General features: G+C 39.3%; 3 protein-coding genes across 3 annotated transcripts in view; all 3 read left to right on the top strand.

Annotated features, from left to right (window-relative positions):
• The first annotated feature begins 27861 nt into the window (after positions 1 to 27861).
• On the top strand, positions 27862 to 187065 carry SVEP1 (sushi, von Willebrand factor type A, EGF and pentraxin domain containing 1). The gene is made up of 48 exons (XM_058173212.1): positions 27862 to 28759; positions 37386 to 37641; positions 39222 to 39398; positions 78945 to 79103; positions 80344 to 80523; positions 87813 to 87992; positions 88726 to 88923; positions 91835 to 91953; positions 92653 to 92782; positions 99350 to 99457; positions 100399 to 100530; positions 100941 to 101135; positions 105135 to 105256; positions 108343 to 108451; positions 109332 to 109523; positions 109749 to 109982; positions 110843 to 111004; positions 112979 to 113140; positions 114367 to 114528; positions 116977 to 117068; positions 118603 to 118699; positions 120388 to 120501; positions 123021 to 123134; positions 123548 to 123749; positions 125164 to 125321; positions 128655 to 128856; positions 129732 to 129907; positions 131049 to 131173; positions 132145 to 132268; positions 134825 to 134995; positions 135850 to 136023; positions 138096 to 138215; positions 139332 to 139508; positions 140640 to 140724; positions 142281 to 142472; positions 143313 to 143480; positions 145361 to 146033; positions 146572 to 149351; positions 149913 to 150138; positions 153351 to 153506; positions 154927 to 154990; positions 158050 to 158223; positions 163299 to 163475; positions 164344 to 164514; positions 172730 to 172825; positions 179963 to 180058; positions 181541 to 181634; positions 183242 to 187065. Exons 1-48 carry the CDS (start codon positions 28220 to 28222, stop codon positions 183270 to 183272), a joined length of 10746 nt encoding a protein of 3581 aa, XP_058029195.1. The 5' UTR covers positions 27862 to 28219; the 3' UTR covers positions 183273 to 187065.
• Positions 187066 to 213237: 26172 nt separating this feature from the next.
• On the top strand, positions 213238 to 226924 carry LOC131190682 (thioredoxin-like). Its single transcript, XM_058168041.1, has 5 exons — positions 213238 to 213246; positions 213835 to 213939; positions 219420 to 219479; positions 221612 to 221677; positions 226862 to 226924. The coding sequence occupies exons 1-5, from the start codon at positions 213238 to 213240 to the stop codon at positions 226922 to 226924; spliced, it is 303 nt and encodes a 100-aa protein (XP_058024024.1).
• A 20052-nt stretch (positions 226925 to 246976) lies between these two features.
• LOC131191241 (uncharacterized) overlaps positions 246977 to 261925 on the top strand; it is a 21315-nt gene continuing 6366 nt past the window's right edge. Inside the window, exons 1-2 of the mRNA XM_058169169.1 lie at positions 246977 to 247333; positions 258626 to 258730. Of these exons, the coding sequence (XP_058025152.1) occupies positions 246992 to 247333; positions 258626 to 258730 (447 nt within the window). The 5' untranslated portion in view covers positions 246977 to 246991. The remainder of the gene's footprint in view (positions 247334 to 258625; positions 258731 to 261925) is intronic.

The raw sequence follows: 261925 nt of genomic DNA, 5'->3' as shown, positions 1-261925 counted from the left end.
GAATCACTGCAGTTCTTAAATTACTAACTTAACAACTTAACAATTGCAGTTGTTAAGTTAGTAACTTAAGTTGTTAAGTGAATCTGGTTTCCCCATTGACTTTGCTTGTCAGAAGGTCGCAAAAGGGGATCACATGACCTTGGGAAACTGCGACCATTATAAATATGAATCAGTTGCCAAGCTTCTGAATTTTGATCACGTGACCATGGGGGTGCTGCAATGGTTGTTATTGTGAAAAATGGTCATAAGTCATTTTTCAGTGCTGTTGTAACTTTGAACCGTCACTAAATGAACTGTTACAAATCGAGGACAACCTGCATTAGATTTTTGTTCTAGCTTTATTTTAGATCCAGGTGGAATATATGCCTAATGTTGGAGTTTCTCCTCAACAATTCTATGAGATGGGTTGAGCTGAGAGAAACTGACTAGGCCAAAGTCACCAGCTAGCTTTCATGCCCAGGGAATAGCTAGAATTCATGATTCTCTGATTTCTAGCTCCCTCGCCCCTACACCAAAGTGGCTCCATTGTTGATTTAGCACACAAATACGCTAAGAAAGACTCTCCCACTCTTTCATCACATGGGCCTTGGAGCTAAGTCAATGTAACACAGATACTCAGAATTTAATGCTTTGGAACAAATATTCCATAGCTACATACATTTATAGACCAGAGGTGGGCTTCATCAGGTTCTGACAGGTCTGGAGAACCGGTAGCAGAAATTTTGAGTAGTTCGGAGAACCGGTAGTAAAAATTCTGTCTGGCCACGCCCCCATCTATTCTCTGCCTCCCAAGTCCCAGCTGATTGGGGGGGAATGGGGATTTTGCAGTATCTTTCCCCTGCCACGCCCACCAAGCCACACCCACAGAACTGGTAGTACAAAATTTTTGAAACCCACCACTGTTATAGACTATATGATAGTTTTGCTTCCTCCATCCTGGAAGCTTGCAAATGCCTGTTTTTTCCCTTCAGTTACAGCTCATGCTAGATAAATACAGTATTCAGGTTGGATTCATATTGTCCAAACATTCTATAGCAAACCAAAATTCTGACAAAGGTTTTTCCAAACCGTTACTAATGATCTTAACAGGAAGAGCTGTTGATCTGATGCCTTCACGTTTAGCTATAAGTAGGAAGCCTATTTAATACTTCTTGCTTAGCCCATAATAATATTTTCTAAATAGGGATTGGCAATTTGGTATCTTCAAGTATTTTGAGCTATATCTCCTATACAGTATATCTTTTGCTCTTTAGGCATAATGCCTGAGATGGGGTACAGTCGCAGTCTGTGAGCAAAGTTGACTGCCTATACCTACTCCAGAGTTTACTTAAAATCACATTGCAATAAATAATAATCCATTGTAATGGATATAATACTATTTTAATAAATATAATTCAATTTTCATGACTCCTCCAACATTAGCATTTAGCTTTTCTCCTAAGAATTACATGTAATTCTTTACATGTAATTACACTGTAATTCTTTAAATAGCACAAATATATTTGTTTTAACCACCCTTCTTGTGGGACGCTAAATGAAAATCTTGTACCAACATCACCACCTGCTGGCTGATTTTTCAATTCCAAAAATATTTGCATTAAAAAAAATCTTTAGGGATCTCAGTACAAGTAAATGAGTAGTAATAGGAAAATACAAAAGGCTAACTTATTACAAAAAACGTGACTTTTGTCAAGGGAATGTAAAGTAAAATCAAAAGAATTGAAAACAGAGAGAAATAGTTGTCAATGGTTCTCTTGTTTACAATTATTAGGAAGATGATAAACAATGATTTTAAACAGTGTAAGACTGAGTTTGAAATAGAATTGTGTGCAAATGATGAACATGTAATTATTAAAATATATTATTTTTTATTGCAATTTGAAATAGAAGGGCAAGGAAAAGGATGTATGATGAAGTGGGTTAAGAACTTTTCTACAACAGATGGGACAATTGGAAATATATAGCTGAAAGACTGGCATTTACACTATGTCATAGTTTTAAAGAGAATTTTTATAAAATTATGTCGTTTGTTTTGCTTCATGATAACTACAGTGATGTTATTGCATGCAAAAAGATGGAAAGATGTGGCATGGAAAAATGGTGAAAATAATGACATTTGCTGGTTAGATTGACTTGTCTGATCAGAGAATAGACAATATTTATTTATATTTTATGTTAATATTATGTTATTTATTACATTTATTTTAATTAGTTTATTACTGACTGGAAACCCCTTATAGATTTTTTTGTAGAAATGTCAGGCGCTGAAGAATCATGGCCACACCTTAAATTCCATTTAAGATTTATTGCTCAAGAATGTAGTCAATTAAAGGTCAGCTCTAAATTGGTGCTAAATAAGAGTTACTTGTGGGAACATAACTACTCCAGATTCTTCTCTTGACTCCGCCCTCAGGCTCTGTCTCTTCTTCTCCAACATCAACAGAAAAAAATGAACTTGAGATTTATAGGTTTCATGATTTGACAAGATGTATTATTGAAAGATTATTATGTTGTAACCATAAAGTAAGAGGTAAATTTATACTTATAACTGTTGTAAAGAAGTTTAGAACAACATTTTTGCGTCTTTTTCTTTTTGTTTTTTTCTTCTTTGCCCTTTTAGCGTTCTTTATTTTTTCTCTTTCTTTACATTAGTTTGTATTTGTTTTTATTTTCCTTTTTTTAAAAAAACTTTAATGCTATTATATGTAATTTTAAAAATTAAAATTTTAATTTAAAATATATAATTTTAAAAAAACACACAAAAGTAGACAAGCATCTCAAATGCTAATGTTGATAAGACTCAATTTATTCTGACTATAATATTTTATTTATTTATTTATTTGCATTTATATCCCGCCCTTCTCCGAAGACTCAGGGCGGCTTACACTATGTCAAGCAATAGTCTTCATCCATTTGTATATTATATACAAAGTCAACTTATTGCCCCCAACAATCTGGGTCCTCATTTTACCTACCTTATAAAGGATGGAAGGCTGAGTCAATCTTGGGCATGGTGGGGCTTGAACCTGCAGTAATTGCAGGCAGCTGCTGTTAATAACAGACTGTCTTACCAGTCTGAGCCACAGAGGCCCTTTTAATATGTCCCCAAAGGGGAAAAAAACTCTGGCAGGTCTTACTAATCATAAGGGGAGACATTGGGATTTTCTGCAATAAATTGCCAAGTGAAAATTTGGATTGTGTTGTAGCCATTTATCTGTCTTTAATCATGAACTAAGTGTTGAAAGTTTTTAATTAGCTTGTTGATTGATATACAACTGAGTATATCATCAGCTGTTTTTCTTCTATGTGTATTTCTTTTTTTTAGTAGCAATGGGTGGTCTGCAATGGACTCACATCAAGTTTGGATGCCTTATTAGTCAAGTGACATATGAACACACCCAAAAGCAAAATATTTATTATAGAGATTGGCCAATCATAAACTGATATGGATATAATTTAATACAACATCCGAATTGAATTGAATGTTGCATGAACTAACTGCATGAAAGTCTTTAGAAAAATTTCTGGCTAAAATTAGTAATACTTTCAAAAATTAATTGAAGTATTCCCATGTATTTGCTCCTTAGCGTCTAATTAAGGATGATAATTCCGTATATAACCTTTTCTCCTCAAAAGGCTCACTCAAATATCAATCATGCAACTGTTGTCACAATGTGATATACATTTGAAGAAAGGAGAAATTACTCTACATATTAAAAGAGCATCCACTGCTACTCAGAAATCCAAAAGAAATAAAATGCTGGGTATGATTAGCCTTTGAAAAAGAAAATTGAGAAGTAATATGAATAGAATAGAATAGAATAGAATAGAATAGAATTTTTATTGGCCAAGTATGATTGGACACACAAGGAATTTGTCTTGGAGCATATGCTCTCAGTGTACATAAAAGAAAAGATACCTTCATTTGAATAGCTTTCTTCAAATCTTGAAAGGCAACCAACTGAAAAATATCAGAGATTTATTTTTTCTCATTCAGATATTGCAGGACAAAAGAAACATAATCTACAAGGCATGAGGTATGGCGTAAAACAAAAGTTCTTAAACCTAATTACTTTTCCTGGTTCTGTTACAAAATGGAATTCTAAACCACCCCCACCCGCATTTTGGAACATCTGCAATGCGCATATTATTTCACAGGGGTTTCAAGTTTATGCTTGCTGAATGTTTATGAGGCAATTTTGCTCCTGCAATTGCCGCGTGTTTGTGTATCTAGTTTCATTATTAATTAAATAACTTAAAATTTCAAATTATTCTAAAATGAATGGAAAAAATATTTTGTCTTCCAGGGGAATTTAACATTCTGTCAAAACGGCTAAGAATTTGAGATATTTCCCAAATCTCAACTGCAGCTTTGTGCAACTTCATCTCGTATGCCAGTTACAGTTCTTCCTGGATTGGGTGGCTCTCATCATATTTGGTCAAGTAGGCCTACTTCCCACCCAGCCACCCAAGCGACTTGCAGAACTCAGCCTACTCCTCAGCCAGCTCCAAGGCTCAACACCATCCAACTTGCTTTTCTGTTTTTTGCAAAAACTCCCAATTGATGTGAGGCTCAGGTTTCTTACAGCTCATGGCAACTTTGTCAGAATATTCATGACTGGGAAGACATGGTAATAAGGTCAGCCAATGAATAGGCATAGCAATTAAGTCAGCCAATTGGGAGCTGAGACAGACTGGAGCCAGGGCGTGTCTTAAATCTGCAGCTACTGATTCTGTGCAGAGAAACTGAAACCAGCACAGTGTGTGTGTTAAGCTCTGAGCTGTGAAACTGTGTGTCTGAACTTGTCTGCTGATCTGAGCTGAAATGAAACTGATGTCTCCTGAAAGAACCACTGTCGGTATTGTAAATTTACTTTATGTGTTACTATGAATATAAAGAAGTTAATGAATCGTGCTGCATCAGTTTATCTGTGTGTGCGTCTGGATTTGTTTTTTTGCAAGAAACTCTGACAAACTTCATGCCATTCTTCAAGTAGGTAGTATTGTCATGAGCCCATTTTTTAAGGACGCTCCACAAACTCCACAAATACAGGACGTCCTCGCCTTACAACAGTTTGTTAATGACCGTTTGAAGTTACAACGGTACAGAAAAAAAGTGACTTACGACCATTTTTCACACTTATGACCGTTGCAGCATCCGCCATGGTCACATGATTTACATTCAGATGCTTGACAAGTAGTTCATACTGTATTTATGACAGCTGCAGTGTCCTGAAGTAATGTCATCCCCTTTTGCGTCCTTCTGACAAGCAAAGCTAATGGGGAAGCCAGCTTCACTTAACGACCGTGTTACTAACATAACAACTGCAGTGATATACTTAACAAACGTGGCAAGAAAAGTCATAAAATGGGGCAAAACTCACTTAACAAATTTCTCGCTTAGCAACATAAATGTTGGGCACAATTGCGATCATAAGTCGAGAACTACCTGTAAATGGAGCCTCCTTTAAAAAAAGATCCCCCTACAGGCTGGTAAGAATACTGCACATACTCCTACCTGGTTTTAGGCTACCTTGGATGGCTGAATGGAAAGCAGGCTGAGGCCTAGATGTTAAAAGCACTAGATCTTCCAGGACCTGTCCAACCAATAAGGCACTTGTGCTCTGCTTAACAACTGACACATTCATGTAACAGCCTCATTAGAGAGAGCAGGGGGTGCAGGTCATTAACCGAGGGTGTCTCACTTAACAGCCACCACGACACGCGACAATAACGGGCAGGCTTCATTACAGTCATATCTTAACAGCTATCTGCATTGTTCAGATCCAGGTATATTTATTTGACAGATATTATATACATGTAGAACATATAGTATAAATAATATTCTATGCATCCCATTGATTGAAAACTATATTTGCTGACAAAAAAACCCCAAAAAGAAGCTAAATTGCCATGATTTATTTTGTGATACAAGCAAAGTTCATCACAAAACTGTGACAGCCACCTAAGGAATTAGGACATCCAATTCACCTGTCTCCATTGTATATATTCTCTATTGTCAAAATTATATACTCAGTGGGTAAAGCCAATGTCTTGACAGACTTTAACATATAATGACTGAAGAACATGGTGTTTGTCAGAGATTTAATAAGGCAAAAAAGAGCCAATGCTGGCTATGGTAATTTTATTGTGTGGGCACTTGCATTAAACTACCATTAGAGGGAAGCATGGAGCTTTGCTCTTCTTACAATGCTGTATATTTGAATTTTTCTTACAAAATTATTAGTGAACAGTTTAGAAAGAATTTAGATGTTAAGAGAGCATGTTTCTTAATTAATATTTATGGAAACTGGAATTTAATGTAGTCCCACTGTATATCAGGGGTTCTATTCCTTATAAATTTGCAGTGGGCTGTAATCCCAAAGCTATTTTTCTAAACTTTAATGCCCAGAAACAACTTGGCAAGTTCCTATGCCACCCAGTCATTTGTCATGAGAGTTGAGGTCCCATCCAGGAATTAAAATCCAGATGACCATTAGAGACCAGCAAAGAATTCTAAACTGTGCTGTTCCCAGTTCTTTATTTTGTTATTTCTTTTATGTACACTGAGAGCATATGCACCAAGACAAATTCCTTGTGTGTCCAATCATACTTGTCCAATAAAAAAATCTATTCTATTCTATTCACATGTATATGGCTGCCTAACTTACACACAGTGATTCCAGGCGGTTTACAACATTAAAAACCCACAATCTAAAATTCTTACTCCCCCTCTCCCCACAGCAGCAACAAAGTCAATCAAACCAGCCACTTGATCAGCTCTTTATCAACCTATTATCAACCAATTGTGTAGAATGTGAAGGATGTGTGTTTTTGTTTTTATTTTTTAATAGTTTTCTTATGTATGATGTACATTGAAGATGGCATTTAATTTCGTTGTACGAGGTGCAATGACAATAAAGTAAACTTAACTTAAACTTAACTTAGATTATTAATTAAATCATATCAAAGAAAGAATGCATAAAAATCACAACTTGTCAGGCCAATTCCGGGCAAAATCAGTGCTCATTGATTTATGCAAATGACTGGGAATTATGAGGGTCGTAATGGGTGAAGTTTGCTTTTAGAGTCTATTGTTTTCCAAAAGCAAACATGGAGGTTTTTTTCAATGGAGGTTGTCAGCATGATTTTTACTCCCTTAGGCTGTGAACTGAATTTCTCATTCATGCATGATAATTCACTAAACTGAATAACCTTTCATTGCATTATACGTGGTTGAAACTGGCCGATAATCCTACGGGGCCTGACCGCTGATACAGGCAATTAGCATGACATCTTTGCCATTCAATCTTCAAATCGCTAGCTAGTTCCACTCCTGTGGTGTAAGAGAGAATGCTGACATCTCTGTGAAGTTTGCCAAAAGCAGTTCATGTGGGATCAAAAGGGGATTAGGGTTGGCTTTATTTCTTCGGGTCAACAACCGATGATAAGAAAAATAATCTACCCGTATTGCAAGAATTAAAAACTGAACTGTTGGAATCTTTAGGGGACAAGACAGTCTGGTCTACTAAGCAGACGCCCATGAAGCAGACGCTGGAGTTACGTACATGGTGGTAGGGCTTTGCTCACATGGTCATCATGAGTATCATTTTGATTTGAGAGAATGAGTTGCCTTGAAAAGGCTGCTGGGAGTGTACAGGATATGCAATAAGTGAAGCAAAATATTTCTGCTATATTGTAATCTATTTATATAGATCACATCCTGGACATAAACTGTTTTAACTCCTACCCTCAAAACGACGCTATAGAGCACTACACACCAGAACAACTAGACACAAGAACAGTTTTTTCCCAAACGCCATCACTCTGCTAAACAAATAATTCCCTCAACACTGTCAAACTATTTACTAAATCTGCACTACTATTAATCTTCTCATCATTCTCATCACCCATCTTCTTCCACTTATGTCTGTATGACTGTAACTTTGTTGCTTGTATCCTTATGATTTATACTGATATTGTTTCCTGATTGCTTAATTGTAGCCTATGACTATCATTAAGTATTGTATCATTAAGTTTTAAATTTGTACCCTATGACTATCATTAAGTGTTGTACCTTATGATTCTTGACGACCATATCTTTTCTTTTATGTACACTTAAGAGCAAGTGTACCAAGACAAATTCCTTGTGCGTCCAATCACACTTGGCCAATAAAAAATTCTATTCTATTCTATTCTATTCTATTCTATTCTATTCTATTCTATTCTATTCTATTCTAGTGAGATTATAGTGGACTACCTGGTATACACCCCCCTCAATCCCTGGGAACGTCTTCTCTAATTGCAGAGTTCTAGTTGTATTTCTAACCTACAGATCTCAGGTTAGCCTTGCTACTTGTCCTCCACTGTAAGTATAGTTGTACTCCTTCCTTGGTTTGCACTTACAATGGAGATTTATTGAAAAAAAATGAAGGCAGACATTATCAAAAACAAGAACAACAGCAAAAAGGGATTACCTGCTCTGTGGGGTGGGCGGGGTGTATGTATGTATGTGTGTGTAAACCCTTGTACAAGTCAAGAAAACATTGAAGAAAACAATGAGAAATCATTTCCATCTTACTGCCAAAAAAAAATATGATATGGATTAGTGGTGAAATCCAAATTTTTTACTACCGGTTCTGTCGGTGGGGTGGGGTGGGCGTGGGGTGGTTTGGTGGGTGTAGCAGGGGAAGGATACTGCAAAATCTCCATTTCCTCCCCACTCTGGGCCAGCCAGAGGTGGTAGTTGCCAGTTCTCCAAACTACTCAAATTTTCCACTACTGGTTCTCCGAACTGCTCAAAATTTCCACTAACGGTTTTCCAGAACCTGTCAGAACCTGCTGGATTTCAGCCCTGATATGGATGGTGTCTATATAGTTACCAGGAAATGAGGAAAACTCAGCTCAATACAATCATTACCTTTTGCAATCCTGTGCAATTGGGATAACAGAACCTAAAGCCTTGGGGATCGGGGACAGTGGGGAAGGGGAAAAGAGTCATAATGATAACCTACCTCTGAAATTCATTCTTGAGATATTATTTCAGTGACTCAGAAGACAAACTCCTCAAGCTGCAGTTGGTAATGAGGGAAAGAAAATCTTGGCCTGGCGACATGCAGCCCAAATCAAACACCAAACAGATTACATAGCAACAACAAAAGCAGCTGCAGACTTATTTTGCAAAAGTTTTTGTTTGGTTTTAAGAAACATAAAAATAAACCTGAGGAGAGAAAAGACAGGCAAATGACCATATTACAAACATAAACCCGGGTAGTTCTAGTAATCATTTTATACATGAGGGAAAATTCATTCATTTGTAATTGTTTATCAACACAACAAGCAGGCTATGAATCAGATGTTGGAGCAAATGTTTTGGTCTTAGTGGGGCCATACTTGCTAATGTTGGCCTCATTTATTATTTATATTTTAAAAACCATTGTTTTTTAGGACCCAATGCTGTGGTGAAAATCACAGCATTTTGAAGCTGGGACCAGAATTCCATATAGCCTTCTGCAACTTTGGATGGGAAACACAAAGACCTCCAAATTTTTCCTCCAAAATGTAAATGTTTAATGTAATGTAAGGAAATCTATTTAAATGTATGACTGGAGTGTCAGCATATTAAAGATGTGTAAAATCAAACAATTAGTTCTTCTACAGAACATGCCAGGCTGCTCCAGGGATGACCAACCAATTTCCGTCAATTAATCTTTCAAATTAGGAATGACTTGTAGTGTTCTGGATGTGGTGTTTAGGGCCAGAGCGTGTTCAGAACACCATGAATACTTCTGAATTGGAGGATGAACTTCTGGAAAATCACCAAACAACCCAAAACAGCGAGATCAACATGACCTGAAACAGGGGGGAAAACTGTTAAGAATTCCCCGAAAGACTTGTTCCTCTAATATATGTTGATCTGGATTCTATGGCATGTCTGTTCCAAGAACCTTTTGTTTTTCTACATCTCTGTTAACTTAAATGACATTAAATCAAACATAGTTGCTATCTTGCTCTATCCTTTATATGTCAAATTTGGCCCTTGAAATTCCACCCAAAAGCCTTGCATCAGAAAAGGTCAGATTTATTCTCTTCTGAATGGGGGTTGGGAGTTTCTTGTCTCTGTTCTTGAACAGATTCTACAATCCTTCCATGACAGCTAATAAAAATAAGCTCTTCTGAATCCCTCATGAAACAAATGCAGCTAATTTCTGAACTTTTCTCTCCAAAATCCTTTTAACTGACTTTTGTACAATGACTGAATTTCAGACACTTCAGAAAATACAGTCTGGTAAAACAAGCACAGATACCAACTCATTCTTTACATTTGTATCTTGGGATCGATGCAAGAGAAACTGAGGAAAACCTATATTGGGATTTTCCTACAATGGAAAGATGAAGTCCATGAAAATGGGTTGATGACCAAACATAAAGGATAAAGGAACCTCTGCGGATTTTACTCCTCTAGTCATCACCAACTAAATGGGCGACACTCATCTGTTTCAAGGACATTGAGCCAGTGCTGTCCGAAGACATTTCCACAGTCATGTGGCCAGCATGATGTTATGGACTCCTGGTACCTTCCCACCAAAGTGATATCTATTTATCTACTTGCATTTGCATGCTTTCAAACTGCTAGGTTAGTGGGAGCTGGAGCATTGCATGACACTCAGGTCTCGAACATGGATTGCCAGCTTTTTAGCTGATAAGCCCAACATCTTAACCACTGAGCCATCGTGCTGCCAAATGATGTCCAAAGGACATTGTTAAATTTCAGTTTTGCTCCCTTGACTTTAAAAAAAGACAAAAGGAGAAATAAATAGGTTTGGGCAGCAAAGGCTAAGGCAGGGTTCCCGGTTTGGACCAGATCACCTGATCCAGTAGCAATAGCAGCAGGTGGTTCGGAGAACCAGTAGCAAAAATACCTGCCCCCCCCCATGCCCAGCTGAGCCACATGATCACCAGAGGGTTTTTTTTACTTTTAAAAGCATTTTTTCTTTGGCCAAAAAAATGCTTTTAAAAGTAAAAAAAAACCCTCTGGTGATCATGTGGCTCAGCTGGGATCGTCACAACCTTTTAAAAGCATGTAAAGATACTTTTAAAAGGTTCTGGCAATCAGGCAACTCAGCTGGGATTGTTAGAACCCTTTAAAAGCATTTTTTCTACAACCTTTTCGACGAAGAGGTTGTAGAAAAAAAGCTTTTAAAAGTAAAAAAAAAAAGTTGGCCACGCCCACCCAGTCACATTACCCCCCATCCCCCAAAAAACCACGCCCACAGAACCGGTAGTAACAAATTTTACATTTCACCCCTGGGCTAAGGGTAGGAATTAATTCTGCAGTCAAACTCATAGGCTAGACAATTCAAATGATTATCAAAAAAGAAAGATCTTTAACAGCATGCCCTATATTTAGATGTCTTAGTGGAAATGGAAGTAGGAAAGGAGGAGGAGAAAGATAACCATGTAATTTTTCTTCTAATCACACAGTCACTTTTAACTGCAAGCCATGTCTTCGAATTCAGAGTAGCATATGTCATTGTATAATATTCCTTTGATGCCCAAATCCCTTGGTTCATAACCAGCATGATGAAGAAAAATTAATTAAGAGTCAACGTATACTAGTATCCTTCAACAGAATAAGTGTTTTAATATACTGTAAATGCAAATTAAAATTTGCTTTCTTTGTATGGGCATGCATGATTTAACTTAAAATAATTAATTCTTATTAATGAATTAAATATGGAGCCTACATTTTTCCCAAGGAGTTTCGGTTAAAATCATTAGCTGTTACAATAATTTTGGAGATATGTTTATAAATAGGGACTAAATCCACTATTACTGAAATATTTTCTTGGCTGAATGGTATTTAAATTTGACAATATGTATTTTATCACATTGTTTTTCATATTGACTCCCATTGATTCCAAATGTTAGTTCTAATATCACATTACCACGCTAAATGTGAAATGACCCCCTTCTCTTTGTCTTATTTGGTCTGGATCTATGTCAAGAACTTACAAAATAATTGTATAAATGTTATTTTAAAGGCACAGCAGCTGTTCTCTTCCATGCTGATGATATGTTCTAGGGTTTATTGACTTCTTACTAAAAGAAGTACATTTGGGGGTATAAGAGCCCAAGCTAAAGGCCAAATTTATGCCTACTTTTAGCCAACATTTCCCTCTATAATAGCTAGATCAATGTAATAGACAAACTGAGTATCTCTCTTCATGTTGCGCTGATTGTAGATTAGAAGTGATATAATTCGTAAAATCATTGGATTTAATCTTTGGAAGGAACCATGGAGATCATTTAGTCCTTCCCTAATAGAGGAATCTCCCCACTGCAATGCATTAGTTAGTGAAAGAAAGTATAGCACACAAACTGAGAATGCATGAAACTTCTATGTTTTTTAACAACTGAGTGACAGTATCGGAAGTAATAGCATGGAGGAAGCATTGTAGACATTATTTTCATATTCAGGACAGGTTTAATGGCTCTCTGGCAGCTGAGTGGCCTCGACAGATACATACATTTCTAGCTAACTTCACAACACAGGAGCTCTTCAGCACTGGAGTTGTACAGCTGTGTCGACTGGTCACTCTTTGCAAAATCTCTCACCTCATTTTCCTCCCAGCTGCTTTGCACTCCCAGTCTCCTGCTGAAGCCACAATGCTTGCCTCCATTGCATATGTTTTTAAAAGTGGAATTTTTTTTCATCCCTTAATAATAAATCCAGCAAAGCACAACATGAACCAGAGATTGGCAAGAATGATCAGTTTTGTACTCCCCCATGGTGCTGGAGGGAACCCAAGTTAGTGAACATCAGCATTTATGAAGATAGCAATAACAGTAAGAATATTTACAAGGCAGTGCAAAAATGCTTCTTGGAATCAAGGGGTGTGTGTGTTAAAGCTGGCAGCTGTATGGAAGCCACCCAAATCTTCATGTCTTGGATGCTTTTGGACCAAGCAGCTGGAAGGAATTGTGATGTTTATTTTTCCCTTGTGTTTCTGGTTGGCCACAATTGGAAACGGAATGCAACTCCATCTTCCAAAGCTCCAGTTTTGATGAATCTCAGTGCCATGATCCATGGCTAATGGACCTTGTTAAAGTCCAACAACTTCAGAAGACAGTAAACTGGATATGCTAGACCAGGGGTAGTCAACCTTTTTATACTTACTGCCCACTTTTGTATCTCTGTTAGTAGTAAAATTTTCTAACTGCCCACCAGTTCTACAGTAAAGCACCGTGTGTAATCTGCGCATGCCTCTCATGCATCGTGGATTGGGTTTGGGGGGCGACAGCTGCCAGCTCTGTTCGTCTGTTACAGCTGGGTGGTGTGGGGGGAGATGTGCCAGTTATTCTGGGACGAGGCTCTTTTGTTTGCGGTTGCACTAGCGCCATTTAGTTTCACTTACGTAATGTGAACTAAACTTATGCGCAGGCGATACAAATAGTATATTTTCAGAAATTTAAATTGACACGTGGAATTTTATGAAAACCTAATAAAAATGTTTTAAAATAATGTTATGAAAAATTTTTTAAGTCAATTATTTTTTTTTTAAAAAGGAAAGTGCTTCAGTATCGGACAAAACCCCTACCGCCCACCATGAAAGCTGGAACGCCCACTAGTGGGTGGTAGAAACCAGGTTGACTACCACTGTGCTAGACCAGTGTTGGTGAATCTTTTTGGCACCGAGTGCCGAAACAGGAGCATGCACCCAGCTGTCTGGCATGCATGTGCGCACTGGAAACCGGAAGCTCAGCTTCCTGGCACACACATGTGTGCCAGGGAGCTCCTCTTTTGGTTTCCGGCACTCCTGTGAAGATCAGCTGGCATGCGCGACAGAACCTGGAAGAGCAACAGGCAATGTCTGGCATGCCTGGAGAGATGGCTCTGCATGCCACTTCCTGCACACGTGTCATAGGTTCACCATCACGATGCTAGATTTAATAACATCTTGGTCTCCCCCAGCAGGTATGTTTTTGTGTAATTTAGGTACAGTATCTAACTACCCTTTCAGTGTACTATACAAATGGTACTAAACAAAGTCTTGTAGCCAAGAATAGATTCCTATCTTCAAAGAGCTAACAACTTGAATTAAACTAAGAAGATTACAAAACCGAGCCTTCTCTTGAAATGTAAAATACTACACAATTTAAGAGCTGTCCTTAACTTTAGTTGTGTCTGAAATGTGACTTTGGAAGGAATTCCTCAGGTGGCCCTCCTCAGAGGCAGTGAAGATCCTTAAGGGAGACTAAAACAACTTGAACTAGGTTTAGTCAGCCTGCCCCTTGTGAAATAAAGGAATAACACTAATAATTAATAATTAAAACTCATGTAGGGCTGTGTTCTCCTGCTCATCCTATTTCTCATCACTGGTGAGCCATAATGTAATGGAATGTGTCACGGATAACCTTGGAAAGAGGGGAAGCTGCCTGGGAAACTGTTGACAAGAAAGGCAGGAGCCCCCAGTGGCTTAATGATCAGGAAGGAGCCATCTTAATTGATCAAGCAGTCAAAAGTGATGGAACAGGAAGTTTGTACTTTCAGACATGCAAGTTTCTCTTTATGTAGCCATACAAAAAAGTAGAAGTAGTTCATCTTATCGTGTTTCCTGTCTAGTTGACCTGGGAGGACTGACATCAGTCTCGCAAATCTGAAAGTACAAACTTCCCATTGTCAGTATTAACTGCTTGTTCCATGAGGATGGATCCTTCCTAAAAAAATTTCTCTTCCCTTCATTCCCAAAGGTCATTCACCCATTCCATTACACATTAGTCTCAATTCCCTGACTCTGTTTTTTTACAGAATAAAAGAGTTGGAAGAGACCTTGGAGGTCTTCTAGTCCAACCCCTTGCTCAAGCAGGAAACCCTATACCCGTGATGGCGAACCTATGGCACACGTGCCACAGGTGGCATGCATAGCCATATGGGTGGGCACATGAGCGTTGTTCTAGCTCTGGTGTGTGCATGCTAATTTTCAAGCCTTCTGGGCCCACCGAAAGTCAGGAAACAGGCCATTTCTGGCCTCCGGAGGGCCTCGGTGTGTGTATGTGTGAGGAAGGCTGTTTTCACGCTCCCCAGGCTCCTAGAAAGGACCTGGAGCCTGGGGAGAGTGAAAGACGGGCTTTCCAGTCTCACTGGAAGTCGGCAAATGGGCAGTTCCGGCCTCCGGAGGGTCTCCAGGGAGGTGGGGGAAGGCCGTTTTCGCCCTCCCCAGGTTCCAAGAAGGCCTTTGGAGCTTGGGAAGGATGAAAAATGGGTCTACCGGGCCCACCATACCATCATGTGCCAAAAGCAGGGGGGCGGGGCACACTGAATTATGGCTGTGGGCACGCACACTTGCGACACCCCCCTGCACTCCCCCCCGCTTTTGGCACGCAATGGCAAAAAGGTTAGTCATCACTGCCCTACACCATTTCAGACAAATGATTGTCCAATCTCTTCTTAAAAACCTGCAGTGATAGAGCACCCACCACTTCTGAAGGCAAGCCCTTCCACGTCAATCTGGCTCCTTCCCCTCTCTAAGTTGTGCACTGGAGCATCTACCTCATTGCCAGCCAGGTGCAGTGGAAGGCTGAAGCTATCTCTGATGATTCAGGAGAAAAGTGTTATTTTCCACCCAAAACGCAATACAGATAGTCCTTAACTTACAAACAGCTCATTTAGTGACCGTTCAAAGTTACATCACTGAGAAAAGTGACTTATGACCATTTTTCACACTTAACGACAGTTGCAGCAACCCCATGGTCACACGATCAGAATTCGAATGCTTGGCAAGTGGTTCATATTTACGATGGTGTCCCAAGATCATGTGATCGCCTTCTGACAAGCCAAGTCAATGAAGAACCCTGATTCAACAACCATGTTACTAACTTAACAACCACAGGGATTTACCTCACAAGTGTGGCAAGAAAAGTGATAAAAAGGGGCACAATTCACTTAGCAACTGTCTCGCTTAGCAACATAAATTTTGGACTCAATTGTGGTCGTAAGTCAAGGACAACCTGTGGAACCTTTATATGGACACTCTATGGAGGTAGCGCTTAACCATCTCAAACGTTTCAAATGGTCCGCTACAGGATTGCCCCTCCCATCTGGCCCTGGGACTCTGTTCTTCTGCTCTGGCAGCTGCTGCACAGAGCAGAGTCTTTTGTCAATGCAGCCATTCAACATAGAATTTGCTTCTTCTAGCTCAGGAAAAAAAGAGAGTGAATTCAAAATTTATGTTGCTAAGCGAGACAGGTAAGTGAATTTTGCCCCATTTGATGATCTGTCTTGCCATTGTTGCTAAGTGAATCACTGCAGTTGTCAAATTAGTCAAACGGTTGTTAAATGAATCTGGTTTCCCCATTGACTTTTCTTATCAGCTCGCAAAAGAGGATCACATGACACAAACCCAGGGACACTGCCACGGTCATAAATATGAACCAGTTGCCAAACATTTTAATTTTGATCACCTGACCATGGTCGTAAGTGTGAAAAATGGTCATCAGTTACTATTTTCAGAGCTGTTGTCACTTCAGTCGGTCACTAAGTGAACTGTTGTAAGTCAAAGACAAGACTGTACTTTCTTCTCATCTCAAGGACAAAGTCAATTGGTGTGTTAGAAGAAGTCAAAGCAAGGACTTACTCAGTTGCATATCCATGACCCAACCCCAAAATGGCCTGCTTACTCTTTGTGGAGGATGTGTCCTCATAGCACAGTCTCCATCTCAGGACCAGCCTGCCACTGACTGGGGCTGAAGTTGGATCAGAATAATCCAGCAAGAAATTTTCAATAAAAAATTAAGCAATCTCTTCTCTGTTAAATGAGAAGAAGGAACCTGAGGGAGATAGGGGCCTATAATGCTCCAGTGGCCCACTGTAGAACCACTCATTGTCATCTGACCATAGGGCTCTATGCAGTGGTGGGATTCAAATCCAAACTGGTTTGGTGAGCGCGTGCTTCGTGCTGAAATTGGAGCATTTAGAAGCTCAGCTGCTTACCTTCCAAGTCAGCAACGGTAAGTAGAAAGCGAGAGGGGGGATTAGCTGTGCTATACGATTGAGATGAGCTAGAAAGCAGGAAATAAAGGACAGGATAGGGCGGGGACAGGTGGATGGGGCCAGCTGATCGTTGGAGCTACCGGTTTACCCGAACTGGTCCGAACTGGCTGAATACCACTCTGTGCTGAGAGTGGGCGGAATAACTGGACCACACTTTACCATAACCAAAGTCTTTGTTTTGCCAAGCGAAGACTGATCTTGAGGAGGTGTATGTTTCATCAGTGTAAAACCAGGGGGAAAATGGCCCATTCTTTGTCCTAGGTCTGGTACCTTACGTTGTTATCCTTTTTGTCTCTTTGCCTTGCATCAACACTGATGCTTTTCTGAGCAGCTACTGCGATCCTGCTGCCTTAGCACCACAAGCTGCTGGCTAAGGCCTTGTGTTGGGGGACACAAAAGAGAGAGGTGGCAGCCACAGTAGCATGAAGCCGCCCAGGAAATGGAGAATCAGTAGTCAGTTAGCTACTGGTAAGAAAGCTAATGGCTGCCATCCAATCCCAATAAAATCACTCCTGGGGGAGTGTAAAATATTTTTTTAGGGAAAGGATGGTTTTATACGTTCCTCCTGTGTCAAGAAGGGGAGAAGAGCCCATTACTAGGAGAATGGGGAAGGGCTTCATTTCTGGGGAAACCCAGATGAAAAATAAAACAGTACAAAGTTTATAATATGGCTTTCGGGGAGTAGCCTGTGATTATAGAAATACTTGAGGACCAAGCTATTTCTTTATTTATTTATTTTTAAGAGGGAAAGGTTGAGCATGCTATATAAAATGCCACTAAATATATACATATAGGATGTCTACAGTAAACGGATTTGAAACCATTTATAAAGCTAGTCCAATCATAAACATATGAGGAGAAATGGAAGCCAAATCCCCACATTTGGCACCAAAAATGTTTAAACTATGTCAAGTGGTATGCAGGCATGCTCTTGCTCCATTTTAAGAGTCTCGGTAATAAGAACACACTGTTAAAATTCATTTGTGGTTGAGCAGCGTGACTCAAGATCACTTCTAATGTTGTTTATCTCAAGATGCCCCATAAAGAAGATTATGTGGTATATCTTTTTCAGACCAAACTTATGTCCTTGGCAAAAAAGTTGGTTTCTAGACAAAAGTCATACTGGAAATAATAAACATCAAGACGAATTCTGGCTGTAATTTTAACTTTACAGATCAAGTTGGGTCATGCAGCTCCAATGTTCTCCATCCCAAAGTGGCTTCCATTTTTTCTATTTATTTGCTCTGTTTTGAAATTGCTTATTACAAGTCCAAGTACAATCTAAATGGATATGGTTTAAAAATATCTCTAGGAAAAGTTATGAATTAAGCAGATTGACCTTTGCATCACTTTCTAAAATAGGAGAAGAAAACCTGTAATCTCCTCTCTCCAGATGTTGTTTCTGGCAATTGGCTATGGCACTGGATTTGGAAAAGTTGTAAATGCGAAATTCTCCATCTACAGTCTACAAGCTGTAAAAAGGTAAAGGTTCCCTTCGCACATATGTGCTAGTCGTTCCCGACTCTACGGAGTGGTGCTCATCTCAGTTTCAAAGCTGAAGAGCCAATGCTGTCTGAAGGCATCTCCATGGTCATGTGGCTGGCATGACTAAATGCCAAAGGCGCATAGAACGCTGAACAAGCTTTAGACCACTATAAAAAAGGCAGTTCAAATGACACATAAAACCAATTTAACAGGGATAGCAACTTTTACTATGAACTTAAAACTCATTCATTTCACCATTCCAAGTTGAACAGCAATCAACTTCTGGCAAATCAGTTCTCCTAGGAGAGGAGCAGAGACTAAATTTGTCTGAAATCTAACCACTGATAGGGCTCAGCGTCTATGTAACATTTACGAGATGTGCCAATCTTTCATGAGATTACATATTTCATTGCCTATCTATTAGTGCCAAAGCATCATTTCCCGGGACACACATAAACTTCAAAAGGATGCAGTGATATATATATTTTTAATTGAAGGCATTTATTATAAGATCCCCCATAATCACATCAAGGAGAATCCTTAGTCACATTGCATTATATATCTCCGTCTCTGTAAAGAGACTGTTCTGAAAAATGAGAAAATGGAACAAAAAGTATATAAATAACATTAAAATAAACAAAATATATTGACTTGGCATATTCATTCATACTACTATTCTGCTGAAACCACCAAATAACCATCTATTTTAAAGCAACCAATAAATAAATCTAATAAATCATTGCAGTTAAAGTTACAGGCTATAATTTTTATGACCATTTTGGTTACATCTGTCTAACCAACACTTCTCATCAGACTCAACTTGTAAAGACTCAGCTTGTAAAACACATTGAGAGTCAACAAAAGATTACTAACAAAAAAGCAGTTTTTGATGGGTAGTAGATCATGTCCCTGGTAAATCTTACAGGACATTTCTGAATGGCTGTTCTTGTATTCATCAGCCTTCCCTTTTTTTTAATCTCAACAAATGCAATGAAGAACTCATTAGTTTGGAGATACATATTTCAGACAACCATTTGTCTGAAATGATTTAGGCCGGGATTTCACCCTGAGCAGGGAGTTGGACTATAAGACCTACATTACAAGATCCCTTCCAATTGTTGTTCTATTCTATTCAAATCACACTGGATACCAGAATTATACCATTGCTCATACAGAACAGGGGTGTCAAACTCACGTTGTCACGGCAGCATCATGTAACGTATCGGAACTTTCCCTCCTTCGCTGAACCGGGCGTGGGCATGGCCAGCACACGATGCATCCGGCCCATGGGCCGGGAGTTTGACAGCCATGATACAGAAGAACAGGAAAAAGGAGAAACGGTTAGGAACTTATAGAAGAGAATATCTGTAGCTCAGGCTTGAACTGTGGGGTCCTTGGTGTTCTCTGAACTGGGTTGTTTTCTTGCAAATGTTTCATTACCCAACTAGGTATCATCAATGCTAGAAGGGAGCAGGGTTTGCCCTCTGTCTATGGGTTTGCTCTCTATGTACAAGTGGTTTGTTGCTTGCCCTGTCAGTGTTGGTGTGTTTTGGATGGTTCCTGGTAAAAACTCCACCAACATTGACAGGGCAAGCCACTCATATATAAAAAGAGACCAAATCTACCCCTTTCTAGTACTGATGATGTTACCTAGTTGGGTAATAAAACATCTGCAAGAAACAACCAAGGTCAGAGAGCACCAAGGACTCTACAGAATTTGAATTAATAGAAGAGAATATTTGTAGCTCAGGACTGAACTGTAGGGTCCTTAGTGCTCTTTGAGTTTTATGGTTTTCTTGCAAATGTTTCATTACCAAATGGTAACATCATCAGGCTAGGATAGGAACTTGATAGAATCATTCTTCATCAAGCTGCAAATTTGCAATTTGCAGTCCACATCCAATGTCCACATTTATTAGACATAAACCAGCCATGTGGCTTTACAGTTGCAGAGATAATGAATAAAAGTATTACACTTCATTTGACCTAGTACTAGCCACCTTTTCCTTAGAAAACTATAGAAAATTAAAAGCAGCTATGGAATGATTGATGGAAATATTCATTGAGAATGGATCTCCAAATTCATTCCTTGTGCTTTCCTCTTCAAATTTCTCTTGCAATATTATTTATATGACAATAAGGATAGCAGAGATTTCAGAATAGCAGCAATCATCCTCTTTTCAAAAGGTCAAGATGTTTTACAAATAGTCTGAATCCATATTGGTCAATATTTTTACATTTTTTTCCTGTACAACTGTATGCTTCCGGATCATCATGAACTCTCTCTGCAAGCACATTACAATACAAAACCTGGATGCTAAAGACAAAGTTATGAAAAGCAACCCCTGGGAACTCTAAATTTTTGGAAGCAAAATACAAGCTCTTTATAGAAATTATATCTTTTGGCTGTTATTAAAGGATCCAAGTTTGTCTTTTTAACCAAGCTCCATTTAAGGTACAGATAGGCCTTGGCTTAGGACAGTGTTGGCTAACCTGTTCCAAACCAAGTGCCCAAAGCGTACACGCGCATGCGCGAATGTGCATGCCCGCACCCTAACACCCCAAATGCAATGTGCATGCAGCCCCCGTACACATGCCCCCAACGCATACGTGCGCAGACCCCCACATGCACCCCGCTCCCGTGCATGTGCACACTGGCCTCCCGTATACACCCCGCCCCCCGTGCATGCGCAGCAGAAACCCAAAGATCAGCTGGCCATCAGGAGACATGCATGCATGTGCAGCGGAGCTGAACTGGGGCGACAGCTTGTGTGCCATTAGAGAGGGCACTGTTTGCCACCTCTGGCACGATGCCATAGGTTTGCCATCACAGGCTTAGGACCATTCATTTAACAGTGGTTCAAAGTTACAGTAGTTTCAGAATAAGTGACTTATGACCCGTCCTCAAAATTACCAATCGTTGTAGCACCATTGTGATCATGCAATCACAATTTGGATGCTTTTACAGATCCATTTACAGTAGTTGCAGCATCTTGCAGCTTTCCCAGCTGTCTTCCAAGAAGCAAAGTCAATGGAGAAAGCTAGATTCACTTAACAACTGCATGATTCACTGAGGAACTGTGGTAAAAATGATTATAAAATCAGTTCTGGTTACGTAATGATTTGCTTAATGACCTTATCGCTCAGTGACTGAAATTCCAGGTCCTTTTTAGTCAAGGATTACCTTTAGCGGCAAAACTGCTGCACCTCTCAACATAAAGATCTTTGGTTAATTCAGTCACTTGTTTAATTACTTTAAATTTTTTAAAAAAAATAACTTTAAAAAAAATTATTGGCACATAGATTCTGTTGAAGTCCTAGCCTCGAAAAAAACATGCAAGCTTTTTTTGTTGTGTGTCCATCCCAATCAAGGTTAATAAAGGCCAACAGGGACATGGACACCAGGTGTATTATGTAATTTGTTATTATAATTGTCAAAATGTTAGACCTGAATTGGGGTAGACTCTTACACCTAGAAGGCACCCATTTTGAGGTAAACCATACACTAAAACATTCATATTAGGGACCTTCCCATTCCAGGATCAAAAGTAGTTCAGCTAAGAAGCCATATTTCAAGTCTCATGTGGTCTGAAGGTTCTCAGATTATCCTAGGTCTACAGGAAGTACTGGCTCAGCATTACATCTCAGATATCTGGTATTAATATAGGAATGCATGCTTACAACCTGTCAAGCTCTGAAATGCAGCCAAGATTAATGCTGTTCTCTTATGTTTCAGTCGTAAACATTTACAACTGGCGCAAGTCCCATTAACTCTACTAAAGATTCCAAGCAAGTAAGCTCAGATGTAGCTTTAAGATTACTTTCCATTGAAGGATTTCTATGATTTCACAATAACTGAATTATAGCAAACAATACACGAAAGAAAATCTAACATTATGAATTCAGGAGCATGGCAATAGGCAGATGTATTATGCAACTTAAGAGTCAGAAAACAAAATATAAAGGCTCTTTTATTTAGAGGTGTTATTTAGTGGATTTTAGTTGTACATAACTTTGTCATATCATTTTTCTTCTCCTACTAGGCATTTCTTCCCAGAATTTATAAGGCTGGAAAAAAATAGTGTAAGAATCTGCTATTACAAATGGTCCTCAACTTACAACCACAACTGAGCCCAAAATTTCTATTACTAAATGAAACGTTTGTTTAGTGAGTTTTGTCTTATTTTATGATCTTTCTAGCTACGGTTGTTAAGTGAATCATTGCAGTTGTTCAGTTAGTAATGTGGTTGTTAAGTGGCTTCTCCACTGACTTTGTTTGTTAGATGGTCACAAAAGGTGACCCCAGGACCCTGCAAACATCATAGATATTAGTTAGTTGCCAAGTGTCTGAATTTTGATCACGTGACCATGGAGATGCTGCAGTGATTAAGTATGAAAACTGACATAAGTCACTCTTTTCAATGCTGTTGTAACTTCGAATAGTCACTAAATGAACTGTTTTAAGTGGAGGAGTACCTGTATATAGTTGGCAGTAAAAAGATGTGTGTTTTGGTCTGATCCTTATTTGATGCTCCTTCTTGAAGAACAGAAGGCTCATATTGGCTGAGGAGAAGCAAACTGCCACCCAACCCAATCAGAGGTCAGGAAATGGGACATGTGGCCTCTTCAAAAAGAATTCAGAGATGATTCAGTCTCCTTTGGCATTCCCTATCCCCTTTAAGTGAAATACTCCCTTTCTTAGGTATTTTGAGTATTAGGTGTACAATGACATTGCATGGACACTAATTACACATATAATTTATTTGAAATAAAGGTGATCATATTTTCACAGAAAACAAAACCGGATGTAGTTCCTATTTTTCACAAAACACATCAGTAATTCAGTTCTGATGCTAAATTCTTAATTTCACAGCCATGTTCTTGTGATACACACTATGCCGGTCTTAATGGAATGCCTCATTTTTATTTCCTTCAGAATCATACGCCCTATTTTACAATTCAGTCTTATTTCAAAAACAGCATGTTCTCCAACTAATAGTATGTATACATATAAATCTTATTGTATCATGTAGCTTGCTGAGCCATCAGTTTTTTGACATTGAATACTACTGGTTTAACTATGAAGAGCTGAATGATGGTAGGATCAGCAAGATGAGAATTCTGTCATTCAGCAAACATGAATATTCATTAATCTCTGTATGAGAAGGATTAATATATAATTGCTTCTTAGATGTCCAACTTCACACATACAGGGAAGTTGCTAAGATTAAAATAAACTGCACTTTCATAGTTGATGTTCAGCATTAGCTTGTCATGATCTGACAGTAAGTAACTGTGAAACATGGAGCTATAATCTGCAGAACTGTTTAATGGTGTGGTAGGCCATATATTTTATCTGACTAATAAATGGTCCAATTGATTAGCCACTCTATTGTGCAACTACCATAAATGAATAGATGTTAAAGAAAAGTATAGTGAAGTTGAGTCCAAATTATAGTAGTTCAGAAATCCATACAATTGTATCTTTGAGTTGTCATTGCAGTACACTTTTTTTGGGGGGTGGGGGGTGGGGGTGTAACCTGCCATTAAAGTTAAACTAAAATCTATCCTTTGTGTTTGCAAAATTTTCACCATCTGCATCAGGAGCATTTCCCCCTCTCTTCCATTTCATGTAGAGCAGGGGTCTCGAACCTTGACAACTTTAAGACTTGTGAACTTCAACTCCCAGAGCTCTGGGGATTGAAGTCCACAAGTCTTAAAGTTGTCAAGGTTGGAGACCCCTGATGTAGAGCATTAGAGCATTTCTGTAAAAAGAATTAAGAATGGGAGCTTGCTTCATCTGTCTTTAATGTCTTTATTTTTATTTAATGTCTGCTGGCTAATTTTCATTGATCTAAGAATTTTCTTCACCTTATATTTTCTTCTCTGCGAATGATCACCTGACCATTCAAAGCTGCATGGCAATCTTTGTGATCAGGTGAGCATTTCCCGGAGAGAATTTACAAGCAAAGAATTACAAACCACAGTGAGAATGTGTGTGGTTGTGTGGGTTTTAAAAAAGGAAAGATAAATTTCATCAGCCTCTTCTAATGTAAGGGAATCTCTACTTCCTCTTTGCAAATCCTGGAAGGTAAACTGATCTCATTTCTGTTCATGAATAGTTCATGCTATGAAGCGGGGGTTTCTTACAATATTTAACCTTCTACAGGTATGCTAGATCTGTAGTTTTATTATTAAATTGAAAAATAGATTGTGTTGGATATATGTGCTTTTTGGATGCATTTTACTGCAAATATTTCTAGCAAAGTTTGAAAAAAAGGTTAGCTATGTTGGAAATCAGTAATTTCTGGAGAGTTACAGGCTATTTAATGTGAACATTTCAGGGTATATATTGTCATACAGTCGTCTTATAATTCCAAAACAACCAAGATATTTCACAAATGATAGCAGCATTGAATTGCATCGTAAATACAAGCAAGCTAGCTAAGGTAGGAGGAAGAACTGAAAAGGTACAGGTTATGAGGCCTACTCCTCAGTTGTAGCTTATGTCATGTACATACAATCTCTTGATCACACGACACTGGCTTCAACTTTTATCCAGCTCAGGAGTTAAACAACTTTATGCCATCATTTTGTGTATCAAAATACATGTACATGGGTAGTCTTCCCCCCCCCCCCTCTGATACTGTTCCCAAACAGCTTTACGTTGTGTTAAATCTGCAAGGCTTTCTCACCCATTATCTTGAGGTAGTGAGTTGTTTTCCTCCCAGTCTCTCCCTTTTCCCTTGGCACTTTATTTATTGAATTCCTTTCATATCCATCACCTCCTTTCCTCTCTCTTCTGACATCAGCTTTTCTCTCCCTCTCTCTAACAAGGTAGGGACAGAGGCAGAGCTAGAAGATTTCCACAATTGCATTTAGGGAAGAAAAAGAATCATGTCACTTTCTATGTAGTTGTCAGTTTCATTTGAACCCACCGCCTATCCAGCTTGTGAAATTCAATTAGCCAGATCTACAGGATCTGGCTAAATTCATATGCCATATATCTATAGTATCTCCTTTCCCTCTGGGATATTCCTACGCTGCTCTTTTTCCTTATCTTTCTTTATTTCACTTCTGTGTAAATGGAGGAAGAGCCCAGAGGTGGCCCACAGGAGTTAAAAAAGCCAAAATAGCAATAGCACTTACACTTATATACTGCTTATATAGCCCTCTCTAAGCAGTTTACAGAGTCAGCATATTGCCCCCAACAATTTGGGTCCTCATTTTACCCACCTTGGAAGGATGAGTAAACCTTGAGCTTGGTGAGATTTGAACTGCCAAATTGCAAGAAGCTGGCAGTCAGCAGAACTAGCCTGCAATACTGCACTCTAACCACTGCGCCACCATGGCTCATCAAACTGGTGGCAAAAATCATGTAATCAAACCCCCAATCGTTTTTATGTGCATTAAGAAAGTCAACATGGCAGCCACAGGTATGTAACTGAAGACCTACCCATTATATGCGCATTGATACTGGTAAAAAAATGTAGCAGGCCTTGACTGCATGGTTGTAGCTGTCATTTTGACTCCACCCCGCCAGTACTACTACTCCAGAAGAAAGCAAGAAAAATCATCCTAGAGAGAATACAGGCAGAGGCAGAGTCCTGAAGTGAGATCCATCCATGTATTCCTGCCATAATATCCAGACTGGCCAATATTTTATCACTGACTGGTGATGTGCTGAATGGGAAAAATCAGTCACCTTCAGCAGTGATTCTGAAGAAACAGGACATGGATTAGCATTGAGGGCAGCAAATGTTATATATTTTTATGCACTCTTCCAGGAGAGGCCACTCAATAAGACGGAGATGGCACTGCTTACTTACGGAAGTTGGTGAACTAACTTTCCAAGTCTTTAAATGTGCAGTGTGATACTACAGGTAGTCGTCCATTTCTGACTGAAATTTGGTTTGTAAGTTGTAGCAATTGTTAAGTGGGTTAGCACATGACCCCATCCGATTGTATGATCTTTTTTGTTGCAGTTATTTAGCGAACACCACAGTTGTTAAGCAAATCCATTTTTCAATATAGGACATTGTTTGCCAAAAACCAAAAGTAAATGATAGTTTCTGGCAAAATGTCATAAATTGAAATCACACGACTATAGGAGACTACAAACTGTCATAAATGCAGGCCGGTTACCAAGAGCCCAAAATGCAGTCACATAACTATGGAAAGGGGCCCGGGCCATTGAAACCTCAAATTCAGGTTGTAAGTCCCTTTTTTGGGTCCATCTTAAGTTCAAATAGTCACTAAACCACCGGCTGTAAGTCCAAAAGTACTCGTAATACCACATTGTACACTGTGGTTGTCATGTATTTCTTTCTCCAATATAGGTAGTCCTCAACTTATGACCACAATCACTGCAGCTGTTTAGTAACATGGTTGTTAAGTGAATCTGGCTTCCCCATTGACCTTGCTTGTTAGAAGGTCGCAAAAGATGATCACATCACCCCGGGACACTGCAACCGTCATAAAATATGAACCAGTTGCCAAGCATCCAAATGTAAATCACATGACCACGTGCCTGCTGCGACGGTCATAAGTGTGAAAAATGGTCTCAAATCGCTTTTTTTTAAAGTGCTGTTGTTCACTTTGAACGGTCAATAAATGAACCGTTGTTAAGTCGAGGACTACCAGTACTGTGATCTCTTTGTCAGTAGAGATTCCACAGCTAGCATTGTCTGGAAACTCCTTCAAAAGTTGCAAGAGGAGACAGCAGCAATAGGGAGGGAGGTACTTTGTCCATTTTTCTTTTCCTGTGGCAGGTTCTGGCTAATGTACCAAGAATGAATTAGCCCCTGTGCAGATAAGCCTTCTAAGTCAGGTAAGTGAAGAAAAATATCCTGAAATGCTGGGCTGTTAAAAGACTCCGTGAAATACTGGTATTGACCTGGTATTCCTCTCGGCGCAGATAAGAAAGTAACATTCCATTCTTCGCCTCCCTTACAATAAAGAGACGTCGGGGAAGCAAACCGAGGATTCCCGAAAGCAATTCCCACACACACACACCTTTCCCCTTACCCAAGTACGCCCCCCCCCGCGTCTCCCGCTGCGCGTTATTGTTGCACAAAGTGTTTCCAATTACCGTGGCCCTCCTGGCATCTCGAGCCATCCATCGAGTCGCGGGCCTTCTCCTCCCTTCTCTCCCCCCCACTCCCCGTCCCCTTTCTCGCGTCCCCTCCCTTTTCTCCGTCCGGTGCTGCCTGCCAGACATATGGGATCAATCAGAGCTTAAGCCTCGGTGCCGATGTGTTTGCGTTGGGAATGTTGACAGCCTGGCAGACACCGGCGGGGCTCTGGTGACAAGGAATCTCAGGCAGCAGCAACTTCGGCAGAGCGAGGAAGAGGACGGGGGTAGAAGAAGCGGCGGGAAGGGAGGGCGCAGACACTCGTATCTCCCTTTTTTTTTTTGCCTTTCGAGCGCGGCGGGGAAGGGCTTGCCGAGGGGGCGGCGGCGACGGTGAAAGGAGAATAATTTTTTAGCAGGGAAGCGCCAAACCGAGACAAACGCGCGCAAGCCCTCGCCACGTGCGCGCGGCGGTGAAGCGAGTGGGGGACTTAAACCCAGCCATCGGGGGGGAAAAAAGGGCCGGGCCGGGCGTGAGAGGAGGGAGCAAACTCGGGGAAGAAAAAAAAAAAGGACTTAATCGTAGACGGGCGGACGAGCCCGTTGGGATGTGGTTCGCGGGGCTGTGCTTGTGGGTCGGCGGGGCTTTGGCGTGGGCGCCCGCGCAGCCCCGCAGCCTGTATCGCCCCTTCAACTTGAGTTCTCTAGCGGCGCTCTCGGCTCCGTTCAAGCCGGCCGCCTCCGGGACGTTGTTGTCGGAGTCGCCCGCGGCGACCACGGGCAACAAAGTGGAGAAACTCGGGCGGGCTTTCAAGCGGCAGGTGAGGCAGCTGCGGGAGAAGAGCGACCGCTTGGAACTGGTCTTCTTGGTGGACGAGTCGTCTAGCGTGGGGCAGGCTAACTTTCTCAGCGAGCTGCGCTTCGTCAAGAAGCTGCTCTCCGACTTCCCGGTCGTGCCCACGGCCACGCGGGTGGCCATCGTGACCTTCTCCTCCAAGAACAACGTGGTGCCACGCGTGGACTACATCTCGCCTCCCACTCGGGCGCAGCAGCGGCAGCACAAGTGCGCCCTACTCAGCCGCGAAATCCCGGCCATCGGCTACCGAGGGGGCGGCACCTACACCAAGGGGGCTTTCCAGCAAGCCGCGGTAAGTTGGCTGGGGTTAATCTGGAATTAATTTGCCAACCCCGGATAAAAACACGCAGTTTATTCAGGCATGCGTTAGAGACCTGTTCCAGTGCTGGACTAGAACCCACTGAGACTTGGGTTCCAATCCCTGCCAAGTTCTGATTACAGGGAGTCCTCTACTAGGACCATAATTGAGGCCAGATTTTCTGTTGCTAAGTGAGACAGTTGTCAAGTGCATTTTGCCCCCATTTTACGACCTTTCTTGACACAGTTGTTAAGTGAATCACTGCAGTTGTTAAGTTAGTAACAGGGTTGTTAAGTGAATCAGGCTTCCCTGTTGACTTTGCTTGTCAGAAAGTTGCAAAAGGTGATCAAATAACCCAGGGACACTGCAAGTGTGAAGCAGTTGCCCAGCATCCAAATTTTGATCACATGGCGGTGGGGAATGCTGTGATGGTCGTAAGTGTAAAAAATGGTCATAAGTCACTTTTTTAGTGATGTTGTAACTTTGAATGGTCACTAAATGAACTGTTGTAAGTCGAGGAGTACATGTGCTCTTTTTGTGGCCTTGGTCGAGTCAGCTTGACATAACAAGTCAGCTTGACATAACAACTAAAGCGATAAAGCCATGTTCTCTTAACATTTTCCATGAGACTGATTCTTGCTAATTAAATAGTTTGAAAAAAATGGCGTGGGCTTCCCTAACACAATTTTGGCTGCCACTTCTGAATGCTTTTTGCTCAAATAACTGTGCAGGGCACACACCAAGCATGAACTTTCTATAGCAGCTTTTTCCATGCTTGTCGGACTCAGTAAATTTCCACACAGCATGATCAATACTTGGGGATTCTGACCCTCAATCTAGAGGGTACCAGCTTGAAGAAAATGGTCATTCTAGGATACCATATTTATTTGCAACTTGACTGTTTAATATATTTTGGAAAATTGGGTCAGAAAAGTCCATCTTTAGAGACACTTGTGAGATGGATAAAGATGGCCAAGTGATTGATCCCCATGTGGCTTCCTGACAGCAGCACAATTAAGGGATTGAATGGGTTATCCCAGATAATACAAAATACAAAATGTGTATGCATTTTTACATTTGTAAGAATGCAGTGTTTTTCCAGGAGAACTTTAGTAGAACAAGCTGTGACATTGGCAGTTCGTGGTTTTTCAGTGTCTTTTCTTTTTTAATGAAAAAATATTGATGGTGGATTAGATGATTTTTAATGATGTCATACATAACATAACATAACATAACATAACATCAGAGTTGGAAGGGACCTTGGAGGCCTTCTAGTCCAACCCCCTGCCCAGGCAGGAAACCCTACACCATCTCAGTCAGATGGTTATCCAACATTTTCTTAAAAATTTCCAGTGTTGGAGCATTCACAACTTCTGAAGGCAAGTCGTTCCACTTATTAATTGTTCTAACTGTCAGGAAATTTCTCCTTAGTTCTAAGTTGCTTCTTTCTTTGATCAGTTTCCACCCATTGCTTCTTGTTCTACCCTCAGGTGCTTTGGTGAACAGTCTGACTCCCTCTTCTTTGTGGCAGCCCCTAAGATATTGGAACACAGCTATCATGTCTCCCCAGTCCTTCTTTTTGTTAAACTAGACATACCCAGTTCCTGCAACCGTTCTTCATAATTCCTATCATACAAGAAGAGACAATATAATAAATGCTTTCTCCACTCATCTTCCCTAATCAGAATCTCCTGTATGCTAATAAGTATGGAAGCAAAAAAAGCAAATACAGTGAAAGCTTAGAAACTAATAAGTATATTATCAAATAAGTTGTCATGGATCTCTATTTCATCACAGATGCTCTGCTGAAAAAACATACAATAGAGGTATCCATATTTTTTTTCTGGTTGACTGTTAATGACGTTTGAGGGGCAGGTCAGTTTTTATTACAAGAAACTAGTAAGGGAAAACACCTCTTTCTCCCAACATTCACGGAAAAAGCCCTAATCTAAATCAAACTTCTCACAGATGTTTTTAGTCCCAGAGAATTATCCTGGAAGTTCTGATCTCAGATATCCCACAAACATAAAATTTGACCCTTATTTCATATATTCAGAGCCAAACCACATAACTACATTTATTTTCTCCACAGCCTAATGTAACAGGATGTCTCATCCATTCCATCACAGCTGTTCTTCACAGAGAAATGTTTTTCCCAAATGTTTCTTCCATCAAGTTTCACACCAATATGAGTGAAATACATATGGATATAGAAGCGATACTGGAGGGTATAAAGTGGTTAAAAAGACTTTAAAAGAAAAAAAAGTTGTCGAGAGATTTTGTGTACCTTCTTCTTCACTGCCAATGCTGAACTGCTTTGTATATGGTCAATGCATTCTGAAGTGCTTTGCATACCGTATTGTCTTTGGCAGGATAAACCATATATTGTCCTACAGATATTTAGCTTCCATCAGCTTAGCTAGCACAATCAGTTGTGAGAAATTATGGGAATTCAGCAACTTTTGGAGGACTGTAGATATAGATGCTGGTTGACTATTCTTATTTAAACGAAAGGGGGTGTGTGTTGACCTCATATGCCAGGCATAAAAAACAAAGTAATTAAATAGCAAAAAGGAATTTGTAAATTAAGGTCTGAAATTCAGTGTTTGAACTGGACTCAGAGTCAAATGATGGGTACAGGTAGTCCTTGATCCTGAAGGGGAAACTGATTATGGGACAAATATGTTCCATGAACAAATTCAGAAAGATATATTATATACATATACAATCCAGGAAAGAAGATAATAGAGAACTAGTTTTAAAATTATTTATACTTTATGGGAGGAGGCCATCTATGCAGGATAGAACACAGAAGAAAGGTTTTTCAGAAATCAATTCTGTCCCATGCAGTTTGAATTTCCTCAACGAATGGAATTTTGTAGCTTGGATAAATGACAAATTAAAAGAAATATGTAGACCTGGAAAATATGATAATAGAAATTATTTGTTTTCTTAATGGTGTTATATATTGATTGTCCTGTTTTAGGCATAAGGAAAGAGCAAGTGTGCTGCTTGCTTTCTCTTGGCAGAGGGACTTGCAGAACAAAGCCAAACATTACAGTAGTATTATTTTCAAACTAGGTTTTATGAGGAGAGGAAGAAGCCAAGGATCCCAATTCAAAAGTAACTTTATTATCCTTGTTTATCATAACATACCAATGTGCTCAGTTTGTATAGGGAGGTGTAACATTAATAGCATATTGCAATAATTAAGATAATACAGCTGTTTTGCAAAGTTTGCTATATTTACTGACCAAATAATACTATTATTATATTAAAATTACTCAGGAAATAGAAGAACTTATACTTTAATAATCATCTTTATTTTCTTCCTATGAAAAATTATACCATTGTCTTCTATTTTCAAGCTCAAGCTACGTTTATCTTTTTGATGGGAAAGATTCCACTGTTTTTCAAGCTAAATAAGACTGATCGTTTTTTGCAGGCCAGATTACAGCTTCAATCTTGTACAGATTCCTGAGAAAAATGCACTTGCTTTTTATGTGACTCTTTAAAGCCAAAGCTCCTTTAATGAGTTGACTCATGTAAAGCAGCTGCTTTTTTCTCAGTCACTCAGGTTATAAAGAGCCATCTCTTCCAAAGAACGTTCAAAGCATGCACAGCTCTAGAAGTCATGTAAGTATTATAAATACTTCAGTAGAGAAGAAAGAAGTTCACATAGCAGTGTTCTTTTAGTTAAAATTTACACACAAGATGAAAGAAAGGATAATGTTATTTGGATATGTGAATGACCTCAGTCAAAATTTGTCAGGAAACACAAAGAGGCCAAGATAATTGATTACTAATTAAATATATACATTTGCTGCAGAACTGTGATTTATGATATCACTATGATCAGTTATCCACCCTTGCTCTAAATCCAACTTTAATTGTAGATTGTTTGGTTTTTGCTTTTTAAGAAATTTGTCTTTAGAGGCCAAGGAGAGCCCTTGAGTTATTTTAGCACTTCCTTCCTGGAAAGTATAATTACATTCTACAATAAAAGAAACAAAGGCCCTGATTTTATTATTGCTTAGTGGTCCAGCTAAAGACAACTGCAATTAGTTATCTTTTTAAGTGGCATTAGAAAGAAAAATACTTCAGTTTTTCCACTTTGGGTTAAGAGAAATATTTACTGAAAAAACAGACCTTGTCCTGGCAGGTTAATCAATTACATGATGATAGAGGAACTTAATTGCACGGTTAATTAATTGTAAAAGAGATGACTGTCTAAGAAGAATTTTGAAGAAATTTTAAACATTGCTTCAGCATTTTAAGTACCTTATTCTTCAGAAAGAAATAGAACTGTAAATTTAAGATGGTCCCACCAAAAAGGAATATCAAATAAAGAAAAAAGTACAAATGCCCATAATTTTTTCCCAGTGACCAGATTCCCTAACTTATCAATGTAAATGACCAACTCCAGTTAAAATCCTTACTGAAGCCCCTCCACCTCACTGTTTATATGAGGTACCTGTAAACATGCTTATCTATAAATATGTGTATATACACTCAGCAATTTTTTTATTGGCTTGCTGAGAGCTGTACTCAGCAGGATTGTTGAACAAACAGGATATTGATAAACAACCATAATAACAATGCTAATATTCATATCTTTTTTTCTTGTTTGCAACTCTCTTTATCCTCCATATGAGTGAAAGCCTTGGACCAAAGAGGATATAATGCATGAGCAAAAATTCATAGGAATTATTTAAGTTACTTATTTGTTTGATTTATTCATAAAACTGTGGTAGTCATTTCTTTTTAATATGTTCATATGTTAATATTATCACACTGGAAACAGCCAGCCACAAAAGTATATTTTCCCCACTTGGTTCAGTTTAATATATATTTAATAAAGTGTCTCTTAAACAGAATACTGTAAGCATGCATGGGTTTTTTTTTATCGTGGACATGTTTTTCTTTTCTTCAGAATAATCATTTTCAATAAACCCTTTCTTACGTGCTTGATGGGTAATAATTTATCCATGGGATTGCTCATTTTCTAGTCCTTTCTGTCCTTTGTTGATGAACACTTTTAGATGATATATTCAACCAGGTTCATAGTTTATTATAAATTCCTTGTATCATATATCCTATCTATTCCCTACAGCTGAGCATATTATTTGCTTTAGAGTTTACGTAGGGTTATTTTCTGACTATAGTTTCTATTTTTCCTAGCTAGAGAATAGAAACCTAAAACATTTTAGCATCCTAAACCATATGAATGTGTCCTCTAGCTCAGTGGTGGGTTTCAAATTATTTTTACTACCGGTTCTGTGGGCGTGGCAGGGGAAGGATACTGTAAAATTTCCATTTCCTTCCCAATCCAGGGAAAGGTTACTGCAAAATCCCCATTTCCTCCTAATCAGCTGGGACTTGGGAGGCAGAGAATAGATGGGAGCGGGACCAGTCAGAATTTTTACTACCAGTTCTCCGAACTACTCAAAATTTCCATTACCAGTTCTCCAGAACTGGTTAGAACCTGCTGAAATCCACCTCTGTTCTGGCTCATATGTGATCCCCTATGATTTTGATTATTCTAACTTGCTTTATATCAGCTGCTCATGTCATAGATCAGGTTTTTTGCCTCATGCAATATTCTACTGTGCAAAAATGTACTCAGTGTGTGATGTCTTTCTTCAGATATTTGTTCTTTCTACATTCTAAGCTTCTTGCACATTTCCATAATGTTATTTCCTTTATTCTTCTCTCCACCATGGCTTTGCCTATGAAGAGATCCTCTCCTAAATTATTTACTTCCTACAACTTGCAGTACCATGAAAGAAGCAGACACTACAAGTTACAAAAAATGTTCAACTTTTTTTGAAGAAAACAGCATGAGGGAAATAGATAAAATTAAAGGGGGCCTTCATACTATGCCCCTAAGTAATTTCCTGCATCCCACCAACAATGTCAGTAAGTATACTGACAGTCAAGAAGTGTGTGGATGCATATTTATTTAATAAATAAATACTTTATACACTAACAGAGTTATTTCAGGAAAGCCCCCTCTCCAAAGACTATCTCTGACAAATTTGAAAGGCATGAAAACTACTTCTTGATCTATTTGAAAACTTAGCTGGTAAATACGGCATTCTGTATGAGTGAATACCAATCAAATATGTTTAAATAATTGTAATATCTGTTTCTTTTTGCAGTTAAAATTTATGATAACTAAATTATGACTGCAGAGACAATGCCAAATCTGCTTACACCCCTCAGAATCTTCTATGACTGGCTGTTACAACTGAAAGCACAGTTTCCTAACATTTTGAGATTAGAAACCAATGCAAGCTTTAGATAAATCCTAATACAGATGAAATGATTGCTGTTTTTTTTTAAAAAGGCAAATTACATTTTACTCAATGAATGAAGGGGCTTCAAGCATTTTGAAGCTGTTTCTCCATTCTCCTCCTTATGTGTAGATTCGGCAATCATATTTAACATGAAGTATCTTCTCCAAAATATCCCTGCTCATACCTACTAAAACTTCCAATAAATCTCTTAGAGAGAGAGAGAGATGTATATATAAATCGTTGAATAAGCACAAAACTGGTTCAGACATGTTTAACCTCAAAACTTCCCAATTGTTAAGCATTGCTACATGTTTAAATTTATTCTTTTTTAAAAACAGGAGTAGTTTGATGGGTTACAGTTTTTAGTTTTTATTTAGATCAAATTAAATTTAGTAAAATGCATATTTAACCAATATCCAAAACTTATTTGCCTAACCTAAAACTTAAATCAAATGAAAAATGAAGTAATATGTAATTCTGTATAATTTCTGCAGAATTCTAAGAAACAGCAGTAGGACAAAAAAAATCTGAAGTGACAGAAAGAGTTTGCATATAGAAATAATTTGGAAAAGAAAAGTTTCTTTGGTAATTTATTTATTTTACTTTATTATTCAAATGTATATAGCTGGCTATCAATCTCACAAAACAAAGGAACTGTATAGGTAGTCCTCTCTTAATGATCATTTAGCAATGGAACTAGCAACTCCATTGCTAAATGAAATAGTTGTTAAATGAAATATCACATGACCGCTATGCTTAAATGATTGCTATTTGGCTAGTCCCTGTTGCTGTTATTGTGTGTCCTATATGACTGTTAAGCAAGGACCTATCCTAATTCAAGCCATTCCCAGCTGGGTCCCTCCCAGCCCCAAGGCAAGAGACTGCCTTCAATTGTCCCCACCTGCCTGTTTGCCCCATATCACTGCCATTTTGGTTACCTGCCACTCCCATGGGTTCAAATATATGTTCTGTGTCACAAGAGCCTTCTAGGAAAAGCAGTGGAAGTGATGAAATTAATTATGCTAGTAAAGAAAATAGGATAATATTTTCCTTTAGAAATAATTTTTAAAAGCTCGCTGTAACTTGAAATATGCATAACTTGCTCTTTAAAGGTTAAATGATTTGAATAGATTTAGCTTAAATGGATAATCACCAGAACTATATAAGCTGTAGTGGAAAACTGAAAAAAAAAAAAACACCATTCCAGACAGTAGTGGGTTTCAAAAATTTTTACTACCGGTTCTGTGAGTGTGGCTTGGTGGACATGGTGTGGCTTGGTGGGCGTGGCTTGGTGGGCATAGTATGGGAAGGATACTGTAAAATCCCCATTCCCTCCTGATCAGCTGGGACTTGGGAGGCAGAGAATAGATGGGGGCGGGGCCAGACAGAATTTTTACTACCGGTTCTCCGAACTACTCAAAATTTCTGCTACTGATTCTCCAGAGCTGGTCAGAACCTGCTGAAACCCACCTCTGCTTCCAGACAAAGGCAGTGTCAAACAATTTCTGCATTGTTGCCTCGCTGTGGTGTGATCAGAAAAGGGAAAGGAGTAGACCATCACCGGTGGTGGGGGGGAAAATCTTTCACCAATATCTGTCGTGTCCCACTCCTCCGCTGACGGCCGGGTCAGGGAAATCCGAATCAGGCGTGCCTCTGCAGCTCTGCCAAAGTCCTAGCAAAGTCCTCAGGGCAGGCAGGAGACCAGAAAGTGACTTCAGCAAGATATGTTTAGACTTTGCCTGACTCAGAGAATGCCAGAAAGCAGGTCCTTTATATAGGCCATGGGGTGTAGCTCCATGACTCAGCACTTATCCAGGCCTGCCCCTCCCTTCCTTCTGTTGCCTCCGTCTATCAAGTCTTCTGACGCGAGGGTCACTCCAGTCTGCAGCTGTTGGCAATTGACCTCCCTCAGGCTCACATGCTGTGGAGGAGGGGGAGGGGTCTAGTTGCTCCGTTTGCCTGGGCATGGAGCCAGAGCTGGGGGCTGGAGATACTTCCTCCTCTTCAGCCTGTCTGGGCATGGAGCCAGGGCTGGGGCCGGGAGGCATACTAGGACATTCCTCCATGTTCGGAAGCAGATAAGAAGGCCCCGGCTGTGGTGAGATCGGACGAGACACAACAATATCCAAAAAGCATTATTCCATTCTGTACTATACTCTGTCTCACATAGAAATATTGATCTTACAGTAATCCTTCAAAAAACTAAACTGTATAAGAAAAGAGAGTAAATGTTGGTAGAAAAACCCATGAGCAGATCACCAATTTGATAGTTCTGCTTGATTTTTTCCCCTCCCCTCCCCACCCTTTTTTTCTTTTTCTAGCAAATATTGGTTCACTCCCGCATAAATGCTACCAAAGTAATATTTTTGATTACGGATGGATATTCCAATGGAGGGGATCCTCGTCCCATTGCAGCATCCTTGCGTGACTTTGGAGTAGAAATCTTCACGTTTGGGATATGGCAAGGCAATATCAGAGAGCTGAATGACATGGCTTCTCACCCAAAGGAGGAACACTGCTACTTGCTCCACAGTTTTGCAGAGTTTGAAGCTTTAGCGCGCAGAGCTCTCCATGAAGGTATTGGATCTAGGTCTGGCTTTGATTACCTGTATGTTTTCAAGTTCAGGGATAATATATGATCTGAATTTGAAATATATGGCCGTTACACCAGTACAGGTAGTCCTCGACTTAAGACCACAATTGATCCTGACATTTCTGTTGCTCAGCGAGAAAGTTGTTAAGTGAGTTTTGCCCCACTTTACAACCTTTCCTGCCACAGCTATTAAGCAAATCACTGCAGTTTTTAAGTTAGTAATATGGCTGTTAAGTGAATCTGGCTTTCCCATTGACTTTGCTTGTCAGCAGGTCGCAAAAGGGAATCATTTGACTGTGCAACACTGCAACAGTCATAAATACGAGCCAGTTGCCAAGTGTCCAAATTTTAATCATGTGGCCATGGAGATACTGCAATGTTGTAAGTGTGAAAAATGGTCATAAGTCACTTTTATCAGTGCCACTGTTACTTTGAACAGTCACTAAATGAACTGTTACAAGTCGAGGATTACCTGTAATAGATTAACTGGAAGATATTCATTGCGCAAGCATAACATTGTGAAACTCAATCGTATCCCTTGCCCAACTGCTGTAGTTATTTTCAAAGTAAGATGTTCATTTTGATTTTAAAATAATTCTTCTGATTGTGATTCAGTGTCTTTCATTACACATGGAAATATAATGTGTGTGTGGCAGGTTCAAGAAGAATTATTTGTGACCCATCACCCCGATCTCATATATTTAAAATGAAGTTTTCAGGACAACTTATTTTTGTAGTTCTGAACAATCCATTGACTTTATTTTTGCCTCTTATGACTTACACTTACATAGAGACTTAAGCAGCACATTAAATCATGCCTTCTTAACTCAATATACAATATTTCTACATTGAATAAATGAACTATACCAGATACATTTTTAAACTTGTGTAGGTTTTCAGAGTTGTAAGAAAATGAATTGCATTTTATAAATGCAAAAACTAAAAACTGAGTTACATTTTATAAAAAGTCAGAGACTTTTGGAATTTTCTCTTTGAATATCTTGATTAGAGAATAATTGTTTGTATTGAAGTCTACGGAACTCACTTTAACCATATGTTCAAGAGACTTTACCTGAATAATTTACTGGGTAACGTCAGATAGAATTGGAAATATTAAAATGTATAGTTTAATGATTATTTTCCATCTTTTAAGAGTAGAACAATGCTTTCTAGATAGATACAATAATGTCTGAATGAGAGGACTTCTGCAGCTCAGTTTTATTATAATAAAGTTTGCATAGGATAATAATTCCATTGTATCTGTGGAAATTAATTCACAGATGCAGATTTCCAAGTGTTAACCTTAACGAAATGGAGCAGAACTATCATTGGAAATTAATTGATCTCTTATTCTCATAAAATATCTACTTGAACAGGAAACATAAATGGATTTTAAAATAATTAGCATTTTTTCAGTAATTTTAACTATTAGGATTTAGCTTACTTTTGCATTTCAATGAAATGTCTACTTTAAAAAAAAACTAAATGAGTAGATGTCTCTAACTATTTATTTGCTTTTTTATTTGGAACCCCTATCCTGTCCTCCCAAATATCCTAATTACAGATCTGCCTTCTGGAAGTTACATTCAGGAAGACATAGCATATTGCTCCTATCTTTGTGAGGGGACTGAAAATTGTTGTGATACCATGGCAAGTTGCAAGTGTGGTACTCACACAGGACACTTTGAGTGTATCTGTGAAAAGGGATACTATGGCAAAGGACTACAGCATGAATGTACAGGTTAGTAACTATTTTCTTCTATTATATTTTATATCAGGCTTGGATTTGGGCAAGGTTGTTTAAAGCTTCCCAATGCTGTATATCCCAGCACCATACTTATTGTACCAATAGATTGAATGGTTTTACAGAATTTATAACATATTCAAGATAGCCAAAGTCCAAACTTGAATATTTAGCCAGCCAAATGGCTCATAGCTCCTTGTTTTTGTATGCAATTTCCATGCTTAGAGTTTCGATATGTTAAATTTGACTTCACAAATTACATGTAATGCATATAGGCCCCAAAAAAACCCCACTCATGATACAAATACCCATCAAAGAATTTGTCTATACTGTAGTGCAGTGATGGCTAACCTTTTCAGCTTTTCACTGAGTGCCAAAACTGGAGCACATGCGAGCACCGGAACCCGGAAGAGAGCAGCTGGCCAGTGCACTTGCGCACGGCGGCCAGCTGCTCTTCCGGAAGAGTAGCTGGCCATCGCATGCACGCAACAGAACCCAGAAGAGCAGCTGGCGACAGCACATGTGCCCACAGAGAGGGTTGCGCGTGCCATAGGTTCGCCATCGCAGCTGTAGTGTCTAGTGAGTATGTTGATAGAAAACTTGGATTTCTTATTTGTGGAAATCATGAGAAATTGTCATCTTTCAAGTGCCCCATCTTGGACATCAGTAGACCCAAACTATCATTCAGATTCAGTTTTTTATTTAGCTATACATACAATTGTTTTTATATAATTTGCATTTTCTTGTAAATATTGTCAGTATTTAATTGGATATATCTTGAGAGTCAATACACTTCATGGATTTCCTAACTGGCTTGATACCAGTACCAATATGTTGCCTTGCCATGTTCTCTCCACAGTAGAGATCTTAGATAGCATAAAATAATATAACCATACTTGGAGCAAAACTTTGTACTTCTAGTCAAAATTTGTGATGTGACAAGTATATTAGTTTTATCTAGGTTGTCATGGATGTACATGAAAGTAGAAATCTGTAGGTTAGAAAAAGTTACATGATATGCTTCAGTTAATTGTGATAATGGTAGAAGGAGTTCTGGGGAAATTTGTCCAGTTTTCTGAATGAATGCAATCCAGGAAAGAAAACGTTATCCTAGCTGAAGGGTAAGAGAGTAGTAAGAAAAATAAAAAGTGGAATGGGCCATTCTGAAAGCCAAAAATGAATGAAAATGCTGACTCTTTGGTGACTGTCTCCTTAAGGTAAATACTGTTTCAAACAAGTGTAGTAAGCTATATTTGTTCAGGTAGACACCGTGGAACAGGAATGTATTAAAAAGGCATGATGAATCTCACTATACATAATAAAAGAGAAAGTATGAGCAAAGGATACAAAAGTGATGAGAAATTCTAGATTTGGGGGTTTTTTGCGAAAAAAATGAACATGGAAGAAAAGGAAATAAGTGTTATGAACTAAAATGCAAATCGAATGACTGCAGAAAAAGAAAGTAGGAATCTTATATGAAACAGAAGAAGACAGAGTTATCTCCCAACAAAGTTGGAAAGATCTAAAGAAAGACAGTGTGGAAAATGCTTGATATACAGTGGAAAGAATTGTGTAACAGAGCATGTGGAGTATATGTGTAATTATATTAACAGAGTATGAAAAAGGATGCTTGTTAAAATGAAAGATGCTGTAGATACGAGGAAAATGCATAGAAGAGAATGAATGCTTCCAAATCTGAGAAAGTTTTCTATAAACGTAAAACACTGTATATAGAGAAAAAAGATATTTGAAAAAAACAAAGTGAAAGAGAGCAAGGAATGGTTAAGATGAAAAGAAGCAGGATATGTTGATGGAATTAAACAATTGTTTTGGAAAGGCTGAAGATTGCTAAATAAAGAGTCCCCAAGACAGTGAAAGGAATTAAAAGTGATGAAAGTATTTGGAATGAAATTGAAATGAGGAAATGATAGAAGAATTTGCTTAAAGTATTGTTAGTAGATGCATGTGGAAAAATGGAATTGAATCAAATGCTACATTAATTTCTGTCTGTATGGAGATTGTGCATTTGTGTGTGTGAATGAATAAAAAGAATTATATGAATGCTGTCAGAGATTTGGGAAATGATAAGGCTGCTGTTATAGATGGTACAACTAGAAAAAAAGTTAAACTACAATGGTACCTTGTTACACATCATTAATTGGTTCTTGGAGGTGTGATGAGTACCAAAAATGATGTACAAAACAAATTTTTCCCACAAGGAACAAGGTAATAAGTTAAAAGGCAGCCGACAGTGACAAGTTCTGGCTTGTACCAAACAAACCATAAGTATCAAGATGAATTTTTTGTGTCAAAATGTGTTGATACCATATTCAATGAGTTTCAAAGCAGTTGCATATCAAAGTACCACTTTATTATATGTTTAACAATTAAAACTTCTTTAACATTTGTGAAGGTTGTTTAACATTTGTGAAGGCTGCACTTATTGAGAAAATGTGATTATTATTCCCTTGTACAAAGAGCAAGAGGAAATGTAAAAACTACCAGAGGATTCACTTGGTGTGCCTGGATAGGTGTTGAATAAAAAGAAATCTAGTTGAAACAGATAATAACAGCTAAGATTTGGAAAGTGCAAGGTGTCTTTATGCTGAGCAAGGGGTAGACAAGCTGAATTTTTGCTCATCATCAGGTTGATAAGAAATACTGTTGATTTAGTTAAAGAAAATGATCTGCCATATTTCAGCAAATAGAAAAATTTTAAGGGTGGCACATGTTACATTAACATATGAAAATTTGCCACCTACTTTGTGTGTATTTGAAGGATTGGAGCCGAAGTTGCACACACAAATAACATTTGGCTCAAGGAATTGATTATTGATTATTTATTAAATTTATTAGCCATCCATCTTACCACAGGGTAACTTTAGGCAGCCTAAATATTAAAAAGATAAAACTATATAAATAAGATACTACAAAAATACAAAGTACAATACATGGACCTAGCTAAAAGATGGGAAGGGAGGGAGTAGAGGGAGCGGGATGGGTGAGGAGGTAGGTATGTGGGATGTGCTATTAATCTATCAACCATTCCCCCGTGTGAAATTCCCCCATTGGAGCCCCAAGCCAACTAGCAGAGCCAGATCTTTAAGCTCTTGTAGCATGTTACAAGAGTTGATGCCGACCTCATTCTGGAGTGGCAAGATGTTCCGAGGGGTAGGAATGATGGCAGAGAAATCTCTTACCCTGGACCCTGCCAGCTGGAATATCCTAGCCGATGGGGCTGCAGCATGCCTCCTCTGCTAGCATAAGCGGGGTGGGCCAATCCCAGTGAGATGAGATGGTCCCTCAAGTAGCATGACAGCATGCCTTGAAGTGCTTTAAAGATGATTACCAACACCTTGACTTGTACACAGAAGCAAACTGGCAGCCAGTGCAGCTTGTAGAGCAGTGGTGCTAGTTGTGCCACCCTTGGGGCCCCAAGAACTGCCTGCACCACTGCACTCTGCACCATCTGTACTTTCCGAAAGCTCTACAAGGGTAGCCCCATGTAGAGCGTGTTACAGTAGTCCAGCCATGAGATGACTAGGACTTAAATGGCTGAGTCCAGGAACTCCCGATCCAAGAGAGGCAGCAATTGGCATACAATAAGTTGTGCAAAGGCTCTCCTAGCTGTGATTGCCACCTGCCACCTATGTTTCTTGCAAACATAGCAGTCTTTCTCCAAGTGCTACAGTTCCTTTTAAAAAAATTGGAAAGCCACTAGTGACCCTTAGCAGGGAAAACTGCTTGGAGGTCTTCTAATGAATGGTTAATGCTGCAGGGCAATATTAAGCAAAGAATTGAATGGCTCGTTAAGGTGCTGCAATCATACTGCTTTGGATTTTCATATATAAAATACCCTATTTGCTGCAAAGCATAGTAATGGAGTATGACTGAATCCAAAAAGATGGAGGCGAGTTATTGGCCCCAAAGGATAGGGTGCGCAACTTAGGCGTCCTCCTGGATGATCGGCTGTCGTTTGAAGATCATTTGACGGCCGTCTCCAGGAGGGCCTTCTACCAGGTTCGCCTGGTCCGGCAGTTGCGCCCCTTCCTTGATCGGGATGCCTTATGCACAGTTACTCATGCCCTCGTTACCTCTCGCTTGGATTACTGTAATGCTCTCTACATGGGGCTCCCCTTGAGGTGCACTCGGAGGCTTCAGTTAGTCCAGAATGCAGCTGCGCGGGTGATAGAGGGAGCTACGCGTAGCTCCCATGTAACACCGCTCCTGCGCAGACTGCACTGGCTGCCTGTGGCCTTTCGAGTGCACTTTAAGGTGTTGGTTACGACCTTTAAAGCGCTCCATGGCTTAGGACCTGGGTACTTACGGGACCGCCTGCTGTTACCACATGCCTCCCACCGACCCGTACGCTCCCATAGAGAGGGACTTCTCAGGGTGCCGTCCGCCAAACAATGTCGGCTGGCGGCCCCCAGGGGAAGGGCCTTCTCTGTGGGGGCTCCCACTCTCTGGAACGAGCTTCCCCCGGGTTTACGTCAAATACCTGACCTTCGGACATTCCGTCGCGAACTGAAGACACATCTTTTTATTCGCGCGGGGCTGGCTTAATTGGATTTTAAAAGTGAATTTTAGCAATTTTAAATGGGGTTTTAATTGACGATAATTTTTAACATCAGGCTAATTTTGAATAAGTTTTTAAAGGGTATTTAAATCGTGTATATTTGTATTGTTGGTTTTATTTTGCCTGTACACCGCCCTGAGTCCTTCGGGAGAAGGGCGGTATAAAAATCAAATAAAATAAAATAATAAATAAAATAAAAATCTCCAGTGAAACGAGGTGTTTCTGACACTAGTAAGGATAAAATAGAATACAGGTGGTTCTCAACTTAGAAGAGTTCATATAGTGACCTAAGTTACAACAGCAATGAAAACAGTGACTTAGAACTGTTTTTCACACTTACAAGTATTGCAGCATTCCCAGTCACATGATCAAAATTCAGATGCTTGGCAGCGAGTTCATATTTATGATGGTTGCAGTGTCCCGTCCTGGGGTCATGTGATCACCTTTTGCAACCTCCGGACATGCAAACACAATGAGGATGCCAGCTTTACTTAACAACCATGTTACCAACTTAATAATTGTAGTGATTCATTTAACAACTGTAGCAAGAAAGACGTAAAATAGGGCAAAACTCACTTAACCAATGTTTCACTTAGCAACAGAAATTTTGGGCTCAATTGGGCTCAATTTCAAGGACTACCTGTAGAAAAAAAATCTTATATATTTTTTGTTTGTTTCATAGCAGATTCAGAAAAAATTGATTATTGTGCCTCTGAAGTAAACAAATGCATCACTTTCCTAGTAATCTTAACATGGCATTTTGACTCTTCAACAAAAAGCAACCTATAGATAGTGGTGATAATACAGCATATATGATTCAACACAGTTGAATAAACAGATGAATGCATTCCTGACAATACTGTGTACACTTTCCCAATCATACCAAACTAAATTGTTATTTCAAAAATTGCATGGTTAAAAATCTCTTTACTATATAGAAGCAGCAAAGGGAATTTCTTTTGGCTAAAAGTTGATGGAATACGGTATTTGATTCTGCTGGCATTGCTATAGTCTTGTAGATCTGTCTAGAACAGATAAAGCTATTGTGCATTGGACCAAAGTTTAACTGACTTGTAAGTGATATTTTGCTTATGAAAATATCTACTATAATAAAGCAGAGAAGGTTAGTTCTCCAGTAAGCATGGAATTATAACCTCTATCATTCCTGAACATCAGCCGTGCCGATTTGGATTGCAGCCCAACAATTGGAGGATTATGAGTTCTGTCTCTCTGCTGTATTATCTTCTTTTGTTTCTGCTTTTAGATTTTGTTCAAAAACATCTCATTCCAAATAAAACAGGACAGCCAATTTTATTTAAAAGAATAGATGTTTGAACCAATACTGGGGGGAATGAGGGATAAAATTTATTTTATTTATTTAATTAATTAATTTTGTCATAACAATATACAGAAGCATAACACAAAAGATTATATAATATATAAACATATATATGAGGAGAAACAAGATAGTATAAACATACATATATATATATATATATATATAGGGGAAGAAACAATAGGACAGGAACAGTAGGCACGTTTGTGCTCTTATGCATGCCCCTTAGAGTCCTCTTAGAAATGTGGTGAGGGGAGGAAATGAGGGGAGGAAAGAGACTGAGATCACATTTGAAATGCAAGGCAGTTGTGCAATACTGTATAGAAAAGGGTATTGGAGAAGATATTTGGATTGTGTGATCAGCTTAGTATAGCAAGGAACTAGGCTGATGCTTTGTGCCTAAAATATGTCTGCATCTTCCAAATGCAGAGGCTGTGGTGGCTCATTTAGGTTTGTTCGGGTTGTCTGGGGAAGTCTTGGACAATGTGGTGGTACATATTTTAGGAGTCATCTCAATGGACTTTTCCTGCATGTTCTGTCAAGCTATCTTTAGCTCTATTTTCTAGAAAGATGAGAAACAGATCTAGGAAAACTATAAACAACCGTTTATTTTAAAGAAAGATTTGGGTGAAGTCTCTGTTTTTTACATGTTAGCAGCTTTTTTTTTAATATATTCTAGCAGCTGCTCTAAATTTTGCACTCTTGGCAGAAAGGGAAGGTCTTCATAACTTTTGGATATTTTACTTTCTCTTTTTATGTATTGAAATATTATGCTTTACTTTATCTGATAACACAAGAAACTTAAATACAAAAAAAACCCACCAACAACCCACCAACAAAAACAAAGCCAAAAGCAATCCGCCAAAAATCTTATACTACGTTAAACTGGATAATCTAATCTCAAAATATAACTAAAATCAAGATGTTTTTGCAAATAGAAACAAAATAAACCTTCCCTAGACCCTACCAGCTAAAAATTGCTAAATATAGAAAATCTCCCTTATGAAAGTTCTGCAGTTTGAAAGCTACTGCTGTACCACAGAGGTAACACTGAAAACTTTTGTAGCTGATTGATGGCTTTAGAGTTTAGACCATTAGCAAGGTCTCCTTATTCATCCTAAATACATTTTATTTATTTTAAAGAATGTATATAGCCACCTACTCGCTCACAGCAACTCTAGGCAGCTTACAAACAATAAAAACACAATATAAGAAAAAAAATTAAAAACCCACCACCCATGGCGACAAGATAGATTTTAAATCTCTGAGCTAGTATAAACTGAAGTTCAGGTGAGAAAATCCATTATTCTTCAGTTTCTTAATTATCCACCTCTTGCTGATTAGATAAGTGTAGGTATCCTCTACTCTTAAGACACTCTTCACCTCTTAATCAGATGCATCTGTTGTCATAGTAAAGGTCTTATATAATGGAAGGATCAATACACAGCAGTACATAATATTGATCAAACATTGACTAATGTTTTTCTGTTCACTTCACCAAGTTCATTTTTGTACCTGGATACTCTAGTCAGGTATAGAATTCTAATAATGTGTAGACAATGCCAAAATAATCACATGAAATGGTTGGTCTTACAAACGGGAGGGGTCAGTAGCATCTATTTTTGGTTTCTGAGGAGAAACATTACTTTGCCCATTTAAATAAGAACCTGATTTTAACCCAGAAAGCAAACCTGATTTTAACCTACCTATTATAAAAATCTCCCATTGCTTTATAACATACTTTAGTAAAGTTAACAGATATGACCTTCCCAGTTATCAGGAGAAAAAACACAATGTTTTCTTTATTTTTTATTTTTTTATTACTTTTTTTGCAACAAACAAACAAAAAGAAAATACATTATTACACCCTTGTGCTATACATAAAAAAAAAAGGAAGATTTGGGTCTTCGGATATATCCTCACGATCGCCAAAATCCACGTTCTCAAGGTACAGGTACCGAAGCGTCCAATGTTGCAAGCGCAAAGTCCACAAATGGTTTCCAAGTCTTCCAGAAAATATCTTCTTTATACACACCACTTCTAATTTTAATATCACATGTCATTTTATCATTTAAAGCTAATTTCCACATTTCAGAATTCCACTCTTCTATTCTAAAAATCACATCTAGTTTCCAATATCTAGCTATTATAATTCTACCTATTATAATCATAATTCTAATCAATTCTTTTTCATATTTTGTTAATTCTATTTCCTTAATTACCAACAATAATATAGTTTCCACTCTCAATGTTATTACTTTCCCCATCATTTCAAATATCATTTTCTCCAATTGTTGCCAAAACTTTTAACCTTATCACAATTATACCACATATGTTCATAAGTCCCCAATTCCATCTCACATCTCCAACATTTTTACTAATTTTTTATCCATTTGTGACAATCTTACTGGAGTCAAATACCATTTCAAACAACTTTATAATTGTGCTCTTTAATCCTTATAGATAAAGTTCTCATAATTCTACTCTTCCAATTCACATTCCAATCTGACTCTGGTATTTCAATATTAAGATCTTTTTCCCAATTTGTCCTCATCACTCTTTGTAATTTTTCATCAGAATTTATAATCTTATAAACCCTACTAACGAGTCCCTTTAGCCCAATTTCATCTTTCATAATCCGAGATACTAAATATTCAAATTCAGTTTCACATCTATTTATCGAATAATTTTCCCTTAGTTTTTTGTCCATTTTCTATCTGTATTTTTCAAACCAACTTAACCCTAATTTTCAATAATTTCTTTATTCCTCCTTTCATTTCCATAACTTTTATCCAATCTCTAATAATTTCTATATTTTCCTCTTTAATCACTTCATTACGTTTTATATTATTTTTAATCGGCCAAATTCCAATTGTCTCCCCCAAAAAGATTATATCCGGAATTAAAATTTTAACAAATTTATTCCACATTTTACTTAATCCCTTTAACCAATAACTTCTACTTACACATTTTAAATTTGCTTTATCTAAAAACCACCTTGATCCAAATTTCTCTATATCCCTTAACTCTAAGTCTCTCCAATAGTTATCTTCACCTTTAAATATTTTTACCACTATCCGGATACCATACGCACAGTAATAATTAAATAATTTGGGGATTCCTAATCCACCTTCCTTTTGATTTTGATACCACATTTTCTTCACTAATCTAGGTCTTTTGCCACCATTACAAAATTTATCCAGTTTTTTCTGATATCCTTCAATATCTTTCTCTGTCAAATTTAGTGGTAGCATCTCGAATAAAAAGTTGAACTTGGGCAGCAACATCATCTTACACATTGCAATTCTACCAAACCAAGACAACTTTAAAATTTTATATTTATCTATCTTCTTCTCAATTTCGTTAATCACCACATCATAATTAAGTTTTTTCAATTCTTTAACCTTAAGTGAAAGCACTATACCCAAATATTTCAATGTGTTTTAATCCTTATCCCAAATTGCTCTTGCATATTCTCAGACTCATTACCATTACTATCCATCAATAATTCTGACTTTGACCAATTTACTTTCAATCCTGTCATTTCCTCAAATTCTATCAAATGCTTATATATCTTTTCAGGTCTTTCTCTACATTTTCAAAATAATTAAAGTATCATCCATACAAATTTATCTTATACCCTTATATCCTTCTAATTCTTCATCTTTTCTATCATTTTGTCAATATTTCCATAGCCAATAAAAATAATGTTGGGGACAGGGACATCCTTGTCTCGTACCAGCTTCTAATTTTATCTCTTCAGTTAATATTCCATTCACCTTCACTCTTGCACTGGTCTTTTGGTACAATTTTGAAATAACATGTATAAACTTATTACCAAAGCCTAAAGCCTCCACAATTACTTTAATAGTTTCCCATTGTACAGAATCAAAAGCTTTAAAATATCCAATGATACTATACCAATTTTATCACCATTATATTCAGCTACATCTATAATATTTAATACTCTTCTAACAATATCACTCATGTATCTACCCTTCACAAAACCTACTTGATTATAACTTATATATCTATCTATAAATCTATTTAATCTATTACTTATAATAGCAGTAAATATCTTTGCATCCTGATTAATTAAAGAAATGGGCCGATAGGACTCAATCCTTTCTAAATCTTTATCTGGTTTAGGAATTAGGGATATCACCGTTCTATTCCATGACGAAGGTACTTCCCACCATGTAATATTCCATTGAATAATTTTTGCAATCTTGGTATTATTAATTCTTTAAATTCTTTATAAAACTCAACAGGTAATCCATCCTCGCCTGGAGCTTTCCTAATTTTAATTTTTGTATTATTCCATTAATCTCATCTTGTGTTATATCTTCTTCCATCAATTCCTTATATGTTTGATCAATTTTCACCACATACTTTTCTAAATAGCTTTGCAATTTTCCCCGATTAATTGGTTTCTTTGAATATAGATTCTGAAAAAAATTTCTAACCACTTCACATTTCTCTAATTTTTTATAACATCTTATACCTCTATCATCTATCAAAACTCCAATTTCTCTCTTCTCTTTTATTTTTCGCCAATAATTTAGAATTTCTATTACTAAATTCAAAAAAATTCCTATTTAAAAATCTCAAATTTCTTTTTACTAACTCTGTATCTTCTTCTATCATTTTATTTCTTAACATATTAAGCTCCTGAAGAATTTTTTTTTCTTTAGTAAGCAAAAATTGATTTTCCAATTCTTTAATCTGATTTTTATCTCTTTCCATTTTAATTTTATAATTTTTATATTTCCTACTTGATAATTTAATACTCTCCCCTCTAAACACCGCTTTCATCGCATCCCAAACAATTTCAAATTTAACCTCCCCGTTATCATTTAATCTCCAACTTTCCTCCAGTTTTTTAAGTATCCATTTTTTATCCTTTTCATTTTATACAATTTCTCGTCATATCTCCAATAGCTTCTTTTTTCTCAAAATTAAAATCTAAGTCCACCATAACTTCTGCATGATCAGAATCTTTAAAATTCCACATCTACCTTATCCACATTATTCAACAAATCTTTAGAAAGAAAAATATAATCAATTCTAGAATATGTATTATATATCTTAGAGAAAAAGTGTATCCTCTCTCAATTCCTTTAACCTCTCTCCACACATCGACCACGCCGTTTCGAAGCATCCACATATTTAAAATCCCCATTTTATTTGCTCCTCCACAGCGGGTGGGATTAGTACTGTCTATTTTATCTCTGATTAAATTAAAATCCCCAGCCACAATTACTTTCCTACACTTTCATTCTCCAAAATTTTGTTATTTTTCAAGAAATTCTCTTTGTTTTCATTCGGTAAATATAAATTAACAAGTGTCACTTTTTCCTCATTAAGATTTCCAACAATTATTACATATCTTCCATCTTCATCCAAAATTACCTTATGTTTTCAAAGTACACCCTATCTGATATCAGTGTTGCAACTCCTCTAGCTTTTGAAGTTCCAAATGCTTTTTCATATATTTGCATACCTTTTATATACATTCTATTTGAATCTTCAGATTTCTGATGGGTTTCTTGTAAAAATAAAATGTCTGGTAAATCCCTTTTAATCTTAAATTCCAATCTTCTTCTTTTAATCTGATTCCCTGTACCCTTCACATTCCATGACATTATTTTTATAACTCCCATTTAAAATATAAATTTTTTAATCCTATCCCCGCATCTTCCTTTCTGTGCCCACAACCCAACATTAAACTACCATATAACCTATATTTAACATATAAACAACAATAAGAAAACAGAAAAAAAACAAAAAACAAGACAAACAATAAAGTACAAACAATCTTCTTCCCCCACATCCTCATCGGTTTCGCCTCTATAAAGAGAATGGGGGAGAGGGGACGTGCCAATGCCCGGGCCACTTCTTTCGGGCTGTCTATTTAAATTCATCACTCAAAAAAAAAGATAGCGATGATTCTCTCCCGCATTCAGCTTCGTATTTTCCAAGACTCTTATCTGCTTCTTCTCCTGCTGTATCCTCACGACTCTTCTTCTGTTCAACCAACACAGGTGATATTTCTTTCCTCTTTAACCCTTTAGAGTCTTGCCCTCCAATAGCCCCTTTTTCTTCTTCTGGGATTGATGTTTCCGCGTATGTTCCACCCATCTTAAGCATTTGATCTTTTATCTCCATTAAATCCTCCATCTCAATCAGTCCAAGCTCCCGTAAATATAATAATGCATCTATATCTGGGGTGATTGTACGCATCCTTCCTTTATAAAAAAATTTCAATTGTTGTGGTGGCCTCCAATTGTATTTAATTCCATTATCTCTCAAAACTTTTGTGATTGGTTTTAAAAAAAATCTCCATGCCCTTTCTTCTCTTGATATATCCGGGAAGACTTGAATAGTCTTCCCTTCAAACTTCAAAGCATCTCCCAACTCTCTCACCTTGGCCATAACTTCCAACTTATCACCAAGATTTGCGAACCTGACAAGCACATTCCTGTTAGAGCCATTTTGCCTTCTATATCCAATTCTAAAAACACTTGCCAGGTCTGCTATTGTGAACGTAAGTTGCGTATCCAAATCATTAATCCATTTCAAAACCCGCTGTTTCAATTTATCCTCCTTTTCTTCCGAGATTCCTCTGATAACCAAATTATATTTCCTCATCTCTTCTTCCAAAAGACAAATTCTCTTATCTTGCTGCTCATTTTTATAAAATATTTTGCCAATTTGCCGATCTGCTTTTGCCTCATGTACATGCATCTGCTCCATTTCATCTTTAATCATTATCATTTCCTCTCTACACTTCGCAAAGTTTTCATTCATCTCTTGCTTTAACTTTTTCATTTCAGATGTCAGTTCCAATGTCATATTATCCATACGCTCTGAAAGTCCTGCTATTTTTTCCCCAATTTTATTTAAAGCTGCAGCAAGTTGCTGCGTTTCTGAGAGTTGTTGAGTCATTTTGAAAAAAACCAATTTTTTTTTTCCCAAACTAGGATTCCAAACCAATTTTACAGAGGGTCTTAGTGAAGATCAAAGGACGGCAGTCTTTTAATTGAAGCGAAGCGGCTTATTTGCACTGTTATCTCTCAAGTTCAAGGATAATTTCTCAGTAACTTATGACTCATAGTCACTCCACAAAGAAACACAGAACCTCACAGCTAACATTAATCAGCGCCATTTTTCCTCCACGTCAGCAAAGCAGAAAGGAAGAGAAACCAACTTAAACTTCGAAACAGAATCCTTTTTTTTTCTGTAATATAAACAAGCTATTAATTTGCTCTCAAGAGAAAAAAAAATAAAGAAAAAATTATCCGCCCAGTAAAATCCTCTTGCTGCCAAACAATCCAACAAAAGGTCAGTTTCTCTTCAATTAAATTCTTCTCATTAACAGATTCAGTCCTTAATATTCACTCCTTAGCCTCAGCAATAGAAAAAATTTTTTTTAACACAGAACACGATAGTTATAATTGGAAAAACAAAACACAGCAATTTATTCCAACTTATCATGTCTGCCGGCCGGCTCGGTCATCCCACGCTGTAGAAACTCCTTAATTCAAGCCGTTTCAGATGACCTACCAGTTTTAAATTCAATCTGCTGGGCTGTTAACACTTTCACTTCGTGATTTATTAACTTTCCTCCATAACAGTGCATTCCAAACGGCATAAATTCTCATAAATCTTCATTAATAAGCCCTGTGAAGTGAAGGAAAGGTCCTTACCCCACCACGGTCATGGCCACGCCCCCACAATGTTTTCTTTAAAAATCGCTTCTCGGCCTTTTGGCTAAGATCAAGTGCACAATGTTTTCTTTAAAAATCAGAAAATATGTCTGCTTGTTCCAGCCAAAGCACCCAGTTTTAAGAATCACTCAGACCTTAAATCTCTTGGATCCCTACCTCCTTCTAGTTACCTTGTATCTCCTAAAGGTTTTCTCAATCAGTTAGCAGGTGTCCTGGAGATTGGTCTGTAGCTGATCCTTGAAGTCCAGAAGAATGAATTCAAAAAAATGCTCTTCTTATTCCTACTCATACCAAATCAATTCTAATTTGCCCTAGATTTCCCTGTAGTACACCGGTTTAAAAGGAGAAAATTCTGCATCAAATCCAGTCATTAGAATATTCATTGATCCACTTTCATAATGTAGCTCATAACATCCAATTGATGGTCTCCATTAGTAGCATGATGCTGATACCACTTGTTCAGTTTCACGAATTTCTTATAGCTCTTTTCCTAATTCATTTATAAGATGGCCATTTGTATCTGAGAGAAGCTCGATCACCCACTCTTACTCTAGTACAGAGGTGGGGAACAATGACCCCTTCATAACTTGTGGACTTCAACTCCCAGAATTCCTGAGGCAGCATGTCCACAAGTCATAAAAGCGCCATCGTTCTCCATCCCTGCTCTAGCATATAATCCTTATTGAAGATCTTTATTAAAAGCAACTGCCTCAGGGCCTCCACATAAAAATAAATTGCTTTTTCTGAGATGCTTATTCGATAATAGTTTCCTAGCATCCATCACAAGTCTCTGGAATCACAGTCATCACCATGGTTGCAAAAGTATGTTAATCTTATCCCAACTAGTCTGCACCTGTTCGTTAATATAGCATGATTTTGAAACATTAATAAATGCTTGCCCTTATCCTCTCCAATTAAAATTCTGACTCCATCTCCAACTGATCCTTTCCATCACTGCACATCTACAGGGTGGTAACATCCTTTAATATTATGTTTTTGTTATGATAAAACATAAAATTCAAAGATGAGGTGGGACGACATTGAAATTAATCATGGCTAAGTTTGCTTTTCAGTAATACAGACAAGCAGTGGGCAACTTCGGCCCCATGCTGCTCAAGAATTCTGGGAGTTGAAGTCCTCAGGTTGTTGCCTACTTTTATATTGAGTGTACCACTAGTAGTTTCAGTTAGAGAGGTTAGAGAAATATTTTGTAATAAATAAGTACACCAGATGCACTGCAATATGTACTCTGGAAGCCTCGATCATTGGTGTTTAGACTGCAAAACAACACATTTTATGGTGAACACAAATTTTGTTGATAAATTTTGTCATAAGTATACAAAGATCACTGATAGGAAATGAAAAACAGGCATTTTATCACTTTATGTATTATTTTCAGAAAACATACATCTGCATAACTTCTTGCATATACAGGCTGGCTTGATGCCAGCTTTTTAGCAGTGTTTTGAATCTTTAAAACTGTTAAAATAATAATACTTCTTAAAAATCTGATGGACGAGTCCATGTTACTGGATGGAAACCAATAATTGTCTTTGCTTGAACTTTTGATGACTTTTATAACTGCCTTTTGTTGTAATATGGCAAGACGTATCAAATAATATTTCTGTATCTTATCCAAAGAGTGTAATCATTCAACTGCCTAGAAATTGTTTTTCTCTCTTTTCTTTTTTCAAGAGTGACTTAATGTACTAAATTATCCTACTGCTTTCCAGATGTGCCTTATTACAACACCCATCATCCACAGACAGCAAAATTAAAGGAGCTGAAGTTTTAAGAAAAGTTTTTAGAATGCTTCTGTTTGTAAAACAAGACTTAAAAGTAAATCATTTGACATTTTATTTTGGACTTCAGTTGTCCAAATGCAGTTACCAATAGCCAACTGCTAAATAGCATTTAATAAATATAAATATGTCTTTTTAAGAAAGCCTTACAAGGAGAACTAGAATGCCCATCCAAATTGGGGTTATAAATTTTCACAGTGGCATTAGTTGCTTTTTCAGTAATGTGTTGCTACTATTTTATATTTTTATTTCCCATTTACATCAATTGAGATGGTGTTAAACCAGAGAATTATAGGCCAATATCGCTTTTAAATACTGATTATAAGATATTTGCTAAGATATTAGCGAATAGATTGATGCCACTGATGACTCAATTAATACATAATGATCAAGCAGGATTTATTAAGGGGAGACAGATGAGATATAATATGAGACAAATTGTAAATTTACTTGAATATTTGGAAAGAAACAGCCAGGTCTCAGCAGCACTCTTCTTTTTGGATGTGGAAAAAGCTTTTGATAGATTGGATTGGCAGTTTTTGTTTAAAGTAATAGAAAAAATGCAATTTGGGGATTATTTTATTCAAGCAATTAAGGCTATATATCGAAAGTAAACAGCTCAAATAATAGTAAATGGTGGATTAACAGAATCCTTCAAGATTGAGAAAGGGACTAGACAAGGATGTTCCTTGTCACCATTATTATTCATTCTAACTTTGGAAATATTATTGAGTAATATACGTGGTTTAGATCGAATAAAAGGAATTAGAATTAAAAATCAAGATTATAAGTTAAGAGCGTTTGCAGATGATCTGGTTGTTACTTTATCTCAACCAATACATTCAGCTGTATATCTAAAGGAGACAATTGATCAGTATAGTAGTATCTGGGTTTAAAGTGAATCAACAGAAGACAAAAATGATAATTAAAAATATGAATACACATCAGAGAGAAGAAGTAGAAAGAATAACTGGATATGAAGTAGTTAAAAAGGTCAAATACCTAGGAGTATATATTACAGCATCGAATGTAAAGTTATATAAAAATAATTATGAGGTATTGTGGGGAAAAGTAATTAAAGAAATGGAGAATTGGAAGAAGTTACAATTATCATTGTTGGGAAGGGTGACAGCTATAAAAATGAATGTTTTGCCTAGATTTTTATTTTTGTTTCAAATGATTCCAATATTGAAGAAAGATGCAAATTTACAAGAATGGCAAAAAGGGATTAGTAATTTTGTATGGAAGGGTAAAAAACTGAGAATGAAGTTAAAAATAATACAAGACGTTAGGGAAAGAGGGGGTTTAAAAATGCCTAACTTGAAATTGTACTATGATGCAGTTGCTTTAGCTTTAATTTCTGATTGGATTAATTTAACAGAGGAAAGGATTTTGAATATAGAAGGTTATGGTTTGTTACATGGTTGGCATGCATATGTATTATATGACAAGAAAATTGATAAGATATTTAAGAATAATATGGTCAGAAGTGCTTTGTTGAGGGTTTGGAAAAAATATCAATATAAGTTAGATGGAAAGATACCAATATGGACTATCCCCAGACATATGATAGAGAATATAAATATATTACAAAAAATGGAGGTTATCACTTACAAAGAGCTTTTGATTATGGAAAAAGGGGAATTACAGTTAAAATCTAGGTAGAAATTGAGGGATGAAGGGAGAAATTATATGTGGTTCCAGTATGGACAATTGCAATCTAGATGGAAAATAGATCAGAAAATTGGTATTAGGCAAAGTGATGACAACTTGGTAAAACAAATAAAAGATCAAGGTCAACAGCATATAAAGAGATTATATAATGCATTGGTTGAAATTGATTCAGAAATGGAGTTGGTTAAAGATTGTATGGTAAAATGGGCACAAAATTTTCAACAACCTATAATGTTAGAAACATGGGGAAAAATTTGGGTGAGGAATGTTAAATTTACGCAAGCACAAAATTTAAGAGAAAATTTTTATAAAATGTTTTATAGATGGCATTTAGATCCTAAAAAACTGTCATGTATGTATCCAAATGTGAAAGCAAAATGTTGGAAATGTGATTGTGTGGATGCTACTTATTATCATATATGGTGGACTTGCAAAAAAGTTAAAGCTTTTTGGATTAAAATATGGTGGATTATGCAGAACATTTTGAAAAAGAAGATCAAGTTTGTTCCACAGTTCTTTTATTAGTAATACTTCCAGATTGCACTGTTATAGAGACAAAACTGATTTTGAATTTAATAACTGCTGCAAGACTATTGATTACACAATATTGGAAGAAAGAAGACTTACCTACAATTGGAAAATGGATTAGTAAAGTATCAAATTTAGCAGAAATGGCAAAAATTTCTGCCTACTTGAAAGACTGTACACAAGAAAAATATATTTTGGAATGGAGAAAGTGGAACGATTATATTCAAAATAAGTATCAGATTAAAAATATCAATTAGTTTTTGAGTGAAGTTAGGAATTGCTATGTATTAGAGTTTAAGAAAGAAGGAATTGATAGTGTGATGGTGTGAAATGGAATATGTTTTATGTTATATTTTAGATTATGTTTGTTAGTTACAATACCCTGTATTCTGTTCTGGGAAGTCTCGGGGAGGGGAAGATTATAAATTGATTGATTGCCATTGTACAGGAATAATGGTAGGATTAAACAAGTTGGAATGGTGTAAAGTCGGGACTGCTCGGTAACCACTCCGGAAGGGAAAGGGTAAGGAAAGAGGAGTAAAGAAGGAAGAAAGTAGGTAGACAGGTAGGTAGGTAGGAAAGAAGGGAGGGAGAAGAAAGGATAGGAGGAGAAGAAGGAGGGGAAGATAGAGGGTTAGAAAGGATGGTAGTGAGAAGTGGGAAAGAGGAGGGGAAGTAGGAAAGCGAGGAGAAGGATGGTGGGGAAAGTAGAAGAAGGATGAGAAGGGTAGAAAGGATTAAGGAAGGGAGTGGCGGCCGAGCAGGCCTGATTGAGCATAATTTGAGTATAGGATCGATTGTTGGATAAGTGACTGTATTGTACACTGGTCAAATTGTGGGAATTATTATGGAAAATAAAAAATTTTGCCTGGGAAAAAAAAAGAATTTTTTTTATATATTTTAACCCTTTTACTGTACGCAGGGTAAGTATACACTCATATTCCTCCTTATGGTGAGTTCCATAAAGCCCAGTAGATAAATGTGTTCCTCTTCAAGTTACATGATCCTGATTTCTTATATGCAAATAGATATAAGATAATGCTGGCAGTTCCCATGAGCTACTGTAAAAAGAACCAACCAACTAAATGAGAATTAGGCTAAAGTGGCTATTTTTGGTAGGAGAGACAAAACACAGTTTTTGAAAAATTGCTCATCAGAAAATTGAGCAGCATTTTTTTGTGTTGTTTCAAACTGATCACAATCATCATTGGAAAGCTGGCATTCCCAAGCCATCATTTTCAGTATACATAAGCAAACGTTGTTAACATTATCGATAATTGTTTGGAATGTGGTTTGGGCAACATGTCTATGTATCCTTCACTAAAAAAAAAATGTTCTGCTGGTGTAATGTCATTATGGTATACAAATATCCTACAATTCTTACAGTGCTGCCTTAATATCTATGTACGGCTTACCCATGTAATGTGATTGTACTATTCTTAATATCCTTCTTATTATCTTATCTTTTATTAATGGCATTATTATTATTCTGTTGGTTTGCATGTACACTGAGAAATCATGTACCAGAAACAAATTTCTTGTGTGTCTAGTCACACTTGTCCAAATAAAATATTAAATTCAATTCAATACTGGGAATAAAATAATTGTCCCTCCAAATCTAGAGCTAGAATTTTAGTGTTTGGAATGTGAATGTTTCTTTAACCAATGCTTAGGTACCAGTATATTTTATCTGCTCCTAACAGAAGTTCTATCCAGCTAGGTGGCAGCACCCAGCTGAACTTGGCTGAATTCAAAAGCTAAATTAGATTAATCAGGTTTAATTAAAATTTGGACCAGAAATCACTTAGCAATATCAGAACTGTAGGATGGATTTAGGAAGTCAATTTTTTTAAAAAAAAAACCTTTTCATTCTTTTGCCAAAAAAACTAGATGTGCATTGACTATGAAGTCATCAAGAGTTGAGTCTGAATTCAAGACAGACTTTGTTTGTTTTTTTAATTTTCAAAAAACCTTTATTAAAGTTTAAAATATTAAAATCAAATACAAATACATTTGTAACGAAAATACATCCATAATAATTGTACACTTCAACATCGTTCTGACAGCACACAAATCTTAATTCTATTCATATATTCCCAGATATTCCTACTTGATTAAATATATGTAAATACAATTTATGTCTTGTTTTGATCTATATATTTCCTATTTTTATTTTCTATCCATTGATACCAGTTTTCCCAAGTTGAGTAATATTCAGCTTCAGAAAGTTGAATATTGAGTCTTCCTTATTATTTAATTCTATAGTAAGTTTGTCCATTTCTGCACACTCCAAGATTTTCCAGATTATTACACAATCTTTCGGTATAGTGGACCTTTTCCAAGTTTGTGCGAGTGCAATTCTCGCTGCTGTAGTAATATGAATAATCAAATATTTAATCTTTTTAGGATATTTTCCTTTAATGATCGCCAGAAGAAACAGTTCAAGCTTCAATTCTATTTGGTAATGCGTAATTTATTTAACCATTTTTGTATTTTAATCCAGTATTTTTTTATTTCTGGGCAAAGCCACCATACATGAAAAAAGGTACCTCGTGCTTTTTTCCATTTCCAGCAGTTAGGGTTTAGATTAGGATACAAATTAGGATATTAGTCTTGTTGGGGCTAAGTGCCACCGATAGAAGATTTTATACTGATTTGCTTTATATGTGGCAGATTTTGTTAATGTGTATTTTTTCTTCCAGATTTTTTCCCTAATCTTTTAACTCAATATTATGTTCCACATTTTTAGCCCATGCTTTCATTGGCCCCTTTACAATTTCCTCTTCCAAATCAAATTTTAATAAATAATTATATATTTTAGATAGTAATTTCTCTTCCGGACCTGTTAATAATTTGTCTAGTTGTGTTAAATTCGGTTCAAATCCAAATTCCTCTAAATCTTTTTTGTATCTCTATTGTAGCTGGAGATACGACCACCAATCTATAATTATTCCCTGTTCCTTTATTTCTTGGTTGGATTTTAATCTTCCCCCATTATCCAAAATTCCATTATATTTTACCATTTTACCAATGCCTCCATAGTGGATAGCCAGCCCGGTATTTTAAGATAGTGCTTCTTCCTGATTACCTCCCAAGTATGTATCAGCGAATCTCGCAATGTATGTCTATAGAAATATAAATGTTTCTTGTTTCTGGTGCTCCATATAAAAGCATGCCACCACATCTGGAGATTGTGTCCTTCCAATATTAGAATTCTCCTGTTCTTTAAATTTATCCATTCCCTGACCCAAATTTGCTGCTTTATAATAAGTCTCCCACGCAGGAAGTCCAAAGCCATTTCTATTTCTACTATCCTGAAGTGAAATTGATTTTATCCTCGCCTTTTTTCCTGCCCATACAAACTTCATAATCATCTTATTTAATTCTTTAAAAAAGTTCTTGTCTAGTTTTATGAGAATAGTTTGAAATAGATAGAGCAATTTTCCATTCTTTTTTTTTTTCCATATTACTTTCCACGGTTCCATTTTCATCCTGTAACTGATGTATTATTCTTTTTTTCTCTTTCCTTTTTTAATCAATATTTATTTATTTTATTTATTTATTTTGTCACAACAATATATATAAGTATCATACAGAAAAGATTATAAACATATATAAGAGTAAATATTAGGAGGAATAAGCATATATATATATAAGAAAGAGAAAAAGAAAAACAATAGGACAGGAACGGTAGGCACGTTTGTGCTCTTATGCATGCCCCTTATGGTCCTCTTAGGAATGTGGTGAGGTCAATATTAGAAAGTTTTTGGTTAAAGCTTTTGGGATTATGGGAAGAGACCACAGAGTCAGGTAAAGTATTCCAAGCACTGATGATTCTGTTACAGAAGTCATATTTTCTGCAATCTAGATTAAAGCGGTTAACATTAAGTTTAAATCTATTGGTTGCTCTTGTATTATTGCAATTAAAGCTGAAGTAGTCTTTAACAGGAAGGATATTACAATAGATGATTCTGTGAGTTAAACTTAGGTCTTGTCGAAAGCGACGGAGTTCCAAGTTTTCTAAGCCTAGGATTTCAAGTCTGGTGGGATAAGGTATTTTGTTGTTTTCAGAGGAATGAAGAACTCTTCTTGTAAAATATTTCTGGACACGCTCAATTGTATTGATGTCAGAGATGTGATGAGGATTCCAGACAGGCGAGCTGTATTCTAGAATTGGTCTAGGAAATGTTTTATATGTCTGGTTAGTAGTGTAGTGTTTTTGGAAAAGAAGCTATGCAAGATTAGGTTTACAACTCTTAGAGCCTTTTTTGCTATGTAGTTGCAGTGGGCTTTGGCACTTAGATCATTTGATATGAAAACTCCAAGGTCTTTAACAGGGTGGGGGTCATCTGCAAGGTAATGTACATCAAGTATGTACTTAGTGTTTGGGTTCTTTTTTCCAATATGTAAGACCAGCATTTGCTGGTTGAGATTTGGAGTTGCCAAGTTTTGGACCAAGCGGTTAGATGATCAAGGTGGTAGATGAATGGTAGATGTATTGTCTGTGGTGTTAAATAGTTTGACATCGTCAGCAAAGAGAACACAATTACTTGAGATATGGTCACAAAGATCATTTATGTATAGTATGAAGAGTGTTGGTCCAAGAACGCTGCCTTGAGGAACGCCACTCTTGACAGGAACAGGATTTGATAGAGCATTGCCAATTTTATAATAATATAATATAACAACAGAGTTGGAAGGGACCTTGGAGGCCTTCTAGTCCAACCCCCTGCCCAGGCAGGAAACCCTACACCATCTCAGTCAGATGGTTATCCAACATTTTCTTAAAAATTTCCAGTGTTGGAGCATTCACAACTTCTGCAGGCAAGTCGTTCCACTTATTAATTGTTCTAACTGTCAGGAAATTTCTCCTTAGTTCTAAGTTGCTTCTTTCCTTGATCAGTTTCCACCCATTGCTTCTTGTTCTACCCTCAGGGGCTTTGGAGAACAGCCCGACTCCCTCTTCTTTGTGGCAACCCCTGAGATATTGGAACACTGCTATCATGTCTCCCCTAGTCCTTTTTATTAAACTAGATTTTGACCACTTGTCTGTTAGACAGAAAAGCAGATATTCATTTGTGAAGGGGTCCTGAAATGCCATAGGATTTTAGTTTTAGGAGAAGTTTATCATGTACTACTGAGTCAAAAGCTTTGCAGAAGTCTATGTAGATTGCATTTATTGTTTTGCCTTGATCAAGATTTAGGCCAGCCATGTCCCTGGTTTATTAGCATATTCAAAATAATTTTGTTTCGTGAATTTTAAATTTCTTGCCAATTCTTTTTGGTCCAAAATATTCAATTTATGTTTAACTTTGGCCATTTTATTTTTAGTTTGTTCATCCTCAGGATCTGTTTGTAGTTGATTTTGTAACTATTTAATTTCCTCGAACAGTATGTTACAATCTCTCCACTTATCTTTATTTCTTTTTGCAATATATGCTATTGTAATTCCCCTTAAATATGCTTTCATGGTATCCTAGAGCTTTTATAATGAGGTGTGGTGTTTCTTATTGTCTTTAAAAGATAATTCCAATTCTTTAGCTGCGCTCCCCTACTAGAACCTCCAAACAAGCTCAAGACAGATTTTATTTGTTAAGAACACTTTCTCCCTCTTGTCTTTCAGCATATGGGTTCTAGTAACTGAGAGCATACACTTTATATATATATAAAGTGTATATTTTTAGCTACTGGATATATTATATTGGGATAAATTGCAATCTATGTAGACCAAAAGGCTCCAGAGAATATGCATGCATGCTGAAGGAAACATCTGTAATGGATACTCTCTCACTTTGAGTAACTGTATTTCAGGATGGTCATATGAGCATATTTTTGTCAAAATACTTAGGTAGTAGGTGAGACTAGCAAGGGAATTTACGGTATATGGTTGAATGTAATCAGTGTTTTACAGGCTACAAAACAATTATTTCTCTTGACCTTTTTTTAAGATGTAAAACAACAGTTCAGTTGTTTTGAATTGTTATTATCTTCATACAGTAGAATGGAATGAAGATGATTAGAATGAAACGATAGCAAATTTGGGTTGTGTTTTGTTGAATTTTTGTTGAATAAAACCTATGTTTTGTTGAATTTCTACAAAAAGAGAAACATCCAGATCAAAACTATTCTTCTTTTTCTAACCCAGGGGTCCCCAAACTTGGCAGCTTTAAGACTTGTGGACTTCAACTCCCAGAATTCTCCAGCCAGCATAGCTGTATCTAACAGCTTTGTCTTAAAGCTGCCCAGTTTGAAGACCTCTGAATCTAACCTGTTAAAGGCCACATTTTGAAAAACAAGTCACTTACAGTAAGTCTCCACATTGATTTTCAGACTGAAAAATGAATTCCTTGTTTGCACAATTCTTACACAATTCCTTCTGATAATTAAGGAAGTAATTTTAGTTTCTTCCTTTTCTAGACATACTTCACATATATAATGATCTATAGACACTGCGTACCATCTCAAAGCTTTTCCATCATAAAGTACAAGCTTGATGGACATTACCTTGCTGATTACCCCCACCCTGTTAAAGATCTTGGAGTTTTCATATCAAATGATCTAAGTGCCAAAGCCCACTGTAACTACATTGCAAAAAAGGCCTTAAAAGTTGTAAACCTAATCTTGCGTAGCTTCTTCTCTATAAACATTACACTACTAACCAGAGCATATAAAACATTTGCTAGACCAATTCTTGAATACAGCTTGACTGTTTGGAACCCATACCACATTTCTGACATCAATACAATTGAATGTGTCCAGAAATATTTTACAAGAAGAGTACTCCACTCCTCCAAATACAACAAAATACCTTATGCCACCAGACTTGAAATCCTGGGTTTAGAAAATTTAGAACTATGCCGCCTTCGACATGACCTGAGTTTAACTCATAGAATCATCAATGTCCTTCCTGTCGAAGACTACTTCAGCTTCAATTGCAACAATACACGAGCACACAATAGATTTAAGCTTAATGTTAACCGCTCCAATCTTGATTGCAGAAAATATGACTTCAGTAACAGAGTTGTTAATGCTTGGAATACACTACCTGACTCTGTGGTCTCTTCCCAAAATCCCCAAAGCTTCAACCAAAAACTATCTACCATTGACCTCACCCCATTCCTAAGAGGTCTGTAAGGGGCGTGCATAAGAGCACAATCGTGCCTACCGTTCCTGTCCTATTGTTTCCTTTCGTTATATCCAATTAATATAGTTATTACATACTCATACTCATATATATGCTTATATATTGTATAATTATTTCATGCTTATGCTTATATATACTGTGTGACAAAATAAATAAATAAATAAAGAGTCTATTTACCTGCCTTCCAGGAAGAATATCTGTATAAGAAATTGGGGAAAAATAATAGATTTTATTATTAATAATAATAGAATACTTGAATCTTTGCTGTTATCCTTCGCTTCTCATTTCTTATAGAGAGATTCTTCCTAGAAGGCAGAAAAATAGCCCCTTTATGATGGAAAATCTGTGGATGGTACTATATGTCTATAGATCATTATATATGTGAAGTATGTCCAAAAAATGAAGAAACTAAAATTACTCGCCTATGAAGTTTCCCTCATGGAAGCCATCACCAAGCTGGTAGATGAAAATGATCTCATTTATAAGCATTTAGCTCTCAAATTAAGAAGCTGGATCTATTCTCAGGGTGATTCAGGACACTTCTGCTTTTTCTGTGTTGTATTGCTGCATACTCACAGTTTAAAAAATAGGAAGCAAAGACTTTTGGAAGGGGGCTGGCCACCATCAGTTAGAATAGAATAGAATAGAATAGAATAGAATAGAATAGAATAGAATAGAATAGAATAGAATAGAATTCTTTATTGGCCAAGTGTGATTGGACACACAAGGAATTTGTTTTTGGTGTATATACTCTCAGTGTACATAAGGAGAATAAAATACATTCATCGTGTGCTGTTACCACACGCCTCCCACAGACCCGTACGCTCCCATAGAGAGGGACTTCTCAGGGTGCCGTCCGCCAAACAATGTCGGCTGGCGGCCCCCAGGGGAAGGGCCTTCTCTGTGGGGGCTCCCACACTCTGGGACGAGCTTCCCCCGGGTTTACGCCAAATACCTGACCTTCGGACATTTCGTCGCGAACTCAAGACCCATCTTTTTATCCGCGCGGGGCTGGCTTAAATTGGGATTTTAATGTTAAATTTATTAATTTTAAACGGGATCTTAGCATGGTAAATTTTAATCACTGGGCTAATTTAAATAAGTTTTTTAAATCGTATTTTAAACTTGTATATTGTATTGTCGGTTTTATTATGCCTGTACACCGCCCTGAGTCCTTCGGGAGAAGGGCGGTATAAAAATCAAATAAAATAAATAAATAAATAAATAAAATCAAGAATAAAAAGATACAACACTTAGTGATAGTCAAGGTTACTAGTAAGCTATCAAATTGTACTAGGAAACAAGTAAAAACAATATAAATTGAAAGATACAAGCACATGGTTATAGTGATAAGTGGGAAGAGATAGATACTAGTAAGGAAGAGAAGAATAATAGTAATACAGTCTTAGTAAATTATTTGACAGTATTGTGGGAATTACTTGTTAAGCAGAGTGATGGCATTTGGGGAAAAAACTCTCCTTTTGTCTAGTTGTTCTGGTGTGCAGTGCTCTATAGTGTCGTTTTGAGGGTAGAAATTGAAACAATTTATGTCCAAGATTAAAATAGAACTAGTATAATACATAGGCAAATTCCAGTGATATGGTTGAGACAACTCTGCAAATGTTAGCTTCTTCCATTTGGACTGTAGAACACTGACTTTTATTTAAGATCACTGTACTATGGAAGTTATGTTTTTTCTGCAAAGAAGTAAATGCTAAAAATTATGTAAAATATAATTGGTTTTATTCATAGGTTCCATCTCTAACTTTTTTTTTTAACCAGGAAAATATTTGGTTCATATGACAATCTTAAAGCAAATGGATGGTTTGTAGCTGTACAGCTCAGGAGGAGCCAAGTTTTTAACAAATTGTGCTGTGATCATTTGAGGTCAGTGCATTTATGTGAGCTTAGGATGTAGTTCAGCATTTATGTTGCAACTCAATGACTAAATGGAAGCTTATTTAGGAATAGGTCTTCCTTTTTAACAATCCAGATAAGCCAATATCTGGACTCCTGCTCTTAATCATAGGGTGTATTGTATAATTAAGTACTGGCTTAACCTTAAACAACAGATTAAATCCTTGATTACATTCTAATAATACTCTGCTTTGATCTCTCCCTTTTCTTTGATTTATTATGAATAACTTGGATAAAAATTAAGCTATATGCCTGCTAATACTCACACATTGACATTTTCTTGGTGTAAGTGAAATTTATTCAGCTTTTATGAAAGGAGTAAGATTTAGATAAAAAGTTTTCTAAATTTCTGATAAAACTTGTTTTCCCTCAGAATTAAAAGTCGAAGCATAGCACATCAGTTTTACACAATTGAGTCTAAAATTACTATGGGTTATTACCAACTACAGTGGCAATGACATACATAAGGGACTCTCTGGACAAACTATAGCTGCACCTGGGTTTGATATAATTACATTTTTCCATTATAACCGAACTGTAATAAAGTTTTATTTTTGAGCAGGATTCAGAAAAAACCTAAGTTGGTTTTTTTGCATGGTGTTATTTTTCCCTATAGCTGGTACAGGACAGTGCTAGCAAATTGTATTGTTCTCTTTTAAAGAATTATGGTGCAAAGATTACAGTTCTTCTCCCATAAAACACAGAATTTGAACAAGAACATTGAATACAGGGTGCCATTTTAATAACCAAGTTTAACTCTTGCAGAAATCCAAACCTGAAGCATCCTTCACAAACGTAGCCTCCCCTTGAACATATCCAATGACTGCCTCCTCTTTGTTGAATTGGCTGACAACATTGTTAGGAAATTGTTTCTAAAAAGTTATCAAAAATTCCCTTTCTGTAACTTGAAATCATTATTACGTGTCCTGCACTCCAGAACAAGAGAAAGCAGGTTTCTTCCTTGACAATATTTCTTCAGTGTTCTTTAACCAGGGTTAAGCATTCCCAACTTTTTGAATCTCTCTACATGCTGTAAGTATTGTCGACTTCTATTACTTCATTTTCAATTTTAAGAGACCATCAGTGGAAGAGAAGACTAGTATTCTTCCTCCTCTTTTTGCTCCTCCTCCTTCCCGTCTTTTTTTTAATTTATTTTTTTATTTTGTCACAGCAGTATACGCAAACATTGATATAAAACAACAACACATCATAAAAACATATATATAAGCAAAAGTATGCAATAACTATATTAATTTGATATGATGAAAGGGAACAATAGGACAGGAATGGCAGGCACTTTTGTGCTCTTATGCACGCCCCTTATAGTCCTCTTAGGAATGGGGTAAGGTCAATAGTAGACAGTTTTTGGCTGAAGTCTTTGAGAAGAGACTACAGAGTCAGGTAGTGAGTTCCAAGCGTTAACAACTCTGTTACAGAAGTCATATTTTCTGCAATCAAGGTTGAAGCAATTAACATTAAGTTTGAATCTATTGTTTGCTCTTGTAATATTGCGATTGAAGCTGAAGTAATCTTTTACAGGAAGGATATTGCAATAGATGATTCTGTGTGTTAAACACAGGTCTTGTCGGAGTCGGCGGAGTTCTAAGTTTTCTAATCCCAGGATTTCAAGTCTGGTGGTATAAGGTATTTTGTTGTTTTCAGAGGAGCGGAAAACTCTTCTTGTAAAATATTTCTGGACGTGTTCAATTGTATCAATGTCAGAGATGTGGTATGGGTTCCAGACAGGTGAGCTGTATTCAAGAATAGGTCTAGCAAATGTTTTGTATGCTCTGGTTAGTAGTATAGAGTTTTTGGAAAAGAAGCTGCATAAAAATAGGTTTACAACTCTTAGAGCCTTTTTTGCTATGTATTTGCAGTGGGCTTTGGCACTTAGGTCATTTGATATGAAATCTCCAAGGTCTTTAACAGGGTGGGGGTCATCTTTAAGGTAATGTCCATCAAGCTTGTACTTATTGTTAGGGTCTTTCTCCAGCTGAGTGCAACTTCTTCAAGTAGAGGAGGAAATTGTTAAGGACTTTCTCTTAAATGCACTGTAAGATGGGAAAAAATCAGATCGAGACATGATGGTTCAGTTAAACGTATTGCTAATAGCCTATGTGCAGAAATCTTCTCATCTAATTGTAGGCACCTGCTTAAAGTTATAGAAGGGTCAACAGCAATCAAGGAGGGTTGTACTTAGTTCTCATGTGGCTTTGGTTACTTGATGTCCAGCTTGTGATTATAACATTGCAGTAAGCTGCAGTCATTTTACCATCAATTTCCAACATTCTCTGCCATCATCTCACAAATAGGGAAGCTGGGAGAAAAACAGAATTCACTCCTGTTTCTGCCACTTTTCTGCTCACCCATGCTCCATAGCACTTGCCCATGGTATTTCCGTTCCCCCACTGCAGTTGTGTTTCTGGTTGTACTTCAGAGTGCCTACTTGTAGCAACCACCTGTACTCTGTAGCACCTGCCCATGGCAGCCTCCACAGTACCCACACACCTGTCCGCGCCCTAGTACCTGCTTGTAGCACTTCCAGGCCAGGGGTGGGTTCCATTTACCTTTACTATTGGTTTGCAACGGGAGCACGCACATGCTTCTGTGCATGCGCAGATCACCCATGGTGATGTCGTGGGTAGGTGGAGCCTTACGCCGGTTTTACTACTGGTTCTATAGAACTGGACCAGTAGTGGGTTGCTACCGGTTCTCCCCAGTTCGCAAGAACCGGTAGTAAACATTTTGAGTAGTTCGGAGAACCGGTGGTAAAAATTCTGCCTGGCCCCGCCCCCAATCTATTGCTGCCTCCCAACTCCCAGCTGATCGACTAGAAAGAAAAAATCAAGACTCACTTGTCGAAGAAGAGGGGGGGAAAAAACACAAGACACCATCCCTTTAAATTGAGAAGCCAAGAAGCCTCCCAAGTGATCAGCTCGCTTCTCAGCCAGGAGATCGCTTGGCAAAGAAGAAGTGGAGGGGGGAAACGCTGTCGTTTTAAATTGACAGAGCGGCTAGAAGCTCCTTTCTGGGTCAGCTGAACAACAAACTGGATAAGAGGAGGAATTCTTATATGGTTCAATGTTTTTGAAGTTTTGGGTTTGTGCAACATGGACTTTGTGTTTCTAAAAGGGTTTGGGCGATTTCCATTGTGAAGTATCCTGTCTTGAATGAGTTTTCTGCCTGCTTGTAAATGGAGCCGAACTTCCGGCTTCCACTTTATATTATCTGTAAGCACCAGTAGCTGTTTTCTGCTTACAAAGTTTCCTTTATGCAACTGGCAGGAATGTGGAATTCCAGGCAGGTTCCTTGCTAGCAGCTTGATTATTCCTTAATTATCTGGGATATTTTATTTGGGAAATGAAGAGGGGGGAGTTTGATTCCTTCCCAGAACAGATTAGTGGGGTGGGGAGGAAATGGGGATTTTGAAGTAACCTTCCCCTGGAGTGGGGAGGGAATGGGGATTTTAGGCTTGCTGTCACACATCAGCCATAATACTAATGATTGTTTTGAACAATATACAGGTTGTATTACATGAATGGCTATTTTATATGTGAAATTATTACTGAAACCTATTTAGGTTCACACTGTCAGGAAGTTTGTCCTCAGTTTTAGGTTGCTTCTCTCTTTGTTGAGTTTCTATCCATTGCTTCTTGTTTTGCCTTCTGGTGCTTTGGAAAATACTTCCCCCCCCTTCTTTCTAGCAGCCCCTTAAAAGACTGTTGCCTATCACACTCTTGGGCAAAGCATGTGAGCCATTTCCTCCTTTCAGTGGTCCATGAAAGTGCATCTATAGCAGAGGTCTCTAACCTTGGCCACTTTAAGACTTTAAGACAGCCAAGCTGGCTGAGGAATTCTGGGAGTTGAAGTCCATAAGTCTTAAAGTGGCCAAGTTTGGAGACCCCTGTAGATAATACGTAGATAATAAAGTTGAAAAAAGGTGAACAACATTTTTGCAGAACTATAGATACATTGAGGGTGGGTGTGACAAGGAATGGCTGGGAGGGGAGGGGCCAGGCGAGGTACCCCTTGACATGAGAGACATTGAGTTGGCCATGCCTACCCAGTCATATGACCATCAAGCCACACCCACAAAATAAGCCATGCCCACAGAACCAATAGTAAAAAAAATTCGAACCCACCCCTGAACTGGACCGAACCAGGAGCAACCCACCACTGTTCCAGGCAGCACCTGTGTACCTGCCAACTTGCTTGCCTGCGTCTCCCGCCTTCTCCACTTAATAGCCTGTGTGGTTCTGGAGTTATAACTGCAACCAGGACTGCAGGATTGCCCATCACCAAGCACTGTGGTCAGGTGATACCAAGCTTTACAACTGTATCACTTAGCAACATAAATTCTGATCCCAGTTGCCACCATAAGATGAGGACCATCTGTTTAAAACAATTTTTTGCCACCTAGATTTTAGTAACTTCAAATCAGCATACTAAATTAACTGCACATCTACAAGCAGGAATGAACCACTTAAGCAATCCATAAATTTAAAGCAAACTGTATATAGAAGCAATGTTTGTATCCCTTTGTGTTTAGTTTTTCAGTATAAAGGGTTACTGTACTTTGTCCCTGATTTGAATGAGCTGTTCTTGTCTCTGTCTGTCCTTTGTTTTTATAATGATCAGATTTGCTGTTTTGCTTTTTGCTGACTATGTGAGACTTAACCTCCACAATATTCAGTAAAGCAATAAAGGGATTTCAGTATGCAGTGTTAAAACTCATAGGTATTTGGGAATGAAATAAGAATTCAAAGAAAAAAATGATGCAAGCTGAAGTAATTAACAAAGTTTATATGACTCATTTTATTTTTTAAATTTTTAAAAGTTTTTTATTTTTCAATTACAAACATAAAGATTCCATCTGTCCATCTACAGTGTGTCTTCTGGTTACAAACATCTCTGTGCAACATCATTTTCCATCTCATTCGCATTCACATAACATTATTTCACTAAGCTTAATATTATAGTATATTAAATATTTAAACATTATAATGTTCTCCATTTTTTTAATATCTTATAATAGTACATTTTAATATTAAACATCTTTATACTCATTATATATATATATATATACGAACAATTTCTTTTTATTTACATCTTTATCTTAATATATTTTTACTTTCTCTTTAATCTTCTTCATTTCCAAACTCCTTTTTTCTCTCCAGCCATTGATAAAATACCTCCCATATCACATAATATTCAGTTTGTTCTTTCTTCTTAATTGCTAATGTTAATCTGTTCATTTCTGCACATACTAATATTTTCCTTATCACCTTCTCATCAATGGGAATCTCTCCACTTTTCCAATGTTGTGCAAATACAATCCTAGCTGCAGTTAATACGTGAATAATCAAATATACATACTCTTTATTATAAATTTCAGGTAAAATTTCTAGCTGAAATATTTCTGTAAGTAAGCATTAGTCTATCCATTTCTGCACATTCTAATATTTTCTTAATTACACTCTCATCTGTCGGGATTTTGTCACACTTCCATTGTTGAGCATATACAATTCTAGGTTTAGTTAATATATGTAAAATCAAGTATACAGTCCCTTTGTCATATTTTTCCAGCAGAATGCCCAATAAAAATATTTCTGGCTTCATGTCTATATGCTGCTTTATGATTTTTTTCAACTAAGTATGTATTTTTGTCCAGTATTTTTTGGCATTTGGATATGTCCACCACATATGGTAATACTAGCTGGACGCTCGTGCTTCGCTACGAAACTATGTGCTCAGGCTTGATAAATTGACACTTACAGCCTGAAACTTAATGTAAAATGTGTAACTCTGTAGCACCAGAGTGTGTTAATATAATGCATCTAGCAGTTGGAACAGAGGGGAAGGGGGAATAGAATGTCCCAGCCCGCAGCATCCATCAGTATTTATCTGCCTAGCATCCTGTCAGTGTGTGAGAGAATTGAGGGGTGTTTGGAAACTCAAACGGTATTTGCTGTGGGAGCAAGAAGGAGACAGGAAGGAGGCTGGGCGTGGCTGTAGTAAAGCTGCTTACTGCTGTGAAAGTAAAACTGAAACTTAAAGTCCTCTCCTCTGTTTGTGTTTTTCATTTGGAACAGGAGGGGGAGTAGAACTCCTTAGCATCAGAGCATGGAACAGATTTCTTTTCAGGTGGGGAGGGGGACTAGAACTCCTTAGCATCAGAGGGCACAGTATTTGCTGTGTGAGCAAGAAGGAGACAGGAAGGAGGCTGGGCGTGGCTTAGCTCAAGTGTTCTTTATTAAAGCTGCTTCCTGCTGTGAAAGTAAAACTGAAACTGAAACTCCTCTGCTTGTGTTTTGCATTTGGAACAGATTTCTTTTCAGGTGGAGAGGGGGAGTAGAATTCCTTAGTATCAGAGCATGTTAATAATAATATAGGAAATACTAATGTTCTGATGGTTATTTCAAAAAATCCTTTCTTATTGAGCACCTAGAAGCCAAGAGGAACATATGTGGCAAATTTCAAGTTTGTAGGCTTTAAGGTTCTGGAGATTTCATGATTAATGTGTGAGTGGTTTTTGCTTTTATATATATAGATGAACCAGGTATTTGATTGCATTTCCAATATTTAACAGATCATTGGGCAAGTTTTATAGCCCTTCAACCTCCCCTTCCTATTGCTTACTTTAAGCATTAATATAATATAATTATATTAGAATAATATACATTAGAAATATACATTAGAAATATATAGTAATATACATTACATTAGAAAGGGAAGGTTACGTATTAGTGAGGGTTACCTACATTGTTAGGTATGTAACAGTTATAAGGTGTCTAGTTAAGAAAAAGGTGGGAAATAATTATCTAACTGGAGTTAAAATGGGAAGTTTGTTATCTGACAGCTTGTAAGAGTAAATAGAGATGTAAGTTTGTCAAAGCAGCCCTCACCTTGTGTTAAGTGAAAAATTCAAGTCAATCACAGGACATTGTGCTGTTGTTAAGGAGAATACCAGTAAGAATAGAATAGAATAGAATAGAATAGAATAGAATAGAATAGAATAGAATAGAATAGAATAGAATAGAATAGAATAGAATAGAATATTCTTTATTGGCAAGACACACAAGGAATTTGTCTCTGGTGCAGATGCTCTCAGTGTACATGCAAAGCAACAGAATAATAATCATAATGATACCAATAAGAGAGGGTGGTAAAGAAAAATGAGGCTGTTAATAATACTATAGCTATACATTATGGGTAAATATCTTTAGGCATAAGACAGTGCTGTGGGAGTTAGGCGTTTAGCAGAATGATGGCATGGGGGAAGAAACCTCTTTATGTCTAGTTGTTTTGGCATGCAATGCCCTATAGTGACGTCCTGAGGAGAGAATATCAAAGAGTTTTTGTCCAGGATGTGAGGAGTCTATAGATATTTTTTCTGTAGATTTTTTTTAATGTGTTGTAGCGCAATTTGCCTAGTATACTTACAAGGTCAGTTACAGTTTTACATGGATAATATACCATCTAAAATAAGCAGAAAAACCTGTTAAAGCAAAATTTTAAGTTTATTTTTCCTTATCAGTAGTTTAATCATTATTTTGGCTCTTCTGGCATACAGCCGCTATTTAAATCATGTCTAGAATTAGAAATGTTGGTATAGTTTCAGTGTCAACTTTGGGCCATTCATAATCGTTAGGAACAATCTATTTTTATCATTAACTTAGAGATCTTTAGGTTCAGTTTTGTCCCAAAGGGCATAACAATACTCTAGAAAAATGATGTATTTGTAACATAAAATGAATTGAAAAGCAGTACTTTTATGAGTCCTGCTAACTGAAAATAGATATATTTTAAAACCTTTGAAAGTGGTTATGCACTCAATTAGGAAACTACAGCTTTGATTAAAAGAAAATTGAATTATCATCTTAAGAAATGCATTATGAATTATGCAACAAGTGGTGCGATATTTACTCTTCTGCTCCAACAAATAGCTTTCTTGACAATTGACAAAAATGCGGAGGAAGGGACAAGATGCAATGGGTGGGGGGAGAGAAGATGGGATCTTACCTTAGTCCATTCACTGCTTCCAGAATGACACACTCCATTGGGTCCCTAGGCTAATTGGCAAAGCCAGGTATGCAGGTCCTTTCAGAAGGTCAAAATCTTACCATGGGGGTGTCTGATGTTCCAGAGGGTGGGCTCCATATCAGAAAAGGCTCCTTTTCTGGGCCCACCAGTTGGAATTCCTTGACTGGTGGCGTCCACTGCATGCTCTTTCTGCCTGTGCAGGTGGGGTGGTCCAATCCCATTGGGGTAAAATGGTTCGTCAGATAATCTGAACTAATGTCATTGGAGGCCTTTAAAGCTAAGGACCAACACCTTGAATTGGATATCTTTGATTTTCTGTTAAATTAACCTTTTTTGAATTGTTCCTTCATATATCCTTCATATAATGTTATCCCTTGATTCTACTAAATTTCTTTGAAGAGTCTGAAATATTACTATTTTGATGTTTTTCTACTGGGGGGGGGGTTAATTCTATTGGCGCAGCACATTTTTTGAAGTGTCATGCCTCACCTGAGATTTTTAAGTACCTATCCATGCTGCCATGGCCATCATTGCATGAATATGCAGTGCCCTTCACGGCAACCACATTGATCAAAACATGCTCTCAAAACTTTCCGATTGCTTCAGTAACTTCTGTTGATTTCATAAATAAGCTTTTCAACAAGTGTATATGTTGCTTTGAATCAATATTTCCAATCTCTAGAGACATAGACTTACAAATGTTTGTAGATGTTAGGGTTAGGGTTAAAATGTTAATGTTTATTTTCTTAGCTGTCACAGCCATCACAGATTTAATTAAGCTTGAGGAATATGCTTCCAGGCCACAGAAATAAGCCTTTTTGTCACGTTATGATATATTTTTCACTGTGTCTTTATATGAACGCATCAGCCTTATTTTATAATCTGTAATTCATATTAAATATTAGTGTCATTGAGAAAATATGTATATAAAGATCAAAATTCTAAAATAGTATTCTTTACACATAGACAGTATGAACATTTCCATAGGGAAATTTGAAGTAATCCTAGTTGGAACCTTCCAGCTCATTCACTGTAATGAATGATGTTTAATACATCATACATTCATAGAAATAATCCTATTAAAACTACTGTAAATAGAGGGCGATCCAAAAGGGCAAGTAAAGTTCGAGGAAATTACATCTCTCTGAGCTTTCTATCCAGATGTTTAGAGGAAAAGAGAAGAAAGAAATACACAAGGAGAGACGTATTCAGAGATACTTTCCTCTAGTCCTTGGAGTAGCAGGAATATTAAGCCATCACACTTGGGGACTGTTCATTTTGCTGGTCTTTTCACTCAGCAGTCCCTATCATTTTGGCATCAGGGATCAGTTTCATGGAAGACAAAATTTTCCACAAGCTGGGGGTTCCTAACAGACCATGTTCCTGTCTGTGTCTGTTCCTAACAGACACAGGTCTGTGGCCTGGGGATTGGGGCCCCTGCCAAAGAATTGAGACCTTTGAACTATGGTGCTGGAGAAGACTCCTGCAAATCCCTTGGTCTACAAGGTGATCAAATCGGTCAGTCCTAGAGGAGATCAACCCTGACTGCTTTTTAGAAGGCCAGATCCTGAAGATGAAACTCAAATACTTTGGCCACCTAATGAGAAGGAAGGACTCACTGAAGAAGAGCTTAATGCTGGGAATGATTGAGGGCAAAAGAAGAAGGGGGCAACAGAGAATGAGGTGGCTGGATGGAGTCACTGAAGCAGTCGGCGTGAGTTTAAATGGACTCTGTGAGATAATAAGAGGATAGGAAGGTCTGGAGAAACGTTGTCCATGGGGTTGCAATGGGTCAGACATGACTTTGTGCCTAACAACAACAACACATTTTAAATGGTCTCAGTTTGCATTATGAATAAATACAGGGAAATGCTAGCACTGTTTAATTTTTTTTCTCAAAAATATGTTATCTAATTTTAGAAAGAATATTGAAAAAATTAAAGTCAGTCTTCTTTATAAGGACTGACACTATTTTAAAAAATCAGTACACTTCAAAGCAAAAGAATTATAGGGCATAAACCCACTCTTACATTTGGTAATTTACAAGTGAATTGAAGTCATTATGCTACCAAAAGATTTTGCTCTTTTGCTTATTGCTATTGCTGAATCCAAGGAATGTGTGATTATTCAACATATGGCAGAACTGTTCCTGAAACTTCTTAACTCTTAACAGGAGTGAAAACTAAAATGCCAATCATTTGGGGAACGTGCAACTTGGATTATAAGGTTTGTAGATATCTCAATAGTTGGCGTGGCTGGGGCACTACCCTAACTGCGAGGCAAAGTTAATACCATGTAGCGATAACTATCTTTGCTGAATGGCCACAGAACATTAAAAACCTTTGAAAATCATTATATAGATTAAAAGAGTAAAATGATTTTTTTTTTAAAAAAAAAAGACATGGGGATTGAGCTAACTAACTACTATATTGTAAAATAGGTACTGTATGTATGTAATAAATTGTCTACTACAGCATATGTTTTTGCTAAAGTGATCACTCCAGAGACTGATGATATTCAATTTTGGATTAATTCATTTAAAATCGATTCTGCCACTTTATATTAAGCTTATTGTATCTACAGTAAATCGTATTGGCATTCTAATGTAAAATTTATTTTTAAATCTAAGCATAGAATCAAGCCCATGAAATTAATCCTAATTTACATTCTGCTAAAACTGTATTAAATATTTTTTTATAAACAATATTAAAGGGATTGTAAACAACTTGGTATATGCTGCAAGAACCTGGATAACAAAAGCATTGACTTGGGTAAATCTGTCTTAATGCAAACATGCAAAGATTGTGACCATGATTTGTGTAGGTTCACGAAACAACAGCTTCCATTTTGTGCAAGTGCAGTGCAGAATCTAACATGGTAAACATCAGCTTATTCATAAATTCCAGGAACAGAATTTTCGTACTCTTGGCCTGAGTAACCATATTTGGTAGCAATGCTTAGTTGGTTTTAAATTTTGGTCAAATATTTGTGAAGAAATTGGAAAAATCATCCAACAAACTTTGATAATGAAATCATGTTTTGCTGAGTTATTATCATCCCCTTAAGAGCCATGGTGGCACAGTTATTAGACTGCAGTACTGCAGGCTACTTCTTCTGACTGCCGGCTGTCGGCAGTTCGATTTTCACTGGCTCAAGGTTGACTCAATCTTCCATCCTTCTGAGGTTGGTAAAATGAGGACCCAGATTGTTGGGGGCAATATGCTGACTCTATAAAGCACTTGGGGCTGTAAAGCAGTGTAAAGTGGTATATAAGTCTTAAGTGCTATTGCTATTAAGGGGGCATGATGGGTCAGCAGTTAAAGACGCTGACCTTGTCAACTGGAAACACCTGAGTGCCATGAGATGGAGGGAGCTCCTGTTTACTTGCCCCAGCTCCTGCCCACATAGCAGTTTAAAAGCATGCAAATGCGAGTATATAAATAGGTACCTCTTCGGTGGGAAGGTAATAGCATTTTATGCATCTTGGCATTTAGACATGCTGGCCACATGACCACCGAAATGTCTTCAGAACATGTTGGCGCCCTCAGCAAAGAAATGGAAATAAACACCATCTCTTAGAGTTTGACATGACTGGGCAAGGGAAACCTTTACCTTTACTTTTATCATCCCTTTATAAAAATGTAGCATTTTTTAATTTTAAAAAATCCAACCCCTAGGTTTATTATTACAAAACACTTTGTAATAATGGGGAGCAGAAACATTGAATCAAAATGGGGAATTTGCTTTGGCCAATTAATACAATAGCAAGCAAGTATAGTTTATTAAAAACTGCTAATCATTTCATAACTATGCTTTATCTATTCTATTATAGTCATTTGTTATTTTTTCAAATTCTGCTTTTTAGGTTTAAGCTTTTTTTTTTGTTCATTTTAAATTTAAAAAAAACTATTCCAAAGCAGGTGGTAAAATAAGCTGAACTTCACTCATTGGGACATTTTAATGTTTCATTATTTTATTTTATACCTGTTGTTAAACCTTAATTTTAGAGATTATTAATGATTTTTCTGCCTTTTTGTATATTTGTGGATGGGTGGGTCCGCGCGCACACACAGACACACATGTGAATTTGCTGATCACTCTAAGCAATTAAATAACTTTTTTCCTTTGAATGTCTCCACCAGAAGATCATCTGGTAGTGAAAATCTCTTGACATTTTTGATGTAGCAACTCCACTCTGCAAAAGAGAGATATAGTATAACAGAACACATAATAGGCTCTTAAGGATCTAAAGCAAAGCAAAGGAGATCCAAAAGTCTTTAATGTGACCAGCTATTAGAACTTGATGGGGAGGAAAATGACATACGCGGATTATTTCCCACTTCTAATTGAGTTCCCTAAATAGAAGCATTTTTAATACGTAGCTCTTAAATATGTTTCCTTTATATTGATTTTCCCTTCACACTGAAATGTTTTTTTTTAAATGAAGCTGAAGAAGATTTAAAATATAATACATTGGGGCCAGATGGACAAGATGAAATAAAGAAATATAATGTATTAATTTGAGATGTAAAATCTAAAAGCCCAAAAAGAGTTTGTATAGTAGAAACTTCCTACTGTTTTTTTTCCCCCAAGGAATGACTGCCTTTATTTTGATACAAAGATATCATAAAGTAGCATACACATTGATGCAAGCTGGGTATAAAGTGCCTAGGGCCTCCTCTATCATCAGTTTTGGAAATCAGGGCGCAAAACTGCAGATATTGCATAGCTGGGTGTTTTACTAGCCTAATCCATGCTTGCCTTTATTATATATACATTTTGCTTTATAGCCTGCCCATCTGGAACTTACAAGCCTGAAGGATCACCAGGTGGGATCAGCACCTGCACCGCGTGTCCTGATGAGAATCACACTTCTCCACCAGGAAGTACCTCTATGGAGGACTGTATATGCAAGGAAGGGTATCGTCCTAGAGGTAAATCGTGTGAAGGTAAGCTAGTTCTTAAAGAAACAGCTCAGTTAAAAATTTAACATCACAAGCAATATTTCCTTCTTGAATTTGTCCACTGGGATGTATGTATTTCCATGAAATCTATAAAGTTATATTTTCCTTCATGTCAGAAGTGCATGTGCAAACCACAGTGACACAATAATGACACATATGTGATGATGTTATCACAGAAATGCCCTCTTGCTTCTGGATATCTGGTCCAAGGATATACATCCCATCATTTATAGGAGGATTTCCTCAAGTGTATTGATTGCCAATTTGCATCTCCCTTGTCCTTTGCAGATGCTCATGGTTTCCAATGCAAATGGCTATACACTGTACAGAAGGAGTAGACAAAAATTATGTTAGGCTGTTTTCTTTCATTTGTTGCATTATTTTTAAGATACTTTTAGGGGCTTTCCAAAAACTTCAAGATTTTTAGGCGCACACTTTGATTGCCCTTTGAAACAGAAAAAGACATTGATGAAATAGAAGCAATAATTTATTGATTACAAAATCACATACACAATCAATGGATATTAATTTAAAAATAGTGCAAAGATACTTTTTTCAATTTTCGTTTTCTATAATCAGTTTAGGAATAGCATGAAGGACAATAAAGTTATAGTCTTTAGGTTAAGTCAGGGGTCTGCAACCTTAAATACTCAAAGAGCCATTTGGACCCGTTTCCCACAGAAAAGAAAACACCGGAAGCTACAAAACCTGGGTGGGCGTGGCCAACTCAATGTCACTCATTTCCACCAGTCACATGACCCCCCCCAGCCACGCTTACCCAGCCGGTCATTAGGGCAGAGAACCAGTTGTTAAAAAACACCAGGAACCACAAAACTCTTTTGACATATCTCTCTCTCTCCCCTCCCTCCCCCCTCTCTCTCCATCTCTCCCCCCCCCTCCCTTTGTATTTCTCTGTCTCTGCCCTGGCACTTCTCCATCCCCTTACCTTTTCAGGCCAGGTGAGGAATCACTGGGAGGGGAGGTCGACAGGCGGGGCCGGCCAGTGGTGGGATCACCCAACAGGGAGCCACAGCAGAGGGCTCAAAGAGCTGCATGCGGTTCTGGAGCCGCAGGTTGCTGACTCCTGTGTTAAGTGAATATCTTAAAAGAAGATATTTCCTTAATATCTGGGAGAAAACCCTGTTGAACTCCTGCGGTTCTGAAGTTCTGAATAAAATAGAAATGTGTTGTGAATTATTTCCTTACTGTTGTATATTCTAATTAGTGGTCCACTGCCCTGAGCTGCAGCCTCCAGAAAATGGTTATTTTATCCAGAATGTGTGCAACAATTATTTCAATGCTGCTTGTGGAATTCGATGTAAAACAGGATTTGATCTTGTTGGAAGTAGCATACGACTTTGCCAGCCAAACGGTGCCTGGTCTGGTTCAGAGACGACTTGCAGGGGTAAGAAATTTTATTTTGCCTCTCAGATGTAGGGTTGGCTTTTTTTTTTTAAAAAAATTCTAATTGGGAATTGGATGCTGTTTTCTGTTTTAATTGCTTAATATGTCCCTTCATCCATGCACGCAGTAGAATCGATAGTAGAGTATTAAATATCAGTTTTCTATGTCATTAATCATATTTGGATTGTTACTTTTTATGTGTATATTTTATGTATATGTTTGGATACAACTTTAAAGTTATAAGAACAAGTGACCAGGAATAGAATAGAATAGAATAGAATAGAATAGAATAGAATAGAATAGAATAGAATAGAATAGAATTTTTTATTGGCCAAGTGTGATTGGACACACAAGGAATTTGTCTTGGTGCATATGCTCTCAGTGTACATAAAAGAAAAGATACCTTCATCAAGGTACAACATTTACAACATAAATGATGGTCAATATATCAATATAAATCATAAGGATTACCAGCAACAAAGTTACAGTCATACAGTCATAAGTGGAAAGAGATTGGTGATGGGAATAATGAAAAGATTAATAGTAGTGCAGATTTAGTAAATAGTTTGACAGTATTGAGGGAATTATTTGTTTAGAAGAGTGATGGCCTTCGGGGAAAAACTGTTCTTGTGTCTAGTTGTTCTGGTGTGCAGTGCTCTATTGCATCGTTTTGAGGGTAGGAGTTGAAACAGTCTATGTCCAGGATGTGAGGGATCTGTAAATATTTTCACGGCCCTCTTCTTGATTCGTGCAGTATACAGGTCCTCAATAGAAGGCAGGTTGGTAGCAATTATTTTTTCTACAGTTCTAATTATCCTCTGAAGTCTGTGTCTTTCTTGTTGGGTTGCAGAACCAAACCAGACAGTTATAGAGGTGCAAATGACAGACTCAATAATTCCTCTGTAGAATTGAATCAGCAGCTCCTTGGGCAGTTTGAGCTTATTGAGTTGGCGCAGAAAGAACATTCTTTGTTGTCCTTTTTTGATGATGTTTTTGACGTTAGCTGTCCATTTTAGATCTTGCGATATGATAGAACCTCAGAAATTTAAAGGTTTCTACTGTTGATACTGTGTTGTCTAGTATTGTGAGAGGTGGAAGTATGGAAGGGTTTCTCCTAAAGTCTACCACCATTTCTACGGTTTTGAGTGTGTTCAGTTCCAGATTGTTTCAGTCGCACCACAAGGCTAGTCGTTCGACCTCTCGTCTATATGCGGATTTGTCATTGTCTCGAATGAGACCAATCACTGTTGTGTCATCTGCGAACTTCAGTAGCTTAACAGACGGATCGTTGGAGATGCAGTCATACAGAGAGAAGAGAAGTGGGGAGAGCACACAGCCTTGGGGGGCCACTGTGCTAATTGTACAGGTATTTGGTGTGATCTTGCTTAGCTTCATCTGTTGCTTCCTGTTTGTTAGGAAGCTTGTGATCCACTTACAAGTCTGTTCAGGTACTTGTAGCTGGTTTAGCTTAGTTAGAAGAGTGTCTGGAATGATGGTATTGAATGCTGAACTAAAGGCTACAAAGAGGACCCTTGCAAATAAAAATTCAACCATTTAATTCTGGATAGCTTAGGAAATACTTTATGTGAGTACTTTATGTGAGACCGCCTGCTGTTACCCTATGCCTCCCACCGACCTGTACGCTCTCACAGAGAGGGTCTCCTCAGGGTGCCGTCCGCCAAACAATGTCGGCTGGCGGCCCCCAGGAGTAGGGCCTTCTCTGTGGGAGCATCGACGCTCTGGAATGAACTCCCCCCTGACCTACGTCAAGTGCCTGATCTTCGGACCTTCCGTCGTGAGCTAAAAACATATTTATTTATCCAAGCAGGACTGGCATAATAGTTTGATTTTATATCGGGGTTTATTAATATTTTAAATTTTAAATTTTTAAATTATCAGCCGTTTAATAATTGCTATATTTTAATTCGTTTTAATTGTATATACATTGTATTTTATTTCTGGCTGTACACCGCCCTGAGTCCTTCGGGAGAAGGGCGGTATAAAAATTTAATAAAATAAATAAATAAAAATAAATGTGATTGGTTACTTCTCCCAAAAGGATTGCTGCAGAGGGAATTACAAAGCAGTTATCTTAACTGCACTAGGACTAGAATAAGCATAGTTAATCTTCTACATTTTGTGTGGCCAAGGAAATATTGCACATCCATTTCCACATCTCATATTTTTGAAGTATGAAGAATTCTGGAAAACATTTTTTGTAGGTATGTGTGCATTTGTCCTCAGCAGCTTGCATGCCTGTGCCCCCAACCTTATACTTCGAGACCGCCTTCTGCCACCGAGTGCCTCCCAACGACCTGTGCGCTCCCACAGAGCGGGCGTCCTCAGGGTGCCGTCGACCAAACAATGTAGGTTGGCGACCCCCAGGGGGAGGGCCTTCTCTGTGACAGCACCAGCCCTGTGGAACGAGCTTCCTCCGGGATTACGACAACTCCCCGACCTCCGGACCTTCAGTCGTGAACTGAAGACTTTATTATTTCAACGCGCTGGACTAGCCTAAGAATAAAATGTTTTAGCTAAATTTTAACGGGTTTTTAACCGGTTTTTTACCGTTTTTAGTGATTTGGCTATGATAATATTTAGTTTTAATTGGGTTTTTAATGTTTATTTATTATACTGTCTTTTAATATGCCTGTGAACTGCCCTGAGTCCTACGGGAGATGATGCGGTATAAAAGTATGATTAATAAAATAAATAAATAAATAAATACTATTTTTTATATTGAGCTCTGGACAGGGAAATTGCCAGGGGTGAAATTCAGCAGGTTCTGACAGGTTCTGGAGAACCTGTAGTGGAAATTTTTAGTAGTTCGGAGAACTGGCAAATACCATCTCTGGCTGGCCCCAGAGTTGGCTGGGAATGGAGATTTTGCAATACCTTTCCCCCAGGAGTGAGGTAGGAATGGAGTTGAACTACTCAAAATTTCTGCTACCGGTTCTCCGAACTACTCAAAGTTTCTGCTACCGGTTCTCTGAACTCAAAATTTCCGCTACCCGTTCTCCAAACTACTCAAAATTTCTGCTACCAGTTCTCCAGAACTTGCCAGAACCTGTTGGATTTTACCCCTGCACAGGGGCCATATGTCAAGGTAGTTAGAAATGTCATCCCCATCCCCAAAGGTTTTTCAGAAGAGCTAATCCTTCATGGCCTTTTGGAATCCTCTAGCAAGGTTAGAACTATTGTAATATCTTAGGATCGTGATGGCAAACCTATGGCATGCATGCCATAGGTGGCATGCGTAGCCATATCAGCGGGCATGGAAGCTCAGCTCCGGTGCACATGCATACACCAGCCAGCTGATTTTCGGGCCTTCTGGGCCCACCAGAAGTAGGGAAATGGGTTGTTTCCTGCCTCCAGAGAGCCTAGGTGGTGGTGGGGAAGGCCCGCTTTTCTCTCTTACGTGGCTCCAGAGCCTCTCTAGGAGTCTGGGAGGGTGGAAAACTGCCTTTCCCATCCCTCCCCAGGCCCTCCGGAGGCCAGAAACGGCCAATTTACCAACTTCCAGTTAGACAGTAAGTGACTTTTTTGCTGCCCCCAGCCTCCAGAGCCTCTCTAGGAGTCTCTGGAGGCTGGGGACAGCAAAAAAGTCACTTCCTGTCCCACCGGAAGTTGGTAAATGGGCTGTTTCTGGCTTCTGGAGGGCCTCCAGGGAAATGCAGAAGGCCAATTTCCACCCTCCCAGATTCATAGAGAGGCTCTGGAGACAGGTAAGAGAGAAAAACGGGCCTAACAGGCTATTGCGTGTCAGGGGGGAAGAGTTGTGTGTGCGAGGGTGGGGTGCATAGAATTATGGGTGTGGGCATGCACGCGCATGACCCCCCGCACTCCCCTCCTGGCACGCGATGGCAAAAAGGTTAGCCATCACTGTCTTAGGATATGCTGCTCTGGGTGGGGAAGGGCTGGAGCAGAGAAAGTCCCTTCCTGTAGTCCCCTGATGGCAGTGTTCCTTTAAGATCAGTCCCTGTGGCAAGCCTTCCCTTCCAGATCTTATCAGGCAGATGGATTCAGTTCAGTTTTGTAGCTACCCAAGTGTATCCCATTAAATTGCTTTTCTCCTCATTATTTTCTATAGAAATTGTATTTTCTTCTTATTTGTTGTTTGAGTTAATGGAAATAAGTTGGTAAAAGATTTCATATGTTTTGGCCTTAATAGCTAGTGTCTAATGCTCTTGCTTTTTTATTCCATTAATTTCCTTGGAAGAGTTTGAAAGATAACGGTTTTATCCTCTCTGATCTTGGTTTTTTAGCAGTATGTATAGTTTTAGTACTGTTGCTCTCAACTTTAAAATGTGGCTCTTCTCCACTTATACATTAATATAACATGTTTTGAGCAAATGGGAAATCAAAGGAATAGTTTATGGACCATTACATTAATCCCAACAAAAGCCTTTTTCTCAGATTTTGATCACATACGTCATGAAAGAAAACAGAAAAATATGAATTTCTTCAGGCAGTATTGGACTGTGTTGTTGAATTTGTATAGTTATATTTTGCTCTCTTACCAAAATATCACACACGTTGGTCACTGAGCACTACAGAGCTAAAGAATACAGAATAAAGGCCAGGCAAAACTGTGGCAAAGAACTTAGCAACCTGTCATTGTTTTGCACACGCATATACTCACTTGCGTTGTGGTGATACTTCAGAAAAGATGCTTTGTAGAACATGGGCGCATGATTTATTTATTTGTTTGTTTGTTTGTTTATATTTCTATACCGCCCTTCTCCCGAAGGACTCAGGACGGTTTACAGCCATATTAAAACAATTTTACAAACATTAAAATGATTTAAAATGAAATATTTAAATTTAGGCTGATTCCTTAAAATCCATTTAAAATTCCTAATTAAAACTATCAGGCCAGTCCTGCACGATGAAATAACCAGGTTTTCAGCTCACATCGGAGTCCGGAGATCAGGGAGTTGGCGAATACCAGGTGGTAATTCGTTCCAGAGGGTTGGGGCCCCCACAGAGAAGGCCCTCCCCCTGTGGGTCGCCAGCCGACATTGTCTAGCCGACAGCACCCCGAGGAGGCCCACTCTGTGGGAGCGCACTGGTTGCTGGGAGGCCGTCGGTCGCAGTAGGCAGTCCCGTAAATAGCCAGGTCCCATGCCATGAAGCGCTTTAAAGGTGGTAACCAGTACCTTGAATTGCACCCGGAAGATCACCGGAAGCCAGTGCAGCCTGCGCAGGAGTGGTGTTATATGGGAGCCTCGATTTGCTCCCTCTATCACCTGTATGATACACTTCTTTTGAAGCTTTAAAGCATCTATGTGTTTTTCCAGGGTCCTGCAATTGTTCAGAGCCATCCCTGTATACTCAAACTAAAATGGCTATGTGTACACATGGACTCAGAGATAACTGGGAACAGTTTACACCGCCACCATCTGATCTTGGGAGAATGATTTAAATAAATTCACAGTGAAGCTTCTGGGTTTTCGCTGTATGTGTACATATGCAAGTGCTATATGCTTGCTTGTACTATATACCTAAAATACTGATGTGACTATGCTATAAGCAGAATCCCCACTATAGCTGAAAGTAAATTAACTAGGATAACAAGATTCACAATATAGAAAACAGATGGAATAACATGGAAATTATTTTAAGATCCTTTGTGTCTTGTGAAACCCCAAGTAGTTTTCATTTAGTTTCTCTGGAAAGATGATTCTTTGACGAATGAGGTAGAGTTCCAGTCACTGCTGCATCCAGGTGTGAGAGTTGTAGGGAGCCATTGTACTTTCAGTGTACAATGAAATAGGCCTGTATTTTGTGCCTACTTGCCTTTCTTAGTGTTCTGTCACTGATACTTCTTTGACATGTCTCTAGTTTAAGTTTCTGTTTCTAAACAGCCTTCATTGGCTGACCTTGTTATCATGTCTCCATTCAGTCCAGGGGTGGGTTCTACTTACCTTTACTACCGGTTTGCAACGGGATCACGCAGATCACCTATGAAGACATCCTGATTTCTGAAACCCCTTATTCCTATGAAAAACCTCTATTCTGTTTTAAAGTAATAGTGAAAAAAAGTACTTCTGTTAAGTACTCAGTGATGGGTGTTTTCCCAGATTTTTTTTTTTTTTAATATTTGGAAGTATTTCAGGACATTCTTCAGCCATTTGGGAGTGGGGAGGATATAAACTCCAGTGATGCTTTAAGCAGGCATTCTTGTGCTGAGGTTTGGCTTATTGCTCCTTATTTATGTATTTATTTTACTGGAAGTGACCAACATTTTCACTTTCACTTGAACAAGGTCTCCCTTTGGGGAGGAATTTTCTTATCTTGGATGCTGCTTATATTCCTTGTACTATGAAGCTTTTTTAAAAAAAATTATCTTGGTTTCTAAACTCTTGGGTTTTTTTTAAAGGAAACTTGAAATTTGCTTTTTATGACATTTCTTGGAAATAGGGGCTCCACTTGGAAAAGGCAACAAACAGGTTTTGATCTGTCCTCTTTCATTTCAGAATTAAAAGATGCCTCTTTCAAAAGTTTCCGAAGGAACATTTGCCACAAATTTATATGAGTCAAAAAGTCACTTTAATGCACTATTCTTATGATTTCCCCAAAGAATGAAATGCCAAGTATTGTAGAAGTAAGGCTAATTAAAAAAAAATTCAAGATTCAAAGATGTGTTTCAAAATTACAAGAAAACAAAGGTGAAAGAACATAGCAGAGCTAGAGAGAAAGAAAATAGAAAGGATGTGAGTAAAAGTAGAAAAAGACATTGGGATTTTTTTTAATATTCCAGTATAGACGGAGATAGTTAAAAAGAAAAAGTAATGTGGGGGAGGTGAAGATTTGTTCTCACTGTCCAGGTTCTAGGATCTTAGATGTAAGAATAATACTCCAAGGTAAGATACTAGTCCTGCCTGACAGTCTGATATTCCCAGGATAATATATAGCTATAGTCAGTAGTGGGATTCAAATAATTTAACAACCGGTTCTCTGCCCTAATGATTTTTTCCAACAACCAGTTCACCAAACTGCTCAGAAAGTTAACAACCGGTTCTCCCAAAGTGGTGCGAACTGGCTGAATCCCACCACTGGCTATAGTTCTCTGTTGCAGTTGTTACCCTGTGAATATTTCCCAAGATTGGAGTTGAAGAGATAATATTCCAATCTTCACTCTAAATCTGTTGCATATAGCTTAATTGAAGTGTGTGTGTGTATTTACCAAAAAGATGGATATGATATGTATATCTTACTCAGCTTACTCTTAGTATCTGTTACTTACTCTTGCTAAAAATGCTTACACGTGTATTTTAACCTCTACAGTTCGCACATGCCTCAAACTCTCAACCCCTCAAAACGGCCATATTAATTGCTCATTAAGTGAGATCTCTTATAAGACTGTGTGCTTATTCACTTGCAACGAAGGCTACGAACTGGAAGGCCACACCAAACTTACCTGTCAAGGCAACTCTCAGTGGGATGGGAAGGAACCAAAATGTGTTGGTATGTTTCAAATGCACAATGTATATCTTTAGTTCCCTTTATTTTGTAACAAAGTTTGCTTGGTAGCTGTCGCTAAATAATTTACCATACAGCCTTCAGCAGACTTCCGTTATGTCCTTCCACAATTACTTTTTAAACATGTATTACATAGGGTACATGTTGGTATAAGAAAACTGTGGATGCTTGTTATATTGTACAAGCCAGAAAAAAAAAATTCTGATTTTTTTTCCAGAGAGGAACTTTCCAAACATAATTACTGATTATTGTATGTTATAAAAACATAAAAATTATAGCAAGTTAGAATAAGTGGTTATATTGATTTTCTCTTATACTTCACATGCAACATTTACTCAACTTTTGATGTAAATATTTTCATTTGTAAGGGGACACAGTGCTGATGCTAAATTGTTAACTGGAAAGCTGACAGCCTGGGTTCGAGACCCGAGCACTGTGTGATGGGGTGAGCTCCCATTATTTGCCCCAGTTTTCCCACCTAGCAGTTAGAAAGCATGCAAATGCAACTAGATAAATAGGTACCACTTTGATGGGAAAGTTCTTTGCGCCTAGGCATCTAGTCTTGCTGGCCACAGACAATGCTGAACTGAGATGAGCACCACCCCCTAGAGTCAGGGATGACTAAACAGGGGAAATCGTTACCTATTTGCATTTGTATACTATATGAAATGCATTTTCCATTTGTGCATGTTGACAATAATGTACTTCCTTTTTCTAGAGTTGCATTGTCCTGCCTTCCTAAAACCAAAAGGTGTTATTGTTCACCCTTATATTTGTGGGCTTGAACAATCAAAATATGGCACTGTGTGCAGGCTCAGTTGTCCAAATGGATTCCTTTTGTCTGGTGTAACAGAAGACCTGAGGTGTTTACACACTGGGAAATGGAGTGAAAATGTGCAGATAGCTGTTTGTAAAGGTATGGATTTTGATAATAATTTGCTCTCATTAAAAAGAGAGTTTTTTAAATAATGTCAAGATTAGAGAAACCAAGATTGAGATAATTAGCAATAGTATTACCAATAAAATATCTGTCTTTGTGTACATGTTAAGGGAATGGAGGATATGGAAATAATTTAAACATTTCATAACTTACATTTTGGTTCTTATTTCAGATAGCTTTGTTTTTATTATGCTGGTGGTTTGAAATAAACTTAGATTGTTATTTGAGGGACAGAAAACTAAACTGGATAAAGCCAGAGATATAATAGAAGTAAAGCTTCATCAGTATACAGTATAAATATTGGCCTGAAATTACAGGTTTGTAGTAGCACTGTTTATTTCAGCTAAAAGCCACACAAATTTATGAGACCTACATCCGGCATGTAACAGAAATGATGTTTTTCAATGCTTCAGTTACAGGATGAATGATACTTTAGCCTGAGCTGTAGTAAAGCAATACATTTGTAGTAGGGTTAATCCTAGACATCATTTGGTTCATTTAAAATAGCATTTGATGGGTATTAAGACAAAATCACAATTAAGTTTGAATGCACTAACTTCTGTGATGAATGTGGCCTTGCAGAATGGCAGAGAAATTTAATACAGTTGTTATATATTAGTTAAAATCCACACTAGTGGACTAATTAATGGTCTTACTTCGCTTAAGGCAGTTATATATATTCTCTAGACCACGGATGTCAAACTCACGGAGTCACGTTGCCATCATATCGTGTTTCGTGACTTGTTTTCCCTTCGCAGAGTTAGGGTGGGCGTGGCCTGCGCGTGATGCCTCCAGCCCATGGGCCACCAGTTTGTCACTCCTACTCTAGACCTTATCTATTCTGCACAGGTCTTCATTACCAGGCTCAAGGTTGACTCAGCCTTTCATCCTTCCGAGGTTGGTAAAATGAGGAGCCAGATTGTTGGGGGCAATAGGCTGACTCTGTAAACCGCTTAAAGAGGGCTGTAAAGCACTATGATAAAGTCTAAATGCTAAATGCTATGCTATTACTCAGTGCTTCATTGGCATGTGGCACGTTGCTACCTATTTTATTTGCCCAGTTTCTTGAGTCTTTTAGAGAGGTGATTTTCAGCCTTGTCAACTGTAAGATGTGCGGACTTCAACTCCCAGAATTCTCCAGCCAGCATTTGAAGTCCTCACATCTTAAAGTTACCCAATATAAAAAAACACTGTTTTAGAGCATGATGCATTCTTACTGACTGTAACGGTTCTTCATAGCTCTCTGGTTGATCGACACTTTTTTGCTTCCATTTCTTCCTCACATTCCCCTATATGACTAGAGAATTTAATTGGTGGCGCAGTGCTTAGAATGCAGTATTGCATGCTAATTCTGCCCACTGCCAGGAGTTTGATCCTGACCGGCTCGAGGTTGACTCAGCCTACCATCCTTCCAAAGTTGGTAAAATGAGGAGCCAGATTGTTGGGGGTAATATGCTGACTGTAAACCTCTTAGAGAGGGTCGTAAAACACTATGAATATAAATCTAAGTGCTATTGCTAATTCCATCCTAACCTTGGATTCCTTTGGCATTACCTTTATTTTGTACAGTCTTTCGTCAGTATTCTGGACTTCCGGTCCTTTAGAGCTGTGGTCCCCAACCTTTCTGGCACCAGGGACCGGATTCATGGAAGACAATGTTTCCACAGATGGGGAGGGAAGGTTTCACACACAACCTAGGTAGATCATGTTCACGCATAAATGAATCTTTGCTCATTTGCCTGCCGGTTACATGGCCCAATTTCTAACTGGCCACGGCTGGTACTGGTCTGTGGCCTGGGAGTTGGGGACCCCTGCTTTAGTGGTGGGTTGCTACCGGTTCACCCCAGTTCGGGTGAATCAGTAGCAGCGGGAGGCTCCACCCCCCCAGATGTCATCAAATATGCTCTGCGCATGTGAACCAGTAGCAAAGGTAAGTGAAACGCACCACTGCCCTGCTTTATAGTACATTCTCATCTCTCAGAATCTCTTTCCAGTGCTTTTATCATTTGATATTTGGGTTAAATAGCATCCATTTTAAACAGATAATTTGAATCGGACAAATGTTCCTTGGACAATTTAAGAAAGAAGGAAAATCAAATAAATTAAGCCATTTCATATCAACATCTTTTTTTGCCACAAGCATACTGCAGTATAAATTAAATTGATGTTTTTTTCTTTTTTGACTAGAAAATTATGAATTCTGCTACATAATTTGATCATATGTGTATTGTGATACAATTGGATTATAGATGTGAGCTGTATTGCATTTTGTGATTACTGTATGTTCTTGCCTAATTGCAATGGAGATCATTGATATAATAATTGCAAAATTTAGAAGTCTGAATGCCAGAGAGATACATTGTTTAACGACTGATAATATTGTTGATGTATTTTAAAATTTAAGAAGCAATCCGAAGCAAAATCTGGTTATTTCCAATTGCTGTAAGGTAATCTTACATCTTTAAGCATAAAATGCAAATCCAATTCCTATTTCTGCAGATATCTTAGATTGTAGAATTTATTTATTTATTTTAGAAATTTTATATAGCTGCCTGCTCACCCACAATGACTCTAGGCAGATACATTGTTTGTCATGAAATTGATTATTTATAAACAATTTTTGCTTTTAGGTATAATTGTCGCTTCTTAAGCAGACAAAATGTTATTGACATACCGGTATGATTAAAAAGAGTACAAGGACTGCTCTTACATTAAAATAAAAAATAATGGATCTGAATTTCAGAAATCTCTGTTCAGGTTATGAATAATTAGCTCAATATAATAGGTGTAGAATTTTACAATTCATTTCATTTCAATGTCTTTCAATAGATCATTGAAAATGCTTTTTAATGCAGATGCTCAAATTTGTCTTATGTATCGTATGCAGACATTGAACCGCCACAAATTAGCTGTCCAAATGATATTGAAACACCAACTCTGGAAAACCAGAATTCAGCAAATATTAGCTGGCAGATTCCAGATGCAATTGATAATTCTAGAGACGAGGTAAACAAACATTAGAATGCAAACTATGTTTTGAATCAGTGTGTATGTTAGTCATTATTGAAACAACATAAATAAACTTTCCTCTTTCATAAATTGCTACATTAATTGCAAATGATGATGAAGATGATTAAGCCAACAATTTTCTTTTTTTGCTCTTGATTTGAGTTATTTGTGAATTGTATAGTTCATCAGTACAGGAACAAGAGAAGTTTTTATTTATTTATTTTTGTTGAAAAGTATTTCTTTTATGTTTGTGGCTAAATAAAATAGCTGCATGAATTTGCTCCACCAATCTAGATGGATTTTTTCATCAGGGCAAGTAATCTGCCCTCATCCTTCTTAAATGCAAGTTGTATGTATTTTATGGAGCATTCAAATTGCTTTTTAGTCAGTATGCTACAGTATTTCATGAAGTATTGCAACGTTGTCACCAAAGATCATCCTTGAATCAAGGAAGAGCTGCAAGCATTTGTAAGGATGTCCCAAAGGTGCTTTTTTAGGAGGCAACTGGACTTCCTTGTATTTTTCTTTGAAGATGTTTCGCTTCTCATCCAAGAAGCTTGTTCAGCTCTGACAGGATAGTGGGGTTAGGGTTAGGATCAAGAACCAGATTACTAGTTCTTGATACTTAAGTTCAGTTTTTGCTAAGAATTTACTGCAGCATTTCATCTACCTTTACTAAGACTGATCCTGTTACAGGTGTTAGTTCAGGTTACTCCAGCCTTTATACCACCCTACCTTTTCCCAATTGGAGAAGTTGGCATTACATATACAGCAACTGACAGAGCTGGAAATGAGGCAAGCTGCTCTTTCAAGATCAAAGTGATTGGTGAGTGCTATTGAAAAAATATATATACCTTAGTATCTTAGACTAGATTTGTTGGCCAGCCCCCACCCCGCCTTAGCACTGATTAAGTGGTCATACGTATACCTGAAAACAGCTCAGTCTTGCATTTTGTTATGTCTGTAAGGAAATAAAATTCCAAATTTTTAAGGGTCCTGTCAGTATGCAAAACCACCTTGGGTTGAAAGCTGTTATTAATATACTCATGGAAAATTATTTTCCCTTTTAAGAACATTATTTTCCCTTTTTAGAAAGAGAGATTTTAATTGGTTCAAATACAGCAGCCAATTAAACAATGTAACGCTGATCGTCTTTCAATTGAATTAGTTAACCTTTTTTAAAAACAAAAAATCTGGGTGTATTTCTTACTTTAAGAACCTCTAGGTTTCATATAAATAAGCCCTGACTTTAGAATTGCTGTAGGAGCTTTGCATATTATATTACTATTTACAAGTAGTCCTCGACTTACAACTATTCATTTACCAACCATTTGAAGTCATAACCGCACTGAAAAAAGTGGCTTATGATCACATGAGCATGGGGTCAAAATTGAGCCATTTGGCAACTAGCATGTATTTATGATGGTTGCTGCATCCAGAGGTTATATGATTGTCATTTGCAGCTTCTCAGCTGGGAAAGCTGGATTCACTGAACAGCCACGTACAGTTAGTCCTTGACTTACAACAGTTCATTTAGTGATCGTTCAAATTTACAGTGGCACTAAAGAAATGACTTATGACCATTTTTTACAGTTGCAAGCTCTGTAGTATCCCCATGGTCATGTGATTTACAGTCGGGTGCTTGACAACTGGTTCATATTTATGACAGTTGGAGTGTCCTGGGGTCATGTGATCCCATTTTGTGACCTTTTGACATGCAAAGTCAATGGGAAAGCCAGATTCACTTAACAACGGTGTTACTAATTTAACAACTGCAATGATTCACTTAACAAATATGGCCCAAAAAGTCATAAAATGGGGCAAAACTCACTTAACAGATTTCTCACTTAGCAACATAAATTTTGGGCTCAGTTGTGGTCATAAATTGAGGATTACCTACAGTTCACTTAACAATGGCAGTGATTTGCTTAGCAACTGTGTGGAAGAGGTCATAAAATTCAGGCGTGACTCACTTAATAATTGCCTTGCTTCAGAAATTCTGATCCCGCTTGTCATCGTAAATCAAGGATTACCTCTGTTGTGTTCTTGGATCATGAGGAAGGTTAACAATTGTAGACAGGTCTGCCTTGGAAATAAGGTTAAAATTTGCATTTTAATCAAGCAACGATGGATAACGTTTTGGTAATCTCCACCCCACCCCCACACACTTGTTTAGAAATTTGATGAATTTTAATGGTTAAAAAGATGGACTTGCACATGACAGTGCAAAAAAGCACTTTCATTATATTGTCTCAAAATGGCAAGAAATTCTGCTGCTGACTTTCTACAGTTTTCGTTGACTTTACAGTTCCTAGAGTCACTCTTGAGTCTGAGGGTTCTCTTGTGCCTCAGATTTTTTACTCTTTATTACAGATATTTAATATATGTTTCTTTTGCTATTTTAAAGATATCATAAACATATTTCTGTTTTCCAGTTTACATTTTTATCATCCATTGTGGGCTTGAAGGGGGAGGTGGCTGCCGATGGTTCCTCCTGATCATTTCGGCCTGCCTCGGCTTGTTTATACTGGCATGTTTGTTTTGCCAGTGAGGGCCGGGCGGCTGGGGTGCTTGGGGAGCCGGTCCTCACCCCTGGGGAACCAGCAGTGCCCACGGCCTTGGTTGAAGACGCTTGGGCCTTGGTGCCTTAAACAAATTAAACAACGAATAAAACAACTCTGGAGACTTTTGGAGTCTTGCTGGGTACCCGACGGAGCCCCTCGAGCCTTGGAGCCCTTGTTTGTTGGGGGTTGCTGTGTTAAGGGAACGGTGGTTGCCTTTAAATATCTATGACGCCGGCAGCGATACCCCGATGGGGATGGTGAAGACGGCGATGGCGACGGTGTTTGTCCCCCCTTCCCCCCGGGGGGGCTCTATGGTTTCTTGGGGGCTCCGCTGGGGTCCTTGGGGGCTCCCTGAGTGGCTGCTGGATGCCAGGGCGGTGACGACGGCGATGGCTAGGCTATCGTGGAAGACGTCCTGCAGCGGCGACGGTCGCTGCTTTTTTCTCTCCTTTTATGGAACCTCCGTGAGAACCTGGGTGGTGGACCATCTTAGTTCCACCCAGGACTATGCTGTCTAAACCATGCACTTTTTAAAGATCTCTTCATTTTCCAGCTGGTGGTTCTGCCCAACGACTGTCGTTTGAGACCTCGACAAACCAGGATACCACCATTTTCTTCAATCTCTGATGACTTTTTCATTTAACCAGCTTCTTGCACTGCGAGATGCCCCCCTCTCGCGGGTGTGCCCCTCTTCTTTATCGAGGGCCTACCTCGATGAAGGATTTTGGAATCCCGAGAGGTGGCATGCTTCTAAGAGAGGGTTAAGGAGGTTTTTAAATTTATCTTTTTGTAAACTTTTATCTAATTCAAATAAGGGGTTGGGGGGGGCACGCCCACAGGGGATTAGGCTAGTCCCTTCTAAGGTTCACGATCTGAGGTTTGTAAATTGGAGGTCTTGGAGGAGGTTAAGGCTTGACCATGTATGGGCACTTCCATCTGCACGGTACGTGGGAGGGGCAGGTATGGCGGAAGCAGGGGCTCGTATCATGTTCGGGGAGTGCGTTCTCGCTGTTTGAAAGTGATACCGCACTCCGGGCCCCTAGGCTTCACTCGGGTCCCGAGTGGTTATATCCCTCGGAACCTGGACCTTTGACTGATGTTATGTAATGCCAGGTCCGTCATGAATAAGGCCCCCCTCATATCCGATCTTATTCAAGAGGGGAGAGCGGACCTAATGGGCATTATGGAGACCTGGCTGGGCATGGAAGGGGGGGTTCCCCTCACTGAGATGTGCCCGCCAGGTTTCCATGTGTTTCATCAGCCGAGGGCCCAGGGTAGGGATGGGGGGGTAGCGGTTGTTACCGACGAGAGTCTGGATCCGAGGGAGGTCGCTGTCCCGCAGATAGACGGTTGTGAAACCCTCTTCGTGAGGTGGGGCCGGGGGGTGCAGGTGGGCTTGCTGATTACGTACCTGGCTCCTTGCTACGTGGCGGCAGCCCTGCCCGAGCTGCTGGAGATGATAGCCGGGACGGCGGTTGAGATCCCCAGACTTATGGTCATGGGGGATTTCAACTTGCCGTCGGCGGGCGATTCATCAACAGCAGCTCGGGAGTTCAAGGCTTCCATGACGGCCTTGGACCTGACCCAAGTAGTTGCGGTCCCCACCCACGTCGGGGGTAACACACTGGACTTGATTTTCGTCTCGGGACAGTGGCTAAATGATCTGGAGTTAGGGGAATTAATATCTCAACCCTTGTCATGGTCAGATCATTTACTCCTTCAGCTAGACTTTCGGACCGCTACACCTCACCGCAGGGAGACGGAACCGGTCCAATGGTTCCGTCCCAGGCGCCTGATGGACCCTGAGAGGTTTCTGACGGAGCTTGGGCCATTTCCGAGGGAGTTAGCCCACGGCTTGGCTGAGGAGCTGGTGGCCGCCTGGGAGGAGGCGGCCGCCGGCGCCTTAGACTGCGTCGTGCCTTTGCGGCTTCTGACCCGGCGACGAACTCGACCAGCTCCTTGGTACAACGAGGAGCTGAGAGAGATGAAGCGCCGGAAAAGAAGCCTAGAGAGCACCTGGAGGTCCAGTCGCTCCGAATCTGACCGAACACTAGTGAGGTCATATATTCAGACCTATCTAGTGGCGATCAGGGCAGCGAAACATAACTATTTCTCCGCACTCATCGCATCGGCAGATAATCGCCCAGCCACCCTGTTTAGGGTGACTCGCTCCCTGCTTACGCAGGAGGCTCGGGAGGACCCCTTACAGGGACGCGCTGAGGATTTTGTTCAGTATCTGTCTGATAAAATCTCTCAGATTCGGGACGGCCTGGACACTGATTGGATAGATCCAGGTGGGATGGCGGAGACGAGTCTTGAGAGTGTTATCTGGGCTGAGTTCGATCCTGTGACTCCTGATGACATGGACAGGTTGTTGGGTAGGTTGAATTCCACCACATGTTTATTGGACCCGTGTCCCTCCTGGATGGTACTGGCCACACAGGAGGGCACACGAGGCTGGCTCCAGGGACTTACTAACGCTTCTTTGTTGGAGGGTGTTTTCCCCGCCGCTTTGAAAGAGGCGGTGGTGAGGCCCCTCCTCAAGAAGCCCGCCCTGGACCCGGCTGTTTTAGCGAACTACTGTCCAGTCTCCAACCTTCACTTTTTGGCGAAGGTTGTTGAGAGTGTGGTGGCATATCAGCTTCCTCAGCACCTGGAGGAAACTGTCTATCTGGACCCGTTCCAGTCCGGTTTCAGACCCGGATACAGCACCAAGACAGCTTTGGTCGGGTTGGTGGATGACCTCTGGAGAGCCCGGGACAGGGGTTGTTCCTCTGTCCTGGTTCTATTAGATCTCTCGGCGGCTTTTGATACCATCGACCATGGTATCCTGCTGTGACGGTTGGAGGGATTGGGGGTGGGAGGCACCGTTTATCGGTGGTTCTCCTCCTATCTCTCTGACCATTCACAGACGGTGTTGGCAGGGGGGCAGAGGTCGACTCCAAGGCGCCTCACTTGTGGGGTGCCTCAGGGTCTGTTCTCTCGCCTCTCCTGTTCAACATCTATATGAAGTCGCTGGGTGAGGTTATCAGTGGTTTCGGGGTGGATTATCATCTGTGCGCTGATGATACTCAGCTGTACATTTCCACCCCGAACCACCCCAACGAAGCCGTTGAGGTGATGGGCCGATGTCTTGAGGCCGTGCGGGTCTGGATGGGGAGGAACAGGCTCCGACTCAACCCTTCCAAGACAGAGTGGCTGTGGGTTCCGGCGTCCCGGTACAGTCAGCTTACACCATCGCTGACTGTGGGGGAGGAAGTCCTGACCCCCAGGGAAGGAGTGCGCAACTTAGGCGTTCTCCTGGACGATCGGCTGTTCTTAGAGGATTATTTGACAGCCGCCGCCAGGGGAGCATTTTATCAGGTTCACCTGATTCGCCAGTTGCGCCCCTTCCTTGACCGGGACGCCTTACGCATGGTCACTCACGCCCTTGTCACTTCCCGCCTGGACTATTGCAATGATCTCTACATGGGGCTCCCCTTGAAGAGCACCCGGAGGCTCCAGTTAGTCCAGAATGCGGCCGCGCGGGTGATAGAGGGAGCACCGCGTTGCTCCCATATAACACCCATCCTGCGCGGTCTACACTGGCTACCGGTAGCCTTCCGGGTGCAATTCAAGGTTTTGGTTACCATCTTTAAAGCGCTCCATGGCTTAGGACCGGGATACCTTCGAGACCGCCTTCTGCCACCGATTGCCTCCCAACGACCCGTGCACTCCCACAGAGTGGGCCTCCTCAGGGTGCCGTCGACCAAACAATGTAGGTTGGCGACCCCCAGGGGGAGGGCCTTCTCTGTGGCGGCACCAGCCCTGTGGAACGAGCTTCCTCCGGGATTACGACAACTCCCCGACCTCCGGACCTTCAGATGTGAACTGAAGACTTTATTATTTCAGCGCGCTGGACTAGCCTAAGAATAAAATGTTTTAACTAAATTTTAAGAGTTTTTTAATGGGTTTTTACCGTTTTTAGTGATTTGGCTATGATAATATTTAGTTTTAATTGGGTTTTTAATGCTTATTTATTATATTGTTTTTTAATATGCCTGTGAACCGCCCTGAGTCCTACGGGAGATGGTGCGGTATAAAAGTATGATTAATAAATAAATAATAAATAAATAAATAAATATTTATTATAACTGCCCCTGCAGTTCTCAGTTCTCAGTTCTCTTTTGTTTAGGGTAAAGCACAGTTATGTCTTATTTTGTAAGATTTTATGAATAAGTCCATTAAGATAATAGTGAGACATCCAAGGGCTGTTGAACCTCCTGGCCATGTTTTATCTGCACTACAGCTCCATAACTGCACACTATTAAAGCACTATTCTGATTCTTATCATGTGAATAGTGTATTGAATACATATGTCTGAAGTTAAAAGCTTGCTTCTGCAAACATGTACTATCCATTAACTTCATGGAGCTTCTTTCCAGGGTACATATGCTTAAGATCAACTGTGGCCTGCACAGTGTCTGATGGTTGAAGGCTTATGGAGAGCAGATAAATATCTGCTGTGATGGAAGCTGCATAGCAAGCTCTTTAAATATTTTAACACAGCCTTAGGCATGATCTAAATATCCATGCTGGATACTGATATAAAAATATTTATGTTTCACTCAAGTCTAAAAGGAGAAACTTGTATGGAAGATTAATTTGATCCCTCCTTCCTTCCTTCCTTCCTTCCTTCCTTCCTTCCTTCCTTCCTTCCTTCCTTCCTTCCTTCCTTCCCTCTTTCTTTTTTCTTTCTTTTTCTTTCTTTCTTTCTTTCTCTTCCTTCCTTCCTTCCTTCCTTCCTTCCTTTCTATGATTCAATGTTCTTTATAACTTTGAATATTCAGACATTGAAGCTCCAGTAATTGATGAATGTAGATCTCCACTACCAATTCAAATCACTGAGAAGGAGCACAAAGTAACATGGGATGAGCCACAATTTTCAGACAATTCAGGTGAGCGACTCTTTTCATAAGTTTGGGTTTTTTTCTACCTGTTTTGGGTATTATTTTCGATTCCATTTGGATGAATTTTGACAATCAGTTTGAAGTGTTCCTGTAGGAAATGCTATCATCTTAGGATGGAGTTAAGAGATTGCATCTTTCTTTAACTTGTATCTTAACTAGCATGAATTAAAATAGAAAATTCAGGATATTTTAAGTATGAATGTTTAAAATGCATTAATATTTGAAACACATTAAAGGATTGCCAAGTAACACTAATAAAGAACAATAAATTTTTCCATTATTTTACTATTTAGAGGAAGGTTTTAATCCATATTTAATATTTTTCTTGCAAAACTCAATAATTTATTATGGTATGTTCTGCAAAATGCAATGTACATTTAGAAAGTAGAACAAGTTGTTCCATTTATTGTATTGTCCTGGTAAATAAAAAAAATTGGAGGACTGATTAAATCATATTAAGGCTGAGATATACAAAGGCATTAATGCAGGGGTGTCCAAACTTGGTCCCTTTAAGACTTTTGGACTTCAACTCCCAGAGTTCCTCAGCCAGCTTTGCTGGCTGAGGGACTCTGGGAGTTGAAGTCCAAAAGTCTTAAAGGGACCAAGTTTGGACACCCCTGCATTAATGCCTAATAGAATGAATTTTATAAAATCAGGGGGGAAATGTAAATCATAGAAGAACACTAATTTGAAACTGTTGTAAAAAGGAAATATATGTTTTATGTTTGTTTTGTTTTTAAAAGAAAAACAACAATAAAATAATTTTTTTTTAAAAAGAATTTTATAAAATCAAATTACAGTCTGTAAATTATATTTCAGTTACTTTAAGGCTCAGAACCATTATTTGGGGTTCCGTGTTATAAATCTGAAGCATGTAGCTTTGAAGAATATTGGAAATGAAATTACCTCTTTGTTTCTGACTATTTCAGGATCTGCCTTAATAATAACTAAAACTCACTCACCTGGAGATCTGTTTCCCAAAGGAGAAACACTGGTTCAGTATACAGCCACTGACTTGGCTGGAAATAACAGGACATGTGAGATTAATATTGTCATAAGAGGTTTGTTTTTGTAGTCCTTATACTTGAAATTATTTGTACTATTGAAGAGCCCTAAAGAATATTCCTCCTTTGAATTCTGATTTTGGAACTCCAAATTTTACAATGTTACATCCAGAGAGGATCCAATTAATTTACAGTTCTCCATTACACTGGCTTTATTCTTTTTTAAAAGAAAACTTGCTTTTTATACAGAGTATTCTGTACATATAATACAACAGATTTTAGATTTTTAAATTCAGTTGTAATGTCAGCATATGTGCAAATTGAACAAGAATTTTGGTTTTTTTTTAATGGATGACTTATAAATGAGACAAACTGGGAAAATACAGTCACCCCTAATACGCCATAGGTTCACTATGCAGCAGGAGGAGGAATCATGCAAACCTTAATCTAAAAATCTTATTTTTCAGGTTCTCCTTGCGAAATTCCCTTTACTCCACTGAATGGTGATTTTAAATGCATTGAAAATGAGTCAGGAGTTAATTGCACATTATTTTGCATGGAGGGATATGATTTCACAACAGGTTCCAATGAAAATTACTACTGTGCCTATGCAGATGGTATCTGGAATCCTCCTTACTCCAATCAATGGCCTGACTGTTCTTGTAAGGTTTATCTGTTATTCTTTCTTAAAAACTTAATTCTATACAGAGTATTCTGTACATAAAACATTCAAATGTTTTTCAATTGACTGATATGTTTTGTCCTCCTAGTAGTTAAGTAATGTTCTGACCTAGACTTCCTTAGACAGTATGCAGCACAAACTTAGTCCCAGCAAACCTCTTTAATTCAAACACCGATGAATTATTGTCATTCCCAGTCGAAAGCCTTTCGACTGGGAATGACAATAATTCACAGCTGTTTGAATGTTTATATTCAAGGGGAGTGTTTACAAGCACTCACCTTATATCCCTTGGAATGCTGCCAGAGAACTAATTGCCACCTGCAGGGCGAGGCCAAACTTAGCACAGAGTCAAACGGAACTTTTCCACAGCTTTTACCGACCAGATGAACTGATTGCCTCCTGCAAAAGTTCACGTCCCGTTCGCTTCTCTTTTATGTCTTATGGGGGGGGGGGGCAATCATCTCCAAGCCTTGCTCTCAAGTCGACCCTGTTTTCTTAATTGTTCCTGTCTCCTAGCATCTCTGTGCATGCACACACTGGGAACAGGCTCACATTATTCTTCTGCCTCGCTGATGTCAGACTCCGGAGACTCCAGTGGCAGCAAAGAACTATCAGATGGCCTTGGCCCCATTTCTGTCTCCAACTCAGAGTCATCATCCAAGCCTTCCCCAGACTCCAGAACTGGCCCACGTTCCTCCCCAACCTTCTCACTGTCTGCTAGTGGGCCACAACAAGTAATAAGAACTGAAAAGAATATAATCCAACAAATAAGAGTTGGATCATACACACACGTACACAAAAATAGCCAGCTTTACACCATAGCGCTATTTCTGTCCACACTGTTACCTGTTTGGTCATTATTACAATCATTATGTACCCATCCATTACTCATTTATGTGTTGATTCACATCTGCCTGTAACATGTTGAGTTATCTCAGAAATCATTATTTTGCTGGGAGGTAGGGAGATGCCAACTTTAGTTTGGGACCTAAGTTGCTTTTCTTTCTTGAGTTTTTGTTAGGTGTTGTGTTACAGCTTCAAGAAAACCAAGTGGACATTTTAATTCTTTCCCAAAAGTTAATGGCATTAATTGAAGGGATTTGTTTTAATGACACTTAGTTCTAAATTAACCTGGTTTATGGTGCTAGTTCCTGAGATGAAATAATTTCTATTTGAATGACTGTCTTGGGGGTGTTATTAAATGGAGATTGAGGGGATTCTCCCATCCCTAGAACCATTCTTTCTCCTTCTTACCAACATCTCTAGAAACAGGCCCAGGGATAAATCTAACTATAAAGCAAATATTAAAAAGTCCACAAATCAGATAGATAAATAGGTATTTTTCTACATAGCTTATTTATTTGGGGGAAAAAGTCATACTGACTTGGATACATTTTAAAAGCAGCACATATTTCGCCACTTCAGTGCACTTAGGATTTCATTGTATGATATATGATGTGATGTGATGTGATATTATATTATATGGATAGTCCTCATTTGGCAATGAAAGTTGAGACTGGTGACTCAGTTGGTAAGCAAAGTGGTCATTAAGTGAATGCAACTATACTTATGATCTTACTTTGTTTGCTTTACAGATTCACAAAAGGTTATAATTACAAAGATTGGTCTTAAAATTACTTTTTCATCACCGTCATAACTGAATGGTCACTAAATGAAGCAGTCAGTAAACAAGGACTATATATTGTATCATTCATACATACATACATACATACATACACATACATACATACATACATACATATATATATATATATATATATATATATATATATATATATATATATATATATAGGTCTTTGGTTGTTCGGGTTTTCTCCCGTGTAAAATTGGAAGTGTCTTGGCGACGTTTCGACGAAGTCTCATACGTCATCTTCAGGCTTCAGCTTCGTGCTTCTGGGAGCAATGTGTGATCGCAGCTGTTTCTTCCTTTTAACTGCTAGTGGGGGTTTGAACTGATTGGGTGGGAGCTTGGCTGTGCTCTGATTGGATGGGGTTTTCTGTGCTCTGATTGGCTGGGGTGTGTCCTGTGTTGGTGGGGGCTTGGTTGTGCTCAGTCTGGTCTGTGCTGCAGGGGGATTTGAGCTGGTGAGCTGCATAGCTGTTGTTTGGCTTTGTGGTGGTGCTACATCTTCATAGTGGGTGTCAGTCTGCTGCATGTATGGATTGGAGGGGTTTGAAATGGCTAATGTTGCAGCTGCGGTCTGGCTTCTGGTCCTTGGTCGTGCTTCATGATCAGTGTGGGTTTGGGTCTGCTTTCTGGGTGGATGTGCGGTGGTGACATCCTGTGTGGACCTCGTGAGTGTGGGTCTGGTGTCATTCCTCGTGTTAGGGACTCGTTTGTCAATAAGGGCGGGTTTCCAAATGGCTGGCAGGCGGAGGTGTCATCTCGTTTGTTCATGCTGTGTGGGCGTTTTCTATCTCAATGGCTTCTCTGATTATTCTGTTGTTAAAGTGTTCAGTTTTGGCGATAGTTCTGGTCTTTTAAAGTCAATATCATGTCCTGTGACTTTAAAGTGTTGGACCAGGGAAGAAGTTGGTTCCTCTTTTTTGACTGAGTTCTTGTGTTCTTCAATGCGTGCACTTATTCTTCTGTTGGTTTGTCCGATGTATGTGGTGGGGCAGGCGGTGCATGGGATTTCATATACTCCTTGATTTTCTAACTCAATTTTGTCTTTGGGGTTTCTTAGGATGGTGGATATTTTTCTGTTTGTGCAGAATGCTGTCTTGATGTTGTGTTTGTGGAGGATCTTGCTGATTCTGTCTGTGGTGCCTTTTATATATGGGAGGAGGGCTGTGCCGGTTTCTTGTTCTCTGTCTTGGATTTTAGTGGGGGTTCTTTTGGATTAGCTTGGTAATCTTATTTCTTTGCAATCCATTGGATGTTAGTACGTTAGTGAGAGTGTCTAGTTCGGGTTTTAGGTGTTGTTCATCAGCTAAGCATTTTGTTCTGGAGATGAGTGTCTTGGCTACGGAGTTGATCTGTGCTGGGTGGTGGTGTGAGAGTGCGTGCAAATAGCGGTTTGTGTGTGTTTTCTTCTGGTAGATGGTGTGTCCTATATATATATATATATATATATATATATATATATATATATATATATATATATATATATATATATATATATGTTTTCTGAGGTTTTCGCGGGTGTTTGTATATAGGTCTTTGGTTATTCGGGTTTTCTCCCGCGTAAAATTGGAAGTGTCTTGGCGACGTTTCGACGAAGTCTCATTCGTCATCTTCAGGCTTCAGCTTCGTGCTTCTGGGAGCAATGTGTGATTGCAGCTGTTTCTTCCTTTTTAACTGCTAGTGGGGGTTTGAACTGATTGGGTGGGAGCTTGGCTGTGCTCTGATTGGATGGGGGTTTTTTTGTGCTCTGATTGGATAGGGGTGTGTCCTGTTTGGGTGGGGGCTTCATTGTGCTCAATCACGAGGTCCACACAGGATGTCACCACCACACATCCACCCAGAAAGCAGACCCAAACCCACACTGATCAGGAAGCACGACCAAGGACCAGAAGCCAGACCGCAGCTGCAACATTAGCCATTTCAAACCCCTCCAATCCATACATGCAGCAGACTGACACCCACTACGAAGATGTAGCACGACCACGAACACGAAGCCAAACAGCAGCAGTGCAGCTCACCAGCTCAGATCCCCCTGCAACTCAGACTAATTTGAGCACAATCTAATTTGAGCACTGCTCCCAGAAGCACGAAGCTGAAGCCTGAAGATGACGAATGAGACTTTGTCGAAACGTCACCAAGACACTTCCAATTTTACACGGGAGAAAACCCGAACAACCAAAGACCTATATATATATATATATATGTATGTATGTAAATCTGGTACCTACTAGCTTTCACTTTAACATAATGTTTAACACTTTAACATAATTTAGTACAATTCCACCTGTACATTTTGGTAGCAATATGAAATAATAATATAATGTTTTTCAGTGAATCGTTTGGCAAATCACGGTTTTAAATCCTTTGAAATGTTGTATAAAGCAACACGATGTGATGACAATAATCTTCTTAAAAATTTTGTGGAAGTTTTTCAAAGTGCACTTGGTAAAATGGTGAGTTAATGGTAAATCATTATAAGATCTTAATGTGACAAAAATATAAAAGTGTGAATAGTAGAGACTTTGGCACGCCTAGTATATTTGAAAACCGGAAAGGATATTTTTAGCAATCTTTGCCCTTCATTGCTGAAAACCAGGCTCTCAATTTTAGTCCTCTTTAGCCACAATGCTAGTTGAGTGATCTTGGGCCAATCATTTCTGTCAGCCATAAGAAGAAAGAACTGGCAAGCCACTTCTGAAAAAATGCTTCCAAGAAAACTTCACAGGATTATCCAGGCAGTTTTCAAGATTTAAAATTAATTGAAAGCATATTTTTTCTTCTTCTGTCTCTGCTATACCGCTGCCAAAACCCGAACAGCTGATTGTGCAACCCAGTTTCATACCCACCATTAGCCTCCTTGGGTCTTCAGTAGCACCCCTCTGATTGCCCATGTCTAGGGAAGACCACCCCCCACCTACCCCTTGGTAGACCACTCAGTAAAAAAAGAACCCAACGTCTCTGATTACAGAGTTAAATAATCTGTTACTAATTTAAATAGAGAACTACTGAATGTAATAATTTGTGTTACTTGAATTATGTACTATTTTTCCTAGTCAAACATTCTTTTATTACCTTACAGTTTGTAAAGGGTTTTGAAACAAGGATATCTATTTCAGAAGTGAGTTGGACAATCTAAATTAGATAAATGGCAGGAAAGTTGTGTTTTTAACTAACATATAGAAGTATAAATTTGTTTAGTCACCTTCGAAGTTACAACAGCAGTGAAAAAAATGTGACATGAACATTTTCACACTTATGACCATTGCAGCATCCCCATGGTCACATGATCAAAATTCAGACGCTTGGCAATTGACTCATATGTACAATAGTTGCAGTCATGTCCCGGGGTCATGTGATTTCCTTTTGTGACCTTCTGACAAGCGGGGAGGCCAGATTCATATAACAACTGTGTTACTAACTTAACAACTGCAATGTTTCCCTTAACTAATGTGGCAAGAATGGTCATAAAATGAGTTTCAAAATTCACTTAACAACTATCTCACTGAGCAACAGAAATTATGGGCTCAGTTGCGGTTGTAAGTCAAAGGTTACCTGTACAGATTTGAGAGGTTCCTACTCTTTTAGCCTTCCGAAGGCCATGAGGGCTTCTCCTCCAATGTTGGGAAAGGTTGGGTTTGAGTCAGGAGGTTAATAATCTAATTAGTCAGGCACCTGGAGGAACAACTATGATTTTTATTCTGTTTTTACTGATTATTGTGAGGTGTCCAAGATCACTATATGAGATAGCAATAGCACTTAGACTTACAGTAGTGGCCAAAATTGTGGAAACCTTTTGGGAAAAGTGTATTTTCTAAAACTAGCTAATAACACCACTTTTTTGGAGTAGTACCATAAAATTATATACCAATGAAAAGATAATTTAATCAAGAATGTAATGCAATAACTTTTATGAAGGATCTGCTATTAGAATAGCAGCTACAGTATAAAGAAGAAAAGTGAAACGTAGAAAAAATAAGATATACAAAAATTATCACCATAGAAAAAATGAGATATACAGTACAAAAATTATCACCATGTCAGTTAATACTTAGTTGGGTAAACTTTAGCATGAATTACGGCCTTACAACGTCTTCCCATGGAGTAAACTAAGTCTTTTAGTTCTCCAGCTGTTATAATGTAAAACCAAGATTGAATGATGGCTTCTATTTTATTGCTGGGTCGCTTCTGACTAACAAGTTTCTTTAGTCGGCTCCATAGATTTTCAATTAGGTTAAAGTCTGGGCTATTCCCAGGCCATTCTAGCAGTGGAATATGATTATCTTGAAACTTCCAAAAAAAGTGGTGTTATTAGCCATCAAACCTCAAAAATACACTTTTCCCAAAAGGTTTTCACAATTTTGGCTACTACTGTATATACCGCTTCACAGTGCTTTACAGCCCTCTGTAAGGGGTTTACAGAGTCAGCGTATTGCCCCCAACAATCTGGCTCCTCATTTTACTGACCTCGGAAGGATGGAAGTTTGAGTCAACCTTGAGCCTGGTGAGATTTGAACTACCAAACTACTGGCAGATGGCAGTCAGCAGAATTAGCTGCAGTACTGCATTCTAACCACTGGGCCACCGCAGCTCGTGGTATAGCCACAAGATAAATAGCCATAAAATTGTTTAAATAAATAAATGGGTATATGGAAACCCAGTATATTTTTTTCCATGAGAAAAGTTAAACTATTGTGTACAGGAAGTCCTCTACTTACAACCATTCATTTAGCAACCGTTTGAAATCACACTGGCACTGAAAATATGGCCAGTCTTCACACTTAAGAACCATTGCAGTATCCCCCAAGGTCACATGATCAAAATTCAGTTGCTTGGCAACCAGCATGTATTTATGATATTGCAGTATCCCAGGGTCATGCGATCACCATTTCTGACCGTCCCCCCCCCCCCTCCACTCACCTTCTAACAAGCAAAGTCTGTGGGGGAAGCCAGATTCATTTAACAGCTGCAGAGATTTGCTTCACAGCCGGGACAAAAATGGTTGTAAAATTGTGCAAAACTCATTTAACAACCGTCTTGTTTAGCAACAGAAATTCTGGTCCCAATTGTAGTCATAAATCAAGAACTACCTGTAATCTTATTATGCCAACTAGAGAGTCACACAAAAAAATGTGGTAGCCTTTGATTTTTTTTTTTAAATAAAAAACCCTAGAGATGGGGAAGGCATAGAAAAACCCAATGCTTGTGCCATATGTCTTAGCATCAGTCTGAAGATAGAGATTGCTGACTGATCACTGTTGTTGTTTTGGGGGTCAGATTATTACACTTAACTTTCTGAGGCAACAATGGACAAAGGGGGAAATGGTTCCTGGGTGTTAGCTCTGCCTTCTGCCAAAATAGGCAGAGCACACAGACACAAGGAAAACCACGGCAGGGAAGAGAAAGAGAAGCCATCTTTCTAATCCACAAAGCTAGAAATTAGATTTATGTGTCGTACGAGACAAGAAAGGAAGTTGAGCCAAATTGTGTAGCGTCACCCGGTGGTGAACTAATTATTTTTGTTACTGCTCTTTCCTGATAGGTTCCATCGTTTTGCAATGACATCGATGACATTGACTGTAGATTTGAGGATCTGCCACAGAAGCATTGCTTAGAATATAATTACAACTATGAAAATGGCTTTGCAATTGGTAAGTGAAGCGACTTGCCCTTTATCATCTATAAGCTCCGAAGAAAGAAATATTGAGCTTGTCTCGTATAGTAATTCTGACTACAGGTAATCCTCGACTTGAAGGAGTTGAAGCCAAAATTTATGTTGTTAACTGAGACATTTGTTAAGGGAGTTTTTTCCCATTTTACGACCTTTCTTGCCACACTTGTTAGGTGAATCACTGCAGTTGATGAGTTAGTAACATGGTTGTTAAGTGAATCTGACTTCCCCATTGACTTTGCTTGTCAGAAGATTCCAAAAGGGGATCACATGACCTTGGGACACAGCAGTGGTCATAAGTATGAGCCAAATTGCCAAGCATCTGAAATTTGATCACATGATCATGGGGATGCTACAAAGGTCATAACTGTGAAAAACGGTCACACGTCATTTTTTTCATTGAAGTTGTAACTTTGAGCAGTCACTAAGTGAACTATTGTAAGTTGAGGATTGCCTGTATGAACTGAGTCAGACCAGTGCTCCTGGTAAACCCGGGTAAGCACATTAAAAGAAGAAAAATAGAAAAATGGCCAGGGAAGAAAGAATAAACAAATAAAACCTCCTTCCATCATTTATTTCTTCACTCCCTTCCCAATATGTTTCCTTTCCTAGAAACAGCAGTGTCAGGTCTGTATTTCATTCATTCATACTTTACCTCTCTGCTTAATCTTTGGGGTAGGAGTTGACCTTTCTTGTCTGCATCTTATCCTGCAAATTGTCAAGTCAATAGCTATTACTTATCCCTTTCTCTTCTAAAAAATGCAATTGTGCTTGAACAGCTTGTTACCATTCATAAACGTTATTTGTTTCTCATGGGATATTTCTTTTTTTTTCTTTCTCTCTCTCTCTCTCACCAACAGGTCCGGGTGGCTGGGGTGCCATAAATCGGCTGGATTACTCTTATGATGATTTTGTTGAAGTAGATTCTGAAGAGCAACGTCCTAAATTACCATCTGATTCTATGGATGTGGCAAACTCCCGGGTCAAAAGACACAAAAAAATAAATATGCCCATGTCAGACCACAAAATAAAGTTAATTTTTAATATCACTGGTATGAAAACGTTTGTCTTTTTATTATTTAGGAATATGGAGAACACATTTTTAAAATGGAGCGTATTTTGAGTGTTTTGTAAATAGAACATCCATAGGAATTATGTTGAACATTTCACAGGTTGAAGAATTTTTCTGTTCTTCTGCATGCTTCTAAAGAGCATTATGCTAATTAACTTTGTAATGCCTCTGTCTTTTGCATAAGATGATTGTTTTTTAATCATAGCTACTGTACCACTGCCTGACAAACGCAATGATTCTCTGGAAGCAGAAAACCAGCAGCGCCTTCTAAAAACACTAGAGAGGATCACAAATAGATTGAAAAGAACTCTCAACAAGCATCCCATGTATTCTTTTCAGTTATCTTCTGAGTTGCTTGTAGCTGACATCAATTCTCTAGAAGCTGATAAGGCTTTTCTCTTCTGCAAACCGGGCTCTGTTCTACGGGGGCGAATGTGTGGTAGGTAATTTTAATCTCAGTTAATTTAATTTATTATTTTTGGAAGGCTATCAGTTTGGAGTTATTGCATATGTCAACTTTCAAGGAAGCATCAAAAGAATCATATAACGACAAGCCTAAATTCACTGTTAATGCTATCTTATTTATTTTCATTTTGGAAAAGTTTGGCTCCTCAACTAATTTCCTACCTTTTTGTGAAGGCTTCCTTCAGTAGGATGGGGGAGGGGTGGGAACATAGCAATAGCATTTAGACTTATATACCGCTTAGCCCTCTCTAAGCGGTTTACAGAGTCAGCCTATTGCCCCCAACAATTTGGGTCCTCATTTTGCCGACCTTGGAAGGATGGAAGGCTGAGTCAACCTTGCGCCTGGAGAGATTTGACTTGCCAAATTGGAGGGAGCCAGCAGGCAGAAGAAGTAGCCTGCAGTACTGCACTCTAACCACTGCGCCACAATGGCTCTTCCATTTTTCTACAATCCTAATAAATTCTTGTACTGCATGAAGTTCCACAAATCCTCCAGAATTGGTGGAGCCTAGAGTGGAGCCTAGAGACATGAAGGAAGAAGAGATACTCAGAAGTGCTTCTTTCTCCTTCACCCATAGAAGAATTTCATCAGTAGCACACAACTATTTGGATTTCAGCAGTTATGACTATTTTAACACATCAGGTAATCTGTAATTATCTGTTCAATCAATCACGTAGCTGATATAGTTTTTGCACACGTAGGAACTGTGTCTGTAATCACGCAGATACAGATTACATTGGCATCTGCAGTTTGAGAATTAGGTCAGAATATCTGTAAACAATCATTGTTCCCCACCCAACATTTTATTCATATTTTATCTAATTAAATTCCAGTTAATTGTCCTTTGGGTACTTACTATTCTCTGGAACATCATGCATGTGAAAGTTGCTGGATTGGATCATATCAAGATGAGGAAGGACAGGTAGAATGTAAAAACTGTCCATCTAACACCTACACTGAATATCTCCATTCCAGAAGCGTGTCAGAATGCAAAGGTAGGAAATTTGCAGTCATATACATTATAATATATATGATAATATTTCACAATGTAATATTTCACAAACGAAGGTGAAGTCTGAAAGCTTGGAAGACAAAACCTCTGGTCCCGGTGCCTGACCTACATTGGATCCTGCATATAATATTTATTTAGCTAGCTATTGAGGGAATATGCTTATGTTTATTTATATTTATTCTAGATGTTTGGGGAAAAAATAAATTTACATTTAAAAAACGTTCTGTTTTTATAAAAGTTACTATTTGTTTATAAAGTACCACAACTTTTTAGAAAGATGTGTATATGTGTGTCAACCGTCGGACTAGTGCACCCAAAACAAGTAAACACTCTTGGGAGCTTTGAATCCCCAAAAGTAAAGCTTTATTGGATATACCATTTTGGTACTGAAGAATCAAAGCCAGCTCTAGTTTTCCTACGCAGATCCTTGCCTAGTTAAACAAATAGCTTCCCTTTCTCCCTACCTCTTGGTGATCACATTGTCCAATTATGAGACATCCTTTTGTTATGGGAACAGTCCACCTTCTTCTCAAGCACCTGCAGTTCTGACCTTGATGGTTTTTAGGTTCTCATGATCCATGCACAACTTCTCAGCACTCCAATCCACCCTTCCCTCCCCTCAGTTCATTGAAAAGTTGAGTACCCAAATTTTGATTATGTGACCATGTTTTGGGAGCCATTTTTGTAAAAATAGCTATTTAAACAAATGTATTTATGCAGGAACACTGATTCTAATGCAATTTATTTACAGATATGTCTCCCAAAACAGTTAAGGACAATAAAAATAGCAGTTGAAACACAACAGCTTCGAATATGAATGAAATTGTTAAATCAGGAAGTTAGAATGACAGACTAAAACAATTACAATAAGATCCTAATAATAATTTGCATGCTTTTCACAGTTTTTATAATTTATATGTTTCCTTTTTTTCTCCTCAGTAATTATGTGGTCCTTTTCAATGGAGCTAATATATCAATTTTATTATAACAGAATGCCAATCAACAAAAAAAGCTTCTTTATTCTCCTTTCTTTACATTTTTATAGTTGAGTAGTTTATAGTTTCAATGGAGTGTTCTAAACAAAACACCTAGCTCAGTGATGGCTAACCTTTTCCAGACTGAGTGCCCAAAGCGTGTATGCGAATGCACATGTATTCAGGCGAACCCCGAAAATGCAATGAGTCGCAGTCCCCATGCATGCACCCCACCACCCGCACATGGGCACCAGTGGTGGGTTTCAAATTTTTTTACTACCGGTTCTGTGGGTGTGGCTTGGTAGGCGTGGCATGGCTTGGGGGGCGTGGCAGGGGAAGGATACTGTAAAATCTTCATTCCCTCCCCAATCCAGGGGAAGGTTACTGCAAAATCCCCATTTCCTCCCAATCAGCTGGGACTCAGGAGGTAGAGAATAGATGGGTGTGGGGCCAATCAGAATTTTTACTACCAGTTCTCCGAACTACTCAAAATTTCCGCTAATGGTTCTCCAGAACTGGTCAGAACCTGCTGAAACCCATCTTTGATGGGCATGTGGCCCCCTGCATTCGCCCCGTCCCCCAGGCATGCGTGGCAGAGACCTGAAAACCAGCTGGCTGGTGGGAGGCGCTTGCACATGCGTGGCAGACCTGAACTGGGGCAACGGCTCACGTGCCCACAGAGAGGGCGCTGCGTGCCACCTCTGACACACATTCCATATGTTTGCCATCACGGACCTAGCTTCTGCAATATACATATCCATATTTGTGACAGATCCTCTTTACAAATTGTATTTTGCAAGCTGATATGCTTAGTTTGCTCTAGGCTTCTAAATCACCAGTTACACATCATTGCAGATGCTGTTATTCTGCATTGGATTGCTGGGTTTATTTTTGCTCTTATTTTTTAGCTGCTTGGAATTGATATGCATTTTTTTTTTAAATTAGAGATTCTTAATTAGGTTGTACTGTTCTCATATTCTCAGCTCAGTGCAAGCCGGGAACTTCTTCTCCAAACGGCCTTGAGATCTGTGAATCATGTCCCTTTGGCAAATATCAGCCTACCACTGGATCTAAGCACTGCATTTCTTGTCCAGAAAATATGTCAACAGTCAAAAGAGGAGCTGTGGATATATCAGCATGTGGAGGTTTGTGACATCTAGATTCCAGGAAACAGCATGTTGCTAAATACCATGCAGTATCTATCACTCCCCTTCCCTGATCCCTGCATAACTGAAATATTTTTAAGTAGTAGCATGTATCATGTCTGTAGTCTATCTTATTTATCTGGTGAACCTTAATTTTCTGCACAAAGGATTTGAACTGTAGCCATACTTTAAAGAAACAACCTCCTGAGACCTCTGTTTAGACAGAGTACTTGTTTATGTTAGCAAATATTAGTTTGCAGTTTCCAGCAGTGTGCTGGTAACAATAGCAGATTATTTCCATATGTTATTAGTTCTTTTCTTCGTTTCTTGCATAATATCAACATGGGGAAAAGCAATATTACTTTTTGCCAATTTCTGGCTAAACTTGAAAATAGTTTTGCTTGTCCTCTGAGAAATAAATCTGTTTCTGTTACCAGTGCAGAATTAGAAGTATGAGGAAAAGTGGTATATAAATCTAACAAATAAACAAACAGACCATATTATTTGGCAAATATTCAAGTATTTGACATTTGATGCCGTTTTGGGGTCATATATCTATGGAGATTCTCAATCATCCAGGTCATGTTTGTCCCAAAGGTCCTTTTTCCAAAAAAACAACTAGGCTTTCTTGGGGTTTTTTCTTTTGAAAATATTTCACTTCTCATTCAAGAGGGAGAACTGAAGAAACCTCTTGGATGAGAAATGAAATGTTTTCAAAAAAAAAAACAACCCAAAAACAAGAAAGTCCAATTGCCTTTTGGAAAAAACATTTTTGGGGTCATTATTTGTAACTTCAAGGTATGCAAAACATTGAAAAACATGTCTATTCTCTTTTTCTGATATTTTGGCCTTTGGCGTTTGAAAACTTAAGATTGCGGCTGTAAGATAAGAAATTTGGAACTCCCAGAGTACAAATGGATACTTGTTTAATTGTCTTTTTTATATGATTTGTTGATTTTTAGTTTAATCTTGCATTGTGTTACAAACCCAGTGACATTTCTGAATAAACTTATGCGTATAAGATTGGAATTTGGGAAATGTTATCTAGATGACAGAGTTTTGGTACAATAATCTGGTTCTGGAACATTTAAATCCACTCGGTTGATGATATGATTCGCACCCATCAAAAGCTTTTCATTGATTGAAACAGGTCTTTTCTCTTTTGTAAAACAACGTTAAAATGATATATCAGTGCATAAAAGAAGATTCTGTTGTGTGCTTTGCAGTTCCTTGCCCAGCTGGAGAATTCTCACGTTCTGGTTTAATGCCGTGCCATCCTTGTCCCAGGGACTATTACCAACCTGATCCAGGAAAGTCCTATTGCTTATCTTGTCCATTTTATGGAACAACAACAATCATTGGAGCCAGATCTATAGCAGACTGCTCAAGTAGGTTATATTCTGTAAAGGGTGTGAAAATGATAGGCAATAAACCTAAGGGTCGGAAGAGCTTGACTCTTCATGTACCTATTTACAAATGGCTGTCCCATAATTAAAGAGAAGTTAGGTTGCACCTTTGCCAAGAGAATATAGACAGGAAACAGCTGTCAAGATACCATTACACAGCTCACATGGAAAAAAAATAACAAGGAAAGGGATCTCAATGAACAGAACAGAGCCTCTTTATATCACAATAGTACTTTGGGAGAGGCAGACCCATCCTGTGATTAATAGCCCCATCTATCAGACCCGTGATGGCGAACCTGTGGCATGCATGCCACAGCTGATACACAGAGTCCTCTTTGCGGGCACGCAAACCGTCACCCAGCTTAGCTCCACTGCGCGTGCACACCTCCCACTGGCCAGCTATTTTTTGAGATGCACGGGGGGCGTAGTGAATGCACAGGGGAGGAAAGCCTCCAGAGCCTGGGGAGGGCAAAAACAGGCCTACCGAAAGTATCGGAAATCAGGAAATGGGCCCGTTTCTGGCCTCAAGAGGGTCTCCATAGCTTGGGGGAGGCCGTTTTCACCCTCCCACAGGCTCGAGAAAAGCCTCCACAGCCTGGGGAAGGCAATAACACCTCCCCGCCATGGTGCAGGAGGCCAAGTAAGCCACGCCCACCACGCCCACCCCCACCCAGAAACCAGGCAGAGAACCGGTTGCTAAAAAATTTAATGCGTAGGGAGGCAGGGGAGCATAGGGGTCGAGTGTGCATATGCAGGGGGTGTCGTGTGCGCATGCGTGGGGGGCGCACGTTGCATTATGTGCACGTGCTTTTGGCACACAAAGAGAAAAAGGTTAGCCATCATTGTCTCAGACGAATTCTAAACAATTCTTTTCATCGTCTTAAACATCAGTTTTCTGGGAAAAGATGATCCATACACAAGCTACAATGATACATATGTAGGTCTCCTTTGCTTTCTCAATTTTCTTCAATAACTTCATTTGAGTTCAGTTCAATGTAGATGCTTTAATATATAAAATTAGGCAATGCCATAGTAACATAGGATAGTGTGGGTCTTATGGTTACAGTACACCTCCAATGTTACAATCCTGATAGCCAGTTCTAGACCTTGATGAGGAATGGGCTGAAAATTATTCTGTTCCTGAATTTAACTACCTTTTCTCTTCACTATGGGTTCTTACATTGTCACTGCCAGATCTCCTGGTTAGCACAAGATCTGAATTGAGTTTGCATGGATGAAATATGCTGGTGGTTAAAATACTCAGATTTTATACTAAAATCCTAAAAATCCATATTGATTCTGATCATGACAGGATATGTGACAGAAAGAGTTCAGTGCCTCATCAATATAGAAACGAGTCCATCTGAAGAAATATAACACATTTTGATACTATGCTTTAAATGGATATGGTTACATCTCTCTGTATATACCCGTGATGGTAAACCTATGGCATGCATGCCACAGGTGGCAGCCATAGCCATATCAGCGGGCACGCGAGGTCAGCTGATTTTCAGGCCTTCTGAGCCCACCGGTAGTAGGGAAACAAGCTGTTTCCTGCCTCCAGAAGGCCTGGTGGGGGTGGGGAAGGCCAGTTTTTCTCTCACACCTGGCTCCAGAGCCTCTCTAAGAGTCTCTAGAGGCTGGGAACAGTGAAAAACATCACTTCCTGTCCAACCGGAAGTTGGTAAATGGGCTGTTTCTGGCCTCCGGAGGGCTTCCAGGGGGGGTGGGGAAGGCCATTTTCCACACACACACCCAGACTGACAAGAGAGGCTCTGGAGCCAGGTGAGAGAGAAGAACGGGCCTACCGGGCCATTGCATGTCAGGAGCGGGGGGGGGAGAGTCGCAGGTGCATGTGTGGAGTGGGCCGCATAGAATTATGGGTGTGGGCACGCGCGCAACCCCCCCCCCCAACCCCTCTCCTGGCATGCAATGGCAAAAAGGTTAGCCATTACTGTTATATACTCAGCAGCTACCATATTTTTTGGAGGATAAGACGCTCCAGAGTATAAGACACACTTTATTTCGGGGGGAGGAAAATAAGGGGGAAAAAATGTTCTTGAGAGGCTCTACATTTCCAAAAGCTCCATTTGCAAAGTAGCTTCTCTTTGCAAAGGCAGCCTCTTAAATGGACCTTTTGGAGGCTGTTTGAGAGGCTCTCTGTTTGGGAAGCTGCATTTGCAGCCTCCAAAAGCTCCGTTTTGAGAGGACGCGCGGAGGCCAAAGGGTGGGGGCTGGCTGGTGGGCGAGGTTACATTCGGTGTATAAGAGGCACCCTCTTTTAAGGGGGAAAAAAGTGTGTTTTGTACTCCGAAAAATATGGTATATTCCTTTACAGATATTGCAAAATTTATAGTATTAAGAGTCTTGACTTCCATGATTTCGTCAGTGGGATTTTTTTACAGTTGATTTCATGTCAATCCCATTTAGGTTTTGGCTCTACTTTTTCTGCAGCGGAGGAGAGTGTGGTGCTTCCAGTTGCTCCAGAAAATATCAGCAAGGGCCCCAAAGTCAGCAGCCAGGCAAGAACAGCCATCATTATTTCCCAGAGTGTTCAATTACAGAGAAAGTAGAAAGCTGGTGAAATAAAAAAAACATTGAAAACAATGGGTTTGAAAGTTAAACAGTTGCTGCCTCTCGTAGTGTTCTTTATTTCATTTGTGCCCCGTGCACCAGTGTCTGTGATAGCTCACTACTTTTTTGGAATAATAAAACAGAGATCCTGGCATTGCACTGCAAATCCCACCCCTCCTTGGTATAGGTGCAGTGGCATGGTGCATGTAGACAAGGGGTAGATCCTGTGCTATAATGTCATAATGTTGCCTTCATCACTCTGCCCCATGCAAATGCTGGTGATCTCATATGGGTAGTCCTTGATTTATAACCACAATAATTTCCGTTGCTAACCAAGGTGCTTGTTTGTTAAGTGAGCCATGCCTGATTTTACCTTCTTTTTTTTTTTTTGCCAGAATTTTTAAATGAATCATGGCAGTTCTACATTGAATCACCCTGTTGAGTCTTGTCCGCTCTCACAGCAGCCGGGGCCTTCTTATCTGCTCCCGAACACGGAGGAATGTATGCCTCCCGGCCCCAGTCCTGGCTCCATGCCCAGACAAGCTGAAGAGGAGGGGGCACCTCCCGGTCCCAGCCCTGGCTCCATGCCCAAGCAGACTGCAGAGGAGGGAGCATCCCCCGGCCCCAGCCCTGGCTCCATGCCCAGGCAAACGGAGCAGCTAGACCCCTCCCCCTCCTCCACAGCATGTGAGCCTGAGGAAAGTTTATTTCCAACAGCTGCTGATTGGAGTGACCCTCGCATCAGAAGACTGGATAGGTGGAGCCAACAGAAGGAAGGGAGGGGCAGGCCTTAATGAGTGCTGAGTCATGGAGCCACACCCCATGGCCTATATAAAGGATCTGCTTTCTGGCAGTCTCTGAGTCAGGCAAAGTCAAACTTATCTTGCTGAAGTCACTTTCTGGTCTCCTGCCTGCTCTGAGGACTTTGCTAGGACTTTGGGCAGAGCTGCAGAGGCAAGCCTGATTCGGATTTCCCTGACCCGGCCGTCAGCAGAGGAGTGGGACACGACACACCCATTTATTAAGGCCAACTTTCTTCATTGACTTTGCTTGTCAGAAGCCAGCTGGCAAAGGGTGATCACATGACCCCAGCATGCTGTGATCATTGTAAATACATGCCAGTTACCAAGCTATCGAGTTTTGATTACATGACCACGGGAATGCTGTCAGTGTCGTAAGTGCGAGGACTAAGTTGCAAGTCACTTTTTCCAGTGCCATTCTAACTTTGAACTATCACTAAACACGTGGTTGTAAATTGAGGATTACCTGTATTTGATTCAAGAAATTTAACATAGTATACATTCCTTCCCCCCGCCATTTTATTTTCACTCCACAGTATTTGAGACCAGGGTGTGTTTATAACATCTAATAAGACTTAACATTTAGAGACTGGATAGGAAGCCTGAACTTCAGTCTGCTATTGAACAGGTAATGTTTTCTTTGCCTATATTTTTGCTTTGTCTTTTCTTCCATTGACAACAGATATTCCATGAATGTTTGCTGCAACCATGTCATAACAGTGGAACTTGCAAACAGGTTGGAAGTGGTTACATTTGCATATGCCCACCAGGATATGCAGGTAAGTAATACAGTTGCAACCCTCCCTAAATATCATGCTTTGACAGCTATATCGCCTTTGAAGAAAAAGAAATATATTAAGAAGCCTTCTATGAATATTCAGAAAAGGAATAGAAACATTTCTTGAAAAGCAGGCCCGCTTTTTCCTATGAGGGACTAGAGCCTAAAAATTGTGAAAGAACAAAATGTTGGTTGTAGCCTAAAAAGATGTCAAATAAAAAGTTTAGGAGGTATCCTGTAAACATATTGGGGTGTCTCTGGCTACATGAAGTAGTCTTTCACAAGGTCTTCTGTCAACGAAATAAAATTTTAAAGAGATTTGTTGACTTCTTGTTACTGCTCCAAAGGCTTTCCTTTTAACTTCTGTTTTGTAGCAATACTTATCTGATTTTTCCCCTTCTTTTAAGTATATCTTTTCATTGCCACATGGTTATTTTGATATCATTTTTATGTACTTTGTAGCTATTAGTCTTCTTTTACCCTGTTCCATTATAAATAACCATTTTTGTAGGTCTAAGCGGATTAGCATCATTTATATTAAATATTAACTTTGCAATTGTTAAAACTATACATCACTAATTACACTAGCCTCTCTGAATATTTTTTCTTTAGACTGATAGCTCTCACGGACCGTTCAAAAACTTTGTAACTTAATCATAGTGGAAACGATGAAACTCGCCCCCTCAGTTCTAAGTATAGATTGATCCTGTACATATTCAGATAATGTTCTTGCAAACCCTGCTTATAATCTAATAAAAGTGTATGGAATTATTAGCTTGATCTGTACTCATACATCAAGAATGAGTGAAACAGGACAGAATCTATGTAACTATGCATTTTGCAAGAGACCTAACAGTTTAGCAAAATATTTCAATTTCTGTTATTTAAAAATGTACCACTAAAAGGTCACATAGACCTTGAATATTGCAAACATTCGCTGGAAATAAATGAGTGGATTTTTTTATAAATAGGGAATAGGGAGAAACTGAGAGCTGAAAAGAAAACAAATACAAAGGAAAGCAAACAGATTTGTTCATTTAGGACAGATTTTAAACATTTGGTCCTTAAAAGTCTATGTTTGAATCTTTGTATACCCAGACATATTTCTTGGTGCTGAATTAGATTTGTCAGTCCTTTTTGGCAGTCTACTCATTTAATAATAAAATGAGAGGCAAGTACAGGTTTAAGCACATTCTTCTCCATGTGAAAAATTTGACAATAGAGATGGATTTCACTGTGTTTATCATTCAAAAATTACACATTTACAGAGAAAAAGCAGAGGAAAAACATGAGATATTTAAAAAGGAACCAGCATCACTGGTGGATTTGTCTTGTTTTATCATGAACTCAATTTTGTTGAGTTCTAATCTAATTGATTCAGATCAATTAGAATATTTAATTGAAACAGAATATTTTTTGAGCTTCTGATTAAACAAAAGCCTAATGCCTGCCTGTCAACAAGCTCAGTAGCAACTAGAATTAAATAGACTCTAAGATGCATGAACTGTGTGGTTTTCATATATCCTAGTTTCATATCTGTTTCTAACCTAGGTGTAAATAGATTCAAATTCCCCTCCTCCACAAAAATCACATTTTATTTTTCTATTACTTGATATTTATTTGATGTATTTTGCACTTCTGGCCTATCCCGATTTATTTTTCTTTGTGTTCTTTTGGGTTGTGTTCTAGGATTAAAATGTGAAAAAGAGATTGATGAATGCAAGTCATCTCCCTGTCTCAACAAAGGGATTTGCAAGGATGGCACTGCAGCATTCATTTGCCAGTGTCAGCCAGGCTACTCAGGTGACAAATGAACTAAAGCAGTAAAGCATCATCTTCAGGTTGCAAACTTAAAAAAAAAAAGTTATGGCTCATATTTATGGAGCTTGTGAATATCTTGCCTTCTGTATTTTGCTGATTTCATAGAGATTGAGAGGTCATTGTGGGTTTTTTGGGGAACCGTGAGAAACAGTTTAACATAAATTTTATTGCTGTTGTTTGCTGGGCATAGAAAATGATAATAGTTTGTTTATAACATTCTAATTACCATACTTTTCGAAGAAGCACTTTCTCCCCCCCAAAAGAGAATGGAAATGTTGATGTATCTTATACACTGAATACAGCCATTTTTGGCCTCCAGAAACCTCACCCCACGCATCCCATTTTCGCCAAAACCAGACCCATTTTTCACAAAAATGGGATGTGCAGAGGGTTTGGGAGGCCTGCAGAGTGCTCCTGGGGGCTGGTGAGGGCAAAAACGTGACATGTGTGGGGTTTGGGAGGCCAAAAATGGGCCCATTTTTCACCCAAACAGGCCTATTTTTGCCCAGCCCCCAGGAGCACTCTGCAGGTCTCCCAAATCCTCTGTGCATCCCATTTTTCGCAAAAAGGGGATGCACGGAGGGTTTGGGAGGCCTGCAGTGTGCTCCTGGGGGCCAAGGAGGGCAAAAACTTTTTTTTTCTGGTTTACCTCGTCGAAAGCTTCGTGCATCTTATATTTTGGTGCGTCTTATAGTCTGAAAAATATGGTAAATAAAAAATATCTGCATAAAGTTTTCTTAGATGGCTGCATTCCGAATATACTTATGACACCACCTCCAGTATGAAGCATATTAGTTAGAACATAAAATAAAAGAGTTGGAAGGGACATTGGGGATCTTCTAGTCCAACCCCCTGCTCAAGCAGGAGACCCTATACCATTTCAGACAAATGGTTGTCCAGTGTCATTTTGAAAGCCTCCAGTGATGGAGACCCACAACTTCTGAAGGCAAGTTCTCTATGGGTTGCCTTCATATTAGGGGATGAGTAAGAGTGGGCTGTCATTGGCTGTCCTATTTCCCCTTACAATATGGGGAAAATTGGGTCTTGTTGCAAAGTAACAATACATCTGGCTAAGCTACAAAAGTAGCTGAAGTTGAAGGGAAAGTCACATGAATGGAAGGAATTTTTTTTTTTTTTAATCACATTTATATACCGCCCTATCTCCCGAGGGACTCAGGGCAGTTCACAGGCAAGTAAAAGACATATAAATACAGACTAAAACCACAGTTAAAAAACTTATTCTACAAAGCCAAATTAAAAAGCAATATAAATAATAAAAACCATTTAAAACCAATATAAATTTAAAAACTAATCCAGTCCTGCGCAGATGAATAAGTGTGTTTTAAGCTCGCGACGGAAGGTTCGGAGGTCCGGAAGTTGACGGAGTCCTGGGGGAAGTTCGTTCCAGAGGGTGGGAGCCCCCACAGAGAAGGCCCTTCCCCTGGGTGTCGCCAGACGGCACTGCCTAGCTGACGGCACCCTGAGGAGTCCCTCTCTGTGAGAGCGCACGGGTCGGTGAGAGGTATTCAGTAGCAGTAGGCGGTCCCGTAAGTAGCCCGGCCCTATGCCATGGAGAAATGGATAAACGTCATCATTTGATCTTATCAGGATTGTCTGGGTCTTTTCCTATAATGTTGGTTGAATTCAGCAGCCAAAATGTAATTATTATGCACCTAGGGCAAGATGATGGTTTACCGTTAAAATAAAAAGGGAATGATATAAACCTCTCAATTAGAGGAAGCTTGGTGCAGATTGTTCTTAAGGTGACTAATTAGATTGTTTCATTTATTTATTTGGGCTTTTTGCTGTAGTAATTAACTACAGATCTGGATGGTGTCCACACTTCGTGAATGAATGTATGTCCTCTTGATAAAAGCTGAAGGACATGGTACATTAAAATCTATATTATTTCATTCAATACAGAATTCCTGTAATTGATAACAATACCAGGTTCTGCTTGCAATTTTCCTAATTAGAAAAGTTTATAATGTAAATAGCATGGTGAACCCTCATTTCCAAATGAATGGAAAGAGCTATTTATTTATTTACTTGCCAATCTTTTATGATTGGGCAACTTGCAAAATAAAACAATAAAAAAGCAAAGATTAAAACAAAGAATTCCATTATCCAAATTAAAAAAAAGTCTAGAAAAATACAACCATAATTCAGGAAACCCAAATTTCACACAAGAGATCTATTCCCTACTCTGGCTCTAGGCCATCTTTTTACGGCTTGTTTAAGTAGGGCCGCGGTGGGAGCCATATGAATTTGGGGAGGGGGTAACCATGTTCCAAAGAGCACTTGCCATGAAAGCTATAGATCGCAGCTAGAGAAATGAAACAAGAATGAATAAAGTTGGAAATTTATTACTAACTGCTGTCCTGGAAATTTATACTTCACTGTTCTTAGGATTGTATCTTTCATGTGTAAGTCCATTGTGTGAACTTGTAAATCTGTATACATACACTATTAATGTTCTCTGTAATCTTTATTGCTTGAAGGCTTACTATGTGAAGAAGATGTAAATGAATGCAGTTCAAATCCTTGTCTGAATAAAGCAGTCTGTGTTGATGATATTAACTCTTACCACTGCTTGTGTCCAGAAGGCTTCACAGGTCGGTCTATTTTATTGATGACTCTCTTCTAATATTTCATATAGCTCTCATGATGTTTTGTATTGCTTGCAAGATCTTCAGAGAAAGAGGGAATTTTAATTTTCCAGTAAAAAAAAAGGACCACATAGTTTGGTGTCATCATGTGTGACTTTCCTTATTGGTATAAATGAGAAGTCTGTGACATTTTAAAAAAGGACAAAATTTTTAGCAATTAATTTAATATATTACCAAAGTTGATTCTTTAATCTCTAGCAAATGTGTTCTATTGAGTACCTAACTTCAGGATAGTTTAAAAATGTATTTGACTAATTAACTTTTTTTTTCATTTTCATTCTTTTTAATGTATCCAGAATCTATAAAGTTCAGAAATTATCAGGTGCTGATAACGTCTTTATTCCTTTCTTTCTTCTCAGGTACTCACTGTGAAACAGAGGTAAATGAATGTCTTTCAAATCCCTGCTTCAACAGAGCTACCTGTGAAGATCAGATTGCAGGTTTCCATTGCAAGTGCTTGCCTGGATTTATTGGTGCTCTATGCGAAAAAAACATTAATGAATGTCTCAGTAGACCTTGTAAAAACGGAGCCACGTGCAAAGATGGAATCAATGGCTATAGGTAAAAAGATGTATGCATATAGCTCTGAAGAAATATAAATATTTAATAATGCTAATACAGTGTATTTATTTGTTTGTTCACTTGCTTGCTAAAGAACCAAAGTAGCCATCCCTTAGGGCAGGTGGGCCAGGTGCGTCATGGGCTGGCCACACCTACCCCCGTTTTAGTGAAGGGGAGAAAGTCGTGATACATCACGTGATGATGCAAGTTTGACACCCCTGCCTTAGGGCCTAAACTGCTTTTGGAATCCTATCTATGCTTATCATTAAGTGTTGTATCATTAAGTGTTAAATTGTACCGTATGACCATCATTTGTGTTGTAAATGTTCTACCTTGATGAAGATATCTTTTCTTTTATGTACACTGAGAACATATGCACCAAGACAAATTCCTTGTGTGTCCAATCACACTTGGCCAATAAAAAATTCTATTCTATTCTATTCTATTCTATTCTATTCTATTCTATTCTATTCTATCTCTCTATTTTAGTCTTCATACATGAACTTTTGTCTTATAAGTATTTACTTCTATAAGCGAACATATCTTCAACACTATTAGTGCCTTAATTACTGCAGGTTCGAGCCCGGCCCAAGGTTGACTCAGCCTTCCATCCTTTATAAGGTAGGTAAAATGAGGACCCAGATTGTTGGGGGGGCAATAAGTTGACTTTGTAAAAATATACAAATAGAATGAGACTATTGCCTTATACACTGTAAGCCGCCCTGAGTCTTCGGAGAAGGGCGGGGTATAAATGTAAACAAAAAAAAAAAAAATCCACTGATGGAGCTATGGGCTCTACTGACTGAGTCTACATTCTTTTTTCTATCTAATTTTTTGGCACTCTATATTATTGTATTTTCACTTTTTATTTATTTACTCTGGCTTACATGTCATTCCAGTCACAGATTACTTCCATATACAGTAATTGGATTAAAAAGTCTAACTCTGCCTAACTGTCTCTTCCACAGAAATGTATCTGGGGGATTTGTTCTGGATTTTTTTTTCTCCATAGTCCTTGGCTGGGGATTCAGCCATTTTTAACTCCGTCTTTCTTTTGCCAGCTTTTTCTCCACATCAAATTTGGTCCAATTCTGTTTTGCTTTCAGAGAGTTATCCTGTTGACAGATAGATGGGCAAGGCAGGCTCCTCATGCAATGTCTTTCCAACATTTTTTAGGGTTGCAAAAATAAACAAGATCCAGAATTGCCAGAACTTGTAAGCATTTCAAATTCAGACTCCACAATTGATCTTCCCTCCCCCCCACTTCTTACTTACTTAAGCTTTCCACTTAACCTCATGTTGGTTCTTCATTTCACTTAAGTAATTTACTTCGTATTTTAAGACAGCTAGAATGTAATCGTTCAGACTGTATGTAGTAAAGAAAATTCATTCGTTTTCTTTTGTCTTCTCAAAGGTGTCACTGTGTTACAGGATATACAGGGCCCCAATGTGAAGTGAACATCAATGAATGTGAATCCAATCCCTGTGAAAATCAAGGAACGTGCATGGATGCCTTGAACTCATACGTTTGTAAATGTCCTCCTGGCTTTACAGGCAGCAGGTGTGAAACAGGTACCCATGATTAGCAAACAATAGCAAACCTATCTTGGCAACAATTCTGCAGACTTGAACCGAAACCAGATGACTCCCTAGAATATAATTCTATATTGGATTTATTATTATAAATTCAATTTTAAACCAATAATATAAATGTGACACTGAAAAAAAATTATTTTGAATGTTGTCCAGAATCCATTAGAGTTGAGTAGCCACTAAATTTAAATAAATAATAATATTTAGAATCTTACTATTTCCTAAATTGCAATTTCATTAAAAGTTAGAGTATTTCTTGTGTTTTCTCCAAGTACTTGTTAATCAGCTGGAAAAGGTTTTCTTCATTCCTTGCTTTGTGCTAAAGTATTGTAGCAACTTTGGTGGACAACTATCAAATCATTAAAAATAATATATGATTATTATTTTTAAATTAAATACTTTATTGTTCAAAAATACTAAAAATAATACAGTCATGCAGAAAATAAATCCATGTTGATTTTCTGTCTGACTATATTACCTAATGTGGTTTTTAAGAGTCAACACTGGCTTGAAGTAGATATTCTATCAGTTGTAAACTTAATACAGTTTGTCCTGGCTCTGGAGAAGAGAAAAGTTTATTGTCAGTATACTAAATGTTCTCATCACTAAAGCATGTTAATCTCCTTCTACCATTTTTAGTGGTATTTTGAATGCAAAAAAATTTCTCTAATTCGCTGTCATAAAATACTTTGTTTCATGCACTGTGTTGGAATCCATTGAAATTCAAAGATATGTTGATTTTAATTTAACTTAATTTTCCTTACCGAACTAGATTCTACCAAAGCTTTCCTTTTGTCTATAGTAAACTGGAAGAGATAGGTTTGCTTAACTCTTGAATAAAAGATGAAGCAAATGTAAAAAAAAAAAATTAAAGAGCAAGTTCACGCATTTTAGTTGCTACGTGGTAATACTGTGCACCAAGGAATGTTGACATTACATGACAGCACTAGAGATTTGAAGGCAGATGGAGTGGTTTTCATCCATCAGGGTTAAGTGTCCAATTATATGGTATATCTTCTAAGCCTCAAGTGTCTTTAGATAGAAGAATAGTGGATATTTTACACTGGACATTTCTATATAAATCATTTTTATAATAACGTGATGCTTAGTATTTTCTTAGAACCAGCGTGTCTATTTTGTTTAACATGGCTATATAACTGGAAAAACCAAAGCCTCCCAACTTCTGTCTTGCTCAGTTTAAAAATAAGCATTTTTATTCTGAACCAGTGCAATGGGAAAACATAGTTCAAAGAACTGAATCATTTAAATCAAATATTTATTACTGTCCTAGACCAGGAAGGAAGGTGGAGTACAGTCAATTGAAAAGCTTAGAAGATAATCAGAACTAGAAGATAAAAAAGATACATGTATTAAAACGGAAAGTAGACATAAAAATAATAGTTTAAAAGACACTAAAAGAAGGGGTAGGAGCATTAGATGGTTATAAGAGAGCATTAAAGATGTGGAAGCCTATATCTGACAAATTGTAGAGCATTCTAATATGGCAAACTAGATATTCATCAAGGTTTGTTTATGGCAGAGGTTATATAATTCAAGGAACTTTGAGTGCCGTTGTGCAGAACCTGGCAATATTGTATGTTATAGCAAGGTTGGTATCTAAAAATGGGGAAGTATATAATTGTCCTGTGTGCCCTCAATATTTATGCAGCAATGGTGAGATGAAGCTACAGAATGTATCCCTTACAGGTGCTGGAGAAGCACATGATCTGTTGTTTCTTTGTGTCCAGAGACACGGGCATTATTTCTCCAAGTAAGGAATCTTCCTGTATCGTTCAGGGGCAGCTGAGTTGAATGCATAACATTGTGGGAGAGTAAAGACCCTCCAGTGTTGAAGTACTTTGAGTTTAACTAAGTATGCCGTAGGGGAGAAGAGTACCTATATTCACTGGCAATACCGATTGGGGTCCTGGCTAGATCCAGTTGATGTTCTGTTTCCACTATATGCTATTTAGTGAGTGCTTTGACCTGAGCATATCCCTTTGGCCTGAGCATATCCCATGCTGAGGGAAAGACCTAGAGAGAAGCCCAAAGATGATACCTTAGTTGCCACTGCCTATTTCCATGTGGATTGAAATCATCCCTCAAAGTTAATGGAACAAGGCCAAGGGGCAAAGTGAAAAAAGGATACTTTAAGCCAATTGATGAGTATGGTCACCAGTGATGAAATCCAATTTTTTTTACTATCGGTTCTGTGTTGGGTATTTTTTACTATCGGTTCTGTGTTGGGTTCTGGCTTGGTGGGTATCATGTGGCTTGGTGGGCATGGCTTGGTAGGTGTGGCAGGGGAAGGACACTGCAAAATTCCCATTCCTTCCCAACTCCTGGGGTAAGGATATTGCAAAATTCCCATTCCCTCCCCACTCTGGGGCCAGCCAGAGGTGGTATTTGCTGATTCGCCAAACTACTCAAAATTTCCGCTGCCAGTTCTCCGAACTGCTCAAAATTTCCGCTACCGGTTCTCCAGAACCTGTCAGAACCTGCTGGATTTCACCCCTGATGGTCCCACTCATTCTAATCTCAACTTTCATGAAGCTGGTCTTTAGTCTCAGGGTGTTGTGTCTTGTCCGCTCTCACCGCAGCCAGGGTCTGCTTATCTGCTCCCGAACACAGAGGAATGTATGCCTCCTGGCCCCAGTCCTGGCTCCATGCCCAGACAAGCTGCAGAGGAGGGGGCACCTCCCGGTCCCAGCCCTGGCTCCATGCCCAAGCAGGCTGCAGAGGAGGGAGCATCCCCCGGCACCAGCCCTGGCTCCATGCCCAGGCAAACGGAGCAGCTAGACCCCTCCCCCTCCTCCACAGCATGTGAGCCTGAGGAAAGTTTACTTCCAACAGCTGATTGGAGTGACCCTCGCATCAGAAGATTGGATAGGCGGAGGCAACAGAAGGAAGGGAGGGGCAGGCCTTAATGAGTGCTGAGTCATGGAGCCACACCCCATGGTCTATATAAAGGATCTGCTTTCTGGCAGTCTCTGAGTCAGGCAAAGTCGAACTTATCTTGCTGAAGTCACTTACTGGTCTCCTGCCTGCTCTGAGGACTTTGCTAGGACTTCGGGCAGAGCTGCAGAGGCAAGCCTGATTCGGATTTCCCTGACCCGGCCGTCAGCGGAGGAGTGGGACACGACACAGGGTAGCATTTGAGGCTATCCTTCAGTTTGGGATTTGTAAGGCTGATCTTGGAAATTTGAATTGTGCAAGTTCTTAGGGTATAAAATTGGAGAAGGAACACAGCTAGCCACCATAAAGGTATTCTGATGTTGTCAAAGAACTAAACATTTTCCCTATCTGTTGCAGAGCAGTCTTCTGGATTTAACTTGGATTTCGAAGTCTCTGGAATTTATAGCTATGTTTTGCTTGATGGTGTCCTCCCCTCACTCAATGAGATCACATGTGCATTTTGGATGAAATCCTCCGATACTACAAATTATGGGACTCCAATTTCTTATGCAGTGGAAAACGGAAGCGACAATGCATTCTTGATTACAGATTACAATGGGTATATGAAGTAGCTACAGCTTCCAGATCATATGCTTGGGGAAGAGATGCAAACTGCATTTTATTGCTTTATCACCCTCTAGAGCAGGGTGTCAAATTTGATTTCATTAAGGGCCGCATCAGGTTGTATTTGACTGGGGGGGGCGAGTGGGCATGGCCGGGGTGTGTGTGATCAGGATGCCAAGGACCACACAAGGCCCTCCCAAGTTCCGTTTTTGGCTGCGACGGCCTCATGCAGTGCTCTGCCAGTGAAAACTGAGCTTGGGAGGGCCACGTGACAGCTTCTTGCAGCACTCTGCTAGTGGAAACAGAGTTTTCACAGCCCTCCCGAGCTCTCTTTTTGCTGGCAGAGGCACCACGGGCAGATCTTTTGCTGTTTCCAGGGCAGCCCTGTGAGCCAGATCTAAGCACCCCTGTAGGCCAGATCTAAGTGGGCCTCGAGTTTGACACCCCTGCTCTAGAGCTTGTTTTTCCATGTTTTCAGTTACACAACAGAGCATTACACATTCTATATTCAGCAAGCAAGGAACCTATAGATTTGTGAACTATTCCTACAGAACATGCCAATAGAGGGAAATCTACTGTACTTACAACTTATACTATCTTATACTATACTATGGCCCACCCAAATCCTTTTGGACTCTTTCTTTTTCTTTTCTTTTCTTTTCTTTTCTTTTCTTTTTTTCTTCAGTTGAAGTTCAGAAACATCACTAATGCTCAGGCCAGCCATCAACTTTTGCTTGATTATATTCACTCTTACTCTGAAGTCTTTTGAATTATTATTTGTCTTGTCTCCATTAGACTATTAAATCTGGTGTGCAGCTAAGCTGTTTCAAGCAGGTCACTTCCATTTCTCTTTCTTCTCTTCTGATATAGATGGGTTCTGTATGTTAATGGGAAGGAAAGCATTACAGATTGCCCTTCTGTGAATGATGGCAATTGGCATCATATTGCTGTGACTTGGGCAAGTGGAGACGGAGCCTGGGGAGTGTACATCGATGGAAAATTGTCTGACGGAGGCAATGGCTTATCTGTGGGAACAGAAATCCCTGGTATGTCTCCCTTCATTATTTATCTGGCTGTATTTATTTGCCATATTATTCTGAGAAACATTTGACTGAAGGGATGTAAGATTCACATCCTATGTAACATAGCAATAGTCTAACAATATTAATGAATCATTTAAAGCTATATTAGAACTGGTTGATTATCCCAAGCATATAGTGCCAACTATTATGTACAATAGCAATAATCGGTAGCTTTATTCCTTGCATTTGTGTGAGTGAACCTGTATGAAATATGTAGTATCTGAAATCAATCCAAATGTATCTATCGTAGGGTGCAGGGGGGAGCAGCACTTGCTATCTGCTTAGACATAAATGATTATCTCATCTTTTCTATTTCAAACTGCAACACATTCATCTAATTTTATATAATTACACATGAAAGCACCCATTCCTAACTACAGATCACATCAAAATAAACAAATACATGTTGTAATGTCACAAGCTCCAGCTTTCCATACTCCTATTGCGTAGAAAATATGGGCATAAGGGGAGGAGTTTGCTTTACAAAATTTCATTCTTGGCCTACTTATTCTCCCCATGGACTTCTATGATTAAATGAATGAATTGTGAAACTACATCTGAAGAGCTTAACATTTATCTACAATGCCTATATTCTGCCCCCCTCAACAATCTGCCTTATGGTATGAAGATTCTCCTAGAATTACAGTGCTGAATTCAAGTTCTCAGTTATCAAATGCACTAGCTCCTTATTCTGCTTTCCTTGTGTAAATACCCTCAACACTGTCAAACTATTTACTAAATCTGCACTACTATTAATCTTCTCATCGTTCCCATCACCCATCTCCTTCCACTTACGTTTGTATGACTGTAACTTTGTTGCTTGTATCCTTACGATTTATATTGATACTGATTGTTTCCTGATTGCTTATTTGTACCCTATGACTATCATTAAGTGTTGTGCCTTATGATTCTTGATGAACTTATCTTTCCTTTTATTTATTTATTTATTTATTTATTTATTTATTTTTCAAATTTATATACCGCCCTATCTCCCTAAGGACTCAGGGCGGTTTTTATGTACACTGAGAGCCTATGCACCAAGACAAATTCCTTGTGTGTCCAATCACACTTGGCCAATAAACAAATTCTATTCTATTCTAAATAGGTGGAGGTGCATTAGTACTCGGACAGGAGCAAGATCAAAGAGGAGAAGGCTTTAATCCAGCTGAGTCTTTTGTTGGCTCAATTAGCCAGCTAAACATTTGGGGTTACGCTCTGCCTCCTGAACAGGTAACCTATTGAATCTAATTTGGTTTTACTGAAAGTTCCATTTTATTAGAGCTGTCAGCTATGGGAGGAACAGTATTGGAGTATAGGTGCCAATAACCAATTTTTAGCTATATGAATTATATAAAATTAAAACTAAATACAGAATAATCAGTAAATCCATTTATGAAGATTCTTCAAAAGGATGTGTTCATGGTGAACATTCCAAACAGAAAAGAACAAGGATGAGCCTTTTTGTTTTATTTTACTTTTCATGACGCATTCAATTGTACATTTACTAGTGACCGAAATTATCTGTCAATTTCTGTAACTTCCAGATCAGCTATGGCCCCTTTGATATGACCAAAAGCAATTTGCCATTGATGTACTTCTTAGCAATAAAGGGCTTCTCACTACATGGCATTGGAGCAAGTAATCATAGGCCTATTATTAAGCGGGAAATGGAAACTGAGAAGGAGGGGTTAACTAAATCACCTTGAGCTTCTGGAAGAAAGGCAAACAAATGAATTGAACTCAGTTAAGATATGTGAGAGAAACACAACATACTTTGCAAAACATTAGAGTGGTTCATCTTTTTTTAAAATAATACATGCAAAAACTTAAAGCAAGGGTCATTGCAAAACCCTGATCATGCCATTTTAAAATAATAAATTATTAAAATGAAATTAATTTTATATGTGTAGGTGTCTTTTATGTATATATATATATATATATGTATATAGATGGATAGATATACACACACACACAAAATAATCCTCCATTTTTCTTAGTAAAATCTATCAATCAGGAAATCTGTTCTCAGTTTTAGAGTTTTTTCAAGCGTATCCGATATTGAAAACTGCTACAGAGATGTTTGAATGGAAAATGTTTCTGTCTTGAGCATTTTGTATGTGTGTGTATTTTGCATTTGCTTCCAACTAATTGGTAACAACACAGAAAATACATGTGTATCTTATTCTTTCTTGAATTCTAAGGTGAAGTCCTTGGCTACATCATGTCCAGAGGATCTCCAGAAAGGCAACGTATTAGCTTGGCCAGATTTTCTTACTGGGGTTGTTGGAAGAGTGAAAATAGATCCCAGGAGCATCTTCTGTGCTGGTTAGATCTTTTGTTCTCTTTCAAAGCCTTAATAGAAGTATCATACAGTTGCATTCAAATCATGTGGCACTGAATGAAAGATTTCGGGAAAGTCTCAGAGAGAAAATCAATAATGAAAATTATTTCTCTTGCAACAGGCAGGTATAATGAAAGAGAAAATCAACAATATTGATATTTCTGACTTTTCCCTGCAACAAAGAGCATACGTATACAGGTGGTCCTCAATTTACGACCACCATTAAGCCCAAAATTTATGTTGTTAAGTGAAAAAAATGTTAAATGAGTTTTGATCAATTTCACAACTTTCCTTGCCACAGTTGTTAAGTGAATCACTACAGTTGATAAGTTAGTAACCTGGTTGTTAAGTGAATCTGGCTTCCCCATTGACTCTGCTTGTCAGAAGGTCGCAAAGGAGATCACCTGACCAGTTCCCAAGCATCTGAATTTTGATCACATGATCATGGGGATGCTAAATAGGTCGTAACTGTGAAAAACAATCATAAATCACTTTTTCCAGTGATGGTGTCGCTTTGAATGGTCACTAAATGAACTGTTGTAAGTTCAGGACTACCTATATTCTAGGACAGCAGTCTCCAACCTTTGCGGACCAGCAGAGGGGGAGAGAGAGATTGGATGGTTCAGCACAAGCGTTGTGCACCCATCATTTGTGCAAGTTGAGTTCAGACAAGAATGCGTTTGCCCACTGTTTGTGCAGCCCAGTTCCGAACGGGCCACAGCCCAATATTAGGTGGCAGCCTGGGGTTGAGGACCCCTGTAATAGCAAACATTCTTAATTCATTAGACTGTAATGAGTGGGCAATATTTTTTATATGGAAACAAGAAACCGGTCATGTTATACAGTAGAATAATGGAAGAAAGAGAGAGCTATTAAGGGCAAGAAGATTTATTAATATTTTAGAAAAATAGTTTAATATATTTAAGGGAACAGCTTAAAAACATGACTGTTACTAATAACATTTTAATATAATTCACTCCTCTATAAATTTTGTAGTAAATATTTACCTTAGTTGAATATGTTTTAAGTTAAATGTTTGTGAAATAAGCTATTTAATTTCAAATTAATTAAAAGAGCATAAATTATGAATATGATGTTCTATTTCATATAAGTGTGGTTCAAGAATAAATTCTAGCATAGTAGGTTTTTATTATTCCAGTTGTTCCTATTAACTATAAAATGCATCCTGAAATTCTGTCTGCTATTCCACTACACTTATACTACACGGAGTTCTCAGAGCAGGAGCATCAAGAAAAATAATTCCCTGATAGCACATAGAAAAATGTTTTAAATTTACTGGTATTAGTTCTGAAGCATGAGGCTAAAAATACAGTTATCCCCATGGCCTTGCATGGATACACTTGATCATTCAATGACTGGAACATTCAGTCTTACAATTCCTCAAATTCCAGTGTTGTGTAATAAGTGTTCATTGGGACCTCAAACAAAATATTTATGGTTTCCTGCATTAAGAATGTTGAAAGCATGAAATTTAGGACTGGGTCATAGGGAAATATTTCTTGGCCTTCATGAAACAATAATTCAAATTTTTCTTGATTCATTGTTTGGTTTTTGTTGTTACTGGGTTTTTTGGGTCATTTTTAAATATAAACATTGTTTTAACTTAAGTATTGAAATGTAGAACACTTCCTACTTTAAGAGAGCTTAGAAATATTTATAGATTTAAGCAGGTAGCTTATTGAGTACACTATAAAGAACCTGAATGATGAGTACAGAACTGCAGGATTTAAAGTTGATTTTTTTTTTGTAAATATTCACAACTCAGTCATGCTTCCCTTATTCTCACTTATCACATAGATAAAATATAATCCTCAGAATCTTCTTTCTCTAAAAAAAATGGAGTGTTGATTTGGCAGTACAGTGTAGTGGCTTTTCATTCTAATGGAAGAGGGATTTGTTAAATAAAAATGTACATAATTGTGTCAAATTAGATCATTGCAGCACACAAATTACATTGTATATAACATCACACAAATTATCATTACAGAAATTGGGTCAGTTGCCTGCAAAATCTGCTATAAATAGTTCAATTGTTCTATGGGGATATTATCAGGGTGGGCTTCCAAAAATTTTAGCAAAGGGTTCTCTGCCTGGTTGCTGGGTGGGCTTGTCCATCGTGGGTCTGGCCTAGTTGGCCTCCTGCACCACAGCAGGAGGATTGTTCTTCCCCTTCCTGGGCTCTGGAGGCTTTCCTCCAGCCTCCGGGAGAGTGAAAATGGCCTCCCCAGGCTCTGGAGGCCAGACACGGGCCCGTTTCCAGCCTTCCCAAACTTTCAGTAGGCCCATTTTTCACCCTCCCCAAGCCTCCGTGCGCCCCCTGCACTTACCTGCATCCAAAACAGGCCGCGTGGAGACTCCTGGGAGGGGTGGGGTAGGCGGGGCCAGCCAGGAGTGGGACTTGGGATTCTCTGAACTGCACAAAATCTTAACTAGAGGTTCTCCCAAATCCCTGTGAACCCCCAGCAGCCCACCCCTGGATATTATATATCAATTGTGCATATATGTTGATTTGTTCACAGATTGTCAACCTTTAGAAGGATCCATTCCCCACCTGAAAACTTCATCAGCTACTTTAAAGCCAGGATCAAAAATCTCTCTCTATTGCGACCCAGGTTTCCACATAGTGGGAAATTCTGTCCTGCATTGTCTAAATTTAGGACAGTGGGCACAACCTCTTCCACATTGTGAAAGTAAGCAGCTATTTTTGTAACAATTTTAACTTCAGGATGTACCACACTGTTGTTCAGAAGTTCTTAGAGGTAAGCTAAAAAAAAAAAAAGTACTGAATGGAAGTCACTTAGGGACACCTAAGATACTTTTTTGAATTGTTTTCATATCATCTAAATTTATTGTTAGTTTACAGAATAAATTTGTGCGTGTATATGCATATACATCTATATGGGTATGTGTTAGATGGTGCATGAGATGAGATGAGTAATCGTATTCTTGAGGGCTTATTGCAGTGGTTCCCAACCTTTTTTTGGCCATGCCCCACCTAAGCATCTCTAAAATCCTGACTCCCCCCCCACCCCACCCCCGTGACATATAACTTACTATTTAAAAAGTGAACTCTTATTCATGCGGTGGAAGCCTAAAAGGCCATTAACTTGGTTTAAACAAAGTTCCAATTGCCCCCATTAAAAATGAAATTTCCCCCCTGTGGGGCGTGGGCCCCACGTTGGGAACCACTGGCTTATTGGATTTGTTCTTCATGACCATTGTAGCTTTTTTAATGATTTGCTGAGACTGTTTCCACATTCTTTTTAATGTATTTTTAACAGCAAATTTTGGAAGCAGTTGCTGCTTGACTACAATCGGTACAGAAGGTGAAATTCGGAAAGCAAAGGAAAGCACACAGCACACTTTCTTCTTTAGGTTTCAGCCGATATTGAAGTTTATATTATTAATATGACTATAAATAGAATTATATTGCCACCAGGAACTAGGACTTAAGCTCATGAAAGCCATTTGAAGAAGTGTTTAAATAAATATGTCTCATTCCCTAATAGGTTTATATGTGTATTTATATACTGTTTGGGTATAGGAATTAGTTGTGGAGAACCTCCACCTTTAGAACATGGATTTTACTTGGCTGAGGATTTCTTTGCTGGAAGTTTTGTAACCTACCAGTGCAATAGTGGTTATTACTTGCTGGGAGACTCAAGGATGCTGTGTACAGACAATGGAAGCTGGAATATTATTTCACCATCTTGCCTTGGTAAGTCCACGTAGACCACATGATTAATATCAAAAGCTAAATCTATGCTTTCCTGTCCAGTTCTAAGGATTTTGTGACTATGACTGACCACAGGCGAGCAAGTGTCATTTCTTTTGTCACAATGGATACAGGACCTAAAAAGATGCTTTAGATTTCTTAAGTCCTACATGTTCCACAGGATTTATAAAACTACTTAACTTGTGAAGGAGTTTAACGCTCAAGTTCTCAGTGGGATATACAGTTTTGTGGGTCTTTGGATTCTGGTAGAAAGGAGAAATCATTATTTATTAATTTATGGTCCAAGACCAAACCAACGAACATTAAAACATATATAGTAGTTTAACCATTTAAATATATAAATTACCTAGAAATCAAAAACAATCAAATCTTTGAGGAAGGCACCAGCCAATTCCCTACAGATTAAAAAAATCACTACTGCCCTACATATATTTAGCTCCTACCAACCTAGCAATCCAAAAGAAAGCAAAAGCGAGTAGATAAATAGTATCATTTTTCTGGGAAGGTAACAGCACTCTGTGTTTTGCTGCACACTCCACGCTACAGCGTGATGTCATGATGGCCACATGATCATGGGAATGTCTTTGGACAACATTGGCTCAATGACCTTGAGATGGAGATGTGCACTGCCCCCTGAGGTCAGCTATGATTAACAGTAAAATCTACACAGACTCCTTTACTTATATAGATTTAGAAATAGATGACTTAAAAGGAAAGAAATGATCTCCTTATCATAAGAAAAATAAAACTTTGTAATAATTAGGGTAATAAATATTAAGCGTTACTGTGTATAGAGTAGTCATTTAATAGATAATAGTGTACAGATTCAACCTTCGTATTTGAACATAAAATTGTTATGTGGGAGATTGAACTATCTTTCAGTTGTTGCTCTGATGTTTGGTGCATTGGTTCAGACTGGTGGGGGGGTCGGGTCACACCAATGACTTTTCTAGTAGGAGAAGGTATGTGGTCCATCATGCTTTTTTCACATATATAGGTTTATATACGTTAATTACATTTTTTGACAGAACTTGGTTAGATAGCTTTCAAGAATTGCTTACATTACAAAGAATGTCTGTTTGCATTTTTGTCATCCCTCAGAATCTGCCTCAGTCAGCAGTTCCTCATAAGTTTTATTATATCCTTATAAAGCACCATGAGTACTTTGTATACAAAGAAAGAAAAATGCAGGCATCCACATTTTCTTCACAGATTGCTTTCAAAAGATCTTAAAATAATCAGCATTTTAATATTTTGCAAGGGAACAGAGCTAGTCTCATTCCTAGAAAACTAATTTCTGGAAGTAGAATACTAAGTTCTAGTATAGTTAGTCCTTGTCTTATGATCCCCAATTGGAATTGGAATTTTGATCAGTAAAAGGCAGATGTTCTTCTTCAGAGGTGGTCTCCCTGTCAGCAGCTGACCCTCCCCTATATCTGTGCAGGCAGGCAGCTCTCTATCTGGTCGGCCACTTTCCTCAGTGCCTTAGTGGGCCAGGAGAGCATCGTCCTCAGCCGCTGGCCTCTCCACTCATACCAAGGGAGAGGTGCCATCCCTGTCAGACTATCCCAGTTCCAACTCCTCATCCTCCGAACCAAAGTCTGATGAGGCCAGACAGCAAGATGATTTATGACTCTAATGCCGTCAACATTTGTGGTATTGCAGAGAATAAGAAAAAGACAAGATAGGCCAGAATTTTAATCAGAATGGCCTACAAAATTAAAAATTGTGAAGAAGAAAAGGGTAAAGACAGTAATGGATGAATGAGAGAAATCATAGTTAGATGCCATTTGGTTCAAAGAGAGAACTAGAAAAGGCGAGCTTCATAGTTGGACTGACGTTTACCGAGAGTGACAGAGAAATATTAGCAGCATTTGGTATTTTCTGTGAGTGCCAAGCTTAAGAGGCAGCAAAAGAGAATGGGAGGAGACTTTCAGGAGATTATACAATATTCTGAAGTGGAAAAGATACAGGGAGGTTAAAAGCAGTACAAGAAAGTGAGGGGAAAGAGAGTTACATTTTCTAGTAACATGAAATACTGTATTTGTTTCTAGATGTTGATGAATGTGCAGTTGGTTCAGACTGTGACTCCCATGCTTCTTGCCTTAACACAAATGGATCCTACATATGTACCTGCATTCACCCATATACAGGAGACGGCAAGAAATGTGCAGGTAAAGGAACCGAAATGCAGAACAGTTTGGATGGGCATATGAAAAATTGCTTGTATTCTAGAGAATCATAGCTATTTTTTTCGTCCTCCTCTCAAAATCCCTCACTGAAATTCCAGATAACCAGCCTTCCAAAATTTGTGATATAGCAATAGCACTTCAACTTCCCAGTGCTTTACAACCCTCTCTAAGTAGTTTACAGAATCAGCATATTGCCCCCAAAAATTTGGGTCCTCATTTTACTGACCTCAGAAAGATGGAAGGCTGATTCAACCTTGACTCACGATCGGTCAAGATCAATTGGTCAGGATCCAACTGCTGGCAGCCGGCAGTCAGCAGAAGGAGCCTGCAGTACTGCATTCTAACCACTACGCCATCACACCAGTATAATTGGCATAAGCTTTAACTGGAGCTGGCTTAAAGATTTTATTAACATTTGTATTAGTAATCCTTTATTAAGACCACACCTTATTTATTTTGAAACTAAACCATTTTTTTTCTAAAATGATATGGTCTATTAAATCATATATTCAATGGATAATGAATAACACTATTTCCAAGCAAATTCAGACCTGGTAACTTCTAATTTGTCCCTTGGATTGGGAAGATTGTCATAAATTTAACACAGATAGCTAGCACTATAACCCAAAAATGGCAAAAAGGCAAAAAAAAGCAAAAAAAAGCAAGAGGGTCAAGATAGCTCCTCCCTGGAGGTTCTCAAAGTATATCTTTAATGCTGCAAGTAGGTGCTTTGGTTTGGTAAGATTTCTATCTATAGGTAAGGAGCAATAAAGGAAACTGCTTAGAAATAACTGTCTTTCTTGGTTTTGTAGCCTGACACTAGAATAGTGTTGAAAATAGTAAAGAAAATTTCTCACGATGCAAGGTGACCAACTTGCAGTAGTGGTATAAATCCAAGTAATGAAAAAATGACTCAAAGGTTGATCTAAACTTGTTCTTTAAAGAGTTTGATGAGCATTCCCATGCTTTTTTTTTTGTCTGGGCTTTTACCCTGCCAAGTTGCCTACTTCAATGTTGCGTGATTTGTTTTCATTTTTAAGCACATGAGCCACACCTGATGTCAGTAAGCTCTGTTTTACCTTATATCTGATTCCAAAGAACCCGTAAAATGCAAACACCCAGGAGATCCTGAACATGGTCGCTCGCATGGTGTCAGCTACACTGTTGGTAGCGAAATCAGGTTTTCATGTGAAAAGGGCTACCAGCTAAAAGGAGTGAGTCAAGTTACGTGTTTGGAATCTGGGGAATGGAGCCATCTGATACCATTTTGCGAAGGTATTTTTTTTCAATATTCTTATGATCGTATAGATAGAAATCATAGCGGCCTGGAATAGGCAGTTCAGCATAAAATTTATAGGAATTGCTTATTCGGGAAAAAACATGATACTTAATAAGAGTTCATAGATTTCCTTCCGTAGGTGCCAGTATTGGATTTGTAACTTAAATAGATGTTGTTATTGATAGAGACTATATCAAGCTTATTTCCAGTGGCTGCTTAAGGACAAACAGTCCGAAATTACAGTGCAGGTGGCTAGATTCTGCACAGCAGCACTGGGGATTCATCGGAAACACGTGTAAAACCCACCGTAGCTACTTTATACAACAAATGTGGCAAATCCTTTGCACTCCTTATTCCTTTTCCTTTTAATAATAAACTGACCATGGGCCTCACAGTTTATGGATTGTAATTTTAGTATAGTTAGAATAGAATAGAATTTTATTGGCCAAGTGTGATTGGACACACAAGGAATTTGTCTTGGTCCATATGCTCTCAGTGTACATAAAAGAAAAGATACGTTCATCAAGGTACGACATTTACAACACAATTGATGGTTAGACCATATATAATTGATAGATTGGATTTTATCATAGATTTTTCTGTTATTGATTACTTTATTTTAGATTTTTTTTTAAATTGTATATTTATTGGGTGCTTTTATTTGTTCTGGTCTCTGGTCTGTGACTGTAATAAATTGAATTGAATTGAATTGTATTGATAGAGATGTCCAGCGTTATTTTCAGTTGTGATTGTTTAGTTGCAGACATATATCAGTAATTCACATTTAAGGTGGCTGAGCTTCTCATAAAGGAAAAGGAAATATTCATAAGTCATTCAGTGAGGCGGTAGTGGAACACAATCTGAGGTTATGTAAAAACTATTGGATACTGGACATCTATGCTGCATTCCAGAAATGGAGTTAACAGTGAAATTCTTTCTGAATTTCTGTCCAACCTACATTCCTTTTTGTTCCAAATTTACTTTCTAATAATATAAGATTTTTCTGCTCTCCAGCTACTTAATACTAGCATTTAGTGTGATTTCCATTTCCCTTTTGGGAGTGTAGTAATGGTGTAGCAATATATTTTGCATAATCCAAATGATATTTTAAATTTTTTTTCTTCAAGCTATTTCCTGTGGTATTCCACCCCACCCTAAAAATGGTGCAATCGATGGCTCCAGATTTACATTTGGTAGTAAAGTAATGTTCAGGTAGGACATCATTATATCGGGGACTTGTTATTTGGCGACAAATATGGAAAATATATAATAATCATTGGAAAAAAATTAATAGAACATATGTAATGCATTTAGTCTATATTAGAAATACTACAAAGTATATTTATCTATATCCCACCTTTATTATGTGTACAAATAACTCAAGGCAGAGAATATATCCAACACACCTTCCTCTCCTATTTTCTCCATAACAAAACTGAGAGGTGGGTTGGACTGCAGTACTGAAAATACTGAAATGCATATTGTAGAAGTTATTGGGAAAACTATTTGCTTCCATATGTGAAATTATCAATTCGTATATTTTGTATTTAAGAAGAAGCTGGACATTGATACTTGCATTGTGCTTTTTTTTTTTTCTCGCAAAGGCAATAGCTAGTTTGTAATAATAATGCATGCGATGAAATTGTATTGCTGTCATTGACTATGAAATACTTCAAACGTTCTAAATGTTAACCTGCTTTGAAACTATATATGAATGGACTTGGCTAGAGAAATACAAATATTTAATAATTATAGTATCTTTTGTAAAATAGTTCAGTTTGGAAAGTAACTTTTGTCTGTTATTTATCTTTGACATAGCACAGGTAGTCCATATTTAACAACGGTAATTGGGACCAGCAACTCCATAGCTAAGTTACATGACGTTAAAGCAGGGCTGTTCAACCTGCAGCCCGCGGGTCGTATGCGTCACACGCTGGCCATGCCCGGTTTAGCGAAGGGGGGAAAGTCACAATACATCAGGTGACGCCGCGAGTTTGACACCCCTGCCTTAAGGCATGATTTTACATGACTTAAAACAGCAGTTAAAGCAACTCCAGTTAATGTGGTTAGGTGAATCCTGTGTGATCATGGAGTCCCATGGTCCCATAATCACCATTTGCCAGCTTCTCCATTGACTTTTCTTGTCATAAGCTGGCAATGAAGATTGCAAACTGCAATCATGTGACTGCTGCAACCATCATCGATGTCAGCCAGTTGCCAAGCATCTGAATTACAATCGCTAGTCATAAATCCCCTCAGTCAGTGCTGTTGTAACTTCAAATAGCCACTAAATGGGTGGTAACTAAACGAGGAACTATCCAGATTTCACGCAGTAATATCTACTTAAGTATATTTCAGAGAATTGAAATTAAACAGTTAATGCCATGTAAATATCACATGATACTCATTTGATGTTTTATTTTGCTGTGGCAGGAATTACAGAGGAATTGGTAGCCTTTATATTTGCTCTCATGCGCTGATTGCTCTGTGGCTGGTCAGAAATCTGGAAAAATGGAAAGAATGATAAACTTTTAAAAACATAACTGCTGGCTATAGAAGATTATGTTTTACATAGTTAGAATGATAGTGTAGTAATTTGTGCTATCTTATTTCAGTTGCAGCTATCAGTTGCAGTGCCACAGCTATCTTATTTCAGCTGCAGCTTTATATTTGAGAATCCATGCTAATAAATCAGGAGAAATATTGTGAAACAGGCATGTACCAAAATATATGTATATCTATTTATTATTATTTTTGTCTACCTACAGATGCGAAGAAGGATACGTTTTAGTGGGTGAAGCAGAAGCAACATGTCAAGCGAATGGTAGATGGAACCATTCTTCCCCGTTTTGTGAATTAGTACAATGTTCCCTCCCAAAAGAAATAAAGAATGGAAAATATATCATGAACGGTGTGATGTACCTTTCTAATGTATCTTACACATGTGACGTGGGGTACAGGTAATCAGAAAACCAGATTTTATTTGGTATATACCATGTCCTTGTTAAAATTGCAGAAGAAAAACTAACATGTATTCACGAGTTGTAAATACATGCAAAATGTTCCATATGGAACTTAAACTGCTTTTTGTTATTTGGTGCCATATATTATTGCACAGTAGAAGGCAAATGAGTTTCAAAATACTATTTCCTAATCATTTTTGAAGCATGCACATTCTGACTGATTCAACCTAGTTATTCAAGATTTGTGCTCCAAAGGTTATTACTTATAATTCAGAAATGGTGCGCAGGTAGTCCTTGACTTACAACCACAACTGAGGCCAACATTTCTGTTGCTAAGCAAGGCAACTGTTAAGTGAGTTTTGCCTCATTTTACAACCTTTCTTGCCACAGTTGCTAAGTGAAGCACTGCAGTTGTTAAGTTTGTTATATGGTGGGCTAAGTGACTCTGCCTTCCCCATTGTCTTTGCTTGTCAGAAGGTCACAAAAGTTGATCACATGATCCCAGGACGCTGTAACCAATACATGTCAATTGCCGAGCATCCAAATTTTAATCACATAACTGTTAGGCTGCTGCAATAGTTATAAATGTGAAAAATTGTCATAAATCACTTTTTTCAGTGTTGTAGCTTCGAACAGTCACTCAACCAATGGTTGTAAGTCAAGAACTACCTGTATATACCCCTGGACTGATTGTTAATCAAAGTTGAACAATTTCGACGAATCCTTAAATGAAAAAGAATATTTGTTGTCCTATTCGGACAGAAAGAGCTTTTCCCTCCACTACTTTTTAATCTTACCCACTATCTACTCTATGTTTTTTATTTATTTGTTCTTTAGGCTACAAGGACCATCTGTACTTGTATGTGAAGCTTTAGGTAACTGGAGCAGCTCACCTCCAGATTGTGAAATCATTTCTTGCGGCCTTCCTCCAGTAATTAAAGATGCTGCTGTTACTGGAAACAACTTTACCTTTGGGAATACTGTCACTTATACGTGTAAGGAAGGGTACGTAAATCAGCATTAAGTTCAAACTCTAGCAGTATCGTTTGATGAAATGTTATTAATAATGTTGTGGCTTTTTTTTCTAAATCCATATTTCTGTATTCACTTAGGGCAGGTTTCGCAAAGTTTTGCACTGCTGCAACTCCTTAAAATGATAAATAACTTTGTGTAATCCTCCAGGAACCTATCTAATGATTTCATTAAGGTTAGGATTGGGCAAGAAAGAACTATTATCACTTAATTTTAATAATTCATTTTAAATCTACATATTACAGGGTTTCTCAAACTTCATGGTCTTTCAGATCAGCCGATACTGTGCTGGCTCAGTAAAAGGGTTTGCTCTGGGAAGGAGACAGAAAAATAAAGAGAGAGGAAAATGTGATGATGCTGTCAATGCATACATCAAAAACTTTCCCACTCCGTAAAAGATTATTAAGTTTGTGCCGCAGTCCATATTCAAAGGGCAAAATATAATGTACTGAACGTGTGAGGTATATGCAATATTTGTTGGTAATATCTTTTTGCATTTTTTGAGAGCTTACTCAATACCTGGATTTCAGATTCATGACAGATGCTACGTGCATGATGTATCTCCTTATATTCATATTTTGTTCTTTAAATCCAGATCACTGTGCCAAACTGTATGCGTTGCCAAGGTAGCTTTCTAAGTAGTTGAGAAACTCAGGGGGAAATTGTCATTGTACCTTCCAAAAGTAAAATTGTGTTACTGCAGACTTTCACCTTTGTTCCTATTCAAAAGAATACTCCAAACCTGGACTTCTATTTGTTTTTTTAAATGGACCATTAAACCAGGGAAGTTATTTAATTAAAGCAAGAAAGCAAGCTTTTAGGAACTAACTTCTCCACTTGGAAGTTCTCCAGATGGAATCACTGAATTAATTTATCGAAAAGCAGGAACAAGTGCTTCTTAAACATCAACTAGGATAGAAAATGGCTACTTGTTTCTATGCATTTCAGCTTCTAGAAGGGTGAGAGGTTAGTTCTTTTTTAAGAATGATTCATCCAATAATCAGTTGCCCTCCCCTACTTGCAAACACTCATGCTTTGAAATGTATATATAAAAAGATGTCCTAAAGGTGTTTTTCCAAGAGGCCACTGGACTTTCTGGTTTTTCTTTGAAGACGTTTCGCTTCTCATTCAAGAAGCTTCTTCAGCTCTCAGTTGCCTCTTGAAAAAAGTCCCTTTGGGACAACCATGACCTGGATGACTGAGAATCTCCATAGATATATAAAAAGATGCATTTGCCCCCCTTTTCTCTCTGACACACATACGTGTGTGTGTGTGTGTGTGTGTGTGTGTGTGTGTGTGTACAGTGTGTTATATATACAATATTTCTATTATTGTAATGGTAAGAGGGAATTGCGGGGGAGGGGGAGCACAGCTTGCAGCTGCTTAAAGGACAAAGAAAGAAATTCAGAAAGGAGCCTCCATAACTTCTCAGACTGTAAAAGTCGGCAGGAGATTTGTACAATCCAACCTGCAAGATTCTGTTAATATGGCCTTACAATAAAGTAGAATTAGCTCATCTGGTCATGTTTCACGTCTGGTATTTCTGAGAAGGCTGACAGTTACATACAGTGCAGCCAAAGTTGTCTCAGTTTTTTTAAAAACAATTGAAAATGTTCTATGAAATTTATTGGGGTTCAAAGTGCTTAAAGTTCTTGCTAGTGCACTTTTAAAAAACTCACATTGGATTATTTACAATAACAATGCATTTTCACATATTGGCCAATTTGACAGTGACTTTGAAACGTGACTTTCCCCCTGTAGTCTTGTGAGTTAGAAGTTTATTTGTACAAGGCAATTGAAGTTGTCTACTCAGCCCTTAGGAATCTATCCCTGCTATTTTTTCTAACCCATAGCTACACATTACTTGGCCCTGACACTGTGTCATGTTTGTCCAATGGCAAGTGGAACCTCAGTCAACAACAGTGTGTGGCAGTATCCTGTGATGAGCCGCCTCCTGTGGAACATGCTTCTCCAGAAAGTGGACATCGATTATTTGGCGATATAGCAATCTACTATTGCTCTGATGGGTACAGTCTGGCTGGCAATTCCCAGTTACTTTGTAATGCCCAGGGCAAATGGATGCCCCCTGCAGACCAAGATATTCCTGAATGCATAGCTGACTTCTGCAAGAGGCCCGAGTCTGTCTCATACAGCATCTTGGAATCTTCAAACAAGGCCAGATTTTCAGCTGGGTCAGTTGTGAGCTTCAAGTGTACGGAAGGTTTCGTTTTAAACACTTCTGCTAAAATAGAATGTGTCCGAGGTGGTCAGTGGAACCCGTCTCCCTTGGCGATCCAGTGCATCCCCGTTCGTTGTGGAGAACCAGCAAGCATTGCAAATGGATATTCAATTGGCACCAATTACAGTTTTGGGGCCATTGTGGCTTATAGCTGTATTAGAGGCTACTATATTAAAGGAGAGAAGAAGAGAACGTGTGAAGCAACAGGAACATGGAGTGGTACTGTGCCAACTTGTCATCCAGTGTCCTGTGGTGAGCCACTAAAACTTGCAAATGGAATGATTAAGGTATTGGTACAGCCTTGAACATAAGCAAAATAATGTTTTGTGCATTAGGTGCAGCCAACATTGTCTGAAAGCTTATTATAGATCATAAAATCCTGAAACCTTACTAAAAGTGAGCTAATTTTTTTAATTATGGGAATGTATTCATGTTAGGCAAAATCAGAAGTGTGGTGCTATATGATAGCTACAATGTTTATGGCACTGATACTTCCAAATCTGGGAAACTTTTCAGTAGGTAAGCAGGAAGATTTGCAGTAGTGCCAGAAATATTTGGTTGTTTGGCATAAGCACTAAGAGGGTACTAAGTCTGTATACATATACACATACATATGCAGAGACACATTTTAAATATAGATACATATATCATGTCTGTCACAGCTTTGTAAACTAACATTTCATAAATTGGGTGCAGAAAGCCTACATTCTGCCATTTTTTAAAAGTGTGGGATAAATTAACTATTGTTCTGTAAAATCAGATTGTTAAAGATTTTGATGGTATATCACTTTATCAGATATAACATTTATTTCATCCATTTTATAGAATATGACAGGACGTTCCTTTGGAAGTGAAGTGACATACCAATGTAATGAAGGTTACCAGTTGATCGGAAGTTCAAGGTTATTTTGCCAGTCAAATCGTCAATGGTACAGTGAAGCACAACCTTCTTGTGTGATCCTCAATTGTGGAGAACCACCTACCTTCCAGCATGGATTCAGCAAGGGGAAAAAATTTGAAGTGGGAGCCAAAGTCAGTTTTTTCTGTGTTGAAGGCTATGAATTGATTGGAGATGTTTCTTGGACCTGTCAGAAATCAGGAATGTGGAACAAAAAACAAAGCCCTCAATGCATCCCAACTAAGTGTCCTGAGCCACCATTAACTGAGAATCAACTTGTCTTGAAGGAGATGGCTGATCAAGTAGGGGTAGTACAGTTGTCATGCAGAGAAGGCCTTATTTTGTATGGTGCTTCCATCCTGAGATGTTTGTCATCCCAACAGTGGAATGACTCTTTTCCTGTCTGCAAAATGGTACTCTGTCGTAGACCTCCTTATATTCCTTTTGGGGACCCTGTGGTGTCTTCTCTGCATTTTGGTAGCACAGTGAGCTACACATGTATGGATGGATTTTTGCTCAAGGGAACATCTACTATTATTTGCCAAGCAGATGGTACATGGACTTCTCCACTTCCAGAATGCATTCCTGTGGAATGCCCGCAGCCAGAGGAAATTCAGAATGGTATTGTAGATGTGCAAGGCCTCACCTATCTCAGCACAGCACTGTATAGTTGCAAACCAGGTTTTGAATTAATGGGAAACACAACGATTCTTTGTGGAGAAGATGGACGTTGGCTTGGAGGAGAGCCTTCTTGCAAGCCCATTGAATGCTCCAAACCCAGGGACATTAAGAATGGTCGGTATTCATATGTTGATCTACACTACACACACACAGTTACCTATTCATGTGACAGAGGATTCCGGCTTGAGGGACAGAGAGTCCTAACCTGCCTGGAAACAAGGGAGTGGGATACAAAGGCTCCATCTTGTAGAGCAATTAATTGTGATCCTCCTCAGCCTATTGAGAATGGGTTTGTAGAAGGTGCAGATTACAGCTATGGTGCCATGGTTATATACAGCTGTATTCCAGGATTCCAGCTTTCTGGTCTTGCTATGCAGATCTGTGAGGAATCGGGATGGTCTAGTGTTAGTCCAGTTTGTCTACCAACAGACTGTGGCCTTCCTCCCCATATAGACTTTGGGGGATATGTAACAATCAGCAATGAAGAAAAGCATTTTGGCCAAGAAGATGTATTTGAAGAAAGCTTCCTTAAACCAAGCCAATCTAATTTATCTCCAAAAGAAACACAACATTCCTCAAAAGCCATTAATAGTTTGCCACTATCTAGCTATTTATATGGGACTACAGTGTTGTATAGTTGCTATTCGGACTATGAACTCTTAGGAAATTCCGTGCTAGCTTGCCAAGAAGATGGAATGTGGAATGGTAGTGCTCCTGCCTGTATTTCCATTCAATGTGAATTACCACTGTTCCCAGAAAATGGCTTTGTACATTTTACAGAGAACACTGTTGGTAGTACAGTGAAATATACCTGTAACCCAGGGTACAAGCTGATTGGATCAGATACAAGACACTGTATGTCAGGCAGGCAGTGGAGTGATTCAGCACCAACCTGCAAGATAATATCATGTGCAGTGCCTAGCAGACCCATGAATGGCATAGTAAAAGGAGAATTTTACACCTATGGTAGTGTGGTCCAATATGATTGTGATCAGGGGTTTCAGCTAAATGGTTTAAATAAGAGAACCTGCCAATCTGATCAGAAATGGGATGGAAATGAACCACTGTGCATTCCCATTTCCTGTGGACAAGCTCCCTATTTAGAGAACGGTGAAGTGAGTGGAGAAGAATACACTTTCCAAAACCATATTGAGTACAGCTGCAAAGAAGGTTTCCTGTTGGAAGGGGATCGGATGAGAGTTTGTCTTGCAGATGGGACCTGGAGTGGGAACACTCCAGTGTGTAGGCCAGTCCAGTGTCCTGAACCAGTGAAACTTGTTCATGGCCGGATCATTGGATCAGAATTCGGCGTTGGAAAGAGAATTAAGTTTTTCTGTGATGAAGGGTATATATTGCATGGCACACTCTCTCGTACCTGCCAGGCTAATGGAACATGGGATAAAGAACCTCCATTCTGCGAACCTGTCAACTGTGGGCCTCCTGAGGACATCTCCCATGGTTTCCTGAATGGTTCTGTCTTTAGTTTTGGGGAATATGTAGAGTATGTTTGCTTCCCTGGTTATGAGTTACAAGGTAACCCAGTGAGGCAATGTCAGTCAAATGGTTTATGGAGTGGAAGACCCTCTTCTTGCCTGCTTTGTGAGTGCCCTATACCCACCATTCAGAATGGGATAGTTACAGGTAGCCATTTTGGCTGTGGCAAGAAGATAGAATTTCAATGTCTAGAAGGTTTCAAACTGCTAGGACCTTCAGAAATCACATGTGAAGCTATTGGCAGATGGAGTTCTGGCTTCCCACATTGTGGGCTGATTTCCTGTGGCCCTCCACCTGTGATTCCCTATGCATTTATCAACGGAGGCAGTTCAGTGGATCAAAACACCATAATTTATAATTGTGAGATGGGTTATGTGATGCAAGGAAGCTCGGAATTGACTTGTACAGAAAAAGGCGTCTGGAGTAGGCCATATCCAAATTGCACGTTACTGACCTGTGGACCACCACCTGCTGTGCCTCATGCAGTTGCTTTTGGAGAATCTCAAGACTATGGAAGTAAAGTTCAATATAGGTAAGAAGTATTGATAGTTTCATATTAGAAGGGAGGGAGGCTGGCTAAGAGTTTCACAGAGATTTTATTAGAGTTTTCTAATAAAACATGAAATAATTTCTAATAAAACATATGAAAGAATTTCTGAATTACACTGCCAGGAGTTCCCCACCATTAATCAGGAATTATACATCCAAGTAGGTTATCCTCAATTGCATTACAATAATTAGCTTTTGAATCAATAAGATGCAATTCTGCAGAGCACTATCTGAAACAGAAGTGAGGGACAGCCAGAAAGCTTTGCAATACTTAGTCCAGCTAAAAGATGAAAGTTCTTAGGAATGATATAGTCAATGGGTTACCAGTTATCAGTCATATTAACTGTCGAAGACCTTCTTTTTTTTTGGTGACTATTACTAAACTTATTCTTCCACCAAACATTTGCAGGAGTAGGTCTCTGAAATTCTTTTTATTAATTTTTTACTAGTTGATGCATCTCGGGGCACATAACTAAAGGGAAAGAATGTTTAATGTGGAATGTACAATAATTCATATGGGTGACAAAAGTTTACTTTGTTTCAGATGTCTGGAGGGTTATATGATAGAAACAGAAGTGGATATATGCACCTGTCAGGAAGATGGGCACTGGTTCCCTAATACTATTTCCTGTTGTCCCAGAAAATGTCCCATGCCACCAAATATAACCAATGTTATTATTTCTGGTACTGAATTTACTGTGAATAAAAGCATCACCTTATCGTGTCCAGAAGGCTATCTTTTGATGGGTACCAGCACCTCCACTTGCCAGGTAAATTTTTCCCCCTCCAATCTGTTTTATTTTGGTTATGAAAAGCCCCATAGTGTAGCCATATATCAATAGTGAGAATCTGCCACTAGTGTTGTGGTTATTATAAAGAACAACACAAAACTGTTTTCAAAATTATTCTGCCCTTTAAGCTTTTGAATGCCAATAAGGGAAAAGCTGGATTCTCTACAATTGTTGTTTCATGAGATCTTACAAGATATTTTGAAATGTCTCTTCATCCAGTTAAAAATTAAGAATGTTCAGAAGGTCATATTCCTCTGACTATTTGTTCAGTAACAGAGATCACATTTACCGTAAAATATATGCCTTTTGTATATTTTGCTTTGGGATAAAAATGGTTAAAACTGTATGGCCCTGCTTTCAGTGGGTTTTTTTTTAATCCATTTTGTCTGTCAATGCATTTCATCCTTTGTAATGAGTGCATTTATCAACAAATCTCTGATTATCCAGTTTATTATTTAGGATGGAATCAGCCAGGCTTCAGAATGTTCAGAAAATAGAATATGATTTAATAATTTAGTAGAAAACTTGTTCCTAATATTTTCAAACTAGTTCTTTCTAAAACCTGATATTTCTAATGTTTCAAAAATAATTCAACCCAATATTTCACAATTGTGTGAAATAATCTTTTTCTGCTGAAATGTATGCTATCAGAAAAAGCAGAAATCATACTTCCTTTTCTATTAATCTACTGTAGATCTTTGACCCTTGTACGTTACTGTGCTACGTATTCACAGATCCTGAAATACCTCAACGTTTCTGTAAATATTCTTGCATGCCCTCTTTTGCACTCTTCCCCTTTTCAAAACCCATCCGTGCACTTTTAATTGAAGTAACGTACAAGAAATTGGCAGCAAGCAAATGCCATGCTACGTTGGCTATAGATGGAGTGCAGATAGCTGGAGTACACTGTTTGACATTACAACCCAGTTATGAAATATAACAACACATACAACAAGTGTTAGATGTTTCCTGTCTGCCTAAAATAGCAAGAGCACTGTTCTTCTCAAAGGAAAATAAAAAACATTACATCCCTAACATTACAAGGAGTTTGGTTTTTTATTAGTATTTGTATTAGGTTTTTTATCTTGCCTTTATTTTGTACGGTGGTGGGGGCAGAAGTGGTATTCAGCCAGTTCACATGAACCGTTTGCGGAAATTTGACCAAGGTTGCTGAACCAGTAGCGATGACCAGCTAGCCACTCCCCCAAATCAGTCCCCTGGTCACCACTCACTCACCCCGCCCACCATGTTCATCACCGCCACATTCTTCGTGAACACGCATCTCATTACCTCGCAAGTCCAATGGGATGCGTATGTACAAAGAACATGGTGGTGATGGCAGCAGCTTTTTCAGTGACCTCTGGTACTTTTCGGCAGCCTGCGGGTCGGCTTCTTTGCCAGCCACTTTCCAGCAGCGGCAGCTGGCTGGGGCCGCCAAAAACTCCTGTCAGCTTGCCTTCCAGAGTCTGAACCAGCTGCCGCGGAAGGTAAGTAGCCCAAATAAAGAGGCGGTGGTGGGGAAGGAAGCGGGGCTAGGGCCAGGGCCGCTAAAGGAGGGGAAACGGGGATGACTGGCGAAGGGAGGGCTGGGGTAGATAGGTGGAAATTCCAAAAATGTTCCTACCTTTTCCTGTGGGCGTGACTGGGGGGTCATGTGACTGAATGGGCGTGGGCGTGAGTGATGTCAAGTTGGCCACACCCACTCAATCACATGCCCCCCACCTAGCTACACCCACTGAACCAGTAGCGAAAATTTTTGAAACCCTCCACTGGGTGGCGGGTAGGGAGAACACAATGGTTCAGCAGTTGATGATGCTGAGCTTGTCAACTGGAAAGCTGACAACCTGGGTTCAAGACCCGAGCACCACACAACGGGGTGACCTCCCATTCCTTGCCCCAGCTCTTGCCCAGCTGGTAGTATAAAAGCATGCAAATATGAATAGATAAATAGGTACCATTTTGGTGGCAAGATAACAGTGTTCTGTGTACCACAGCATATAGTCATGCTGACCACATGACCATGGAAGTATCTTTGGACAATGCTGGCTCAATCGGCTAAAAAACAGAGTTAAACACTTCCCCCTAGAGTCAGATAGGACTAGACAGGGAAACATTTACCTTTACCTTTTATTTTGTACAGGTTGAGATACACATGGTCCCCATCTTCTATTTTCTCCTCAGTAACAACTTTAGAAATTGGATTGAGCTAAGAGAATATAACTGGGCCAAAATTAGCCAGCTGGTTTTCATGTTGAATTTCCCTGTTCAATGAAATTCAACAGTGAAAAAAGTAAGGTTCTACATTTAGGCAAAAAAACCAAAATGCACAGGTACCGTATATGTGGTACCTTGCTCAATAGTAGTACCTGTGAGAGGGATCTTGGAGTCCTAGTGGACAACCATTTAGATATGAGCCAGCAGTGTGCAGCAGCTGCTAAAAAAACCAACACAATTCTGGGCTGCATAAACAGAGGGATAGAATCAAGATCACGTGAAGTGTTAGTGCCACTTTATAATGCCTTGGTAAGGCCACACTTGGAATATTGCATCCAATTTTGGTCGCCACAATGTAAAAAAGATGTTGAGACTCTAGAAAGAGTGCAGAGAAGAGCAACAAAGATGATTAGGGAACTGGAGGCTAAAACATATGAAGAACGGTTGCAGGAACTCGGTATGTCTAGTTTAATAAAAAGAAGGACTAGGGGAGACATGATAGCAGTGTTCCAATATCTCGGGGGTTGCCACAAAGAAGAGAAAGTCGGGCTGTTCTCCAAAGCACCTGAGGGTAGAACAAGAAGCAATGGGTGGAAACTGATCAAGGAAAGAAGCAACTTAGAACTAAGGAGAAATTTCCTGACAGTTAGAACAATTAATAAATGGAACGACTTGCCTGCAGAAGTTGTGAATGCTCCAACACTGGAAATTTTTAAGAAAATGTTGGATAACCATCTGACTGAGATGGTGTAGGGTTTCCTGCCTGGGCAGGGGGTTGGACTAGAAGGCCTCCAAGGTCCCTTCCAACTCTGTTGTTATATATATGTCTAGGGGAGAATCAGAACTTGCGATCTTTAACGGTTTTTAGTCCAGCATTGTAATCTCTACACTAAACAGACTCTTTTATGTATAATTTAACTTGTTTGTAATTATTTTCATTGGTTAGTGAAGCCAAAGATACTTTCCTCTTCTTTCAGCATAATGGGACCTGGATACCATTATTTTCTAATGAGATCTGCACTCTGCTCTCCTGTGGAAAACCTGAAGCTCCCGAATATGGGGTTGTGATTGGCAACCAATACAATTACAAAGATACCGTCCTTTATAAATGCAGCTTGGGTTATGAATTAGAGGTAAGTCTATGGAATATTTTCTATAGTCTGCTCCTTTGTGTATCATCCATGCAATATCACGTTAGTTTTAGATCAGGAAAAAGTTAATTCATCAACCTTTTCACTATAATCGTTTTTTTCTTAGGATAGCTTTTTCCATTCTTGGGTAGAAAGTCTGAAAATAAAATACAGATTTGCTACAGGATTATGAAGTGTGCATTTAGACTCTACTTGCTGCTTGTCTCACTTAAAGAAAACGATTGGCCCATGTTAAAGAAACAAAATGCAAAAAGAAAAATTGCACTGCATTTTACAATCAACGTGAATGCAACTCCTTCAGGAGAACAGTGTTTAAAATGCTCAGGCATTGCTTGCTTATGTTCAGACGTTGGGGGGAAAGAGAGAGACAAGAAAGTGTTATCATAAAATATAGGAATATGGTCCTGTATTTTCCACTGTGCTTCCAGGTATTGGTCATTCCTTTATTTTCATGGATTTGTTTTATTAAATGAAATCGTTGTGCATCTTCAAGAAAGCAAAATGGAGATTACGTGACTAGTAAAGCATCGTGGCAGTATAGCAAGAGTCATGGATGAAAGATCAATTTTTACCAAAAAAGCAACAACCCAGTGTTACTTTCATGTGCATACTTGTCTGAATGGTATTATGTCAGTATTATTGCATGCAAATCTACCAATTAATTAATTCTGTCACAGCAGCAGCTCTTGCACGAAGGCTTTCAGTATGAGCACTGGTGGTTATCAAATTCTTAGCATTTCAACATCTACTTCAAAAAATTAAAACATATTGTTTAAAAATAGCGTACTAGAAATAGGAAAGAGTTACGTTTCGTTTGGAAATTTGTCACATATAACTGTGATCATCCAGCCCATTTTTCAATAAAAGAAATTAAGAAAATACTATAGGAAGAATGGAAGATCAGGTATATCTTAAGGAAATTGTGTTTCTCACATACAAATGCGATTCCATCATTTATCACAATGTTTTCCTCACGTTTCTATCCAAGGACCAGCAAAGAGCTGAGTAGTATAAAAAAACAACAACACCCAGTCATTGTATTGTAGTGGAGTTTTTTTTAAGTAATAAAAAAAAGAAAGCAATGGACATTGTTTTCTGCCCACACAAATGAAAAACCCTGCCCCCAATGCTTCAATAAAGCAGCAAAGGTTTAGCTTGTATTTATCCTTTAAATCTGGTTTTTATTTATTATGATGGTGGATTCAGGAGAGAAAAGATCAAGTTACTGCTAAGGAACAGCTAAGAGAAAAATGGATATCCTATTATCAAATGTTGGCTTCTCTTCTTCATTAAATCATGCAGAATGTAAAGCAAAGGCATATCTGTTTTTTAAAGATTGTGAGAGTATGACAATATGATGGATATATCATGGTGTTTTCTGAACCATTCTCTTGTCTGATAGGGTGATGCAGAACGCATCTGTCAAGGAGATAAATTATGGAGTGGAGTAACACCAGTATGTAAAAGTAAGTGGTGCATTCATTTATTTCCTCTCGGGCTTAGCTTGAATGTGATTTAAAGAAAGATAGAAAGACATTCTGTATTTGTTGATTTTGCCTGCAGAAGCTGAACAGTGTTTAACAATGTTTAAAATATCACTTATTTATATGAGAATGATATAATAATGCTAGACAGATAAAAATGCCAAATCCAATCTAAACATGTGGCTGAATGTGCAATAAATTTTAATAATAATAATAATAGAAGAGAAAGAATTAGAGAAAAATCACAAAATACAAAGACTTGCAAATAGAAGTGGCAAAGTTTTTGCCTGTGGCAAAGAAGCAATAACCACAGTACTTAGATTATATACCACTCTGTAGTGCTGTGCAGCCCTCTAAGCAGTATACAGAGTCAGCATATTGTCCCCAACAATCTGGGTCCTCATTTTATCAGCCTCAGAAAGATGGAAGGCTGTGTCAACCTTGAGCCCATCAGGATTGAACTCCAGACTGTGGGCAGAGTTTGTCTGCAATATTTCATTCTAACCAGGGGTAAAATGTAAAATTTGTTATTATTGGTTCTGTGGGCGTGGCTTGGGGGGTAATATGACTGGGTGGGCGTGGCCAACTTTTTTTTCCTTTTCTTTTAAAAGCATTTTTCTACAACCTCTTCAGTTGTAAAAAAAATGCTTTTAAAAGCCTATGATGATCAGGCAACTCAGCTGGACTCGCCAGAGGAAAAAAATGCTTTTAAAGGGTTCTGATGATCCCAGCTGAGCCCTACGATCATCAGAGTTTTTTTCACTTTTAAAAGCATTTTTTCAGCTAAAGAAAAAATGCTTTTAAAAGTTAAAAAAAAAACCTCTGATGATTGCACAGCTCAGCTGGGGCGGTGGGGAGGGCAGAGATTTTTGCTACCGGTTCTCCGAACCACCTGCTGCCATTGCTACCAGATTGGGCGATCCGGTCCAAAACAGGAGCATTTCACCCCTGAAAATAACACTGTACCACTAGGAAAGCAAAAATAGCACCAATAGGTCCTTTTGAACAAGGACATACCTTCCAACTTTTTTGGAAAAAAGTTCTACTATATTGTCCCTATCGAATCCAATGTATAGATTGCTTATGATTTTAGTAATTATAGATAATCCTCACTTAACAACTCCCCCGTTTAGTAACTGTTCAGATTTACAACAGCATCGACAAATTTGATTGAGATTAATGCACTTCACAACCATTATCTGTTTATGATTATCACAGTGACCTGCATTCAAGTGATTGCAATTTAAAGGCTTCACAACTAGCTTCCAATTAGTAGAATCAAGTGGAGAAAAAATGCAGTGAAATTGTAAGTCAAGGTTATGTCTTGCTTAATGAATCACTTAACAACCAAATGGGAAGCGACATTGTGAGTCCATCGCAGTCACATAGTATCTCACTTAATGACATCACTTAGCAATGGAGTGCGGCTCCCAATTGTGTTCGTTAAGCCAGGACTACTTGTAGACATATCTGCAAACCCTTTCGGATGTATCTGTCACAATCCCATTCTCGCCAGAAAAATAATCTATATATTCACCTTCAGAAATATTCTGTGGTTTCCCCCGAACCAATAGATAATGGATCTGTTGTTGGCAAAGACATTTTACTTGGAGATGAAGTTCTCTACAGTTGTAATCAGGGATATGAGTTACGGGGGCCAACTCGAAAGATCTGTCATGTTAACAAGAAGTGGCTGGCATTAGCTCCACTGTGTGAATAAGTAATAATCCATTCACATTGGGGGGGAAAATCATGTTCTGAGCATACAGCCGAAGAAGAAATAGAATAAGTAATAAATTACAGATGTAAGGATTCTTTTTTTTTTTTGTAGGCATAAGGTGTGAAGCCCCTCCAACAGTAGCAAATGCATTTTCCATAGCCACAGAAAATATGTACAGAAGTAATATATATTTTGTATGCAATTTCGGGTATCACTTACGTGGACCTGAGAACATCACCTGCTTGGCCAATGGATCCTGGAGTCAACCCCTTCCAACATGTGAAGGTGATTATGGGGTTTTGTTTGGGGCTTGTGGTTACTCTAGATTTGTTGTGGCTGGAATCTGTTCCGAGCCAGTTTCCTAAATTTAATAAAGGTAAAGGTAAAGGTTCACCTCGCACATATGTGCTAGTCATTCCCGACTCTAGGGGGCGGTGCTCATCTCTGTTTCAAAGCCAAAGAGCCAGCGCTGTCCAAAAACATCTCCGTGGTCATGTGGCCGGCATGACTAAATGCCAAAGGCGCATGGAATGCTGTTACCTTCTCACCAAAGGTGGTCCCTATTATTCTACTTGCATTTTTTACGTGTTTTCGAATAGCTAGGATGGCAGAAGCTGGGACAAGTAATGGGAGCTCACCCCGTTAGTCGGCACTAGGGATTCAAATTGCCAAACTGCTGACTTTTCTATCGACAAGCTCAGTGTCTTAGCCACTGAGCCACCGCATCCCGCATCTTTAATAGACCTTAATAAAATTTAATACACCACCCCTTACTCCAACTCCAAGATATGTGTAGTAATGCCCAGAATTGCACTTCAAAAAGTTGTAGGTCTTTTAATCCTTTTTAGACAATGAAAATTCACCCAGAAGATTCTCTGATGACAGGTAGTCCTCGACTTACAACCACAATTTCCATTGCTAATTGAGTTGTTGGTTAAGTAAATTTTGCCCCATTTTACAACCTTTCTTGTCACAGTTGTTACTTATCACTGCCGTTGTTAAGTTAATGACAAGGTTATTAAGTGAATCCAGCTTTCCCGTTGACTTTGCTTGTCAGAAGGTCGCCAAAGGCAATCCACATGACCCTGGGACACTGCAGCAGTCATAAATATGAGTCGCTTGGCAAGCACTGAATTTTGATCACATGACCAGGGGGATTCTACAACGGTGGAAAGTGTGAGAAATGGTCATAACTCACTTTTTCTACTGCCTTTGTAACTTCGAACGGTCACTAAACGAACCGTTATAAGTCGAGGACTACCTGTATTATTAATGATTGAACGGAGAATAAATATCTTAACTACCATATCCTGCATTTTAGAAACCAGATGCGAAGCTCCAGAATTGATTGAGAATGGAAATGTTGTCTCTGAAAATAATACAGTTGGCAGCAGAACTGCATATTACTGCAATAGGGGTTATAGTTTGGAAGGCGAACCGATTGCAGAATGCACAGAAGCCGGAATATGGAGCCACCCAACACCTTCATGCAAGCGTATGTTACTTTTTAATAATAGACAGTAGTCTTTACTTTAAAACATCCAAAAACTTGAGTTCTGGATATTATTTTTCCCCAAAATGTTCAAATTCATGATCTGTTTGAATTTAACAAGTCGGGAAAGCAGCTTCTGGAATATATATTACATTATAACCGTTATTCCTTTTTTATTGAAGTTTTTAATAACTATATGGGTAGTCCTCAAGTTAAAACAGCAGTGGTCCATCACATGACTTTGATTTGTCTTTTGTATTCCCATTTTGGTAATCTCAGTATCATTCTCTTCAACACTTCCAAACTCTGTTAGGTTCTGATAAAAGATTCTAAGTTTTTTTCTCATAATCTTCTAAAAGTTTATCTATTTAAACTTTTAACTTTATCCTTCCTGAAATGTAATTTATTAACATCTCAGTCCAGTTTATCAACAACTCTTTAAGATAAGAAAAAGTTATAGCTGGCTTAGCCATTTTCTGTGTTTTTCTACCTTGTGCTTTAGCTCCCTCTAGAGTCCATTTGCAACCTTCATCAAACCTCAGTTCTATGGATTTAATTCATTTCAGTCATTTGCCACCAAGTATGTTATTTAATGATATACTTTTTCAAATCTTAGAGCAAAAATAATTAATATTCCAAATCTCTCTGGTCTCCCAGTCCATTTAAAACTGTCTTAAATCAAAATCCTAGGTTGGTTCTCTCCTTGATTAGTTTCCAGCAATGGATGGAAACTAATCAAGGCGAGAACCAACCTAGAACTAAGGAGAAATTTTCTGACAGAATAATTAATCATTGGAATGACTTGAAGTTGTGGTCCTCCACCAATGGAGTTGTTTAAGAAGAGATTGGACAGCCATTTGTCTGAAATGGTATAGAGTTTGTTTGATGGGGGTGGGGGTGGACTACAGCAGGGGTCCCCAACCCCAGACCATGGTCCAGTACCAGGCTGCAGACCGTTGGGAATTGGGCCACGCAAGCGGTGGGTGAGTGCGCAAAGCTTCATTTGCATATGCGCGGGATTAGGTTGAGAGCATGATCCCATCGCCTCCCCCACTGTCCCCCAACCCCACCATGCACCACCACCACCGGTCCATGCAGCCAAAATGTTGGGGACCACTGGACTAGATGACTTCCAAAGTTCCTTCCAACTCTATTATTTTGATAAAATCCTTTTTTTAATTTCTGCCAATTATATATTATTTTAAATTATTGTGCCTTTGTTTAAAATTTCCTAAATTCAAAGAAGAAGGTAAAACTCACCAGGTGTCATATTAAGCTCACTGTTTAAAGGTCTCTGATATCCATAAACAGATTAAATTGAACATTGCCGAATGTGATTTAAAAAATTAGTTTGACTGGCCTCATGTCCTTATTAAAGACTCCAGTGCTCTAGCAACGATGTCAACTCCCTCAGTTCCTGGTGCTCAATCCCACAGGAGACCATAAAACATGGGTGTCAAACTCACGGCGTCATGTTACCATCACGTGACATATTGCAATGTTGTTTCCCTTTGTGGAGCTGGCGTGTGGGTGTGGTCTGTATGTGACGCATCCGGCCCACAGGCCGCCAGTTTGACACTCCTGCCATAAAACAGGAACTGCCATTCAGGGCAATTATAAGAGGTTTCCCATTCTATCCTACTTCAGAGAGTATCTAAGGATTGGTCTACTCATCAGTCACAGCAGTTATCATCTCTACTTGTTCAAGGAGATGTCCTCAGTCACCAAGATTCACAGCGGAAGCTGTAATATAAATATCAGTTCTTTAGAACAGGTGTCTCCAACCTTGTCAACTTTAAGACTTGTGGAGTTGAAGTCCACAAGTCTTAAAGTTGCCAAGGTTGGAGACCCCTGCTTTAGAAGACTATCACTTGTAAAGCAATTGTCATTTCTATTTCTTTAGAAGACCATACTGCTGACTGGCCGTAGGATAATTGTCTACAGTGGACATCTGTTTCTATGCATCCTACATATTTACAATTTTCAACCATATTTCTAAAATGTTTATTTCACTTTTGAGAAAGACAAAGTGTTTGCTATTTAACTTTTGCTATAAATGTCTTAATTGACCTTAAGGTGGCAGCAAAGATACACTGAGTCAGATTATGCAACCAAGCAAGGCATGATGTAATTATTTTTCATGTAAGACACATGCAACATTTAAACATTTAAAAACAATATTAGAGGAGGAAACAGAAATAATTTTACCCAATATTTCTAATCAAAAATTGAGCTTTTAAGGTCTGTTCAGAAACATCAGATGTGTGGATGTTTGCATCCAATCACATTGGTGGCATTGTTGGCATACAAACATCCATTAGGCTAACCAACAGCATTAAAAAAATCTTTAAAATAATCATTTAAAAGATCTGAGTAAAAAATTAAACTATTTTTTTTTCAATTAGAACAAGAGGGAACATAATCTCACTGATATTTGGGGGGGGGGGACTCAGACATTCTTCTCTGTGTTCAAATACCATTTGAGTTGCTGGAATTAAATACCAAGCCCTGAAATGTTTTGATTATCTTTGGAGGTTTTCTGCTGCCTGCTGCCTTATGTAAAACAAGTAATAAAGCTATTGAGAGTTTTTCAGTGCTTTTATCCCATTTATGGAATCCTTCTTCCAGCTGATTAATTGGCTTGATTTGTACATAGCCATAATTTTCAAGACTTCTCAGTGGTCAACAATAGTATTTAAAAGTCCAGTAAGTATCCAGATTATCCCCAAATGTTCTTCAGAAAAGCCTCGTTTTAATAACTTCTGAAAAGAAAAGAAACAAGAATATAACAAAGAAAAAAGAAAAAATATATGACCTCCCCCTTCATCATAACAAATATAAACAATTTTAGTAATTTATCACCCTCTTTTAAAATATAGCCAATGATCTCTTCTTCCCATATCCCTTATCTGTTAACAAATACATAAAGCCTCATCGTTTTAGTCCTGATGTCAGCAAAATTCCATAAAGTGTTAACAGAAATAACATTATATCTATTTTAACCTTGGTCAAGTAAAACAAGTTTATGTTCCTTCCTTTTACTTCTAACAATCTTGATTTTTAGACACATCAAATAATGTCCTAGAATTGATTTTTTCAATTAGAACAAGAGGGAACATAATCTCACTGATATTTGGGGGGGGGGGGACTCAGACATTCTTCTCTGTGTTCAAATACCATTTGAGTTGCTGGAATTAAATACCAAGCCCTGAAATGTTTTGATTATCTTTGGAGGTTTTCTGCTGCCTGCTGCCTTATGTAAAACAAGTAATAAAGCTATTGAGAGTTTTTCAGTGCTTTTATCCCATTTATGGAATCCTTCTTCCAGCTGATTAATTGGCTTGATTTGTACATAGCCATAATTTTCAAGACTTCTCAGTGGTCAACAATAGTATTTAAAAGTCCAGTAAGTATCCAGATTATCCCCAAATGTTCTTCAGAAAAGCCTCGTTTTAATAACTTCTGAAAAGAAAAGAAACAAGAATATAACAAAGAAAAAAGAAAAAATATATGACCTCCCCCTTCATCATAACAAATATAAACAATTTTAGTAATTTATCACCCTCTTTTAAAATATAGCCAATGATCTCTTCTTCCCATATCCCTTATCTGTTAACAAATACATAAAGCCTCATCGTTTTAGTCCTGATGTCAGCAAAATTCCATAAAGTGTTAACAGAAATAACATTATATCTATTTTAACCTTGGTCAAGTAAAACAAGTTTATGTTCCTTCCTTTTACTTCTAACAATCTTGATTTTTAGACACATCAAATAATGTCCTAGAATTGATTTTTTTTCAATTTTTCTTTGTTTCCTCTCTCAAAAGTCTTCAATGCTTTAATGAACCTCTTTTCTAAATGCAATATTAAAAAATATCCAGGTCACTTTCTTGGTATGTAATTTGTATCTCTCTTTTAATTAAGAGATCAGCCCATTTCTTTTGAATGTCTAATGTAACACCTGTCTCAATGTCATTTTTGTAGCCTGTCATTTTTAAACCCACTTTCAGATCAGTCTCAATTATGTCAGCTAAAACATGTTCTTCTTCCATGGCATCTTTTACACAGTTTTTCTATAGAGGCACAAACTCTTAAAACTAACTTCTGGGACCATTGTTCAAAAATATCCTTCCAATGTTAAAATATTTTGCTTCATTCTTTATTAATGAGTCAAGTCTGAATGTTTTTCTTTCATTGTAATTTTTATTTCCTTAGAGTTTTTTCTAAGGTCCAAATTTGTAGTCTTGTCTTATTGTGTGTTTTATAAAACAATTCAAACAAAAGCATTTTCCCACAGGAAGGATTCTTTACAAGCAATTCCAGAATCTGTTTCAAATTTATCAGGAACCCTAATCCATTCATAACTTTCTAAAATCAAAGTTTCAATGGCTTATAATTAAAGTTTTTGTTTGGAGGTGGGATACAGGGCAAAGCAGGAAGATGTGATTGGCTGTTACGTCCATTATCGGCTAGCACTGCCTGTAAGGTAATGGCTGCATTGGCAGTGATGGCTGTGACTGGAATGAAGAGACAACATTGCACTGTTTCCTTTCCCACTCCCACCAAGCAGAACAATAAAACAGTAAAAAGTGCACCCATGTGCAATCCCTCGTTGGTGGAAGCAGCAGAAAACCTTTAATTCACATCTCCTAATAATTAACAGCAGAATTCCAGACAGGATTTATCTCAAGGTTTTTCCTCCACCTTTTTCTTCTAAAAATTGTGTTCCCCTTCAAGCCATTTTCTCTAGAAACGTAAAAAGGGCCATGTTTTCCTATATTTTCCATCACACAATAAAAAGCAGCAGAAGGGATCTTTAATAGAAAAACAATAAAGAGGCAAATGGCTCATATATACTTTTTCATCTCTAGTAATATCTGTTGGAAGTTTACAGTCTTTTTTGTTCTGATAAGGAAAGGCAGGGGGGAGATTATGTACAGTGAATAATGAGTAAATTTCCCAGAACCAAGAGAAAGAATGGAAATTTGTAAGTAAATAAGGACAGTTGAGATGTAATTCAGTAATCCTTTAAAATCTTATCTCTCTCCCCCCCGCCCACTTTCTTTGCTTTAAGCAGCAAATCCGTGCCCTGTACCTATTATAATTCCAGAAAATGCCATCCTCTCAGAAACAACATTTTATGTTGGACAAGAGGTATTTATCAAATGCAGAGAAGGCTATCAGCTTCAGGGACAATCTGTAATTAGCTGTAATCCTGATGAGGTCTGGACTCCAACCAAAGCTAAATGTGAGAGTAAGTAGTTAATGAAAAATGGCTTTCATTTTGATTTTTTGTTTAAAATTGTTTTTTGTGTCATCTGACTCTTCAGCAAAGCTATGAAACAAAAACAAGAAATACGAGATTTTGTAAGCGGACACATATTCATTCAGACATATTCAAAGGCAGCTTTCATACATGAAAAGGCAAAGGCTGGGCAGCCACCAGCTGGAGATGCCTTAAAATGGACAGCCTTTAGACTAACAAGAAAAAATCCTTGAGGACAAGAGGGCAGTCCTTCAGCTAAAAATGCTCAGACAAATTAGATGGCAGTGCTGCTACTATAGCAATAGCACTTAGACTTATATACCTCTTCACAGGGCTTCACAGCCCTCTCTAAGCGGTTTACAGAGTTAGCATATTGCCCCCAACAATCTGGGTTCTCATTTTACCCACCTCAGAAGGATGGAAGGCGGAGTCAACCTTGAGCCTGGTGGGATTTGAACTGCCAAATTGCAGTCAGCCGACAGTCAGCAGAAGTAACCTGCAGTACTGCACTCTAACTACTGCCACCGTGGTTCATGCTACTGTAGCTGCAGCTGTTCCTCCTTTTTCCTAATTGTAGGTTTCTTTATCTACACTCCCTTTCTTGGAGCTGAATGGTATATATTTAAGGAGATAATAAAATCTTCCCTTGCCCCAATATATCAGCTGATATTACAGAAGATTACAGATAGCCATGCTCACATATGTAGATGTTGGAGTCTATCTGCAGCTTTCTGGAAGTTAGAGAGACTGACACAGTTCAGTTTTGCAGTTATTTGTTGTCCGTGATGTCTTATGCACTATGTTGGGTTGTAAGGCAGCTTACCATTATAAATTCTTTGTTGCCATTTCTGTTAAGGGATCTCTTGTGGGCCACCTGCTCATGTAGAGCATGCTTTGGTACGTGGAACATTTTATCAATATGGAGATATGGTGACCTACTCATGCTACAGTGGATACATGCTAGAAGGCTCCCTTCGAAGTGTCTGCTTAGAGAACGGAACCTGGGCAGGAACACCAGCTTGCAAAGGTAGGAACAGGGCAGGAACAACAACTATGCAAAGGCAGTGTTCCATACAAGAGCTACGGGGCTAATGGTATCCTTCAAAGACCATTTTTCAGAAATTTGCCAAAATTGGCATTCAGTATGAAAGAAACAACACGTAACACTATGCATGTTTTTGATGTCCTGAACCGTAATGAACCATCTGCCAGGAAATAACTTATTTTGGCTCGTGTGTGTGTGTTTATATTCTTTCAAAACATATCAAATTATTGTATGCCATTATTATAAAGGTAAAAGTTTCCCTCGCACATACGTGCTAGTTGTTCCCAACTCTAGGGGGCACTGCTCGTCTCCATTTCTAAGCCGAAGAGCCGGTGCTGTCTGATGACAATTCTGTGGTCATGTAGCCGGCATGACTAAATGCCGAAGGCGCACAGAACTCTATTGCCTTCCCACCAAGGTGGTCCCTATTTTTCTACTTGCATTTTTTATGTGCTTTCGAACTGCTAAATTGGCAGAAGCTGGGGTAAGTAACGGGAACTCACTCCATTGTGCGGCACTAGGGATTAGAACTGCCGACCTTTCTAATCAACAAGCTCAGCGTCTTAGTCACTGAGCCACTGTGGGAAGTCTGTCAATCACTACTTGTCTTTCAACAGTGGTTTTTCTACCCCATAACTCTGACTGCCTACAGGGGTTGCATGACTTTCTTTTTCCTTCTCAAATGGCCTTCTTATGTAATTCTTATAGGGCAAAAGGAATTGCCAGAAACATTCTGTACTTATTAAGGCTGTGCACACCTCAAAGATGTTTCAGAGGAAGTGTTAGGTTCGGGAAGTAACGAGGCTGGAGACCAGGGTAGTGACAACAGCTCTTTAATATATGGTGAACCCAGCAACAGGCTGGGGGAAAAACCTCTCCTTTTATACAGTTCTGCTGGAGGCTTCGTCCAATCAGCAACGTGCTGATTTCCCGCTCAATATTTAAAGGCACAACTGTTAATACATAACACTCCTCCCCTCCCAGAAAACACTTGGTCTTATTTACATATTTATTTACATGTTATTTTTCGACGTAGTCACGCAAATAACCTGGGCGTCTCCTAGTTCTTTCTGACCTGCGCGGTTCAGTTCTGGGTGGTGTTTCGAGCTGGTCGGAGGCTGTTTTCTCCTCCAGCTCTTTCTCTGGGCCGTCGGGCTCTGGATTATTGGCCGACTCTTTTCTTGGCCATCCGGCTTTGGATTAATTTTGGGATTTTCCTTGCTGTTTCCCTCGGGACCTGATGGCGCGCTGGAACTCTGGGACCTCAGCTAAGTCTTGCGCCTCCCGGTCTTTGTCAGCTGTGGTTTCAAAGTGGTTTTGGTCATTACCTGTCTCTGTTGGTTCGGTTTGGTCATTTTTTCGTTTCCTTAACTGATCTATGTGGCGCCGCCACATTCGGTTGTCTGGTAGCTCTACCACATACGATTTTGGCCCTGTTACTCTTGTTACTTGTCCTGCGAGCCAACTAGGGCCGTCCCCATAGTTCGGGCCCACACCGGTCGCCTATGCTCAATTCCTTGTTTTTCTAGCTCCCCTTGTAACCCTCGGTGTGTAATGGGGTTCAAGCAGTCAAGTGGGCACCGGAGTTTTCGTCCCATTAGCAATTCGGCTGGGCTTTTCCCAGTGGCTGTGCTTGGGGTTCTGTGCTGGACGGCTAGGAAAAAGTCTATTTTGTTTGCCAGTCACCTGGCTTGAGCCTGGACAATGCCTCCTTAGCGCCCGGACGGAACGCCTGCAAGGCCATTCGACGAGGGTGGAAAGGCAGAGAGGGCATGTCGGATGCCTTCCTCTGCCAGGTACTCTTCAAACTGGGCTGCCGTGAATTGGGCTCATTGTCGGACACCAGAGTGTCCGCAACCCGTGAGTTGCGAATAGGTGGCGAGGGTTGCGATTACTGCTTCGGCTGTGGTGGACTTCATAAGTATGATCTCCAACCATTTGGAAAATGCGCCCACCACCACTAGGAACGTTTGGCCGTGAAAGGGCCAGCAAAGTCAATGTGATTCTTGACCAAGGCCCTTGGGGCTTTTCCCATTCTCTGACTGGGGCTGTTGGGGTAGCGGTCTGGACTCTTGGCAAGCTTGGCATTTCCCTACCCTCTCAGCAATCTCTGCGCCCATGAGTGGCCACCATACATAGCTTCTAGCTAACCCCTTCATCCTTACGATGCCTGGGTGACCTCGTGGAGGAGGTCCAATACCTTGCCCCTTAACTTAACAGGAATTATTACACGATCACCCCATAACAGGCACCCCTTGAGCCGAGAGCTCATCACGCTTTTAACAAATTCTTTGAACTGCTCGCCCGCGCAGCGGGCCACCCTCTCTGTACCCAACCGAGTACAGTCCTTAACACAATGTCGGTATGATGCCCGAGCCACTTCCTTTGATGTGACTGGGCCAGAGTCCAACGAGTCAATAAGGAGGATGGGTGTCCCGGAGTGGGATCTTCGGTCGCCCCGGCAGTGGGCATCGGCTCAAAGCGCCTGCATGCCCCACTTCTTTCCCGGTCGATGCTGCAGCTTGTATGAGTAAGCGGCTAAAAATATAGTCCATCGAGTCAAACGTGGTGACAGTGCCACAGGTGTTGGCCGGTCGCCAGCCAGTAGTCCCAATAACGGTCTGTGGTCAGTCACAATTTCAAAATTCCGCCCAAAGACATACTCATGGAATTTTTTGACCCCTGATACAATGGCCAATGCTTCTTTGTCTAATTGGCTGTAGTTCCTCTCTGGGGAGGACATCGCTCTAGAGTAGAACGCTATAGGGGCTTCTGTGCCGCTTTGGAAGTCTATGGCTGAGTACAGCCCCACCCCATAAGGGACGATCGCAAACCAGCACTAGGGGTAGTGAGTCGTGATATTGGATGAGCAGGCTATCACTTGAGAGCAGGTTCTTTACTGCTTCAAAAGCCCTATTTTCTGACTTTCCCAAGACCAAACAGTATTTTTCCTAAGAGCCTATGCAGCGGTTCCATAGCAGTTGCTTTGTTCTTTAAAAGACCGCGAAAATTAACCAATCCCAGGAATGCCTGCAGCTCTGCTTTGTTTTTGGGCGCTGGAGCCTTCCTAATTGCCTTAACCTTGCTCTCAGTAGGGTGAATTCCTTTCTTGTCTATCCGTAGCCCAAGAAATCGACCGATTCGACCCCTATCTGACATTTATTTGTCTTGACTTTTAATCCGCTGTCCGGAAAATGCTCAAGACCTTTCTTAACCGCCTCCCCAATTCCTCCATGTTTTCCCTGAAATTAGGACATCATCAAGTAGGAACTACCCTGGGAGCCCTTGCAGTAGTCGTTCCATCAGGTTTTGAACAGCCCTGGTGCCACACTAACCCCAAATTGCAATCGGTGCACTTGAATGCCCCCTGTGCGTCACAATCGCTTTGGGCTTCGCTGTGCGGGCGTCTACTGGCAGTTGTTGGTAGGCTTGGGCCAAGTCTAACTTTGCAAAGACTTGCCCTTGCCCCAAGGAGTGCAATAAATGTTGCACCACGGAACCGGCACGCGCTTTTCTGTAAGGCTTTGTTAAGCGCCGCCTTGTAGTCAGCGCAAATTCTAATTGACCCGTCCGACTTGATTGGGGTGACGATTGGCGTCTCCCACTTTGCGTGATCGACTGGCACCAAAACCCCTGATTTATGAGCTTGTCCAGCTCCTTATCAATTTTGGTTTTAGGGCAAAGGACTCTCCTCGCCTTAAGCCTAATGGGGCTACCTGGGGTCTAAGTTGAAGGAAATAGGGGTCCCTTGTACTTGCCCAGGCAGTCCTTGAAGACATCTTCGAACTCGTTAAAGAGAATGTCTTTCAAATTGTAGTCACTTCTGTAGATGCCAGTCACTCCCATGCCCAGGGCACGAAACCAGTCTAGTCCCAACAGACTGGGCAGAGTTCCTTCGGCGATCGTGATGGGCAGGGTCTTTTGTGAGGGCCGACTCGACTCGGACGGAGGTGGTCCTCGAACAGGGATGCGATTCCCTGGTAGTCGTGGCACTCGTACCCGCTGTGCTTGCAAATGGCGCTTCGCGACGGACGGCAGTGACTTCGCCAGGGTGTCCCAGGACATGATGGTGATCGCTGATCCCGTGTCTACTTCAAGCCTGCACCGTACTCCCTCGATCTTGGGCTTTGTAAAAATCTTCTTTTCCCCTTTGGTTGGGGCGCGGCCTATAATGACAGTCGTTTGGTTAGACTCCGCGCCTTTCTTGTTTGAACCAATCGCGGGCCGCCCTTCCGGTTCCGCGTTTTGATTGGCCGATTTGAATTTACGGCGGGAAGGTTGGGCCGCCCTGCAAACCTGAGCTAAATGTCCTTTCTTCCCACACCGCCGCATGTTGCGCCTTTAAACCTTTTGTGTCATCTGACTCTTCAGCAAAGCTATGAAACAAAAACAAGAAATACGAGATTTTATGGCGGACACATATTCATTCAGACATATTCAAAGGCAGCTTTCATACATGAAAAGGCAAAGGCTGGGCAGCCACCAGCTGGAGATGCCTTAAAATGGACAGCCTTTAGACTAACAAGAAAAAATCCTTGAGGACAAGAGGGCAGTCCTTCAGCTAAAAATGCTCAGACAAATTAGATGGCAGTGCTGCTACTATAGCAATAGCACTTAGACTTATATACCTCTTCACAGGGCTTCACAGCCCTCTCTAAGCGGTTTACAGAGTTAGCATATTGCCCCCAACAATCTGGGTTCTCATTTTACCCACCTCAGAAGGATGGAAGGCGGAGTCAACCTTGAGCCTGGTGGGATTTGAACTGCCAAATTGCAGTCAGCCGACAGTCAGCAGAAGTAACCTGCAGTACTGCACTCTAACTACTGCCACCGTGGTTCATGCTACTGTAGCTGCAGCTGTTCCTCCTTTTTCCTAATTGTAGGTTTCTTTATCTACACTCCCTTTCTTGGAGCTGAATGGTATATATTTAAGGAGATAATAAAATCTTCCCTTGCCCCAATATATCAGCTGATATTACAGAAGATTACAGATAGCCATGCTCACATATGTAGATGTTGGAGTCTATCTGCAGCTTTCTGGAAGTTAGAGAGACTGACACAGTTCAGTTTTGCAGTTATTTGTTGTCCGTGATGTCTTATGCACTATGTTGGGTTGTAAGGCAGCTTACCATTATAAATTCTTTGTTGCCATTTCTGTTAAGGGATCTCTTGTGGGCCACCTGCTCATGTAGAGCATGCTTTGGTACGTGGAACATTTTATCAATATGGAGATATGGTGACCTACTCATGCTACAGTGGATACATGCTAGAAGGCTCCCTTCGAAGTGTCTGCTTAGAGAACGGAACCTGGGCAGGAACACCAGCTTGCAAAGGTAGGAACAGGGCAGGAACAACAACTATGCAAAGGCAGTGTTCCATACAAGAGCTACGGGGCTAATGGTATCCTTCAAAGACCATTTTTCAGAAATTTGCCAAAATTGGCATTCAGTATGAAAGAAACAACACGTAACACTATGCATGTTTTTGATGTCCTGAACCGTAATGAACCATCTGCCAGGAAATAACTTATTTTGGCTCGTGTGTGTGTGTTTATATTCTTTCAAAACATATCAAATTATTGTATGCCATTATTATAAAGGTAAAGTTTCCTCGACATACGTGCTAGTTGTTCCCAACTCTAGGGGGCACTGCTCGTCTCCATTTCTAAGCCGAAGAGCCGGTGCTGTCTGATGACAATTCTGTGGTCATGTAGCCGGCATGACTAAATGCCGAAGGCGCACAGAACTCTATTGCCTTCCCACCAAGGTGGTCCCTATTTTCTACTTGCATTTTTATGTGCTTTCGAACTGCTAAATTGGCAGAAGCTGGGGTAAATGTGAGAACTCACTCCATTGTGCGGCACTAGGGATTAGAACTGCCGACCTTTCTAATCAACAAGCTCAGCGTCTTAGTCACTGAGCCACTGTGGGAAGTCTGTCAATCACTACTTGTCTTTCAACAGTGGTTTTTCTACCCCATAACTCTGACTGCCTACAGGGGTTGCATGACTTTCTTTTTCCTTCTCAAATGGCCTTCTTATGTAATTCTTATAGGGCAAAAGGAATTGCCAGAAACATTCTGTACTTATTAAGGCTGTGCACACCTCAAAGATGTTTCAGAGGAAGTGCTTCAGACACTCCATGAGGGCCAGCATTTCTCTGTGTTCTTTAAAACATAATTACTTTTCCAGGTAGTATGTATGAGCTTTAAAAAAAGATACTGCTGCTTTAAGAAGTCCATTCTGAATGTGACTCTTAAAAGAACATCGTCTCTTTCCCAAAAACCTGAACCCCTGGTTTGCCTTAATGAATAGTAGAGAAAAACAAATCATTTTATTTTTTGAATTTATATCCCGCCCTTCTCCGAAGACTCAGGGCGGCTTACACAGTGTTAAGCAATAGTCTTCATCCATTTGTATATTATATACAAAGTCAACTTATTGCCCCCAACAATCTGGGTCCTCATTTTACCTACCTTATAAAGGATGGAAGGCTGAGTCAACCTTGGGCCTGGTGGGGCTTGAACCTGCAGTAATTGCAAGCAGCTGTGTTAATAACAGACAGACTTAGTCTGCTGAGCCACCAGAGGCCCTTATGAGGTCCAAAACTGTTCCAAGTAATTTGGGAAGTAGGTATAGTCCATATTTAGCACCCACAACATGCAAATTTCAGTTCTACTACAGAAAAAAGAAATAGTCTTACTTTTTGTTTTCAGAACGTGGGTAGATTTCAAGTTGGTAGACCAAACAGTTTGTGGCAAAATAACCTAGTTTTGGGGGGGGTGGAGAATGACAGAACATGCTAATGCTGTAATGTTCCACTAGTACCATGATTTACATACATCAAATATCAGGATATAAATAAGAATAGTATTTGCATAATAGTATTACTATATGTTTATCATTTGGCCTCATCTTGGTGTGCTGTGCAAGCCACTGTCCACAATTTGTACAATTTCCTCTTGGATGAAAAAAGTTCCATTGAATTTAAAATCAATAGGACTTAGTTCCAAATAATATTGAATATGTAATTAATCTATTCCCAAATGGTATAGGATTACACAATGACCACAGTAATATAAATTTGAAGTCTTTATATTGTTACAACACTCTTATTTTACAGGGTCTTATGGATTAATTATCACTAGCGAACACCACCTATTGAGCAAAAGAAGATTATATTTAAATACTAACTATTTGTATTGTATAGTATTCGTTGTCATCTTTCTGCCTCAAAGTGGTGGCAGAAAAAAGCAGAAGTAGCAGAAATGTCCTATATTTTCCTGATTGATGTCATAATGGACTTCTCCTTACTCATTTTTAAAAATGTGTTATAAATAATGTAGGCTTATTGACTAACAAAAGACTTCCAGCATTTTGCTTTGAAGGGCCTACATCAGAGGCAGCATGAAAGCAGATCATGTTAATCTTTAGTATGAGCAATATTAGCAGATGTCCTAGATTTGCGAAACTAATATGCTCTCAGCCAATTACAGATATATCATTAAAGAGTATTATATAATTATAAGCATAGATTTTGTTTTCAAGTCTTATAATCCAGAACCGTTTCTAGGTAAAAACAGTGTACCAGATTCAGGCTTCAGTTCATCCTATTATAGAATTTGCCCAGTGGATCCACAATTAATATTACACACAGCAAACAATTGGCTATGTGAGATAGCTTAACATGGAGCCCCCAGCCGGCAGAAAAGAGCTTGTGGGCAGCAGAGGATGGATGTAGGGATGCCTGTAAAAGGGTTACAGGTGCAGATTTATTACCAGAAATATTTCTATTGTAGATACGGATATTTTGGCAGAAGGGCAAGGGGCAATCGATTCCTTGGTTTCCCACATCCAGAATAATATAGATCGGGGGTGTCAAATTCGCAGCCCGTGGGCCAGATGCATCACATGCTGGCTGCGCCCACTCCTGGTATAGCAAAAGGGAAGTAGTGATAGGTCACGTAACCACAGTATTGACACTCCTGAAATAGACAATTTGTTTAAAAAAAATTAAACCTCAGAAATATAAAAAGGGAAATCTGCCTTCTGAGGAAAACCTAGTTTGGCACGATAATCGATAAATGTGTGTGTGTGTGTGTGTTATTTTCCTTATCAGCTTACTAGTGTTTATTTTTCTGATGAATAACTTTTGTTTTATAATTTCCTGTTCTAACTCAATTTTGTTGCCCTGTCTAGCTGTTTGCCGGTTCCCATGTCAGAATGGTGGTGTTTGTGAGAGGCCAAATGTTTGTTCCTGTCTTGAAGGTTGGATGGGGCGCCTGTGTGAAGAGCGTACGTATCTCTCGTTTAACAATATTATATTTACTTTCATAATTGTTCTCCTGAGCAATCCAGAGTAACGCTTTTGCAACTTCTTATAATTCTGATATACTAGGCTGAGGAAAGTTTGTTTCTACACGTTTGGGATTCTCAACCCTAGTTTTCCTTTAAAAATAGATAGATGTATGGGTGAAATGTAAAATTTGTTAGTACCGGTTCTGTAGGTGTGGTTTGCTTGGGGGGGTTAATGTGACTGGGTGGGCGTGGCCAACTTTTTTTTTTTTTACTTTTAAAAGCATTTTTTCTACAACTTCTTCGGCCAATCCCAGCTGAGTTGCCTGATCATCAGAGGCTTTTCTTTTCTTTTAAAAGCATTTTTTTTGCCTTTAAAAGAAAAAAAGCCTCTGACGATCAGGCAACTCAGCTGGGATCATCAGAGGAGCCTTTTAAAAGAATTTTTTCTACACCCATTTCGGCTGAAGAGATTTTAAAAGCCTCTGACAATCCCAGCTGAGCCACGCAATCAACAGAGGCTTTTTTTTTTTTGGCCGAAGAAAAAAATGCTTTTAAAAGTAAAAAAAAAAAAGAAACCTCTAATGATTGCGCAACTCAGCTGGGTGGGGGGCGGGCAGAGATTTTTGCTACCAGTTCTCCGAACCACCCACCACCATCGCTACCGGATCAGGTGATCCGGTCCAAACCAGGAGCATTTCACCCCTGGATAGATGCCATGTGTGCCTAGTAGTGTGGCAAATTATTCCATAAAACTTATTTTGGTCATTAAGACCAATCGAAGGTTGATTCTGCTTAGTTTGTATATGATGTGATCATTTTAAGACTTGTACTTTATAAATGTGCCTGTGACTGGAATACCAACAATCTCAAGAAAGAATCAGTAATTATTAACTATTATTTTATAAGTCTCCAGCCTTAATCAGCTGCTCATTTTTATGCTATTTAGTGAAGAGAGATAAATAATAGATAAAGGTACTTGAGTTGTCCCCTCCCCTTTGGTCTCATTATCGCTTGTCATTCATCTTTTTTTTTTTTAATTCAAAAAGTTTTACAAAAATTTTTTCCCCCTTTCCCCCAACCCCCCCTCTCCTTCACAAACCCTCCTCTCCCCCTGACTTCCTGGAACAAACACAAGGTATAGTTAAAAATATAAACATATACTAAAAAAAAAAATTTCCCCAAAACTATTATATCAATTTTCCCCCTCTAACTCTGACTTCCTCCTTACATAACCAAAATCCTTCAAAAAAAATAATTAACAATTAACAGTAATAAAATATATAAATCAATAAAACAAATTAATCCTAAAGTATTTAAAACCAGCTAATACATAAAAATCCAATCCAATTCAGAAAATATCTCCCTTATAGTTTCTATAACCATATAATTTCCCCCCCAAATCTTTCTTACGTAAGACCTTTCAAAAATATTCTATTTACAATTCAATACAACACATTATATAATTTCAATACAAGAAATTACAGTATCTATTCAACTTTAGTCCTTCCTCGTCAAAATCCAATATAAATCCAAATATTTAGTCTTTTATAATAGATGTGAAACATAGAATCAACCCATTTCTTCCAGATCTTTAATCTTTCAGGAACGCTAATATTTTTGTCTGTTAATATTTCAAAAAAAACTTCTTTCCATAATAATACTTTTATCTCTTGCCATTTTTTTTGATGCATTAGTCTCTGTCTTTCCTTCATTACTCCTTTTAAAAAGTCAATCACAATATTTCCTAATAGTTCCTTATGTCCAACAATCCACAAGTTACTGCCATATATTCCATCAATCCGGAAAGAAAACTCTTGAAAAGCATTAATCCTGTGAATTTTTCCAGTTCAGGGGGCAGCCTCTTGTAACACAGATTCAGGCATTTCATCTAAACGTTTTGGAAAAAATCTCTGTACATCATTTTGTTTATTCATGACCATATCTTCATTTTTATCCGTTTTTGCTTGCGCCTCCATTCCATATTCCAAGTACTGATTACACTGGTTAATTTCCTCCAAGCTCTCATCCAAAACATCCCCATTTTTTATCAATTCGTATTTTTGAATAATTAAATACATTCTTTCTGTATAATCCTGTATAAAGTCACGAATCCATTCTTCTGAAAGAACCTCCATGGCAAAGTTCTTGCTGAGAATCCCCTTATGAAATACTTAAATAAACTAATATAATCCAACAGTCCACAGTCCAGCACAATAAGATAAAATCTCCATTCAGTTTCACTTTCTCAGCAAGTAAATGCGATTTTTCTTTTAAGTATTCACAAATAGTGTTTCTTAGCTTCTTAGCTTCTTAGTTATGCAGCTTGCTCCTTTCCACTTTACTTCGCTGTACTTTCACTTCCTCTAAAACGCCATTTTAAACAGTCAGTTAAAGCAAGGGGGGGGAAAAGTTTCTCTTTTTAAAAGATGGAAGTCAGGAAATAAAAAATACTTGCAATCCAATAATTGTTCACTCGTGCTTCTTCCGTCTGCATGTAGGAATCCACAAAAAGAAATCAATAGAGCAGAGGTGGACACCTTCCTCTTTTCCTGCTTTTGCAGGAGCGCACTGAATACTGGAGATTAAAGGAGGATTCAATGGGATTCAACCTTTCGGGACTTTGCATAACAAAAACAAAGCCCCTAGGGGAATCTACCACTCTCCCCCCTGCTCTTTCTCTCTCTTTCAACCAGAGGGAGAAATTGAAGCCGGGAACAGCTGTTTTTCACTGTTTTCACCGGCTTTTACGATATCCAGTGCGGAGTGCCTTAAATTAGGCACCCAGCGAAAAAGGTGGGACCAACCGGAAGTCGTCATTCATCTTTTATCTTCCATGTGTTAAAGTAAATGGTGTGAAAATTATCTTTTCTCTACAAGTTTAGGGCAATGTTAAAATATAATCCCAATACTCTATCTTGACATCGATCACCACATTATTTAAACATACATATTAAATCCACCTTTCAACCTCTAATTATTGCTTTTATTCTATTATTTAAAGCTATATAACCTTATTTCTACTTCTATTCTAACTTTTAATTAGGCCCCCATTATATTAAATAACATTTCCTTTCTATCCATCATTTCTCGCCCATTTTAATATTTCAGTTCTTGTTTGTTTTTTGGCATGCCTCCCATACTCCTCTCTTGGATCTTTGTCTCTATCTGCATCTACTTTTTACTATTTAGACTGAAAACTCCTCCCATCTCTATCATCATATGCTGCCAAGCCTCCAGAGTATCTGCCCAAACCCAATCTCTCTTTCAAAGGTATCTTCCCATTCCATTTTTAAATCTCTTAAAATATTTTTTCCCTGATTTATTTCATTAGTCATTATAATCCTTATTATCTTCTCCTTCTTATCTTCTTGTTTTGTTTGTTGATTTGTCTGTTCTGTCTTTTCCTCCATTCTTTCCATTGTCTCCTCCCTTTCCTGGACATCTTGATCTTTATTCATTGTCCCTTGTAAAATATTTTCTATTATCCCATCTATGCTTTGCATTAAATTGTTTATCTCCCTAAAGTTCTTTGTCATAGTATCCTTAATGCTTTGGAACATCAACATGATTTCTTTTGAACTTCTACTCATTTCTGTTTTGGTAAAGTCCACTCTTGCTCAATAATCCAAAAACCATATATACCATATGTTGCTCCTCAAAGAATACAATAGTCACAGTTCTTTTATGACTCAGGATTATTCCCTCAGACGTTTAGGTAGTCCAGGAAGCTCTCCAAATATCTCCTTATATCTACTCTATGAGTTTAGTCATATATCTTAGCATTCAAATGTTGCTTTACTTAGGTATCTTCCTTGTTCTCACAGTTGAACCTCCCATAGTCATACAGTAGATAAATATAGAACAGTAAGTATCACCACAGTTCTCCAAATAAATGTTTTTTATTTTTCTTATCAAAAATTTTCCAGGCTTATAGAGTATGGTATATTTTCATTAATCAGTAGATGGCGCTCTCAGCTTAGGTTTCAGTGTTGTCTCAGTTCTAACAGGTATTTAATCCAATTTTAATTCAATTTATAAAAGTAAAGTCAATTATTAAAGTAAACAGATCCAGCATTTTAAAATGCCTTTCCAAAATAATGCTTGTCCAATTTAACCATCCGATTTTCTGTGCTTTAGAATTTTTAACTTTTCCCCTCTTAGTTCCTTTCTTTTGGGTCTGTATTTTTTCTCTATGTGGTTATTCGCCACTTTAACAAATAGTTAAGAATCTCTTCTGAATTTTTTTTTCCTCTTTTCTTTTTAGGATTAAGTCTAGGGTAAAAAAGGAATCATCTCACCCAATTCCATTCACTGTTCATTTACACCACTTTCTTTGTTGTCTTGGCTATCCCAGCTTCATGGCAGCCATTTTTGGCTGCCTCTTCTCGTCGTGAGGGAGAAGGAAGAAAGTCCTGAATCAAGAGGGAGAGATTTTGACTCTCCACGACCTACAGGGTGCCCTCTTTTTTTCACCACCACTCCAGGGTGCTTTACTCCTTTTGGAGCCCTTTAACAGGGAGAACTCTGAGTGGGAGCGCAGAGACCCGCTCCTCATGTCCAATCTCACTGCAATGTCAGCCGGAAGTCCTCAACTGATGAAGCTTCTTGGATGAGAAGCAAAACGTCGTCTTCTTCCTCAAGGAAAAACAGTCCAGTTGCCTTTTGAAAAAGCACCTTTGGGATATCCTCTGTTGACTTTACCCAGCCTTTCTCCCATGACAGGGCAAGAATTAGGGATGAGGGACACCCAGTGGAACAGCTAGTAGTTATAGAATTCTTTCCAACAAGTGTATTTTGCATTTGTTAGTACTGAAAAAATTGAGGATTTCCTCCTCCCCCCCCCCCAATATAAAGCATGGTTCAGTTTATTTCTTAGTCTACATAATAACTAGTTTTTTTGGACCTTAATGCAACTCTCAGTTCTACTCTAATGCACAAATATGAATCCATATCAATAACCATAAACCTTTGGTGGAGAATGCAATCCCATACCCAATTCTCCATAAGCAATTGAGAGCCAGCTTGACCTAATGGCCGTAAAGGCATTGTAAAGGCTAAAAACCAAAAAAATGTGAGTTTTAATTCTGTTTTGGGTATGAAGCCAGTGGGGGGGGCTTTGAGCCAGTCATTCTTTCTAGGAAGAACCTAATGGCAAAACCACACCTGAAATTGCTGCCAAGAAAACCACATTGGCTTGTCCAAGCAGTTGTTGGAAATCAAGACTTACTCGAAGGCAGACACATGCAAAAGTTTCATTGAACTGATTATATTTACTCTAGTTGTTCAGACTCCATAGGCTGCTAATGTAGGGCCATTGCTAAGTATTACTCTACTGATGCAAAGCAAGGAATCTTTAAGATGCATATGAACCAACAATGAAAACTAGTGATGGATCCAGGCACAGAGTTTAAGAAATGCAGCTGTGTAAGCCTGTTTCACAACTGCTACAATATGTGCTGCTCTAGAAATATGCAGTTACGCATTACCAGGATGCAAATATCCAGAAGATCACTAAGAGGCAGCAAAGATACTGAAAAATCCTTATTTACTGTTGTCTATGGAGTTTCTCAATCATCCAGGTCCTGGTTACCAAAGGTACTTTTTCAAAAGACAACTGGACTTTGTTTTTCCTTGAAGACATTTCCCTTCTGATGCAAGAAGCTTTTTCAGTTTTGACCTCTTTACCTTTGTTTGTGGTCATCAGAAATTTGGTTTGGAGATTGTATGCAATGTGGTAGTCCAAAATATACAGTCAAAACCATTCTTCCATCTCCTGCTATGACCATATTCAACTGAAATAGACAGTAATATAAAGAGCATCTGGTCCACATTATTCTCATTTGTTAGTATTTTTACAGCCAGCTGAACTGATTATATACAAAATTTAAAGGGGTTGAAAAATGTAAGCCTGAATTTACACTTCAGAGGGAGACCTGCTAGCGTGCACTAAGAATTCTAGCTACAAGGATAAAGGAAGATGATATGTTCCTCATTGTTATTTATTTATCTTATTATCTTTAAGGGTTCTGTTAGTCATATATTAGAAATGCAGTATGTCCTATTGTCTTTTATCCAGAATAATGAAACATCCTATTGGTAGAATCTATTAGAAGAAGGAAAATAGGGTGAACTTTAAGGAAAATATTCTTTATTTTAATAGACTCAACTTGAAACTCACCTTACACGTGTTAATTAGATCCTAATTATACAAATTTTAAAGCGGATTGCTTTCCAATCAGTGTGGTCAGGAATATCTTGTTATCTAATTTTAAAATCTTGCATGTTCCAAGGTGACAGCATATTGATAAGTAGTAGCTCTGAAAAATTATATAACGATTGAAATCTTTATGAAAATAGTTATTGTGGCATAGAAAACTGAAGATTTATTTATAATTTATACATATATATATATGTATAAATCAGAAAACAAATATATATATATATATATATATATATATATATATATATATATATATATATATATATATATATATATATATATATATATATATATATATATTAAATATATAAATAAAGATTTATTTATAAACTTAGTATCTATTATACCCAGGCTGTACTTTCTCTCTCACCCACATAAAAACCTCTTAATTTATTATTTACAGAATCAGGATGTATTTTGAGTTCCATTTTGAAAGGTGTTACTTTAAAAATAGAATGAAGATGAAATACATTGTTAACAAACAGAAATCGGGGAATTATTCTAATAAAAATGTGAAGATTTATGCTTTGAATACTGAGTTTCTAATATATTAAATGAATACTTCATTGACGGAAAGCAAAGGGCCTTTTGCTTAATGTTATTTTCTTTTGTGCCACTTGTACCTAAAATTTATTCTGGAGTGAGTAGAAATATCAAGAATTTTATGAAATTAAGATTTGTGGCACACTATCAGTCACTCCTTAATAATTAGAACTAATTTATTATATGTGATAATAAATGTATCAATTTTTAGGATTCTAGGAAGCTCTTTGTGAAGACCAACTAAGCCTTTGGAAAGTGATGTGGGGGGAATAATTGTTCTAATTTCGTGAGAAATAGAACCAGGGTTATTTATTTATTTGAATGAAATCTTCTTTCTTCTTCCCACTTCCACTGCCTTTTTTTTCCTTCAGCCATCTGCATCCTGCATTGTCTGAATGGAGGTCGATGCGTGGCCCCTTACCAATGTGATTGCCCAACTGGATGGACAGGCTCACGCTGCCATCAGGGTAAGCACATTTAATTCAGAATTTCCTACAACCTCCTAATAGCACTTTAATATAAAGCATAAATGCAGCTTAACCAATGAGTTCTGGGGAAAAAATCAGTAAAAAGAACCAGTCAGTACAAATAGCCCTCATTTACCCTTTCACCCTTTTGCAACCATTCCTCAATTTAAGACCTCTGCAGGCTTGTCAATCAAAGGAAAGCTGAAATAAGATCAAAAGCACAGTTGTAATTTCACTTAGCGACCATTCACTTAATGACCAAATTGCTGGTCCCAATGGTGGTCTCTGAATGAGGACTGCCTGTATATTTTTACATGTCTGGTCTGGAAATGCATGTCTTTACTACCTTCGTATTATTTGGAAGTTTAGAGGAAATAATTATGAAACATTGCTGTGGTTTTCAAGCATTACATGTTTCAAGGCAGACGATTCTTTGAAATCAGTGGTTTAGGAGAAAGTTTGAAACCTTTCTCTTAATAAGCTATCTGGTACAAAATGTGATTATTTTCACAAACCATAAATCACTCACAGAAACATCTCCCTAGCCCAGGGTCAGAAACCTTAAATGCTCAGAGAGCCACAAAGGTCCTAACTGGAAGCCCCCATTCAATTCTGGAGCTGACCGGAAGTCCGGTTCCCCCATCATAGTCTCCTCCTAGCATGGCGTCCTTTTTCCTCTACCTGTCCTAACTGAAAGCCCTATCAATTGTGGAGCCAACCAGCAACAGGGAGCCGCAGCAGGGGGATGAAAGAGCCACATGCGGCTCCAGAGCCACAGGTTGCTGACCCCTGCCCTAGCCAAACCGGCCAAGCAATATACATTTTTCAATCAGGACCTGTTCGGAAATACTATTTCAGTCCTAATTAGCTGAACAAAAAAAAGGCACTTAATAGTACCATGGTATCATATAGACACCATTTTACTGCATATGTAACTTTTTCTATTTCTAAAGCCATATAATAACTGTCAGAAAATTTCCATGTGTAGCCACAATATTTATTTTGCATTCATATTTGAAAGGACATACATGTTTTCATATTGCTTCTCTGAGATATTTGAAAGGCAAATACAAGGGATTTTAAAATGGAAAGTTATGAAGGATTAGCATCTTTAAAAAATACATAGCTAAATTCAATTTCTGCAAAGGTAATTTTGTTGAATAAGGACAGTATGACATGTGTTTCTTTTTTTTTTCTTAACATTCTTCATATTCTTCAGCTCAATTTGCATATGAAAACTTATCTGTATTCTGTTCACCTTGTATACCTTCTTTCAAATGAATTGCTTAAATACGTTTTGTACTGTACAGCATCTAGTAATACCTTTTGCTATTTTGACTCATTAGGTGAACACAAACAGCTATGCTATTTCAGTATTACTAGGTACTATTTATATAAACAGTAAGTAATGTGATCCCAAATGTTGGAGCATACCCTAATTTGCACTAAGTAGTAATGCCTCTCTATGATCTTCCAATGCAGCTGTTTGTCACTCTCCATGCTTAAATGGTGGGAAATGTATACGACCAAACCGATGCCATTGTACTTCACCATGGACTGGACATGACTGCTCTAGGTATACTTGTCATTTTCTTGTGAGATGTATAACCTACCCGGGATTTTTTTTACTCACCTTTTTTGGTCTCTTTCAATCTGTTTTGCAGGCCAGCTTGCAATTTCCATTTGAGCATTAATCCCAGAGAATTAGTTAGCAATAGAACATTTGGGAGACCTGGCTGTTTATAAGAAAATCTGTTGGCTTGAAGAAAGGCTTGAAACCAGATGCAGAGTAGTCTAATACAAGATATTTTCCTGAAGTATTGGCGGTACCTCATTTTAAACCATGTTATTAATTCCAAAAATGAGTCCGTGCTAGCCTCACTCCAATATACATTTACAATTTACCCATGTTAATTAAATTACAATTTACTCATATTAATCCCAAAAATTAGTCCATCCTAGTTCCATGCCGATTTAGATATACTTTATAATACGTTCAACTAAAGCCAAAGTTCTGCTGCATTCAATATTCACTTTGAACAGAACATCTGTTGGAACTAAGGGAGAATGTGCTGCTTGGTTGGAAGAGATTTTCCCTTAAAATAAGGAGCAGCATTCAAAGCTCCTATTTCTGTCTACGGAGAGTTTCAATCATCTAGGTCATGATTGACCCAAAGGTGCTTTTCCAAAAGGCAACTGGACTTCCTTGGTTTTTTTCCCTGAATACGTTTTGCTGCTCATCCAAGGAGCTTCTTCAGCTGTCAGTTTAGTTCATTTCTTCAGAACTGAAGAAGTTTCTTGGATGAGAAGCAAAATATTTTCAAGGAAAAAACCAAGAAAGTCTAGTTGCCTTTTGAAAAAGCACTTTTGGGAATTCCAGAGTTTCTTTCTGGGTTTCTTCACACAGGTTGTGATCAGGGGTAAAATGCTCCCAGTTCGGACTGGATCAGCTGATCTGGTAGCGATGGCGGCAGGTGGTTCAGAGAGCCGGTAGCAAACATCCCTCCAGTAGCAAAAATCTCTTCCCCCACCCCACCCATGCCCCCCCCCCAATGCCCAGTCGCCTATTTCTCCACTTGTCACTTCTTTTTAAAAAAAATGTTTTTAAAAGGTAAAAAAAGGCTCTGACGATCACAGCTGAGCCGTCAGAGCCTCTTTTTTTTACTTTTAAAAGCATTTTTTTTTACAACCTAGTCGGCCGAATGGGTTATAAAAAAATGCTTTTAAAAGGTAAAAAAGACTCTGACGAACCAGCAGAGCCTTTTTTTTTACTTTTAAAAGCATTTTTTACAACCTATTCAGCCGAATAGGTTGTTAAAAAAATGCTTTTAAAAGTTAAAAAAGAGATCGCGTGCCACAGCTGATCACACACCCCCGCGTGCGCAGTGTTCTACTTACCCCATGCCTCCTTTTGGTGTGCACTGTGCGTGTGTGCGCATCTTGCATTTGGTGCATGGTGTGCACGCGCAGGCGCAGCCAACAAACCAGTAGTAAACCAGTTCAGATTTCATCACTGGTTATGATATATGTGCAAAGGCCTTGTTTCAGAGGTGTACATACCTTGCTATGTTACAATAGAATCCCCCTTATGCAGCCAAATCAGATTTATCTTTGCATTTCATTATCTGCCAAGAATAATGGACTCTTCCCCCCCCCCTTTTCTTTGCTTGTCTACTAACCTAGGAAACGGAAATCTGGATTCCACCACTTTTAATTTAAGAGCAAAAACTATGAAGACTCTGATTCCAATCCAGTGGATTTTGGTACTACAGTCACTGTAAAATCAAATATAGTGGATTTTTTAAAAACTGTTTCGAATTTATTATTATATTTTTTTTCTTAAACATTTAATTAATGTTTGAATGGAAGCGTCTGTATGGGGTTTTTTTCTCTTGCAGAAAGATACATGCTAAAAATGTTGCTGCTGTCAAACACACAAATGTACAAATTTTGTTCACTGAAAGAGAAAACCTTACAGTCTTTCATATTATGGGTGCAAAACTCTTATGTCTAAGTTGTATTCCATGGCCAAAAAAGATGCTTGCATTGGGGATGAAACTTAATTAAACTCATATTTCCTTTCCCCCTCCCACCTCATGTAATGATGTAACATAAGTGAAAATGTAAGTGAATGCATTAGACTTAAGAACTATGATTTCTCAGATCTTAAGTCGAACCTTCTTAAACTTGGTCTCGTCTCTCTTATTGGATCCACTATTGAAAGCAATTCAGAAATAGAGAGATGAACGATAAGACATGGAAAAGAGGAAAATTCAGTGTCTCCATCATGATCTTTTTATATGCTAACGTACCTGATATCTTTTATAAGTAAATGAGATGAATAATAAATGACTGCCCTGTTAGATCTGGTTTTGGTCTAAGAAACCTCCTACAAACCATTTGTCTATTTCATTATAGTAGTTGCAAGATGAACAATATTTAGTTACTGTAGTTTGATGGAACAAATTTGAATCTAGATCAGGGGTCTCCAACCTTGGCAACTTTAAGCCTGGAGGACTTCAACTCCCAGAATGCCCCAGCCAGCTTTGGGCATTCTGGGAGTTGAAGTCCTCCAGGCTTAAAGTTGCCAAGGTTGGAGACCCCGATCTAGAGCATCAGGCATTCCAAATAGTTCGAAGTTGGTAAATAAGAATATTTTGTTTTCAAAATAAATCTGAATATATGAAGGCCACCAACCCCACCACTCATGCTAAGGAAATACTTAAGGTATTTTTCCATGGCTTGGAAGACTGTTGCTTAACAGGGAACTCCCAATATGGAATTATTTCAGATTTGATAAGAATACTAAAAAACCAGAGACCCAGTCCATGTTTTCTTCTATGTAGGCCAGTGAGTGGGCTATCTGTGAAGGAAAAAGAATGGGGAAGGGAGGAGATACGTCAGTAGAGACTCAACTGCCTACAAAAATGTTTTGCTGGATGCTAAAATCAAGCCTGTTTACTGGGGAAGGTACTTGTTATTTTATCATGGATAAATATTTAAAATATATGTGGATTTGGTGAATGATTAGCACTTAGTTCAAAATAAGTAAAACAGTAGTTGTCTTTCCAATGGAAAAAAAAGTGAAAATCAGATTTCGTGTTTTTGATATTATTTGCCAGAATGCAACCCTTGTCAAAACATGACAAATAGCTTCCAGTTTCCATTGAAATTAATAAGTAGTTGTTACTTATCCTGGATTTAAAATTTAAGACTTTTTTAAAATAACATTCCTCAACATAGTCATTTCTCAGGAAAAGAATTGCTGGGTCCCAATTGAAAAGGCAGCATGGTAGTAGTAAAAGCCAGTAATACAAAAAGGCTGTTTATTACAGTTGAATACTGTAATAATTATATCCAGAGACATCCACCGGAGTAATTTAGTTGCTGCTAAGGTGAAAAGTGGGAAAGACAACTAATGTGTTTGTTTCTTACTGCATTACTTTCCTGTTAAGACAGTGCATAGGTATTGCAATGGATGCATCTGTATTAGCACCTTTTTTTCACAAATGGAACCTTATATATTCGAAGCAATTCTCTTTATCTTTCCCTGCTCTATTATAGCAATTTTATTTCAGATCAGGTTGAAAGTTACTCTTTCCGTAAGCAAAAACTGAAGGGTGGACATAACATTAAATGTGTATATGGGAATAGCATGACTAATTTTCTGTGGAGGAAAGTTTCCTGAGAGGTTTGATAATGACAGTGACTAAAATAATAGATTTGAAAAGAGAATGCTTTTTTCCTCATTTTTCCCCCCTCTCCTTGTATTGCATTATTTGCTGTATTGCACTTGCTGGTTTCTTTTTATTTAGCAGAGAGGTCTCTTGCTGATAGAGACAAGACACTCCAAATTAGCAATCTACCTCCAAGGGTTGCGCCAACATACATTTTTCTTCACAGCAGCGTGGAGGTGGTGTGCAATTCCCTTCTGGGATTTTGTTAGAGAGACTTGAAATTTTTAAATGTTCTCCCATCCGAATACTAGCCATGCCCAACCCTGCTTGGCCTAAGAACCCAGAGTGTATCAACTCGGTGCTACAGAACACAATGCAAAAATAAATATTATGAACGTATTAAAGCAAAGCATACGTAGCCACCAGTGAAAGACGTATGTCAGACACTGTTGGGTTTTGTGGTTTGAATGATATGGGCAGAAACAGCAATTTGCGCATATTGAGTTTTTGGGAGCCATGCTTAAATTGTTCAGATTGCACACTTTTCTATTGTTTTGCAAATACTACAATCTGAAACATCTGCAAATCTTTACAGATGAGAAAAAACGTGATTAATTCATATCTGTAGTATACTACATATATTTATAAATACTATGCCACCCTATTATAATTTGTTCTGTGGACAGGGACTAGCCCAGTGTGTAGATTCAACACTGTAATTCCACTTCCAGTTTATTGAGGAAGCTGCATTACAGTATAGAAGTGAGTAATTATAGCTTGTATGGTCACACTATTTATCCATGTCTTTCCCTTCTTGGGCATGCTTGCGTATGTTTATAATTTTACACTCAAGTTCTTTCAAAGGATTTTTAGTCATTTAGAAGGAAGAAGCAGACCTAAAAAATTTTCCTCCTAAGCATTTTCCAAATTAAAAGGAAAATTGAAATACGTGTTCAGTTTTAAGCAGGAAGCAAAACCTCTGAGAGACAGCAATTTGCTTATTAGCACAACAGCAGTTAGTAAATAAACCCATCCATATTTTTTCTAGTAAGAAATTGGGTTGGTTTTTTTTCACTCATTCTAAGAGCATCTATTACTAAAACTGAAATACATCTTATTCAAGCTCTTCCAGAAAATATAGCAATAACATTTTCAGTGGCTGGCTTTCCATCCTAATGATCTTTAAGAGGCTTCCAATTCCACATTAGTTTTTAATATATGCAGCCCATTCTAAGAAATCCATTTCACCAGGCCTACACCCGGGAGGTGGGGGGGGGGGCAGATCCTAAGTCAAGTATGTATAAAATTTCAGCTAGAAGACTAATCTTCATAAAATGGGAAAAGAACTCTAAAATAAATAAGCCATCCTTGTAGTACCTTTTTCTTTGCAAGATTCCTTCTTTTCCTATTTATTCACACACACTGTATATGAATGGCTGTACTATGAGCCAAAATGTTTGTCTGGCAAATGATAGAAGATAACATACAAAAATGAAACAATATTGCTTATTTTCAGTACTAGCTGTTCATACATTTTCCCCACTTATTTGAATTAATATAGAAGGTGCAAAATCTGATCTAAAAAGGATGTACACGATCTAGGTCTGCGAGCAGGAAGTGTGATGCCTGAAAGGAAAAAGCCGGAGAGTCAAAATTAGGTGGTTGTTCTTCTATTATTACATCCGTAGAAGAAGAAGAATTGCTCTTTTTTAAACTACGGTTTAAACCCATAAAATATATTGTAATTTATGTTACCACCTGTCTTGTGTTTCAACAATTTCTATGTGATGCACTTTACATTGTAAATAAAGTTGCACCCCATTTAGTACCTGTAATCTAATTTGTGTTTCTTCTTTGGGTAGCTATTTGCTGCTGCTGGGATAAAAAGCTTATTTGGTGGCATAGGAGAAAGTACTGAACCTTTCTAATCCACCATTTTAGCTGCTGCTGCTGTTAGAGCTGAACAAAGCTTCACAAAAGTGCTTTGAAGCAACCTTCAAAGAGTAAGAGCTGGGTGTCAGTGGAGTAAGAAGCCCATAGCTGTTCCCAAAATAATCTATGCAGTCTGCGCCTCTCACAAAAGAGACAAACTTCTGTTTACACCGGAAGAATCCAAGAAAAAGAATTAAGAACCTTTCTGTCTGAATTTGCCCATATGTATATGTTTCTCATTTGAAAATACTATAGAATATTTGCTGGAATTCATGTTTTGTTCCTTTAGCTTTCTTCTTAATAAATCTTGCTGATCAGAGAAAGAAGGAGGAGGAGTCTTGTTCTTGGGATTAACCACTTCCAGTCTAAGATGCTACCAGAAGCTTGACCAAAAAAACTGCTTTGTGAACAATACTGCCCTTTCTCACCACCACCACCCCCATTCAAAAGAAGCAGCCAAGCGGCTTCACTGGACATTCCTTCAAGCTTTTTGCCTGGTGGTTTTAGATGATGAAAATCTACAAATGCCTTGTGTTTGCCTCAGATACTGAAGCCTTGATGTGACCCAGAGCATCTTTTAGAACAGACAAGTCATCACCACGTCTTGAAAGGGCAAGATGAATCGCTGTGTTTTGGGGAGGGGGGCAACACCTTGTTGGTCCTGAGCCATTTTGTACAGGCCTGGGCATTGCTGTTTATTAAGAGTCTGAAAACTGCAACACAAGACTAATATAACCAGACTGCCAAAAAGATATAAAGGATGACTGGTTAACATATTAACTGCTGTTAGGGCAACAGATGTGTCCCAAGCCATAGCACTTTGTGTGTGTGTCCACCGGATTCCTGCCAATTGCACGGACAAGTCCCTGCAATTTTCTCAGCAAGGTTTTCAGAAGTGATTTGCTTCCTCCTCGGGCAGAGAGTGAGTGGCAGGACCAAAAGTCACCCAGCTTTTGGTCACCCAGCTGGCTTCATGCCCAAGGCAGGACTAGAACTTAAGTTTCCTGGTTTCTATCTGGGTTCCTTTAACCCCTAAGTATTGTACAACTAGAACAGAATAGAATAGAATTTTTTATTGGCCAAGTGTGATTGGACACCCAAGGAATTTGTCTTGGAGCATATGCTTTCAGTGTACGTAAAAAAAAAGATCATCAAGAATTCTAAGGTACAACACTTAATGATAGTTATAGGGTACAAATAAGCAATTAGGAAACAATCAGTATCAATATAAATTGTAAGGATACAAGCAACAAAGTTACAGTCATAAGTGGAAGGAGATGGTTTGATGGGAACGATGAGAAGATTAATAGTAGTGCAGACTTAGTGAATAGTTTGACAGTGTTGAGGGAATTATTAAAGTTATTATTATTAAAACTATTAAAGAAAACAGCAGTTTGTGTTATGAGTACAAATCCCATATGCTCAACAGAAAACCTGTTCAGCAGGTCTAGAACATTGGGCAGGCAAATTAGCTCTCATGAATAGAAGAAATGGTTATTATCAGCCAGCAAAATGCCGTTGTTTGCCAAAGCTCAAGAAACCTTTAGGGTAAAAAAACAAATAAATGAAAGAACGTGGTGCAGACAGAGTCATCTCAATAGCCGATCAATTATTGAGGGGAAAATAATGGAGTGGAACAGAGTAAACAAGGCTACATTGAATACTGTAGTGGAGAGTGCAGCACTCTTGGAAAGGGTTACAGACAGAGCTCTGTAACTCGCACAGCAACGGAAAACAGAGTTTAGGATGGAGTGCATCCATCCACATCCCTAGGTAATGTCCTGAATAGTGCTATGCCGTCTGACCTGCTGCACAAAGTTCAGTGGCTACATTACAGGTTCAATTTACGACCACAATTGAGCCTAACATTTCTGTTGCTGATCAAGATGGTTAAGTGAATTTTGGTCCATTTTGTGACCTTTCTTCCCACATTTGTGAGGTGAATCACTGCAGTTGTCAAGTTGTTAATAAGGCAGTTAAATGAATCTGGCTTCCCCACTGACTGTTTGTCAGAAGGTTGCAAAAGAGGATCACATGACCCCAGGACATTGCAACCATCTTAAATATGGGTCGGTTGCTAAGCATCTGGATTTTGATCATGTGACCAAGGGGCAGGGCTCCGGGGGTCATGTGAAAAATGATAATGTCACTTTTTTCACTACCATTGTCACTTCAAAGAATCACTAAATGAATTGTAAATTGAGGACTACCTGTATGTAAGGTTGAGTACACCACCTGCAATAGCCAGAATCTAAAGGAATTCCCAAAGGTGGCAAGAAGCGAAAAGCTAAGCCTGGGCTTTCAAATGCTCTGGTCCAGAAGGAGGGACAGGCCTGTGGCAGCAATGTAAATGAACCAGCTAGCAGCTGGAAATGGTCTGTGATAATGAGAAAAAGGTGTGGGGAGAAACTACTCAAGAGAGGAGCAAAATGGAGCTGAAGAAAGGAAATTGCAGCTAGATTTGGAAAAATGTAATCGATGGAGATGAAGGTAATTGGCATCTAGGGCAGAGGTGGGTTTCAGCAGGTTCTGACCAGTTCTGGAGAACCAGTAGTGGAAATTTTGAGTAGTTCAGAGAACCGGTAGTAAAAATTCTGACTGGCTTCCACTCCCATCTATTCTCTGCCTTCTGAGTCCCAGCTGATCAGGAGGAAATGGGGATTTTGCAGTAACCTTCCCTTGGAGTGAGGAGGGAATGGAGATTTTACAGTATCCTTCCCCTGGATGGGGAGGGAATGGAGATTTTACAGTATTCTTCCCATGTCATGCCCACCAAGCCACGCCCACCAAGCCATGCCACACCCACCAAGACACACCCACAGAACCGGTAGTAAAAAAAATTGAAACCCGCCACTGATCTAGGATGACGAGCTACAAAAAAGCAACAGAAAGGATTAGGGAAGCCTGTGTGATAAGTTGGGAGATGAGAATGAATGGGAAAAGGGAGAAGCTGCATAAATGGAAGATAAACGAATGGATCTACTTTGGAGTGACAGGTAGAAAACGGAATATTGTGTGTGTGTGTGTATTTGTGAGATGATAAACCTGAAAAGATGCAGAAAAATAGTGCGTGTTGAAGTTTGGATTTTGCCAGTTTTACGTAGATTTGGAAGTGAAGGGATGTTTATGAACAGCAAATGTTTGTTAAATATACAATTACTTCATTTGGTCAATTAAAATCATTTTATGTTACTGATATTTTCATGTGGTATTGTTCCAAATGGATCTGAGTAGTAATCATTTGTCTCAGTTTGTCAGATAATTACATATTTGAGGTATCTATATCACTGCACAAATAATATAAATTGATACAAATGAGGTAAACAATCTCAATTGTCCAGACTGCTTAAAAACAATGAGAGTTTATTGCTAGAGATAATATTTGAACTAAATTTTTGTCTCTGGGATTTAAAGTCTGAGAATTGGATTTTTATTAATGTTTACTTATTTTTTACTAGGTTCCAAATCTCTGGCAAGAAAACATCTTTTAGCATCACCCATTGTTCTGAAGTGGATGTGTTGTGATGGGCCACACCCATCATGGCGGTCATTTTGTGAAGGCCCCCATGGTACTCGAAGTCCATGATACTCAAATAGTTAAAAGTCTTATGTGGTCTAAAAATATTAACAATATTGTCTCCAATAGTCTCACAACTTTTAAAAACTGAGACAACAAAAGCTTAAAAACAAGCTGCCCAGAGTCACCTTATAGGGGAGATGGGTATAGAAATGTACCATAATAAATAATAATTTTTACTTTCTAGTCTTTTTATGAGGCAGATATAAAATACCTGACAGAAAGCAAATGTGAGTTAAAATTCAAAGGATCCTCAGAAAAAATAACAGGTGTATATACATACAAGTAGTCTTCGACTTACATCAGTTCATTTACTGACTGTTCAAAATTACAATGGCATGGATAAAAAATAACTTATGACCGTTTTTCACACTTATGACCTATGCAGCATCCCCATGGTCACTCACATGATGAAAATTCAGACACTTGGCAACTAACCCATATTTATGACTGTTACAGTGTTCCGGGGTCATTGTGACCCCTTTTGCAACCTTCTGACAAGCAATGTCAATGGGGAAACCAGATTCACTTAACAACCATGTTACTAATTTAACAGCTGCAGTGATTCCCTTAACAAATATGGCAGGAAAGGTTGTAACATGGGGCAAAACTCACTTAACAAATGTCTTACCTTGCAATAAAAATTTTGAGCTCAACTGAGATGGTAAATTGATGACTACCTGTATCTATCTTGTCTGAACAGCTGACAGCTGACTATCTTATCTGAACAGCTTGTTCAGATTAGTTGATATGGAACCTGTTTTTATTTCTTCCATCCCCCATTACACACATCTACATAATGGCCAGTTATACTCTGCTGGCTACAGCTTTTGTTTTAAAAAAAAGAAAGTAAAATTTTCAAATTTAAAACATTACCTTGAGGCATTTGCTCATGACAGCTATAGTAAGATGACTATTCTTCCAATTTTTGCTTCTCCAACAATAGGCAATGAATTGCAGAACAAGATGCAATTTCTCTCTTAACTCGAACAAAAGAGGTATGAAAAGCTGCCCATGATGCAGTAAAATGTCTTTCAAATATTGCCAGAATGCTGATGAATTTATATTACAAGAGTGAAGTATGAAATATTCCAAACTGATTTTGTTCCATGGGGCCAAACTTCACAGTCTGGACTGGAGAATTGGAGAAACCTGCCTAACTTCCAGCTTCCTGTCACCTTTTCTTAGAAATTCTTCTGGTATGTGTGGCTACTGTAAAGTTTTTGTGTTCAAGGGCTGTTCCTTCCATAATGAAACAAACGCCCAAACTCTGGGGTCTCCAAACTTGGCAATTTTAAGACTTGTGGATTTCAACTCCCAAAATTCTTCAGCCTCGCTGGCTGAGAAATTCTGGGAGCTGAAGTCCACAAGTCTTAAAAGTTGCCAGATTTGGAGATCTCTGCATAATCTATATCAATTTTCTATAGAAAAACTATATCTACTTGTCAGCAAATGGAAAACTGGAAGCAATCTTTAGTACCTATGTTTGCAACCAAACATCCAGAATCGCCCCAGAATGCCAGATCCACCCTCCAATTTAACCCAAGCAAATTGGTAATAAGCGCCCCACCAGCCTCTGTCTCTGAATTGTGTCCTCCCCCCCCACCCCCCCACCCGTCCCACTCCCGTCTCAGTCACTAGCAGTGGAAGAAATGGAGCCAGACCCATCTTGGGAAATGCATGAGAAAAGCATTCACATTCAGACTAATAAACTTAATATGGCAATCACAGCCCACAGAACAGCTGCATCAATCTAAATAGTGCTGCTTGAATAGTCTGGTTTTGTTTGGAGAATTGGGGGGCGGGGAAAAAACAGGCCATTGTGGTGCTGAGCTCAAAACACATGCCATATAAGCACATTTTGATTTCAGCGTGGAACATTCCAAAATTGAAACCTGAGTGAATTCCTCTGCCAGGGGAAAAGTGATTGAATCTTGGCACTTGGGGGCCAGGGGGGTGGGGGTGGGGGAATACCAGGACACGCTTCCATTCCATGCAGACTCTAGTTTTCCTGTGGAAACGGCTAGAAAGCAAACTAGAAGAAACTCCATTATGATTGCTTAGTGGATTAGATTGATGAACCCAAAAAATCAAGAAGGGGTCTGAAAAACTGCAAAGGAAAAGAAATTGGGGAGAAAAAGACAGAATTATATCATAGAAAATCTGATTGAATTGTGTAGGAAATTAGCACCCACCCCTAGAAGAATGAAATATTTTAGAAAATATTTAAAAAGGCAGAATATTATATTTCCCTGGATGAGAGAAATGGAGAAACATGTTTTAAGAACAAAGCAGCTTCCTGCAGCTTCCTGCCTCCCCACCACCACCTTTGTCAATGGGCCATTAAGGCCTCAGCCAAGCTCACTCATTCCCCCCACCTTTGTCAATGGGCCATCATCTGCAACACAATAGGACCCATCTAGCAACAGAAACTCACCACATGACACCTGGGAAGATTACATCAGCCAGCAAGGCTAGCTAAAAAAACCCACCCCCGGGAGTCTGACAACCAATCAGGACACTCTTCCTGTGCCCTGGGAAGTTCAAAGCTTAGAGAGAGCATAAAGCCAGAGCATGCACAGCACCTCGCTCCTTTTCTGTTCAGGAACTCAAGCCATATGATCCTGACTACCATTAAACCATCTTTCCAAGCAGTCTCCGTGTTTCCATTGTCTTTATCCCCACTTGGAACAGAACCCAGATGGATGTTTTCTTCCAACAATTGTATGATGGCTTTTCGGAGACTGCAGGGACACCATATATGAGGCAGGGAAGATCCATACGGATAATAACTTACTTATTCCAATAGCTTACGTATATATTACAGGCCTGTAGTATAATCAGAATCATGTTTAAAATGACAAATGGGGAAGGGGAAGCTGATAATTATCAAAGAAGCAGGAGGCACAAAGAAATAAATAACCTTTTCCTTCCTTGGTATAGGCCTGAGGAAAATCTCCTTTTTTGAAGCTGCTGTTGCATTTGGCTCTCATTTAAGTCTGTAAAGAAAATTCTGGTTTCCTGCAAGGCCTGTTAAGTTCCACCATATCCAGCCAACAATAATACCACTTGACCTGACATCAATGCTTTTGAAAACTCATAAACATACCAAGCAAAACAGTATTCTTGGATGGTTTTCATACTGAATTGCAATCTGGTTGCAAATTGTATTTTCCCAATCCTATTTGTATGCCATGAAGAGGGTATAATGGTTAAGGCACTAGGCCAAACACTGGGAGATGGTAAATTCTAATCCTGCCTTGGGCAGGAAGCCAGCTGGATAACTTTGGGCCAATCCCTCCCGGCTCAGCCTTAGGAAGGAAACAAGGACAAATGATTTCTAAAAATCTTCCCAAAAACCTTTTGTGACGAGTCCAGGCAGTTACCAACAATCAACATTGACTCAAAGGTGTGTGCACACATATGCACATAACTGTAGAGTGCACTTTCAAGACTGAAAAATTAACTCACTGGCTGTATTTATATATACAATTTTATAGCTGCCGATCTCAAACCAGCAATGCTAGGCAATGAACAATCATCAAAAAAAATTCAAAAAGTTTTAAAAATACAAAAATTAATATAAATAGCCAAACAATATTATAATCCACTGCATTCATTTTAAATTTGTATTGTTTAAGTAACTTTCAGCATTACATCACCAGGAACTAGCATCATGTGGATTATATACAAAGGCAACACCTGTAGTCTGTCCACCCAGAATTGAGCTCATAAAGTTTTTATTTTTCTATTTAATTAGTTTCCAGGTCTTCTGGCATGCAAAATATAAAGTTCATGACAAAGAATGACTCACACCTAGATCATGTTTGTTTAGGACAAATTAATTGCAAAAATGACTGTTATGTATTCATGTTTGTACCTTTAAATATTTGAGCGGGAAATCAGCACGTTGCTGATTGGTCGAAGCCTCCAGCAGAACTGTATAAAAGGAGAGGTTTTTCCCCCAGCCTGTTGCTGGGTTCACCCTATATTAAAGAGCTGTTGTCACTACCCTGGTCTCCAGCCTCGTTACTTCCCGAACTTAACATTGGCGACGAAGGTGGGATCTCGAGGCTAAGGAGAACCAGAACCGAGCTGAAGCACGATAGACCCGAACCCAGCAAACCCAGGGCAGAAAAGCGGAGATGGCCAGTTACACTCCGCCCGCACCGTTTGACCCGGCCAAAGAGAAATGGGGAACGTATATGACCCGTTTCGAAAGCTTTCTAGAAGCCAACGAACTGCACGGAGTTCCAGATAACCGAAAGAGGGCTTATTTCCTAAGCCACTGCGGTCCGGAGGTCATCGACATCGCGGAAGCCCTGGCAGAGCCAACGCCGTGCAGTCGGTGTCGTGGCCAACTCTGCAGACTTTACTAAGAACATCGCACGCTGCCGCGTCCAAATACGTGCGGCGGTTTGAATTGGAGAGCGAAGGCAGATGGAGGGCGAATCCATGGCGACTACATGGCCGCCTAAGAAGAGCGCCCAAGGACTGCGGATACCGTGACCTGGGCGAGGTGCTTCTCGAGCAACTCATCCGAGGGGTCAAAGACATCCGATTGCGCGGCGGCTGCTGGCAAAGAGCAACCTCACGCTAGCCAACGCCTGGACGAAGCCAGAGCACATGAAATGTCATCCCAAGCGGCAGAGACGCTGCAGAAGCCGGTCCCACAAAAGGCGAGCGCGAAGGCAACTCCGTGCACCAGGAGGAGGTTCAGACCGAATCCGGCGGTGAAGACGAGGAAGGGTCTGCCACACCGAGAAACGCGACAAAGGGGACCGAGACGAATGCGGAAGCTGCGGTCAACACCAGCGCCAACGCTGCAAGTTTAAAGACGCATGTCGGGCGGTGGGAAGAAAGGGCACCTAGCTCAAGTTTGTCGAGCGCCCAACCTTCCGCCGAAAATTCAAATCGCCAATCAGAGCGCGGAATCGGCAAGGCGGCCCGCGATTGGCTCAAACAAAAAGGCGGATTCCAACCAAACAACTGTGGTTATAGGCGGCGCACACCAAAGTGGAGAAGAAGATCTTCACCAAGCCAAAAATAGAGGGAGTACGGTGCCGGCTTGAAGTAGACACGGGATCAGCGATCACCATCATGTCCTGGGACACTTTGGCGAAGTCGCTGCCGTCCGTCGCAAAGCGCCACCTGCAAGCACAACGGCTACGAGTCCACGACTACCAGGGGAATCGCATCCCTGTTCGAGGGACCACCTCCGTCCGAGTCGAGTACGGTCCACATAAAAAGACCCTGCCCATCACGATCGTCGAAGGAACTCTGCCCAGCCTGTTGGGACTAGACTGGTTTCGTGCCCTGGGCATGGGAGTGACTGGCATCTACAGAAGTGACTATAACCTGAAAGACATTCTCTTTAACGAGTTCGAAGATGTCTTCAAGGACTGCCTGGGCAAGTACAAGGGACCCCTATTTCCTTCAACTTAGACCCCAGGTAGCCCCCATTAGGCTTAAGGCGAGGAGAGTCCTTTGCCCTAAAACCAAAATCGATAAGGAGCTGGATAAGCTCATTAATCAGGGATTTTGGTGCCAGTCGATCACGCAAAGTGGGAGACGCCAATCGTCACCCCATCAAACCGGACGGGTCAATTAGAATTTGCGCTGACTACAAGGCGACGCTTAACAAAGCCTTACAGAAAAGCGCTTACCCGTTCGTGGTGCAACACTTATTGCACTCTTTGGGGCAAGGGCAAGTCTTTGCAAAGTTAGACTTGGCCCAAGCCTACCAACAACTGCCAGTAGACGCCGCACAGCCAAGCCCAAACGATTGCAGACGCACAGGGGGCCTTCAAGTGCACCCGATTGCAATTTGGGGTCAGTGTGGCACCAGGGCTGTTCCAAAACCTGAATGGAACGACTACTGCAGGGCTCCCAGGGTAGTTCCTACTGATGATGTCCTAATTTCAGGGGAAAACATGGAGGAATTGGGGGAGCGGTTAAGAAAGGTTTTGAGCATTTTCCGGACAGCCGGATTAAAAGTCAAGACAAACAAATGCCAGATAGGGGTCGAATCTGTTGATTTCTTGGGCTACCGGATAGACAAGAAAGGAATTCACCCTACTGAGAGCAAGGTCAAGGCAATTAGGAAGGCTCCAGCGCCCAAAAACAAAGCAGAGCTGCAGGCATTCCTGGGATTGGTTAATTTTACGGTCTTTTAAAGAACAAAGCAACTGCTATGGAACCGCTGCATAGGCTCTTAGGAAAAATACTGTTTGGTCTTGGGGAAAGTCAGAAAATAGGGCTTTTGAAGCAGTAAAGAACCTGCTCTCAAGTGATAGCCTGCTCATCCAATATCACACTCATTACCCCTAGTGCTGGTTTGCGATGCCTCCTTATGGGGTGGGGCTGTACTCAGCCATAGACTTCCAAACGGCACAGAAGCCCCTATAGCGTTCTACTCTAGAACGATGTCCTCCCAGAGAGGAACTACTAATTTGCAGAAGCAATTATCTTTTAGCTTGGCTTCAAATGAAATGGAAGAGTCAATTATATCTGCTAAATCTCCAACCTTTCAGAATATTATCTCTCAATCTCATTAAAATTAAGCTTCAGTTCTGAGCTAGACTACACAGCCAGGCAAACTCCCATGGTCTAGCTTTTCCGATCTTTCAGAATCCATGAAAGGGAAGCCATGACTGAATTCTAATACAGAAATCCCCATTACTCTATTTCAGAGGAAAAATACAAAATAGAAAGTAGTAGCCCAAAAAAATTAAATGCAAAACTTGGAAGGAATTACAGCTATCCTGTATCTAGCGCCATCACTATATCTACAATTTACTGTTGCTTCCCATATCTTCCCATATTTTTTTATCTTTGCAAATACTTTAATCATAATCAAGTCAGTTGTGCTTTTAGATTTAGTCCATATGAAAAGGCTGAGGATTAAATTACATTGCTGAAAGACAACCCCTATTGGATTCATTTTCAGCTTCCCTATCCAGTGCTTAGCTGCCTCAAAAGAAAGTGTTGACATGCACAAAAAAAACCCAAGTATTAAAAATCCTAACTTGTTATTAGGCGTGATACTTGTTGCTTTAGATGAATACACTTCTGGCTAACTTGCTTGGTGGAAATTAAAATCTCTTATATTAGTATGCAGGTATACTTGACAGATGGGCAGGGTTAGCAGGAAATTCACATAAGGGCCATCTCAAATGATCAGAAAACCAAGTATTTTTTTTTTCATAAAAAAGTTTTATTTTTACAATCATATCAAACAGCTCATCCAATGTACAGTTATATACGATTAGTCGGGCTTGCCCAGTCACTACCCCCCTTTTTAACACTCTTCCCTCTTCTACCTTCTTCTACTTTCCAGACCTTCCTCTCCTTCTTTTATCTACATCCTCTCCTCCCTCCACCCTACACCTTCCTTCTCCCTCTTCTACCCCTCTTCCTTCCTCTTCTCCTCTTTCCTACCTCCTACTCTCTCCTCTTTTCTCCCTCCCCACCGTTCTAAAATGGTAACTGGGCAGACCCGACCCTACATTAATTATATTTATACATCTTCAATAATCCCTGTACATTAACCATCACTCCATCCTTTACCCTCAACCCCCAATTCCTCCCCTTACCCCCACCCCCACCCCGACTTCCCGGAACAAAATGCAGGGTATCAAAACTAACAATCATAATCCAAAATAATTCCTAAATTATAATCTCTAGTCACTCCACACATAATCACATTCTCAATTCCCCTTTCCTTCAGAAATATATCTAATACAAAATATTTCCTAAATTTACTCATATGCTATTCGATATTTTTTTATCTGATACTTATTTTGAATATAATCAATCCACATTTTCCATTCTAAAATATATTTTTCTTGTGTATAGTCTTTCAAGTAAGCAGAAATTTTTGCCATTTCTGCCAGATTTGATACTTTGAGTGTCCATTCTTCAATTGTGGGTAATTCTTCTTTCTTCCAATATTGAGCAATCAAAAGTCTCGCGGCTGTTATTAAGTTCAAAATCAATTTAGTCTCTATAGCTGTACAATCCATAATTATTCCTAATAGAAAGAACTGTGGAGTAAACTTAATCTTCTTTTTCAAAATATTCTCCATGATCCACCATACTTTAATCCAAAATGCTTAACTTTTTTACAAGTCCATCATATATGGTAATAAGTGGCATCTTCACAATCGCATCTCCAACATTTAGCCTGTACATTAGGATACATACATGACAACTTTTTGGGGTCTAAATGCCATCTATAAAACATCTTATAAAAATTTTCTCTCATATTTTGCGTTTGTGTAAATTTAACATTCCTCACCCAAATTCTTTCCCAAGTTTCCAACATTATTGATTGCTGAAAATTTTGTGCCCACTTAATCATACAGTCCTTAACCAATTCAGTCTCTGAGTCTATTTCTACTAATACATTTACAACCTCTTAATATGCTGTTGGCCTTGATCTCTCATTTGTTTTAACAAATTATCCTCAGTTTGCTTAACACCTATTTTTTGATCTAATTTCTATCTAGCTTGTAATTGTCCATATTGAAACCATGTATAATTTTTCCCTTCTTCCCCCATCTTTTCTCTGGATTTTAATTGTAATTCCCCCTTTTCCCTACCTCCATCTTTTGATATATATTTATATTTTCTATCATGTGTCTCGGGATTGCCCATATTGGAATCTTTCCATCTAATTTATATTGATATTTCCTCCAGACCCTCAATAATGCATTTCTAATTATATTATTTTAAAATATTTTATCTACTTTCTTATCATATAATAAATAGGCATGCCATCCATATAACAAACCATAACCTTCTATATTCAAAACTCTTTCCTCAGTTAAATTAATCCAATCAGTAATTAATGATAAGACAACTGAGATGGTTGAACCACTTAAAGAGTTATTTAATAAAATTCAAATGGGAGGGGATGTTCCCCCTTCATGGAGGACAGCCTTTATTTCGTTAATACCGAAGGAAGATCGAGATAGTATTAAAGCAGAGAATTATAGGCCTATATCACTTTTAAATACTGATTACAAGATATTTGCCAAGATACTTGCTAATAGATTAATGCCAGTGATGAATCAAATAATTCATAATGATCAGTCAGGATTTATTAAGGGTAGGCAGATGAGATATAATGTGAGGCAAATTGTAAATTTACTTGAATATTTGGAACGAAACAACCAAGTCTCAGCGGCACTCTTTTTTTTGGATGCTGAAAAAGCCTTTGACAGATTAGACTGGCAGTTTTTGTTTAAAAACAAAAACTGGGATCTGGCCCACGGCACGACTGAGGAACTAGTTGTGGCCTGGGAACAGGCCGCGGCTGGGGCCTTGGACCGTGTCGTGCCTTTGCGGCCTCTGACCCGGCGCAGATCTCGTCCGGCCCCTTGGTTCTCTGAGGGGCTGAGGGAGATGAAACGCCGGAGAAGACGCCTAGAGAGCACTTGGAGGTCCAGTCATTCCGAAGCTGATCGGACACTAGTTAGGTCCTATTCTAGGACCTACCTAGTGGCAATGAGGGAGGCGGCGTTCCTCGCCTCCACCCTCATTGCGTCGGCAGATAACCGCCCGCCGCCTATTTCGGTGACCCGCCTCCTTCATCAGGAGGTACGGGATGACCCGTTACAGGGACGTGCCGAGGAGTTTAGTGGTTATCTATACGACAAAATCGCTCAGCTCCGGGATGGTCTGGACCGAAATTGGGATGATCCAAGCGAGGGAGAGGAGGCACGTCTTGTTGAGTCTGTTTGGGATGAATTTGACCCTGTGGCTCCGAGGCGTGGACAGGTTGTTGGGAGGCTCCGCGCCACTACATGTTTACTGGATCCGTGTCCTTCCTGGCTGGTGCTGGCCACTCAGGAGGTGACACGAGGCTGGCTCAGAGGATTATAAATGCTTCTTTGTTGGAAGGGTTTTCCTGCCGCCTTGAAAGAGGCGTGGTGAGACCCTCCTTAAGAAGCCCTCTTTGACCCGGCTATTTTGGGAAATTATCGGTTAGTCTCCAACCTTGGCTTTGTTGCGAAGGTTGTAGAGAGTGCTGTGGCGTGTCAGCTACCCCAATACCTGGAAGAATCCGTCTATCTAGACCTGTTCCAGTCCGCTTCCGACCCAGTTACAGCACGGAGACAGCTTTGGTCGCATTGGTGGATGATCTCTGGAGGCCAGGGACAGGGGTTACTCCTCTGCCCTGGTCCTATTAGACCTCTCAGCGGCTTTTGATACCATCGACCATGGTATCTTGCTGCGCCGGCTGGGGGGATTGGGAGTGGAGGCACCGTTTATCGGTGGTTCTCCTCCTATCTCTCCGACCGTCGCAGACGGTGTTGGCAGGGGCAGAGGTCGACCGCGAGGCCCTCACTTGTGGGGTGCCACAGGGGTCAATTCTCTCGCCTTCTGTTCAACATCTACATGAAGCCGTTGGGTGAGATCATCAGTGGCTTTGGGGTGAAGTACCATCAGTACGCTGATGATACTCAGCTGTACTTCTCACCCCAGGTCACCCCAATGAAGTTGTTGAAGTGCTGTCCCAGTGTTTGGAAGCCGACGGGTCTGGATGGGGAGAAACAGGCTCAAGCTCAATCCTCCAAGACGGAGTGGCTGTGGATGCCGGCATCTCGATTCAGTCAGCTGCAGCTGCAGCTGACTGTTGGAGGCAGTTATTGGCCCCAAAGGATAGGGTGCGTAACTTAGTGTCCTCCTGGATGAGCGGCTGTCGTTTGAAGATCATCTGACGGCCGTCTCCAGGGGGCCTTCCACCAGGTCCGCCTGGTTCGCAGTTGCGCCCTTCCTTGATCGGGATGCCTTGTGCACAGTCACTCACGCACTCGTTACCTCTCGCTGATTATTGTAATGCTCTCTACATGGGCTCCCCTTGAGGTGCACTCGAAGGCTTCAGCTAGTCCAGAATGCAGCTGCGCGGGTGATAGAGGGAGTGTCGCGTACCTCCCATGTAACACCTCTCCTGCGCAGACTGCACTGGCTCCCTGTGGCTTTTCGGGTGCACTTTAAGGTTTTGGTTATGACCTTTAAAGCGCTCCATGGCTTAGGGCCTGGGTACTTACGGGACCGCCTACTGTTACCATATGCCTCCCACCGACCCGTACGCTCTCACAGAGAGGGACTTCTCAGGGTGCCGTCCGCCAAGCAATGTCGGTTGGCGGCCCCAGGAAGGTCCTTCTCTGTGGGGCTCCACACTCTGGAACGAACTTCCCCGGTTTACACCAAATACCTGACCTTCGACCTTTCGCGAACTGAAGACACATCTTTTATTCGCTGGGTTAACTTTTATGGATTTTATAGTTATTATTAATTTTAAACGGGTTTTAGTTTTATATATTTTAAATTTTAGGCAAATTATAATAAGTTTTTTAATTTTACATTTTATATATAGTGTCTTGTTTGTTTTTATTTGCCTGTACACCGCCCTGAGTCCTTCGGGAGAAGGGCGGTATAAAAATCAAATAAATGAAATGAAATGAAATGAAAGTAATAGAAAAAATGCAATTTGGGGAATATTTTATCCATGCAATTAAAGCAATATATCAGAAGCAAACAGCACAAATAATAGTAAATGGTGGGTTAACAGAAACTTTTAAAATTGGGAAAGGGACGAGACAGGGATGTCCCCTGTCCCCATTACTCTTTATTTTAACTTTAGAAATTCTTCTGAATAAAATACGTGGTTCCGATCGAATAAAGGGAATTAGAGTTAAACATCAAGATTATAGATTAAGAGCTTTTGCAGATGACTTGGTTGTTACTGTATCCCAACCAATATACTCAGCTACTGGTTTAAAAGATATAATTGGTCAGTATGGTAAAGTATCTGGATTTAAGGTGAATCAGCAAAAGACAAAGATGATAACTAAAAATATGAATATACAACAAAAAGAAGAGTTAGAAAGAACTACGGGTTTTGAAATCGTTAAAAAGGTTAAATATTTAGGAATATATATTACAGCTTCAAATGTCAAATTATACAAAAATAATTATGAGGTATTATGGCAGAAGGTATGGAAAGAAATGGAGAATTGGAAGAAGTTACAACTATCCTTGCTGGGAAGAATAGCGGCTATAAAAATGAATGTTTTGCCCAGGTTTCTATTTTTGTTTCAAATGATACCGGTACTTAAGAATGATATCAAATTACAGGAATGGCAAAAGGGGCTTAATAATTTTGTATGGATGGGCAAAAAACCAAGAATAAAATTAAAAATAATGCAGGATACAAGGGAAAGGGGGGTGTCTTAAAATGCCTAATTTAAAATTGTATTATGAAGCAGTTGTCTTATCAGAAAACCAAGTATCTTGAGGAAACTGAGAAAGTTTTCCAGAGCAGCTGCAACAAAAGCTGTTGCTAGAGTGATGGGAGTTTCTTGGGTTTTGTATTTGTGATGATTTACTTCTATAAGCCACCCAAACTCAGTGTGAACAAGTTGCACAGCCATGTACATTTTCTTAATAAATGAATTAATATGGAACATACAGTTAATTTTAAAGATAGACCTATTTGTTGTTATCATTTTTTAGTCTTTAGATTTGCTAAAGTATAATTTTAGTTATTCAGCCTAATAAACTTGTAAATTGTAAAAAATTGATACTGAAAGTCCAGAAAGACCCTGGAAATATCTCTTGTTAGGCTTCCAGATGATGTCCTCTTTCCAAGATGGCGCCAACGAAGGCTGCCTCGGTGAAATGCTCTCTAATTGTTTCTTTATTTCTAATTGTTCTCTGTGACTCACTATGGATTTCCTACTCACGAGACCATCTGCTAAAAATTAAGGAACATTTCTTTAAGGAGCAGCTTTCTTTAATCTCACCCCCGCCTGTCTTTACAAACACGGAGGAAATTCGAACACAGGAGGCGGCAATTCCCACGGAGCCATGGATTACTAAAAAAACCAAACGACGGAAACGAAGGAAAAGAGGTAAACGATCTGGGATCTTAATCAGGCTAAGAACTCGCATTAAAACTCCTCTGCCTTCAATTTTCCTAACAAATATACACTCACTTGCAAATAAGATGGATGAAATATTCCTCTTAAACAAATACTATTCTGATTTTCGCAATTCAGCAGTCCTATGCTTCTCTGAAACCTGGTTAAATGAATCAATTGAAAATAGCAGCCTGAACATTCCAGGATTTCAAATTGAACGATCAGACAGGATTCCAGAAACATCTGGTAAAAAGAAAGGAGGAGGCTTATGCCTATATATTAATAGAAACTGGTGTCAAGATTTTAATATAATTTACAAATTCTGTGACAACAATTTAGAGACTAATTATCAACTGCAAACCTTACTATTCGCCTCGTGAATTTTCCTCATTTCTTCTAATTGCTGTTTATGTCCCACCACAAGCCTGTGTAAACAAGGCATTATGAACTCTAGCTGACCAAATCATGGAGGCTGAAGCCAAACACCCTGATTCACTGGCCATTGTTTTGGGAGATCTAAACAAGGCAAACTTAAGGAAAGAGCTACCAAAATACTTTCAGCATGTCAATTGTCCCACCAGAGGCAAGAATACTCTAGACCATTGCTACACAACACTAAAAGATGCCTATCGGTCTTTACCACGTGCAGCTGTAGGACACTCTGATCATTGCATGATTCACCTTGTACCTGCTTACAGGCAAAGACTTAAAGCCACAAAACCAATAATTAAATCAGTGAAAACCTGGACGGAGGAATCAGAATTAAAGCTACAGGCATGTTTTGACTGCACTGATTGGAATATTTTTAAAGATACCTCTGCAGACCTGGATGAACTCACAGATACTGTAACATCATATGTCAGCTTCTGTGAAGACCTATGTGTACCTACAAGGAACTTGCGAATACACAGTAACAACAAACCTTGGTTTACACCTAAACTTAAGCAGCTACGACATTCCAAAGAGGAAGCCTACAGAAAAGGTGATAAAATGCTGTACAATCAGGCCAGAAATGCACTAACAAGGGAGATAAGAGCAGCAAAAAGAAGCTACTCTGAAAAGCTAAAGAATCAGTTTTCAGCAAATGAACCAGCAAACATGTGGAAAACTCTTAAAAATATCACCGGCTATGGCAAACCTCCTTCCCAGGCTGAAGGTAATCAACAACTGGCAGATGACCTGAAGGAGTTTTACTGCAGGTTTAAAAGGAAACTACAGCCACCTATCTCTACAACCCCCATCTCAGACACACCAACAACAGCCAAGCCTCCTACAACTGACCCCATTTCATTGGGTTCACAACCCCTAGTGATCACAGAAAAGGAAGTGCAGGACCTATTTCACAGACAAAAGCCAGGAAAAGCTCCAGGCCCAGACAAGATAACTCCTTCTTGCTTAAAAGTCTGTGCTGACCAATTGGCCCCCATCTTCACCCACATTTTCAATAAATCACTAGAGATGTGTTATGTTCCTTCTTGCTTCAAACGCTCTACCATCATCCCAGTGCCGAAGAAGCCCACCATCAAGGAACTGAATGACTACAGACCAGTTGCTTTAACATCTGTAGTCATGAAAACCTTTGAAAGGCTAGCGCTTTCCTACCTGAAAACCATCACGGATCCGCTGTTAGACCCCTTGCAATTTGCATACCGAGCAAATAGATCAACAGATGATGCTGTTAATATGGCTCTGCACTACATCCTACAACATCTTGAGTCTCCAAAGACCTATGCAAGGGTCCTTTTTGTAGACTTTAGTTCAGCATTCAATACCATCATTCCAGACATTCTTCTAACTAAGCTAAACCAGCTACAAGTACCGGAACAGACTTGTAAGTGGATCACAAGCTTCCTAACAAACAGGAAGCAGCAGGTGAAGCTAAGCAAGATCACATCAAATACCTGTACAATTAGCACAGGGGCCCCCCAAGGCTGTGTGCTCTCCCCACTTCTCTTCTCTCTGTATACCAATGACTGCATCTCCAATGATCCATCTGTTAAGCTACTGAAGTTCGCAGATGACACAACAGTGATTGGTCTCATTCGAGACAATGACGAATCCGCATATAGACAAGAGGTCGAACGACTAGCCTTGTGGTGCAACCAAAACAATCTGGAACTGAACACACTCAAAACCGTAGAAATGGTGGTAGACTTTAGGAGAAACCCTTCCATACTTCCACCTCTCACAATACTTGACAACACAGTATCAACAGTAGAAATCTTCAAATTTCTGGGTTCTATCATATCGCAAGATCTCAAATGGACAGCTAACATCAAAAACATCATTAAAAAAGGACAACAAAGAATGTTCTTTCTGCGCCAACTCAGTAAGCTCAAACTGCCCAAGGAGCTGCTGATCCAATTCTACAGAGGAATTATTGAGTCTGTCATTTGCACATCTATAACTGTCTGGTTCGGTTCTGCAACCCAACAAGAAAAACACAGACTTCAGAGGATAATTAGAACTGCAGAAAAAATAATTGCTACCAACCTGCCTTCCATTGAGGACCTGTATACTACACGAATCAAGAAGAGGGCCATGAAAATATTTGCAGATCCCTCGCATCCTGGACATAAACTGTTTCAACTCCTACCCTCAAAACGATGCTATAGAGCACTGCACACCAGAACAACTAGACACAAGGACAGTTTTTCCCCGAAGGCCATCACTCTGCTAAACAAATAATTCCCTCAACATTGTCAGACTATTTACTGAATCTGCACTACTATTAATCGTTTCATAGTTCCCATCACCAATCTCTTTCCACTTATGACTGTATGACTATAACTTGTTGCTGGCAATCCTTATGATTTATATTGATATATTGACCATCAATTGTGTTGTAAATGTTGTACCTTGATCTTTTCTTTTATGTACACTGAGAGCATATGCACCAAGACAAATTCCTTGTGTGTCCAATCACACTTGGCCAATAAAAATTCTATTCTATTCTATTCTATTCTAATGGCAAACTAGATATTAGGGCCTGGGTACTTACGGGACCGCCTGCTGTTACCTCATGCCTCCCACCGACCCGTACGCTCACACAGAGAGGGACTTCTCAGGGTGCCGTCCGCCAAGCAATGTCGGCTGGTGGCCCCCAGGGGAAGATCCTTCTCTGTGGGAGCTCCTACCCTCTGGAACGAACTTCCCCCGGGTTTACGCCAAATACCTGACCTTCGGACCTTCCGCAGCGAATTGAAAACACATTTATTTATTCGCGCGGGGCTGGCTTAAATTTTATTGGTTTTAAATTTTTATTATTAATTTTTAATGGGTTTTAGTTTTATATGTTCCAAAGTTTTAGGCCAATTATGTAATAAGTTTTTTAATTCGTATTTTAATTGTATATTGCACTGTTTGTTTTACCTTGGCTGTACACCGCCCTGAGTCCTTCGGGAGAAGGGCGGTATAAAAATCGAATAAATAATAATAATAATAATAATTCCCAAAGAAGTGAGTTTAGCATTGCACCAGAATTCGGCATCCAGATGGTGAGTTCTGGTCACAGGAATCTCTCTGGACAAGGAGACACTGTGACATCTGGGCAGTTGTCCATGAACTTTATCCAAGAACATGAGAATAGAGTTCTTGTAAATCTTCAGCTATGACTTTCAAGTTCCTCACTAATAAGCATGTAGTTTGGCAAGCTCCACAGCTATCTGAATATTGAAAGGATCATAAATGACATACTTTACTATGTCATAATAGCATGGTGTCAACCTGACCTTATTTGAATCATTCTGAGATGAATACTAGTGAGACAAGAAAAGTGGTATTGAGTTTTTTTGGAGGCATTCACAATGTTGCCAAAAATGCACAATAAGGCAAGTATTTCAACATAAGATTGCTATAGATTCAGTTTGATGCTGGGTAGAAATCTAAGCTCAACAATACGTAAAAAGATTTTCTAACTTGCCTGCATATTTCTGAAGCTATGAGCTGATAGAGGATGATTTTGACTCACCAATTTACAGAAAAGACTCAAATTCTCAGATAAACCAAGGAAAGATATTAGATTGAGATGGCTACATACCAAACTCTAGGACAGTAGTGAGTTGCAAAACCCATTGCTACCGGTTTGCTTGCGCACGCGTGCTTGCACTCGCATATGATGTTACTGTGCATTCGTAGAAGTTTCTGCACATGTGCAAAAGCATCCGGCATGGGTGGGCGGAGCCTCCTGCCGCCGCTGCTACCGGCTCGCTGATCTGGGTAGAACTGGTAGCAACCCACCACTGCTCTAGGGGGTAGGGCTCATCTCTGTTTCTTAGCCAAATGAGCTAGTGTTGCCCGAAGATGTTTCCATGGTCATGTGGCCAGCATGACAATATGCTGAGATGCAGAGTATGCTGTTATTTATTTATTTATTTTATTTATTTATTTATTTTATTTATTTGTCATAACAATATATACAAGCGTTACATAAAAGGTTATAAATATATGAACGTATATATGAGGAGAAATGAGGTACTAAAAACGTGTATATACATAGGGAAAGAAACAGTAGGACAGGAACGGTAGGCACGTTTGTGCTCTTATGCACGCCCCTTTAGAGTCCTCTTAGGAAAGTGGTGAGGTCAACCGTGGACAGTTTTTGAGTGAAACCTTTGGGGTTATGAGAAGAAACCACAGAGTCAGGTAATGCATTCCAAGTATATACAATTCTGTTACAGAAATCGTGTTTTCTGCAATCTAAACTGGAACGGTTGACATTGAGTTTGAATCTGTTTGTAGCTCTTGTGATATTGTTATTGAAACTAAAAAAGTCATTGACAGGAAGGACATTACAACGGATGATTTTATATGCTAAACCCAGATCCAGTCAAGGCGACGAAGTTCCAAGTTTTCTAGACCCAAGATATCAAGTCTGGTGGAATAAGGTATTTTATTAGTTTCAGAGGAATGGAGAATTCTTCTCGTAAAATACCTTTGGACACGCTCAACTGTGTTGATGTCAGATATATGGTAAGGGTTCCAGACAGGAGAGCAGTAATCAAGAATTGGCCTAACAAATGTTTTATATGCTCTGGTCAGTAGCATGGTGTTTTTTGAAAAGAAGCTACGTAAAATTAAGTTGACAACTCTTAGAGCCTTCTTAGCTATGTAGTTGCAGTGGGCTTTGGAACTTAAATCGTTAGATGTAAAAACTCCAAGGTCTTTGACAGGGTGGGGTCATCTGCGAGGCAATGTCCATCAAGCATGTACTTTGTGATTGGGTTCTTTCTTCCAATGTGCAAGACTGAGCATTTACTGGTTGAAATTTGTAGTTGCCAAATTTTAGACCAGGCAGATAGATGATCAAGGTCCTTTTGAATTGTGGATGCATTGTCAGTGGTGTTGAAAAGTTTGACATCATCAGCAAAGAGAACACAGTTACTTGAAATATCAATACAAAGATCATTTATGTATATTATAAAGAGAGTAGGTCCAAGAACGCTGCCTTGAGGAACACCACTCTTGACAGGAACAGGATTTGAAAGAGCATTACCAATTTTAACTATTTGTTGTCTGTTTGACAAAAAAGCAGATATCCAGTGGTGTAAGGGTCCTGAAATGCCATAGGATTTTAATTTTAGGAGAAGTTTATCATGTACTACTGAGTCAAAAGCTTTGCAGAAGTCTATGTATATTGCATCTATTGATTTACCTAGATCAAGATTAGTAGTCCATAGGTTTTACAGTAGAGAAGTTGTAGATTGCATGATAATTTTTCCTGAAGCCAAATTGTTTATTTGAGAGAAGGTTGTGCATTTCTAAGTGTAAGGTAATGGATTGGTTGATGATGGATTCCATAACCTTGCAGGCGATGCAACATAGGAGATAGGTCTATAATTATCAACTAAGCTGGGGTCGCCTTTTTGAAAACTGGAATGACTGTGGCTAGCGACCAGAGACTGGGAAGGAACTGGTTCTAAAGGCTATATTAAAGATTATACTTAGGGTTCTGCTAGATTACTAGAGAGTTTTTAAAAAGTAAGCACAAAGACCATCAGGTCCAATGGATAGAGATGGCTTCAATTTACTTAGAGCTTTACCAACATTTTCTTCTGTAAAATCAACAATTGTTAAGTTGTCATGCTCATTGATTGTACAAATTTGGAATGTTGGATGAGTGCCATCACTGTTGACAAAAACTGATGCAAAGAATTTATTAAAGAGGTTTGCTCTAGATTCTTCATCATTGTATTCATTGCCATCAGGATCTTTTAGAGGTGGCATGCGACTAGAGTTTTAAGCTTGTTGTTGACAAAATTATAGAAGGCACGACTGGAATTTGTGAAGATCCTCTTCTTGCTTGGTGTGGTAATTTGTGCATTCAGTTTTATTTGGTTGCATATAGTTCTGTAGCGTTTTTAAAATTAGCTACATAGCCCTTTTGTTTCTTTTCCAGAGGATCTTTTTAGATTGAAGCTTTTTATTGATATGGGTAGTTTGCTTTTCCTAATCTTGATGGTAGTTAGTGGTACATATAGTTCGATGACTCTGTTGATTTCAGTAGAAAACTCTATAGTGGTCTTCAGCAGTTATACAGGTTGAGAACAGATTTTGCCAGTCTAGAAATGAAAGATCATTGTTTATAGAGTCATAATTGGCTTTTTTGAAGTTGTAAATGGGAATGCTATTGATATGATGGTTTAAGTCACAACGTATATTAAGATGGAAGTCAATCATGCAATGATCACTGTTGGAAAAGGGTTCTCTTATTTGTAGTCCATAAATGGTATTGTTATTGTTGCAGAAGATGAGGTCAAGGCAGTTGTTTAGTCTTGTATTATTGGTTACAAGTTGTTCAAGACCTAGGTTAGTAACAGCGTTGTATATTGTTGTGTGGATTGGATCAGTTGTACTTTCGTTAGTTATCCAGTTGATGAGAGGTAAATTTAGGTCACCCAGGAAGATGAGTGGATATGGGCAAGAGGCAGCCCAAGTTAGTAATGAGGTTAAAATATTAGCATGAGTAATATCGTAGTCGGGGGCTCTGTAGCATAGAATGAATGGAAGTGCGGTATTAGATGATAGATCACATACAATAGTTTCAGGAAGAGAAAGTTTGTGGGCAACTTGTATGTTTTTTAGATTAAGTGACTTTTTATAGAAAATAGCCACTCCACCACCTCTTCGGTTTTCACGATCTGAACGGTGAACTTGATATTCTTTGTTTAAAATGATGGAATCAGGGATGGAAGAGATTAGCCATGTTTGCCAAATAAATATAATGTCAAATGTACCACTGTTTAGCAGGAGGATAAATTCAGGTAATTTGTTAAGAATACTTCTTGCATTCATCAATTTACATTTAAAATCTGTAGAAAGAGGTGTTAAAGAGGTAAGAGGCGTGCATACCTAGTTTTGAATGTTAGTTGGTTGAGGGATATGTATAACTGGTGGTTGTATTGGAGGTTGGATGGGTGGATGGAAGTTTTGGGTAGTGAGTGCTTGGATGTTGGGTACTAGACTGTTTGTTGATAAGGTTTGTTGGATGGATGGTTGAAAGGCTGGTTGGAAGGTTGGTTGGATGGATGAACGGATGGCTGGTTGAATAGTTTGTTGGATAGCTGTACGGATGGCTGGTTGAATGGTTTGTTCGATGGCTGATTGGATGACAGTTTCGATGGATGGTTGGCTGATGGGTACTTGATTGGTTGTTGGGATGGCTGGTTGGATGTTATGGGTGATGGGGGGTTTGGTGGTGAATTTTTGATTGAAGGATTTAATTTTAATGCAATTGGCACGGTAATCAATATATAGGTTTGATTCACCATTATCTTGTCTTCGTTTAAGCTCAGTGCGGAGTTCACGAGAACGTATCCGCTGCAGGAAAGATAGATCAGGGCGTGATCTAAGTTTACTGTAGGCAGGATTAGATTTAGCAATAGAGTTGATGGTATATATGAACTTACGTTTGCTGTTCTCGTTTATGCAGATGACTCTGCAGAATCTTGGTGCTATTGATCCGTCACTGTTTTTATATTCAGGACCATCTCTGGAGACTGAAATAATTTCATTTGGGGAGATGGATGATGAATTATAATTTCCAATTAAGTTTTGAATTTTGGTGATATCGGATTCATTTGTGTTATCTAGACCAAATAATATTGCATTATTATTTTTGGCCTCTCTAAGGCATCTCTAATTAGTTGGTCAGTAGTAAATTGTTGTTTAGGTAGGGTTGAAGGATCAGTATTATGTAAAGGTAGATGAGTTGGGAAGAGATTTAGATCAGTCGAGAAATCATTTTTTTGTGTTGTAATTTGTTTTATCAGATTGGTGAAGCTTTGTTCTATAACTGATAGGATTTTTTTTTCTAAGTTTTGTTCAATGGCTAGTATTCTTTTTTCTAGGTTTTGTTCAATAGCAAGTATTCTTTTTTCCAAGTTTTGTTCAATTGTAGCTATTATTCTTGCTTCTAAGTTTTTATCAGAGTTGGATTTTTTGGCTGGCATAGTGATAGATAGATAGATATATTTAATATTATTATTTTAAATAAATTATGAGATAAGTAATGAAGAAGTATCTTTCTTATTATTTCTATTTTAATTATTGAATAATTTTTATAATTATTTTAATTATTGAATAATTTTTATAATTATTCGATAATTGAGGAAGTATCTTTTCTAAAACAATCTTTCTCAATTACTATTTCACTCTCTTTCACTTACACTGGAATAAATTTGGAGTAGGGATACTGGAGGTGCAGAGAAGGAAGTGATGTGAAAATGGAGTAAGCGGGGATAGCAATTGTGGATGCTGTGATCCACTATGTTTATGGTGGAGATTGGTGGGAGATTTAAAAAGACCTTTGGGTATGGAGGAGGAAGTAGAGTGGGCGGTGGCGGCGGCTGTTAGAATCGCTGCTTGAATAGCTGTTTGCCGGTCGTGTGTACACGGCAGCTGAGGCGGCGGCAGCAGCAGCCTCTAATCAGGATCTCCTGAGTCCACTGGGCCACCAGAGAAGAATCAGCGGGCCAGGGGTGGTCTGACGGCTGTCAGAATGCGGATGCGCGTGGGTCAGCGGGGCGGCGGCAGCGGCTGTTTGAATCAGCTGTTTGGCGGTCGTGTGCCCACCGGCAGCGGAGGCGGCTGCAGCAGCAGCCCTCAAATCAGATCTTCTGAGTTCACTGGGCCACCAGAGAAGAATCAGCGGGCCAGGCGGTGGTCCGACGGCTGTCAGAATGCGGATGCGGCGTGGGTCAGCGGTGGGCGGCGGCGGTTGTTTGAATCAGCTGTTTGGCGGTCGAGTGCCCACCGGCAGCGGAGGCGGCTGCAGCAGCCCTCAAATCCGGATCTTCTGAGTTCACCGGGCCACCAGAGGTGAATAGCGGGCCGGCGGTTGACCAACGGTCGTCCGTATCCCGCAGCAGTGAGGATGGGCGGCAGACGCCAAATCAGGATCTACTGAATCCACTAAGGTCGTCTGAGTCCTGGTAGCGGTGAGGGGGGCGGCGGCAGTGGCAGCCGCACAGATCAGGTCTCCTGAATCCACTCGGTCAATTATTTAAGCGGTTATTTGATCACTCAGATTTAGGTTAGATTTCTGAGAGCAGCCGTTACAAGATGGAAGTGGTAACGGCAGTTGAGTGGTAGATGCCGGTGGTTTTGGAGGAGCGGTAAGCTAAAATTATCACTCTTGAAATATATCGTAGGGATCCTCAGGACCTCGTTTAATTGGGGATACCTGTTTATCCTGGTAGCGAGGGATATTTAAGCAAAAGATGTCATTTGACAATAGGTCTCAGAGGAGCTTCCCTCTTTATCAGCTGCTCTCGTGCTCACCGGAACCGGAAACCCTCCGGTTTATCCTCCCAGTGAGGTGGTACCAATTTATCTACTCACATTTGCATGCTTTTGAATAGCTACATGGGCAGGAGCTGGAGCAAGTAACGGGAGCTCACCCCATCACCCGGCACTCAGCTCTTGAACGCAGGCTGTCAGCTTTCCTGCTGACAAGCTCAGCATCTTTAACCACTGAGCCATCACACTCCCATAAACAATGAAATTTAATATAATATGAAAAATAATTATAAATAAAGGCATGCTTAATTTATGAAGCAAATTGTTCTCGCAGAAAGAGTCAACCTTCGGCATTCTTCAGCCCTCACCCTGTGTGAAGTTTTTAATTGCTGATTGCTTCTGCCTTTGCTTCCCAAACAGAAAGAATTTGCGGAATTTCTGAAGAGTGCAGGACCCCACCTTGTTGTGGTGAACTTTACAGCAAAATGGTGTGGGCCTTGCAAAATTGTTCGTCCTTTTCTTCATGTAAGTGAAACCACAATGCAACAGGAAAACATCCATCCACTGTGGTGCGGTGGTAGTCCCTTTGCTTCTCTGCCTTAATCATAGGATGCTGCCTCACAGCAAGCCATAACATTCCCTCCTACAATGATGCTGTCCGTTTTATTTGGCTGCAGACTTTCATGGCATCTCTCTTGCAAATGCCCCTCCCGTTTTGTCTTCAATCCAAGATGGCCTGGGATTGAACCAGTGATCGTTTGCAATGCATGCCAAACGTGCATTTGGAGCTTCCAGATCTGGGCTACAAAACTCTGGATTTCTTTGCCGTCATCTAGCTGTCCTTTAAACCCTGCAATCTTGAATTGGTTGGAGATTTTAAAACTTTTTCAGGCTACGGAACCTGTTCGTTTTTTTAAAAAAGTACTCAAAACTCGATCTGCCAAATCATGGTGTGCATTTCTCCCCCCCGCCCCCCAGAAGAATAGGTCTTAGCTTTTCTACTTTACCTTAGAAAAATGTCTATGGGCTTCCCTGACTGCAACATAATAGTTTGATCTCACTTCCCTCATTATCACCAGGCAAGGGAAATCTATTTCATAAATTAATTTCATTTTGGAGCCTTAACTGTGTAGGCATCCCTTCAGAGCCTGTATGCCAAGCCTGTATTACAATTTGATCTATGAATCAGATCTATAAATCTATTTCAGGACTAGTTGAATTTTTCTTTCAGACATTTCGGACCCTTGAACTTTCTCGTTGTTAACTTGGGTTCTTCTGCCTGATTTTTTCCATATATCCAAAAAGATAATTTTCTTACTCCTTCAGTTTTTCTGTATCATTCCTTTTCTTTTCCCTCCCAGAAGACATTCTAAAACAGGGGTCTCCAACCTTGGTCCCTTTAAGACTTGTGGACTTCAACTCCCAGAGTTCCTCAGCCAGCAAAGCTGACTGAGGGACTCTAGGAGTTGAAGTCCACAAGTCTTAAAGGGACCAAGGTTGGAGACCCCTGTTCTAAAATGTACTTCCTACTGGTTTGTTTGGATTCCTTCCTCAACCCTCTATTCCAGCGGTTCTCAACCTGTGGGTCGGGACCCCGTTGGGGGTCGAATGACAATATGCCAGGGGTTGCCTAAGACCATCGAAAATATGGGAAGTATACTTGCGAGTCGAAGAATTGCGCTCCAATGATTGACTCCACAAACCAGCTGCAGGCTCTTCAAATCGCTAGCCGAATTCGGCTTCAGGCGCGATGAATTAAAAAAGAGAGAAATCTTTGCTCTGATGTCTCCCTCTCAAGCCAGCTGCAATCACTCCCAATCGCTAGCCTAATCTGGCTTCAGTCGTGATAAACTTAATAGGGGAGGAGTCTCCGCTTTAATGCCTGTGTCCTCAAGGCAATCGCAAGCAGTTCAGATCGCTAGCCAATAGGGCTTCAGGCGCGATAAATTCAAAACGAAAATAATTTTATGGTTGGGGTCGCCACATCGTGGGTAATTGTATTAAAGGGGTCACAGCACTATAAAGGTTGAGAACCACTGCTCTATTCCTCCCCACAAGTTAAATGAAGCCTAAATACAACTGCACTTGCTCACATCTGTGTCTTGCTAAATTTATTATTTTTATTATGTACTTGATTTATTACAATTATTTAAAAACACTTATTAATATGTTGCTTCCCCAAAGTAAATAATTAGTATCAAAGACCAGTTATGTGTAAATATCAATATGATAATAGAATGGTTGAAATTGCCTAGGAAAAGGACAGTATTTCTGCTTAAGTGTCCTTGCTGAGGCAGGACTGATAAAACATGTTATGACATTTTGACATGCGCGTCATCTTTTTTGGCAACATGGTTAGGAACCAGAGGTGGGTTTCAGCAGGTTCTGACCAATTCTGGAGAACTGGTAGCGGAAATTTTGAGTAGTTCGGAGAACCGGCAAATGCCATCTCTGACTGGCCCCACCCCCATCTGTTCTCTGCCTCCCAGCTGATTGGGAGGAAATGGGGATTTTGCAGTAACCTTCCCCTGCAGTGGGGTGGGAATGGAGATTTTACAGTATCCTTCCCCTTGAGTGGGGTGGAAATGGCCCCTGCCATGCCCACCAAGCCATGCCCACAGAACTGGTAGTAAAAAAATTTTGAAACCCACCACTGTTAGGAACATATGTCTATGCATGCTTGGCCTTCTTCACTTTGCTGGAAATACTTTCCCCAAAGTACGGGTTCTTACATTCTCTCTTTGAATCTCTAATTCATATTTCTGTTTTTTCTCACTCCCCACTCTAACATCAGATTGTAAGTCCCTTGGTCTTTTTGTATAATCGGTTAGACAGGCATAAACACTTGATACTAAGATAGTGAATAATCCTAGTGCGAGTGAATGGAAATTTTGAAAATAGTATATATTCTCTGTACTGTAATTCAGACATTTATTGGATATGGCATGACGGAGTCAAAACCAGAAATGAAAAGGGCATTATTTTGTGCATCTGGACCATCCATGCCATACCTTAAAAGCTATATGCCAAGGAAAACTTTTTTTCCCCAAATTTGGCAAAGTTACAGGAGCATGAGTGAGGATAGGGAAGAAGAGATAATTGTTTGCCTATGTGGACTCTCACCAAAATCGATAGGAGCGTATCTAGCTGGAATGATAGCAATTGAAGATGTTTTTTATTTTCCCTTTTCCAAGTGGTACGTAAATCTTAAAGAAGCCAAAGCAAGCCACTTATGTATTGTGCCAAAAAAACAACATGGAGGAATCCCTGTAATTTCTGGGAATCAAACTAAATTTGAGGGAGACTTTAACCTAAGGTCATTTTTAACAAATGTATGAATGACAGCAATTCAAAAGCAGTGACTTTCCCAGCATAGGATGGGAGCTCTACTCTTCCTTGAATTGAGCAAAAGAAAAGAGCAAGATACAAGAATAGACCAAGACTCTTGCCAATGTGTACATTTTCCTAATATCTTTTTAGCAGGATACTACTTGACGCTAAACTCTCATATCTGAGTCATAGCTATAAGTACTTAAGGATAACACTCAAGAAAAGCATCAGATATAGACTACATATACAGTAAATAGAGAGTAAAGGATTAAGAATGCAACAGGCAAGCACTTATAGAAGAGATATTTGATTTTAATGTATCTGTCGTGTCCCACCCCCCCACTCCGATGAACGAGTCAAGGAAGTCCATGGCAAACTTGGCAATGAAGCCTCTGCAGCTTGCCAAATCCCTTGGAGATTTATCAGGGCAGGCAGGAGTCCAAGTTGTGACTTCAGCGATAGGGTCCGATATCAGCAAACTCGATAAGACTTTGCTTGACTCAAGGTTGGAATGCCACAAGCAGGTCCTTTATATAGGCTGTGGGGTGTGGCTCCATGACTCAGCATTTATCCAGGCCTGCCCCTCCCTTCCTTCTGCTGGCATCGCCTCTCAGATCTCCGGAAGTGAGGATCCTCCCACTTTGAATTGTCTGCTGCTGTTTGGGAAAGGGAGGGGTCAGAAGGAGTAGGCCCAAGCATTCCAATACCGGGCTGGCTTCCTCTGATGGCTGAGCCAAAGGAACACACACCGTATGAAGTGAGGTTTATCGGGCTTGTTTGTTCACTCCTGGAATCCTCTCTGGACATGGGGCCAGGGCCGGGGGCTGGAGACATGACAGGCCGTTCATCTTCATTATCAGACTCGGAGTCTGATAACAGGCCCGGTTGGAGACGGGAGGGGCCCGGCTGAGGAGAGGAGGGAGGACGAGTCACAACAGTATCAAAATATAAAATCCTTTGGGTGATTTGGCTGAAGTAATTAGTATCTGGTGCTTTTCCAGCATAAGTTGAACTAAGCAAGCAACTTAAGCCATAGATCTCTGAAGAAAGTATTAAGACCAATATGGGACACAGAGGTGTCACAGAGATGGTATTCTTGTAAAGGGTAAATGAGTCCTTGAGGTTTTTACTCCGCTAATCATAGCCAATTTTAGAAGGTGATGATCACCTCCATTTCTAGGCCAGTGAGCCAGCACTATCCGAAGAAGTTTCCATGGTCATTTGGCCAGCATGACATCATGCCACAGCACAGAGCATGCAACAAAACATGGAAGTTTCCTTCCTACTGAAGTTTATTTACTTGTATTTACATGCTTTCAAATAGCTAGTTTGGTAAGAGCTGAGGCAAATAACAGGAACTCACGCCATCACATGGGGATAGGAATTGAACAGCTGGAGAAAAGACATTCTTGTATTTCTTCCATAAAACAAAGGGACTCTTGCCCATATCATATAGAATTTATAGAAATATTTTATTCAAAGAATATCTACATTTAGAGATTATCTAATTTTAATAGAGTTTTTTTTTTCAACTCCTGCTATTTCAGCACAAAAACACAATCCCTGGAGGCAAGATTGATAGGCCATCCAAGTGAAGGTAGTGGTGAATGCCTGGGCAATTCTATTATGCATAAGATTTTAATATTTAAATCATATTTAAATATGATCCCATATTCACGTCAATAGTGCCTGCTTCAGACAGGGCTTAGTTCTTCTTTGGCAATAATTTTAGAAGGTACTGCCAGGGAATGCCATGGCTGACTCCATCTTGAATTCCATCTTGTCTCCATGCTAATTAAGACTCAGAAAACATACAAGGCCTGCATTTCCAGTGATCCCCAGCCATCTTCAGAAGTGTTCATGTACTGCAGGTCATCATATGAATTGATTAAGCACTGGTCATCCAATAGGCTAAATCACAACAGTTTAAACTATTTGGAAACCCAACTAATTCATCAATAGACATTATTTATGGGTTTTTGATTAAACCAGAATGTTGTGCAGAGGAACTAATTTATAGCTGAGAACAAGCTTATATTTATGATGTCTTATATGTTATGGTCATGATCTGGATGAAGGGCATATATTTTTTTATCAGATTCATATCCTATTCCTAATTATAAGATTTTTGGCGGCTCACCTTAATAACAGAGCACAAGAATATAAAACACAGAATTGTATAATATATAACATTGAGGGTGAATAAAACTGAAGTGGGAGGTCAATTCAAAGGACTGGCCTCATCACAGAAAAACAACAGATTTCTAGATTTCAGCCGCCTAACCTCTCAAAAATGGGGATAGCCCTTTGCTTTATTTTCCAGCATAATCAAAGTAGTCAGGCAAAGTTTCAGGAAGATGTTATTCTGTGGTTAACAGGACACCAAACCATAAAGGTCTTTATGGGTTGAAATAATCACATATCTATTTTTCCATATCTCCACAAAGCAATAATTTCATGCTAAATAAACAAAAACCTTGTTTCAATACCTTGAAATTCATGATGTCATTTCATCTATTTCTTTGTAATTCTTCATTATTGTTTTCTTAGAGGTACAACTTTATCTTGAAAGAGAAAAAGAAGTTGAATTATACCATACAATGAAAGACATTTAAAGTTTAGGCCAGTTTGGGCCACATTTAATATCTAAATGTTGTTCCATTTTTGTTCTGAAGGAATTGGCTGTTCGATACGAAAATGTCCTATTCTGTATCGTTGATGTAGACTCGGCAGAAGTGAGTATCTCAATCCAGAAGGATTAGATGCCTCCTTGAACAGCTTTCTGGAGCCTTAGTTAGGATGATGAAACTTCTTATTCAACTTCTTAGAAATGATTGAAAATATTTGTAGCTGGGGAGGTAAATGTTGGTTTACCAACATCTTGTTGGGGGTGGTTTGTTCTGCAGGTTTATTGTTTAGCTTCCAAACGTTTCATCACCAGGCTATATAACCTCCTCAGCGGGATTTCTGTAAAAGCCTATGAACCAATAAGAAGCCTTATCAATCAAGCAACCAATGAACAACAGCACTGACCACTTTACTTCACCACTTTCACATGACATCACCAGCCAGTGATGCAGCATGTCACATGGCATGACCAGTTGATCACACGACTCACTGACCACATGACCACATGAGAACAATAAAAGTTGAGAAGAACTCAAACAAGGCACTTCAACCTAAGTCCCACTGAAGATCTCACCTAGCCTGGTGATGAAACATTCGGAAGTTAAACAGCAAGCCCAGAAAACAAACCAACAACAACAACTTCTTGTTCTTAAGAGTGCAACAGATAGAAACAACTGTGTTAGAATCTTAACTACTTGGTCATTATCAGTTATTGTAACCCAACTAAATACTAAAGGGAGATGATCAATCCTTGGAATTTTGAATGAAAGCAAATCCTGAACCTGAGAACCAGACCAGGTTTGGTAATCCAGTTTAGGACATTCTGCAGACCACTGACCATACAGTCCTTCAGAACTGGAATCTCCTAATACTGGACAGCTCCCAGCTAGAAATGTCATTTTGTTGACTCTTTTTATAAAATCATGTTTGCAGCAATATCAAAAAATCCCAAGTTATAACCCCAAGTTATAACCCCAAGTTATCTTGCAGTGCTGATGTCATCTAATCATACAATGTTATCAACAAGCCAATCCCCAAAACACTGTGTACTAGGCTTAGCAGAATCCTAATCACTGAGTTCAGAAATGTTGAACAAAGTCACCTCTGACTACAATTATATTTTGATCTTAAGCAACATTTTAAGCCAGAATTTCTCAAATTTAGCAACTTTTAAGATGTGGACTTCAACTGATTGGGGAATACTGGAATATAGGGATAGGATAGGATAGGATAGGATAGGATAGGATAGGATAGGGTAGGGTAGGGTAGGGTAGGGTAGGGTAGGGTAGGGTAGAATAGAATAGAATAGAATAGAATAGAATAGAATAGAATAGAATAGAATAGAATAGAATAGAATAGAATAGAATAGAATAGAATAGAATAGAAATTCTTTATTGGCCACGTGTGATTGGACATACAAGGAATTTGTCTGGGTGCATAACATTTCAGCGTACACACATACATTTTAAAGTTGTAGTGATTGAGAAACACTTTTTTAAACTATCAATATCTTGGAAATATCTTATGCTGTTTCCCTGTGAACTTTTCAAGTCTTTACCACCAGACATAAAGAAAGTTTAAGAAAGTTAGTCTCCATTCTCTTGGCTGTTTCTCAAGGACTTGGGTTATCACTTCAACCCTATTTTGCCTGGTAACAATGGATGGTAATAAAAGAGCATCTCTCCCTCTTATTCCTTCCTGCAATTGTTGGTAGTAATTTGATTGTTTCAGCTCTGTTTTTATCATCTTGCTGACATTAAAACACAATTTTGTCCATAGCTGCCCAGACTATGGATTAATCAATGAAATTCCCCTGGTCCAGCAATAACAATCAAGGCTCATGTTAAAGATGTCAACACACACACAAATTAATCCTTATGCAAATGTTGATGATTTGCTGTTTACCCTCTACAGGGGGTCCTGTCATCTTTGTGGGGTTGTAGGCTAATGCATTGTAATAGTGATAAACAGAAATAAAGAGAATAAAAAAGAAATTTACCTTGTAAGATGCAAGTAAAAGGCAGCAAAGACCTTTAACGTAGCGCAAAGGCAATTATTTAGTCATATCAAATGTGATCTTTCAAGCCGACCACAAAATTAGGGAATTATGCAGGTCTTGGGAGGCTGTATAAAATGTCCTTTTTCATTTTTATTGCAAGTCTTTTTTTTTATGTAGTAGCTAATGTATTTGAATGAGTTCTAGGACTTTATGGCATATGGGCTGATCTCTCTTTAACAGGATGTAGCTGTCCTCTGCAATATTGTTGTTGTGCCAACATTTCAGTTCTTCATGAAAGGAGACAAGGTACGTGTGGCATAAAAGCACGGTTTAATACACTACTTTGGAGTTCAGCATTTATTGCCCTGATTGTGCCCCTCACAGCTCTGCTTATGGGAGAATATTAATTGAAAGCTAGAAATATTACGTTCAGTGAATGAATATTCCCAATTCCACAATCAGTTGTCTAATCTAGTATTTAAATCAGGCAATGGTAGAACCTCCTTACCCAATACTTTGAGACAAGTTGTGAAAGGTGGTTTTTCAAAAAGCAACTGGACTTTCTTGTTTTTGCTTGAAGATGTTTCACTTTTCATCCAAGAAGCTTCTTCAGTTCAGTTGGTTTGTGTAATATTTAGTTTCCCCTGAGGATTTTATTCTTTGGGGTTGAACGTTACCTACTACGTTATAAACTAAACTGAGACTATTGGCAATTTACCAACTGAGGATAACATCAGTAGAAAGACTTTGTGGATTTTTTGTTCTACAATTGAATCAGCAAATGCAATCAAAAAGCAGTTTTTTTCTCTCAACTAGTCAAGCAATACTTGTTGCTCCATTGAACACTTTGGTACAAACTAAAGGAGATGTCACATATTTTTGCTTCAATTAACTGAAGGGGGAATTTTGCACACCTATGCATAAGGAGGAAAAATTGTACACCTGAACTCTCAATTATACTTTAGTCCTTGTTATACTTATCACCTTTGCACAATGCTTGTCTGATCAACAAATTTCTTATTGTATGGATCTGGTATATTATACCCGCGTTGCAGTGATGGTATTCAGCCGGTCCAGACTGGTTCGGGCAAACTGGTAGTGGCAATTTGCAGGTTGGCCCGCGGGCCCACCCACCCCAGCACTATGCCATCCTATTTAGCCATGTTTTCTAAGCTGCGCATATGCGTTCAAGCCGCGCACACGAGCAAACCATATGTGCAGAAAGCTGCACGCATGCACAGAAGACACACGCATGCATATGGAAGGTGCGCACTCACATTTTCGGTGCATGGCAAACCTGTGGTAAAATTATGTGAAACCCACATTGCAGATACAAAAATGAGTCTAAAACTCAATGACTTGCCCAACATAATGAAGGCAATAAAGGCATTATAGATTTCCCCCAAGGTCTCCTGGAAGGTAGGAGGGAGGGAGAGAAGGAGTGGGGGGGAGGAGAGCTCAAATACACAAATTTATTTATTTCCAGCCTTTTTTAAAAAAAAAATAATTTAAGGTGGCAAACACACATAATATCCTTCCTTCTCTTTTCCCCTCAATAATGGTAGGCCCACTCACCAAAACTATAAAGTGGTTTTCCAACACTGTGCAAACCATACTGTACAGCATTGGTCAATTATCCTAGAAAGAGATTTCCTCCCATCTCTGCCATCTCCTGGACTCACCTTGGAACAAAATAAGATTGCATCCTGTGATCTCAGAAGGTTCTGAGAATGGAAGGAATCTCTCCATAAAAAGTCTGTCAGCATGATACGTGTGCTAAACTTTATTTAAAATGCAAAGAGAGATCTGCTTGCCGAATGTCATTTTTAAAGAATTTTTCTACAGCATAGATCTGCATTTTTTAATAATTAGAAAAACGTTTCCTTAGAAAAGTGTCTTCGTTTGCTATTCTGCTTTAGAATGGGCCCCAGTACTTTTACTAAGACTTATTTTTAAGTACATAAATTAAAACTGTGAATACAGGTTAGAAGCAAGGTTTGAAATGAACTTCCTGACTGAACCAACATCTGAATTTAATACATTGCTTTCCCTCACCAAATCTATGCTTATAACAGTTGTCTCCTAACTCTAATGGCTCTTCTGAGAGTTTTCTTCACTCTTTATACATATGCATGAATATTATAAATGGAGAAGAGAAAGCAGAAAACTTCTATTTAACATAAAAGTTCAGCCAACTCATGCATGTTACTCAAACTGCAGTCATGGGACCGGCACAGATCTAAATGTCATTTAGGAAAACTACTTTTGTTAGTGATTTTTGAGTACAGACCAGGAGGTGAATACTTGGGGGTCTGTTGAAGTGTTTAGTAGCTTTCCTGCAGGAGTACAGGTAGTCCTCATGATCACCAACTGAGCCCCAATTTTTGTTGCTAAGCGAGGCAGTTGTTAAGTGTATATTGCCCCATTTTATGACCTTTCTTGCCACAGTTGTTAAGTGAATCACTGCAGCTGTGGAGTTAGTAACACAGTTGTTAAGTGAATCTGGCTTCCCCATTGGCTTTGCTCGTCAGAAGGTCTCCACAGCTGATCACATGACCCCCCAGGATACTGCAACCGTCATAAATATGAGTCAGTTGTCAAGCGTTCGTATTTTAATCATGTGACCATGGGGATGCAGCAATGGTCATCTGAAAAATAAGTCACTTTTTTCAGTTCCATTGTAACTTCAAGCAGTTACTAAACAAACTGTTGTAAGTCGAGGACTACCTGTACAGCCTAAAAATTGTTCAGAAGAGACATGGACGAGTAGGAGTAAACTTTGGCTCTCAAACTCTTACATAATTTTTTACTGGAAAGTCTGGGAAACATAGCAGCTCTGCAGGTTTCCAGCAATCTGGAACAGTAGGGCTACACAACTAACTGCTCGTGCTTACATCTCTGATGTCCATCATCTGGAGTTCCAAAGTATCCCCAGTGGTGGGCTGCTGCCGGTTTAACAACCGGTTCGCCCAGCACTGAAAATGTAAGCGCGTGTGTGCATGCGCGCACCCTTCTGCGCATGCACGTGGCTTCAAAAACATGGCGATATAGGACGGGATAGCGCCGGGGCGAGTGGGCCCCCCGCAGGTCACAACTACCAGTTCATCCGAACTGATCCGAACCAGCAGCAACCCATCTCTGTGTATCCCCATTTAGAGAACGCAGACTTTTATTGGAATAACTGCCCAGTCCAACTTTTTTATAGAAATAAAAACCTATCAGATGGAAGAACAAAATCAATATTTGACAGTGCTGTGTCTGCAGACCAAGAAGGTCCAGACTGTTATCTGATCATAGTTTTCACCATTGTGACACAAACAATATACTACTTTTTTTTGTCCCTCTACTAGTGAGTAATATGGTAGTAGCTAGTTTTTTATTTATTTATTTATCAAATTTTTATACCGCCCTTCTCCCGAAGGACTCAGGGCGGTGTACAGCCTAAATAAAACACAATATATATACAATTAAAATCAATTTTTAAAATAAAGCATATTACAAAAAGGCCAATGAATAAAAATTTAAATTTAAAATTTAAAAAATTTAAAACCCCACAACAATAAAACCCAATTTAAAATGTTAAAAAACCATTATGCCAGTCCAGCTTGAATAAAAGTATGTTTTTAGCTCATGGCGAAAGGTCCGAAGATCAGGCACTTGGCGTAGGCCAGGGGGAAGTTCATTCCAGAGCTTCGCTGCTCCAACAGAGAAGGCCCTACTCCTGGGGGCCGCCAGCTGACATTGTTTGGCGGACGGCACCCTGAGGAGACCTTCTCTGTGAGAGCGTACCGGTCGGTGGGAGGCATAAGGTAACAGCAGGCGGTCTCATAAGTACCTGGGTCCTAAGCCAATTTAGTTCTCAATAGTTCTCAATTTGCATTTATGGAAATAAAATAACAAAGCATATTCAGACAAAAAATTCTTTGAACCACCTGCTAGGCTGAAGACCACACAATTCCCAGTGCTGTTTTATATGTAAGTTTAATATTCTCTCACTGAGGATAAGGTGAAAAAGGAACACACACATCACACGTATCCTTCTTATCAATCCAATGAAAAAGTAGATTAGCCTTTTTTGAGAAAAATCTCAGCTCTCTTTTTCCAGTTTGAATTACAGATACTTGTAGACTTATAAGAGCTCATTTACTGACTGTTCTAAGTTACAAGGCCACTGAAAAAAGTAACATGATCATTTTTCACACTTAAAATCGTTGTGGCATACCCATGGTCATGTGATCAAATTCAGGTGCTTGGCAACTGACTCATATTTATGATGGTTGCAGTGTTCCAGGATTGTATGATCCAGAGGTGGGTTTCAGCAGGTTCTGACCAGTTCTGGAGAACCAGTAGCAGAAATTTTGAGTGCTTCGGAGAACCGGTAAATACCACCTCTGACTGGCCCCACCCCCATCTATTCTCTGCCTCCTGAGTCCCAGCTGATCGGGAAGAAATGGGGATTTTGCAGTAACTTTCCCCTGGATTAGGGTGGGAATGGAGATTTCACAGTATCCTTCCCCTGCCAAGCCCACCAAGCTATGCCACACCTACCAAGCCACACCCACAGAACCAGTAGTAAAAAAATTTGGAACCCACCACTGATGTGATTGATCCCTTCTTGCCACCTTTTGAGAAGCAAAATCAATGGGGAAGCCAGATTCACTTAACCACAATGTTACTAACTTAACAATAGCAGTGATTCACTTAACAACTGTGGCAAGAAAGATCGTAACATGGAGCAAAACTCATTTAACAAATGTCTCATTTAGCAACAAAATTTTTGGGGTGAATTGTGGTTATAAGTCAAGGACTATCTATAGGTCTTTTTTACTTTAGCTTATTAGTAGGATGATTAGCATTTCTGAGACAATTTTTAAAAAACCAAATAGATTAGTGAACACTAACACATTAGTTAAAAAAATAACAAAAAAACACAAGAGTGCAAAATATATTGGAATTGGATAAATAGTCCTTGTATGTTACGGCTAACAGTGTTATACTGCAACAATCCAGATGACCAATAGATAGCAGGAAAGGTAGTTTTCTAAATACATTTTCTTTTTTAATTCCTTCTAGTATTCAATTTTTTATATTCTTATTGTGTGTGTTTTTTTAATTGAAAGCAAAGCATTTTCCCACAGGCAAAAATAAAAATTTATAATGAAATCGAAAGTCTTATTTCAGATTTATCAGAACCAATAGTCCATTGTAACTTTATAAAAACCAGTGTTTTAATCCCCTTTTGCAGTTTATTTAATTTTGCTGTTTATTTAATCCCCTTTTGTTGATGTGAAATAGCATTAATGGAAGCATGAGGTTCTCTGGGCAAACATTGCAGCACTGAGCTTATTCTTATTGATAACTGGAACTCTATATAAAGGAAAGATGCCAAAAGGGATTTTAAAAGTACCTGAAGAAGCTCACATGAGAGAAGTATTACTTCCTCAAATTCCTGATCTTCCATTAACAGTGTTGACTTTTGTTTGATCCTAGATTTTTGAAGTAACTGGGGCTAATAAAAAAAAGCTTGAAGAGAAGATTGAAGAATTTATGTAATCTTGAAGAAAGGACAGCTGCAATTCCAAAGCCACTATGACAGTAAAATAACATCTCCATGGGTACTTGCTAGCCCTATTACCTGCACATTGAATGTAATGATAGAACCAATGCAACAGTATATAGGACCATACATAGTGGAAACAGGGCCTTCTCAATCAGGCATCAGGAAAAATGTCTAAATGGAGATGCGGAGTTAGCCAAACAAGGGGAACTATTTCTGGTCTTCAGAGGGCAGGAAATTGTCCTCCTCACTCTTGATTTGCTAATAAGTATTTGGAAATATGCTAATCTGGATTGCAGTTTTATAACTTCAGTAAGAAGGAACGTTCAGACCAATGGTGGGTTTCAATTTTTTTTTACTACCGGTTCTGTGGGTGTGGCTTGGTGGGTGTGGCATGGCTTGGTGGGCATGGCAGGAGAAGGATACTATAAAATCTCCATTCCTATTCCACTCCAGGGAAAGGATACTGTAAAATCTCCATTCCCTTCCCACTCCAGGGGAAGGTTACTGCAAAATCCCTATTTTCTTCTGATCAGCTGAGACTTGGGAAGCAGAGAATAGATGGGGACAGGGCCAGTCAGAGGTTGTATTTACCGGTTTTCCGAACTACTCAAAATATCCACTACCGGTTCTCAAGAACTGGTCAGAACCTGCTGAAACCCACCTCTGGTTCAGTCCACAGGTCAACTTTGGCTAATAAATATGCACTGGCCTGCTGCAGAGTCTTGATAGAGAAATCTTGCCTTCTCTAAACTCTTCCTCAACCCTCCATGTCTGTTTCCTGTCTCTTTCTCTGCATACTGGAGAAGGTAGGAACTCTTATTCCCTTCTACCCATAGAGAAAGGAAAGGAGACTTCTGTATGCAGGGTGGAGGGGTGGGGAGGAACAATTGTTTCTGATTTCCTCCCTCAAGGAAGAAATACCGATACATTGACTTATATGGTCTAATTCTCAGAGCACCCCAACAGGCTACAGCACCCCAGATCACAGAGAAGTATCAGCTCCCCTGTTTGCAAGGTGTTCCAGGTATTAGTGACAGGCTCGCTGTTCTGTTCTACATTTCCCTGCTTTTTGGAAGAGAGGTCAGGCAAGGACTAATAGTGATAGATTTTACCTCAGGATAGCTTTGGCCTCTTTACATCTGGCTTGGCAGATATTGTTGCTGAGTGCTTAGATGAATGGATAAATGGATTGGAATTGCTTACCGGTTTTGCTCCATCTTCTCTTCTCTTCTCTTCTCTTCTCTTCTCTTCTCTTCTCTTCTCTTCTCTTCTCTTCTCTTCATTTTATTTTATTTTATTTTATTCTTCTTTGCCATGCTTTTTTTAATTTTAATATTTTATATTCTATTTTGTTCTTCGCTATGCTTAGCTATGCTTTTGTGACAATGGCTTTGGTTGTAGTAGTTATTTATTTATATTTCATGTTTCTAAACTGCCCATGTCCCTCAAGGAGGAAGTGGTCCTGTCTGTGACCTTCCTTTTGCTAATGGATGTTTTATTTTCTTTTAGAATAACTCAACTAAATACATTTTATTGCCCATTAACACACTCCTTGGATTACAGCCAAGAACATGACCAAAATGATATTTTTTAGGCAACATAGCCGATGAGAGAATCAACTTCAGCATCAACTACTTTGTCACCTTGATAAATTATTGAAGAGCCCGACCATACATCTGGTTCTCATTAAGTGTTCACAATGCATTTACTCCACTTTGGAAGAGATGCTGAAGAGAGGGCTGCTTTAATGAGCCTAAGACAGATGCTGCATTCTCATCCCACAGGAGCAGCTGGTTTGTAGAACCATTTCCTATGATACAGGAACCAGGGTGATACAATGGTTGTATATATTATTGATACGACATGGAGAATAACTGAGCATGTAAATGACGCCAAAACTGGATTAAGTACTGCAGTACAAGGAAAATTTTATCAGAGGAAATGGCAACATAAAGTCAGGACTTTGGGGCAGACATTCAGAGTCCCAACCAGCGAACGACTGGAAAATTCTAATATAACCTTTTTTGTCCTGCCTTTAATATTTTTATAAATAACTCAAGTGAGTTATTTGAATTATCTAACTGAACAGCTGGCCAAAGGAGCCTTTAGAAATTAACTTTTAATGCAGGAATTGGCATCCCCTCCAGATGTTTTGGATTTCATCTCCCATTAACCCCTGTTCTACGGACAATGTAGGGGATCCAGTGATCAAAACCATACCACAAGATTCCTTCCTGCTGCTCTAATGTTTAATTTTTAGAATTAAAGAATTACAGATTGTAAGGTTTGAAAAAGGAGGCATCCATAAGATCTAAGGCATTTTTGTCAAAGTGACAAAAGCAGTGTCTTCCTGTCACCATCACTTTCATAAATGCATGCTGTGTCATGACACATGTACAAAAGGGGAAGAGGTTGCTTTGCAACGGCACAGCGCAGTATTCACCATATGCCTTTTCTTTATCTCCCTGCTTATGGCTCTGATCATAGGCATGAGGGAGGAGGAAAATGTGCATTGCAACATCACCTCTTTCTTGCATGCCATACAGAGTTAGATGCAAGTACATAAGGAGCTAGTACAGGGGTGTCCAAAAGCACTCGGTGATGTCATGTTGGCCACATGACCAGCGTCTTTGGGCAGCACTAGCTCAATGGCCTTCCAACAGAGATTAACACCACTCCCTAGAGACAGCAACGACTAGCGGTGTTAAATCTTCAGGGACTTTTTTTATCTTTTACATAAGGAGCAGAGCTTCTATCATGACATTACCTCATAGGGTTTTTTTGGATTTTTTAAATTATTTTTTAAACAAACCACATACAATATATTTTTTTTTGAACAAAATATCAACCAGGTATATAATCACATCTAATTCAATTTCCCCCCACCCTCTTATATATTTTATCAATGTATTTCCCTTCCCCCCTTTTTAATTTCACTATTTGCATTTCTCTAAAAAAGAAAATTCTAGTTTAACCCTCCGTCCCGAATTTAAATCTTTAATCAAATCTGTCCCCTTTTTTGCCCCCTCTTTTATCTCTTTCCATTTGTATTAAAACCCTATATTCCCATTTATTAATTTCTTTCTTTTCAATCTCTATAGCATCAACTTCAATTATCTCATTACTTTTCAATAAACATTTTTAAGGTTATTATTCTTAATCTTGTAAAAAAAGATATAAAAACAAGCTAGTATTCATTATTTCAGAAAATCTCATATTTATATACTCTCATCTCATTAATGTTTCAGTCTTAGTCTATATTGATTCCCATTTTTATTTTTATTTTAAAATCCTTGCTTTCTTTGCTTGTCCTAGATTTCTAACAGTTCTGCCATCTCCATAGCATCAGTATCAATCAATTCTTTACTTATCAATAAAGATTTTAAGGTTATTATTCTTAATCTTGTAAAAAAAGTAAAAAAAGGCAAATCTTTCCTTTGTTTCAAAAAGTCTCATGTTTATGTATTCTCATCTCATTAATATTTTCATATTTCAATTCCATTTTTATTTTCCCTTAAAATTCCATGCTTTCTTTGCTTATTCTATATTTCTATTAATTCTCCTTCTTGCCTCTTCCCCCATTTTTTATTTCTCTCTATTAACCCCTATATAATCCTTTAGGTTTATATTTTAACATCATAAATTCTTTATTTGCTGTCAGTTCTGAAGCAGCTCTTGTTTTTTCTGAGTCTTATTTTCCATCCAATCTTGTAGTTATTTCTTATATTCCTCGCTTAAAAATCATGTGCGTATTTCTTTCATTTCAATTATTCTCTGCATCATTCTTTGAAGTTGTAACTCTTGTTCTTGTCAAGGTCGAACAGCTTGTTGACAAAGTCCACCCTTTCAATTCCACCAGTCTTATCACTGCCATAAAAGATTTTCAGCAATGATCAAAGTCCTTGTAGTTCCTCTTCTGCCTTTATGTGTCACTTTGCAGTCCACAGTTCCAATCCACAATTAGTGAAAGTGTCCATTTTGTTTCCTTTACTTAGAGCCGCGCCTTATTTTGTTTCAGTTTATTTTTTATTTTTTCCAATTAGTCCCATTTAAAATCCATAGATTAAAGTTTAAAATTTACTTAGTTCCAGTCCATAGAGGAAAAAGGAAGTTGGAGATATTCCCCCAAATTAGAATTTTAAATCCTGATTTTTTTCCCCTTTTTTTCCTTTTTATAGTCTTTAATCAGTTTTGAAAGCTTCCAAATTACCCAAATTCCCAACTTTAATTAAGGGTTCCGTTTTTTCCCTTTTTATTTGAGGGATCTGTTCTTCGATTTCAAAGTCAAATTTCTGTCAGGTCTTTGGGTACTGCTTCCGTTTCTTTTATTCTATTGTGCTAACAGTCCTTGTCGATTTAGCCGCTATTCCAGAGTTTTTAAAACTTTGTTGCAAATATCAATTTTAAAGTGCTTCTTTGTGAGTTGGTGTTCACTCACCTGGCTTCAATATTTTGTCCAATTCACCGCTTCAACTCTCCAGCACAATCTTATGTGGCTGTCCCGACTTTGGCAGCTTGTAATGGCTGTGGTCCTCATCACTGGGTCGAGGGCTAAAAGGCCAGTGCTGCAGGGAATTTGCAACTTTCCTGTTTGCTCCAGCGGCTCCTTCTTTCTTCGCGGTCCCTGCAGGACAGCTATGGTCCATTATGGACCCCCATAACGATGGGGATATCAGCACTCCCCCCGGAGCTCCTGGGGTTCGCGACCGTCTCGTCACGATGCTGGCCAGGCGTCTGACATTACCTCATGTTTATTATTTTGGAGAAATCTTAATATCCCTGCCCTTCATAAGAGCGGGAGGGAGAGCAAGGGAAGGAAAAGTAAAGACCCAAAAGGGGAAGTATGAAAAAATACAGTTGCATTTATTTAGACTTTGCTTAGTTTGGATGGGAAAGTTAAGCATCACAGATATGGAGATGCAACCAAGTGAACCAAGTGGCTCCAGCTTTTGTATTTTTGTATTTTTGCTAGATGATAAATAAGGCAATTATTGTTTGTTTTCATATCTAATACATTAAGGCAACCTTCTTTCATCTTTTATTTTTGGGGAGGGAGGGCTTCAGGCCAGCTTTGACTCCTGGCAACTGCCTACATTAGTTCTTGCACTTGTTTTGACAGCATTTTTGAAAGTGGTGGGAATAATACACTCCAATTTTAGAGAGTACCAGGTCATTTTTCAATACTGGAGAGTCGTGATGACTTCTTAGCAAATGTGCACAGGTAGTCCTCAACTTACAGCCATTCATTTAGTGACCTTGCAAAGTTAGAACGGCACTGAAAACGTGACTTTATTTTATTTATTTATTTATTTATTTGTCACAACATCATACAAAAAGATTATGTAGTTTATACACATATAAACATATATAGGAAGAAGAAAAGAAAAACAATAGGACAGGAACGGTAGGCACGTTTGTGCGCTTATGCACGCCCCTTATGGTCCTCTTAGGAATGGGGTGAGGTCAATAGTAGAAAGTTTTTGGTTAAAGCTATTAGGATTATGAGAAGAGACCACAGAGTCAGGTAAAGTATTCCAAGCACTGATGATTCTGTTGCAGAAGTCATATTTTCTGCAATCTAGATTAAAGCGGTTTACATTAAGTTTAAATCTATTGGTTGCCCTTGTATTATTGCAATTAAAGCTGAAGTAGTCTTTGACAGGAAGGACATTACAATAGATGATTCTGTGAGTTAAACTTAGGTCTTGTCGAAGGCGACGGAGTTCCAAGTTTTCTAAGCCTAGGATTTCAAGTCTGGTGGGATAAGGTATTTTGTTGTTTTCAGAGGAATGGAGAACTCTTCTTGTAAAATATTTCTGGACACGTTCAATTGTATTGATGTCAGAGATGTGGTGAGGGTTCCAAACAGGTGAGCTGTATTCTAGAATTGGTCTAGCAAATGTTTTATATGCTCTGGTTAGTAGTGTGGTGTTTTGGAAAAGAAGCTACATAAAATTAGGTTTACAACTCTTAGAGCTTTTTGCTATGTAGTTGCAGTGGGCTTTGGCACTTAGATCATTTGACATGAAAACTCCAAGGTCTTTAAACGGATGGGGGTCGTCTGTAAGGTAATGTCCATCTAGTATGTACTTAGTTTTAGAGTTCTTTTTTCCTATATGTAAGACTGAGCATTTGCTGGTTGAAATTTGGAGCTGCCAATTTTTAGACCAAGCGGTTAGATGGTCAAGGTCGTTTTGAATGATAGAAGTGTTGTCTGTGGTGTTAAATAGTTTGACATCATCAGCAAAGAGAACACAATTACTTGAGATATGGTCACAAAGATCATTAATGTATAGAATAAAGAGTGTTGGTCCAAGGACGCTGCCTTGAGGAACGCCACTCTTGACAGGAACAGGATTTGATAAAGCATTGCCAATTTTGACCACTTGTTGTCTGTTAGACAGAAAAGCAGATATCCATTTGTGGAGGGGTCCTGAGATGCCATAGGATGTCAGTTTAAGGAGAAGTTTATCGTGTACTACTGAGTCAAAAGCTTTGCAGAAGCTTATGCCTTTTTTTCCACACTTACAGTCATTGCAGCATCCCCATAGTCATAGGATCAAAATCCAGGTGCTTGGCAACTGACATGACAGCTGCACCGTCCCTGGGTCATGTGATTACCATTTGTTACCTTCCCAATTAACTTTGACAAGCAAATCAATAGAGGAAGCCAGATTTGCTTTATGATCTCTTGATTCATTTAACAACTGCAGTCATTGACTTAACAGCTGTGGCAAAAAAAGGTCATAAAATGGGGTGCAATTCACTTAACAACTACAGTAGAACCTCTGGTCATGACCATAATTTGTTCCATAACTTTAGTTACAACCCGATTGGGTCATGACCCGAGCCTAATTTTGGAAATTTGACGTTTATTAAAAAAAAATGGCGCGGAAGGGGAAATCGGCCACAGAAAAAAGATGTGAATTTTTTGGTCATGGTCAGAAGCGTTTGGAACCAGAGGTTCTACTGTACCTTGCTTAAGAAAGCAAACTTTGGGCTCAATTGTGGTCATAAGTCAACCATACATTTACCTGTATTCAAAGATTAAGAATGAGCATTCTCTATGAAAACTTAGTCTGCCCATTAAATTTTTATTGGTAGATCACACCCATTTATATTTTAAGGCCTTAGTGTATTACAGGAATGGGAAATGAAAAAAAAAGTGAAAAGTAAATAAAGAGAATGCTTCCTTAAGTGACTTATCTATTGGTTAAAGCTTATTGTTTCTCTGGTATTTGGGTGGAAAGTTTGATTACCTGTAACCTTAAAGGAACTCTATCAATGCATGAGAAGGATATAATATTAGCAGACCTAGAAAAATGCCAAGGGGTGGAAAAGCCAAAATCTTTAAGAAGAATATTTTTCAGGTTACTCCCTGACACCGGCTCTACAATGACTCTTTGTGTTGACTGGCTACCACTCTCAATTAGCTGATTGTCCTGAGATAATTATAGGTAATGCCAACTTACAAGGTCTTTTGGATGCCTTCCTTAACATCCAGATATAGCCAACAAAAAAGAAAACAATAAAAAAAAACCTGGTTTCTCTGATGTGCTAATAAATGCTCTGAAGTTCACTTCAGTGGAGAGCAGCTACTTCTTTAAATCACCAACCCGCCCTCTGTGGCCAGCAGGAGTCATCTTATCTCTGAGAACTAATAAAAGGGAGGGAGGGAAATGAGATTCAACCCCAAATGAGGTTTGGGGTTGGAAAAGGTTGGGTGTCCTTGGAGTCTTTGCTGGAACCGCAGATGAAAGAGGTTATTTCAAGCAAAGTTGGAAGGAGTTAGACCAGGGGTCAGCAACCCATGGCTCTGGAGCCACATGTGGCTCTTTCATCCCTCTTCTATGGCTCCCAGTCATCAATCGGCTCCACAATTGATAGGGATTTCAGTTAGGACAGGTAGAGGAAAAAGGACGCCATGCTAGGAGGAGACTCTATGGTGGGGAACAAACTTCTGGTCGGCAGGGGAAAAAGGACACTGTGCTAGGAGGAGGCTCTATGGTGGGGGAACCGCACTTCCAGTCGGCTCCAGAATTGAATGGAGGGCTTCTGGTTAGGACCTTTGTGGTTCTTTGAGTGTTTAAGGTTGCCAACCCCTGAGTTAGACTGAAGCCCAACCAGGGGTGAAATGCTACTGGTTCAGACCGGTTCAGCCAAACCGGTAGCGATGGCAGCAGATGGTTCAGAGAACCGGTAGCAATAGCAGCATAAGGCTCCGCCCACCCACCCGGTTGTTGTTACTTCCTGGTTTTAACCAGGAAGTAACCTGGTTTTTACCCTCAGTGCATGCGCAGAAGGGTTTGCACATGTGCAGAAGGTCTGCGCGCGTCACATGACACGTGAGGCCTGAGCACTTCTGAATTGGTAGGGAAGATAAGTAGATTTCACCCCTGAGCCCAACCATCATTCAGTGAGCTCCAGGCTGAAAGAAGAATGCAGCATCAGAAAGAGAAAGTGAAGCAAAAGGGAAAGCTAAGAAGACACAAAACAAAATAGCTAAGAAAAAGGAGTGATTTGAGTGTGATTTTTCAAAGTTCCAAAATTATTAATCAGGGCAAAGTTAATTTTGAAAGGTATTTGTTTATTCTCCCTCTCCTTTTGATGTGATGTTACCCGTGCCGGGGGTTGAAATCCACCTGTCTTAAAGTTGCTGGGATTGAGAAACACCGCTGTACAATACCAATTGGTTAATTACATTGAATATATACCACACTGACTGTTGAAATTTAACAAAAGAGTAGAGTATGTACTCGACCAAGAACTAAAGGATAAGGTACAGTATATTACCTTTGTTTCCCCCCCCCAAACCCCTCCAAAAGGCAGGATATGTTTTAACTTTTTCCTTTCTAATGGACGAATCAATCCTTGGCCAACTTACAAGCAGCCGAAGATTACTTTGTCCCATCCTTATCTCAACCCACCTGTCGTGTCCCACTCCCCTCCGACGACCGGGTCTAGGAAGTCCGTATCAAGCGTGGCAACGAAGCCTCTGCAGCTTGTCAAAGTCCTTCGAGGCTTCTCAGGGCAGGCAGGAGTCCAAGTTGTGACTTCAGCAAACTAGATGAGACTTTGCTTGACTCAAGGTTGGAATGCCACAAGCAGGTCCTTTATATAGGCTGTAGGGTGTGGCTCCATGACTCAGCATTTATCCAGGCCTGCCCCTCCCTTCCTTCTGCTGGTGTCACCTCTCAGATCTCCGGAAGCGAGGATCCTCCCACTTTGAATTCTCTTCAGCTGGATCTGCTGTCAGTAATTCTATCACGTGGCTGGCTTCCTGCTCACATGCTGTAGGAGTGAGGTTTATCAGGTTTGTTTGTTCATTCCTGGAATCCTCTTCCGGCATGGGGCCAGGGCCGGGGGCTGGAGGCATGACAGGCCATTCATCTTCATTATCAGACTCGGAGTCTGATAACAGGCCCGGGTGTAGACGGGAGGGGCCCGGCTGAGGAGAGGAGGGAGGACAAGGCACAACACCACCTGTAACCTTAGTTTCACACATCAGGCAAAACAAAAAAAAATTATTTCCTTCAGGATGATGATGATGTTATCCATTCAGTCGTGTCTGACTCTTGGCAATTCTATGAGTCGAGTCTCTCCACATCTTCCGATCTTGCACTATTTTTTTGAGTTGTTCTATGCTCCGGCTGGCGTCAGCTTTGATGATGTCCAACCACTGTATTCTTTGATGGCCTGGTTTCCTTCTACTGCTAACTCTTCCAAACATAATTGCTTTCTCCAGTGAATTCCCCTGCACAACGTGAGTCAAAGTAAGTGAGATGCACTTTCATGACTTTGCCTTCTAATGACATGTACTTGCTCTTAGTCACATTTGCTGTCCAAGGAATGCGCAGGAGCCTTCTCCAGCACCATAGCTCAAATGATTCAATTTTCTTCCTGTCTTGCTTTTTTTAAGCTCCACCTTTCACAACCATGGGTAACTACAGGGAACATAATAGTGCAGACTAACCTACATTTGATTGCCAGCCTTGCTTTTCCATATCCAGTTCATATATCCATCATTGCTGTGTGACCCAGTACAATGCAAAATTTTACTTCTGTGCTGCATTCACCACTTTGACTGATCTGTGATCCTAGAAAAGTTATTTTTTTCCCTACACATTCTATCTCTTCATTGTAAATTTCTATTTTGATATTTCCGTCCTTTGCAACACTCACAAGCTTGGTCTTTTTGATGTTCAGAAAGACCAAAATTCTCACTTCTTTGATTTTCTTAATCAGATGTTCAGACCTTCTTTCATTTCTGAAAGGATCCTTCAGGGTAATGATAGTTAATTATGACTAACATGAATGGATTAATGAAAGTTTGATTAATTGAATGGATTAATATTAATCCATTCATTATGAATTTGGTTTTAGCTTAATCAGAATGATATGGCTTTGTTTGCAAATCGACTGAAGCAAAAATATTGGCAGCCGTAATATAAACTATTTGGCTGGGTAGTGTGACACCAGACATTGCGACTTGTAAATCTACATTTTAATTTGTCTATTTGAAAAAAATCCCTGAATTTTAGAATGGTCTTCTTGCATTTAACTACCGGGAGTTGAGTTGTAGGAAAAGGAATAATATTTGTGGGGGAGAAACTGCTACAGAAACAACCCTGTGAAGTGAGTTGGGTTGAAAGAAAATGACTGATCAAAAGTGACCAGTTTTTCATCCCTAAAATAGGACTAGAATCACTGGTGAAATCCAATTTTTTTTACTACCAGTTCTGTGGGCGTGGCTTGGTGGGCGTGGCTTGGCGGGCATGGCAGGGGAAGGATACTGCAAAATCTCCACTCCTGGGGAAGGATATTGCAAAATCTCCATTCCCACCCCACTCTGGGACCAGCCAGAGGTGGTATTTGCCGGTTCTCTAAACTATTCAAAATTTCTGCTACCAGTTCTCCAGAACCTGTCAGAACCTGCTGGATTTCACCCCTGACTAGGACTCATAGTCTCCTGGTTTCTAGCCAGGTGCCTTAACTATTAGACCAACTTGGCCCTTTGGCTCTTGCTGCAAATGCAAGGATACACATATTTGGTTTAGTGGTTAAGACACTAGGCTAGAAAGCAAGAGAACATGAGTTCAAGTTCCACCATAGCCATGAAAGCCAACTCGATGACTTTGGGCCAGCTATGCTCTTTCAGCCCAATCCACCTCACAGGGTGATTATTGTGGGGAAAATAGGAGGAAGAAGGTGTGGGTTCACCACCTTGAGTTATTCTGAAGGAATAAAAAAGTCGGGATGCAAACATACAAGCAAATTTTGTTTAAAAGAACTAAAATCCTGAGGTGGGTTATAGTTATTTCTTTGAAGTTCTGTGCATTCATTAGCTAAAAAGCTGACTTCTGGTGTCAAATTTCCCAAGAACCATACAGTTCAGGCTCCTAAAAATGTACACATGGCCCATTTTCATAGCTCATAGTTACAACCTGTGTAAATGACAATGGGACAGCGCTGTGAAAGGCTCAGCTGCATAGAGGTCAAAACTCACTTCATCTTGGACATTTTACAAAACAAGATGCAGATTGGATTGTAGTCTGTGCTTGTCTGCGTTTGCAAATTACAAACTTTTTTATAAGTTGTGTGTGTGTGTGTGTGTGTGTGTGTGCGCACGTATTTTGATTTATTTCTTAGACTTTAATCCTTTCTTTTTTTCTGGGAGTTCAAGAGGGCACTTGCATCAATCAACGTATTTTGAAATTGTAACCCTAAGCTGGCTTGCTAGGATATAAGATAAGATATGGATCTGAGTAAATATAGTCAGGTTTGAGAGATAAGGTTCCATTTTTCTGCTTGCTTTATTCAGAAACAACCTAAAATACAGACATACCTTGGAGATACTACAGGTTTGATTCCAGATCACCATAATAAAACAATAGCATTATGCCTTGGGTTGGGGGGGGGGAGTACACACCTTAATTTAAAAATACTTTATTGCTAAAAAATATGCTAATTATCTGAACTTTTAGCAAGTTGTAATAATTTTCCTGTTGGAGAGACATGTAAAAAAAAAAGCAGTATCTGCACAGTGCAATAAAATGAGATATGCTATAACTTTTGTATGTATATGTATAACTTTTCCTTCTGGATGTTTAGAAACGGCCAACACAAGTTTGTTGTTTTGGCACTGTGATTTTTTTAAAAAAAATTTTTTAAGAACAAGGGAACATTTTAAAATGTGTGCACTAATGCATGTTACTTTAAATTAGTTTAGGCAGACTATGTTTTGTTCAGACAATAGCAGATGAAAAGAGGAAGGAACTTATGTGTGTGTGCTGTTCTTTTTTTACTCCACACATGAATTCCCAGCACTCGGTGGTTCTAAGAAAAAAAAATACTTGGCTTCTTCGTAATGGCGACATGAGATTCATCTGAAGCTACTTAACATAATAACCCCAGTGGAATATTTTCCATGAAGACAGTTGTTGTCAGCTGTGCCAATAATAGTGAGTCAGAGGAGGCAGAGCAGGGTGGGAAACGTAGGACAACCCTGGATGTGGACTGTGTGTTTGCAAAACTTCCTGCTCATCGTTACACAGCAGTTTTTCTCCCTCCTCCCTTTCTGGAAATTAGGAGCAAAGAAACCTGTAATGCAATTAAAACCCAAAGCTATCTGCTGTCTGCTAAGTAGATTTCAATGCAGAGAATTATTTCCCCCCCTTCTTGTAAATATATTCTTGAAAGGGGGGGGGAATTCTCACATCTGTTTTCGGTATTCCTAGAGGCAAAATGAATTTACATTCTAATGTGTATCACCCTCTCACATCTTTATTCAAAACTAATTGCTCTTTTTTTCCATCTCTCCTGCTTATTTCCTTTCTCTTAGTTTACAACACAGTCTATTCAAAAGCATTTTCACTACTCTCTGACTAACAGTAGATCCTGCCTCAATTGCTGTGGCATAGCTAAGGGGGAAGAGATGCCAAGAAAATTGTGACCTTCGAATGTATGGTATTTAATTCCCAGAATTCTCATCCATTGCTGTGCCTGTGAGGAATTCTGAGAATTGAAGTCTAATACATTGGGAGAATAACCAGATTGGGGAAGGATGGTCTCAATTGCCAATGAAAATGAATTCTGCAGCAGTCATGGGTTTCCCCCCCCCCCATTTCTCAATGCTTTTTCTTTGGGAAGAAAAAAAAAGAGCAAACAAGCCACAACTAAGGGATGCTACCATCTGGACCGCTAAAAAAAATTGCACAATTCAGGCCAGCTAGTTGCATGATAAAAATGTACCTGTGGTATTTGCACATTTGCTTGGTTTGGGATTAGTCTATCATATTTATTTATTTATTTATTTATTTATTTATTTATTTATTTATTTATTTATTTATTTATTTATTTATTTATTTTGTCACAATAACCCCAAGCTACTTCAGAAACCCAAGAGGATCCATGAGTGCCTGGGGCAGTGGGGTTGAATAATTCCTTCCTCCATCTGACAGGGAGTCCCAAAGGTGCTTCTTCAGGAGGCAACTGGACTTTGTTTTTTCTCTGAAGACTTTGCCTAATCCAGTCACAACATTGTGACTGGATAAGGAAACATTGGGGTTTCCTTATCTTTTTTCAATACATTTGTATATTTGATGTCTCTAACTCTCTCTCTCTCTCTCATACATATTTCCTCTAGAAGTTTAATAGTGTGAAACAATTGACTATGTAAATTGGTTTTCTAATTCTAATTTTGTCTCTTGACACTGCCTTTATATGCAGAGCAATATAGTACAGGTCAGGAGTCAGGAACCCGTGGCTCTGGAGCCGCATGTGTCTCTTTCATCCCCCTGCTGCAGCTCCCTGTCGCTCAAAATATGCATCACAACCGCCCATGTGCAACACCCGCTGGCACGCGAGTTAATGAGGTTTTCAACCCTCGGTAGGCCAACCATGGATAAATCCAAGAAAAGAAAAGCTTCAGAAGAAAATACAATGTTTAATTCAACTACATATACTAGTTTTGTGGCCGCTCAGGAAATAGGCATTAAGAAAGAGTTTTGTGGCTCCCAGTTGTTGTTTTTTTCTGCGGGAAACGGGTCCAAATGGCTCTTTTGAGTGTTTAAGATTGCCGACCCCTGATTCAGGTATTCCTCAACTTACAACCATTCATTGACTGACCATTCAAAGTTACAACAGCATTGAAAAAAGTGACTTACAACCATTTTTCACACTTACAACTGTTGCAGCATCCCCATGAGCATGTGATCAAAATTTGGATGCTTAGAAACTGGGATATATTTATGATGGTTGCAGTGAATTTCCCAACCTTTTGACAAGCAAAGTCAATGGGGAAAGCAGATTCACTTATCAACGGGCGATCAATTTAACAACTGTTTAAGTTAACAACTGTGACAAGAAAGGTTGTAAGTTGGGGCAAAATTCACTTAACAACTGTCTTGCTTAGCAACAGAAATTTTGGGCTGATTTGGGGATGTAAGGCAAGAACTACCTGTAGGTGAATTTAAGACTCCTGGACTTGGAGTTCTGATTACATTTTTAGTAATATTATATTATTAAAATTATATTCTGTTTAAATTTAAATTCACACTATTACCATCCCTTATCATGGCAATGCAGCAGATGGAGTTAAGGGCATTTTATGCTGTCCCCTAGGAAGGGAATGGAGAAGATGTCCCTTTAAGCAGCATCTTACAGGTGCAGCGTCCAAGAGGTATCATTTATGCCCACTTAAGTTCAGTCCCTAAGTTGTGTCCGACTCTTTGCGATCCCATGAACTATAGCATGCCAGGTCCCGCTGTTCTCTACTGTCTCCCAGAATTTGCCCAAATTCATGTTCATTGTGCCAATGACACTATCTAACTATCTCATCCTTTGCTGTCCCCTTCTCCTTTTGCCAAAATGCATAACACATTTTTGTGTTGGTGGACTGTTGATTGCAGAGCCAAGGAAAAACCTGACATGAAGGAGGACTTGTGCAACAAAAAGAACAAGCGACAAAACAATGCACAGACTCCTCTGTGTAACAGAACTCAGGCTTTTAACTGTTCAGGTGTTGACAGCAATTATCCTTGGCAGAAAGATGTGAATTGTGGCTGAACAGCTGGAAGAGAGAGAGGCTTTTTTTGCAAGCTTTAGCAGAGCTGGGATATTCAGCGGTGTCCTAGGGATGTGGTGAACAAGGCAGCATGGTTGAATAAATAAGATGCTTCATAAAACGGGGAAAAATGGGGAAATGCTGGTTCCCCCTTCCTGAAAATAGTACAGTGGAGCATTAATTGAATGGATTAAACATGAAACATTATTATAAAATGCTAGCAGGCATAAATCTGTGTACAAATTGAGGAAAAGCCAATATTTGGCTTACCTCATATGCTTAGCAGACATTCACAGTGACACACATATACCCCTCAAGCCTTGGATGCACAATCCAGGTGTATTTCAAATTGTAATTTCTATTTTTTTTAAAAAGAAAAAAGAAAATAATCTAACGTATTACTGGAGAGTAATCACATTTACTGCATTTCAGTTGAATTGCACTTAACTGATATCAAAACAAAACAAATCCAGATTTTTCCTGGGGCCCCCTTCAATTGCTTTTTGGACTATGGCCATCAGCACTTCCTCAAAGGACAAGATGTCATTGCCATCCCTGGGGGAGGGGGAGGTGTCTTAAGCCACAATCAAACCAAGCCAACTACAAAAATCACCCCCAGCCATTAAATCAGCCACTAAATTATTGCTTTCAACAAATGTGTGAATTTGCAAATTCAGAAATGGAATGCACTGGTCCAGGGCATTTTGTTCCCCTTCCAGCCCACACCACTCCAGAAGCAACTTGGTGGTTTCCAAACATAAATCCCATAAATTCAAGAGTGCTTAGCTAGTTTCTGGAAATAAAGAAGTAGCATGATTCATCTCCCTGACACCAGCTGTTTCATATCCTGGACACGTTAAAGTGCTTCGGGCTTGAAAGATTTAGTTCTAAAAACTATCAACACCCTAGAATGGCATGGGCTGGAGAAGTTGGGTACAGACCAGGGAAGAATGGGACATTGCAGTATGGTGTCCTTTCAAATAATCCTTTCCACTCCTATTACAGTGTTTTGAACTTCTCAAACATTTCTTTCCAATCTGAATCATGGTGTATTGAACTTCTATAGTGTAAACTCAATTAACTGTAGTTGATTCAGTTAACTATAATTAAGCTTAATGTGCGGTTGAGTTTTTTGCCTGGAAATCCTTTTCATAATTCACTTTGTGAGATGAACTTTGATAGCCATAAATATATCTATGGTAACATATTTATGTTAATATAGATTCTCAAATGAATATGGCTAGCCTTCAATAATACCTCAATAACGGATCAATCAATCAGTAAATACCAGAGTCCATAATTAGCACCAATACGTTCAAGATCCATTTTTCATAGTTTACTTGACTGTGTTTTCAGTTTATACACTCATGGCAAACTTGATTGGCAGGCATAATAGGATTCTCTAGTAATTATAGATGTCTATGTAGCCAAAATATGTATTTGTTAGATTTATATCCTGTCTTTCCTCCAGAAGCTCAAGGGATGAATACAACACTTAGTCATGCTACTTTTCTCACAACAGTCATGAAGTAAGTTGGGTTGAGTGAACCTGGCTGGTTCACAAGTGAATCTCCAAAATGAGGACAGGCGTATTTATGTTGACGAGGATGCTAGAGAGATATTTTTATTGTTGTTGTTGTTGTTAGTTGCAAAGTCATGTCTGACCCATTGGGACTCCATGGACAATGTTCCTCCAGGCCTTTCTGTCCTCTACGATCCCCTGGAGTCCATTTAAACTCATACCGACTGCTTCAGTTTATTAGATCATCTTAATGATAGCAGTTGTCTGGGTCACACAATGCACTGAATCTGAATAGGATTTAGAATATCTAGGAGTCAACTTCAACAGTTGGTTTATTCCAATACCAAATCATACCTTAATGCAGGGGTGTCCAACCTTGGCAGCTTTAAAACTTGTGGACTTCAACTCCCAGAATTCCCCAGCCAGCCAGCCAGCCAGCCATGCTGCCTGGAAAATTCTGGGAGTTGAAGCCCACAAGTCTTAAAGTTGCTAAGGTTGGACAACCCTGCTTTAGCGAGACAAATGAACCAAGCCACTGAATGAAACAAAGCTCTTATTTCCAGACCAATACTGCGTCAATGTTTCTGTCAGATCAATAGAGAGTTCATGAAACGAGGAGCAAATGCTTTCGAGTTTCCTGCGAAATTTCCTTGTACTACAGAAGGTATGCAAATGGGTGGAAAGGAAATTTGAAGTACTGATTAATGGGTAAGATAGAAATGTTTACTCAACAAATAAAACGTTCCTTGTCACAGTGAGTGCAAGAGTATCCCAAGCCTTCTCACATTTTGCTAAATGTGTTTACTGGAATCTATATTTTTAAAAAAACCAGACAAGTATGTAAAGATATTGTTTTGCATTCTTTTTTTGGTTTTATGGACAAAAATAGCACTAAAAAGGGTATCCTCCTAGTTGGGTTTTGGAGCATGCCAACACTTTTCCAAGCATGTGAACTCAGTGTATTATGAACAAAAGTCTATTCGTGCAGTGGGACTTCTGGTTTCTCTTCCTCCTTTGAGTACCCAACTATTCTCAGACCTGATCTTGAGCAACGGGGGAACTTTCTGAAACAAATCTGAAGATACAAAGGGATTTTGCGTTGGTGCATGCACATATATATTCAAAAGCCAAACCACTATGGTCATTGATTACTTGTTCTTCTGTTTCAGAGGAAGTCTGTTTCAGAGGATCAGATACTTTTATTTAGAAATGTCCACCAATTACAATCCAGTGCTCTTCTAAGGTGCTGGATCAGGCTGATTATAATTACACTGAATTCATCCCTTATGCTAAACCCTGATGGTTAAACTATGGTTTATTCAACGTTTGAATTTACAACCCATGCCCTGCCAGAACTGAATAAACTACATGATACCTGAGCATGGTGTGTAAATTATAGGCTGGATGTGGAATCTCAATTGCCCTCCCATTTAAAGGAAACTCTTTAAAGCTGGAAACTACCCAGGTGGCAAAGCAGGGGGTATTGAGCAAAAAAAGGGGGCAGGGCAGTGGTGAAATCCAATTTTTTTTACTACCGGTTCTGTGGGCGTGGCTTGGTGGGCGTGGTGTGGCTTGGTGGGTGTGGCAGGGGAAGGATACTAAAATCTCCATTCCCACCCCACTCTGGGGCCAGCCAGAGGTGGTATTCACCGGTTCTCTGAACTACTCAAAATTTCCGCTACCGGTTTTCCAGAACCTGTCAGAACCTGCTGGATTTCACCCCTGGGGCAGGGCTTCAATCACACAATCACTCCCACAATCTTAATTTTTATGACCTCTAGATTTTTGGTAGACAGACAACTGGAGGTATTATTTAAAAAAGAAGAGATTTTTTAAAAAGAGTTTAAGACCCAAGCCCTTATTTTTCACACTGCCGTTGCAACAAGGCACTTCTGGTACACTCTCTTAAACCTGAGATGCATCTTTCATTCACTTTGCCCTTCATGCTTCCTTTGAAGCTGATATCTGTCACTTTGAATGGCCATGTGCTCGCTGGAGCCACCTTCGGCAATTGAGCCAGCCCTTTCCTAAAATGGCTCCATCTTTCATCCCAGCTATCACCATCACTGCAGGTTACTGGTTTTGCACTAACTATTACGTACAAGCCACTAGGGAAAGTTTGCTTTGAAAAGAAATGGGTCACCTTTATTCTATGCACACCTTTTAATGCACCTGGATAGCAATGCACCAAGTGTATTGCACTCTGGGATCAATTTGCATTGCAATCCCTACCATATTTGTAAATGTGGATTTCAAAATAAATGAGGGGGGTTAGCTATTTTTTTCTCATTTGGGAGGGAGGGGGGGAAATGATATCCAAAACTAAGGTTGCAGGCTGATATCCACTCCCTTGAATTGCAAACACTGTCTGTGACCGATTCCAATGCTATAACTACAAAAGCTGGACAGGGGAAGGGAGTTGCATCTGGCATTCTTCAACTCCCTTAAGTTGTAAAGTTGCCATAATTTCCACCTGTTCCCCTGCACCTGTCCCATCTTCAAAACATACGTTTTTCACTATGTGGAAAGCTCATTACCTTGGATCTGGGGCTACGGTTCAACGCTGAGGAAACCCTTTAAAAAGTGAAAGGGATCGTGAAGAAGGAAGCAACTACTGATCGTCTCGTTTGCTCCCAAGGGAATCGGGCAGAGGGGCTTGTTTGTTTGGGAGGCGGGATGGAAGCTCTGCGGCTGCTATTGAATCTGTGACCTTAAAAGTCATTTGAAGTTTAAAAAAATATTTTTTTAAAAAAACAACAACAGGATTTCTGAATTCACAATAATGCTGAGCTGCAGGGCTACACCGCTGGAAAGCCCGTAACATAAATGTTGGGAGTTTTAAAATAAAATAAGATACAAAATACGAAAGTAAATAGGAAAACGTTCGGGAGGAAGAGGGGGAAGAGAAGTGAGGAAGGATAAGAAAAAAAGAAAAGGGGAAAAAATATATATGTCTCCTTGCGTGAGAAATCCTCCTTCACCTCCCCCTGCCAGACTCCAGCTGCTTGCTGCAAGTGTCAGGCTAGCAACAGGCTTCCCCGCCCTGATTTCGAGGGGGGGGGGAATGAATACTGGAAGGCGTCGAGCTCCAAATACGGGTCGAAGCGGTTTGTCATTTAGCCCCAGGCGTCCAAAAGGATGGAAACTGACCATCTGCAAGCCCATCTCCTCCATTTACATCCCAAGAAACTAACCCCCGGGGAAGCAATGCTCACTGAGCCAAAGGCATTTTTAAAGGATGAAGCCAAATCCCGTATTCGGCCAAAAAAACCGATGTGTCCCGCTTTAGAACAAACCCCGCATCGAAAGCTACATTTATTTTTTTTGGGCCAAGCGTGGAACAGCGGAAGGAAGATGGGGCGGGGGGGGGAGGGAGAGAAGAAAGATATGTGCGCCTGCGCAAATCGCCTCGTCCCAGCGATCGGCGCCTGCGCAGATCGTTTCCCTGGCCTGGCGTCCGCAGTACATAAGAAGATGCAGGAAGGCGGCGCTAATGAGAGCCAGCCTGCAGCCATTAAGGAGGAGAAGAAGGAGGAGGAGGAAGCGGCGGCCCCACCACCACCACCAGTAGCACCACCGCTAGTAGAAGCAGCAGAGGCGGCGCCAGAAGAAGCGGCGGCAGCAGCAGCAGCACCACCAGCACCAGCAGCAGCACCAGCAGCAGCGGTGCCAGAGCCAGAGGCGGCGGCAGAGGCAGCGGAGGCAGCGGAGCCAGAGCCAGAGGCAGAGGCAGAGGCAGAGGCAGAGGCAGACGAGGACAGCATTACAAGCGAGCAATCGGAGGCTGCCACGATGGTGAAGATCGTAGGGGACCTGGTAAGGGAGGAGAAGGCTTCATTCATTGGCTACAGTAGGCCTCGCGGTGGACGGAGGGGAGGAGGACCCCTATTGGATAACGCGCAGAGCAGGATAGCTCTGCGCCTCCGGAGCGCTTCTCTGCTTCCCCCCACCCCCCATCCCGCTTCGCGCGGAGAGGTGGCTGCACCCCCGGGAGCGCCGCGTCCTTAACCACTTTGGTCTTTGGGAGGACAGGCTTTGGGGAAGCCCTAACCCGCCAGATGCCTGGAGGCTACCATGCTTCCAACGCCCCACATGCACTTTCAATCGAGACTTAAGAGCTGGAAGGGACCTTGGAGGTCTTCTAATCCAACCCCCAACCCCCCCCCCTGCAAGACAGGTGGCTGGTCCAGCCACCTTTTCTTTAAAACCATCCAGTGATGGAAGCGCCTAACAATTTCTGAAGGCGGAGCCGTTCCAACTGGTGGTTTTCTCACTTTTAGGACATTCTCTCCTTCGTTCCAGGTTGCTTCTCTCCTCGGTTCGTTCCGACCCGTTGCTTCTCGTCTTGCCTTCTTCTGGGGCTTTGGGAATATGGTGCTGGGAATTGCTGGAGCCGGAGCCCCACAAGGTTGGGCAGGGCGCGCCTCTTCCAGCTTCTAAATGCTCCTTCCCGAAAATTTGCCCTGGAGGCGCCTTCTGTGGAATCGGCGTCTGGCTGAGCGCCAGGCAAAGGGACTCTTCCCCTGGCCGGATTTGACCGAGCTTTGCTTTCCCCGACTTTGTTCCCCTTGGTGGCTCGGCTCCTGGGGCCCCTTGGCCGGGTTGAAAATCAGCGGCGGTGGGTCACCAGCGGCGTCGGCGTCTGCGCCTTTGGGGCTCCCGTTCATTTGATTGGCTTTTTGGGAGAGCTGGCGAGCAGGATAGAGCGGGCAGGCTGGTTTAGCCAGAAAGGACTCGCTGTTCTCGGCCTTTCGATGTTTGTTTTTCTCCCCCCCCCAAAAAAAACCACCATAGGATTTTCCTTCCCTCTTTCAAAATGCAAAATGTTGTCAAAAGCCCACCTTAAATAAATAAGGCTTAAACCTTGATAAGGTGTAGGGAGGGCAGCTTTAAATGACCCAATCGGGAGATCTCAGAAATTTCTTTTTTGAAGCAAAGGTAAGCCTTATCAAGAGCTACATGCTATGTGTGTGTGTGTAGATTTTCCCCGGTTTTTTTTTTCCATTTAGGTTGTGTTCTGTTACCCAATTGTCTGATTGAAACCATTCTTTCTTGCAACAGACTTTCTAGCCTACTCAGTGCTCAGGAAAACAGAAGGGAAACTGCAAGAGAAAGGTTGCAAATTGTTACAGTCAGAAATAAACGGAACCTCTACTGATCTATAGAGGATCTCTTTGCTCATTGGTCACTTGGAGATTTTCTTTTTCTGACTTACCTATATCTGGTTGGGAACCTTTGGCTGTTCAGAAGTTACTGACACTCTTGCTACCTTGTCCACTGAATTTGAAATTCAGTGACTTTCTGTAGGCTGCAGGTTCCTTATCCCTGTCCTTAAAAACATCCCCCCCTTACTTGTCTTAATATAAACCTGGCTTGCAAGGTATATGGACTCAATTATAAAAGAACTGGGTGCGCCTTTGAAAGACTAGGTTGGGGAAATGGGTTAGGGTTTCCAAGAGAAAATTTGTGTGGACATTCAGAATCCACAACAACTTGATAGCACATCATCGGTCTGGCTTGTTTGGGCTTAGTTCGTTGTCTCTTGCAAGGTTGTAGCCTTTTGTGGAAGCAAAGAAACCATGTAAGGTGCTGCTGATTGACAGAATTGCCATGTTAAACTTGAATCATCAGAAGAAGCAGATTACTTTCAGTACAGTACTTGACTAATACCGTATATGTGTTTGTCTGCTTTCCTGATAACTGTGACACACCTAGATACTTTTGCAAACTAGGAAATCACTTTTGCTAGCATGACTTGAGTTTTAACTAGTTGGTGATCTACTATGATTATTAATCTGGCAGCCATGTCTTCTTGTGTATTATGATAATACACACCTTAGGTGTGTATTATAGGTGGATTTATGTTCAGTACTATGCCAAAACAAATAAACCTTCATTCTTTCTTTGTCTCTACCCACATTCTTCCTGTTGTATCTCTTTTCCTATCCCTCTTGCTACCCCGAAATCTTAAAATCTGGTAGCGTGACCATCTTTTGGATTTAATTTTATTCACCAGGGACACAAAATTTACTACGACCTGCTTTTCGTTTCCCTCTCCCACTAATCTGGGATTGCCTGGCCAGCTTTTGAGAATGAATCATATTGTCATGAAAAACTTTTACATGCTGTAAGGGTTGCTGACTAATGTAATAGTGTTGAAGGATTAGGGCAATGAGAGTTGGAGTTGAAAGGGAATGGGAGAAGATTAACTTTCCACAATCTGATTTTCTCATAGGAAAATTTGTTCTACTGATTCAGATGCCTCCAACACAGTATTGTTAATGTCAACAACATTGCTTTCTTTCTTGATCTAAGGCAGGAATTTTTCTAGTGCTATTTGGAAATATCCTACATCAAACCTGCAAGCATCAGCATTGTGTTCTGCCAGTGCACTAGTCCATGAGTGTTCAATTATCTTTTCAAACTGCATGGTCAAGAGCATAAGGTTGAGGAAGGCTGAGCAAGGCATTTTTTTCTTGAACGCTTCTTCAAAAATGATTCTTATGAAATATTTTAGGGATACCAGCATTTATAGCTCCATCTAATGAAGGAGAAGGATTACTGAACCAGGTAAACTGATAAGATCACCTGAGATGACAGTAGAAGCAGGATGTTTTTGGCTTGTGGTTTTGTATTAAGCTTTCTATAATACCTGGTGATTTAGGAATACATGCTAAATATGTGGCATCCTACAGTATTGAAATGTTGGTAAGAATTCAGCCAAAACCCAAGATTTGCTGCTTTCCTTAATCTGATGGTTTATTCTCTTGATCTTTAGCCTAATTTTGTTTCTCCTGAAAAATATTGCTATTTGATTTATTCTCATAACTAATGAATTGTTTTCCTTGGCATTTTGAATAAACTAAGTCTCTTAGAATTTGCCGTCTTTGTTTGCTGTATAGTCAGATTAAATATATAAAAGCAGTAAAAAATGGATTTCTTAGAGAAGAGCAATCCTGAGAAAATTTGCACAAAGTACTACCATATCAGAACTTCTTTTTATTTTATATGCTGAAACAAGATTTGTAGGAGACATCCTGTTGGATTAGATTTTCAGTGTCCCTCTATTTTGATGCAGCATTCAAGTTAACCCTTTCTGCTGTGTGTTGGATTATTATTATTGCATTCTTTATGTAACATGAAATGGCATCATTTCTCGTTCCTATCAGCTTTCAAATATGTTTGCCATACAGAGTCCAAAAAATTAAAGTGGGATAAAAGCTGATAGGTCTGCCCTGTTTGTCCATCCATCTATCTTCCCACTGCAATTCCTGGCTTCCTCAAATATTAAGTGTGCCCCAAGAATCAAATGATGAGCCATCTCTGACATTTTGGAATGCTAGTTTGAGAAGGGTGAAGTAGTGGAGCTACACTTCTGTTGTATTTAATGACTACAACTTTTTGAATTCCTGTTGCAGCTAAATTCTAGGAATTACACATCCATCAGGCAACACATGCCTTCATCTGGAGGGCATCAGGTTGGGAAAAGCTTCAAATTAAGCTTCCAATAAGCTAAAATTTGCTGGGTGTTCCTTCCCCTTCCTGTAAGATTATTATTATTCTGAGCGTCTTATAAATTATCTTCGGGAAGAATCAGCTTAGTTATTACATTAATAATTATGGTGCACCTCCTTTCTCCTGGCTTATTTAACGATCAGAATGGCTTGTAATTTGGGGACCAAGCTTTTATAATTATAAATTTCTAGAGTGGTGTTCCCATTAGACAAATTGAAGTTGCTAATTGAAACACGGTCCAGTCCTTTGCAGGGCAGAACAAGAGTTTCTGGAAACGGTTGAGCAACTTAGCAATGTGGCTAAATTTGGTGGAATTCCCCAGACTGGGTGCGGCAGCACAGATGGTCGACGCATTTAACTTCTCTACTGTTATGAGTAGAGCGAAATGCCTCCTGTTAACCACAGGTGAGATATGAAGGGAGTTTGTGGAACAGAAATTCTCAAAACCAGAGTGATTTGCCAGATTGCATGAGGGAAAGTACAGTACTGCTAGCTGACCAAGCACCCAGAAAAGATAACAGGAAATGTCCATGCTGGACATACTCCACATCAGGAAATTCGGCTGTGGAATTTAAAAGTGAATGTCTTATTCAGGCAATATGATGGTTTGGAAGATGTATGAAGTTGGCCAATCCAGGTAAAGAGGTTTCAAATATGGTATTGGTCCCCTTGGTCAGGTGTTTCTGGAAATCAACTGTTCTGTCATAGATGCACAGTGTAGCATAAGGAATTCTTGCCTTAATCACTCATTGGTTAAGAAGGGGCTGGCAGCCACATGTGGTTCTAAGAACAGTTCTCAAATCCTTCCTCATTGCCCTCCCTGGCAGCTGGGAATTCTCTTTGAACAACATCACACCGGCTGGGGAATTCTGGGAGTTGAAGTCCACCTCCATTTTAAAGTTGCTACGGTTGCGAAACACTGATCTAGAAGGCTACAGGTCCACCACTTTTCCATTACAACACTGAATTTTTGTTTATTTAGTCAAATCTGATTCAGTTCCTGGATACAGAGACTCTTTCCATGTAGCAGGTCAAGGCAGTTTCTGATTTGATTTTGGACCACAAACTTTAAGAAATAATGCTGCCTACTTTAAGAAATAATGTCTAGGAGGCACCATAGTCTGAAATGGCTTACCCCATATGTTGAACGGAGAATGTGTTGCAGCCCTCATCTGGGTATCCCCAGTCCTGGGTGAGAAAAGAGGAAGCTACAAGCCCCAGTGCTGCCTTCTTCTACACAATTGTTACAATAGTGTATCTTGGACATGGTTACATTTTTTTCCCCATGCTGGTTAAGAGGACTTGTTGTTAGTGTTGCTGACTTTTATAGCTGTATCCTAGTGTCTGCAGTTTATGAGGCAAAAAGGCAGACACAACGATACAGCTATAAAAGTCAGCTTTGCATTATCATTTTGAAATGGGTATTCTCAAAACTTCTTAATAAGGGAATTAATATTTGATGCAGATACATAATGTTCAGCCAGCAACAAATGGCAGATGCCAGGATGTACTTCAGCTAAAATTTCATAACCCTTAATGGGAAAGTTGGCTGAGAAGACGATGTTTCTAGCCCTAAATATTCTTTTTTAGTTTAATATGCAAAAGTGATACAGCAATCCTTTAAGCTTTGTTTTTTCTTCTTCCATATTGTACTGCAGTCCATTGGTTCTGTTCTTCACTTTACGAATGACCCATTTTAATTGGGCGCCACAAAACTTGGGTTGTAGAAAAAATGAGTCATTTTGTTGATCTGAACTGTAAAGTCAGGCAGTTTATAGAGTGGTGTCAGTTTATAGAGATCTTTAGCTGTCTGATCTAAGACAATATTTGCAAGTGGGAAAAAATGAAGGAAGGTCTTAGCTGGTGTGCTTATGTCTTGTGTTTTTTTTGGCTCAGGCCACAATTGAAGGCAGCTTCTTGAATTCTCTCTTGTCATTTCTTGTGAATGAGGAAGCTTTAAGTCAACTGGTAAACAAACTTTCCAAATCCGCTTTGGTTATTTGTCATGTTCATAATTCTTAGTCTAAATACACACCCCATCATTCATGCACGCCACTACAGGTAATCCTCGACTTATGCCCATAATTGAGGCTAAACTTTCAGTTGCTAAGTGAGACATTAGCTAAGTGAGTTTTGCCCCATTTTACGACCTTCCTTGCCACAGTTGTTAAGTGAATCATTACTGGTGTTAAGTTAGTAACCTGGTTATTAAGTGAATCTGACTCGCCCATTGAGTTTGCTTGTCGAAGGTCACAAAAGGGGATCACATGACCACGGGGCACTGCAACCGTCATAAATATGAGTCAGTTGCCAAGCATCTGAACTTTGATCATATGACCATGGAGGTGCTGCAACAGTTGTAACTGTGAAAAATGGTCATGTCACTTTTTTCAGTGCCGTAATTTTGAATGGTCACTAAATGTTGTAAGTTGAGGAGTACCTATATCTGGTCTTAAGCATTGAGATCCTGTGCTCTCAACTGGGGGGGGGGGGAGAAGGGTATCATGAAGTTTGTCCTAGTTTGGGAGACAGTTACTATTTTTCCCCTCTACTGCATGGACCTTTTTTATACTCTGAAGTCCAGTAAGGATATTTCTAAAAAGCAAATGAGAAGTAGCAGGAAATATATTATTCATTTACCGTAAACCAGTTCATGATCCTTATGGTGGGTTTTTTTTTTTTTTTTTTGCGAGCACAAGCTGAAAATGAGCAGGTAGCATGTTAAAATGTTTCGCATTCTTTCTTCTTAACAGTCCTGTTATACTGGCCAGCAATCCTGCTGATTCAGGTTAGAAGCGAATTGAATGCTTTTGGCTTCTACCTAGCCCTGTGCTAGAGAAATAAGAGTATGATGCCAGAAAACTGGAAATAGATACTTTTATTAAGCACTCATCTGAAAACTAGAAGTATCTGTGGCAAATTGTCAGGTCGGTTGCAAAGCTGTACTGGCTGCAATATGGTAAATGGAATAAAAAATGGATTTCAGATTAATCCAAAAGCATTGCAACTAATATTGGTGCTCCTTTTAAGATAGCCTATAGTTTGCTAATACATCGAACTAAGTCATGGTTTGCTTCAGCACAGTCTAATGAGCTGAGGTTCCTGCAACATCTGAAGCCAAAATCAAGAGTATATTACAACTTTAACCAGACATAAAACTCGGGCCACCACAGTTGCCCCTGACATGAGTAACACTGAGCAGGTCATGCTCACTCCGGCCATCCCCGCCCCCTGAGGCCAAACACAACCCTCAGTGGAACCTAGTTTGACACTCCTGCTATAGATTATGTTACAAGTAGTTCTCGTTTACCAACTATTCATTCAATGATTATTCAAAGTTAATGATGGCACAGAAAAGGGAGACTTATAACCATTCTTTGAAGTTGTAGCCATTGTGGTGTTCCCGCAGTCATGTGCTTGTGATTTGGGCACTTGGCAACTGATGCATGTTTACAGTAGTTGCAGCGTGCTGTGGTTACATGATCACAGCAAGCTCCCAACAAGCAAGGGCAAAGCTGGCGGGAAGCCACAAACTGCAGTCATGTGACACTGCACTTAATCCTCAGTGATTTGCCAACAACCACAACCAGAACTGTTGTCATAAGTTGGTTCGGTCATGTGATGTTTTGCTTTATGATGGCATCACTTAGCAATGGATTTGCCAATCCAAATTAAGCAGGACTATCTGTATATACAATATAAGTCAGTGGACACACTAAGTATATCCTTTGAATGTGATAAGCTTGCAAATGATCTTCAGGATAGATGAGCTTCAGGGGTGTCAAACTAAAGGCCCGCAAGCTGGATTCAGCCTGCGGGGTGTTTAGATCTAGTCCGTGGGCTGGTCTGGAAATAGCAAAGGACCGGCCCGCAGTGCCTCTGCTAGCAAAAATGGGGCACAGGCAGGGTGTCCAGGCCCCAAATGGGACCTCTGGTGTGCTCCAGGAGGCCTTCCAGAACCAAAACCGGGCCTCCCAAGTCACCCAGGAGGTCTTCCAGGCCCAAAACAGGGCTTCCGGAGTCATCCAGGCCCAAAATGGGGCCTCTGGAGTGGCCCAGGGGGCTATCCTTGACTCAGAAGGTTATAAAAAGGAGGAAAAGTAAAATATTCTACCTTTTAGGCTTGCAGGATTCTGCTAGTAGCCTATGTCAATAATTGATAGTTCTAGTCTTTCTATGGAGTCAGTTTCTTGATCTGGTGGCTCTCTCATAAGGTGATCAAGTAGATCAAGTAAATATTAAAAAACCAAAATCACTGAAATGTATGCCTCCCTATTTTTATAAGTTTATAAAACCATGTCTGTGGAGGTGCGGTCACGCCCACCATGGCCACCCGCACCCCAAATCTCCACCCGGCCCTCCAAAGTCAAACCCAATCCTGAAGTGGCCCTCAATGAAATTGAGTTTGACACCCCTAGTCTATGAAGATGGAAGGGACAAACTTTTAAGGCTTTTCAATGGGCTGCCTGATATGACAATTTAACGTTATAAATATTCAACCAAATGATTGAGAATCCTAACACAATATTGAAACTTCTTGTAACCCGCCAGCTGCAAGCGGAGATGACGGCAGACTCAGATGATAAGGAGGTTGGGGAGGAACTTGGGCTAGTTCTAGAGTCTGGGGAAGGCTCTGATGGATGCTCTGCATTGGAAGCAGAGACAGAGCCAGGGCCGTCCAACATTTCCCAGCCACCGGAGAGGCAGCTGTCTTTGGAGGCTGAGATAAGTGGGGAGGAGGAACAGCTGGGGCCTGTTCCAGATGCACGTATGCGCAGAGCTGTTAGGAGAGGAGAACAACTGAGGACAAGGAGTCGATTTGGGATGCAAGGCACACGTGGGCGCTGAATGGCCCCTCCCTGGGTAGGGAATAAATAGAAAGAAAGGTGAGTGGTTGCAGGAGACAACCTTTCAGATTTCAGAAGATTTGGCTCATTGTGCTTAGTGCCTCAGAGACTGCTTGCCAGAACTTAATTTACAGCTTTGCAGCTGGAAGTTCCCAGCCTGACAATTATCTCAAGAAACTGATAAGGTCTGTTACTGCAATTAACTCTTTGAAGGATTATTTCCTGGACTTTTTCATGTGTGAATGCCATTAATTCACAGGAGTTAAATAAAGAGGGATTTTTTGGGACAAGGAGTCTGTTTCTTGTTTCTGCTAATGCTGGGTCAGAACAAACTGGCTGTAATGCATGATAGAATGGTTTCCAAGCTTTCTACATGTAGTCCTTGCTTACCAACTGTTCACTCAACGACCAAAGTTACCACGATGCTAAAAAAAAAAAAGTCAACTTGCAACTAGTCCCCAAAGTTGCAGTGTCCCTGAAGTCACTTGGCAACTTTGCTACAGCCGCAATGTCTTGTGGTCGCTCATGATGATCGACACTTGCAAACTTCGCTGCCAGGCAATGCCAATGGGGAAGTTGGCAGTAAATCACAAGTTGTGGTCACATGATGTCACCCATACCAAACCAGAACGGTTTGCTGAATGACTGCCACAAAAAGCAAAGTTGTAAGTCGGGCACAATCGCAAGATGTCTCGCTTGATGGCAGTGTTCCTTAGTGATGGTGTTTCTGCTCCCGATTGTGAATATTAAGTGAGGTATGTACTGTATGTTATACTGATGATGCCAATAGAAACCTTCAGTGTTTGGCAGTTGCCGAACAGGATAATAAGACCAAGAACAGCCCAAGCAACTGCTGCTTCTTCCTCAGTGAATACGACTTAGATCAAACTAAAATGTTCACATTTGCTAGTGAAAATGTTTTCACTAACATTGATCAGCTGAATAGTTGATTTCAAAGAAAGAAGAAGAAAGTTTTGTTAAACCACTAACCTGGATAGTGTGGGAAACCTAACAATGGCTTATTTGTGCCCCTGCTGATGAACTGGCTGCTTGTGTGACTAGAAATGGCAGACTTTCCTTCATTACAAACTTTCCTTTTTGCCAAGGCCTAAATAATTCGAGAAAACAAAATCTTGGCAACTCTGCCTCTGTGGGGACGCAGCTAGGGCACGATCCACAAGGTGATTGTAATATATTAACTTAAAAGCCTGTGGGAAAGCATATGAAATGCAAAGTGTGCAAACACCTAACCCTTTGGAATGCAGCCACAAACATCGGTTCATCCTTGAATGTGACTTGAAAGTTACATCTTGATTTTCAGGCAGATAAAATAGGAAAACTTGTATGCTGGTTCTCCAGCTGGGCTGTATTAATTAAGCTTCATCCAGTGGCTGATTCTACGGGGAGAATATTAAGTTAACCAACCCCAACAACTAACATAATTTTAATTGTTGTTAATAACTGCAACGTGAAAGAGTGGTTCTTCCAGTTTTCTAAAGGACCTGTTTGGGGACTGGGGGGGGGAGAACTCTTTTAAGAACCTTTTAGAACTTACAAGATAAGATTCAAAATAAAGAAGGTGGGTCAGTTCCAAAAAAGTAGAGCAAGATGGGAAAGACTCTGAAATGTGATGTGTTCATTCTAAGATTGAGAGCCAGTTTGGCCTAGTCCAGGGGTCTGCAAACTTGGCTCTTTTAAGCTACTGACTCATATTTATGATGGTTGCAGTGTCCCGGGGTCATGTGATCATCTTTTCACAAGCAAAGTCAGTGAGGGAAGGCAGGTTCACTTAACAACCATGTTAGTAACTTAACCACTACAGTGCTTAACTTAACAACTATGTCAACAAGGGCCGGGATAGCTCAGGCTGTTAAGAAGCCTGTTATTAGAACACAGTAGCCTGCAATTACTGCAGGTTCGAGCCCGGCCCAAGGTTGACTCAGCCTTCCATCCTTTATAAGGTAGGTAAAATGAGGACCCAGATTGTTGGGGGGGCAATAAGTTGACTTTGTAAATATACAAATAGAATGAGACTATTGCCTTATACATTGCCTTATACATTGCCTTATACATTGTACTATACAATATACTATTGCCTTATACATTGTAAGCCGCCCTGAGTCTTCGGAGAAGGGCGGGGTATAAATGTAAACAAAAAAAAAAGAAAGGTCGTGAAATAGGGTTAAAAACTAACTTAACTGTCTCACTTAGCAACAGAAATTTGGGGCTCAATTGTGGTCGTAAGTCAAGAAATACTTGTATTTCATATTGGTGGTGTTTTTTTTTAAATTACCTTGTAAGGTAAGGTAAGATAGAAAGTCTCCCTGCAGTTTTGAAAGCACTGAAGAAGGTAACCCCAAATGAAATCCAGGAAAGATGAAATGCAGGAGTGTCGGACTCACGGCCCGTGGGCTGGATCTGGCCCATGGGGTGCTTAGAACTGGCCTGCAGGGGTGCCCTGGAAACAGCAAGGGACTGGCAGGCGGCCCTCCTGAGCTCCATTTTCACTGGCTGAGGGTTGCAGGAGGCCATCCCAGCTGAAAACGGAGATTGGAAGCCCGTTTTCGCTGGCAGAACACTTGGGCCACCACAGGCACTCCTGACATGAATGACCACGGCCCCCCCTTGGCCCCCCCCCCAGGTCAAGCACAACCCTGATGCAGCCCTCAATGAAATCAAGTAATGTGTTGGGTGTGATGAAGTATTTTAATGCTCCTATAAAATGGTCTTGACTCTTTTTCCACAGACTGAATTCCGAGCTGAGTTGTCAAATGCTGGGACCAAGCTCATAGTCGTTGACTTCTCCGCCACATGGTGTGGGCCGTGTAAAATGATCAAGCCTTTCTTCCATGTAAGTAACTTGGATTCCTTCAACATTTTGTTTAAGAAAGCATGAGGGGAGAGTAGGATGTTGTAGATGGGGATTCATTAGAAGCCAAGGTTACCTGAAAGAGATGCGTAAGAATTCTTGAACCTAGGGGGGTTGAAATATTTATGTGCCTCTGCTCGTGCTTATCTTGTGAAAAGGGGGTTGTTGTCATTTCCAGGCTGTCAGTAACAACAGCAATGATCTATAGAAACAATGGCATGTTTCAGTCAATAGAAAAAATTTACTTTATGTTTTGTTTTGTTTGTCAGGCTGAAATGCCATTCCAACCATAATTTTTCCTTAATTCAGATTAAAATCATCATCATCATCATTGGATCCTGTGCTATTACTCTCTTATTAATGTTCTATTAAAGGCCCTTGGAATGATGCCAAAGATGCTATGGATGAACAAAACCACTGGAAAACACTTCCTGCCCAATGTGCTCTGCACAGATTAAAACAATAGTATAACAATAAAAATTAAATCAGTAAAATAAAATTTCCAGAGCAATGCCACAGCTTTATTAGGACCTGCTCAAAGGACATAAAAATGTGTACAAGTTTCAGATGTTTCAGTACTCTTCAAGTACTGAAAATGTTAACCAAAACCAATAATGGGGAAGGAACATTCTCTTACAAAAATTAGACCACATGTTACATTGCTACTGTCTTGTGACAGAGTTATAATTAAAATATGATACAAACCACAGACCGGAAGGCTGAATGCTTTTTCTTTACTATATATGGGAGGCAGGCTTATTATGCAAAATATGCATTTATGTGTTAACCCTAATATTTACCAACTTATCTACTTATGCATCCTAATAATATAATGACTGTGTTAGATCTGTAAATGAGAAGTGACAATACTTAATCAGGTTATAATAGCTCATCTCTTGGGTAAAGACAACAAATCCAAATGCTGCATCAGTCAACTGTTTCCAGTAAAGACAACCAGATATAATTATTTTATTCTTTTAACTATGGTCAAAGAAGCCAATCTTATATACACTTTCCTGAGTTTTTAAAATTATTCTTTAACCCTTTCAAAAAAAGTCTCAGAGGTAGTCTGCTGAGCATTTGTGCTTCAAAGTGAAAAATCTTTAGCAGATTTCTTTTGTATAAATAAGTAAAATATAAGTATATCCTTTTGTTTGTCACTTTAAAAAAAAGTCCTTCCAAATCTTAGCAGAGCTCTTTTGTATATGCAGAAGAAGAAAAAAATCCAAATCAATGACCTAATTTAACATCCGTTCATCTTTAGACAATGTCATCTACCAGATTCACTTGGATTATATTTAAATCCCCCTTCAAATTAATTTCATAGATGTCCATTGCAGCTCGTTTTTGTTTTACAAATTCATTAGAGCATGGCCTTTTCAATTTTATCAAGGATTGTATCAATTCTGTCCAAAGGCTTGGCTGAGAGGTATTCAAAAATTGGTGCTAAGGACTTCTGTTCCATTTTCTTTATTTCCTTGCTGTAGTGTCCAAAATTCAGGCATCCTTATCATAAAAAAACATTAAGCAATCTCCATTTTCCCATGAGAAAATATCTTCTAAATAATTCAGAAGTATAGTTCTGAATCCTCTGGCCCCTTAATACAATATGTTTCCAAAATCCGTATAATAATCATCCTTTTTCTACACAATCCAAAAGAATGCATGTATCTTTAAAAAATTTACATCAAACTTGCATCATCTTTTAAGACATTAACATATTTGATGATATAGTAGAACCTTGCCAGTCTGAAAAGATCTTAATCTCTCCAATATAAAAATGTTTTTTAAAAATCAAAAAAGGTAATTAAGATATAAGGCTTAGTGGAGCCTAATGTCCATAAAGGCTGTTTGGCAAGTGTGAGCTTGATATAATCCTGATTTCTAGCTATTCTGTTCATAAGGCGACCAAAAAAAAAAGCCATTTTCCATGGACTACTCATGAGGATAGCCTGTCCAGTATCATATAGATGCATTTGACTATCTCTCCTTTGTTCTGGAGAAATTATGGCTCCTATCCAACATCTAGCCACGATTCCCTTTGCAAGATCTGTCTTGCTAGCTACAAAAGCCAACAAGACATCAACTCACCTTGATGTTCGCAGAAAGTCAGCATTGTGCCACAGTTCTTAAGGACTGGGAATTCTACTTTTTACCAGGGCTTTCGTGTCTGTTTACACTTAGCTGTATATTATCCTCCCCTCTCCAGCCTTTATACTTCAGTAGGCCCTGCTGTAATTAAATTAGCCTTGTGGTTGTTCCCTTATATTGAGTTGTTTTTGTTTTGTTTTGTTTTTTAGGTCTTATCAGTGTGTAGGAGGGTTGCTCCTACAATTAACTTGCGGCTGGCTGGCTGACTTTAGCAGTCTGCATCTTTGTGAGGTTCTGCTGCTCCTTATTCAGCTGTGATAGCTTAAGTGTCTCCAGACCCACTTAGTTTCACCTCATCCAGACACAATTGTCTGCTTCTTTAGTTCTCCAACTTAATTTCTTTTCTCTCTTCCACAATTTCCACATCTTCAGAGGGTTTGTTTTTTTTAAAAATTTCCCTACAGTTCAAAGCATGGTCCTCTGCTTTCTTAAAGTCCGAAGGGAACACAAAACCATGAGACAGGAAAACACACGGCAACTTTTGAGTTTTTCCTTCCAGGGGTCTGTAAATTTAAAGTCAGTCTCAGAATAGAGGTTATAGATTTGATGATTTATTGTAGGCAATGTTAGATATTATTTGAATCAAATAAGATAAAGCACACAGAGAGCAAGAGTAAGACTAACCAGCTCCACAAGTTTTAAAAGCATTAGAGCTAAAGGGATACGTCCATTAAAACATGTTTATAATAAGGTGGGGACCGTGGAAAAAAATGTAAGCAGTATTGCAGCATCTACAATCCTATGGATTTTTTCTGGCCCCATCGAAGATAAAAGCTGTTTAGGTTGTTGATCTTACCTGCTGCAATAATCTTGAATGACGGCATTCCTTGTCTGGGACACAACCCAATTCTGAACTGCAGTCTGTTTCCTTTCAAAAATGAACAAATCTATAACAGTAGGTCATGTATTCATAAGAGCTGGCAAAATTATTATAATTCCTTTTGGTAACATTCTTGGAGACATGGAGCGGTAGTTTATGGCTAGTCCAGTTATTTGATGTAAGAGTAGGCCAAAAAATTGGGCTAG

The sequence above is a fragment of the Ahaetulla prasina genome, chromosome 2 (assembly GCF_028640845.1).
Source record: "Ahaetulla prasina isolate Xishuangbanna chromosome 2, ASM2864084v1, whole genome shotgun sequence".
NCBI lineage: Eukaryota > Metazoa > Chordata > Lepidosauria > Squamata > Colubridae > Ahaetulla > Ahaetulla prasina.
Note: the sequence above shows the minus strand (reverse complement) of the source record. Positions and strands in the feature narration are given on the sequence as shown.

Bases quoted from the DNA above. Each gene is read 5' to 3' on its own strand.
- SVEP1 (XM_058173212.1), top strand. From the start codon at position 28,220: ATGTGGTTCGCGGGGCTGTGCTTGTGGGTCGGCGGGGCTTTGGCGTGG. The intron at 128,857-129,731 runs GTATATGAAGTA...CTTCTGATATAG, and splicing joins TTGATTACAGATTACAATGG to ATGGGTTCTGTATGTTAATG. The intron at 154,991-158,049 runs GTAAGTGGTGCA...CCTGCATTTTAG, and splicing joins AGTAACACCAGTATGTAAAA to AAACCAGATGCGAAGCTCCA.
- LOC131190682 (XM_058168041.1), top strand. The intron at 219,480-221,611 runs GTGAGTATCTCA...TCTCTTTAACAG, and splicing joins TTGATGTAGACTCGGCAGAA to GATGTAGCTGTCCTCTGCAA. The intron at 221,678-226,861 runs GTACGTGTGGCA...GTTTGATCCTAG, and splicing joins TCTTCATGAAAGGAGACAAG to ATTTTTGAAGTAACTGGGGC.